We start from the raw sequence: 283,921 nt of genomic DNA, 5'->3' as shown, positions 1-283,921 counted from the left end.
GGAAAAGTTCCAGGATTTGTATTACTGTGGGTGTAGCCTGAGATTGCTGGTGAGAATCTTTCTCAGGTTAGGAGTTTATCTATAGGAAAGGAGAGGCCTGTCACCTAGAGCCTTCTGGAGTGTAGCATCCTGATCCAGAATAGGCTGTAGATTTTTAATGGTGCATTGCAGGGGTTTGAGTTGGAGGCTACAGATGGTGTTCTGCTGTTGATCTTCTTGGGCCTATCCTGAAGTAGCTGGTTTCTGGGTATTTGTCTGGCCCTCTCAATTTGTTTTTTCACTTCTCCCGGTGGGTAATTCAGTTTTATAAATGTTCGGTAGAGGTCTTGTAATTTTTGGTCTCTGTCAGTAGGATCAGAGCAGATGTGATTGTATCTAAGGGCTTGACTGTAAATGATGGATCATGTGGTATGAGCTGGATGGAAGCTGGAGGCATGTAGGTAAGTGTACCAGTCAGTGAGTTTCTGGTAGGGGGTGATGTTGATGTGGCCAACAGTGATTTGTGCTGTGGTATCCACGAAATGTATTTCTCATATGGAATAGTCAAGGTTGAGACTGATGGTAGGATTCAGGTTGTTAAAATCTCTGTGGAATTCTTCCAGAGATTCTTTACTGCGGGTCCAAATGATAAATACGTCATTGATGTAGCGCAAGTAGAGGAGAGTTAATGGGGGACAAGAGCTAAGGAATCACTGTTCTAAGTCAGCCATAAAAATGTTAGCATACTCTGGGGCCATGCGGGTGCCCATAGCAGTGCCACTAATAGTCCCCAAATTGGAAATAATTGTGGGTGAGAACAAAGTTGCATAGCTTAGCCACCAGATTTGCTGTGGTAACATCACAGATGGTATTCCTGATAGCTTGTAGTCCATCTTCATGTGGAATATTGGTGTAGAGAGCCTCTACATCCATGGTGGCAAGGGTGGAATTGTCAGGAAGATTTCCAATGTTTTGTAATTTCCTCAGGAAGTCAGGGGTATCTTGGAGATAGCTAGGAGTGGTGGTGGCATAGGGTTTGAGGAGAGAGTCTACATAGCTGGACAGTCTGGAAGTTAGGGTGCGAATACCTGAAATGATAGGGTGTCTTGGATTTCCACGTTTGTGGATTTTAGGCAGTAAATAGAAAAATCCAGGTTGGGGCTCAGATGGTGTGTTGGAGAGAATTTGGTCTTGAGTAGAGGCAGGGGGTTCTTTAAATAGATGGTGTAGTTTATTTTGGAATTCCAAAGTGGCATCTGAGGAAAGAGGTCTGTAAAATGTGGTGTTGGGTAGTTGTCTAGCTGTCTCCTCTTCACAGTCTGACATATTCGTGATGACTATAGCACCTGCTTTGTCAGCTGGCTTGATTATAATGTCCGAGTTATTTTTGAGACTCTGGCGAGCACAGTGTTCAGCACAGTTGAGATTCTATTTCATTTGGTGTTGTCTGCATATAATTTCAGGCTGTGCACAGTTGCAGAAGCATTGTATATAGAAATCTAGACTGTCACTGTGTCTGTCAGTGGGAGTCCACATAGGATTATTCTTCTTTTGGTGTTGGTAAGGGGGATCTTGCAGGTCAGACTGATGCTCATTGGTGTGTTGGAAGTATTCTCTTAGACGGAAACAACTAAAGAAGGCATCGAGATTGCCGCCAAATTGTATTAGGTTCATGGAAAGAGTGGGGCAAAAAGAAGGACCCAGGGATAAGAGAGACTCTTCAGCTGAGTTAAGTTTGGAGCTTGAAAGGTGAACAATATTATTCGGTGTGTTGTAGGTGTTGCAATGGTAGTATCCTGAGGTATGAAGTAATTTAGATATTTTATTGTCCTTTCTTTTTTGTAGGGAGTGGAAGTGTATACGGACTTCTTGTCTAGTGTAGGAAAAGTCCTGCTCTGTGGGGTCTTGCTTGATAGAGCCCCCTTACCAACACTAAAAGAAGAAGAATTCCATGTGGCCTCACTGGGTTTCCAGTACATTTCTTCTTCTTTGTTTAGTTGGAGTACAGACTAACACAGCTACCTCTCTGTTACTATTCCTACCAGAATTCATTCAAAACTCTAGGGGAAAAAGGTCTTCATACTTTGAGTAAATTTGTATCCACGCTTGAGTTTAATGTTTACACAGCCTAGTTTTGTACATCAAGTGAACTAGTGTCTTCTCTACCTGACCTTCTTGAAAAAATTCATTCCATATTTTAGCCCTCTGTTATGCAGTTAAATTAAATCTGTGTGTACGTAGTTTGCTATACTGTTTATTTAAGGGATAATATCCGTGGTGCCGATGTATGCAGAACAAATAATTGAGCTTGTTATTGATTAAATGTTGAAGTGGAACTGTGACATTTAATCAGCAGCAAGTGCCATTTATTGCATACATAGTTCCTTACCTTGACAATTACACTATTGGAGATCACTTTGGGGAATCTTTTCTTATTCTGAAAAGGTTTTCAACTGTTATGTAGCTATCACGATCATTGTAGGACCTCATAACGATGTCTGTGTCTGAGATAAGTCTTAGCTTAATAGATGGGTGGAATAAGTCATTGTTGCTGGCTTTTAGTACCCTCAAAATAAGTATAGCCCTCTCTCTCCCTGCCTTCCTAGACAGCTCCAAATTGCAAAGCAGTGGGATATTTTAGATGGGGTGGATTGTTGTGTGTGGCCGTTGATTACAGAGGGAGAGTGAAAAGAGATTGAGGGGGGGTGCAAAGAAGGATGAATTAAGGGGATTTATTGCGCATGTGAAAAGAAGAAATTACAAAGACCCTGACTCTCCTGAAAAGTCATGCCAGTGTGCCCCAGAATCATAAAACTGGTTCCATTAAGTACTGATGAAGTGCAGGGCAGAAAGTGAACACCTGGTTATGGCGGGGGGGCGGGGGCTGGTGTTAACGTGAATTATTGACCAAGCATGGAAGGCCTGTGTGGAGAAAGGAGTGAAACCACTGCAGATACAGTCAGAATGTCGGGAGTGGTTTCAGTGTCAGAAATACTACACTAGTGCCGTCTCTTTAGGACTCCTTTTGGCATGCAGTATTCATTTGTTCTAGACTGTGCTCAGTGTCAGTGTTATTAGTTATTATTTGCTCAGCACTGACAGCGTGCTCAGTGCTTTATTAACCCATGTGCATGCAGCAAACCTGGGGCAGCAGAGAACAACAGCAGTGGAAAGAGAAATTGGATACATATATATTTTGGCCCATATCCACAAAATTACTTAGCTGCCTAAGCCTCAGACTTAGGCATGGGATAGACAACAGACTTCACCAGGCCTTGAGCATTGTTGGTGGCCTCTGACCTGAGCCCCTGAAAGGGGCAGAGGTGGGATTAGAGGCTAGCCTCCCAGAGCCAGTCCTCGGCACTGCCTGGGCTGTGCCGTGCAGGGCTCCGCCGTGCAGGGCTCCAGCGGCAATTTAAAGGGCCAGGGCTCTGACTGCCTCTGCTGTCATGGTAGCAACAGCAGTGTCTTAGAAGCCTGGGCCCTTTTAAATCACTGGGCCCCCCGAGCCAGGAGGGGAGAAAGAATTGCTGGGTTCCTGGGCAATGGGTTCAGGAGGGCATGTCTCTTTGCTTCTGGGGGGGGCGGGGCCTCAGGTGGGGGGGTCTCGGGCAGAAGGGGCGGGGTGGGGCTTGGGCTAGCCTATCCCCTCCAGCCCTTCTGAGCAGCCCATAATGCCTGCTGGGGGCTCCAAATGCCCTTGGCCCTTTTGAATCACTGGGCCTTGGGACAGTTGCCCCTCCTCCCATCAGCCTCCCTGCTTACGCGCATGAGGCCCAGTCCCAGCTACCACCCACAAAACCCCTGCTTCAGCACCACCTGATTGTGGAGCCACCTAAACTCACTCAGTGCCAACATTTCCACGGGTGCCTGTGTTTCTGCCTCCGAGCCTGTGCACGGCTGTCTTCCTTTCTACATCTTCCTAAGCCGCAGGGTGAACCCCAAATCACGGGAAGATAAGCAGAGTCACTCCTCTCACCCATGGGGCACAATCCGGCAGGTGTGCTCCAAGCCTGCCCACTGGTTTGGGTCCCAGTCGAAATTGGGCAGGTAGTGGTACGATAATTTTTCAGCCCAGGGGTGAAGGCACTCCCTGGGGTTTGGAGAGCCAGGTTCAATTCCCTGGGCAAAAAGGATAGGGCAGCCTTCCATCTTTTGGGAGAGGAGAAGCACCACCGCGCTATGGTGATGTGGGTCTCCTGCAATCTTTCCAATGGAAACTGGTGCTTTGTGGATTAAAGAGTCCCTGGAGCAGTGAGACTGGGACCTGAGTTTCTCACCACGTACATGGGTGCTCTACCAGCAGTCTCTAGTCCAGGGAGTCTTCATCTCCCTTCCTTAATGACTGTGAGTGTTGCAACATGGAAGACCCTTTGTGACTCTAGACCCTTCTAAAATGTTTCCCAAGCCGCTCTGACTGGGCTTTACTCTACATTTTGCTATGGCCTGTAAGATGCTCTGTGGTCAGGGTGTTCTGTACCTAATGCCTGCCTGCATATACTTTCCTGATGTTTTGTTTCTTTGCCAAACTTAAGGCTGGGATTCAGCAACAGGACCATGCTTTATGGTTTTTTATTTCTTCCTCTTGGCGCCGAGCAATATTTTCAGTTTTGGCTCAAGGCAAAGAAAGGGCTTACCCTCTGGTGATTGTAATTCATGTTGTACATGCCTCTTAAAATATTTTTATTGTGCCGTTATTTCACTTTTATAACATGCGTGCATGACATTGTAAAAAGGAAAAACAAACCCATGTGAACTTTGCATAGGACTAGGCTGGCTGAACTTAATCAAAAGCAACCCAAATAAGTTCTTGAAAAGGACTTCAGTATCTCTTCTACACTACTGCTTTGTGGCACCACAGTTTTGCTTGGAAGACAGGAGATCATAATGCAACACGAACAGTCCCTAAAGGTATATGCCATCTTTCCCCACCAATACTGGTCTATGGCCAGTCACGGACGGTTTGAACCAGAGGTTTTCAACAACGAGTATGTACCCTGGGGGTGTGCAGAGCTCTTCCAGATGTACATTAACTCAGTGTTTCTCAAACATTTTTATAAATAAAAACATTGGACTTATTTTATGTTCATCTAATTATTTATTTATCCTTTTGCATAGCCATAAATACGATGGCAAGTTTAATGCCTGTAGGCAATTTCTTCCAACCACCCAGTTATGATTAAGCTGTACAAACAAATGTGTTGCAGTAACAGACAAATATTTTGTGTGTCTGAAAATTGTAAGCATGGGAGTACGTATAATTTTTTAAAGGGATACTGTATGGGGAAAAAAAAGGTTGAGAAACTTTGGTTTAATGTGCCCAACTGGGACTGCTTCACAGATAATCCTTGTTGATGCAAGCCATGCAACAGGGACTGCTCCAAAATGGGTGGCATAAGACACTCAGTGGAAATGCCTCTGGACCATACCTGCTGGAGCATTTCCAGACGGTTCTGCCTGGGGGCTTACAAAGGACAAATTGTATCCTCTCTGGCCCTGCAATGAAGGCTGCATGATGAATGAGCCTCTTTTGTGCTAATGACGAGTTAGCCCATCCAGGTGTAAATGATAGCTCTTGTCCTGCATTTCGTCCCAAACATTCACCCCTCGGGCATATTCCAAACTATAAGATTCTCAGGAGTTTTAAAAAATATAAAGGGGAATCTGGTTTGCCTAAATATGATATTTAAAAACCCTCTCAGCCCTGCTTGCCTTGCTACATAAAAGGCACCAGCTGAAAATAAGTATATAGTACTAGACCATTACCAGGTGTACGTTCAGCATATTTGCTCTGGAGAAAATGGAGCTCTACCAATTTACAACAGCTGAAGATCTGGCCTGTAAGAAAGAGCAATAACAATTTTCCTTCTAATCTGTGTCTAATAATAAGAAAATCTTGACAGATTCATGTCATGCTGAACAAAAGATGTGCGCCTGCATTTAAATATCTTGGATCTTTTTGCTGATTAATTACAAACTGACTTCTTCTTGTATTGCATTTGCAATTAAGTGTTGGAACAGATGGCAAAGGCTTAAATTAAACTTGTATATCCCTAGAAATAATCTGAATCTCCCTGAGCTGGCGTTTATGCTGCATCCAGAGGCTTTGAAAAGAATCAAGACTATCGGAGAAGTCATCTTTGATGAGAATTTTGCAGCTGGGTAATCTAGATGGCCCAGAGGCCTGGTAATGCTACATGTTGCCTTTTGCCTCTGTGTCATCAGTTCAAAGCTATTTCAGGGCAGTAGACTGAAAGTTGTTGACATCAGATGGATGATTGTGTGGTAAGGACTTCGTTCTAGTTTCCAGGGACCAAAACTGGCATGATAAAAGTCACCCTTGAGGTTGGAACCTTTGGAAGCAATTGTCTTCTTAGCCTGTACGCACAATATGCCTCTGGTTGCACATGATTAGGAGTCATCACTGAATTTGGTCCATGGGTTGGATCCTTAGCTTTTCCCATCTGGGCCAGGTACTGACAGTGAACATGACATAAATCCTGATCCACGACCACCAAAGGAAGGTGAGGGCAAAGAGGACAGTTGCCCGGCGGCCCAGCATTTAAAAGGGGCCTGGAGCTCTGGCTGACACCAGTCCTACTTTGGCAGCAGCAGTGGCCAGTGCTCCAGGCCCTTATGAATGGCCATAGCAGTGCTGTGTCGTCACCCCACACAGCTGGGAGGGAGAGGCAGAGGGCCCCAGTGCCACGGTCCAGGTAGCGCTAAGGGCTGATTGTCCTGCAGGGGCTCAGAGTCAGGCCCCCTCCCACCTTGCCCCAGGGCCCTAGGCAGCTGACAGCCCCTCTTCCCTGATCCATGTCCCTTTGCACATAGTGTTAGGCCATACTCACTGAATTACCCCCTCTCTGCTACCAAGGCCTAAGCAGGCAAAGTGCCGAGCACCCAGATATAAGATTGTGTCAGAAATAATGCCAGCAGAAAGTGCTTTCCAGGGGCTCTGGAACCATGTTTAAGGTGGGGTGAGCTGCCCCCCTTTGCCCCTTTTCATGCCCCTCAATGTCCTGGGCCAGGCCCACAGCGGAGGGCAGCTTGGACACTGGAGGCTGGTGGAAGAGCCCGAGTATGGGGCTGGCGTCTGGCCACAAGTGACAGCTGAGCTCCTGGGCACAAGCTGACAGCTAGGACCCTGGTGCAGGGCCTTGTTGAGTAAAAATCCTGGGGTCCTACAACAACCCCAACATCCTTATGTCCCATGCCTGCATCTCTTTTAAAAGAGTAGTGTCCAGAATTTCAAAAATATTAGGCTTGCAAAATGCCTAGGTCTGCAATTGCAAGTCATACTCATGCATGCAGAGTCCACAGAGGGGTGGGAAAACTAGGTAACTGAACATGTAAATGTGCTTGATTATTAACAGAGAGGAAGCCGTGCTAGTCTATACACTATCAAAACAAAAAGCAGTCAAGTAGCACTTTAAAGACTAGCAAAATGGTTTATTAGGTGAGCTTTCGTGGGACAGACCCACTTCTTCAGACTATAGCCAGACCAGAACAGACTCGATATTTAAGGCACAGAGAACCAAAAACAGTAAGCAAGGAGGACAAATCAGAAAAAGATAATCAAGGTGAGCAAATCAGAGAGTGGAGGGGTGGGGGGAGAGGTCAAGAATTAGATTGAGCCAAGTATGCAGACAAGCCCCTATAGTGACTCGGAAAGTTCCCATCACGATTTAAACCATGTGTTAATGTGCCGAATTTGAATATAAAAGCCAGCTCAGATGTTTCTCTTTCCAAAACGGAGCGATAATTCCTTTTCTGTAACACACATACCTTGAGGTCATTGACAGAATGCCCCATTCCATTAAAATGTTGACTAACTGGTTTGTGGATCTGGAGTGTTTTGATGTCTGTTTTGTGCCCATTGACCCTTTGTCTAAGGGAGTTAGAAGTCTATCCAATATACAAAGCACCTGGGCATTGTTGGCACATGATGGCATATATGATGTTAGTAGAGGAGCATGAGAAAGTGCCCGTGATTCTGTGCGTAACCTGGTTAGGTCCAGTGATGGTATTTCCAGAGAAGATATGTGGACAAAGCTGGAAGTCTATACCCCAGGAATACCAGTCCTGGAACCTTTCCCTGCAACAAAGCCCGCTGCCAGCTTTGTTCACATATCTTCTCTGGAAATACCATCACTGGACCTAACCAGGTTACTCACAGAATCACGGGCACTTTCTCATGCTCCTCTACTAACATCATATATGCCATCATGTGCCAACAATGCCCAGGTGCTTTGTATATTGGATAGACTTCTAACTCCCTTAGACAAAGGGTCAATGGGCACAAAACAGACATCAAAACACTCCAGATCCACAAACCAGTTAGTCAACATTTTAATGGAATGGGGCATTCTGTCAATGACCTCAAGGTATGTGTGTTACAGAAAAGGAATTATCGCTCCGTTTTGGAAAGAGAAACATCTGAGCTGGCTTTTATATTCAAATTCGGCACATTAACACATGGTTTAAATCGTGATGGGAACTTTCCGAGTCACTGTAGGGGCTTGTCTGCATACTTGGCTCAATCTAATTCTTGACCTCTCCCCCCACCCCTCCACTCTCTGATTTGCTCACCTTGATTATCTTTTTCTGATTTGTCCTCCTTGCTTACTGTTTTTGGTTCTCTGTGCCTTAAATATTGAGTCTGTTCTGGTCTGGCTATAGTCTGAAGAAGTGGGTCTGTCCCACGAAAGCTCACCTAATAAACCATTTTGCTAGTCTTTAAAGTGCTACTTGACTGCTTTTTGTTTTGATAGTGCTTGATTATTGTTTGACGGGCAGTTACCCAATTTGCAGAAACTGTTATAAAAACTAGTTGCACAAATTGAGAGCTCAGTTGCACCCAGTGTTCCTCTTTAATAAATTGGCCGGTGAGAATACGCTAACTGTACCACCCGTCACTTAGACCAGGGGTCTGCAACCAAAATAGCGAGAAGAGCCATTTTTTTTTTCAAATTCATTTGCAAAATCAGTCCTTCAGGGGCCTCAATGCACATGAGTATGAGACAGTCTTTAATAAATAACGTCAGACTGTGCTTTTTATTACCCTTATTTTAAGGACAGCACACACAACGATGGGTACCACTTGGAAACTTAAGTTACCCCTATCTCCAGGCTTTACCACCTCAGCCCCCAAATCTGCCCCCTCCCCAGGCTTTAATGCCCCCATCTCACAAACCTGCCCCACCATCCCCAGGCTTAACCCCTCTGAGCCTCAACCTTCCCCACTGCTCCTAGGCTTAACCCCCCCCCCGAATCCCAACCTCCCTCCCCCCACCTCCATGCTTAACCCCTCTAAACCCCAACCTCCCCATCCCTGCCTGCAGGCTTAACTTGCCTCAGCACGTGTAGTTCTGCAGCGGCTACAGCCACAGCACCAGCTGCCTCCCCCCAACTACCCACCTTCTCCTCTTCCTTCTCGACGTGGTTGCGTGGCTCTGGAAGGGGCAGGCTCATCCGCCCTGCCCCCCAGCTCTCCTGCCAGCTTAGACTTCCCCCACATGGGGCAGCTCCCTGCTGCAGCCGACTGCTGTGCAGCTCCGACTGCTGACACTTACACAACAAAACTAAATTCAGGTGGCACAACAGCGGGCAACTGAGTTTAGATTTTTGTTTAAGCAGCAGCAGCCTCTGGAGCCGCAAGAGGAGTCAGTGGCGGCAGCGCTTGGAGCCACAAGTGACTCCTTAACGAGCCACATGCGGCTCCAGAGCCACAGGTTGCTGACCCCTGATTTCGGTAATGGTGTAACGGAGACGATCACCAGCATAACTAGAAGCAGAGCTGTCACGTCTGTAGGACGAACTGGGGCAGCCACCCCAAGCCCCATGCTTTAGCAACCCCCCCACCAGCTGTTCTATGGATGAGATGGGGAAGGATTATCTGGGGCAGGGTGAAGCAGCAGGTGGCAGCAGCAGGGGGTCACCTCCCTTTGTCTCACCCCCTGCACTCACCATGGAGGTGACCCCCTGCTGCTGCCACCCACCACCACGCTCTGCCCCAGGTAATCCCCAGACTGGATGGTCAGGGAGGGGGGAAGGAGGCAGGGTGCAGGTGAAGTGGGGGAAAGGTGGATCCTGTGGTACTGGGGTGGGGCGGGTTGCCCTAGGTCCTGTCCCTCCTTCAGACCTGGCTTGGCTAGAAGCAGTTAAACTATTACAGTGGAGACGGTTGACACAAGTTAGGGGCAATGGCTGGGTAGCGAGGTAATTCTCTCAGGAAGAGGAAGGTGTTGTCAGTGGAGGACTACTTCTGAGGTGTGTGCCAGGATCAGCTCTGCTTGGAATCTGGTGATTAAAGGTGCATATGGGGAAAGGAAAGGGCCTATGTGTTGCGGGCTCTGCAATTAAAAATAAAACCCCCACATCTCCCTGGTGGTGAAGGGAGAGCAACTACTGAAAAGAAGTCAGAATTGAGCTGCAGTGTGTGAAGAACAAAAGCCGTCACCCTGAGGAAGCCGCAGGAAGGTGTTACAATCCTTCCACACAGGAAACTGAATGGTTCCGTGGCCCATTGAGGACATCAGTTGGAGGCGCCTTCCTGGCCCCATGAGCACTGGCACAGTTCACCCCCATCCTCAACACCTGCCCCTCCTGTGGTCTGAGGGAGAGCCTGGCACATGCCTACCTCGAGGGCACCAGGTTGCAGCGCCTGTTCCGGCTCCTCCAGAACCTCCTCCTGAGGATCTGGCTGCACTTTTACCCCTCACCTTTTCATTTATGCACACCCCCATCTGTGGCCTCACGAAGTTGTGGGACCTCCTCATCAACCTCCTCCTGGCCCTGGCAAAGGCTGCCATCCATAACGCCAGAAGGACGATGCTGGACAAGAGAGAACTATGTGACTGTGGAGCCTATTTCCTCTCCTTTCTTGTTCCGTGTGTCCAATCAGAGTTCCTCTGGGCAGGGTGCATTGGCTCCCTAGACAGCTTTGAGGAACAGTGGGTGCTGTCTTGGTTTCTCTGCTCAGAGCCCCCTCTAGTTCCCTCATTTTAAAACTGTGACCTGCACCCCAACCCTGTTTTCTCATTTGTTGTCCCCCAGAATCAGTTGGTCCCTGGGTCCAGCATTCCCTCCCACTAGGATGGGGGAGCGGCCTTGGCAGTGTCCCAGGTAGCAAACTGAAAGGCGTCTGTGGAGTTCTGAGAGAGAACAGCCTTTCTTTGGACTTTGGTGAAAAACTTGGTGAACGTGTCAGAGAGCAGAAGCCAGAGAAGCACTTTAAATACCTAAAGAGATAGAAAATTGTACTTTAATGCTTACTCTACATTTTTTTAAATTAAACTAGTTTCCAGGTGTTTTAAATTAGCAGTTTAATGAGGTGTCTGAGAAACGATTGGGTTATTTCTCATCCATTATCAAACTCCTCAGCATCCACCTTCGCTGTCCTTCAAATGTCCTGTAATAGTCCAGAGCATTTTAGGCACATGAAAAGACACTTCCTTTTTGGCTGCATCTACACTACAGTCCCCTTTCGAAAGGAGAATGCAAATGAGGCAAATTGAAAATGCAAACGAAGCTCCCATTTACATATCTCATACTTTATTTGCATAATTGCATTTTCAAAAGAGTCTTTCGAAAGAAAAACAATAGTGTAGATGGGGCTCTTTTGAAATAAAAACCTGTTTTCGAAAGCACCCTTCTTCCTGAAAAATATTAGGAAGAAGGGTACTTTCAAAAATGGGGTTTTATTTCGAAAGAGCCCCGCCTATGCTGCTGTTTTTCTTTCGAAAAATTCTCTTTCAAAAATGCAATTATGCAACTGATACATGAGATATGTAAATCGGTGCTTCATTTGCATTTTTTATTTGCCTCATTTGCATTCTCCTTTCGAAAGGGGACTGTAGTGTAGATGTAGCCTAAGACTTGTCTACATACTTGTACAGAGGAAATCAGCAATGGGCATTATTCCAACTATAATGTCAAAGGCTACGTCTACACTAGCCCCCCTCTTTCAAAAGGGGGATGCTAATGAGACACTTTGGGATATGCTAATGAGGCATTGTAATGAATATGCAGTGCCTCATTAGCAGTCCCCAAAGTGTCACATTAGCATTACCCTTTCAAAAGGGGGCGGCTAGTGTTGACGTAGCCTTTGACATTACAGTTGGAATAATGCCCATTGCTGATTTCCTCTGTACAAGTGTGTTTATGGTTAGGGGCTATTTGAAAGACTGAAAAACAATAGTGCTCTGGGAGCCAGAGGACTGATAGCCCCCAGGGCATGATTTCCTTTCCTAACCATGAACTTTAGCACCAAAACAGCTTCTAGTGAAGCGCTTTCAGAACAGAGACTAATTATACGCCAAAGCAGTTTTCTGTCCAGGCCAGAAGCAGCACCAGATTGTCATCAGGTGTGAGTGGCTTTAATTTTCAGTTTTATCTTCGCAGATGTGCAGAGGTGTCTGCAGAACGGACAGCCTGTTGAGAAGGGAGCAGAAATGGAAAATCAGCTTGTCACAGGTAGAGCGCCACAGAAGCAGCTGAGTCTCCACCGCTTAGATGCCCACCCTGTGCAGTTTAAAGCATGCCTTTGCAGGTTGGTGGGGTAATACTGGTTAGACTCCAGCATCCCCAGGACCTCAGAGATCTGCCTCCTTTCTCTGAGATCTCCCTGAGTCCATGGCTGTGTCTACACTTAGCCTTGCTCAAAACTTTTCTTGCTCGCAGATGTTCAGCTCTCCCCGGCACCCACACCCCATATAAAAGACAAAGTTTTTCTGTGGCTGGTGCACATAGGAACACAGCTTCCATGGGAGGAACACTCCCCTGCCAACCAAGCAAAACTGCAGGAGGAAGGATGTTGTTAGCAAAGATGCCAAGGAACAGCATTCATGCAGACGGATGTGTTTAGTGGCAGGGCTACGTTGACACCCCCCTAGTCACCAGAAGCTGTGTTGTGTGGAGCAGTACCTGGGCCTACACTAGCACTGTTGGCAGGAAAACTTTTATCAGTCAGGGGTGTGACAGATTGGGAGTGGGGCCAGATTGGAAAATCAGAAATTCGGATAATCAGGGGACCCCTCATTTAAGATAGGGGCTTGGATGGTCAGCTCTATGTGGCTGAAATTCAAGCAGCTGGTGACCTGGTTAACATGGAAAGCCAGCTAACAGAGGCTTGGGTAGACAGGTATTCTACTATATATCAATACAACTTTGTGTTCAACTGATGCCTATATATTTATTGTGGCTTGGGAAACTCAAATTTGGTGTTTTATTTCAGAAGTAGAAAAATGTGGATTTTTGTGCATTGTCTTTTAAATCCGATCCCTGGTGATTAGACAATTACACCCTAATCCTCAACCAAACCTCCCTGGGGGAGCTGGTAATTGCACTTCTGGGTCCCTCGCTGGCTCCCAGCACTCTGTCCAGCTGCCTCTGAGAACAGACACAGTTCAAATGTATTACCCTCGGATAGGGTGACCAGATTGCAAGTATGTAAACTCAGAGCACTTTTGTTTTTCAAGGGGGAGAGGAGGGGCCACAGGTTGTTGCCTATATAAGACAAAGTCCTTAATATCAGGACCTCTGGTCACCTTACTCTCAGCGGAGAAGGCAATATAGGTCTTGACTGCATTCACTTTGATTTTCTCAGGCATTTCAGGATATTTTAAGAGTGGCAAAAGTTTGCTTAGGTTTGCTACAGTGATTCCTTCTTTGCACTGCTGCAAAATGTCTTGCTTATGGTGAAAATCCTGTGAAAGTGTGCCAGCAAAAAGTGATTTGTATTTTCCTTTTCCCAAAATTGGTAAGAAGCCAAAGTAAACCATTTTTGTAAACTCCATGACATGGGCCAGTGTTTGCCTGAAAAAGAGGCGTGTGCCACCCCAAAATGTGTGTCTTGTAATATTTACATGGGTTGAAAAAGTGGACTCACCTTACTCACTTTGCGTTCCTGGTCTTTTTGGGATTGGTACAGCTCTTGCTATTTGCTGTAGCTATGCTGGCTAATTATGATATTGAAATTGACCCTATTCAGAGAGTCAGCATTAAACCTGTAATCACTTTAATCCTACTGATGACTACTTGGTTTTATGTGGCGCGTCAGCCTTCTGCTCACCTTCCGCTCTACTCAGCGCTCATTAGGCCTCAATTGGAGTAGTGTGTCCTGTTCTGGGCACCACATTTCAAGAAAGATGTGGAGAAATTGGAAACGGTCCAGAGAAAATCGAAAAGAATGATTAAAGTTCTAGAGAACATGAGCTATGAGGGAAGACTGGAAGAACTGGGCTTGTTTTGTTTAGAAAAGAGAAGACTGAAAGGGAACATGATAGCAGTTTTCAAGTACCTCAAAGAGGGTTACAGGAGGAGGGAGAAAAATTGTTGTCCTTGGCCTCTGAGGATAGGGCGAGGAGCAATGGGCTTAAACTGCAGCAAGGGAGGTTTAGATTAGACACTAGGAAAAACTTCCTAACCGTCAGGGTGGTTAAACACTGGAATAAGTTACCTAGGGAGGCTATGGAATCTCCATCACTGGAGATTTTTAAGAGCAGGTTAGATAGACACCTATTGTGGATGATCTAGATGGTGTCTGATCCTGCCAAGAGGCCAGGGAACTGGACTCAATGACCTCTTGAGGTCCCTTCGAGTTCCAGTGTTCAACGATTCTGCCTCGGGATGAATTTTAGAAGGTCAAGGTCAAAGGATGGAGTCAGGTCAGAAGACCAGTCTCTGAGGTTGAGGCCCAATGCCTGGATTTGAAGGTCCATATTTCCTGCTCGAGACCTTTCCTTGATAATCTATGGAGCAGCACAGTTGGAGAAACTACTTATATATTTTTCCAGGATTGATACATCTCTGCTATCTCCTGGCCTTGCTCAGCATCCATTGAGGTCAATGGAAGCCCTTTCTATTGGCTTTTGTGGATGTCGGACCAGGCCTTCTGGGAAAACAAGTTGACCCAACTGAAGTTATTTGGCATTTAAACCTTATGGGGATTTGACATCTATCAAGATCACTCTAAGCCTTTGCAGAAAAAATTCTTAAGTTCATTTCTAGGCATGCTGGAGAGAGAAAGACCTTCTGTGCTGTTGACTTTTGCTATATGGACTTTCTCTCCTGAGCTTGCCTTTTCTAAGAGGATTTTGTCCATAAACATATGTTGGTTGGGTAGAGAGAAAGTATTTTGCTTCAGCTGTGCTGAAGTGACAGTAGAGAGTAGCCTGATTCTTTCCTTCCAAGCACTGTGCAATGCGTCAGAAGAATATCTGGCAACATAATTAACTGGGAACAAGCTGCCGGGCTGCCAAAGCACACAACAATAATTTGGGGAGCGCTCAAAGATTTAAAGATCCAAGCTAAATATTTTGCATTCATCTGCCAACCAGCTGCCTTGAGATTGGCTCAGCTGGAGCTCACAGCTCCTGGATAAGCTGTTAAAATTGTCAATAAAGGCCTGAAAATAGAGGTGCTTTTCAGTGCACTACTTAATCTCGCCCAGTGGGGAGAGAAGGCGATATTGATACCAGAGAGATGCACATTAACAAGTGAGAAAGGGCTCTGCAAGGCTCCCAGGGCATTAGAAGCTTCAGCTCCTTTCATCATTGCAGCAGCAATGATGTGGTGTCACAAAACCTGCAAACATGATTTTGATTTAGCATCAAAAATGTAGATGAAGGAGAATTTTCGGGGAGCGGGGAGAGCTCTTATTTACAAACAAAGTGCAAAATAAATATTAACACCTTCTTCCTTAGGACAAGTGCAATGAGTTAGGCAGTTTCAATCCAGTCCCTGCCCAAAATTTAATCAGCACTCTGTGGGGAATACGTCTACACTATAGGGAAGAGCAACCTTGCTGTGGTCAATCTTCCAGAATTCGATTTAGCGTTCCTAATGGGGGTGCACTAAATTGAATTTACAGGCTGCCCCATCGACCGCGGAACTCCTGCCCCCCATTAGGAGTAAGGGAAGCCAATGAGAGTGCAGGATCCCATCAACCTCCCTTAGTGGAGACGGCATGGAAGCCCAAATTAAGGTAGATTGACTTTAGCTATGTAATTAACATAGCTGAAATTGTGTACCTTAATTCAACCTTCCCCTGTAATGTAGACCTGCCCTGATCATCTCATTAATGCTCCAGAGACTTTTACTCAGGGCAGGTCTACACTAGACAACCAACTTTTCTGGCCATCAACACAGAGGGAGGGATCTCCCTCACTCCTTGCAATATTGAGGAGTACAGGGGTGCACTGCCAACCCCCAGCAGTTCGATTTTTGTGCTTCTCTACCAGGCACGTGAAATCAAATTCCAGAAGATGGAACCTGACCGGCTTGATCTTCCCAGTAGTGTAGACAGACCCTTTGTTGGAGGAAAGATAATTATGTGCTGATGTACAGCTCTGGGAAGTACGTGTATCTCTCATCTTCCACAGGAAAGCGCTCATTTATCTCTGGAGGAAAGGGAAATGATTCCACAGAGGCTCAGAGCAAGAATTTATTGCAGAATTTGACCAGTAGCACCTCCCTGTGACCTTTACGTCCCATCCCATCTGTTAAAACAGCTGTCATCCAAGGATGGAAGAAGTAGCCATGCCTCCAGGGGAGGAAAGCAAAAGGCAGGGGACCCTATTTTGACTCTTTTATCTCTTTCAGGGGCCTTCTGCTATTCACCTTAGCCTGTTACAAGGCAGCTACCCTCCTGGAGGCTTCTGGCCAGTTCTACTAATCTGCCCAGTCTTCTAATTACAAATTTCATGGTTTAGTGAGTTAACACATATAACTCAGGGCCTCTGAAGGAGACTGCAGCAGAGGGTGCCTGAAGCTGGATTATTGTTTGTGTAATCGCTTTAAACCACTGGCAATTACGGTGTCCTTCCTTCGGCGCAACATTTGATTATGAAGTTAATGCAATTGGAAAAATCCCAGGTCCCAAATAAACAAAGGCATTGGTGAATTCTCAGTGGCATGCAGTAATCTTGCAGAGAGAAAATTTTCTATTCTTTCTTTTTAATTTTTTTAAATGTACCTTTAAGGTACCGTGTCCATTTCCCTGAAGATGTAGCAAAGATAACACAAATGGAAAGCTGCTGTGGCCCAGCTCACCAAGGTATTTACGCACCACTGAAATCAATGACAATTTAGTGCCCAAATGCCATTGAGGATCTGGGCCCATGGGATAGTGGCTACTAAAGACATAATGGAGACTTAGGTCCCAATCCAGCAGGCAACACCCTGCCATAGGTGCTGGAATGAGGAGTGCAGGGGGTGACCCCTGACTTGAAGAGGTTTCCAATATATCTGTAGGTAGTCCATCATGTCTGACAATGACGTCTTGAGCTTGCACAAGCTCATCGGTTGTGGACTCACATGTGGCTGAGGAGTCCAAGCTTTGAATGGCCTGAGCATTCACAGTAGGGGCAAGGGAATTGTCCTGGCTCTGTTGGTGTGGCTGCTGCTGTTGCTTTCTTCCTCTCATGAGCATCTTTGAGGCATACGCATCGCTGCTTTTCAAAGTTGTCTTACGCGCGTCATATGAGAGCACACCAGCCTGTTCGGTCTTTTGCATGCTGCTCTAGCTGATCTGGTTTTAAACCAACATGAGCAATGTTGGCCTTCACTCAGTCTTTATACCTCTTGCAAGGCCTACCTTGATTCCTTTTGCCCTGGTAGAGTTCACCATACAGGAGTTGCTTAGAGATTCTTGACTCCTCCATTCGTATGATGTGCCCTGTCCAGTGAAGCTGGGCTTTCAGAATCATGGCTTCGACGCTCATGGTTCCTGCTCTGTCCAGGACTTCCAGGTTCGTAACTCTGTCCTGCCATCAAATGTGCAGTATTGACCTCAGGCTGCGTGTGTGGAAGTGCTCCAGCAGTTTTATGTTTTCTGTACAAGGTCCAGGTTTCACAGCCGTACAGGAGACTGGTCAGGACTACAGCCTTGTACATTGTCAGTTTAGTGGACCGTTGGATATTGTGCTGATTCAACACTCGTGCTCTCAGATGTCCTACTGCCCAGCTGGCCTGGGAGATTCTGGCGTAGATTTATAATTTGGTTCAGTGGCTCTGAGCACCCCAACTACACAAAGGCCATGTCTACACTGGCAAGTTGTTTTGAAATATTTTTCAGAAGAAGGGGCTCTTTCGAAATACCCAGTGGAGCGTCTCCACCCAAAAAGTGTTCTTTTGAAATTAAATTGAAAGAATGCAGCACTGCTTTCAAAATCGCTCTTCCATTCCTGTTTCAGGAAGAACACCTTCTTTCGAAAGCTTCTTTTGAAAAAAAGCATGTATAGACACTCCACAGGCCCTTTTTTTCAAAAGCGCTGTCCTCATGGTGCCTGATTTTTCACGCCCTGGCCCATTCTTTCGAAAGAGCAGGGGCTGTGTGGACACTCTCTTTTGAAAGAGCAGATCACTCTTTTGATCCGCTTTTTTATGTGTGGACGTGCTCTTTCGAAAGAAATTCTTTCGGAAGAGATCTTCCAGTAGGACTTATTTTGAAAGATCTCTGGAGTGTAGACCTAGCCAAATTGTTCCAGCCCTCCTGCACTCTGCACCAACACAGAATCCCCTGGAACACCAGTGACTTCTGTGTGAGTAGAACTGGGGCCTGAGTCCTTAAAATACAGTGGAAACGCTTCTATCAAATAAAAGCACCTCCCTCTAGGGACAGGTAAAGCGAGCCATTGTGGGCATCCTAGAGGAGCTGGAATCACTCACCTTTGTTGCAGCGCGCACACCACAAATTGCAAAGCAGCAGGCCTGGTGAGCCTGCAAATAAACCAGCTGATGTCCAGTATATAAACAATAGTTTGCCCTTCTGCTGTGTCTTGCATCCCCTCACCTTAAAGTGCTTTGCAAATGCTGGTGAATTTAACCTCTGCTGCTCCAGTAACATCCCACTTTGCAGAGCAAGAAATACTCACTGTGGTGAATTGACATGACCAAATCTTCATAGCCAGTCAGTAGCAGTGCAGGGAACAGGCCTCCCCAAGCTCTGACTATCCATGCAACCCCCTGTATCTCTCAGCCACACTCCCTCCTTTCTGCACCACTTTAGCTTTTGTTGTCCACTCGCTTTCATGTGCAAAGCCTGTCTCAGAAGCTCTGAAGAGACATTTTTAATCCCCTACCAATTTTTTTTTTCATTTGGCAGACACTGATTTCCTCCCCTCGCCCTGCATTGTTTCTAATGGCGCTTGAAATTAACACGGCTTTATTTTGCTTCCTGGTTCTGCCACAGCGACGAGAACAAAAGACCAGGCCTGCCACAAAGCAGCTTGTCACTCCTGGGAGGAGGGTCACCTTTTTTTTTTCCTCCATTTGAGGATTGAATTTTTGTTCCTTTTTCTGTGTGTGAATGTGAGTGTAAAAGCTGGCCAAGTTCTTTCTAAATTGCTGCGGAATTTCAGCCTCTATTAGATTCTTCTGTGGTGCACATCACCATATCGGTTTCCTCCGGTAGCCTATTGACATGCCTCACACATCTTTCATGTTTTGTTTGTTCTCTCATTGTCTTTCCAGGGGCACCAGTGTGTGCAGTAGAGAGTCCTGTTTTGGTTGAGGTGCAAGGGGGGTTCAGTTTGGTTTTAAATGTGCGTGTTGCTCTGTATTTATGTTAGAGAAGGCAAGGGTAAAGGAAAGCATCTTGGAACAGCAAGGAGTGAGGTTTTGTGAGGGTTCTTATGTATCTGGTTCATATCCGCAAAGATATGTTGGCTCCTAACTGCATGAGAGTTAGGTGCCTAAATACCTTTGAGGATCTGAGCCTATGCTCCAATCCTGCAGCTGCAGCCATGGATAGCTCTTCAGATATGGGTGGGCTTGGGCTCACCTGCCCCGTGGGAACACAGTAGCTACATCCATAGCTACAGGTCTACATGCTCATGCACAACCCCTTAGAGGTCAACAGAGTTCTGTGCAGGTGGTTTATGCCGAGCCCTTTGACTTCAGCAGAGCTCCATGTGGGCCCAAGGGTCCACCCCACAGATGTCATCAGGATCCTAATGTATCAATCTACACTCTCATATGAGGAACCACTGGGGAATGCCAGGGTGCTATTGTCTAGAGCAGAGTTTCTTAAACGGTGTTCTGTGGAATTTGAAAAATACTTTAATGGGCTCTATTTTCTGTTATTAAAATCAGATACAATGTTACTTCTTCACTGCTATGATACCTGATTAAATTATTTCATTTTGATTTTTCCTGTATATGTTGCCATTTGTTTGTTTGGTCTGACCATTTTTTAAAGAAAATTTCCATAGGTGTTCTGCATAAAAAATATTATTGTTTGGTGTTCCATGGTCTCAAACGGTTTAAGAAACACTGGTCTAGACAGATTAGCCTTGATTTGGTCATAGGTGCCACAAATGAGCAACGTCTTGGAACCGAATCACAGGAAGTGCTGAAATGTAGAGAGGAATCTTAGCAGCCGGATAGAAAAGGAGGCCATGAAAAAGAGTCTAATCCTAGAGCTGGCTAGAAAACCTCATTCTACGTTTGGTCTGATGACGTGACCTATGGTAGGTTTGTTGACAGCTTTGTGCCTTTGGCTCCTTGCTCTCTGCTAAGCGGGGTTTAATATATTTTACTTTTGCTTCCTTGGTCTAGTGCAGTGTATTTTTTCCAAATGCTCACAGCACACCTGCGAGTTTTTCATGGAACACCAGAATTCCACAGAACACTGTTTAAGAAACGCTGATCTAGAGCACCCTTTCCTGCTGTGCCAAGCCCACCTTCTCCCCTGAGTAATCATGATTGGCACAAGGACTGCTTGTTCTCCTGTTTATCAGGAACAGAGCTAACTAACTTCTGTTTTCGGAAAGCAGTTTAGATATTTAAGAGAAGTCTTAGACTCTAAAGCTGCCCGATTCCCAGCTGGCACAGGATCATCTCAGTGTGCCATGAAATTTCATCAATATCCCCCTGCCCCATGGCTCTCCAAAGAGCTGGGGGGGTGGAATTTATGAAATTTCTGCGGCACACTTAAATAGTTCTCACGGCACACCAGTGTGCCACAGCACACCCATTGGAAACCACAGTCTTAGAGCCTTGGATTACCTGAACTATCACCTTGAGTCAGCAAATCTGCTCTGTTTCTACAGTCTCTAGCAAAATGGGGTCCTGACTCTACAACCGGCGTGTGTATTAACTCCATACAGTGAGTCATTTTGGTTGATTCCCTCATTTTGCTAACACTAACAATTAATAACAAGCAGAACTCTCAAAAAGAAATATTGGAACTGGAAAAGGTTCAGAAAAGGGCAACCATGATTAAGGGTATGGAACGTTTGCCATACGAGGAGAGATTAATAAGAAATTAATAAGACTGGGACTTTTTAGAGTGGAAAAAAGAAGCTTATGGGAGGATATGATAGAGGTCTATAAAATCATGACTGCTGTGGAGAAAATAAATAAGGAGTCGTTATTTATTCCTTCTCACAAAACAAGAACTAGGGGTCACCAAATGAAACTAATAGGCAGCAGGTTTAAAACAAACAATAGGAAATATTTTTTCACACAGCGCACAATTAACCTGTGGAACTCCTTGCCTGAGAATGTTGTGAAGACCAAGACTATAATAGAGTTTTAAAAAGAACTAGATAAATTCATGGGGGATAGGTCAAGCTACAACTATTTGGACATATTTGCAGAATGAACGACGAACGAAAAATCTAGACCCTAGTATTCGTCATAATGGATGGTTCAAATAGGAGAGGCAGAACCCACAGAGAATGGATAGATGATGTAGTGCATTGGTGTGGAGCTAGTCTACAGAAACTAAGCCACTCTGCACTGGATAGGGAAAGATGGAAGGAAATAGTGACAGAGGCATCAGGCACCAACGGGCGCTGAGCCCACGGTTATTGATGATGATGATGATGATGATGATAACAGGTCTGCCAATGGCTGTTAGCCAGGATGGGCATGGACGGTGTCCCTAGCCTCTGTTTGCAAGAGGCTGGAAATGGGCGACAGGTAATTGATCACTTGATGATTACCTGTTCTGTTCATTCCCTCTGGGGCACCTGGCATTGGCCACTGTCGGAAGACAGGTACTGGGCTTGATGAACCTATGGTCTGACCCAGTGTGGCTGTTCTCATGTTCTTACTTTGGCACCTTAGAGCCTAACAAATTTACTAGGAATTGAGCTTTCACAACTATAAAGGCTGCACCCTGGCTTTAAAATAACCAAAGCAGAGCCTAGCATGTACTAGGAGTTAAGAAAAACACCAAGTCATGTAAGAATCAGGTAACACTAAGCAGGGTTGGCAAATGCCTGTGATTCTACCTAAGTTATATAGTAACAGACAGGAAGCCGTGCTAGTCAATACACTATCAAAACAAAAAGCAGTCAAGTAGCACTTTAAAGACTAGCAAAATAGTTTATTAGGTGAGCTTTCATGGGACAGACCCACTTCTTCAGACCATAGCCAGACCAGAACAGACTCAATATTTAAGGCACAGAAAGTTTACCTAACTTATGTGTAAGTATAGTTAGAGTTAAAATAAAAACCATAAAGATGCCTCTCCAGGGTAGGCAGAAATTAATTGTCCAATAAATGCAATTAAACTAAAACTCAACAGCAAATAAAGCAATTCCACAGGAAGTCTGGTTTGCCAGCTATACTCTGGAAGCATATCTTCCATCTTCTCCAAAGACAGGAGATTCCCAGAATATGCTGCAAGACACTGAACTGGGGTACTTGGGACCAAGGAGGGAACAAGCTCTGAAGTTTTGGAACCCTTACAGAGAACATCCTGCCCATCACCTCCAGCATCCACATCCGTGGATGCAGATCCCCGCTGACACAGAGTGGATAGCCACAGGTTTGCAGGCCTGTTGAGCAGGGGTGGCCAACCCGCAGCTTTGGAGCTGCGCACCAGGAGTGCTGTCAGCTGCTCTGCGCACATGGCCCCCAGCTTGGTGGGAGAAGCACGTGGGGGTGGAGGTGGCTCCAGTGAATCACTGGGATGGGGGGAGGGGCGGGATGGGGTGCCTGGTTCTGCAGGTGGGGGAGGGGGATTGAATTAGAGTGGGGGGATGGGGGTGCCTGGCTCTGGAGGAAGAAAAGGAGATTGGGTTAGAACAGAGAGGGATGCTGGGGGTGAGGGCTGGCTCTGGGGAAGCAGAGGGCATTGAGTCATGTCATGTACATTTATTTTAATCTAGATGGATAGTTTAAAAAATAAATATATACTACATGGCTTTTTTGCACTCTATCTGTGGCTCTTACTTCCTAACTGGCTGGCCACCCCTGCTGTAGCTGGAAGGAAGCCATAAGACAATGTCTCAGTCTTGTACCAGTTCCTTGCCAAAGGGGTTTAGCAGCAGGTTGAGGTCAGGGTGAACCTGTTAGTACTGTCAGCCGACATGACTTCAGAAAGCACATCACTAGAGGATCCCTTTTCATAAGCCAGCCGGGTGCAGCCTATGATGGGAATTGCAAAGGTGACCGTACCTGTCTTTCAGCTGGCTCTGAAGGTTGGAGGCACATTAAATCAACAGAAGGAAGAGGTGCCACAGCATATAAGTCTCTGGGCAAACTCTTAAAAGCCTTATTAAATTTCACTGATAAAATTACTTCACCAGACCTCCCTTTCCTGCTCTCAACTTCTCCCCTCCTCCTCCTGGCTGGATGGCTGCAAACACAAAGAGCTGAGATATAGATTCACTCCGGAGATGAGAAGATTGATCTGTTTCCCCAGACCAATGTGACAATATTTTTCATCTGTGCTGGCTACAGCAAGCGAGTCATGGCCTCTTCCCATTCACTGCATCTGTCTGCAGGCAGAGCTGACCTGTGTTCATGCACAGTGTTCCATTTGTTTTTTAATTTAGGCTCTGAAAAGACCCTATTGTTCTAATATACAAGAGATGCAAAGTTCATGTGCCAGGAGACCTAGGCTGGAATCAGCCAGGGTTCACCTCTGTACTCCCCCAAGGGAAAGTTGGCATATTATCATTTCCTGAGAGATCAGTAGGTCCAAATATTCCACAGCCATGTTAAGAAACGTTTAAACTCTTCACAAACTACTACCATGATGCCTGGGGTGGGATGTTTGGTGTCCCTTTCAAAGGTTAGCAAAAGAGCATAGCCTACAAAAATACACTCATAAAGTTCAGGTTGGTACCTATGACCATTCATGGGTGTCAGAATTACAGCTGGAGGAAAAGCAGGGAGACAGGATGATCCTGGGGCTAAGGCACACAGGAAGCTATTCCCAGCTCCACTAGCAACTCCTGTGGGACATCAAACAAGTTGTGGCACTTCTTTGTGGCTCAGTATTCCCATCTCTAAAATGGGGATGATGATACCTCCCAGGTTGGATGACTGAGGGCACGCTATCACCTTGAAGGGTTTAATCCTGTGTTACATGCCATTTGGCCTCTTAATGTTATTTTCAGGTACTCTTTTTACTTCCATTAAGGAACAGTTTTGTTTTGACCCTGACAAGACAGGTGAGGTCATATCTTTCATTGGATGACCTCCTTGCTCATGAAAATCCTGTGACCGACACTGCTCCAACAACACTTCATACTGGCATCCTGCATACTGGCAGCCTGCTATGTTTCATGCCTTTCAATATTGTTTTCCTTACTAGTCTCCCTTGTGCTGATTGTGTGTTAGTTCTCAAAGTCTGGCCCTTTGTCGCAACAGTGTAGTTCATCTGGCTTTTCTTCCATTGTGTTGATACGTAAGTTGTGGGGGTTTTAGAACAAAGACAAATTGATGTCTTTGTTTGTATTGTGCTGGTGCTTTGGAAGTGGTGGTCAGGGGGAGGAATCCAGTAACTGACCAGACCCCGCTGTGCTGGGCAGTATACAAACATGGTACAAAATCATAGAACCATAGAATTCTAGGGCTGGAAGGGACCTCAGGAGGTCATCAGGTCCAGCCCTCTGCCCAAACCAGGATCAACCCCAACTAAATCATCCCAGCCAGGAATCTGTCAAACTGGGACTTAAAAATGTCTTAGGATGGAGATTCCACCACCTCTCTTGGTAATGCATTCAGTGCTTCACCACCCTCCTGGTGAAGTAGTGCTTCCTAATATCCAACCTACACCTCCTCCCTCTGTAACTTCAGACCATTGCTCCTTATTCTGCCATCTGTCACCACTGAGAACAGCCTCTCTCCATCTTCTTTAGAGCCCCCTTTCAGGAAGCTGAAGGCTGCTATCAAATCACCCCTCAGTCTTCTCTTCTGCAAACTAAAAAAGCCCAAATCCATCAGCTTCTCATCATAGGTCATGTGCTCCAGTCCCTTAATAATTTTCATTGCCCTCCGCTGAACCCACTTCAGTGCATCCACATCTTTTCTATATTGGAGGGGCCCAGAGCTGGACACGATACTCCAGATGTGGCCTCACCAGTGCCAAATAGAGGGGAATAATAACTTTTCGAGGTCTGCTGGAAATGCTTCTCCTAATGCACCCCAATATGCCTTTAGCCTTCTTGGCTACAAGGACACACTGTTAACTCATATCCAGTCTCTCATTCACTGTAATCCCCAGGTCCTTTTCTGCTGCACTGCTATTTAGTTGGTCCCCAGCCTGTAACAATGCTTGGGATTCTTACATCCCAAGTGCAGGACTCTGCACTTCTCGTTGTTGAACCAAAAAAAATTTTTTTGTCCCAATCCTCTAATTTGTTTAGGTCGCTCTGGACCCCATCCCTACCCTCCAACATCTCAAAAAAGGTGATCTCTGCCTCGGAGAGCTTACACCACACAAATACTTCCCAAGAATACAATGTCAATGACAGTGATCTGGATTCTGATTTCACAGAATCACAAAATCTTAGGGCTGGAAGGGACCTCAGGAGGTCATCTAGTCCAGCTCCCCGCTTCAAGCAGGACCAACCCCAACTAAGTCATCCCAGTCAGGATCTTGTCAAGCCAGGACTTAAAAACCTCTAGGGATGGAGAATCCACCACCCCTGTAAGCAACACATTCCAGTGCGTCACCACCCTCCTGGTGAAGTATTGTTTCCAAATATCCAACCTGCTCACCTCCTTCTGTAACTTCAGACCATTGCTCCATGTTCTGCCGTCTGTCACCACTGAGAACAGTTTCTCTCCACCCTCTTTACAGACCGCCTTCAGGAAGTTGAATGTGCTATTAAATCACCCCTCAGTCTTCTCTGTAAACTAAACAAGCCCAAATCCCTCACCTTCTCCTCACAGGTCATGTGCTCCAGGCCCTTCATCATTTTTCTTGCTCTCTGCTGAACCTGCTCCAGCACATCCACATCCTCTTTTATACCTGGGGGGGGGCAAAACTGGACACAATATTCCAGATGTGGCCACACCAGTCCCGAATAGAGGGGAACAACCACTTCTCTAGATCTGCTCGCAATGCTCCTCCTAATGCACCCTAATATGCCGTTAGCCTTCTTGGCTACAAGGGCACACTGCTTACTCATATCCAGCCTCTCATCCACCATAACCCCTAGGTCCCTTTCCACTGTACTGCTGCTTAGCCAGTCAGTCCCCAGCCTGTCACAATGCTTGGGATTCTTCAGTCCAATGTACAGGACTCTACACTTCTCTTTGTTGAACCGCATCAGATTTCTTCTGGAAATTTCAGTCACAGACGTGTAAATCCAAAGAGATAACAGAATCTGACTCAGACCACTGAGGATTCCCTTCTCCCCTTGTTTCACTTGGTTCATGATCCATTCTTCACCTTCTGAAAAGCTTTTATGCATGTGTCAGTTGAGGCAGAGGGAATTAGGAGCGACAGCCCATACTTCGCTCCTTACAGTGTTCGACTTCAGCGGCATGCTTCTCAGTTATTCGTGTGCTTGATGGGGAGTGGAGATGGCCATATTCTGTTACTCTTACTGGAGAGTCATGCAGGGGTCAGCCTAGCCCCCAGATGTGAGTTAGAACAGCCCTGTGGCTGCTCTAATGGACTTTTTTCCCAATGGGTTCTGGAAAGCAGAGAACATCTGTAGTATAGAGCCCCAACAACCCCCTTACACCTGGGGCTGAGAAGGGCTAGGGAGCCCTTATGTTGGTTCTACACTGGCCAAAGAGCACCCTTGCAGGCGGGTTTTTAGGGGGCCATTTCTACCTACTGAGGCTGCCAGAGTGGAGTAAAAAGAGCTCTAGATTTGTTTCCTTCACCCTCTAACTTCCTGGTGTAAGATGGATCCCACAGGCGGGATTCCCAGGGTCCCCAGTTTGTAGGAAATAGTCTGAATGGTGCAGACGGGTGGGGGCGGAAGCGGGGAGTCCCACTGTGCTTTGATGTCCTGCAGAGATGCAATAGAGACACAAAGGACGGACAAACTTCACAAAGGACTTTTTGTTTGCTGCTTTCTCCTGTAAGAATTTGTTCCAAGTCATGAGGTGTGGCTCGCTACATTTGTGCAACCACAAAGATACCTTCACTGTCCTCAGGTGCTTTACTGCCGTTCAACAGTATACGTATAGGGCGCTTTGTGAAAGGTGAGAGGAAACTGTGCCTGTTGTGTTCCCATGGAGAGTTTCTGGTGACCGTGTAAACCAGGAGAACAAAGCTTAAGCCTGAAATAAAAATGCAGCCTTATAAAAATATACAATTGTATGATATTTGGAAGCCAATAAGAATTGATGTCTGCTGGACTTTCCATCAGATCTCACAGGTCAGAACATTTAATTCTCTCCCTTAACCTATCTGATCGTGACTATTACAGATTTCACTCTGGCCGAATGATGGCACAGTAAATCTGAGAACGTTGTCACAATATTCTGTGCGTCCCAGTTCTCGGGCTGGCCCAGAAGATGGCAAACTGTATCGCAGTAGGGAAAGGCTGATTGTGTCTGCTTGGAACCGGGAAGGGTAAAAATCTCACAAGGCAGACTGCCTTCTCCAGACATCCAGTCCAGCTGTGCAGAGCCAAGGTTTGGGTGAGACACTGCCTCCTATTCAGCTGTGATAAGGAGAAACCACAGGTGCAGGTAAGTAGATGCACCTTGGGGCACAGCTCCAGCAAGAGATGGCTGAGCTGTGGCAAAAGTACAGAGCTATTTAAAGAGCTCGCAGGGAGCTGGGTTGCAGAGGTGGCTGGTGCAGGGATTTCAAGGGAGTACCAGCCATGTGCTCCAGCCCTAACCCCGCCCCATCCCATGCTCCTCCCCCTCCTGTCCCTTCATGCCCCGCCTCTTCCTGCGGAAGCGCCAGACCACTTTCGGCGAGTGAGGGGCAGTCTTCCCCTTCCCCTTCCCCTTCCCCTTCCCCTTCCGCTTCCCCTGGAGCAGCATGACCTGAGAGTAGGTGGCAATGGGGGGAGATTCAGGACCACCCCTGCACTCATTGGAAGTGGCGCAACACTGAGGGTGAGTGAGGGGGACCCCAACGCTGGGGGGTGCATGTGGCCCCCTGTGCAACCCCACGTGTTGCCTATGCCTGGTTGCAATAGGACAGTACCCCTATGGAATTTTAAGTTACTTTCAGCCCTGGGAGAAGCCCAACGCAAACTGTTAGAACTGGTCGAAACCTTTCCAACGGAGCAGGTTCCATCCAAAGATGCTGATTTGATACAAATGTTTTGCTGGGATGGGTCAGTTTCATCAAAACTTCCCTGGGAAATGATTGAGACACACGTGCAGGTGAACACTGTTTTCACAGCCTCCATACCGGTCTGCCCAGTGTGGCCATATTCTGCAGAGGGGTGGCATTTGGCTGTTAGTTTGTGTTTGGGCAGACGGAATAGAGACATGCCTCATCTTCACTATGATGTGCCATACCTCTTCCTCGCGCTTTGTCTGATTGCTTGTGCCAGAGGCACAGAGGAGCCAGACTCTGCTCTGTAGCCTTCAGTGGAGCTGCACCTGCTTATGCCAACAGTGAATTCAGCTCATGCTGCAGCCACGGGCATGACAGAAGCAGCGGTAGGGCCATTTCCTGCACGGCAACATCCCAGCCAAAGAGCGGCTCCCAGAGAAGGGTCTATAAATTCAGTTGCCTGTAGGAGGATAAAGTAGCAGGTCGTGCGATGGTCAACAATCACACACCATCTCCATTGGTCAGGACAAATATTCATCACCTGCTTGTCTAGTTAGTGAGAGCTGCAGGAATGCTGCTGGTTAGATCTTTCCGAAAACAAAGCTAAAACAACTGAGTAGTAACACCCAGAGACCAGCGTGGGGCAGGGGAGAAGGGTTGGTTTCTAGTACAGTGGGATTTGTGTGTTATGATCAGCATCTGTGGAAAAGTTGGGTGTGTTTAAGGGGAATTACATTTGCTCTCAATATGGTACACACACTTGCACCACCCTGCTACAACAAGAATAATTACAGTTCCAGTAAAATCAATTGCAAATGGTTTTTAATCCAACTGTGTCTGTAGATAATACATATTATGCAAAACAGTGCATGAAAGAGAAACACTAGCTTGATGTTAGCCATCCCATTTACTTGACTTTGATCCAAAACTCGTGTATTATTATTAAAGGTTTTTAAAGTGATGACTTCAGTGTTCTCAGGGCTTTACAAGGAACAAAGACAGACAGTTAGTTCCTTGGTTTGATTTTTACAGTCCAACTCTTTGGGATCATGATCCTCGGTCAATGGAGGTTGGTCAAATCATACCGGCTCAGGATCTGGTCCCTTGATTGCTGTAATCCAGTCTAGGTCCTGCTGTATCCCTCCACTTCATTTGGCATTTGTACCTTTTCTCAGGGTACATCTGAACGTATGAGAAGATCGACTCGGTGGCGGTCCATCTTCTGGGATTTGACTTAGTGCATCTAGTGAGGCCACACTAAACTGAACCATTAAGGCTCCACTGTCAACCCTGGTACTCCTCGCTGTTGCAAGGATTAAGGAAAGTCAATGGGAGAAACTCTCCCACTGACCTCCTGCTGCGGGGACAGCAGAAAAATCGATTTTGGGTACATTCCATCCAGCTATGCAATTCATGTAGCTGGAGTTGCGTATCTTAAATCAATTTTCCCTGATAATAGACCTGGCCTCAGTGTTTGAAATGCAGGTGGGAGCAGTGGAGGGATTTCTCTGCTGCAGCTCCCACCTCCTGCCATCGTTAACCAATCTTCCTGGGGATGAGTTTCAATCCCTGGCTTGGTCCCCAGCTCTGCCACTCCCTTGCTGTGTGGCCTAGACTGGTGATTCTCAACCAGGAACATGCAGAGGTCTTTCAGGGGCTTGTGTCAACTCCTCCCGATATTTGCCTAGTTTTACCCTAGGCCACATAAAAAGCACTGGCAAAGTCGGTGAAAATTTCACACAGTGACTTGTGTGTCATGCTCTGTAGAATATACCAGCAGTCCTCAAACTGAGAGTTTATGTCAATGAAGTCGTCACGACCAGGATTGGATTCACCAGGGCCCAGAGCAGAAAGCCACGGTGAGGCTGATGCCTAGGTGGGATTCCTTAAATGAGGTAAAACTTGGGGTCCGCAAGGCAAATCAGGCTCCTGAAAGGGCACAGTCTGGAAAGGTGAAGAGCCACCAGCTTTCCCAGGCCTGATTTTTTTATTCCCTTTCTTTAAAATTCACAAGGTGGCTGAGGTTTCATCCCCCCTGCAGTGAAGCAGCCACAGCTAGCTGGGGTCAGACCTGGCTACAGAGCTGTTTCACATGTAGATGTTTGGACTCAGGCTGGAATCCAGGCCTGGGGACCCCCCTAACGCCCAGGCTCCAGCCCACATGTCTTCGCAGTCATTTTATGTCCCTGCCACCCAAGGCTGGCACGCCCAAGTCAGCTGGCACGAGCCAGCTGCAGGTGTTTAACTACAGTGTAAACGTAACCAGTGAAGCTTAATTTCTGACCTGTGGTGAGACCTTTGGGGATGGAAAGTGCTGTAAAAAAAGCCAGCCCCCTCAAAAATCAGCCCCCTACCGGCATCAAGTATCCACTTCATTGGCAGCATCAGCTGATCACAGAAGAAAAGGATCAGCTGGGCCATAGATAATCACCTTCCTACCCCATTTTAGGAGTGACTCAGCCATCTGAGCAGCCAGCAGCTGGACAGGGTGGGGAGGGGGAAGGCTGCACCTGTCCTGTGAGTCAGTTAAGGGCATCCTTCTCCAAAGCTGCCTGTCAGGCACGTTACCAGCCCTGTATTTAATCTTTCTTTTCCAGGCCAGAATATTTATACTGCCCGGTCAGTTTTCCTTAGGAACCTGGCCACTTGGCACCCTCCCACCCCACCTGCATTGCATCAGAGAGGCTTTGGGGCAGGTGTCTCAGACCTGAGCAGGACTGGCACTTGTGCATCCATTAGGGGCTTATTCTGTGCTCATTGCTTCAGTATTTGAGTCTTTCCATAAGGGCCTCACTGAGTAAGACTGAGGCATAGATTTGCCTGAAAGGATTCAAAGCACAAAGCACTTGGCCTGGTGGGTGCCCTCGGCAGCAGCCTCCCAAACTCTTAGCAGTGAGAGAACGGAGCAGCTGTCTAGCTACAGAGCCCTGCAGATGTGCGGATGTGGCTGGGAAAGGATGCATGAAACAGCACCCTAAATCTCCTTGCAGGAGTGGCTGAGTGGCAGCCCTGCCTGACAGCCAGGCCGACAGCTTCCATGGGCTCCAGGGCAAGGTGGGAGGGGGACTTGGCACCGCACCCCAGAAGGGGTGGGGCCAAAAGCAGAAGGGGCAGGGCCAAGAGCTGTTAGCTTTCAGCCCCACCCTGGCCCTGCCCCCCGCACCCCAGCCACTCCTTCTCACCCGCACACAGCCAGAGCAGCACTGCTGCGGCAGTTCAGCTGCCCCGTTTGCCCCACATCAGCGGGCCCACTGCCCAGCCCCACTCCCCTCCTGCCTCATGAGCTCTGTCCCCAGGTCCCTACTGCCCCAAACCCCCAGGCCCTGCTGACCATTAGCGACATAGCTAGAGGCATAAAGGGCAACAAGAAGTCGTTCTATAAATATATTAGGAGCAAGAGGAAGACCAAGGCCATGGTAGGCCCACTGCTCAGTGAGGAGGGAGAAACAACATCAGGAAACTTGGAAATGGCAGAGGTGCTTAATGACATCTTTGTTTCAGCCTTCAAGAAGGCTGATGCAGAAATTCCTGACATAAAGCATGCGAGTAGGAAGGGGGTAGATTTAGAGGATAAAATAAAAAAAGAACAAGTTAAAAATTACTTAGAAAAGTTAGATGTCTGCCAGTAACCAAGGCCTGATGAAATGCATCCTAGAATACTCAAGGAGCTGATAGAGGAAGTTTCAGAGCTTTAGCTATCATCTTTGAAAAGCCCTGGAAGTGAGGAGTGAGTCCAGAAGCCTGGAAAAGGGCAAACATAGTGCCCATCTATAAAAAGGGAAAAAAGAACAGCCCAGGAAACTGCAGACCAGTCAGTTTAATTTCTATGCCAGGAAAGATAAAGGAGCAAATAATTAAGGAATTCACCTGCAAACGTCTAGAAGAAAATAAGGTGATAGGTAACAGCCAGCATGGATTTGTGAAGCACAAATCATGCCAGACCAATCTGATAGCTCTTTTGACAGGATAACAAGTCTTGTGGATAAGGGAGAAGTGGTGGATGTGGTACACCTAGACTTTACTAAGGCATTTGACACAGTCTAGCATGATCTTCTTATCAATCAACTAAGCAAATACAACTTAGATGGGACCACTGTAAGGTGTGTGAATAACTGGCTGGATAACCGTTCTCAGGCAGTAGTTATTAATAGTTTGCAGTCATGTTGGAAGGCCATAACAAGTGGGGTTCCACAGGGATCTGTTTTGGGACCGGTTCTATTCAGTATCTTCATCAACAGTTTAGACACTGGCATAGAGAATACGCTTATTAAGTTTGCAGATGATACCAAGCTGGGAGGGGTTGCAACTGCTTTGAAGGATAGGCTCCTAATTCAGAATATCTGGACAAACCGGAGAAACGGTCTGAGGCAAACAGGATGAAGTTTAACAAGGACAAATGCAAAGTCCTCCACTTAGGAAGGAACAAGCAGCTTCATACATATAAAATGGGAAGCGACTGTCTAGGAAGGAGCACTGTGGAAAGGGGCTTAGAGGTCATAGTGGACCACAAGCTAAATATAAGACAACGGTGTGATGTTGTTGCAAAAAAAAGCAAACATGATTCTGGGATGCATTAACGAGAGTGTTGAGAGCAAGACACAAGAAGTCATTATTCCGCTCTACTCGGTGCTCATTAGGCCTCAACTGGAGTACTGTGTCCAGTTCTGGGCACTGCACTTCAAGAAAGATGTGGAGAAATTGGAAAAGGTCCAGAGAAGAGCAACAGCTGTGGCAAGGGAGGCTTACATTAGACATTAGGAAAAACTTCATAACTGTCAGGGTGGTTAAACAGTGGAATAAATTGCCTAGGGAGGTTGTGGAATCTCCATCTCTCCATCACTGGAAATATTTAAGAACAGGTTAGATAGACACCTGAAAGGGATGGTCTAGATGATGCTTGGTCCTGCCAAGAGGGCAGGGGGCTGGAATCAATGACCTCTTGAGGTCCCTTCCAGTGCTAGTGTTCTATGATTCTATGATTACTCCTAGTTACCCCCAATCCCTTCTCCCCTTACCCCCAGTTACCCCCGATCCCTACTGCCCCTTTACCCCCAGTCCCTGCTGTTGTGCTGCCTGCCTCTTCCCTGCATGACCCTTCCCCCTCCTTGCTCATCCTTGCCCTGTCCCCCTCCCACCCAGATTTGTTGTATGGATACAAGTAGAATCTGGATTGCAGATCGGAGACGGAGTTGAGCTTGGGGGGAGGTGGATGCAGAATGGAGGCAGATCCCCATTTTTGTAACCACAGGGCTCTATAGCAGCATCCTTCTGAACACGAACAGTCCAGCCATGTTATTTAATCCCCCTGACCTCCCCTGCTTAAAACAGCCCGAGTGATTTAAATGCATGGTATGAAACAGAAGCCTGGATCCCACTGGAGTGAATTTTCATGGCTATGTTAGAAAACCTCTGAAGAGTGGAGGCCACAATGACAGCCGTGCAAGCACTGTCACTGGAAGGAGATTGCTTTTCAGTAGGTTTCCTGATGAACACAGACAGATGGGCAAGTTATCTCTCCTTGGTCTAGGATTTTCTTGAACTCCATTTATATCCTCTGTTGATAAAAGCCAATGTCCACAGGGAGTCCTGCCCCTAGAACGTAAGCTTTAATCACTGGGAAAGACTTGAAAGTAAAAGTTCCGGGGAAGCTGGAGTTCCAGCCAAGATGATTTACTGTGAAGTAAACCCGGGTTTGGGCAGAGTCCAGAACCTCCCCTGGCTAACCCAACATCCAGTAGCAACTCCACCTGGCTCTGCAGCCCAGGAAATGGTCAGTTTAGATTTTCTGAGGCCACACCGGAAAATAATCCAGCCCATGAGGTGACATTTGGTGCTCAAAGAGACACTCTGCATCCATATCCAGCAAGGTGATATAATCGGGGAGACACATAGGAGACATGTGCCCCACCCCCAACGCCCACAGGCAGGAGAGGCAAGAGGCCAACCAGCAGCCAGGGAGTGGCCTGGTGCCCACAACAAGAAACTGTCCTCCCTGCACTCACCGGCAGTGGCGCAGGAAGCAAGGCAAGGCGGCCTCACCTCGCGGTCTCTTCCAGCTGCATTGCTCAGGAGAGGGGCTGGGCCACCCCACGCTCACTGGTGGGAAGCACAGCGACGCACCAGAGGAGTAGAGCCAGGGAGGGACAGAGCCTGGGGCAGAAGGTCACATAGGCGGGGGATCATATAGCCGGTGGCCCTCCCAGTCCTTCCTCACCAGTCCCCCTGGATAAAATTACATATTTTGCACCCTGTGCGATATCTTTTCAAAAGTCTTAACGTTCATATCCTGTTACATCGTAGGTGCTGTCATTGACTACGAAGTCTGGCTAGGTGTGTGCCACTGAAACATGTTGTGAGGTTGGGAACACCCACAAGCAGCCTCTCAGGTACAACAATAAGTCTAGACAAGGCTGATGGTCTGGTGGGGAAAGGCACCCACTCCAAAGGATGACTCCAGGAAGTGGGTACGCTAGAAACCTCTCAGAGAGAGCACTCCACAACTGCCACAGCCAAAGAGCTTTCCAGAAAGCCAGAAAAAGATATAAAAGCGGGGGGAGTGACGTCATGACTGGGCCTCACTTCCCACAGAAGAGAGAACACCTGGAAACACATGAGGAACAAAGCTGGAACTGGAGAAACTGCTGGTCCCAGGCTAAAGAGGTTTCTAGTGTGTGTCTGGCAGCGGGATGGACTGTTTATAGTATCTCATAGGGTGAGACTCTGATCATTCAAGTCTGAGCTTGTGTATTAGGCTTAGATCAGGACTTTGGTTTTTTTGCTAGGCAATCCACTTTGATTTGCCTGCTGTCATTTATAATCACTTGCAAGCTATCCTTCTGTCGGCAACAAATCCATTTTGTATTTTACACAAAAAGTGTGCTTTGGGGGAAGTGCTTGGCAGAAAGATCTCCGCTCATGAACAGGAGTTGGTGCACGCTCACTATTCTTTGTAGAAGTCATGGAATCATAGAACACTAGAACTGGAAAGGACCTTGAGGGATCGTCAAATCCAGTCCCCGGCATTCATGGAAGGACCAGGAACCATTTAGACCATCCATGATAGGTGTTTGTCCAACCTGCTCTTTAAAATCTCCAGTGGGGTTTGATGGGGCAGACTAGGCCCCAAAGGCTTCCACTGAGACTTGTGGCTGTGCCCCACCCTCTAAACCCTAGAGAAGTCCTCCAAGAAGGCTGGAGCAGCAGCCGAGAGAAGAGGCCAGTCAGGAACCAGGGAGGCCTGTAAAAGGGAGCTGCAGCACCAGAGCCAGCTCAGTGTAGGTGGAGACTATGCTGAGGGAAGATGTACCTTGGAGAGCTCCATGTGGGGAGCTGCCCAGCACTGCGGACTGCAGGTAGAGCCCTGAGAAGGGCCAGGACTCAGTAAGAGCCTCTAAGGCGGTGGAGTTTGACACGTTCCGCATTCACTACATTTGGTGAACAGGGCAGCGGACTGTGGCGAAGTGTAGCTCAGGAGAACTGCAAGCGTGGGGTGCCCCTCCAGCTGCTCTGTGCATACACCCCACCAGCATGGCAGAGGTGGCTCCTCTGGCCCTGGTGGGCTCCAGCTGCAGGGTGGCTAGTGCAGTGTGGCTTCAGCACCGGGCAGCTTGCACGGCAGCAGCTCCAGCCATGATGCATCTTCAGCCCTGGGGTGGCTCCAGCCATGCCGTGGCTTCAGCCCTGGGCAGCTCGCGCTAAGTGAGTAAACTGGCTGGAGACAAGTGCCTGGCAGGGGGAGGTGCCTGGCTGAGGGGGCGGCCCGTGGCTGGGAGGGTGGGGGCTGTGGCAATCGGGTACATTTCAGCTGGACACCAAGCTCTAAGAGCTCTGCTGAGAGCCACTATAGAAAGGGCACTCAGGTGGGCCTATTATCGGTTTACTCCGGACAGGATTTATCTCTCCACACAGGGGGCCTTGGCCAGAGGGCTGAGGCTATAAAAACAATTGGGTTGCTATGGATTATGAATCACTGGGGATAGCTGAGTGATTGAGGGACTTGTTATTGTGTATAGCCTGTAGTGTAGCTGAAGGCTATGTAGTCCCAGACTTTATTGGACTTTGGGGGAGCATAGATACCTGCATCCCCCCAGATGGGGGTGCCCATGAGAGGTGAGGTGAGGTGAGATGCATTAGAGAAAGAGATCCCACAACCTCCCCTGGCATTTTATTCCAGTGTTTAACTGCCCTGACCATTAGGAAGTTTTTCCTAATGTCCAGCCTAAACCTTCCTTGCTGCAGTTTAAGCCCATTGCTCCTTGTTCTATCCTCAGAGGTTAAGGAGAATAATTTTTCTCCATCCTCCCCATAACAACCTTTTAGGTACTTGAAAGCTGTTATCATGTCCTCTCTCTGTTTTCTCTGTTCCAGACTAAATAAAACCAATTCTTTCCATCTTCCCTCATAGGTCATGGTTTCTACACCTTTTATCATTGTTGTTGCTCTTCTCTGGACCTTCTCCAACTTGCCCACATCTTTCCTGAAATGTGGCACCCAGAACTGGGCACAATAGTCCACAACAGTGTGGTGAACTAGTAGACTGGGTAATAACTGGTCAGGTTTTTTGAGCAAGGCAGGATGGTACAGCTCTGGAATCCTATGCTGCAGAGTTGAGGGCATTTCTATTGTTGGCTTATGCAGTGGCTGGCAGAACATTCACGAACACAGCTGTGTGTGGCTTCTGCCTGTGGATGTTGGTGTGAGTGCCAGCTTGGAGAGCCTTGCAGCTTGTCACAGTGTGAGAGGGAACCCAGACTGAGACAGAGGGCTCAACTGTATCCCAGCTCCAAGTGACACCCTGGAGGGAGACCGTGACACGTGAGTTTTTGAGGTCCCAGCTTCTCAAGATATTTCTCCATACCCTTTTAGAGTCCGATTGTCTGGACCTTGACTTCTCATTTTGCCATTTCCTCGCGTTCATGAATATTGCAGCCCTACAGCCAGAAAAGCAAGAATGCCTTCCTGAAAACCTACAGGAGAACAAATCTGGAGAAATGTCCTGTGAATTACACCAGCAGGACAGTGGGACTTGCTTCTCTGTAGTCCAAGAGCCAAAACCCACAGATTCACATAGGGAAGTCCCAGACAGAAGAACGGCCATACTGCGTCAGACCAAAGGTCCATCTAACCCAATATCTTTCTCTTCCAACAGCAGCCAATTCCATGTGTCCCAGAGGAAGGAACAGAATAGGTAATCACCAGGTGATCCCTCCCTTGTTACCCATTCCCAGCTTCTGACACACACAGGCCAGGGACACCATTCCTGCCCCCCTGGCTAATAGCCACTGATCCTCCAAGAATTTATCTAGTTCTCTTTGGAACCCTGTTAAAATTCTGGCCTTCACAACATCTTCTGGCAAGGAGTTCCACAAGGTTGACGGTGTGTTGTGTGAAGAAATACGTCTTTGGTTTATTTTTAAACCTGCTGCCTAATAATTTCATATGGTGAGCCCAGCTCTTGTGTTATGGGACCAAGTAAATAACATTTCCCTACTTACTTTCTCAAAACCAGTCATGATTTTATAGACCTCTATCAGACACTACAGTGCTCCTCTGTAGACAGTAACGGTGTCCAAACTTGTCCTTCAGGAACCCAAACTGGGAAGAAGCCAGGAGCACAAGGGACAGTCGAAAATGGGACAGATTGTAACTTCTTTTCTACAGAGGGCACCATCCATGAAGAGAGAAAGCCCCACTTTGCAGTATTTTCCTCTTGAAAAAAGCACCTGTCCTCTCTCAGGAAGAGGCATGGACCACAGGGAGCATAGATCCCATCATCCAATGCAGCCGTCTTCTTGGCCTGAGATGGGGCACTGTTTGTGTGCTGGGATCCTTAGTCTCTGTGAATAGTTATTCATGCTGAAAGCAGCTGGGAGCCAGGCTGTTGAATTTCAGACACATAATCATGAGTTACATTCTGGGTGCTCCCCCCGAGACTGAAATTAAGTGGATGTCATGTCCAATGGTGCCATTCTCACACAAACCCTCCCCTGAGCCTCCAAAGAACCAAATGCCGCAGGAGACAAGATCCGATTGGCACAGGCTTTTCCTTTCCCATCAAGCTGGGCTATTTTCAGACTTGACAACAGAGAAAGGGCCCTTGAGTCATTCTCCTCTCTCAGGACAACAGAAGAAGCTGGGGTGGGCTTAGCAGGATTGCATTCATCTGGCCTCTGCCCACACTGTTCTATTTCAGTGCTTTGGGGGCAAGGGCCGGTCAGCTGTTCTGTCACTCCTCTGCACAATGCGTGGTCTGTTTCCAGCTGCAGTCGATTTCTTGTTTTTTACAAACCCTGTGCTGCAGACTTGTTGACTGGGCAAATGACCCGAGGAATTGCCCAGTGCTTTTGTGGAGATAGCTAGTGTGGACACTTGTCCAGGCAACACCAACTTGCCCCACAGGGCTTTTGATACCATGAGTGCTGCATGTCGTGTTGTCTTAGCCACAGACAGTAGAGGTTCTGGGAACTTCCTGGTCCTTTTCTCCAGGTTTCCAAACCGAGCTAGCAAGTCATAGGAGAGCGAGAAAGCCAGAATTCTACATGTACATAGAAAGCAATGTCGCTAGCTTACCATCAACTGCAGTGAAAATGGATAATGCCTGATTATCTCTTTCCCCACATCAGCAGGTAGGTCCGAAGGTAGTTACTGTAGGATCCCCTGGGTATGGAATACTAAGAACTGGAAGGAACCTGAACAGATCAAGTCCAGTTCCCTTCACTCACAAAAGGACCAAGCACCATAGACCATCCCTGACAGGTGTTAGTCTAACCTGTTCTTAAAAACCTCCAACGATGGAGATGCCACAACCTCTCCAGGCAATTTATTTCAGCACTTACCCAAAGGTATGTGCAAAGATATGTAGATATACCCTTGGAACTACCAAAAACTGAGCTAGTGAGGACAGTGCAGGGTGGGCTTCAGCACAGCTAGAACAATTCCAAGGTACGTACTCAGCACAGAGTACTCTGTTGAGCTGTCTTTGCTGCTGTTGTTTCCCCTGAGAGGTGAACCAAGCTGGCTCAGATCGGCTGTCCCCTGCCCAGCTTTTGGTGTGTAGACCTACATGCTCCTGGAACTTGGTGGTAATTGCTGCCCTTACATGGGCAAAACTCCAAGGGCTCAGCCACAGACGCTGAGCGCGTCTCTGATATCAGTGGCAAGTAGCCATGAGGCCTCCAAGGAGAAAGTTTTTGAAGAGTGTGGCCATTGCCTACTGAATTTGCAGATGTAGTTTCCACGGTTGTCCATGCAAATAGCCAGTCTTGGTCATTTGCTAGTGCAGTTAACTAGTGTGTCTGCACAAAGTGATTTTTATGGAGTAATGAGGCACATAATTATATGGTTCAAGGTTTTAAACCCAGACTGGACTGTCATACCCTACAGCCCTTTGTTAGTATAACTGTTTTACTCAAGAGTGTGAAAAATCCACACCCCAAGTGGTATATTACACCAACCTAACCCTCTGTGTAGACGGTGCTACAACATCCTGGGGAGAGAACCTCTCTCCTGTTGCCACAGAGTGTCTTCATTAAAGTGCTCCAGCAGCCCAGCTGCATCTGTACAATACTTCAGGTGCAGACCAGCCCTCTGTTTCTCTTGCACGTATTTTGGCTTGTGTGCGTGAAAGCTGTGTTGACACAATGAGCTAGGGGTGCGATTCCCAGCTTGCCTCAGCGTTCTCCCAGCAGCTCTGCAAATAGCAGCCTCGCTGCGCTAACACAAGCAGCATCAGCTGAGGCATGGCTGAGCTGTGCCTGAAACTGGCGGACGCATGCTCAGTCCAGCTCAGAGGCCCACCAGTGTGTTGGGGGGTGTGTGCAATGGCAGCAGCTGCCCCTAGACCTGGCATTTTCAGAGGGGCCCAGTGCTCTGGAGGTCACCACTGCTACTTTGGCAGTGGTGACTGCTAGAGCTCTGCGCCCCTTCGAAATGCTGCAGCAGCACCTCTGCACGCGGCAGGAAGGGAAGCCCAACACCAAGGAGGGATGAGGGCCTGGCTCCACACCCCTTCCAGACTGCAGAGCTGGGCCCTAAACGCCCCTTGCCCCAGAGACTACCCCAGGGACTGGCCGTACTGCCACTTCCCATGCTAGGTATACTCAAGCTCTCTCTCCTCAAACTATCACGAGTCTGCGTATGCAAGCAGGGGACAGTCTCCCTGAGACTGTAGCCTAGGCACAGCCAGCAGGCAGCTTCTTGGAGATCAAGAGGGCTTCACCTCCAGAGTGGAAACAAGTCACCGGGTGGTAGCTTGTGTTACAGGCGGGAATGTTAAGCCCCCAGCCCAGAATGTAGCACAAAGCCAAATATGGGGAAATTTGCACTTGCGCTTTGCAAATCCCCAGCTCTGTTTCGGTGGTGCTGATTTACAAGCCTCAGCGTGGTGATGACTTACATTTCAGCCATGAGAGTGAGAGAAAGGGCTCATAAAAGGGGCTTGTTTTGAGTCTTGCGTCTGCCTCCTCAGCTACTAAATTAACACTTCTGGAAACTAGTCTCACTTGATCAGCGCTGCCAAATCCTCTGAAGATGGCACGGCCTACTTAGCAAAATCAACCCAGCATTAGGTAAATACACTTCTTGAAATATTAAGTAGCTCCATGCAGCAATCGTCAGCTCCCACACCCCAGGAAATGACTACCACGTCTGCATGCTCCGGGGTGGGAAGCAGATGTTCAGCGGTACAAATGGTAACTAGCAGCCTAATTCCCATGAATATTTAGGGAGCGTTTGGAGCTTTTAAAAATCTCCCCATAAGCCCAGTGGCCAAGCTAATAAGAGAATCATGGAAGGTGTCCACCATGTGCAGTGGCTTTCAGGTGCATGTGTGGTACCTTCTCAACCATGCTTTGCATCAGACAGCTTCTCTTGTCAGTTGCAGATTTTCACCAGGGCTGGAAGTGAACCTGCTGCACGCTCTGGTAGCCGTGACTTCCAGCCTGCAGGACAATGCCCAGTTTGCTGCTCTGAGCATTGCAATATGATGGAGAAGGCCATAGGATCATAGACTCATAGCACTGCAAGGAACCTCAAGAGGTCATTGAGTCCAGTCCCCTGCTCTCACAACAAGACCAAGCACCATCTAGACCATCCCTGACAGGTGTGTGTCTAACCTGCTCTTAAAAATCTCCAACGATGGAGATTCTACAATCTCCTGAGGCAATTTATTCCAGTGCTTAAACAGCCTGACAGCTAAGAACTTTTCCCTAATGTCCCATCTAAACATCCCTTACTGCAGTTTAAGCCCAGTGCTCCTTGTCCTATCACCAGAGGTTAAGAACAATTTTTCTCCCTCCTCCTTGTAACCTTGTATGTATTTGAAAATGGTTATCGTGTCCTCTCTGTCTTCTCTCTTTCAGATGAAACAAACCCAGGTTTTTCTGCTTTTCCTCATACGTCATGATTTCTAGAACTTCAGTCACTTGTCGCTATTCCCCGGACCTTCTCCAGTTTGTCAAAGTCTCCCCTGAGCTGTGGCGCACAGAACTGTACACAATACTCCAGTTGAGGCCAGGCCTGCCAACTGGGCAGGGGGTTGCGGGTGACTGAGGAGGAGGCAGTTGCTTCTGGGCCTGGCATTTCAAAGGGGCCCAGAGCTTTGGCTGCCCACTGATACTTTGGCAGCAGTGGCCTCCATGCGTCTTTGAAGTGCTACAGCTGCTGCATGTGGCTGTAAGGGTTAGGGGTGGAAGAGAAGGAGAGGAGACAGCTCCACAGTCCAGGTGCTGCTGAGGGCTGAATGCTGTAGGTCACACCCCTTCCAGGGTGTGGAGCACGGCCTCCTTCCCACCTTGCCCCAGGGTCCAGGGTGGCTGTCAGTCCCACTCGTTGGGGTCTAGTTAATATGAAGTGGAAGTCTGGATTAGAACACTCCTGTAATACATCCCAGAATGTTTGCATTTTTGGCAACCATGTTACATTGACCCATATTTAGCTTGTGATCCGTTATGACCCACAGATCCCTTTCCACAATACACCTCCCTAGACAGTCCTTTCTCATTTGGTATGCGTGCAACTGATTCTTCCTTCCTACATCGAGTACTTCATATTTGTCCTTATTGAATTTCATCCTATTGACTTCAGACCTGTCTCCGCTTTGTCCAAGTCATTTTGAATTTTATCCCTGCCTCCAATGCACTTGCCACCTTGGTATTATCTGCCATTGTCTAAATTACTGGTTCTTAACCTGGGGTGCACACGCCCCCTGGGGGTGCATGATGACCTTTCCGGGGGTGGGAGACAGGCCATATTTTTTTAGAAGGTAAATCATTAAAAACACAAATTAAGCACAGGCATGTCAGTACAACTACTTTATTTCATCAAACCTATGTAAGAATTCAGTTAGCCGCTGTTAGCGCATCGGTTAGAGTTTTCTTCCACAGCAAAACTCCACAACATCTGTGGGTAGTACTCGTGTATTTTTGTATACCTACTATTATTCATGGTGAGTAATAACAAAACTATTTTACAGATATTTAACACGCATTTAAAAGTGTACAGGGCCCCCCCATCTCTATTTGTATTTTTGAGAAGGGTTGCAAAAACATATTTGATTTTTGATAAGGGGTGCGAGAACATATTTTGAGAGCCAAAGGGGTGCAGGCTGCAGTAAAGGTTAAGAACCACTGGTCTAAATCTTCGATGAAAATATTGAGCAGAACCGGACCCAGAACTGATCGCAGTGGAACCCCACTTGTAATGCCCTTACAGCGTGTCTGAAGGTAAATGCTCTCTGGGAACAGTTATCCAGCCTGCTTTATACCCATCTTACAGTAGCCCCACTAAGGTTGCATTTCCCTAGTTTGTTTAGGAAAAGGTCGTGCGAGACAGTATCAAATGCTTTACTAAAGTTAAGATATACCATCTACTATTGACATTCCCTCATCCACAAAGCTTGTTATTCTGTCGAAGAAAGTTACCAGCGAGCTTTGACGCAATTTTTTGGATAAACCCTTGTTCCCTGTTACTTATCGCTCATTATATTGTAGCTCAGGCATCAGCAACCCCCAGCCCACGTGCCAAGAGTGGCATGCGAGCCGATTTCTCATCAGCATGAGAGGTGGGAGCTCAGCCCTGCCCCTTCTCCCCCATGCAGCTGGGAGCTTGCTCAAAGCCAGGCCCCCTGCAGACTAACAAAAGACCAGCTAATGCTACCAACCACCCCCTTGATGGTAAAACTCTGCCTCTTTACTTGTGTATGAATGAAGCTGTAAGTAGGACTGTTAGTGACTTTAAAAGGTATCACCGACACTCAGACCATACAGAGAGGTCAAAAGTCAAATTTCAGCACTCCACCTTGGAACTATCCATCCCTATCTCCTAACCTAGCTGATCATCCAGTCTCAAAATCCTTCCCAATTCTAGCTCTCTACACCTTGGGCACCAGCAGCTGAAATCACCTACAGCCCACCTGCAAAAGGGCTCTCCAACACTACATTCTGGGCCCAATGGGACAGTTCCTGGGCTGCTCCACAAGAGGTGGGGAGGGGGATCACAGATCAGGCAAGAGGCCACCACCAAGGGCAAGTGGGGCCTGACTGTAAACTGGGACAGAGGATGATTGTTGCTTCTCAGGGGACCCCTCCCCCACCAAACTTCAGGCCTACCCTCTTTAAGTACAATGGCATAAAAATGAAAGTCCTCTAATGCAGCTGAATCATTAGCACTGATGGACTTTGGCATAGTATTGAATTGAATGTGAAGGTTATTAGTATCCTTTTAGATTCTAGATATACTTAATGGCCTTTTTGATTTATTCCCATCGTGTGCTATGATTTTTCTGGCTGATGAGAGATTTCCATTAATGAATGTATGAGTGAAGTAACGGTGAAATTATCCACTTCTGTTCCTGCTTTTTTCTCCTTGTACGAATAACTTCCAGCAGAAATCTTTTTATCTTGTTTTCCTCCTTGCAAGATTGCATCAAGAGCTTAGGCTGAAGGCAAGCAAGTGTTTAATTACTGTCTGTCTTCTATGCAAAATGAACTTGCTGAATCATACTGTTTTATGCCTTTCCAGGTCTGGCATTGATGAAGCAGTATGGGCTAGTGATTAGAGAAGGGGAAATAAGAAAGTCGGGGCCTTGATTTTTCAGAAGTGTGCTTGCAATTCTCGACATGTAGCTCTAAAAATTAGGTCCTGGACAATGTTCTATTTATTCCATCCCTGTGTGGAATAAATGTTACATGCACCAAGACATGTACAGATGTGCAGCACCAATAGTAACACACACTGCCAGCTGTGGGAGGCTGGGCAGCACCTGAATCTCTCCTGAGCAGTAGCCCAAGCACTCAGTTTACAGGGAACACTAGACCCTGGGCTTTACTGTATAGGCTGATTCATAGTCTGGGCCGAACCATATCCTCTTTGTGGTTCCATTTCCCTGTCTTTAAAACAGAACTAATAAATACTTACCCACCTTTATAATGCTACCTTGGTACCTCTCATGAAGGGTGTTTTGTCAGTGCCCAGCTTTTGTTAAACTGACAAAAACTGGTGTAAGTGACACCAGCATGTATGCGTCGAGTTACGCTAATGTACAATTGGAGCATCACAATGGTGAATTACCCGCTTTGTATTTACCCCGCTTTTGTGACCTCTCAGTTCATGCTTTCTTAAGAAATCTTAATATTATCACACTTCCCCAAACCAGCCTCACCAGGATCCTGCTCATTCCTGTGATCAGTGTATACACATTTAATTTAAACCAAGTACAGTAAATTCTTTCATGTTCAGCAGCCCAGAGTCCAGGATGTTGCTGGATATTCAAATATTCTGGATAACAGAAAGGTATACCTAGCAACGCATCACACTAATCTTGTTTTTCTTTGGGTATTAAGAAACAAACAAGTGTATTCAGAGTACAGTACTTAATTTATCAACAAGAGAGTATTGTACCTTGTAAACTTATTCTGTATTTGCTGTATTTATTTGTATTTACTTTCACTATCAACTAGTCCAGCAACAACACCATCACGCTGGGAGGGGATAACCTGGAAGATGTGGAGCAGTTTACCTACTTGGGGAGTATTATGGGCAGAGGCGGAGGAACAGACAAGGAGATCAATACCAGGATAGGGAAAGCAACAGCTGCATTCAAGACTCTTTGTCCCATATGGAGTTCAAAAATAATATCTGCAAAGACAAAACTACAGATCTTCAATACAAAGGTGAAGAGTGTGGCCTTGGATGGATGCGAGACCTAGCATGTTAAAAAGACTTCAAATCACGAGCTACAGAAATGCGTTGAGAGATGCCTGAGGTACATCCTTCTCGTCAAATGGCAAGACTTCCTCACTAATAAGGAGCTTTAGAACAGAGCAGGACAAGATCCACTTGATGTTCAAATCAAGAGAAGAAGGCCAGGCTAGGCCACATTCTCAAAAAATAACCATAATCCACCATAGTCCGTCAAGCTATCAAATGGAATCTGCAAGGAAAAGGCAAAAGAAGACCTTGGACAAAGTGGAAATGATCTACTGAGATTGAAGTATCAGAGAGATAGCTGAGTTAATCTGTGTCTTCAGAAACAGCAAGAAGTCCTGTGGCACCTTATAGACTAACAGATATTTTGGAGCATAAGACCCCCTTTGTCAGATGAGATTGAAGGACAAGAACTGAGGTACTTCTGGAGTCAGCTAGAAATTTTGTCTGGAGACAGAGTGAAGTGGAGGAGCCATGTAGATAATCTATGCTCCGCTCCAAGCACAAGGGTTTTAAGTCAAAGTCACTTTCACTATACTATACTGATGGAAAACATAACTAAAATGTACCTCTGGTTAAAATGCCCATTATTTGAGCATTCTGGGTAATAGAATGCCGAATCTGAAAGAGTTTACTGTAAATATGTTGTAGTCTTGTATGAGTCTTGTTCAGTTTTATCAATTTATTTGCCACTGAATGTCCCCCTAACGTAACAATGTGTGAATCTCAGTGTGCGTTGAGTCTTCCAACCCTCCTACATTATTATTGGAGGTTTTCAAAAAGTGGTTGAGCTCCCAGACTTTTTTTCTCTTTATTTTTCTTTAACACGTGATTAAGTAAACAGATGCTTTTCTAGCTCAAGGGGAGCCTGGCACTTGAGAACAATGAGAAGGCTCTTACTTCCAGAAGTGTACAGGGAATTGTGACATTCCCCCGGGTGCAACCCAAACTACTGTGTCCCTTTAGTTCTCCAGCCTGTGCTAGTGAACAGCCACTGCTCCAGGCTCACTTGTTGCCACCAGCATCAAAAGACACTCCCATTTGAGTCCATGACATCTAAGGCCCAGACATCCATGAATTACATACAGGGTAACATGCACATATCCCTCAGTACTAGCCTTGCTGCCTCTGAAACATGCCTCTTGTACTGATCGTTAGCCTGCCGGATGGTACGAGCTCATATGTAGTTAGTCATTCCAACAAGGATAACGAATATGCACCACCCTTGTTGTGTTAACCTTAAAAATCTCTTTTTCAAATCCATATAACAATGTATTCATAATGAGAAGACCTAATAAATTACTGTGTTAGTCTTTAAAATGCTACTGGACTGCTTTTTTGTTTTGCTAGTATGTAGTAGTAGAGTAAACCCTGACAGAAAATCTGCAGGGGAGTCCTAAGGCAGTTGTGTGCCAATTTCTGCCATTGACCCGGCAACTCCTGCAGCTGAGCTGGTACCAGACATAGAGGTTATCCTCTCCTCTGGACTATATCACTAAAGCCGAGAGGGGGACACTGGCGTCTGGGCAGCCCAGGGTCCCAAAAAATTGCCCTGGCTCGCACCTGGAGAGGCACTCCAGCATCACTTAACAGCGTTTTGTCATCCATAGTCTACGTAGACTGAAGGATGCCTACTACTACTACTGTTGTGTCAAGTGGAGTTTCCCAAACACTTCAAGCAAGCACGCTGGTTCTGATTAAAAAAATAAAACAAGTTTATTAAGTGGAGAAAGGTCACTGGTAAGTGATTGTTCATGGTAAAGAATGCAAGTATCGGTTACAAAAGAAATAAACTAACACTGCAAGCCAGGTAAGTATTGAAGCAAAAATCACTTTCACCACAGCAGGAATGAACTGGGCAGCTCCGCATAGAGGGAACACTGATTGGGGATGAGTCTAGTGCGGCCGTCTGGGGTAGGGACAGTGCTTGGCTGGTCGGGGGCCCTGTACTAGAGTAAGTGTGGGCTGGTATGGCATCCTGGCTATGTTTTGCGTAGGGACCACAGGGGCTATTTAGCCATGGAGCAGTAGTGGAGGAGCTTTTGGTAGCGCTGGTGTTTCCTTGTGCTGGAGTGAGGGCTGGAGTCGGAAGAGCTCCCCCGTCTAGAGCTGTTTGAGGTAAAGTGGAGCCCCACCCTGGGGTGTGCCATGACTGAATATGCAGCTGCAGACTCAGGTTGGAGATACCCGGTGGTCCCAGGCTACTGCCAGGGTGGCGGTCTGACTGTTGCCTGGGTCACGTGGCATCAGTCCCTGGCCTCAGTCAGTGGTTGTAGTTTGGAACAGGTGGCCAACGGTTGTAACCTCAGTCTCGTAGTAGGGTTGGGGTCAGCAGGTCACGTGACATTTAGTACAAGGGCTGGTTGGTGGCCCCTAGAAAGAGGCCTGGGGCTGGTGGGCGAGCTGGTCCGGCGTTACTGTTGGGAGAGGTGGAGTCAGGGATTTGTTCTCCCCAGCCAATGTTAATAAGGTGCCATTTAGTAATGGCAGTGACATTTTGGAGGTCGTCTAGGGGTCAAACCCCATTCTTAAAAGTGCCGTAGACGTGCAGTTCCCAACCTGGAGCCCAGGGACCTGCGGGGGTAGAGCCGGGGGCTGTGAAGAAATAAAATCTTGCACTGACCGTAAAAACAGCCGTGGCCTTGGTGGGGATCAGGGACGTGCGGGGGTGCGCGCGAGTGCCAAGGTGGGGAACCACCGCCCTAGAGACTAATGGGGCTACGTCCCATCCATCTGCAGGGCTGGGAGATCCCCACTCCTGTGAAGGGCAGCGGTAGCCCAGGAAACCGCTGGTGACATGTGCCCGCTGGCCGCGGCGGGTTCCCTTTGTTGCACAGATGCTGGGGGGAGGGGGGAACGAGTCTCCTTACGGCGCGGCCCTGGGGCAGGGAGCGGCGGGAACTCCCGCGTGTGCAGACCCCGCAGGGCGCTGGAGCGAGAACGGGGCGGCCGGAGGCCCGGCCGGAGGCGAGGGCGCTGCCCCCTGGCAGCTCCGCCCGGTGCCCTGCGGCTGGGGCGTGGCAGTGCTCGCACCCCCTGCGGGCCGGCGCCTAACTTCCCCCCGCCGGAGCCTGTGCGCTCCGCCCCCCGCCGGGGCTTCCCTAATGAGATGCAAATGAGCGGCCGGCCGGGCAGCCCAGCCCCGCGCAAGCTGCCGGCCCCGCCCGCCGAGGTCCTGCTCGCAGAGCGGCGCCTGCCTGCCAGGTGCGCCTCCTCGCCGCGCCGCGGGCAGGGCTGATCGGCGGGAGCGGGAGCTGGAGCTGGAGCGGCTGGCCAGCCAGCCAGCCCTCGGCCGCCGGTATCACGCCCACAGCCAGGCCCGCTGGCAGCGGAGGGAGCCCGCCGCACGTGTGGCCGAGTGAAACCCCCCAAGCGCCCCGGGGAAGGGCAGCGCCGCGCCACGCTGCGTACACCGGAGCACAGGCCAGGAGGGGGCGGAAGACACGCCCGGGCGCCCCCCCGACACACACCTCTCCGGGGCCCGCTGAGCCGGGCTGGGCGCCTGCACCCGGCTCGGGACTGACTTGCAAGCGCCGAGGGCTGGCGAGCGGGCGGCGGCGCCCCTGCCCGAAAGTGGGGCGCCGAAGGACTCCCCGCCTCCAGGCTTCTCCCCGAGCCGGCTCGGCCGAGGAGACTGAGCCGGGCGGCCGGACAGCGCCCTGGCTCGGCTGCGCTGCGCGGGGCTGGGTTGGTGACCTTGCGGGCATGCCGGCGCCGGGGCATCCTCCCGCCCGCCAGCCGAGCAAGGGGGCGCTCAAGCCGGGGAGGCGCAGGCACGGCCGCCGGGCAGCGAGCGGGGCCGGGCAGGCGGATTGGTAGTGGCCGGAGGGGGTCCCCGGAGGCCGGCCGCAGGAGCGGAGGACGCGCCCGGCTGGATGCACACACGCAGAAGGGCAGGCGGCGGCGGCGGCTGGACCGGGGGCAGCCGAGGCGCCCCGGCTCCTTCCCCTCCCCGGCGCGGTGCTGCTGCTCCGGCTCCCGCGGGGCAGCGGCGGCCCGATGTTCACCGACCTGCGAGCCAAGCTGAGCCCCCCGCGAGGCCGAGCTGGGGCTCTGAGGACGAGCTGCGGCGGCGGCCCGAAGGAGGTGGAAGGTAAAGGGGGTGGGCTGGCCGCACGCTGCGTCCGGGCGGCGCCGGTCCATCGCTCCTCCGAGCCGCGCAGCGCGGGCCGGGGCTGCACCCAGGTTCCGTCCCCCGTTCCCCCCTCTCCAGGGGGTGGGGGCGCTTGGCTTGCAGGAATGAATGGGGGAGTAGAGAGTAAAGGCCGGGCCCGGGGCTCAGCTCAGGGCGTAGGGGGCCGGGCCCCGCTTTGGGCGAGGGCCGGGCTGGAGAAGGGCGCCGCCCCGCAGCTCCCGGACCCGGCTGCACCTCGCCCGCGGCGCTGCGCGCAGCCCAGGAGCGCCGGGAGACGGCTAGGGACGGACGCAGGTCGCGGCCCGGGGTCCAGTTCTTTCCGGCAGTCTCCGGCGCCCATCTTCTCCCGGGGCTGCTCGGGCCAGTCTGCTGCCTACCCCCTGAGTTCCCCTCCCGGGAGCAGCCCAGCGGGGGCAGCTCGGCTTGGCTGGGTCACCGGCTGGGCAAGGCGGGGGGTTTGCCTTGCCCAGCGGCCTTCGGACCGTCCTATCCCTGCAGCCCGGGCGCAGTGAGATTCCCCTCCCTCCCAGCAGGCGGTGAAGCCAAAGCGTCTGCGAAGTGCTTTGAAATCCCCAGATGAAAGCCCCCTCTCGGAGCCTGCTGGTATTCAGGACTCTGCGCAAACCCAAGGACAAACACAGGCCAACTGCTCTTCCCAAAGACTCAGCCCGAGGGACAGCAAGCAGGCCTGGAGCACCTGAAGGACTAACCCCTTGATTTATTAGGCAGGTAGCTTTCCTGGGGAAGACTGGAGCATATAGTAAGACTCCAGGGTGCATGGGATGGGGAGGAAGAAGAGGTGAGGGAAGTCTCCTGTCATTAATAGGACCAGTGGAAGAAGTAAATTAAGTTGGAGGGATGGGTAGATCAGACACCCCTGAAGCAGTGCCTCCGAGTGCGCCGTTGACTTCAGGGGAGCCAGGAACCAGACCTTTTTAGCTAAACCCTGACACGTGTGGAGTCCCAGCCGCTCCTGTGGTTGTGAGCGTCCCAGGGCGCTTGGGCAGCTAGATTCTCAGTAGTGTTGTTATGGGGAGGTGAAACACCAATTCTCTTGGCTAATTGTCAGGGCCTCTGAAATATTATCTGTCCCAGATATAGGCGGGTAGATCAGACAAAGGATCTTCACAAATAACAAGCACTCCTGTAGCACGATGAAGACCAACCATTTTATTTATCAGGTGATGAGTGTTGGGTCTTACCCAGGAAAGCTCATGAATACATTTATTTATTCAGTGGCCTTCAAGGTACTGCAGAGCAATGGATCTGTCCCTTAAGCCAAGCACCGACAATTCATCCTGGCAGGCCCTTTCTCTGCTTGGGATGCCCACATGTGCTCTGAGTGCCTTCCAGTTGCAGCCTGGTGGGAAAGCTTCCAAAAGGAGCAGCTCAGTCAAGCTGCTCTGTTTTAGCACAAATCATGCTGGCTGACACAAGTGCATTCGTAGACAAGCTGCCCCATTCCCTTTTGTTCTTGTGCCTCGCGCTGCCCACCTGGCTCTGAAGTGTCAAAACAAAACCAGGAATTCAGCTCAGAAAACCAAAAGAAACAGCTGCCGTTTGTTTTCTTTTCTCTCTCCTTTCCTCTCCTTCTGACGAAATAGCGGGAAAAGGCATTGGCCTGATCGCTCTGTGCAAATTAATTTTAAATTATGTTGTAAATATTATTGTGTGTTAATATTCAGGGAAAGAGATTTATTTTTAGAGAAAGACCGTATGGAATTTTGGGATTAGCAAAAGCCAAGGATCTAATACACACGCAATGGGCCAATAGCGTAACTCCATTGACAATAGAGGTGAATTGATTCCTGGGTGTCAAGCCATCCCTTTACAGGCATGTAATTTCACTGAATCCAATTGGGCTCTCAGGCAGTGTTCCCTGTAAGCCGAGCTCATGGACGGCTGCCCAGGAGAGGTTCAGGTGCTGCCCAGCTGATTAGCAGGGTGCCCAGAGTTGGTAGCATGTTTCTATTGGTGGTGCATGTCTGCAAATGTCTCGATGCATGTAACAAAATTTATTCCGCAAATGGCTGGGGAATAAAATTAAAGGGAACATTGATATCAGGATACAAGGGAAGGAAGGTAAAATATGGGCCACATGCTGTATTGAGGGCTGGGGGTGGGGTGCCTATGTCATAATTTGAACAGTCCATGATCCTGTTTTACTGAGCTGCTCTTTGTGGGGTGGAGACGTCTCACTCACATCCACATGCCCTGGGAATCTTTCCCAGAGAGCCAAGCAGAATTGTCCATCCCTTACAGTATTTTACGGTTAGCTGAAGGTGAAAAATAAAATAACACAAATGCCAAGTTATCTGTTGGTTTGTCAGGTGAAGGTGTCAGAGGCCAGGCATGTCCTCTGGGCTCCCAGACCATGAGTGAATGATGTGATTTATTAACCAGTCCTAAGGAGCCCCAGAAGAACCTTGGCTGTTTTTGTTGTTTTTTTTCCCCGCTGCAAGCAACAAAGGATCTGCAATGGGCCTCTAGTTAATCTCAGCCACAAATCCATCTTTTTGATCGCAGGCTAGTTTCTTGCACCATTAGGTGCTAAATGTCTCTCTGTCTGAGGGGGAGATTGGAAATGCAGCAAAATGACAAACCATTTTTATTTATCATACAGCGTGCTTCCCTAAGACACTGGATGACGTTTAGCATTTCTACTACTGTGTGTCTGCATTGTAGGTACTTGGGAGAGCCTCCTTTCCATGGTATCTGTGCCCATCACAATGGGTACTCATGAGATGAAAATGCTATTTTCCCTATCTTACAGCTTGGGAACTGAGACACTGAGCTAGGAAGTGATTTGCCCAGAGTCAGAGAGGAAGTTTGTGGCCAAGCAGGAGCTGACCCCAGGCCTCCCACTGACCACTTGACGACCCTTCTCTGAGGAAGATCAAGATTTGGGGGCTCGGGTGTTTCAGAATTGGGTCTGCAACAGATATTTGTGCACTTTCTAACTTGTACAGGCACCTATCCCTGGCACAACCCCAGTAACTCTGTGTGTAAAGTAGATGAAAATGTTGTAGCTTTGTGTTTTTATATGAGTTTCAACTATTTGCCTTTTTTTTTGTTAAAGAGAGATTCTGCTTAGATCACCACTGAAATAAGTTGTATGGCCGCCTGCATAGGCCCCCTATATGTTTGTCCCATCTATAAACCCCTCTGCAGTCTGGCCTGGTTTAGAAGGATTGGCAATGTGGGATTCATAGACTCATAGAATCACAGAAGTGGAAGGGACCTCAGGAGGTCATCAAGTCCAGCCCCCTGCCCCAAGCCAGATCAACCCCAACTAAGTCATCCCAGCCATGATTATGTCAAGACAGGACTTAAAAACTTCTGGGGATGGAGATTCCACCAACTCTCTTGGTAATGCATTCCAGTGCTTCACCACCCTCCTGATGAAGTAGTTTTTCCAAGTGATCAACCTACTCCTCTCATTCTGTAACATCAGACCATGACCCCTTGTTCTGCCGTCTGTCACCACTGAGAACAGTTTCTCTCCATCCCTTTTGGAGCCCCTCTTCAGGTAGTTGAAGGCTGCTTTCAAATCACCCCTCAGTCTTCTCTTCTGTAAACTAAACAAACCCAGATCCCTCGGCCTCCCCTCATAGGTCATGTGCTCTAGCCCCTTAATCATATTCGTTGCCCTCTGCTGAACCTGCTCCAGTACTTCAGAGGTGGCCTCACCAGTGCCGAATAGAGGGAGGAGATGGGCATCAGCCAGCGTATCTCTGGAGGTGAAAGGAAGATTGGAACAGCAGGAGTGTTGCAGGGTGGGACTGGGGTGCCTTGGGGATGGGACAGCTGGGCTGCCTGCAGCGCACATAGGACTCCTTTACCTTTCTTCAGGTTTTGGCCCTTCCTTTTCATGAACAGCAAAATCACTCACACCTTTTATATGGAGCTTATTTTCTAGCAAAAGTCTCCTCTCTAATTCGCGTGCTGATGTGCTACGTCTCTAGGTCTGCAGAGGGAGAACTGGATCACGACGGAGCCCTGGCCTTTTTATTTTGCGGCTTACTGTCCCCTACTCCCGTAGAATCTGAGTGCCCCTAATCTTTCCAGTATTTATCCTCACAACAGCCCTGTGAGGTAAGGCGACTTTAGCACAGGCAGCCTCAGACTAAATGATTTTCCAAGGTCACGCAGGGAATCTGTGGTGTAGCAAGGGACGGAAACCAGGATCTCGGGGTAAGTCTACACAGCAATAAAACACCCTTATCTGGCCTGTGTCAACTGCCTGCGCTTCAGGGCTATGAAATTGCTGTGTAGACATCTGGGCTCAGGCTGGTGCCAACAGCCACTGCAGGCCCTGGGGCAAGGGCTTGGTGGTGCAGAAGGGGCAGGGCCAAGGCAGTTAGTGCTCCTAGCTGCCCGGATCATGGCGCTGGGCCTGCCTCCCCCCCTCGGCCTCGAGCAGCTGGAGCAGTGCTTTGCAGCACTTCAAAGGGCCCCAGAGCTGGCACCTGTTGCTGCCATGGCAGGCCTCTGCTCCCGTTCTTCCTCCTCCCATCAGCAGGTCTGATTGCCTGGGACTCTCCCCATTTGTGATGTCCCAGAGGCCAGGCACTAGCCCAAGTTTGTATGCAGCTTTATAGCCGAGCCCTGCCAGCCTGAGCCAGCTGCTATGGGTCAGCCCCCAGTGTTTTAGTGCAGTGTAAGAATAGCCTTAGGACTAGTGACCTACCTACTGGGCAATCCTTCCTCTTTGATCAGTGGTGGGAATCCCACTCCTACGTTGTGTGCTCCTGCAATGAATTTAGCTGCCTGAAATTTCCCTCTCCAGGGGTGGTTGGTGGCATTAGCTAGTGGGTTGGCAGAACTGACACATCGTCTGTTCTGAGCAAATTTACAGTTGCAGCACGTAATGATCAAGCATCCGACTCCAAACACGAGGTGCTCCCTGCCCGGAGCCCTGGTGCTCTTCATTTCATTGCATGTTCTTCAACTCTGGGATCTCCCGCAGAAATGTCGTCTTCTCACCTGCCCAGCAGCCACTGTTGTGGCACAGTGCTCATGTAACCCCTCTTGTTCAGCAAGATGTAGCTAGTGTTAAAAGCGACTGGGGGAAATAATCGAAGCTGCTGTGTATTTTGAATGAACTTCAGCTCCCAACCCTTTCCTAGCCAGCCTCCCCAGCATCCTGAACCCAGCAAGAGGGATAACTCGCTGGTTTGAGTGTGGGCCTTGTAAATCCAGGGTTAGGAGATCAATCTTTGAGGAGGCCATTTAGGGGTGTGGGGCAAATAGATTTAAAAAAAAAAAGTTGGGGTGATGGTGCTTCTTGCCAAGAAGGAAGGGGACTCCACTTGATGACCACTCAAGCTCCCTTCTAGCTCTCTGAGATATGTATGTATATGCTCACACAGTTTAAAAGATTTTTCCAGGCTCTGAATTTATATGCAATGCCTCTGTTCCTATCGGCCATCACAGAAAGCAACAGCTGCTGCGGGTTACCATGCAGCAGGTGATCATTGTTCCATCTCTCTGACCTTTCCAGCATGAGTGGAGAGGCATTGAAATAAATCAAAGCACAACCAGAGAAAACTAGGAGGCAGCAGGGGATCAGCCAGTTCAGAGTACACGTGCTAACCTGTTAGTTCTTTGTCCCAAGTCTTCTCCGCTCTCCTGAGAAGATTCAGGACAGGCTCACCTCCAGACGCTTCTGGTAAAGGTTGAAATGATAGTAGAATGGAATGAACCAAGTCAATGGACAATAGCTCTTTCTCTTGGTTTGTGGCTATGTCTACACTGCAGGGTTTTTCAGAAGTAACTTCGTTTGACATGCTACGGTTGAAATAAGTTATTTCTGAAAAGAGCATTCACATCGCGAGAGCATTTTGAAATGGAGTCTTCACACTAGAGAGGCCAATTTTGAAAGAAGAGCAATGATGGGATGCCTCCCTGGAGGCTAGTTAAGTTCTAATTACCTCTGCTTAGTACATACTGAGTCAGCTTCAAAACTGGAAGGGGCCGGGGGCATGAAAGTCATTTGTTTTGGTGGAGTTACTGTTTCAAGTTAAATGCCCTGTTATTTCAGACTAACAAGCTTTGCAGTGAGAACGCAAAGCTGGGGGGAAGGGGGAACAGTGTAGACAAGCCCTTACTGGTGTTAGCATGGCTGTTTGGCCTGGTAGAGGGAAAACAGCCCCAAGGTACAAGAACCAATGCTGTTTAGAAATTCAGTGACACCTGCTCCAAAGGAGGCAATGTTATCCAGGGATGATACTGGGTAGGGGGCGATATGATTGGAATTCAGGACTCCTGGAAAGAGATGGGTAAGCACTGCTCTAGTGGTTAAAGTCAAGGGAGGGGTTGGGAGCCCAAGACTCCTGGGTTCTATCCCTGCCCTGGGAGGGGTCTGGGAGCCAACTCTAGTGGTTAGAGCAGGGGGCTGGGAGCCAGGCAATCCTGGGTTCTATTTCTCTGCCCCAGGGAGGTGTCCAGCTTAGTAGTTAGAGTAGGGATGAATGCCTTTCCCAGCACCAGGAGGGGAGTGAGGTCTAATGGTTAGAGTCAGGGGGGTGCTGGGGCTAGGATTCTTGGGTCCTGTCCTCTCCCCCAGGCTGGGACTTTACGCTATGGACTTCTGCTGGTCTAGCTGTGTCTCTCAGGGGTGTGCCACAGAGGTAGACACAGTTCATGTGACAAAGCTCTGGTTTCACTTGGGTGCATGGGAGGATGAAGCAAGCTTGGCCAGCATAGCTGGGTCCACACCTGGAGCACTTTCCAGTGCACTGTGTCAGTGTTTCCAGGCTGGCAAAGCATTCCTGGTCTCGACACAGCCTCAGGCCCTGTCCAAGGGTCGAAGACATAACCCTGGGCTGGGAAATGCTCCACTGTTAATACTGGTGTGATGCTAACAGGCGGAATCCAGCCTGTGACTTCTGGAGCTGAGTGCAGGAGCTTCTACCCCTTGAGCTAACAGCCAGCTGCCCCTCAGCTGAGTCTGCAGAGGAGACTCACCCTTTCTCTCTGGAAGTAGTCTGTGTCAGTGAACCGTACCCAGGAGGTGTGCGGGTTACACAGGCCAGGGAGGCAGAAAGCTGGGAGGATTCAAATCTGCCCCTGCTTTCCCTCTCCTTGTTTTTCAGGCATCCCTGGTAAAGAGAAGAGCCAAAGCCCCGCTGGCAGTGACTGCAAATGAGTAACACCGGGTCTGTTCTTCCTGTTGCTCTCCCACTGCTCGGCTGCCAAGCAGGGAATGCACCTTTGTGCTTGGCACACCTGGACTCTCCTACCCTTCCCTGGGATGCCAGGACTGCTCCAGTTCAGAGGGAGCGGGTGGGTTAGACAGCACGTCTGGAGGCCTTGTGCTGTAGTGAGGAGGTCTCCCTCTGGGTGGGTGCTGCACTAGGCAGAAAATGAGATGTTCTGACATCATCAGACTCACCCTTCTTCTGTTGTTTTCCTCGGAGTTACATTGTGGTGACATCCCCCGCCCCCCCGGCTGGTGATTTCGCAAAGCCCTTTGATTTGAGGGGGAACTGCAGTTTGCTAGTAGGAAAATGGTTCCAGTCAAGCATTACTGATTCAGCTCTGCTGCCAGCATCCCAGGAGGGAGGGAAGTGGGGAAACCGAGGCACGGAGGTGCTCATTGACTTACCCAGGAGCGTTCGACAAGTCTGGAACCGAGCCCAGGACAGAACGTGGCTCTGTTGTAGATTCTCTTGAGCTTGGCCCCTTGCCGAATTCTCTGCCGAGTTCTATGTTCCAGGCCGCTGGTGACCACTGAACTGTGACAGACGTGATTTCCACGAGGCTGTACCCTCCATTTTATTCATCGATTTAGGTTACACTGGCAGCTTCCACGGTGCAGGACGGGTGTGAACAAGGCTGCTTTCCCCCTCCGGGAACTCCTTCACTTCCCTGTGTTCAGGCCTGTTGAAATCTCCACTTGACATGGGATTAGAAGGGGCTGGGGTAGGAAACCACAGGCGGATATTTGGTGAGCTGAACCCTTTTCAGAGGAGTTCACGCTCCGCCCTGCCACGTCCCTCGGGGCCGTATAAATGAATGAGTTGAGTGGGGGACAGAAGAGGGGATTATCTAGGGACAATGATATGTGGGAAGGGAGCTTTGGCGGTGGGGTTGGCTGGAGAGTGCTTTGTATAAGAAATGGCAGGGTCTTAATCCTCCTCAGCACAGCTGATTGGCTGGGTAGCTGCCCAGCAGGCAGAGGAAGCAGAAAGTTTCTCTGCTGGAGTCAGTCAGGTGTGGCAGGGGTCTGAGGGCGGAAGGGACACAGCTGCCTGAACGCTCACCCAGAGCTGGCTTGCTCTCCTCTTCTGAGCCTGCTGCGCAGCGAGGGTGACCCCTCCTCTCCCGCATCTCCAACACATGGAGCTGTTGAAGTGCGGCCGTGGAAGGCTGGATCTAGTGAACGTGGGGAGCAAGGGCCCAGTTCTCAGTCGGTGTCAAGGCGCCGTTGAGGTTGGTGGAGCTCTGCTGACTTGCCCTGGCAGGGAGACGCGTCGGAGAACAAGAGGGGATGCAGCCGTGCCTTGTTGTGTTTGTGTGAAGGTGGGGAGTGGCCTCTTTGCAAGCCCTGGCTCTGGAGAGGGGGCCTGGGAGCCAGCAAAGGGAGGGGGGTGTCTAGTCTATGCAGAAGGAGATGAAGGAAGGCCTGGCTTAGTTCTGGATTCTTGCCTTTGGGTCATCATAGGAGGAAAGTGGTTGGTGCTTTTGGTTTAGGGGTGGTGTGGAATGCAGCGGGAGAGGAAAGAATAGCTCAGCGGTTAGAGCAGTGGCTTTGTAAACCCATGGTTGTGAGCTCAGTCAGTAAAACTGCAAAGGATTGTGATAGGTCCTGCTGTGAGGGCAGGGAACTGGACCCAGTGACCTCTCAAGGTCCTTCTGGTTCTGTGATATGATTTTGTGGCCCTGCATCCACCTGTGCATTTTTATTGCTCACTTCATGGGAGTGTGCAAGAGTCATGGCCCCAGGCCCCATTGTGCTTGGCCTCAGTGTTTGTTTCTGCAAAGACAGGAAGTCTCTTCCATCATCCCCATTGTGCCCCAGTACAGCCTGGTCCTCAAAGGGAGCCGGTGCCTTCTCCAGCTGCTGATCTGCTTGTACCTTGAACCCTCTCGCTCCAGACACAATGGACTCCAGCCGCTGCTCGGTGACCCCTTGACTTCTGCTCCTGGGCTGCAGCACTAAGTGCTGCTGAACAAAGAGAGAGCTGAAGCCCCGGGGCTGTTTGGGAGACGGAAGCAGAAGGTTTCTAAAGAACTGCCCCCGAGCTCTGGGATAATAGCACCGTTGCCTCTCTCCATCCGAGCGTAAAGCCATCGGGGCGCTCTGCCTGCTGCCTTTCTCCCAGCTGCTCCCTGCTCTCTGACACGGCTGACTCGCTGCAGACTAGGTTTTAAAAGGAGACTGCAACCGCCTCAGCCCCTGTGTGACCCTCGAATGCTGGGAGGATGGATGTAGTGCAATGACCTTTGGAAACACAGCCCTGCCTTTCGGCTTCTGTGCCCCTAAAGAAACTTTTTAACCTAGCCCGGCCTTGTTCCCCTGGGTACTCTTTCGGTACTACATGGAAAGCTACTCCCAGTGCCAGGAAAGCTGACACCAGCTTCCCCCCCACCCCGATTTTGTGTGTGCAAATATCACAGACTTTGTCAGTAGGGATGTGAATATCATTATCTAGCCCAGGCAAAGTGGGGGGCGGGGCATGAAATTTCATAAGGTGGGCACAGTACAATCAGCTCCTGGCTCTTGGGATCCTTCATCTCATTAAAAATGTCACTGTTTTCACATGTGGGCATTTGCATTTATATCCCGATTAATAGTTTTTTTGCATTCTACATCCTTATTTTCTTACACGTGCCAAAAGGGTTTTTTTTCTCTCTCCCCACCCTAACATCATTGACATTTCTGTTGGTTTGGATTACCTTAGATGGGTTGGGGGTGTGCTGCTAATTGCAGGAGTGAAAAGTGGAGCCTGATCTAAAAAGTGGGCTCACCTCTACTGTAGTTGCTTGAAATTGAAGGGTGCGTTCAGGGAAGTAGAGTATCAAAAGCCACGTTGGCAGGTGACCCAAGGACCATGCTGTATGTCCCTACTCCTAACAACCAGGGCCATGGGACTACGAGAGACCAGGCTGAGTCAGGCTCATGGCTTTAACCTCATCCCGAAAGCAGCACCTCTGCAGTGTGCTTTGCGTCCTTCTGACATTGCATTATCTATGCCACAGGCAAAGCCTTTGTGCCCCCACAGCTGGGGTATGGTGCAACCCTAGGCATGAGCCTCCACAGATGATGCCCCCTGTACCCCGCCACTCCTGCCGTTCAAGGGGCTTTGGCCTGCAGCTCGCAGCATTTCACTGGCTCCCCGACACCACCACCGTTACCAAAAGCTCAGCACAGTTTCTTCCATCAGGTGTGGGAAGGAGGAGTAGGGGACCGGCATGGAGGTCTTGTGGGACAGGGAGCCACAGGGTGGTGCTGGGATTAACCCAAGGCAGGTCCATTGCTACTCAGGTCCCACAAGCAGTTGCCATGGCAACAGCAGCCATCTGAAGATGATAGGAGGGTTTCACTGGCACGAGAGGCCACACCCTTGTCTCTCCTGACAGCCAGGCATCCCAGGCACTGGCTCCGGTCCATCCGGCTCTGCACACCAGGCCCCAGCCTCCTCGGGGCCGGCTCAAGCAATGGCAGAGTGTTGTGTGTGGAACCCCTCGTTGTACAGACCCAGGAGCAGAAGCGTACAGCTGTTGCACGCGGGCACCGTGTGCACCCCCATCCTTCCTGGCCTCTTCTGTTTACTTCCTGCCCCTCAGAACTGGTGTGTGGGTCCCCTGGCTCACTCTCGCAGCATGTGGCCCCGCAGGGACGTTGCTTCTTGGGTATCATTGGTGCTGAGCTACTTCCGGGCAATGCGCCAGGATTGCACAGCAGTGGGCCGAGACGCCGCGCCTGCCCCGGCAAGCCCTGGCATTCGGGCTCCTGCCTGCGGAGCTCTCGGGCCTTTCTTTGCAGGCAGGGTCAGGCCTGGAGCCGTTTTATGGGCACTCTGTGCCTGTCTCTTCCCCCCCCACACGCAGGAGAGCTGCATGCGTGGGGCGGGGTGGGCAAGCCTGAACTTCAGGCTGGGTTGGAGGGCCCTGTGCATGCTCACAGCTGGCAAGGGAGGCAGCTCTTAGCTCAGCCTCCTCTTTGCTCCGTGCCTCCATCACAGCATGGAGCCATGCAGAGCAGAAGGCCAGGGGCATGACCTTAAGGCACTGCACCCTGTGACGTGTTAACAGGGTCTAGTGTAACTCCCACAGCTTGGTGTGGCTCACTGTCCTATGGAGAGGTACTTAGACTACTTAGAGGGAGACAGCCTGAGCCTCCTTGAGGGTCACCTGGCTTTTAGCTTGAACTGTAGAGACTTCTGCACTCAGTTTCAGAGGTCCCAGGTTCAAGCCCCCCCGTCAGTGTTACAGTGGCAGGTCATGTGGCTGCATGGAGCCAACGCCCCTCCAATTTGCTGGGACGCTTAATTTAACCATACTGCCTGTGTGACGCAGTTTGAAGCACAGGAGGTCCAGTTAGCCAGCCTGAGGCTCAGGGGAAACTCTGCCCCAAAGCCTCCAGCTTCAGCGCCAATCCAGCACCCACCTGCGAATCGAACACAGCTGAGCCCAGGGGTCCGGCTGGCAGCATGCCAGGGGAGGGGGACTGCGGAATGATCTGGGTTTTGTGGTCATCCTTCCTGCTGCCCACGCAGTCTGTCTTTTGAACTGCCTCACCTGCTCTGTATTGGAAAATACTCCCTGGCCTCCCAGCAAGCCAAGGCTGTCCTGGCAACAGCCCTCTCCTGCCAGGTTGTCAGTGAAGCTTCACTTGCTGAACAGACTCCTGCTGCTGCAGCGAAGAGCAAGGAGCAGTAGTAGGTTGTTCTCCTCTCATGGGGCTGTGGGGCACTTCCACATCCTTCCCCAATCCTTTGGCCTCCGGGTAGAGAAGACTGGAGGATGTGGGCTTGGTCCTGTGTCTCTACGGCAACAGCACATAGGGCGGGCTGGGCAGCTGTGGGTGGCCAGGGGGCCTGGGGCATGCTTTTTGTGTGGCTGATAGACTCATTCTCCTCCCCAGCCGCTGCCGCTCACTTCAGCTTCTGCCGGAACCTCCTGGAGCACACGGTGTCAGCTGAAAACCTCAACTACCGTCTGCAGCGGAGCCCGGGCAGCAGCCTCACCTGGCATGATGGGCGGAGTCAGAGGTCAGCAGGAGGCAGGACCATCAAGCTCCTACAGCAGCCGGGAACCGATGGCTCACAGGTAGGAGCCTGTCACGAGTGTTTGTCCCTCACCTCTTATCAGATGTTAGGCGTGTCCCTAGGTTCTGCTGAATGGCCCTTGGGTTGGGCGGGCCATTCCAGCGTATTCCTAGCATGCTCTGCCCCAATCCCCGCCAATGCATGGGGTGCCACAGTCATTGCTCTGATCTCCTAGGTCACGCTCTAGTCACCTGCCTAGCAAAGTTCACTGTAAGCTGTGCTCTTCTGAGGCCACTCAGGAGAAATTCAGATGCTGGTGGTGCACATGTACACATACTTTGGTACACATAAAATTTATTCCGCACATGGATGGGAAAAATTAGCAGGAACAATGCTGCCTAGCTGAGAAAGGGAAAAGCGCATACTCCCAGACTGGTCCTGTAATGTGCTGAGCACCCTCCAAACCTACGGTCATTAGGGGGGTCTCTCTCGCAGGGAGCTCTGTATGTTGCCAGAGCAGACCCTGGATGCTGCTTTATGTTCTCATGGTAACCTGCAGAATTTGAAATTGTTATTCAAAGGGGACTTTACAAAACCACCATGCGGATGGAATAAGGGTGATGAGGGGACATTGCCTTTCCCAGCCCAAGCATTGTGAAAGTTTGTGCTGGGCTTTAAAGCTGAAAAGATAAGTGGTACAGGTTGGACGTCTCTAGTCTGGCACCCTGGGAACCTGACTGGTGCCGAACGAGAGATTTTGCTGGACCATGGGAGGTCAGTATTGTCTAGCAAGTTGCCAACACTTCCACTGCTTCCTGGGTACTTAGAAGACATGTAGCGGTAAATTACAGCTAAATAACAGCATAGAACATGGAGAGCCAGGCCTGGTGGCTGGAAACAAATTTTATGGGACCACGGGAAACTTGGTCACACCCATGATAAGTGGATCTGTGTTGTACAGACCATGCAGAAGTGTTCCCTTAGAGCAGCAGTGGGCAACCTAGGGTGATGAGTGGGCTGCAGGAGTGGCCCTCCTTCATCTCAGTGTGCCACAGGGTTGTAGTAACCAGGATGATCTCCCAGGACAAGTTATTTTATTACCTGCACTTGCGTACCTAGAATTCGCAGCCTGCATCTATTGACCTGTAGCCTGGCTTTGACTGATGTCAAGAACCATCTCTGCATCCAAAGTTGCGTGCAAGCAGCATGCACCTCACACCAGACCCCCTTGTTTTATGTGCATCTCCCTTCAGTAATACCAGTCGGAACAAAACTAAGTGGACAGAAGCCAGCGGCATCTGGCAACCCTGTGCATGAGCAACTTTCACATGGGCCACACGTAGAACTGCCTTGGAGTACGCTGACAGTACAATCGGAGGTGTGATTGCAGCTCAGGTACATGTACCTGCCCAGCATCAGTCCAGCCAGCATGGATAAAATAGCAGTGAAGACCTAGCCGCAGAGGCTAGGAATGCAAGTGCGTACCCGAGTTCCAGACACAGGTATTCATTATTACTAGCTATTAAGGACAAGGGAACCTTCAGTGGTGCCTTATCACTGGAGGGTTTCCCAGGAGAAAGGCGAAAGGTGTTGCCATCACCAATTCTACTTCAGCGCTTTCCTTCCAGCACAAACTCCTGTCCGTCAGAGTTAAAGGTAGAAAAATGGATGGCTTCATGTCTCCAGCTCGGCATCTCCCTGTGCGGAGAGAGGACCACATCTGTCTGTGCAGAATGTCTCGACTTCTGATTGAATTCTGCAGCATTAGAAACCAACCCCACCAACTGCTACCTGGCTGTAACTTCCCTTGGTGCTCAAGGACCACTGAAGGCCTGGGAAACCTGGCCATTGACTTTGAATTAGCCCCCACGAGGCTATGTAGTGTGCGTGTCTGGCTTTAAACTTGCAATACCTCATTCCAGCTGCACATTCATCCCTCCTTTGCCTGGCCAGAATGCAGCTGAAGTTGAATTTCCTTCCCCGGGTGCTCTGTATGCACTGTGCATGCATGAGGGACAGGTCACTGGCTCCTGCCCCTTTGTGAAATGAGTCTGCTGGTTTTCAGCCCACTTGCAGGTTAGCCAAGTGCCTGTGTATTCTGTTTGTACAAACAGGGGCCCGCTTGCCCTGGGCAGAGAAGTCAAGGGCTGAGGCTTGGCCATCTGGCATCTTAGAGCGTGGGAGCAGACCTGCAGTCCGTGAACTGGCTGGGCAGACCCAGCTGTCATGCACTAAAAGGTCCCTAGTGCACCTTGGCCTGCTGCTGCTTGACATGGGAGCAGGTGAATGCACAAAAAACCTTCGAGCACCCATGGAGCTGGAAGTCCCATTTCACACCTGCAGGGCAATGGGGTTGAGTCTCAGTGGATGGGCAGACCAGCAGGAGAAAGCTGCCCTGCTACAGTCTGCACTGAACCCCTTCAGCATCTGCACAGGGAGCTGAGCCATCCCATCCAACAGCAACAACCCTGCCGGTCTCTGCAGCAGACTGCTGCACTGGGGCCCTTTCTCCCGCTGTGAATGTGGTCTGCTCAGCAGGGACGGTCAAAGGTCTCAAGCATTGGGTGAGATAAACAGGGTCTTGAGGATAAAACCTCCACCGTTTCCGGTTGGTGCTCCCTGGTGACCAAGCTAGGGATGGGACTGATGGCTGCAGCACCAGTGGTTTTATCTTATTCCCCACAGAGAGCCTGTGGTGGCCTCAGGAGATGCTTCCTGGAGGGTTTTTTGACTCTGGGATTGAAGAAAGAGTAGAGTCCCCCATCCCATGGACGGTCAGCTGGGGCAGTGGCTCCGTAGAAAAACGCAGCTGTAATCGGCAAGGTCTCTTGCTAGGAGAGAGGAAAATTTCAGTGGCTGCCATCAGAAAGAGACCAGGCAGCAGCTGAGACCCCAGCCCTGTGCTGTGAGCCCTGGTGCCACCCCGACTTTCCCAACTGTCCCCAGCAGCCATCCTTGTACCCCTTCCCTGGAGCCCCAGTGCCACAGGAGGGGCAAAGGAGCTGGGTTGAGTCCTTGGTCACTGGGGGACTAGGAAGCAAGGATGCTGTTCCACGTCATACAGAGCTATCAGTACTGGCACCCGCGTGGCTTTGAATTGTAACTGCTCTGAAGCTTGTCTTATCTCCCTGCCAGCGGCCTCCAAGTCCCCTAGTTCAAGGTGAGAACAGTGTGGACTTTTGCTGTCCCTGCAAGCAAGAGATGCTAATGCAGCCTGGTGAATTAATGCAAAGCACTTTGACTGTATTCCAGACCTTCTCTTGCAGCCCTGGTATACGTGTTCCATTGCAAGGAGCACATTAAAAGGCACGTGGTTGCTTGGACTCTTCCCAACAGAACAGCCTTTGAGGCATCTCCTGCCCTGGTCACTGCAAACCAGCCTTTGCTATTCATGGCTGTGAGTTTATCAGAGCAGCAGTTTAGTTTAGCCGGCTGGAAGAGGAGCTCTGGATTCATTGCCCTTCCCCATTTACCACCTTTAGTTGTCTAGGGACTCATGCTGGGCTTCCTTCTGCGCCGCAATAACAAGGAAGAGAACCTGCAGCAGAGTGCTGTTACAATTCCTGCAGCCTGGCTCTTGGGGCCACCCCTAGTGCTTGCAGGAGCCCTACTGTGACCTTAATGCTCAGAACCGCACTGCCCAGGCCAGCAGAGAGCGTCTGCAAGTCCCTGCGGCGGGGCAGGAGAATTGAAAGGTTCTGACCTGGAGCAAGAGAAGGAAATTGTTTGTTTAATGCTCTGCAGCCGCTCCCTGGTGCAGCCACATCTGTTTGGCTCAGCGGTCATGTTCGAGGCAGCAAGGTATAATCTCAGCCTGTTAAGGGAAGAGGCAACGTCAGGCAGCTTGCCAATTTGTGCAAGTGTGCTGAACCGCAAGAGCCCTGGCTCGCGCCTGCCTGGGGAAATTGCATGTTCCTAGGTGCCTATTACGCTGTGGCTGGGTATCTATCTGGAGAAGACGGGCTGCGGTCAGAGCGCGGCTTCCTTGTTTGGTTTGAAACCGCCAGTGTTGTGCCGGGGCACTTTCCCCCCACCCCTTTTCCCATCATTGCTTGTTAGTTTGGGATCCATGGGCAAGGAACCATGTTCTGCGTTAGAACCAGCCCCCGGCGTGCCGTAGGGTGTGAAAGGGGGTGAACAGGTCGGTTCTGTCCATAATAAGGAAGGGCTCAATACAGGTACTACTTAACAATCTCCTTCCTGTCCGTGCTGCCATTCATCTCCCTGGACGATTTGTAGGATCATAATTGGGTCAGCCAGTGAGGATGAAGTGGGGAGCCAGGCAAAGGGGTGTCTGGCGCTTTAACGGCCAATTTACTTAACACGTGGCACTGACTCCGGGGTGTCTGAAATAGAATTTGCATCTGCACTCATTGCTGCCCCTAAATAGATTCATTCTTCCAGAACCCCTCAGATGGAGTCTGGATTGTAATCTGTGTGTTAGCTAGTGCAGGGCACAGAAAGGTTAAGTGAGTTGCTCCGGGTCACGGCAGGAATCCAAATCAGAGCTGGGATTAGCATGCCGGATTGTCAGTTCCCACTCCTGTGCTCAAACCATCAGGCCAAACCATCATCCGAAAATGCGTTGGCTGCTGGAGAGAAAATGTTAAAGTCAAAAATCCTTCCCCTCCTTCCTCACCTCCCTGGATACGAACCTTCTGTATGTGGCTTGTTGCAGTTGTTTCCATGAGTTGTGCAATATCCAGCAGAAACTCTGTAACTAATGGGCCAGCTTTCTGACAGGTCTCAAAAGCTGTGTCTACACTTGCTTTCCTCTTTCAAAAGAGGCATGCAAATGAAGGAAATCAAAAATGCAAATGAGACACTCATTTACGTATCTGGCACCTTATTTGTGTATTCTCCTTTTAAAAGAGCTTCTTTTGTAAGAAAAAAGCAGTGTAGAAGAGCTCTATCTAAAGTAAACCCCACCTTCGAAAGAACCCTTGCTCCTATTTTGTTACAGGAAGACAGGTTCTTTTAAAGATGGGGATTATTTTTGAACGAGCCGTGTCTACACTGCCCTTCTTCTTTCAAAAGAAGCTCTTTTGAAAGAATATGCAAATGAGGTTTGTAAATCTGCACCTCATTTGCATTTTCAATTTCCCATATTTGCATGCCTCTTTTGAAAGAGGAATGCAAGTGTAGACACAGCTGGGCTACGTCTACACGAGCCCCAAACTTCGAAATGGCCACGCGAATGGCCATTTCGAAGTTTACTAATGAAGCGCTGAAATGCATATTCAGCGCTTCATTAGCATGCGGGCGGCCGCGGCACTTCGAAATTGACGCGCCTCACCGCCGCGCGTCTCGTCCCGACGGGGCTCCTTTTTGAAAGGAGCCCACCTACTTTGAAGTCCCCTTATTTCCATGAGCTGATGGGAATAAGGGGACTTCAAAGTAGGCGGGATCCTTTCGAAAATGAGCCCCGTCTGGACGAGACGCGCGGCGGCGAGGCGCGTCAATTTCGAAGTGCCGTGGCCTCCCGCTTGCTAATGAAGCGCTGAATATGCATTTCAGCGCTTCATTAGTAAACTTCGAAATGGCCATTTGCGTGGCCATTTCGAAGTTTGGGGCTCATGTAGACACGGCCCTGAAGTGTCCCCATATGTTATGCATACAGTTAATGGACCTGTGCAGGCAATGTGGGTAACTGCGTGTGCAAACACCAGCTCCCTGCAGTTTCTTAATTTGCGCATGCCAAAATGACAGTATCTGTGCACACAAGTAGGATGTGGATTCAGCCAGTTCAGTTACACAAATTCTTTGCAAATCTTGCCCTTCTGCTCACACAGACTAACCCCATGCATGCACCAACACACCTGAGCTATTTTCTCAAAATTCCCCTACAAGATCTTGGGAGAGATTTTCCCACCCTAGCTGATTCCCCACCCTGGCGTTTCGAATGCAGGGAATGGGGGCTAACTAGTCAAATAAAACACTGTGAGCTGCCTGGTAACATGTCTGCAACCAGGCATGCTGTTTTAAGCCCCTGCAGGACACAAAAAATCAACCAGTATTTGTTAACAAAGAAAAAAGCACTTTTATTATTAAAACACAGCTATCTTTGCAACCGTTGTAAATGGCTTGCTGTTGAACATGAACAGAAGCAAAATGCAAGGATTTTTCCCTGTGTCAGATTCTTGGTTACAGGAGAAAACAAAAGGAACAATAACTAGCTCAGACATAATTTCCATGCCCTCAAACAATACAAACAATAAACCTTATGCCACTACCTAAACTTTTCCCCTACTCACACATTCTGATGAGCCCTGGGGACCTGTTCTAGAAGTGCTCATTTCTTCCCCTCCGTCCTTGGAGAGAGCCCCATCTCTTTTCTGTCTCTGTTGTCTAACAAAGAAGCTGCTGCTGTGATTCATTGTCAGGTTTGAATTTTTCCAGTAGCTCCTGTTGGCTATTTGCCCCTTTCCCCCAAGCTTCTCCCTCAGAAGAAGGTTACCCTTTCCTAGCTCTCCAGGTCAGTGTAGACTTTCCTTTGCAGCTCCCGTTCATAGCACCTTGTATGATGTGCTGAACAGAGGCCTTAAATCCCCCCAAGATGGCCAGGGGAAATTCTCGTGGTGCAGGCACAGTCAGTAGCTATTGTCTGCCCTGCACAGGCCTCCCTGAGATGCTCAGGGTAAAAGGAGACAAGTCAGAACCAGAGCCGTAGAATGAAGAGATTCTGCAGCAGGAGAGTATTGCAGAGCTCGCTATAGGCAGTTCAGAGGAGGCTGCTGTGCGTTATACTACCTGGCGACACTACACATGGTCCCTTTCCACTAGTGCAAAGCTGACGTTAAGCCTGGTCCAACCTTGGATGCAAAATTAGCTCTAGAAGAAGCTCTGCTCATCTGAGCACCCCTCATGCGTCTGAAGAGCAGTGCCGGTGATTGGGGCAGTCCTACTTTTCCTATCTTCCAAACAAAAAGCTGACCAGTAGCCCATACACCAACACCCATGGCTGCAGGAAGGAGAGTCACCAAGGAGAATGTTTAAGGTCAGAACTGATAAAAGGCCCTGAATTATAATTGGGGTTGGGACAGCGAGTTCATGTCACAGCTGCTCCAGGCTGGCTGGTGTTTGCCATGACTAGTGCCAGTGACCACAGAATGCTTGAGTTCCTGGAGCATTCTCTCTTCCTCTGCTAGGCCTGTTTAATTACTCCATGTTCACACAAGGTGGTCCACACCGCACATTGCAGTACAAACGCAGCTGCCACTGGCAAACAGCACCTCCAGTCGCATGCTTGCCTCCAAGGATGCCCCGGCCATAGTCAGCATGTACCAGGTCTCTCCTAGCCCAGGCTCAGCTACAGCGGGCATTGGGGAATTCAGCTTCCTGCTGCCTCACTGTATGGGATGGGCTCAGAAAAGTCGCGACAAAGACTGAGGAAGAGAGCGCGCTCCCTCTTTCAAGGAGATGAGGACAAGTGAAGGAAGAGACTCCCTGTACGGAATCCACACGCAACTGGGGGAAGGGTGAGGTGGACCAGACCTGCTTAGCTAGCAGCAGAAGAGTAGGATTCTGCCTCAATTCCTGTGGCCTTTCTCCTAACTGCTCTCCACTGCCGTATCACCCGCCGTACAGCAGCGTTGGGTGACGCAACACCTTAGCCGAGCCAGCTCTACAAGGGGGATCATCTCGAATTCCCCCCTCAAGCAAACTCGGGTGGAGAACTTAAATAACTTGCCCAGGGGCATGTAGTGAATCTGTGGCAGAGACAAGAGCACCTGATGCCCAGTCCCCGGCTCTAACTACCGGCCATCCCTGCCTCCCCAACACCATGGCTAGTAAGAAATATTGTAAAAGCTCAGCCCTGAACCATATGGGCAGCAACTGGGATCTTTAATCGTTGGCAGAAGCCGTGCTCCTGAGCACTGTTTGGCTGCATGTGTCGGTGCAGTCAGGGGTCTCACAATGGCTCCCAGCCCTTGTACTTCCACAACAAGCTTTCCCGCAGCCCCGTTGCTGTAACTGTGGGTTGTGCCGGCTTCCAGCTGAGGCTGTTATTGGCTTCGTTTGCAGGAGCACTACAAAGGACCGTTGGACTGTGGGCACGCAGACCTATTTCCCCACCTCATTGGATGGCTTGACAGGAGGAGGAATCCTGCTTGCCAGCAGCATTCCCCAGGAAGGATCGGAATAGTCAGCACCCTGCTGTCACTGCTGGCGACATGTTATTTGCTTTGTTCTGCGCTTCATCCAGGTTGCAATGACCTTGCCATGCTGAAGCTTCTGTAAAATCAAATGGGATGAAGAAAACTTGCCCACAACTCCAGAGCCCCCTGGAGGCCTCCGAGCCCAGCCAGGGCAGTGAAGACCCAGGAGGTGCATTGAGGGCCAATGCTTGAGTCCCGGCTAGGACATTCTACTCTGCAGGTTATAGTGCCATCCAGAATCAGAGTGCACAGGCCAGCTGCAGGAGGCAGCGTCTTGGGTGGGGGAGGGGAGACTATGTCCCATGTGGGGGAAGGCGAAGGCAGGAGTCCAATGTCAGGGGAACCCCAGTGAGGAACATATTTGTGGCACGGCTGGAGGCCAGTGTTCCCTGTGAACCGAGCGCTTGTGCGGCCGCTCACGAGAGAGTCCAGTGCTGCCCAGCTGATTAGCAGAGCCACAGCTAGGTTTTGTGTTTCTATTGGTGGTGCACATTTGCGCAGACATCAGTGCATGTAAAAATTATTCCGCACGTGGATGGGAAAGATGAGAACAAACATTGCCTGAGAGGCAAGTTTAACACATGTGCCACCAGGAGGAGTCTCCATCTGGGACTTTGCTGTGGAGGATCTGCTGCGGAACGAGTGGAAAGTGGGGGTGCACCTTGTACCCCTGGCTGCACTGAAGCCCTTGCCCAGCAAGGTTCTACTGAGGGTCAGACCCCCAAACTTCTTGGGATCCTGTGCAAGAGATAGGATGTGCCTTCTCATCCCTCCCACTGGGCTCCACAGTCTGACTGTCCCCCCCACAAACCACTGGTAGGAAGGTTCCAGGCCTGGTTGGCAGCGGGTGAGGCTGGTGGGCAGGCCTTGGCTCTGGCGTTGCAGAGGTCTGCCCCCCCCCCACCCCGCCCCTCTGCTTTTGTGTAAGGAAGCCATTTAACGGCCGCAGAAGGCAAAGCACAGCAAGGAGGAGGGACAGACGCCTGCTAGGAATGGTCTAGGGCAGTGGTTCCCAACTTTTCCCTTGCAAGGCGCCCCCCGTCAGCGCCTAACCCATTCGCCGCCCCCCGTCAAAGCCAGTTCTAGCTGCTACCGCCACTTCATTACGTGAAAAGGAGAACCACAACATGGACTTTTGGCCATCAGTTAATAGCAGTATTGGAAGAGATTTGCTGCCTTGCTGGAAGTAACATGCTGGTGCCTGGCCGACGCTGGTGGCCCCTCAATAGTTCTATAAGCCCACGTGTCTGCAGAAGCTGTTCCAGCCCGTCTTCTTTCTGTTGCATCACGATCAATGCATCCATCCCATCCCTTCCCATTAGCAGCAACTGCTTCATTCCGCGTGGGGCAGATCGAGCCAGCCCAGCCCCAGAATTCGGGGAGGGCGGCCCCTGGCTCTGGAGAGAAGCCGTGGATGTGCCAAGAGCAGGCGCCGGTCCCTCGCGCCGGCCCTTTGGGAGTGTTGGGATGGTTTCACTCCCCGGGCGAGTGGGCTAAAGAACAGGGCTGTGAGATGGAGACACAGAGCCGAGGGGACAGCAAGGGCCAGGTGCCCAGCCAGCAGGCCTGGTGGGCCAAGGGCAGTGGGCTGCCGCTACCGTGCCTGTCTCACCAGTGGTGAAGCCCACAAGGTGGGAGGGTCTGGGGGCTTCTAGGCAGCTTTACTGTATCAAACTTTGGGCTTAAATTCCAGAAGGACCATCCAGGGAGGGAGCTGGGAAATGTTGCTGATCTCCCTCCTGGCAGCAGCGGGGGGGCTCTCCTGGAGGCCTTGCTACCTTCTGGGTGGAGCTGCACTCTGCTGCAAGGTTCCTGTGAAATGGATGAGAAAAAAATTTCCCTGTGCCAAGGAACGAACCAGACTCTACCTGCCAGGCAGGGACGTGACTGCCCCATGAGCAAACGGCCCCTGGATGGGTTTTGCCCCTTTCTCTGATTCATCTGGCCCTGGCAGCGTTGGAGACGGGATGTCAAACTCGCTGCACGACTGCTCTGGCAGTGCCCACGGGCAGTGCCCGCCAGGCACTGCTGGGAAACACCCTGGCTTGCTAAACAGGGCACGGAACAGTCAGGGCTAATGACTTGGGATTTGGAGATTACCCTTATCCCCTAAACAATCTTGCCTCCACGGTGACCCCGGGCCACTCTTCTGCCTCCCGCTGGGCCGAGGGAACAAACCGCAGAGAGAAGCTGGTTTTGTAGCTGATCCCTTGGGCAGGTGCAAAAGGTCCTGGATCGGGCCCTGTAACTGGTAAACCCAGGAGCTGATTGCTATGTGCATTCGGGGGCAGAACCCTGAAGGGAGTGGAGGAGGGATCTGTGCCCTCGCAGCACAGGGTGTGACAGAGGACTTCTGGGCTGGGAGGGGCAGGGAGAAGGAATAAGCAAGTGCATTCTGGCCAGTGCATTAGTGTATCTCAGCCCTGAGCATCCCTTGTAATCGGTTTCCTAACTAGCAAAGTCACGGCTGGCTGGGGCGTCTTTACAGAACAGTTCCTGGGCCTGTCGCATCCACTCTATTGCAAGAGGGAAGGAAACAGCACATGACAGGCCCCTGCCCAGTCCCCCACCTCCTACACACCCCCATTCCCCGAGCTCTCGCACAGCACCGATTGTACAGGAATGAAATGGGAATTCAAAGCAGTGGCGTGCTCCCCTTTCTCCAGGGGGAATGCAGCAGCCACGCCCGCATTATATCACACTCCGTGCGGCAGTGGGCAGGCAATGGGAGAGAGCGCTTCTGGCCCTGGGTTGCTGGTTCTAGTCCAATTGAGGGGGAGCTGTTCGCAGCCTGCGTGAGCAGTTGGGCAGGTCTCAGTCTGTCCTCTGGACAGTCACCTGCCTCCAGACAACCCTCCCAGCTGAGCCTGATATGCAGCCTGCAGGGGAAGATGATGGGACTGGGCAGGGGTGCAGGGCAGAGAGGTGACAGTGTTTTGGGGAGGTCAGGACATTGGCTTGATAGATTGGTGTGGGGCCCGGCTTGCTGTTACTCTTGGGAGCCTGCTTGTGCCGTTCTCTCCATGCAAGAAATGCTCCTGCAAAAGGAGCTCCGGGACGGTAGACGCAAATTGGACTTGTGCATCCTCAAGGGCTGACGAGGCTGCGTCATGCCTGGCAGGCCAGGGGCAGGGGCGCTTGCCCTGCTGGCCCATGCAGGTTGCTGGTGTGCTGTCGGGGAGCCTTTGTTAAGTACAGGTGCAGCAGGGGCTCGGCTGTTGAAAAAACATGGATGAGTCATGGAAGGTGCCTGCACACGTTTTAGCTGCCTCGGCCCCCTCCTGTGACTGAACAAAGGCGGCATTGTTTGCATTGCTCCCAGCCCAATCAGGATGGCGTCCTGAGTGACAATAGTTCTGGGATGAAAGCTGCTGCCTCACACACTGTACTATTCTTAATCTGTAGGAGTGCAACCCTGGAGCCCTGCTCTGCACCCCTTGGGGCCAGGCCCTGTCCTGAACAGCGTGCGGTCCTAGCTCAGGATGCGACAAGGGGTGGCAAGAGCAGCTGGGGGAAGAACAAGCAGAAGAGGAATTATCCTGATGGGTACAGCACAAAGCAGTCAGAGCCAGTGTTCCTGCTAATTTGTTCCTCCCGTGTGCTGAATAAATTTTGTTACGTGCACCAAGGCATGTGCCAATGTGCACCACAACTAGAAACACATGTTGCCCCCAGGGGGTGGCTGGGGGTGCTCTGCTCATCAGCTGACCGAGACCTGACTCTCTCCTGGGCGGTGGCCTAAGCGCTCAGCTGACAGGGAACCCTGGTCCTAGCACGCTGTGATGCAGCACCCTCTGGGCACCCTCTTTCCCAGACAGGACAGTGCAGTGGCTGGATGTGGCCGCCACACCTGCCCTTAGATCTGAATTGTGCCTCTCCTCTCCCCCCCCGGTGGCTGGTTTGTTCGCTTCCATCCAGCTTCAGGGCCTGGTTTCTCATATCTCTGTTAACACCCCCACTCCCGTTTCATGCTTCCAAACCTCTGCAGGTTCGTCCCTGTGATCACTATGGCATTTACCACACCAGCCCCACGCTGGGCAGCCTCACCAAGCCAGTGGTGTTATGGACCCAGCAGGATGTGTGCAGGTGGCTAAAGCGACACTGTCCGCATAACTATCTCGTCTATGTGGAGGCCTTTTCCCATCACGCTATCACAGGTACTGGCTGAACAGGGCCGTGGACGAATAAGGATTTTCAGTGGTTGTTGCGGACGGCGGTTTGGTCTATTAATGTAATGAGCTGAACGTGTTACGCTTGCCTCCCAGTCAGTGGGGCTGACAGCTGCCAAGGACCTGGGAGCAAGGTGCAGAGGAGGGTGGCTCCAAGACCCCAGAAGGGGTGGAGACTCAGGCAGAAGGGGTGGGGCCAGGGGGAGTCAGCCTTTTGCCCTGCCCCCAGCGCACAGAAGCTGCGTGGAACAATGCTCCCCTGGCATTTTGAAGGGGTCTGGAGCTCCCGACCGCTACAGCAGCAACGGTGGCAGCTGGGAGGGCTAAGCCCAGGCCCAGCAACGGGGGCGGAGGGGCAGGCAAAGGGGGCGGTTCCAAAGAGCTGCCGTCCATCCTATTTTGGCAGCGGCAGTGGCTGGCGCTCCAGGCCCCTTGGAAGTGTTGTGGCAGTGCCATTGCACCCACTCCATGCGGCTCTGAGGCTGGGGGGCATCCCAGCATCACGCTCCGAGCAGTGCTAAGGCCTGACTGCCCTTGGCCCCGCCCCTTCCTCCCTTGGCCCTGCCCATTCTGGCATCCAGAACCTGGCTCTTCTCCCACCTTGCCCCGGAGCCAGCGGTTGCTGTCGACCCTGCTAGCCGGGCCCCTATGCAGTTGTCCCCCTTTGGCGACCCCTGTTATGGGGCCTGTTTCCAGTACATCTTCAGTACAGCTCCGTGCTCTCCAGTACCTAACACCATCACCAGGCTCAAAGCTACAGGGGAGAGTGCAGCCCAGGCCCTAGATCTGAATGCTCTTGCCTTCCAAGCTACATCAACATCACCCAGTTGTTCTGAAATAACAGCAGTTATTTCAAAATAACTGAGTTGTCGTCTATACTCCACCCCCACTATTTTGAAATAATTTTGCAATAACAGGTGCGTTATTCCGAATTGGTGACCGTCAAAGCGGGAGGAATACGGTTTCTTTCAAAATTGCTATTTCAAACGAGGGCTGTCGAGGCGCGGAACAGCTCTATTTCGAAAGAGGCCGTAATGGGCTCCGATGGCACCGCTTCGAAATCGCACGACGGACCGGACGTGCTCTTACGAAATAGCCGGGTGCTATTTTGAAATGCATTTTGTATGTGGTTGTGTTATTTCAAAGTAGCTGTATTGAAACATCTTATTTCGAAATAGGGCTGCAATGTAGTTGTAGCCGCAGAGCCCAAGATCCTTGCAGAGATCTGAACTCTGCACAAGACCCCCAGCTCTATGAATCAAGCAAGACCCCTGCCTCTCTACTGGGCCCTGCTGTAAGCTACCTGTAACCACTCCCAGACAGACTCACACCTGGGACCTCTGGAGCTTAGTGCAGGGGTCTCTAGTGCTTGAGCTAAAAGGCAGCTGCTCCTCAGCTAAGGCCGTAGAGAAGACTCATTCTTTCTGGAAGTGGTCTAAGTGCCGCCACTTGGGACAGTAAGTCCCACCTAGCTGTGTGGGTTACATAACCACATCTAGAACCAAGGCCATTTAACACCGTAGCTGACAACTGGCCTGGAGGTGGGGCTCTCAGCAAAGGGGAATGTCCTGTAACCAGCATAGTTGGTCTATAGTAACAGAGAGTTGGTCTATGTGTCCCATGAAGACTTACACATCCCTGGTTTAAAGGCAAGACCGGGGGGCCAAGGTATGGGGGGAGGGATTCTCAGCTACCTTTCATTTTTGTTTTAGATAAGTTTCTCTCCCAGCTCCCTGCCCAGGCAGCCATGTGGAGAAGCAGCCGAAAAAGCTGGTTCACTGGCCCATCCCAGAGTGCTAAGGTTAGCTCTAATCAGCTGAGTTTCTCCCTGGGCCTCTGCTAACCAACATGCGATGGGAGTTCCTTAGCCACAGTCTCTTTACTCTGAATAGTCTGGAGACGGGTTGCGGGGGACAGGTGGGCCTGTAGCAATCAGCCACAGCAGTCTTTTAAAGTAAACGTTCAGGCAAGATCTTATTGTCACATCTGTTCGGGCCCCTGAAGGTGACTCAGTGACAGGCAGATCTTCCTTGGCTGGTTGAGTGTAGCTGCAGCTGTGCTCGTCCCTGGATAGCAGAGAGACGAGGTGGGTGAACTGATATCTTTGGCTGGACCAGCTTAGGCTGGAGCAAGAAACAAGCTTTTCTGCTGCCCAGAGCTCTCCTTCAGGTCTGGGAAAGGTACTTGCTCTGTAGCTAACCTGCCTCCTCACCCCCAAGAGGAAACCAGCTCAACAACTTCAAAAGGCAAGCCTGGGAGCCCGACTGCGCTAGACACTAAAATCAGTGACTCAAAGATGCTGGATTTATGGCTCATTATAACAATCTGTAATGCACCAACTCTCCTTTGGCCTGCAGCTGCACAGATGTTAGCGGCTGACTCCATCTCGACTGGTCTCCCGCCAGACGCACAGTGAAGTCAACAGCCACCGCAGGCCCCAGGGCAAAGTAGGAGAGGAGCCCTGGCTCCCGGGCTGGAAGGGGCAGGGCTAAGGACAGAAGGGGTGGGGCTAAGGACAGAAGGGGCGGGGCTAAGGACAGAAAGGGCAAGGCTAAGGACAGAAGGGGTGGGGCTAAGGGCAATAAGGCCTTAGCACCACCAGGACCCCAGCACTGGGCTTCCCACCTACCCCCCCCACCCAGAGCGGTGCAGCAGCGCAGCCACAGCACTTCAAAGGAGCCTGGAGCTACAACCACCAGCACTGCAGAAGCCGTAGCAGCAGCAGCCTGAACTCCGGGTCCTATGAAAGACTGCGTTCCGGGGCAACTCCTCCCTTCCCCCCAGCTCAGAACTGGGGCGGCTGTGTGCTTGGCTGGAAAAGAGGGGCCAGGTGAAGAGGCGGCTGTCCTCTTCGGACTCCAGCCGCTCCAGAAAGTCTGCCTCGCTGGGTTCTTCACTGTTGTATCTGTGCACCTCACAGTCGGTCACAGGCTGTCTCCCTCCCATAGAGGCGGGACTGAGGCTAGGTACAGTTAAGTGACTTGGCCAAGAGTCTGGGTGAGCCAGGAACTGAATCATCTGAGTCCCAGTCTTATTCCCAGTTACTAAATCAGTTCTTCCTATCTGCCTTGGTGAGCATTGCTCTGCTCCGGGAAACAAGGACAGACAGCTGGAGGGGCGGGGTCAATGGCAGGAGGGGCAGGGCCAATGGAAGAAGGGGCGGGGCCTAGGGCATTCAGCCTGGGACCATGGTGCTGCCTCCCCACCAGCCATCGGCAGGCCTAGCAGTGAGTTAAGAAATAAGGGTCCCCCCGTGTCGTCTTAAACTTTGAAGGACTTCAGATCTGAGATTGTGCTTCTGTCCTGTGTCCCCACCTGCGCGTACGATAGACACAGCTCTGTGCTGGTGAACACACACACAAACCCCGTTCGTTTCAATGGGTGGCTGCCTCTCAAAAGGAGGACTCTGATCAGCTGGCCAAGGTTCCAGCTGAACTGTCCAGCTAACCACCCAGGGCCGGGCTTATTCACTTGTTATAGAAAAATAACCAATACCAGCTCTTTCCCCGCTGCAGAACGAACAGCACAGCCAAGCAATAACCTCGTCTGAGCAATTTCATTAGAGTAAACACCTGCAGTTCTTAAGCAGTTGAAGAGTCTTTGATCTTCAGCCTTATACAGCACAGTCTGTGCACACCAGGCATGTTTTGGTATCACTGCACATCTGGCCAGCTGTGATTGCTTACATATGGATTCAATACCTAGGTACCTGGTCTGGCCTGCTCAGTTATGCTTTTTTCAGGTGTTTGACTTTGGCTGAGTCGCCTGCAATGGTAAATCAGGGGCTGTTTGATCTAAAGAACAAAGGGATGTTTGTAGAAGAGCCTCAAGACAGATCATAAGCAACGCTGCACAATTAGTATTTTTGAGTATTCAATTTGCTAGCTGGGGGCTTGTCTGCACTTTTGTGTGTGTGTGAAAACCCCCTTTTCTTTGGGGGGAAAAAAAGCCCCTGGCAGCCACCCTGCAAAGCTCGTTATTCTGGAATAACAGGGCATTTAACTCAAAATAGTAACTCCACCAAAACAAACGACTTTCACCGACCTCTCCCCCCTTCAATTTTGCTATTGACTCAGCGTGTACTAAGCAGAGGTAATTATGACTTAATTGGCCTTCAGGGTAGCATCCCATCATTGCTCTTATTTTGAAATTGGGCTCTCTCGTATGAATGCTCCGTTTTGAAATGCTCCTGCAGCGTGAAGCCTCCTTTCAAAAAGAACTTATTTCAAGGTGAGATGGTCGAAAGGAGTTTTTTCTGAAAAGCCCTGCAGTGCAGATGTAGACTGGGTCGGGGTGGGCAAAGACGGGCCCATCTCCTGTCTGAGAGGAGACCCCGCGAGTGAACCTACCCCCCTCAGAGCAAACATGATGGATTCAATCCTGGCCTTTGTCTCCTCCGCCACTACTCCCCGCCAGCTCCGCTCCACCTCTTACCAAATCACAGCTCTGCAGCCTGCCTAGTGAGACAGGGCCGGATCATGAAGCACTGTGCCGGGGGAAGGCAACGATGGAGAAGGGAAGCTGCCTGCCCTTGTCTTGTACCTCAGAGGAGTGATACAGGACTAATGTAACAGCTCATCCAAGTCCTTGCCTGGGAAATAAAGGCAGTAAGTGAAGGCGCACTGGGAGACAGGGACAAAAGCTGTAAAACCCTCTTCTGATAGCCCCTGGCCGGGAGGAGAACAGCTGTGGCTGAGGGGACGTTAATGTGTTCCACTGGGTACTGCCAATTTCTCTCCTCCAATTGCCAGCGTACCAGAGACGTGGGGAGCTGGAGCCTTGCAAACAATATGTCCCACCGCAGGAGGTGGAGCTGGCACAGAGAAAGCTCCTGCCTTAGGGGTTCTGTGAGCTGAGGGACAAGCGCTTGGGCCCAGCTTCAGGACTGGGGCTCCCCCCAGGCCCTGGTCTGGCTGGCAGGACTGGAGAGTTGTCCTGTTCAGGAAAGGCAGGGGGTGGGGAAGGATGCCCAGGGGCTGAAAGGTTCCATTTGCTGGGGCCTGGCTCTTATCTAATAGGGTGAGTGAATCGATCTTTTGCTGGGACCAAAAATGGTCCTCGCCTTGTGGGAGCCCCTCAGGGCTGCGTGGTGGGAGAGCGCCAGGGCTTCTCCTCCAGGGCAGGCTGACGAAAAGCACGTTTGCAAGGAGTGGTGGTGCACCCTGATGTTTGTGTGTTCAACGGTGAACACGCACACGCAACCCCGCTGGAAACAGGCCTCTATTTGTAGGAAAGCACCTCCCCCATTCCTGCTTTTGCTTTCTGTGGCCACCTGGAATGTTCCCCAGGCACAGCCCAGGCTCCTGGTCTCCTTCCATGGGAAGGTCCCACTTGCCATGGACTCTGAGCAGTAGAGCACCTTCTGCAGGCAACCAAAGTCATTCAGTCAGAGACACAAAGCTTGTCAGAGCAGGACGGTTTCTGCCCCCATGAAACTATTAAGTGTCATCAATCAGTCGTTCCATTTGCTGGCCGTCTTACTGGAGCCAAATTATGAGTCAGCCTAGGAGCATTATATGGCAATAACAAATGCTGTGTGTGCATCAGTGGTGTGGTTTCTTGGTATCGTGGGGCTGCTGCTGCTGAGGCTGTGGCGTTGCTGTGTCAAGCGATCACTGCTGGAGGATGCTGCTTTTGTCACCATAACCCTCCCCACAACTTCCCCCGGTCTTTTGCCTTTCTGATTAGCACAATTCAGGTTCTCATTTTTTCTGCATTTTGGATGAATTCTCAGGATACCCCTTCCTGTTAGCAGGTTCTGCCCTTGGCTGTTGGATCTTTGCAGTTTGACCCTCTGGCCTTTACTCGTGGGGTACTTTTGAAGCCTCTTTGGATACTTGGTCCTCGCTGCGCTAGGCCTCTTCCTGATGCCTGCCTGCCTGGAAGTTTGCAGGTCTCTCCTTTTGACCTGTGCCGTTAGCTGAACATTCGGGATCTTGTAGCTGTTCCAGTTAGGAGGAGAAACCGGTGGTGGAATCTGTGATTCTGTGGTGCCGTCCTGTTGGTTCATATAGTCGATGCAAAGTCCCCTTTCCCTAAACACAGGCAAGAATCAAACAATAAGAGAGGGTGTCTGTGTTCCAAGCCCCTTTTCCAGACTGCCCTTAGCTCAAAAGCTCTTGTCTGAATTTTCTCCGGGCTGTGTTGTCAGTGCTGCTTCTGGCAGCATCCTTGGCATTCTGCTGCTTCTCAGCCAGCTTCTCTGGTCTTTTCCCTGCTTCTCTCAGAGACCTCCGGGCACATGCAGCGCTACCTGTCAATGCCCCCATCCCTGGGCTTGCCATGACAGTTCCCAGGGAAACCTCTTGAGGCTGGTGCTTCAGCATTTCCTCAAGCCTTGCCACAAGCCTGTTTTGCAGGGTGGCTCCTATTGTTCCAGCTATCAGGAGCTTCGTAGCTTTTTTAGATCAATCCTAGCAGCTGTTATCACCCACCCACTCAAGCAACATTTAACCCAGACCAGAACCCCCACCACCTGCCTGGGGATTCTGGCGGGAGTTCCCAGCACCTGGCTCTCCTAAGCATGAATCATTTCACTGCAGACGAACGTCTGAGCGGTGCCGCTCCAACGCTCTCAACACGCACCATCTCTTTGCTTGTGTTTGGCAGGCCGGGCCCTGTTGCGGCTGAATGCGGAGAAGCTGCAGCGCATGGGTATCACGCACGAGTCCCAGCGGCAGGAGGTCCTCCAGCAGGTCCTGCAACTCCAGGTGCAGGAGGAGGTGCGGAACCTGCAGCTGCTCCGGCAAGGTAAAAGAGAGGGCGCGGACGGGGCTGGGAAGCAGCAGCAAAGAACCCTGTGGGAACTGCCGTGAGACGTTAAACGCCAGTGTTGTTGGGACCGGAAAGGGGATGAGGCTCAGGGAGCCTGAGATAGTTCCTGGACTGTCACCTGTTTTGTCTGTAGGTCACTGGGTCAAATCCAGCCCTTGTTGGCCATGACAGAAAGTTGTTGCGACTGATGGCTCTGTGGCGGCTTGCGTGACATCAGCTCCCTGGGGACAGGTGACCTCCTCCCGAAAGCAACTCCCCATTGGGTGCTAAGTCGGTCCCCGTGCATAAGACCCGTTTTTTCCGCCCCAGGAGATGTCACAACAGACCAGGGCTCGGCTACCTTGCAGAGCACATTGTGGAGCTCCTGCTTTGCTGGAGCTCTGCTGGGTCAGCTCCTTCCATGAGCAGCTAGTTTCCTTCCCAATGCTGAGCGGTGTGAACAATTCACCCCGTGGGGCGTAAGCGCTACAGATCCCATCCATCTGGGGGAGTCAGCTACCATGGGGTTCCCCCAACTCAGGCCAAGCGTTGTTCCCTTTGCAACTGTGTCTCAGACCCCAGAATGGCCGTGTCTTAGCCTACAGTCCCAGTATTTCTCCAGGCTCAGACCCGCAATGAGGACTGCAGGGGAGCAGAGGAGGAGGAGACTTGGAACAGTACAGCAGTGAATTCTCTGACATTGCTTCCTTTACCATCAGTTACCTAATGCTGTATTCCCACCGTAAGTCCTAGCACAGGCAGGTGTTAAGCCCAGGGCCCCCTCCGTTAGCAAGGAGGGACAGCTGGCTTTTTGGGATACAGCAGGGTATTTGTGACAGCTCTACAGCTGGAGTGGAGTTCTCTGTGCTGTGCAACACACTGCCTCTACCGTCTGCTTTGCACTGAAAAGTTAGGTCAGCCCCGCAACGTTGTCCAGGGACGTGGAAAAGCACAGCTAAGCCACCTAACCTGCAGTGTAGCTGGGGTAGAAGAATTCTTCCACTGATCTCGCTGCTGCCTCTCAGGAAGGTGGATTACCTAATCCAACGGGGAACCCCTCTGTCTACACTGAAGGGTGATAGAGGTGCCGCTGAGGCTGTTCCTCCGTAGAGTTTCGAGTACAGAGCAGCTCTTAATTAAGTTCAGGCTCAGTGTTCAATCCCTTCTCTCTTTCCTCCTTTTTCCAGCTTCTTTTGGAAATGTCTCCTAGCTGAGCCAGCCGTTTGGCAGACTGTTCCAACACTGTGAACCGACCACCTCTGGGATGGACTGTGGACCACAGCTCCGAAAACCTGAATCGCATGCTTGGAATATAAAGAGACAGTTTCCAAACCACTCAAAGGTCTTCTCCCCCTCCCGCTCTTTCTCTCTCTCTCTCTTTTATTAATTGCTTTTGTTGCAGACATAAGACATTTTTTTCCAGCAGACATGGCTGACAACTAGAGGCAAACTAGGAAAACGGTCACCAGCCCATGTGGTGTGGTCCAAGCTGGGATTCACTCAGTCACAGTGAGAGAGACCTCAAGATGAATGCAATGGCAGGAGATGGTTCATTTGAAGAGTGGAATTGCAACATGGTAATTCTTGGGACTAATCAAAACCATGCACCGTGAAACCTCATGCAACCCACTGACATGCTGTGACCGGGGGCCCCTTGGCCCAGGGCAGACTGTAGATATTCCCAGAATCTCTGGCATCAGTACGGTTGGGAATCTTTAGTTCTCCCTTCAGACTGGGCTGTCTTCCAGGAGATCACATTATCAGCAGCAAGAGATGACTGGACAAGCCAGAAAAAGTAAAGGCAGAGCCAAGCCACCAGAGCTTGGCTTTGCTTTGTGAATTCGAACGAGCACTGAGTCACTGAAATGAGAACACAGACCATAAAAGAGAAAATTCAGGATCCACACACTCAGCAAGGTCCCTGTGACCTCAGAGACGCAGTACAGGAAGCATTCATTGAGTTGGCCTTGGCTTGTCCTCATTTATGGGCCTATGAAGGAAACATAATTCGCTGGCCTGCGTCATCCTCCTTTGGCACCAACCACCTCTTTGACTGGCCTGTGCGCTGGCAATGCAGGCAGAGCGGAGTGAGAACAGGCAGGCCTCTGTAAAGCTCCGAAAATGCTGCAGCCAAAGGCCTGGCTTGAACATAGCGCGCAAAACTGCAAGGTCCGACCGTTCACGAAGCTCACGCTGGCTGCCTTTGTATGCAGTGGAGCCTGCAGGGGTAGTTTGGTTCAATGGCAGAGTGGGGCTGGCTCAAGGGCTGAGGAGCTCGGGCTCTTTGGTGCAATATTTTGTAGCTTTTGTGTCCTCTTGTCCCCTTCATTTAGCAAGTCCCTGATGAAACCTCCAGGTCAGTTTACATGTTTTCACCTGGTTCATTTGCATTTTGAGCTTTTCCCCAACCTTCTATTTGGAATCCTGATTCTCCAACTCACCCAATAATGCAGGCGTGAAGCCTGAAGTGCTAGCCAGGAGCAGGGGTCCCTCTGATATGTTTTCCATGCATGGGCGGATTAAATTTTGTTATGTGCACTGAGGCATGTGCAATGCACACCACCAGTAGAAACACACGCTGCTGATTGTGAGCATAGTGGGCTCTGCAAATCAGCTGGGCGGCACCTGAATCGCTCGTGGGCAGCTGCCCAAGCACTCAGCTTACAGGGAACACTGCCCAGGGTATCCTGGTATTTCCTCTCTTCGCCCCGGCTTGTGAAATGCAGGCGCCTTTCTGGTCTCCATGACATGATTACTACCAGTAGCACCCCTTTCTCATGGCATCTAGCTCCCCTTCTTTCCAACTCCACCCTGGGAACACAGGCAGTGCTTCTGGAACAGTTGGCTGATGTTTCACATTTCATAAACCGCCTGGCAGGTAAGAAACTGTGAAACATGAACCCTGGGAATTTTGTCAAGGGCTGTCTCTCTGGTATGTCTCCAACTTTTTGTTCTTCTGTAACTTTCAGTGATTTGGACAAGCCTGCGCATCGGGGTCCTTCTAATTTTTTTCCAGCCATGGGCAGAATAAATTTTTTATGTGCACCAAGGTAGGTGTGGATGTGCACCACCAACAGAAACACACTGCTGGCTGCGGGTGCTCTGCTAATCAGCCGGGCAGCTACCCAAGTCCTCAGCTTCCAGGAAACACTGCTGTGCATCCGGAAAGCAGTCAGAAGGGCCACCAGCCCCCAAGTATCTGGCACCAGGGCTTCTCCACCCACATTTTCTGTTCCCTTCGATTTCTGAGGCCAGAAACCAAAACCAAACCAAACTAGTCTTATATGTCCATTGCTTTATCTAGAGCTGGTTAAACTATTTACAGTGAATAATTTATCTTCTGAACTGAGCTCCCTTTTTTTTGTTTTGTTTTGTTTACAAGGTAACGGACTTTGTTTTTTTTTATATGAATTTGCCCATTATTTGGTATTACTCAGTGGGTGGTTTTGTAAACATTTCAGGTTATGCAGAACAAGAGCCAAGAGTTGGACATGGAAGGTAGAAAAATTCAAACTGGAAACAAGATGCAATATGTTAATAGCAAGGGTAATTGACTCCTGAAACGGCTTACTGAGGGATGTGGTAAGTCCTCTGTCTCTTGGAGTGTTTAAATCACAGTTGGATGCCTTTCTAAACAAGATGCTGTCGTTTAACCACAAGTTATTAAACTAGATGGTGAAATATTGTGGTGTGTGATGCAAAAGAGGTCAGACTATCTGACTCTACTATAATAGCCTTTTCTAGAATTCAAATTTATGAATCGGTCACAAACTATTGCTCTGAGTAGTCTCATATCAAATGTGTGTGATTGGCCCTTTAAGTCACATGGTACACTTACTGCATCCTGACTGGGTGATTCATGAGCAGGGATCTTAGTTTTTTGTGATAAAAAATTCCAAAATTCACTGTTTAAAACAAAAAAAACATAAAAATGCATGTTTTTCCACCATTACAATAAAACAGAATCACAGAATCCTAGGGCTGGAAGGGACCTCAGGAGGTCATCTAGTCCAGCTCCCTGCTTCAAGCAGGATCAACCCCCACTAAGTCATCCCAGGACCTCGTCAAGCTGGGACTTAAAAACCTCGAGGAAAGGAGAATCTGCTACTTCTCTAGGCAACACATTCCAATGCTTCACCACCCTCCTGGTGAAGTAGTTTTTCCTAATATCAAACCTACCCCTCTACCTCACTTAACTTTAGTTTTCCTCGTAACTATGCATGCTTCTTTTTTTGTTTTGTTTTTTTAACAAGAGGATGCAGTACTCAGCCAGCTCCCTGCCCCTCCACCCCCCCAGCCAGTCCTGCGTCTGGGGCTGCCGAGGTGCTGGTACTCAGTACCGGCAAGTAGCACCACCAAAAAAAAAAAAAAAAAGCACTGCATACACTTATTAGCTGAACACAATCTTTTATTGAGATATTTACAATTTTGAAACAGACAGCCCAAGCCCCACTCATTCTCCTGGTTAGCTGAATTTTTGCTCATCCAATCTGGCCCCTGCCCCAAGTGGAAGAGATTTTCGAGATTCCACTGAGTGTGTTTTTATTATATAATAATTAGTATATTATTATTATTTTATTATATTATATTCACATAATATAAAAACTAAAGATGTTCTGCATTTTTCCATGGCAAGGGAATTTCTACAGTCCCTGCTTGTGCGTCGCTTTCAAGATGGTTGTGTGAAGTCTGCTGATCTGAATACTACTGAAAATATTCCTTCGTTTGTGTATCCATAATAATTACTCTGTCCTTGAACAGCCTTGAGAATAGGCTTCCATGCATCGTCCCACAAAGTGGCTAAAATAGGCTGTGAGTACTTGCAAAGGCAACGCATGGGATTTATTCAATGTAATGCCTAGATACCGCTTCTGCCGCTTTCGCTCAGCTCTGGGCCTGTCTCTGTGGAAAGCAAACGGATTCAGACCGATACGAGTTTGCAAGGAGGCCGTTTCCTCCCCTAAACATCCCAGCACAAAATACTCAGAACTTCTGCTGCTGAAGAATAGACTGGGCCAGCCTGTTGGCTCCTTAGGAAGGAAGAGGGCGGCTCCACAGATGACCTCAAGGGAAGCAGTGCACTTCAGAAGCACCGCTTGGGAGGGGAGGCAGGCGGGAGCAGGGGAGTCACAGCTGTCTCCGAGTGCCCCCTGGGAAGGGCGGGGGGAGGGTTCGTGGGCACTCAAGAGTGAATTGGCCTTTTCATTTCTGATGATGTTTAAGATCCAGAATAATTCCACCAGGTTCACCGATGGGGGGGTGGGCAAAGGGGGCAGTTGCCCTGGGGCCTGGCATTTTAAAGGGGCCGGGAGCTCCAGACCCCTTTGAAGTGCTTCGGCAGCCCTGCTCGGAGGGAGCAGAGGGAGCTCAGCACCGCAGTCAGAGCAGCGCTGGGGGCTGAATGCCTTAGGCCCCGCCCCTTACACCCTAGGCCCTGCCCCTTACACCCTTTGCCCCGCCTCTTGCAGGTGCAGAGCCCAGTCCCCTCCCACCTTGCCCCAGGGCTGGCTGTCAGCCCTGCTGAATTCCACATAAAAGCCATGCAGAGGAGCATCAAGGAACTTGTGATCTTTGCCACAGTGGGAGTGGGGGATGCTCGTCTTTTCACTCAGTGCAGGTGAAAGGAAAGGCCTCACACTTGAGTGGAAGCTGCATTTCCAAAGGTAACATAACATGGTAAGCAGAGTAGGCGCACCCAGCGTCGCCCCCACTGATTAACGCATCCCACAGTGCAAGCTGCAGGTCGGCAGGGGCCAGCAAGCGGGTGGCGGGGATGTGATCCCCCGAGCATCACTAAAGAGAACGTGGTGTGTTAAAAACTGGATTAACGTTATAAACAATCACACTAAGTTCAGGAGCTTGGCTTTGCGATCCTGCTTGTAGGCTGGGGGGCTCTGCAGGAAAGCATGTGATCTGGATCTTCACTCTTCCCAATCAGTCTGCAAAGAGCCAGGCTAGAGCAAAAAAGGGTTGAGTTGTGCCTGGTCACAGGGAGCAGCCTGCTTTGTCTTTCTCTGGTTTTGGTTCTTATGCGTTATGATTCTGGAGTCTAAGAAATAAGAGTCCCATGGCAATCTTCCAGCAAGAGTATTTTATGTTTTTATTGAACTTTGCTGTATGTCTGCTGTGAACATAACAGAGCTCATTTAAGTGTCACTGGAAAGGAGCTGGAGAGTCTCATGTTTAAGGAATGGGGAAAAAAATTGGATTTTTGCGTTATAGCTTAAGATGGTGCCTATGCTGCAGAGGTGCCCCTAGCAGCTGAGAACGTGCAAAAAGCCACCACCCACCTGCTTCTCCTGCAGACATGTCATTACAGAAAACAGCTATTGTAACACCTGGGCAAAACCTGCCATTTTAACTTCTGTTAAAATGTTTAAATGATTTGCTTCATCTGTGTATACTCCTCTTGTGTTTGCTCCCTGTGAATAATCTAGCAAATGAGTTTACTGACAGGAATGTATATGAATTTTTATCACATGTTGTTTAGTCAGAAATAGTGAGATTCAGACTCGTATTTGCATTAGAAACTCAACACTACATGTATCCAGCCCAGGACCAGAAACATACCATGTGACTTGGGCCCAATTAAAACCTTTCAAATTGCTATTATTGTCAATTAACTGCTCCGGAGGGAGCGAGAGATGAATTATTGGTGGAAATTCAGTGACTAATTCTGAATAACAAATAAGCTTGGGAAAACCGCAGTCTGTTCATTGACAATTTGCAGGGCAGAAAGCAGGTGGAATTAATAAAATTAATGATTCGCTATGAATTATTTGCCCAACCCTAGTAACAGCTACAGTTGCTTACAGAGCTAGTGCTTTGCACTCGCTGGAGTCAATGATAAAGCGCCCATGGACTCATTCTGGTTTCCCTGCCGAGTGTGTTAATCTGTAGAGGTGTAGGATCGGGGCCTTGAAACATGGAGGTCAAGCTGTGTGGTGTTCCAATACCGTTGTCCCCCATCAGTGGTGATGACACGAGCTACATAGCCCATCAAACGGAGCCAGGAGAGTGGTCTTATTTGCTCACTAAGAACAGCTCACAGATGCTGAACGTGTCGGACAGCCTTTGAAGTCCACATTACTTCATACCCACTAGCCATTGTTCAGAAGGGGACTGACTAATGACGGGTCCGTCAGGAGTGAGGTACGTTAATCCCCCTACCTCCTAAATCCCAGCCAGTTGGGCTTTTCAGCTTTACATCTGCCAAAAATCCATTCCTCACAACATGACAAAGCCACGTAAAGTGGGCTTCTTTGCACACATATAGCATGATTGTTCACCAAACCTTCTAAAGGTTGAACCTGTCTAATCTGGAACTCTCTCATCTGGTGACAGCCTTAATCCAACCTAATTTTAGTTAGCTGGACAATTATTTTTCTTGGGTGTGGCCAAATTTTCCCTGGTCCCATAAGGTTTGTTTCCAGCCACCAGTCCTGGCTGTCAGTGTTCTGGGCTGTTATTTGGCTGTAATTTACCCTTAGTTGTCTTCCCAGAGGCCAATCAGCAGTGGAAGGGTTGGTAATGTGTTAGACAATATTGACCTTCTGTGGTCCAGCAAATTCTCCTCTCCAGCACCGGTCAGGTCCTAAGGGTGTCAGATGAGAGCAGTTCCACCTATAGCAATACTCAGCAAGGAGCAACCCTGCTCTGGTGAGCAGATGGATTACATAACCCTACAGCTCCTTTCCAACCTCTAACTTCTGTGACACGCTAGAGGAGTAGTAACAGAGGGGTCGCTGTGTTACTCTGTATTCTGACAAAACAAACCAGCAGTCATGCAGCGCTTTAAAGACTAACAAAATAATTTAAGTGATGAGCTGTCATGGGACAGTTCTGAAGAAGTGGGTCTGCCCCACGAAAGCTCATCACCTAAAACATTATTTTGTTCGTCTTTAAAGTGCTACTTGACTGCCAGTTTGCTCTACTGGAATGTTAAAGAGGAAAGCCAGTCAAAGGGCCCGATTCTCCTCTCACCCTGATGGAAATCAGAATAGTTCTCTTGCAGCCCGAGAGAAGATGCTCAGATATCAGGGTGATATGCAGCAGTAGAAAACCTGAAGATAAGGTCCATGAGAGGAAAATCAGGCCCTGACCTAGGCAGCAATAGAAAACCTGAAGATAAGGTCCACGAGAGGAAAATCGGGCCCTGACCCTACCCCCGCTGAGCCGGTGAGCTCCCTCCAAAAAGACCTGGAAGAGCTCCAAGCTCTGCATCTTCCCTAAAGCCTTCAGTGCTTAAACAGTGGGATTGCTCAGTGCTTCTACATCTCTTTGAGTCGGTCACAGCACTTCTCCCCTGTGCTAGGCTAAGCGGAGGAGGAAGGGTCTTGCGGAGGCAAGAGGTGTGGAAGTGGGTGGTTCTTTAGGGATATTGTCCAGGCAGTTTGAAACAGAAGCTGTGTTAATTGGTTACTTTCATTCTGCACTTGGCTAAGCCCAGCTCAAGTGCATTGGCCAGGGTGCTGGGCAGGAGATGGATGGAGACTTGGACATTGGGATTTCAAACGGAATTTCTTGTTGTGGAGGGTTGATTAGAATCCAGAAGGGCAGAGGCTAGGATGTGTGTCTCTGCTAGGAGAGTACTGCAAGCTCTGGGCTCATGTGCAGAGCAGCATGGATGGAGCTTCCTGAAGGTCCCATGGAACTTCGCTTAAATTGCATAGTTTGCTCAGTCACATTAACATCAGAAGCTTCAACAGGATCTTCATGGGTCCATCCTCCTCTCCCCAGCTCTTTACATCCATTGTCCTCAAGGCCCTGCACCTACCCACACCTTGTCCCTAGAGGACAGGGTCCCTTCCTGGCAACGTCTACCTCACACACTAAGCCTGTGACTCCAGAACCGGCCCTTGTGGGTGTGGTGCTTCCAAGCCCGTTCTGGAGCATCCACACTGCGTGGCAAAGCCAGGCTAGCAGTTGCTGGACCTGAGCGTCACAGCCGGGCCAACGTGGTGCTACATTGACTGTCACCCTCAGCTCTGGCTGGAGCTGCATCCTCCTGCAAAATGATTGTGCCCGGACTGAAGTCACAATGGGACTCCGGCTCTGTCCCATGCCCTGAGCAGGGCTCTGGGGTCCTGGGTTGGACTCAGGGGACTTTGGCTTAGATCTGGGGTACCGCTCATGTGCTGCATGCAGCATAAACATGCAATGCCCTCAGGCTTCCCAGGTCTCGCTCTCTGCTGCAGAGGCTGATAAGCCCATTCCTCTCCAAAAGGAGCTCAGCAGCCCTCCCAATAGCCAGTGTCTGGACAGTACGCTGGGCTGGCTCGCCTCCCTGGGCGCTGCAGCGCCCCTTGGACACCAGCCTGGCCAGCCAGCTGTGAAGGAATGCTTCTGACTAGTGCGCCAGCTTCCTCTTCAGCCAGACCTATGCGTCCCCAGTGCCCGCAGTGATGTTCCGCAGTCACCTCTCCGCTCAGTCACAGCCCTTTGGCAGCAGAGCCCCAGGGAGCCCAGCCACCTGCCTTAATCGGCCTTGTCACTCAAGCCACCGGTCAGGAGGATTAGAGTTAATGCAGCAGGGCTCTCCCAGGCCTGGTTGCTCCAGCGGTGCCCACTTCCCCAGGCACTCGGCACAGCCGTGTGTTGCTGTACCGGAATGGGCGTGCTTTTCTGGCACACGTCTGTCTGGTGCCTGGGTGTTGTAGTGAGAACCCGTGTAGTTCTACAAAAGTCACTGCGCCCTGCAAGCCTTCTGAAGGAAAGCTGTGCCCCTCAGAGTAATTGCCAGCAAAAGGTTTTACTCAACTGCAGCCCCTCATCAGCATCTGGTCTGTCAGGAGAGAGGGGCAGAAATGCTGTGAGCCAACAGCACTGACGGCAAAGGGCTGGAACCCCAGTGCTTCTGCATAAGCTATGCTAACTGGGGTACCTCTGAGCCTGCTGCGGCATTTCAGGTTAAACAAGGGAATGAACTGCCCTGCCCTGTGCCCATGGGAGAGTTCTGCCATTGACTTCAAAAGGAGATGGGGCTAAAAGAAAGAAAATTCTGGGGCTTTCCCATTTGACCGCTGTTTCTCCCTCTGTAAACAAATGGAGGAGACAACATCTTGCTACAGCTTGTGTCCCACAGGAGAGGTCCACACCAACACAGCCAGGCACCAGGTGTGCCTCTATCATGTGATCTTTGCTCTGCCCCATAGTCCTAACTCCTCACTGACCCTGCCCTTGGTGTAATGGCAGTGAGGTGCAGGGTGAATGTATTTATACAGCTCAGAGGACTTGATGAGAGGCCAGAGGTGTCTGCGAGTTTCCTCTCTTGCTTTTTTGTATCTGCGCCTTTCCCTGGGTTTTGAAAGTTGCAGGGAGGAGGTTGATTTGGTTTGGGTTTCACCAGGGAGTTACACTGAGAGATGGACAATAGTGGAACACGTTGGTTTTTGTGGCTGGCTCAGAGCTCAGAATAAAACCTGGTTCTTCACGAGAACGGCTTTGATTTGGTTAATTGTTTTGCCAGATGGTGCATCCATCTAGGAGGCCAAATTCTACTCCCAGTTCCTCCAGGGTAATTCCAGTGATTTCTGTGTTACTCTGCTGTCACCCAGAGGCATTCTGGCTTACATCTTTCAGCTTGGAGTATATGGTCCGCTTCTGCTGCTTTCAAAGCAAGCTGAGGCTCACATCAGCTTGGGGTAATTTGGAGGCTGGTCCAAACCAAAACACCCACTTCAGACTCCCTTCTTTCTCCAGACTTTGGTTGGATCCCGATCCCATCCCAGTGGCTGAGTTAATTTCCATTTGTGTTTGATCACCTGTGCTTGATTGGCAGGCGAGCACCAGCCTGCCTCTGTCCGAACAGCTTTTCTGCAGGGTGGCTGGTGAAAACAAGCTGCAAGCTGAATTTCCATCCCGGCTTGCTTTTGACCTTTTCAGAAATGCAGCTGATCTTGTCTCCTGCCACCTCGCTAGCGCTTCGCAAGCCAGGCAGGCTGGCTGGGTTGTGATCATTTATTTATTTTTTGGAATTCAGCTTCCAGACGTGCAGCCCTGGAGATCTGGGCAGGACTTCTCACAGCTGCGGGAAGTGTGTTTATTAACAAGCAGATATTGCCTGAACAGCCCGCATGTTGTTTCTTGGTGCATCAGGACATGGCGGTCGGCAGCTGCACCTCAGTCATCCCAACGGAGGAAGCTAAGGTGAAACTGAGGTGCCTTGTGTCAGTCAGTTTCCTGAAACCTGTCTCCTTCTCCCCCTGCTGTACTGTATAAAACCCAATGAAGCTTGTAAATGTAAGATCACAGCTAAATACAAGTTGAACCTCTCTAATCCAGCATTCTCAGGACCTGACTGGTGCCGAATGAGAGAATTTGCCAGATCACAAGAGGTCAATGTTGCCTAGCAGCAATACCCAGATTCCGACTGCTTCGTGGGCTCTTGGAAGACATTAGGGGTAAATTACAGCTAAGTAACAGCACAGAACACCGAGAGCCAGGACAGGTGGCTGGAAACAAACTTTATGGGACTATGGGAAACTTGGTCACACGCATGATAAGTGGATATCCGGCTCATTAAAATCATGCCAGATTACAGAGTTTGCTGGACAAGAGTTCCAGATTCCAGAAGTTCAACCGGTAAAAATGAAGGCACTGAGGTATCTGTGGACAAATGCCCTGCTCCATTCCTCTGCCACCAGCCTTTGCCTCTAGCACTTTTTCCTGCTCTATGTTTAGCTTTCAGCCCCTGCAAGAAGCCTCCAGCCATTCCACCCTCAAAGCACCAGCTCCAAGTGAGTGGGTCTTTAAGCTGTTTCAATACAGATGGTACCAAACAGGCATCTGAAAGAGAGAAGCATAAAATTGAAGCTTCTGTGTGTGGGGAAAAAGAGCCGAGGGACACGCTGGAGCTCTGTGAAGTTAGACAAGTCTGGGCTGGGGAATAAGCTGAAAGGGATGGTGGGGGAGGAAAAGTGTGAAAATGTTAGTTAGAAGAGCACAGTGCAGGTTGCAACCGGGGAAGAATCATAGAATCATAGGGTGGGAAGGGATCTCAGGAGGTCATCTGTCCTAGTCCAGCCTCCTGCCCAAAGCAGGATCAACCCCAGCTAAATCATCCCAGCCAGAACTATGTGAAGCTGGGACTTAAAAATCTCCAGGGATGGAGATTCCACCACCTCTCCGGGTAACACATTCCAGTGCTTCACCACCTGCCTGGGGAAACAGATTTTCCTGATGTCCAACCTACACCTCTCTCACTGCCACTTGAGACCATTGCTCCTCATTCTGTTGTCTCTGGCCAATGAAAACAGACTCTCTCTGTCATCTTTGCAACCCCCTTTCAGGCAGTTGAAGGCTGCTATCAAATCCCTCCTCCCTCTTTTTTTCCATAAACTAAATAAGCACAGTTCCCTCAACCTCTCCTCATAGGTCATGCGCCCCAGCCTCCTAACCATTTTTGCTGCCCTCCGCTGGATTCTCTCCAATGCCTCCACATCCTTTTTGTAACGGAGTTGGGCTCAAAACTGAGCACAATATTCCAGATGTGGCCTCACCAGTGCCGAATAAAGAGGAATAATCACTTCCCTAGATCTGCTGGCAGTGCTGCTCCTCATGCAGCACAATTTGCCGTTCAGGGAAGGTACAGAATGCAGTTCTAGATGTGGAGAAATTGGAGAAGGTCCAGAGAAGAGCAACAAGAATGATTACAGTTCTAGAGAATGTGAGCTATGAGGGAAGACTGGAAGAACTGGGCTTGTTTAGTGTAGAAAAGAGAAGACTTAGAGGGGACGTGACAGCGTTTTTCCAAGAGAGTTACGAGGTGGAGAGAGAAAAATTGTTCTCTTTAGCCTCTGAGGATACGACAAGGAGCAATGGGCTTAAACTGCAGCAAGGGAGGTTTAGGTTGGACATTAGGAAAAGCTTAACAGTCAGGGCGTTAAACACTGGAATGAGTTACCTAGGGACGTTGTGGAATCTCCATCACTGGAGATATATGAGAGCAGGTTAGATAGACACCTATCAGGGATGGTCCAGAAAGTGCTTGGTCCTGCCATGAGGGCAGGGGACTGGACTTGATGACATAGAATCATGGAATCCTAGGGCTGGAAGGGACCTCAGGAGATCATCTAGTCCAGCCCCCTGCTTCAAGCAGGATCAACCCCCACTAAGTCATCCCAGCCAGGACCTTGTCAAGCCAGGACTTAAAAACCTTGAGGAAGGAGAATCCACCACCTCTCTAGGCAACACATTCCAGTGCTTCACCACCCTCCTTGTGAAGAAGTTTTTCCTAATATCCAACCTACACCTCTCCCTCTTCACCTTTAGGCCATTACTCCTTGTTCTGCCATCTGACACCACTGAGAAAAGCTTCTCACCCTCCTCTTTAGAGCTCCCCTTCAGGAAGTAGAAGGCTGCTATTAAATCACCCGTAAGTCTTCTCTTCTGCAAACTAAACAAGCCCAATCCCTCAGCCTCTCCTCATAGGTCATGTGTTCCAGCCCTTAATCGTTTTTGTTGCCCTCTGCTGAACCTGCTCCAGCAAATCCACATCCTTTTTATACTGGGGGGGCCCAAAACTGGACACAGTATTCCAGATGTGGCCTCACCAGTGCCAAATAGAGGGGAACAACCACTTCTCTAGATCTGCTTGAAATGCTCGAGCATGTCGAGGTCCCTTCCAGTTCTAGTGTTCTGTGATTCTGTTCCTCCAGGGGAACCCGGTGATTTTCCAGGGTGTGGGAGTGAGGTTGGGCAGGGTGGAGATAACTTCAGCTTCTATGATTTTATCCCCTAGGTGGCAGCAGTGCCCTTCCACTCCAGCAATTAGCGTACGCACCAGCTCTCCTTTCCCTCTTATTGCCCAATGGCAAAGTAAGATGAGTTAGCAAGAGTGAGAAATGGGGACTGGGGGGCTGAGTGCGTAACAGAGGCCTACATAAGACTAAGCCCCTAATATCGGGACATGTGGTCACCCTATAGCAAGGCCCGTGGGCTCTAACCTGCCCGAACGGTGAATGGGGGCAATGCAGGAGTTCTCCTTTTGTCTGCTTTTGTGTTGTCTGTAGTTTCTGTTAATCCTGCACCAGGCTTGTGCGTGGCTCGTGCTGTCTGAGTGAGCCAAGGGAGGATGACATGAGAAGCTGTGCTGAGCTGGTTAGACGCTCACCATGTCCTTAGCAAGTTCAGCTCTGCTATACCCAGTGGAAAAGTTCCAGTGTTAAGAATCCAAGAGGAAAGCTTGGGAGCTGATGGCCAGGGGGCTGGAGGAAGCCAGTCTGCCTTCAACCAGCCATTCTGACTGACTGCAGCTGTTTGGGGATGTGGGACTACAGAAAGTCAGCTGGGTAGTTCTGAGTCCAGGCTGTCATATAGTGGCCCGGGTCATCCCAGCCACGGAACCAGCTAAAGGCCTGGGAGATGCAAGGTGGACCTGACATGACCCAGATCCTGCTCCCAGGCAGGCATGTGGCCTGGTGGGACACAGCACTTCCTGACAAGCAGAGAGCCCTGGCACTAGGGATTGACCTGCTCTTTCTAGACTTGAGCTGGCACTGGGCCCCTCAAGACCAGGGCCTCCCGGAGGAAATAGATCCCATGGGCTTATGTTGAGTCAGCTTCCAAACTGGCAAATTGGCCCGGAGGGAATGCAGCCATAGTGGGCTCTGCCTCCCCTCGTGGCCAGCCTGCCAAGGGGCTGATGCCCTTACCCAGCACTCCCCAGCGAGCCAGTTCGGTCTGTTGTCTCCTGCTGCCCCTCCCTGGGATCCTCTTTGCTGCCTGTAATGAGAAAGCTGCCCCCAGCCCCTTTACAGGCCAGGACTATAAAGCAGTGGTTTGAGCCTTGGCCTGCTGAGCCCAAGGTTGTCAGCTCAATCCTTGAGGAGGCTCTTTAGGCACCCGGGCAAATAGATTTAAAAAAAAAGGCGGGGGAGGTGGATGGTTTTGGGGGGAGGGATAGCTCAGTGGTTTGAGCATTGGCCTGATACACCCAGGTTTGTGAGCTCAGTCCTTGAGGAGGCAAACAGATGTCAGGGAGGGTGCTTGGTCCTGCCAAGAGGCAGGGGACACTGGACTAGATGACCTCCCAAGGTCCCTTCCAGTTCTAGGAGATGTGTATCTCCAATTACATTACACAAACCAGCCAATTACTGGTCCCAAGCCATGAAGGGCCATGGCAGGTGACCCACAGGCCAAGTCTCTACCTGAGCCGGTCTGGGGATCCCTCTGGTCTCAGTGCTGCTCCCACCCCGGCCCAAGGAGCAGGTGGCTGGTCTTCCAGTGCGGAAATCCTGCTCGGTGCTGGGGCAGGTGCTCTCCTTACCAGCCCGGAGCTTCCTTTTCTGGAGAAGGTGCCTGTGGTCAGGAGGAGCTCTGGCGCCACCTAGAGTCCCTTGGCTTGCATGGCTCCTTGCTGGCGACCTTCAGACGTGGACGTGGTCCAGGGACATCACCTAGCAACTGCCAATGGTCAGGGGCTCATGCTGACCCCATTGCTTTACTTGCTGCCTTTGGTACAGCTGACCACGAGGGGTGGTCGGTGGCCAGCAGATCCTGACAGGGCACCACTGAGTGGCTTCATCCTTGGCTCTCTGGGAATTCCAGTAAGTCATACGGGCAATTGCCTGGGCATTGCAGGAAGTCGGTGCATGGAGGTCCGCAGGGTTCTGCCCTGTCCCCCAGGCACACACACACTGTGTCCAAGGCCATGCAAGGAGACCACCGGGTGTTCTGCCAGGACCAAGGATACATCTTCTGGTCAGGCACAGCACCGCTCTCCTGCCCCAGCGCCTGACTGAGAAGTGGGGGTGACCTGGCCAGAGCTCACCCCTGCCAGGCAAACAGAAGCCTCTGGAGAATTTGACAGGGTTGTGTCAGTCTGTTGTCTGTACTGAGGAGCTTTGTCCAGCCTCCTCAGAGAAGTTCTCCAGCTCGGGGTCCACACCTGCAGATGGATTCCCAGGTGGCAGCCATCACCAGGATTCTTTCTCTCCATCTGTTTTGCCTGGAGTTTGTGACCTTCCCTCTCAGATGGGGACTGCGCCAGTCACTCCTGGGGGTCAGCTCAACACTGAAGCTTGCTCTGCCCTGTGCCCGCTGCTGCTAGACATCCTGCATCAGGAATGCTCAGCCCACACCCTAGAGCCTCCCAGAAAACCACGCCCTTCTCTTCTCTCCTGAGGGAGCAACAAGTCGGAAGAGCCCTCTAAGCACTGTCCCGGTAGGACCAATGTGCGGTAGCAACATGGGATGTTTCAGGCAAACCCTGCCCACCTTGAAGCCTGTTTCAAAGTTTCACAGCTACCACCAGGGGGTCCCGAGGAGCACTTAGAAACGTAACCATCCCCTGCTATGACAACACCCAGAGCAGCATGATGAACTGCTATTCTTTGAGCCAAGTGCCTCCCTGTTGGAAAAGCACTGCCAGGCATATGGTCCCCAGGTCCTGGATCCTATTTGTGCAAACATTAGGGCAAAGTCTACACTACAGTGATCTTCCGGAAGATCTTCTTTCAAAAGAGCACGTCCACACACACACAAAGCAGATCGAAAGAGCAATCTGCTCTTTTGGCAGTGAGCATCCACACAGCGCTCTTTCGAAAGAAAAAATCCAGCACCACGAGGACAGCGCTTTAGAACAAAGGGCCCCCAGAACATCTACACAGGCTTTTTTCCTAAAGGCTCTTTTGGAAAAAGATGCTCTTCCTCACTTGGAAGAGGAAGAGAGCCTCCGGAAGAAGCACCACATCCTTTCAAAAGGAATTTGAAAGAGCGTGTTTTGCGTTTGGATGCTCCACCTGTTCTTTCGGAAGAGGGCCTGATTTTCTAAAAGGACTTGCTAGTGTAGGTGCAGCCTATGAGAATGAAGCATGCACACCCACATCCACCCACCCACCCACACACACACCTTTCCCCAGGCCCCCAACCCCTCAAGCCCTTCACTAGTCTTTGCTTTATATTTTTGGCATGATGCCTCTGATATTTCTCTGCTTTCCCAGACCCATAAGCATGACTTGTATTTATCTAGTGCCTATCTGCCCATGGCTTTCCAGGCTGTGCACCAAAACAAACACCCTAGACAAGGAAATGCACGTTAATAGGGCTCAAATTCATGCAAGATTTAAAACAGACAACAATTAAAATAAACATAAAGCAACAAAAATCAAATCAAGTCAATGTAGTGAAGACGACTTTGGCAGCGGAGAATGGCTTTTTTGAAAACAGACCATTTAAGTTCAGTCTAAAGCAAATGGAACTGGAAATGGAAGATACTGATGCCTGTTTGACTTTGAATTGTAGCTGATTGACTTTCTGCTTTCAGCTGTTGTTATAATAAGCTGGAAAATGCACCATTACGTCAAAAATAATGGCTATCGTTCCTCTTTCTCCTAAACCACAACAGCTTCAGTGACAGTGCTCAGTTATAAATTGGAAAGCCAGGCTTTTGAGCAAGTAAACAATGTCATCACATGTGCAAAATCAATGCTTATTTTGCACACTTAGGCCGTGTATACACGAGCCCCCTCCTTTTGGCGGGGCCATGATAATGAGGGATTTTGGCAGATGCTAATGAGGTGATACTATGACTATGCAGCACCTCATAAGCATAATGGCGGCCTCCCGTGATTCGAAAGTGCTGCTTTTGAAATGCACACCACCTGTTTAGATGAGGGCATTTCAGAAGGACCACCGGGACTTCGAAAGCCCCTTCTTTCCATTCAGTTTGAGGAAGAAGGAGATTTCAAAATCGGGGGTCCTTTCATAAGGCCCCCGTTTACATGGGCGGCGTGTGTTTCGAAAGCAGCACTTTCGAATCATGCATGGCCGTCATTATACTAATGAGGCTCTGCATATTCATGATGGCGCCTCATTAGCATCTGCTGAAATCCCTCATTACCATGCCCCTTCCGAAAGCAGGGGCTAGTGTAGACACGGCCATAGGGTATGTCTACACTACATAGTTATTCCGAAATAGTTTATTCCAGAGTTCTTATTCCAAAATAAAGTATTCAAGAATACCATGTCTACACTACAGGGAAGCCCCAGAAGAAGCAAATCTTATTCCGAAATAGTGTGTCTGCACACAATAGAGCTTATTTTGGATTAGTGCTTCTGGAGCCCTGCTTCCAGGGTCTCTAATCCAAAATACTATGTCTATACAGAAATGTTATTTCGGAATAAGACATTCTGGAATATCTTACTCCTAGACTGCCCCTGTTCCCTGTTGACACAGCCCCTATTCCTCATTAGAATTAGGTTTTATTAGGTTTACCAAATTAGGTTTACCAAATTCAAAATAAGCCATCTGCTCTTTCGAAATTATTTTGAAATCGTGCTTGTGTTGTGTAGATGCTGGCAAAGTTATTGCAGAATAGTCACTATTATTCTGAAATAACTTTGCTGTGTAGCCAAATTTGCCCAAGTATTCTTAGTAACTAATTCAACCAATGCTCACTAGTCATCAAAACACTTAAGCATGTGCTTAACTCTGGGCCTGTGCTTCAGTTCCAGTTACTTGAGTGGCATTTAAGCATGCTGAACAGGGATGGACACGAAGATGTATGTAAGGGCTTTGCTGAATCAAAGTCTGTTGGTAGATTAGACACCAGATCCAATGTAAGGTTTGAATACCAAGACTTAAATTAAACAGGTGTTCACAGGAAATAACAAAACGTACTTGAACAAAACCACTTTCTTTTCAATGCTATTATCCATCTAACAAAGGAATTTATAGCTGTGCAAAAGCAAAGGGGAACGTAAGGCACCCAGAAATAATATAAGACACCAACAGGTAAGAAACAATAAAGTACAGGTTGAACTTCTCTAGTCTGGAACTCTCTCATCCAGCATCCTCCATAATTTGGCATGATTTTAGTTAGCCATATGACCACTTAGCATGGGTGTGCCCAAGTTTTTAACAGTCCCGTAAAGTTTGTTTCCAGCCACCAGTCCTGGCTCTCAGTGTTCTATGCTGTTATTTAGCTGTAATTTACCCCTAAATATCTTCTAATAGCTCAGGAAGCAGTGGAAGTGTTGGTAACGTGCTAGACAATACCTACCTCCCATGGTCTGGCAAACTGTCTTGTCCGGCACTGAGCAGGTCCCAAGGGTGCTAGATTAAAGGGGTTCAACTCGTACCATCATACCAATTACAGTATCACAGAACAGGCTAGCCTCCCAGTTCCTTCAAGGCAGAGCGTACACCGGTAGCAAACAGGCGATGCTCTTTGGCAGTAAACATATATGCAGAGAATCCCACCTGAGGAATAATCCCCAATCCCGTCTTGCAATCCTTGTAAAGTTGTTTTTCTTCTCAGCTGGTGCACGTGCTGGAAAAGCTAAAGGGCAGAAGCCTGCCCGGAGAACGTGTCGCCAATAAAATACTAAATGCAGATCTCAAAGCACTTTACAAAGTGAGTGAGCATCACTGGCACCACCGCACAGGGGCGGGACTGACAGGCCAGCGCTAGCGTTCGTCTGGAGAGGCTCCAGCTGGGCAAATGCTCCAGTGTGAGTTACGCAGCAAAGCACTCACTCCTCTGAAAGGCCAGATGTGCCCCCAGAAGACACCGCACAGGCCGCAGACTGGCAGGCCGGCCCAGCGTCGCCTGCCGATGGATCTGATGCAGAGCGGTACCCGCGACTGAAAACCCAAAAGGAGCATGTTCAAGGGCAGCCGCGTTCATCATTGTAGCAGGGTGTGGTCAAGAGGGGCGTCTAACGTACGTACAGCCAAGCCTCTGTGATCCCAGCCGTGTCTGTGACAGAACCACATTAAAACATTGGCTTGGAAACCATCCAGTGGGGGAGCTGCTGGATTTGAAACCCGAGCCCCAGTTTCCAGACTTACTCAGCCCCTTTCCCATCCCCCACGTCGGAGACGTGCGGGTTGTGCTCCACCTCGTGCATGGGCTGGCAGCAAGCTGTGAATAAGCCATTTGTAGCACAGTCCTCTGCAGATTGAACTAAAGCAATAACTCCATTGCCCTGCAGCAGCAGTAGGCTGTCATCCTCCAGTACCTTGACCCCTGCAGACAGAAGTAGCACTCTGCCAGTGCAATACACTCACACTTAAGCATTTGCAGGTGGAAACATTGGCTGTGAGACGCTGGGCATCCAGGGCTCATGAGTGTGTGTGGGTTGCACAGAACTGCCTACTGATGTTTCCGTGCACCTTATTATTATTTGCATTATGGTAGCACTGAGTGGCCTCAGTCAGGGGCTGTTCCCGTCGTGGGAGGTCTCCACACACAGAGAACAAGAGAGCTTACAGGCATGGTCTGATGGCCAACAGCCATTTCTGCAATGCAGCCACAGCCTGACGCTGAGATCTGTTTCTCTTTTCCTTCAGGGCTGTGACTCCGGTGGTTGCATCCTTGTCCCCAGGGGGCATTTCTCCATATCACCGACCTGCCACCCGATTCTCCATGCCCAGGGGAAGGGACCCTGCACTTAGACCCCCACCCCCGGAGTATTAAAGCAAGGCTGCTGCTGCTGGAACTTCAGCAGGGCACCTCGCGAGGTTTGTCTGTGCAGTCAGCCGCATCCATGAAGGCGATAACCATCTGAGGGGAAAAGCCAGACCACCCTTCCCTCAGGGGTGGGAGCGGTCTTGCTCCAAGTCAGTGCTGAGAGGATGGCTCCGTTCTCCTTTACTCACGGAAGAGGCTGATAGACACCCAAAATGGAGACGAGCTGCCCTGGGGACGCTCGGGGATTTTACTGGCGTCTCTGGCTTAGGGGCGTGGGATGCCTTGGAATGGATTTCATCAGAAGCCTCAGCAGTTAGAATGCCCTTGCAGCTATTTCCAGGCCTAAGCAATCTCCGTTCCTTGCTAATGAACTCAGACCAGAGCCTGGATGGCTCGGATGCCATTCGGGACCAGATGGATAACATCATTAAGATTTCCTCAACGGTTCTTTCTTTCAGACCTTGTTAATTAAGCTGGTGCAGGGGAGACCACTGCGCAAAATGCACAATGCGGCTTAGCCTGCCAAAGGGGGTCCTGGTCTTAATGGGACACCAAGTGGTTTCACGTTCATCAGCCTATCTGAGCAGCAGGGATAAGAGCACCTGTGAGCGTCCCTCCCCTCCCCGTCGCTCCCCCAAGTGGCTGAACAGAATAGTTTGGTAACTGGGATTTTTTTTAGAGGGGTGCAGAGGAGCAGGGCCTGAGTGGGGAGGTGGCCGTATCTTCCTCTCTTTATACAGCAAAGCAACATGATCCCCCCACACAGCACAGAACTGTATTTACGAAATGGACAGTCAGGCTACGTTCACATCAGTGTTCCCTGTAAGTGAGCGTTTGGGTGGTCACCCCAGAGAAATTCAGGTGCTCCCCAGCTGATTAGCAGAGCACCCACAGCTACCCACTGTGAGCAGCGTGTGTTTCTATTGGGGGTGCACACCTGCACGTCTCAGCATGCACAACAAAATTTATTCTGCTCTTGGATGGAAAAAATTAGAGGGAACACTAGATTCTGCCCAGCTGATTAGCAGAGCACCCATGGCCAGCAGCAGGTGTTTTTCTACTGGTGGTGCACATCCTCGTATGCTTTTGTGCACACAACAAAATTTATTCAACCCACAAATAAAAACAAAATTAGGGGAAACCCTGGTATACACCTTTCTCTGGCTGGTTTCTGGAGGCCTCTAAAACCACAGAATGTGGTGAGCTCCACTGGAGGTTCAAAGTATTTAAAAGAATGCTTCCCTCTTCCTAGTTACTGCAGAGGCAGCCACTGAAGTCATATTGTTTTGCTGAAAGATGGCCAGGAAGAACCTGGTTTATCCATGGGAAATTCTCTCATGTAGAACTAAATTGTGTCTCACCTGGTGTGGGGGTGTGAGGATGAAGTGTTTCTACTTTGCAGCATTCTGAGTGGGTGAGGTGGGATAGTTCAGTGGTTTGAGCATTAGTCTGCTAAACCCAGGGCTGTGAGCTCAATCCTTGAGGGGGATCTGGAGCAAATAGATTTAAAAAAAATTGTCTGGGATGGTGATAGGTCCTGTTGTGAGTGGAGGTGACTGGACTTGATGACTTCTCAAGGTCCCTTCCAGCTTTAGAATATAGGCCTTATAGAATCCTAGTTCTTTCACCCCTGATGGACAAAAACCTGGCAAGTGCAGGCTCTGATCTTGCGACTGGATGCTGTGGCAAACAGGAGCCCTGAATACCAGTGCAGAATGCAGTGTTGACTGGTCCCTGGTGTGGCAGAGCAAGGGCTGAGCTGTAATAAATGAAAAGACAGGTCTTTATACTGGTCGTGGGAAGGGGCCTGTAGTTCCTTCTTAACTACACTAGAGGTGCTAGAATCCCCTGAATGAAGGGTGGGAGCAGGTGCAAAATGATCCCCCTCCCCACCTCCATGCACCCCTTCGCCAGCCAGGAGGACTGGGCGAGTATGGAAGGGAACTCACCCTGCTCCGTGCTAACCTCTCATGTCCTCCTGGGCTGCTGTGCCTCAGCAAGCAGCAACCAGGATACGGCCTCACCTGATCCACAACATGAACAAGTCACAGGGCTGACTCCTGCTTGGCTGAGCCAGTGCACAGTGTTGTTGAGTGGCTGGGAAATGGGTTTGCCACCTGTGCAGGCTAGGAATCAAAATAGCTCCTAACACAAATCAGAGCAGCCTCAGGGCTGCTCTAGCTACAGCTAGCTGGAATGAGCCCTGAGGTCGTTTTCCTGGTCTAAGATCACTGGAGCTCAGTGTTCCCTATAAGCTGGGCACTTGGATGGGCACCCAGAAGAGATTCAGGTGCAACTCAGCTTATTAGCAGAACAGCCTCCCACAATAGGCAGTGTGTGTTTCTATTGACGGTGCACATCCACACATGCCTCAATGCACATAACAAAATTTATTCCACTCACCTCCACCTCCCTGATGCAGTTCCTCCCCACCCTCCCAGCATACACCCCATTGGCATTGTCATGGGGTGAAGCTGCAATATGCTATACTCCAAATTAGGATCTCCCTTACCCCAGTGGAACCTCAGATGACCCTTTAAGACTCCCTTTGTGCTGCTCAATGGGTCAAGAAAGCAGCCCATGGGGGTGTGGGTGTTTCCAGAAGAGGCCTGGGCAGAAAGGAGGTGCTCATAGCTGGTAGGGATGAGGGTTTGGAGGGGGATGTTTGTGCTATCTTGCCCTGGACTGATCTGACTTGTTTTCTCCTTTCTTGATGTATACTACTGATACTGGGCCATTTTCACCCTGACTGAACAGACCTTGTCAGCTCTGGACCTCCCTTTTACTGGGATGCACCTCTTTAAATACTCCTCTGAACCCTCACCCCCCAGACACACACACTCGTGCATCTAACAAAGTGGGTCTTTGCCCACGAAAGCTTGTGCTCCAAAATATCTGTTAGTCTATGAGACACCACAGGACTTCTTGTTGTTCTTGAAGATACAGACTAACACGGCTCCCTCTGGCAGAGCGAGAGCTGAGCTGTAATAAATGAAAAGACAGGTCTTTATACTGGTCGTGGAAAGGGGCCTGTAGTTCCTTCTTAACTACAGTAGAGGTGCTAGAATCCCCTGAATGAAGGGTGGGAGCAGATGCAAAATGATCCCCCCCCCCAACCTCCATGCACTCCTGCACCAGCCAGTAGCACTGGGCGAGTATGGAAGGGAACTCACCCTGCTCCATGCTAACCTCTCATGCCCTCCTGGGCTGCCACGCCTCAGCGAGCAGCAACCAGGATACGGCCTCACCTGATCCACAACATGAACAAGTCACAGGGCTGACTCCTGCTTGGCTGAGCCAGTGCCCAGTGTAGTTGAGTGGCTGGGATCTTGTGCTGTCTTGTTAGTTGGGGAACAAGGTTCCAGTAGATGTGGATGGTGAATTAATGGGCCCTTCGTAAGGGGGAACATGTCCCTAACTGGGATGCAGCAGAGCAGGGATACTTGTTTCAACTAGGCTGTTGTTTTTAAAAAAGAATTTCCTTCCATTTTAGACGCTCAAGTTTAGCTCCTAATTGACAGTGCTGAAAGGACCCTCCTTTGAACCATTCTAATGAGATGCTGAGAAAGTTAGCAGCTTTGAAGATGGAAGTACAGTGGTAGGACTAGGAATGAGAGGGGGCTGGAACCAGGAGAGCTCAGTATTTTAGGCAGAGATTCCCATCGTGATACAAGATCCGTGAGACACACACATCAAACCAGGCATGTGGGAGGAGGCCTGGATTTACGGAGGACTGCTCACAGGGCAGCACAGGGTGTGCAGTGAGGATGAGGCAGCTGGAGGGGACAATCTGGCATTTTATGTCTGCCACCTGCCCTGAGAAATTTCATGGTCACTCAAAATGTAAAAGAGGAACTGGAAGTTCAGCAGGAAGGATTTGAAATAAGTAATTTAAGTGGGTGGCTCTTTAAGGAGAGAGAGGCCTTGAGCTCCACCTGTGATGGGCCTAACTTGCCTTCCCATGCAGGGAAAGTGGGCCATGAGGCTCCACCAGACCTGTGGGATAGCTGCTTGAGAAGCTGCCAGAAGCAAATGGCACCTGCAGGATGTCCCTGAGACACACAGAGAAAAAAGACTCCAGTCAGGTAGGCCTGGGAGTAGAATTGTGGAATTTCTTCACGCCCCCCAGTTTGGGACACCATGGTCTAGAGCACTTGGGCCTACTCACACCCCCCCAGCTGCTGGCACCTTTGGCTGGAAAGGTCCCTTCCAAACAAGGCGGCTCAGCTGCGAAGACGCGCAGCTGGGGTGTAGTTAGAATGACAACTTACAGGCAGGTCGGAGAGAGAGAGAGGAAGGCTCAGAATATGAAGGCGGGTTAGTCCCTCTGCAGGTACACTGCCTGGCTTGGCCCTGCCCTGCCCTGAACCCATGCAGTACCACCGGGGTGCAGATCCGTATTGCAACTGCATGGCATCCATTATCTTCAGTGACAACTGGGAGGTCCCTGGGCACGCAGGGAGTGTTCCACCAGAACACTGGGAACATAAGAACAGCCATACTGGGTCAGACCAAAGGTCCATCTAGCTCGGTATCCTGTCTGCCGACAGTAGCCAATGCCAGGTGCCCCAGAGGAGGTGAACTGAAGACAATGGTCAAGCGATTTGTCTCCTGCCATCCATCTCCTGCCTTTGACAAAAGGCCAGGGCACCATACCTTACCCCTTGCTAATAGCCATCTATGGCCCTAACCTCCAAATATTTATCGAGCTCTTTTTTAAACTCTGTTAGAGTCCTGGCCTTCACAGCCTCCTCTGGTAAGGAGTTCCACAGGTTGACTGTGCACTGTGTGAAAAAAAACTTTCTTTTATTAGTTTTGAACCTGCTACCCATTAATTTCATTTGGTGTCCTCTAGTTCTTGTATTATGGGAACAAGTAAATAACTTTTCTGTATTCACTTTCTCCACCCCATTCATGATTGTATATACCTCTATCATATCACCCCTCAGTCTCCTCTTTTCTAGACTGAAAAGTCCCAGTCTCTCCAGCCTCTCCTCATATGGGACCCGTTCCAAACCCTTAATCATTTTAGTTGCCCTTTTCTGAACCTTTTCTAACACCAATATATCTTTTGTGAGGTGAGGAGACCACATCTGCATGCAGTACTCAAGATGTGGGCGTACCATAGTTTTATAAAGGGGAAGTAAGATATTCTTCGTCTTATTTTCTATCCCTTATTTAATAATTCCTAACATCCTATTTGCTTTACTGACTGCCGCTGCACACTGCGTGGATGTTTTCAGAGAACTATCCACTATAATTCCAAGATCCCTTTCCTGATCTGTTGTAGCTAAATTTGCCCCCATCACATTGTATGTATAATTGGGGTTATTTTTCCCAATGTGCATTACCTCTTGAGCCGGGGTTAGCCAGCAGAGCAGGAGCAGCCAGACCTGCAGGCAACGCTAGTTACTTCACAGGCTAAAACGCCAGCAGAAGCTTACAGGGGACTGAACCAGTGTCCTGAAGGTTGAAGGCCATAGAGATGGGGGCTGAAGGGCAGGAGCTGCTCGCTGCATTTCTGAATCAGCTTTGGGTGCTGTTTGCTTTGACACTCTGAACCCGAGTGTGCATCCTCGCTGCCCTCGTCCTCCCACCGCGCAGCCACAGCACATTCCTTCGGCACGCAAGAGCATCCTGGCCCACTGGCGATGACCCTGCAACACGGGGATTTGCTTTTGCTCAGGGAAAAAACAGGTGAAATCAATCGCAGTGTTTCCAGGTCCTTTTTTCCATCCGGGGGTAGAATAATGTTTGTGGTGTGCACCAAGGCCTGTGTGGCTGTGCACCACTGGTAGAAACAGACACTGCTGGCTGTGGGCACTCTGCTAATCAGCTGGGTGGTACCTGAATCTCTCCTGGGCAGCGACCCAAGGGCTCAGCTGACAGGGAGCCCTGATCAGTTGCACAGGGGCTGAATTTTCAGTGGGATTTGAACTCAGTGGCTGTTTATTCAGGCAGATCGTTATGCTGGTTGTTTGCACATCGGTAACTGAACATAGATGTGGGCCAGCAGATGCAGGCGCATGTGTGCACAATGACATGTGCCAAATTAGTCACATGTAGGTGAGGGTGGGGGCTGAACAAGTGTGTTCCCTCATGGCCTGAGATGGCCCTGCAGGCTCCTGCCTTCAGATTCTCCATGAATTCCAAGAACAATCTACTCACTTCTAGGCCGTAGCTGCACTAGCTCCCGCCTTCCCAAAGGGGGATGCTAAGGAGCCACTTCAGCAGATGCTAACGAGGCACTGCCATGAATATGCAGCACCTCATTAGCATAATGGCAGCCGCGCGTGTTTCGAAAGGGCTGTTTTTGACGCGCGTGTCACCCGTGTAGACAGGGGTCTTTCGAAAGGAGCCCCCCGGATTTCGAAAGCAGCCCCTTCTGCCCAAAACCAAATAGGAAGAAGGGGTGTTTGAAGCCCTGGGATCCTTTTGAAAGGCCCCTGTGGACACAAGCGGCATGCATTTCGAAAGCGGCACTTGCAAAACGCGCGTGGCTGCCATTATGCTAATGAGGTGCTGCATATTCATGGTAGCGCCTCTTTAGCATCTGCCGAAGTGGCTCATTAGCATCCCCCTTTCCAAAGGTGGAGGCTAATGTAGCCATGGCCTTACTGTCTTTAAGATAAGGTGACCATCCCTCCCGTATTGGGTGGGACAGTCCCATGGTTGGAACACCAAAAAGGCATCCCGACTTACTTTTAAAAGAGACGAATTGTCCTGTATTTGAGCCATCCCCTTCCCCCACAGTTTTCTGCCAGCAGCTGTGCAGGTGCAGCTGCTGGCGGGAATCACTTCCCTGAGCCTCGGGGAAGCGTGGGCAGCTGCTGCTTCCCCAGGGCTCAGGGAGTGCCGGCAGCTGCCGCTTTCCTGGGGATCGCTGGCAGCTGTCTGTATTTGGGAGAGGGAGCTATGGTCACCCCACTTTATTTCCCTTCTCTTGGAGTTAGTTTCTCCAGATTACCCACAAAGAGCTCCTCTTTGGGGCACAGGATTTCACAGGCCTTGGAGAATAATCACTTCTTTAGACCTGCTGGTGATACTTCTCCTAATGCACCCCAGGATGCCATTAGCCTGGCTTTTCCTCCACACTGGCTTCTGACAGGCCCAGGGTGGGAAAACGGGGATGGGTTGGGAAAAGGTGATTACGGTTTTGTGAGAACAGGGGAGGGGACTAAATAAATTTGTTCAAAAGTTTCTAGGACTTATTTACCTCTTATCCTTCAGAGAGGATGGCTGGAGGAAATGCTTTTATTGCACTGGCGGGGGGAGAACCCGTCACGCTTTCACTCTTTTAAACTTTCCTCCCCTGGAAAAGGAGGACAGGAAGTTTAGAAGTGAGCTGTTCTGTTTCCCTTGACCCAAGCAAAACAGTCCTCGGGGGGGGAAGGGGAGTCAAAATGTTTATTTTTAAAAAATTGTCCAAAAGTTTTATGGGTCTGGGAAAATTTTCCTTTTGGGCAACGAGGCATTTTCCACAGGCTGAAAAAAAAAAAAAAAGTCGTGTTGGAACACTTTTGATCAATGATGGTAAAAACCTTCCTATCCCCCAAAGAGAAAGACCAGGTTCCCCAGGGTCAGAGTGGAGACCGCTTGGCTTGGAACCCTCACAAACAGACAGGACAAAGCACTAGGAAGTGTAGGGTGATAGACACAGAGTACCAGGGTGCTGGAATAGGAGCGGCAGAACAGATTGGTTCATTTCCATCTCCAAGCTCTGTGGCGTGCACGGGCAGAGGGGAGATTCCAGATGCCTCTGACACAGGGTGAAGCGTGCTGTGCATTAAACAGCACAGGGCAAAGATCACCGCATCGTAAATCTTGATTAAACAACCACACTTCCACCCGCCCCCCTTAGACCAGTCAGGGCTTGATTTACTGAGGTTGCTGGGAAGCTGTTGAAGGAGGCTCAACAGCCGAGCGAAGCAAACATAATTTATCTTAACAGATCTGGCTTGATTCGTTTATAGGAGAGAGACAGGCTGTTTGTTTCCGAACAATTATCCAAGCAGAGAGCAGGACCAGCAAACCCTCCCACCAGCCCGCTATAAGTTATCCCTCCCCAACCCACATGCTGACGCTTGGGTAGGCTCCTGGGCTGTCCAGCAGGCTGAACCCGCAGGATTGCTGTAATATCAGAGGTTTTCTAGGGCACTGCTGAGAGGGTCAAATCCAGGTGAATTGCTCAGAGACAGGACTACTCCGAGCCCAAGCCAGGGGGTTGTCCACTACAAGGCCCCCAAACCAGTCCCAAAGGGGACTTCTGTTCACCACATTGGCTAGCAAGAAGTCATACAAACAATCCCCTCAGGCACCCCAACATCCCTGTGCCACCATCAATACCCCTCCCTGCATGGATGAAAGGTTATGAAAACCAATCTAAATAAATCTGAACGAGCTTTTCCATCCCAAACAACCAGCCACATTCCCAGGTCAACGTACGCCTCAGATCTTACCCAAAAGAGCCAACTGTGCCCATCCTTTAGACTCTAAGGTGCATCTACACTTGCATTCCTCTTTCAAAAGGGGTATGCAAATGGGGTAAATTGAAAATGCAAATGAGGCATAAATTTGCGTATCTGGCATCTCATTTGCATATTCTAATTTCAAAAGAGCTTCTTTCGAAAGAAGAAAGCCAGTGTAGACGCTCCTTTTTTGAAAGTAAACCCTATCTTCAAAAGAATCCTTCCCATTAAATAAAGGGAAGAAGGATTCTTTCGAACATGGGATTTACTTTCAAAAGAACAGTGTCTACACTGGCTTTATTCTTTCGAAAGATGCTCTATTAAAATTGGAATACGCAAATGAGGTGTCAGATATGCAAATGTATGCCTTGTTTGCATTTTTGATTTACCTCATTTGCATACATCTTTCAAAAGAGCAATGCAAGTGTAGATGCACCCTAAAGGGAAGGAGGGATGGATAGATGGAAAAGTTGAGAATAAAATTGTTAATGAAATCAAATTACATGGACCAATGTAAAGTCCTTGCTGCAGGCTTGTAGCAGAGGTGAAATAAACTCTATCGTAAAAGTTGCTGGAACAGATCCATTGTTAGGATGGGGCATCTGTCCTTTCTTGCTCCATTTGTAGCAAAGATGCTCCTGAAATGATGAGCTGGAATGAGGACAAAATGCCTCTATCGCTTCCCAGCTTTTGGGCACCTATCCCACAAAGCAGTCCAACTTTAATGCCGTCTTTTCCCCTGTGTGTGTTCTGCATTGCACCTCACCACACCAGCTTTTAGACTGCAGTTTCTTTGGGCCAAAAATATCTATGAATGATCTGTGTGCTCGGTCACAGAGTGCACTGATAATAGACATTCCCTCGAATTTTTTCCATCCATGTGTGGAATAAATGGTCTTATGTACACCTTGGCCGGTGTGAATGTGCACCACCAATAGAAACAAACACTGCCAGCTGGGAGCACTCTGCCAATCAGCGGGGCAGCACCTGACTCTCTTCTGGGCAGCAGCCCAAATGCGCAGCTTCCAGGGATCCCTGCTGCTAATGCCACAGAACTAATACACACGGTCTTGTGATTTCTGGAGCCTCATTTCTTCCTTCAGGGAGGAACATTCTCCATTAACCTTCCCCTCTTTTCACTTTCCTGTTTGCATGGCAGCCATTTTGCTTGCTCGCTCTATCTAAAATTAAATCTCTTTGGGTTTTGAATTGTTTTTTTTTTTTTCGCTGAGTGCATGCACGCACAGGAGAAACTCGGCATAATTCAAAACACACAATTGTCTTGTAACAGACAGGAAGCTGTGCTAGCCTATACACTATCAAAACAAAAAGCAGTCAAGTAGCACTTTAAAGACTAGCAAAATAGTTTATTAGGCGAGCTTTCGTGGGACAGACCCACTTCTTCAGACCTGGCTATGGTCTGAAGAAGTGGGTCTGTCCCACGAAAGCTCGCCTAATAAACTATTTTGCTAGTCTTTAAAGTGCTACTTGACTGCTTTTTGTTTTGACAGTTGTCTTGGCGGCAGTTTGTGATCAAAGGCACAGGCTGCCAAAGAAGTGCATTTCATATGGTGGTCTGCGGATAGCCCGATGCAGGTTCACAAACCATGAGCAAGTCTCTCTTTGCTCTGCTAGTGCATCGCCTCAGCCTAACAAGCTTCAGAGCTGCAGCTGTGAAACTGCTAAGCTGCCCTGGGTTGCTTCTGGAACGTTTTTTTAATAGCGGTTGCAAAAACTGGCTGTTGGGTAGCCCATTTGATCACTGGCCACCGGTCCCTATAACGACCTTCTGAGGTCCCCTCCCGCCCTAGGATTCTATGATTCTAATCCTTGTGAACCGGCTTCTGCAGAGAATAAACTAGCATGAGGCACAGATGTGCAGGAAACAGCAAACTCCCTACGGCCGGGGTCAGCACCGTTCCAAGGCAGGGTGCCGAAATTTGACCTTTTGACCTCTGGGTACTGTTCCAGTGCTGGTGATACTTTTTAAAGTCATTAATAGTCTTACTTACAACAGCTTCGTTCATAAATAAATAAAGAGGCAGAGCTTTATTGTTAGGTGGTGGTTGGCAGCGTCAGCTGGTCTGTTGTTAATCCACAGGCGGCCTGGCTTTGAGCAAGTTCCCTGCTGCACAGGGGCAGAGGGGCAGGGCTGAGCTCTCGCCTCATGCGCCGATGAAGATCAGCTCATCTGCCACTCTTGGTGCCCAGGGTAGGGGTTGCTGAGCCCTGGCCTATGGCAGCTAAGTGAGAGTCTGACGGGAGGGACGTGGGTATATGCTTCGCAGATTGTGTTTGCACTGCACGGGAATCCATGCACGGCCCACAGAGCGCCCCAAAGTCCTGCCCTGGGAGCGGGGGCTCCCATCGCTCTGGCCCTGCGTTCTGCCGGGTAAGAGAGAGGCTGAATGTGCAGAGCTGTTAGTGGGGCCATTCCCTGAATGATCCATTAAACCAAGGTCCCGTTTGTGGCTTTTCAGCCAGACGTGAACTGCTCTGGGGCTGTTCTCTGCTGCAGCGACTGAGTGCTGAGGTTACCGGATTGGGGCTACACATGGGCAACACTGGCAGACTTCTCATAGAAGCATAGAACGCTGGGACTGGAAGGGACCTCGAGAGGTCATTGAGTCCAGCCCCCTGCCCTCCTGGCAGGACCAAGTACTGTCTAGACCATCCCTGACGGACATTTATCTAACCTGCTCTTAAATATCTCCAGAGATGGAGATTCCACAGCCTCCGTAGGCAATTTATTGCAGTGTTTGACCGCCCTGATAGTTAGGAACTTTTTCCTAATGTCCAACCTAAACCTCCCTTGCTGCAGTTTAAGCCCATTGCCTCTTGTTCTATCCTCAGAGGCCAAGAAGAACAAGTTTTCTCCCTCCTCCTTATGACACGTCATCATCATCAATAACCGCAGGCTCAGCACCCATTGGTGTCTGATGCCTCTCTCACTATTTCCTTCCAGCTTTCCCTATCCAGCGCAGAATGGTTTAGTTTCTGTTCCTTATGACACCCTTTTCGATATCTGAAAACTGCTATCACGTCTCCCCTTAGTCTTCTTTTTTCCAAACTAAGCACGCCCAATTCTTTCAGCCTTTCTTCATTCGTCATGTTCTCTAGAACTTTGATCATTCTTGTTGCTCTTTTCTGGACCCTTTCCAATTTCTCCACATCTTTCTTGAAATGCAGCGCCCAGAACTGGACACAATACTCCAGCTGAGGCCTAACCAGCCCAGAGTAGAGCGGAAGAATGACTTCTCGTGTCTTGTTCATGACACACCTGTTAATGTCTCCTTATAACACTGAAGCCGCTAAAGGCCCCTTCGCACTTTCCGAAGAGAGCAGATGTCCCCCCTCCCTTGTTCATGCACTTCTTCAGGGCCACTTCTCCTTGCTGATCTAGTCCCTGCACTGCTAGGAGTTCATGTTACTTTGTAAGGTGCCTTGGGAGTGCTGGGCTATGAAGGCTGCTCTATAAATCTAAATTCGATTTGATTGTAACAGATTTAATGGGTCTGAAAGAAGCTGTTCCGGCCTATTGGGCATTAGCATGTGTTTTAAAATTACACGCTGTGTAACTACCTACTAACAGGAAAGGCCTGTAGTGGGGAAAGAGAAACTGTTCCAGTTTAATGAAGAAATAATACCCGTTCCCACACTGTCGTAGCCCTTACCTGTGCAGGAGGAGAGTCTGCGTTTTAAAAGCTCTATCACTCTGTGTTATGGAATAATTGTTCTGGGCCATTGGGTCACACTGCAGATGCTAGGATGAAAGAGCATCGGTTTGTTTTTTAGCTCTCACTCAAGCATCTTGCCAAATTATTCGAAAACTTCCTTGAAGAATCTGGAGTTACAGCTAATGAATGGGGCTGAGTCTCCAAGTTGCAGGTTTCAATGAGGGCCCAGTTTTGTGAGTCCTTAGGCGAGGAGGATGCTCTGACCTTGGTGGTGCCCTAAGCATGGAATTTGGTTACAGCTTTGAACAACAAAACAATAGGAATAAACCACACTGGCACAGCTGAGTCCCAAATAACTAGTGAGCACAAACACAAGAGGCCTACAGGTCGAACCTCTCTAATCCGGATCCAGCCACATCTGTGATCCAGAGTGGTTTTAGTTAGCCAGATGCCCACTTATCACGGGATGGCCAAATTTCCCGCGGTCCCATAAAACAAACCAGCAATCGTGTAGCACTTTAACAGAGTAATTTATTAGATGGTTAGCTCTTTTCCCATAGAGTTTGTTTCCAGCCACCAGTCCAGGCTCTCAGTGGTCTGTGCTGTTATTTACCTGTAATTTACCCCAAATGTCTTCTAAGAGCCCTGTAAGCAGTGGAAGTGTTGGTAATGTGCTGGACAATGTTGACCTCCCGTGGTCTGGCAAATTCTCTCGTCCGATCCTGAGGGTGCTGCTCTGACCAATTTCGGGTGCCTTCTTGAACACAGTGAGCGTCACTAGAGGGCTCACAAACTGTTAAAGGGATACTCTGCTAATCCTGGTGTGGGGAGAGAGCTGGATGGGGGAGAAAGAAGAAGGGTGAAGTTAGAGGGCAAGGCTCAGATTTTGGAATACTGCAGTTAAATGTGGAACTCGTACAGTAAACCCTCGAATGCACCATTTCAAGTTGCGTTTAACTCACATTAATGCAAGTTAAGCACAACTCAAAATCCCGCTCCGCCTGGCCCTGCGCGGCCCTGGTTCAACCCCACCCATCCCCAGTTCAAACCCCCCACAGCCTGCCCCCCACATGGCTCCGCTCAATCCCTGTGTGCGGCTCAGGCTTACCCCCGACCTGCACAGCCTAGCTCCGGCTCAACCCGCCACCCGTGCAGCCTGGCTCCGGCTCAACCCCCACAGGGCCACGTGGCCCTGGCTTAGCTCCACCCCTCCGGTCCCCCCTGCAGCCCTAACCCACCTCAGGCTTAACCTGCCCCCCTGCTCCCCTCCACACCCCCAGCCCACTGCCAGCGTAGCCCTCCCCAACAGCCCCCTACCCCAGGGCTTACCTTTCAAAAGCAGCTCCAGGTGCTCCTGCTGCTTCCCCAGCTGCAGAATGTGTGTTCCATGGGGAAAAAAGCTGCCCCCCCCCGCACCCGACTTACACGAAATGCAAGGGTGCGTGGGAAGAGGACTGCTGTGCTGTCCCCAAGCTGCTCTTGGGCTTGTTTCTTCGGGTGCCTTTGAACTTATACCTATCTCATAGAGCTGTGAGGGACCTCGAGAGGTCATTGAGCCCAGTCCCCTGCCCTTATGGCAGGACCTAGCACCATCCCTGAGAGACATTTTTTTAAATCTATTTGGTCCAGATCCCTAAATGCTGACGATCGCAGCAGATGGAGGCAGGAACTACACAGGGGCCTTCAGAAAGGTAAGATGGGGATCAGACAGCTAGCAGAGGAGAAGTGAGCCCACAGAAAGCACAGTAAGGACCAGCCAGACACCCACTACACTTGCAACAGATACAGCAAGGACTGTCACTCTCGTGTGGGCCTTCACAGTCACAGTCGACGCTGCACATGATGATCCCAAATGGAACTACGAAGGACGCGATCCATAGTCTACGTAGACTGAAGGATGCTACTACTACTATCCTAAATGGCCCCCTCAAGGATTAAACTCACAACCCTGGGTTTAGCAGGCAATATTCAAACCACTGAGCGCTTCAGTACTTGTAAATGTATTTGCTATGAAAAAATGAAAATAAGCCATTTTCAGGTTGCATAAAGCACCTCCTCAGACGTCAGGACATGTTTTCCAAATGCTCCAGCAGTAATTCTGAGTGCATGTCTGCAAACCCACCACATTTGGGATGCTAATCTAAAGCTGTGCATGTAAATCGGGTGCTTCTGGCATTCTGTGAATTCAGTAACTACGTGCAACTCTCCAGTTTGCCTGGACAGACCCAGGCACCTGTGGATTCTGCATTCAGAGTCTGCGATCCTTTGGGCAGATCCTCAGCTGCTGCAAACCAGGGTCACTCCACTCAGCTCAACACAGTTATAACACCAGTTACTCCAGCCGAGGATCTAGAGTCCTGACCTGAAAGAGACTCGTTACTTAAACCAGCACAATCGATTACACTTTACAAAATAAATAAATAGGGCCAGATCCTTGGCGGGTGTCAATCAGCACTGCTTCCTTGACTCGCTGGAGCTACAAAAACAATGGTTTCAATGGTTTCGGAGCCCACTTGTGGTGCTATGTTCTGTGTTTTTTCAGAAGTGGGTAGAAATCAGTGGAGGATTTGGCCCACATTTTTGTAAATAGCTTGCATCTACAGATAGGCTCCAGCTTGACAGCCTCTGAGTCTGGAGTCCTCTGTGTGTCCAATGAATAAGCAGGCCAGTGGCAGGGCAAGCTTCCACATAGTGCCCTGCTGGTGTGCCTCCCTTCTGACCCTGCCTGGCGCGGGCAGCAGCATTCACTGTAAGCTGAGTGGCTGCCCAGGAGAAATTCAGGTGCCTCCCAGCTGATCAGCGGATCGCCCACAGCCGCCAGCATATGTTTTTATGGTGGTACACATCCACACATGCCTTGGTGCACATAACAAAATTTATTCCACCCGTGGATGAAAAATAGAGAATTCGGTCTCCATGCTCTAGTCAGTTCTCAACCTCTCTACAACCAACAATAGGACAAATCAGTGCCAGTGGCAGCAGTGTTTTTGTGATGTCGATCTTGTCCATTGGGACCTGAACTTCTCAGGCCACCAACTGCTCAGGGTCAGCACCATGGCCAGCTGTACCTTGCCACATCTTGAGGGCTGGTTTTGTAGTGGGAAGCAGAAAGGGCTGGTCTGCAACCACCAAACTCCTTGATGATTGAAAGTGAGGAAGGAATCTCAGCTTGTCCCCAGGGCTGGCAGAAGAGCAGGACTTAACCCAGGAAAGTGCTGAGCATTTTTGGGGGTGGGGTGTTGACCAACCTCAGCATCTACAACGTGCTCTGCACCTTCCAAGACTGAGTTCTTAGGGCACTGTCCTTCTGAGCCAGAGAGCTCCCTCCACCGAGACATGCCAGGAGCGATAAAAGCATTCAGAGACATGGGTGTGAAGATGCATTTGTCTCATACGATGCCCTTGCAGGTCACATAGTTTTAAACCTGAGCAAAATCCTCCCTTGCCAGAAGTTTATAAAGGATGAGCCAAATGCCTGTGGAACAGCCGGGTTACTAGCTGCTGGCAAAAGCTATAGTTAATAACGCTTTAATTTTCCTTTGCCTCTTGAGATGTGGCTGTTTGTTTTGCCCCTTCTAATGCCCTTGGTTTCACCCCTTCAAGATCATTAGCATCACTGCACCACACCGTCCCCACCTGGATATGCAGGAGAGCCACAGCGAGAGGAAGGGAAGGAATGAAAGACGTATCATGGGCTGGAAGAAGATGCACAAAATTGCCAAGGTTTAAACAGAGAGCATGGCAAGATGGTCTCTGTGCAAATATTTATCTGAGCCTCGTTATGTAATTGCCTTCCTCTTTCCTCTGTGCTGGATCTGCCAATCAATTTAACTGACAGCCTTGCCAGCTTTCATTGGTTCATCCTCACTGCCTTGCACTTCTGTCCTCATGTACACCTGCCCAAAAAAATGGGTGCAAATTGCCACTCATCTAAATGGGTGCATTTTGCATCCACTCTGCAGACAGTGTAAATGTATCAGAGAGGTAGCCGAGTTAGTCTGTATCTTCAAGAACAACAAGAAGTCCTGCGGCACCTTATAGACTAACAGATATTTTGAAGCATAAGCTTTCATGGGCAAAGACCCACTTCATCTTTACCCACGAAAGCTTATGCTCCAAAATATCTGTTAGTCTATAAGGTGCCACGGGGCTTATTGTTGTTCATGATGTAAATGGCAACAAAAGGTGCCAGGCACTGGAGAATCGATCCCTCCATGTTATGGCCCTGATTTTCCCACTCTATTACTACAGTTTTATGCAAAAGTGAATCGGGCATAAAATCAGAGTGAACCGGACTATCTTTTTTTTCCTTCTGCATTTGTACTCTGAGGCACCACAATAATATCGATAATGAGAAGAGCTGGTCTCAGCTCATAATCGGGCTGGTGCAAATCCAGGGGAGCTGTTGATTTCAGGGGAGTCACTTCTGACTTGCACTCCTGCCATTTCCCAGAATCTGGGCTGTAGCTCTGACACAGCTGCAAAGCATCCTCTCTTCCCCCTGTCTGTGCCAGGCCATTTTCCCAGCTGAGCTTCCCTACCTTATGTAGCTCCGGTTTAGAGGTGTAGGTTACCTGCCAGTCATTCTTTTTAACAAATCCAGGGAGCGGGAGAAGCTAAACAGTTCCTTGTGGCTCGACTCCTCCCTCGAAGCCCTCTAGTGTTCCTTCAGCACCACCTAATTGCTCTGTATGAGACCTCCAAGGTTTTCTTCTCTCTGGCTCCTGCTGCCTCTCCTTGCAGCCTATTGCACATGGTTTACAATTCTCTGCCTGCAAACAGCTTCCCAGCATCCGTTCTAAATTTGCTGGCGTTTTTTTTTCCTAAGTTAATTTCTTGCCCCCCCGACCTCTTGTCCCAGGATGGTCTGAAAATAGTATAATCTAAAGTCCAGCACAGTGACTATTTAAGAATTAGACACCTCAGCCAAATCCGCTGTTGGCGAATGCTGCGCGAGGTGGTTGGGCTGTCTTGCATTCATAGCTCACATGCAGCAAACGCTGAGAGTAAACTTCCTGGCACCTGAGCAAAGGCCTGACCAGGTCATGTCTGTAAGGCAATGACTAGGAAGGAGGGCGGGTTCCAGGAGGGAGGGTACATTGTTTCCCTGAGACCTCCAGGCCCCTGCTTTGCGGCCCAGCGTGCTGCCCCTGTGGGTGTGTATTTCTCAGGATGTGTATGGGTGGTAGCCCTACCCCGCAGCAGAGGAACAGGTGGTGTATTAGGAAAGAGCATTTAAGAAGGCATCTGCACTCAGGGCCAGGAGAAGTCCCGGGATGTGCTCATGGTCCCACAGGAAACACAAAGCTGACAGTAATGTCTTTCCCTGCCATCCCGACAGAGGCAGGTTAACACCTCCCTTCATATCCGTCTGCTTGGCTAGATCTATAGCTCAGCTTCTACCAAGAGGCTGAGCCAGGTCATCAGCTCCCGCCCCTCCTCTCCCCTGTGCTCTAATAATCATATCCAACATCCCCTCTAATCGTTTCCATCCATGTGCAGATTCTTTCCATCCGTATTCAGAATAAATTTTTTGTGTCGTCCAAGGCATGTGCACCAGTCAAAAAAAAACCCTAGCTGTGGGCGTGCTGCTAATCACCTGGGCGGCCCTGGAATCTCTCCTGAGTGGCTGTGCAAGCACCCAGCTTACAGAGGCCACTGATTATACTGGTACATGCTCAGCACAGATGCTAATTGCTGTTGTTGGGCTGGAGACAAGCAGGGAAACCCCTGGGAAACTAGGTTCACCACCTAATGAATGTGGGATTCACTGGGTGACTCTCTCCTCTGCACGTTCCACTGGAAAATGGTAGAAATGGTAGAAAAGAGTGTGAAAAATTCACAAATCAAAGATCCCGGTGATGCCTCTTAAGGGCCTATTCACTACACCGGCCTCTGTGTTTGCATTGTGGCTGGCCAGCTCCAAACCAGTCTCTGTTGCCTTGCAAAGGAAGTTGCAAGGGCTCAGCTCCAAAATCTTGATTTCCCTGCGAACTGGGTTAGTGGAACAAACCAAAGCAGCAGAAACGTAGCGCTTTAAAGACTAACAAAATTATTTATTCGGTGATGAGCTTCCATGGGACAGACTGAAGCTGCTCCTGTTTTAGCTTTCGAGCAGAAAAGGTGCCACTCGCAACCCACAGGTGCATTTCATCTCTGGTGTAACTCCCCCACTGGTATCAATGGGGTGGGTGTCTGGGAGGGACGGGGCTTTGATTTTAACACAGCACTGCATGATACCTGCCAAGGTCTCAGAAGGCTGTTCCTACGCTGTTGTTAATTTCCACCGACACCATGGCTCCCTCTGCATTTCCATACAGGGGCAAAAGTAACTTACAATTTCTTGCAGGTACATTCATCCCTTGCTGTACGAGCACAATTGGTTCCTAACTTTTTGCTCGTAGGTGAAAACTCGTAAGAGGGACCCTGCATTCCTACTAAGACATGCGCAACAGCCTCTGATTGGTTCCATGTGCTTGGAGTGGCAGCAGATGGCGCTGCTTTTGAAAGGTAAGTGAACCTGGGGTTGTGGGGGGTTCAAGGCTGGGGACATGAGTGGGAAGGAGGGTTAAAAGATGGTGGGGGGGGCGGGGTTCAAGCTGCCGCAGGTTGGGTCTGTAGGGCTGGTGGGGGGGCCGGAGGGGGCAAGTCTTGTATTAGCGGGGGGAGTTCACTCGTCCATTGAACAAAATGTCAGTAAATGTGTCCCTCACTTGAGCGAGTACTCGAAAATAAAGTACTCATTTAACGAGGGATGAGTGTACTGTCCTATTGCAACCCGGCTCCATGCCAGCTGTTTAATGAGCTCCCTGCTGGCTTTTGCTCTCTTGCCAGAGCTGCGCACCAAGGCACACCTGCTTCCTTTCACTTCTGTCTGCCTACCACATTGTGCCAACTCCCCCGACCAAATGGAAACTCATGTTCACCCCCTGCCGTAAGCTGACCCCGAGCAATCATGTGAGGCCCATGAGCCAAGCAGAAACTTTTCTGAGGCTTCTTTACTGCTGAGGTTTCTTGCAGCAGAAATTGGTAAATTGGGATCCCTCCTCTGTGCATGCTGGTTGCAGGAGGAAGTGGTGGAGAAGCCGCGACAGAGCCCAAGGCACAGGACTCAGAATCCTGGGTTCTGCCACTGGCTTTGTTCATCTTGGGATGGGGCTGACCTTACGAGCATGCACACACAACTCTACTCTCACCTGAATAGTTCCTTTAAGTCTTTGCAGGACTGGGACCTATTTGAGCACATGCTTCTGTGCCTCAGTTTCCCTAGCGGTAGCATGGCGCTGACAATAGTCATTTCCCTCTGACGGGTAGCATGAGATTTATATTCCACAAATGTTTCTAATTCATCTTGGGAGCCAGGGATGCTGCATAAATACATGGGGCCGTGGGGTTGCTAGTTAGTACATAGACTATGAAGGATACAGGGTGGGTCACTGCCTCTGCCAACCATCCTGCCAGTCTATGAAAGGGCTCTTGTCTGAAATGCCAGCCGAGAAAGCCAATGGCATCCGTTCTAAGGAAGCACTTAATTCAAGTATCCCAGCCTGACAGCTCTTGAATTCTGGTTACAGCTGTAATTTCTACGAATTGCCCTTCCTGTTAACGTTTGGCACTTACACTATCCCTCCTGATTTACAGTTGGGGAAATCAAGGCACAGAGATGTAACACACACTCAAGGTCAAAGCCTGAAGCGGTCCCTTAATACCCCTTGTCTGCTCTCCAACCACTCAACATCCCCTTTATGTACAGAGGGATCGAGGGGCTGACCGGCCAAGCAACCTCTTGACTCCCTTCTAATTAACTCCAGCTGTGAGGGACTCTCTTAGCACTTGACTCTTGATGGGAAAGGCGACCTCCCATGACCTGCTGCACATATTTTCATGCATTGTTTTCCCCTTCCTCAGGCCAGCTCCTAAGGATCTGCGCGCATCTGATCTGCCCCCGGAGGGCAGAATCCCACAAACCTCTCGTCCTAACCCTCGGCTGCAATGGACATCACTGGGGCCCTTGGACTTGGAGCTCTTTGGAACAGTGGGGCTGATTCTCCCCCGCTGTCTGCACCTGGCTGTGAAGCGTTACCTTCTGGGCTGGTGCTATCAGTGGGCACTCCCTTTCCACCAGGTTGTATGACACAAGCAACCAGACAGCGAACACTGCAGAGCATTGTCTTATAAGCTTCCAGACCTCCCTGTGCAAACAGGCCCCAGTCATGCAAATACTTTATCCACCACGTGGTTAACGTCCCACTGGGTGCTACAGAAAGACTTGGGACACCACAAAGGAGCAGTCCTGGGGCATTTCAGAGACTAACAAATATATTAGGCCAACAGTTTTACCCATGAAAGCTCAGGACCTAATAAACAGGTTAATCTGTAAGGTGCGACAGGACTGCTTGTTATGTGGGACACTGCAGACAGGGCTTGGCTCTCTTTTCCTCCTGTACTAGAAACAGGCCTTCCACTTAATCCAGAGCACTGGGAGCCTGTCCTTTGATTGCTTGGACCAACAGCTGGATAGGTGCCAGGAAGTCAATGTCTGAAGCAGTGCTGGAACTAGGCAGTCCCTGGCGTGAAGGGGTTCCCATTAGACACAGGGTGTACTCTCAGCACCTCTGCTATACACACTGTTCCAGCATCCCTGGAGGGACAGCCCTGGAATGCACCAGGGCAAGGCATGGCCATTCTGGGTCTCGCCTCAGTTGAGTGAAACTCTCTAGGGAGCAAATATCAGACAGGTCGCCGAGTTAGTCTGTATCTTCAAAAACAACAAGAAGCTCCATGGCACCTTACAGACTAACAGATATTTTGGAGCATCAGCTTTGGTGGGCAAAGACCCGCTTCCTCAGATGTTCCCTGTAAACTGAGCTCTTCGGGCCGCCCTCCAGGAGAGTCTGGTGCTGCCCGGCTGATTAGCAGAGGCTCGCAGCCACCCGCAGGGGGCAGCGTGTGTTTCTCTGGGTGGTGCACATCCGCTCATGCCTGGGTGCACACAACAAAATTGATTCTGCCCAGGGATGGAAAAAATTAGCGGGACCCCCGCTGGGGATCCCCTGTCTGCCCCCACTACACCTCTGTACGTTAAGCCGGGTGGGGGATCAGCGCGCCACAGACTCCTCCGCCCTGGGTGGAGGCCGGAACAGCCCCTCGATCCAAAGGGGCCCGGGGAGAAGCAGTGTCCCCCCGGCAGCTCCCCTCCCCTGCGGCCCGGGTGCCTCGCACGCAGCTGTCCCTCGGCTCCCGCCTGCGCCTGGCCCCGGCCCCAGCGGCACGAGGAGGGCCCCGAGCGCCGCCCGTTCCCCACCTCCGGAGCGCGGCAAGCGGGCGGCTCCGGTGCGCACCTGCCTCCCGCGCCCAGGGCGCGCAGCAGGGAGCCGGCGCGCCCCGCTCCCAGCCCCCCCAGTCTCCACCCAGGCGCCCGGGGACGGGGCGGGGGGACGCGCCCGCTGTCTCCGAGCGGAGCCTTGTTGCAGTATTAAAATAATAACGCGAGAGTTGCAAGTTGCTTCCCTCTTCCCCGACCGTAAAACTGTCAAAGGTGGCCGGGAAGGGGGCGCCGCCGCCGCCGCCGGGGACCGCGCATGAGCCCTCGCCGCCTCGCCCGCTCCCGCGCGGGGGTGTGAGCGTGCGGGGGCCCTGGAGAGCCGGCCGCAAGCCCCGAGGTAAGCACCCCCCCCGGCCCCCCTCCTCCCCGCCCCTCCCTTCCCACCCGTGGCCCGGCTTTTACTCCGCCCGGCCGCCCCCTCCCCGGGCCCGGCCGCCCCCTCCCGAGGCTCCCGCCGCTTCCTTTCGCGGCGCGCCTGGGATTCCTCCCCCCTTCCCTCTGCCTCTCCCGCTCTCCTCCTGCTACATAAAAAAGTCGCCATTTTGCTTCACTGCCTTTTCCTCCTCCCCGGGATCGTTTGTCCCCGGGCCGGAGACCGCCGAGGAGTTTCCTGCCCCCTCCCCTGGGCAAAAAGGACTCCCCGGCCCCCCTCCTGGGTCAGGGGCGGGGGGCTCGGGGGCAGCGTTGGCACTTTGCCGAAGGGGGCTTGCAGGTTGCTCCCCTGTGGCTCATTGCAGCTGCCCCCCGCGGGGCTGCGGCTGGGCTGCCCGCCTGGCCCCGGGCGGTGACAGGTGACACCCACGTGGGGCTGCCTCAGCTGCCCACGAGGGAGGGGCGGCAGGGCCGGGGGCCTGCGGTCAGGTGAGCGGCGAGGAGCGTGGGGGCTGGTGGGTTCACATCTGGGCAGGTCACAGGGCAGCCAGGTGGGCAGCGGGAGGAGCAGGGCAAGGACGGTAGTGCCAGGTAGGCGCAGCCAGGCCAGGCCAGGCCAAGGTCGTGTGCACCATGTGGCTGCTAGATGGGGCAGCTCATGGGGATGGCAGCCAAGTGGGCATGGGGAGGGGTAGGTCAGGCCAAGGGCAGAGCTTGGAGGCAGGTAAGGGCATGGTCAGACAGGCACATGGCAGCTGGCCCGGCTCCCGGAAGGAAGGAGCAGATCTATGGGCCAGACCGGGGAAGTTAGATTCATGCGGCTATTGCCATGAGCTGGGAGAGGGCCAGGCATTTCAGCCAGCTGAGCACTTCCAGTAAGGACGCGGCATCTGACCCAACGTTTTCATCGGCCGAGCTCAGTCAGAGACGTTACAGCTATAAAGCCAATCCAAGGATGTTCTGTCCAGCAGGTTGTCATTGATGTGGGCAGGCTAGGTCAGATCAGGGATGATGCAGCTACATCAGCACTCGGCTAGGCTGGGGCAGAAACTTTTATGCGAGGTGGGCAGTTGGCTAGGTAGACCAGATAGGGTCAGATGAGTTAATTCTGTTTAATGGCTGCTAGGTGGCACGTTTTGCCATTTGCTTGGTGCCAGTTATAGGGAGCTCATATGTTTGAAACAAACTTTAAACCACCAGAAGCTTTGTGTGCACACGTGAGCATTTTTTTGCATTATTGGCACATTTATACCCACGTTAACCTCATTTTAGATCTGTCCTTTCAAACACCAGAACTCAATGATATAGCTGTAGAGACTGCCAGCCCTTAATTTGAGCGCTGTTCTTGTGTGGCCGCAGCGTTCCTCCACTGCTTAAAGAAGAAGAGAATTAGTCCATGAAGTGTCACGTGCCTATAGAAAGTGCAGGGATAGCTATGTTGTGTGTGGATATTTTGGAAGGAAAGTTACCAAATAGCAGACCAGGATGTGATCTGGGGAGAGAGACATAACAAAATCGCTGAGGAACGAAAGACTGGCTCGGTCCATTCATGAGTGCGTTGCCCTGGTTCTCGTCTAAAGCCAGAGGAAGCAGTAGTCAATACTGGGTGACGGTGAATTGTCAGAAACTCACAAGAACAATAAAAATCAGTGGAGCCCGTTGTTTTTTTTTGTTTGGTTTTGCTTTGTTTCTGGGTCTCGCCTTGCGTGTGCCTTTGGCTTCTACGTTCTCCAGGTCAGGGATCCGTGACCTTTTTGGCACTGTTCTACTACTGAGTAACACCAGGAACATTTGCAGCAGTCTATCAATTATTTATACAAAGTAAAGCAAGTGGGCATCTGTCTGCTGCTCATATCCATTGTAATGGACTTAGTACTTTACCTGAGAAGGTGCTTGGGAAGAGGATTTACTAAAGACCAGCGGCCATTGGCACGGAGACTTACTGGGCCCTGTTAGATTGCAGCAATTATAGCTAGAAGGGATCAGGTCAGGAAATGCTGGCATAGATAATAAGGGCCAAATTCGGGTGGCAGTGAGCACAGCTACAGTAACATGACCCCTGTATAAAACTGGAAGCATTTTTATGCACAACGCTGTTTTTCCTTTTAAATCAATGTCACGTTACATCCAATAGCCATGGATTTCTGGGGAGCAACACATCAACTTTCTAACCACTGTCTTGAAATGCCAATATCTGTACCCCAACACTGCTCCCTCCCCCCCGGAGCCAGTGACTCCCGCGGCTGGCTACGCCAGATCAATTAGCAAGACAGACAAGAGTGCCTGCAAAAGTTAAGGATAGCAGATTCACCTGTGTAAAATGCCATGGACTTTGATAGGGCTGCTGCCAGTTTATGCCAGGTCCGAATATGACCTGCGTTGGGTGGTACGTTTTCCATGGCCCACGGCAATGCCATGCCAGCTGGGCATTTTTGTGTGAAAACCAAGTTTGAAAATTTTTTTTGATTTTTGTCGTTGTGTACGATTAGATTTTTCAGAGCTCTCCAGAATGCCTCCCTCATTTCTCTCTCCTTTGCTTTCTCTTTGCTTCCATCCTTGGGCTCTGCATTTTGGACTCCCCATCCTGCTGAGCTTTTTGAAAGTCTTTGCTCCCCTCTTGTTCCAGCTCATCTGGTTATTTGCACTGGGGAGAGGTGCTTTGTCTGGAGTGAAACACGTTGCTTTCCCCAGGGTAGAACGGGCTGCTTTAAAAGCTGCCTCAACAACTCCTTTCCCAGGCTGCTCTGGAGAGCACTGGAAACTTGAACTCATTTTCCCTGGGTAGCGTTTTCAGATGGCTCTGAATCAAGAGGCTGGTCCGTCTCATCGGTGCTTCCGGGATCAGCTGAATCACTTTCTCTGTTCCAGTGTCATAAACATAACCTTCCTAGTGCTGCTAGTATTTAAGGTCTGTCGCTCCCCACGACTTGCAACAGGGTTTCCACTAAAAGTTAAACAGAGGATGGAGAGAGATTGGAGGTAACTGACTACCTGGTTTCAGCATGGGTCCTAAAAGAATGTGAAGTCCAGTTAAAATATCCTGGGTTGATTCCTGCTCTATTACCTTGGTGCGACTCCACTAGGTCCGTCATGTTGTGCTCAATTTGAGCCACATAAGCTGCACTTGAAGGAGAGGTTTCGAAAAGGAAGTGGGTGAAACATAAAATACGTTGGGGGAGTTTTGAAGGTGCACCCCTCCCTGCCAAGTTTTTCTAAGGCAACGTGTGCATTATATGGCGAGAACAAACAGGCTGGTTGGGGGCAAGGGTTAATTTTTTTTTTCAGCTTGCAGCTTAATTTTTCAAAATTAAGTTTTTTGAGGCATCAATACTCCCACTTCTCCAGGCTCCCAGGGTTTAATGGATATGATTATTAGGTGTTTGTTTAAAGTGCCTGATTTTCAAAGGTGCTGAGAACCCAGAATTTCTGTTGAAGTCAATGGGAGTTTTCAGGTGCCCTTCATCTAACTCCACCAAATGCCTGAAGATTGTCCTTGCATGTTCCGAGCAGCTTCATGTGTCTGGGGTGAAGCTCTGTCTGTGGCACTCACACCTCCCATTCCTAGCCTGATGGGAGACCGTGTGATTGCAACCTCAGCCCCTCTGAGTGTGATGTCTAGAGAGTCATCATAGATGCCTAGGGCTGGAAGAGACCTCAGTAGGTCAAGTCCAACTCTCCGCTCAAAGCAGGACTAATCCCAACTAAATCATCCCAACCAGGACTTTGGCAAGCTGGGACTTAAAGATGGAGATTCCACCATCTCTCTGAGTAACTCATCCCAGTGCTACGCCACCCTTCTAAGTCATGGGACCTCCCTTTCTTGGGTGAATTTCACCTCATGTGCATGGTAGACCTATGGGTAGAGTCAAGGGAGTTCCTGAGTCCCAGACCTAGGCTCAAGCCAAATTTTTTCTACTCTCTTCCTTCTGCGTCCTTACATAGCCTTTGTCATTCGAGGAAAAAGGCCGGGAGTCCTCACTCCCAGTCTAACCACTAGATCACACTGTCTCCCATATATATAATGGTTTCAAGGGAAATCTATCAAATAAATAATAAACTCTATTAAAAACCGTTGAAGCCTGTATTGGATTTATTTGACAAGCACATATATTATGGTCTATTACACAACTAATTCAAACACTATAAATACACAACAGCATGGTTTACCTTAGCTATCCTGATCTTGTAAGGAGTGGGCATTTTTACGTTACGTTGTATGAGCAGGTTGACCGTAGCCGTGTCAGTTTGTTCTGCTGGATCTTTGTTGGTACTAGTAGTAGTATTAGTTATGTCATATTTTTGGAGGCCTAAAACCCTAGTGGTGGACCACAACTCAGCTGTGCTTGGTGCTGTACAAATACAACGTTCGACTCTGTGAGTTGTACGTGTTTCTGTAGCCAAATCAGTTACATCACAAAGCAGTTGTATATTACCAGTGTCCCAGGTTTGATGTGAGCCTGCTCTGGGCGAATACCTCCATCTTCTCTCTTAGTGTTTTGAATTTTCTTCCTTTTGTTTGTGTGTCTGTGAATGACTTAACTGGAAGGAACTGTCTGGGGAATCGTAGCAGATATTAGAAAATATTTGTAGAAATGGACCTTTTAAATTATTAACATGAGCATTTGCTCAAGACATGGGATTCTGGCTGTTATGCTCATCCAATCAGGGAATGGAACACTACTGGTGTGACCTATGGGCCCAATCAAAGCTCGCTGACACGGCTGGAGGGTAGAATATGGAACGCATTGCATACGGGAAGTCGCTGGGCGGGATTTGTGAATTAATTTATTCAATGGCTGTGAATAATTATCTCGAATAACCAGCACATTTCAGAATCACAAGTTGCTCACGGACCAGGGTGCTCGTTGCTAAAGGCACTGGTCTTAGAGTCTCTGGGTTAAATTTCCAGCTCTGCTGTCGCTCTTCCTCGGGAGGTCTCATTTCCTCCTCTGTCAAAAGAAGAAAACATCGCTTCCCTTCCCTGACTGTCAGGTTTGTCTGTTTGGAGTGTACGATCTTTGGGGCAAGGACTGCCACGTGCTGTGTTCACAGCACCTGGCACAGGGGTCAGCAACCCCTGGCATGGGTGCCAAGAGTGGCACGTGAGCCGAATTTCACCAGCACGCGAGGTGGGCTCTCAGCCCTGCCTCTCCTCCTCCATGCATCTTGAAGCTGGCTCAAAGCCATGTTGCCTGTGGGGTAACAAAAGACCAGCTGATGCTACCAACGACCACCTACCTACACAGTAAAGCTCTGCATCTTCGTTTGTGAATGAAGCTGTTGCGAGCACGACTATTAGGGTCCTGGTATCACTGGCGCTCGGACAGTACAAAGATCAGAAGGTCGAATTTCAGCACTGTGCCTCGGAATGGTTGCTGACCCCTGGCCTAGCACAAAAAGGCCCGGATGCTGGTTGGGCCTCCAGGCCCTGCTGGGCTTCAAATAACAACAGTAAAATACACCTCCAATCAATCAAGAGGCTAAGTGAGCTGAACTAGTGATTGCCTTTGTTCAGCTCCAGGTGCCAGAGAATGCAGAGTCAAGGCTGCAATTCCTCCTGGGAGCCAGAGACCTGTTAACCCTGGTGTCTGTGCTCCCCACCAGCTCTCCTCACCAAACACTAGAGAGTCTCGGCATGTTCCCACGTCTCCCAGAACAAACCTGCCCTGCCCTGACCTGCCACAGGAGTCTCGTGAAAATCTCACTGCCGTGTCATTGTATTCTGTGCAACCTCGCACGACCTCCCTGAGCGTGGCAGTCCTTGCCTAACAGCGTTCCCTGCGTGGAGAACTTGCAGGAGCAGGTGAATGTCATAGAATCATAGAACACTAGGACTGGAAGGGACCTCAAAAGGCCATCGAATCCAGCCCCCTGCCCCAATGGCAGGACCAAGTACTGTCTAAATCATCCCTGATAGACATCTATCTAACCTGTTCTTAAATATCTCCAGCGATGGAGATTCCACAACCTCGCTTGGCAGTTTATTCCACTGTTTGACCACCCTGACAGTTAGGAACTTTTTCCTAATGTCCAACCTAAACCTCCCTTGCTGCAGTTTAAGCCCGTTGCCTCTTGTTCTATCCTCAGAGGACAAAAAGAACAAGTTTTCTCCTTCCTCCTTATGACACCCTTTTAGATACCTAAAAACCACTATCATCGCCCCCCTCAATCTTAATGTTAATGCATCCCAGAATCCTGTTTGCTTTTTTTGCAACAGCATCACACTGTTGACTCAGTTTAGCTTGTGGTCCACTATAACCCCTAGATCTCTTTCTGCTGTAGTCATTCCTTGACAGTCTCCCCATTCTGCTTGTGTGAAACTGATTGTTCCTTCCCAAGTGGAGCACTTTGCATTTGTCCTTATTAAACTTCATCCTGTTTACCTGATCCTGATCCTGTTTGCAGCTGATCCTGCAGCTTTGCTTCTGTGTAGCGGCAAGTTCCTGAGTTACCTCCTGCTTTCCAATGGCCCTGCAGTGGAATGTCCTACTCTGAACAGTAAGTTGAGCAGCAGTGCAGGAATCTGCATCTGGGATAAGGCGCATGGCAGGGCAGGATAATTAATAACAGTGAATGCCTCACTCTGGGGTGGCACTTGCACCGGTAGATCTCAAAGCCCAGGATAACGACAGCCATTAGCCTTGCGTCAGCCCGGCAGAAATAGCCTCACCACGAGGGTAAGCGACTCACCCATGGTGACCCAGCAACCAAGAGCAGCAAGAACATAAAAATGGCCGTGCTGGGTCGGACCAAAGGTCTGTCCGTCCCAGTGTTCTGTCTGCCAACAGCAGCCAATGCCAGGCTCCCCAGAGGGAGTGAACCGAACAGGTAACAATCTCTGTCTTGCCATCCATTTACAGCCTCTGTCAAGCAGAGGCCAGGGACACCATCCCTTACCCATCCTGGCTAATAGCCATCAATAGACCTAACCTCCAGGAATTTATCTAGCTCTTCTCAAGTGCTGTTACAGTCCTAGCCTTCACAGTCTCCTCTGGCCAGGAGTCCCAGAGATTGACACTGTGTTGTGTGAAGAAAAACTTGCTGGGTGACTGTGAACGAGTCACTTTCCCTGGCAGTGAGGCCGTTTCTGCTGGGATGACACAAGGCGAATGTGCCACAAGGTCAGGTGCCCAAGCTCCAGGTGGATCCCAAATGACTTCGTTCCCTCGACCTTTCCTGGTGCTTGGGGTGGGGCTTTGGTTGTCTCCATAGCATGTGATGAGCAGTTTGCTGACAGTTCTTTTCAGCTCACAAGAGCCCTGTCTGTCTGTGGATAGTGGAGTGGATACCCGGGCAGGGCTCTCCCCCAAGCCCAGCCCTGCCAGGCAGGGGTGAGGGAGAGGTTCCTGGGCAGTCCTTTGCGCTGCTGGTAGGGAAAAGATGCAAGAAGCTGTGTCCTATATCTCCCCACAGGAGGGGCTGAGTGCCAGCCCTGCTCAGCCTCCCCCATGCCCTCTGCTCCTTACCCCGCAGTTCCTGCTTTCCTGCTGCCCACCTGTTCCCTGCTCATCTGGAGGGGAGGGCAGGGGAGGGTGCAAGGATGCTTTGTTGTGCTGCTGCAGGTGAAATCCATATTGCTGGTTGGATGCAGAGTTGAGGTGACAGACACGAGTCAGTTGAGGGTCCACGGTTTTGGTTGCACGGCTGTTGGGTTTGCTGAGCTGCGTGTCTGTGGGTGGCTGACTGGGGACAGCATTGTGTCGATTCTTTTTAATCAAGGTCAGGCAAAAAAAGGGATTTTGTAGGTGGTTTGGGGCGAAACATCCGGTCTGTGGTTTTCAAAGTTGAAGTGTTTGGGGTTTAAATGGAGAACAAACCAGGAGTGATTGTGCAGTTCCTTGGCTCTGCTGTGGGACTGAAGGAGGGAGCGTAATTGGTTGCACTTTTAACACACGTGTGGTCATAGGTCATTGATCCCTAGGCCAAGGGGGGCCACTGTTGTCAGCTAGTCTGAGCTGCCGCAGGCCTCGGGCCAGGCTGTTGCATCCAGATCTCCAGGAATGACCTACGGGGTGACAGAGCCATCAAACTGCTCAGCTCAGCACAGCTGCAGGGCTGCCAGGGCTAAGGAAGGGAAGCGGGAGCTTTTTGGGCGCCTGCTGCTGCTGAAGATGGGATTTGGCCTCAACTCCAGGCCATGTCCTGCACGGAGAGGAATCCCATGGAGAGTGGGAAATTGAGCGTGCCTTGTAAGCAGGCGCACTTTGTCAGAGAGAATTACGGAGCACTGGCGTCTACCAGGCAGCTTCTCTCCCCATCCCACACTCTTGCGTGGTGCTCCGAGGCCTCGTGGGGATGTGGGTAGGTCGACTCAGGGAGCGGGCTGCTGTCCTCAACATCTGGTCTCCTTCATCTCCAGGGGGTTTCCTCGCATCAGGTAGCACTGTGAGTGAAATTACATACAGGCAGGCTTGACTACTCGCTCTTCCCTGGTTATCCTTTGCAGCCAGGCCACAGTCATGTCCTGTAAAAGTGAAAAATACAATTTAAAATAGAAGAAGAAGAATGCAAATGATTAAGTATTGGTTAAACTACAACCTTCAGTATAAAAGGACAGGTGAAATTTTAGCCATGGATGTATACTGAGGAGCAGTAAAATTTCTTACAGGTACTCGCCTATGGAAACTGGGGGTCCCTGCCACTCTTTAAGTAGCTCCCTGCTGGCTTTTGCCTCAGCTCAGCCAGCTCTTGTTGGAGCTGTGCACCAAGGTGCACCTACTTCCTTTCGCCTCTGGGTAATGCTGAGCCTTTTCGACCTTCACCCTGACACCGGATGGGGGTGTGTGGGTAGGACCATGAGAACAAAGCTCTGATGGGAGCCCTGCTGTTCCACATAAAGGAGAATGTGGCCCCCTCCTCGCAAATGCCCCACTCCTCACAGGTGCCTTCCGTTGGTCATAGGGTGCAGTATATCCCACTTCTGCCACCAGATGTGACGGGGTTCAGCGCTCCCTAAGCTCTGCACCCCGTCTACAGCCAGGAGTGACTCTCACTCAGCAGGTAGAACAGAAGGTTTATTAGGCAACAGGGATGCAGCATGGCACAGACTTGTCCGTACAGCAACCAGAAGTAGTCAGAAACCAGGGCAGGCAGCAGATAGGCATGGAAGGGTGCTGAGTATTTGCAGATGGACCCAGGGGCAAGGCAGTTGGGTGCTGTGGCGTTTGGGGACCACTGGGCACGTGTCCTTCTCCTGAACGCATGCCCTGTCTTTGGCGTGGCCTGTTTGGACTGTAACCCCCAAGGGGCAGGGATCCTGCACGCAGCTTTTACAGGGGTGCTCACAGCTGTTTAGTTAAGAGTCATGCAGACTTGCAGAATATAAATAATTGCAAAGAGCATGTCTGAATTTTTAGGTGTTAGCAGTTAAAGGGCTGCAGGCAGGCGTGCGGCTTAGTGGATAGAACACCGGCCTGAGACTCAGGAGTGATGTGCGTTAGAGTTCTGGCTCTGTAACTGGCCTGCTGCATGACCTTATGCGAAACAATTCACCTCTCTGTGCCTCAGTTTCACCACCTGTGAAATGGGGCCATGATGCCTCCTTTGTAAAGACCTTTGCGGTCTACTGATGTTAAGAGCTAAGAGTAGTGGTGCAGGGTGGTCTGGTCGTGGTATCATTCTATTGACCTCAGAGGACTCCTGTTGTAGGTGTGTGTAATTGCAGGCAGAATTTGGCCCAATAGGTGCAAAGGGACAGTTTTTCTAAACACACCCAAGAGCAAAACAAACACATTAGCATAAGTACATAGTCAGTAAATACAAGCAAGCAACCCTACAAAAACAACACCAGCCAGGAAATATTGGGAGTGTGATATCCATCTGTAGAACAAAGTGTTTTCCTATGAGTTGATCGTACAGAATCACAGTGTCCATCCATGTTCTTCTGTGCCTTGCCTGCGAGCCAGTTGGTTGTGTAGCTGGGAGCAACGTGTGTGTGCATGCGTGTGTAAATCGTGAAGCTGTTGCTATGCAGCTATTCATTTGTCTGCACTGAAGGATCCGTGCCCACATGAAGATCCCCCCTAGAAGCAAGGGAGTTTTTGGAAGAAGTTCTCTGACTTCACTCAGACCTGAGAATGGGCTGTTTCTTTTCTCAGCAGCGCACCCACATCCCACTTCTTACAATAGTATCTAACCTTATCAGAGCACTCTGCAAACGTTAGCACGTGAATACTCCCCAGGCCTCTAGATAACGAGGACGTCTTAGTATAGTTGTCTTGTGGCTGGGGAAATTAAGAGGTTAAATAACTTTCTCATGGCCTCACAGTAGGGGTGAGCCAGCTACAGAGCCAGGCTTCTTGGGCTCTGTCCATTGGACAATTTTCCCTTTCCATACAAACGATCCAGCCAAGAAAAGTACATTGCCGGGACCCTTCAGATCCCCTCCTGCTGTTCTGTGCTGTTCGCTTTGACGTCAGTGGGGAAAACTTCCCTTCTTAACTGATACGGGAGTAGGCTTAAATTGGCACACGAGCATCCCTCCCAAATGGAGTGCGCTGCAGTGCTGTGAGCTGGTGAGAGACTGGCCCCAGGACAGGGAACAGAACTGGGTCTGAGGACAGTAACGGAAGATGTTGCTCAGATCAGATCTCGCAACGTTTTAAGCCCTGGGGTTCCTGGAGTTGAGATGTGTTAACCCACCGCTGCCTTTTAAAACTTGTTAGTAGCAAGTTGTCCTGATGTTTTGCCTTATTTCAGAGGGGAGGTCAGCAAAGCTCCATCATTTGCAGAGTACAGTGAAGTGGCCAGCTTCCCCCGTGCCTCTGTGGAGTCGGAGTTGTCACCTTTTTGAATACCCCTTGCAGGACAGCTCAGTATTTTCCTGGTAGTTGAAAGAGCTTTTAAAAGGCTGTGACACAGGGGCGGCAGAGCTGTGAGGCTATGCTCACTAATATCGGTTACATGCTTCGAGATCCTCAAACAACGGGACTAGGGAAATGCAAAGCGCACAATCTGGAGAGGTGACTTGGAAAGAAAGAAAGAGGAAGACAGCCGCACACGCTGATGTGCTCCATTGACCCTGCAAGGCATTGTGTCTGGTGGCCTGTTCCTCTCGGGGCGTGAGTTACAGCAGTAGTTCTCAGCCAGGGGGACACGTGTCTCAGGAGATACGCAGAGGCCTTCCTGAGGATACATCAGTTCATCTAGATCAGTGGTTCCCAACCTGGGGTCTGCAGGGCATTGCAAGGGATCCATGAAAAAAAAAGATAGATAAAAATGATTATAGAAAATTAAGTTTCAAATAAATTGCAAAGTTATTATCAATTGTTATTTTAAATTAAATATCTTCCAATAATGCTGATAAAGGCTGTCCTCAAGTCCATGTTGTGGTTTCCTGTTTCATTTAACAGAGTGCATGTAGCGCCTAGAATTGGCTTTGGTGGGGGGGGTCTGTGAATGGTTTGGGGGTTACTAGGGGGTCTTCACTATTGAAAAGGTTGGGAACAACTGATCTAGATCTGACGAAGCAGGTCTTTGCTCACGAAAGCTTATGCTCCAAAGTATCTGTTAATCTATAAGGTGCCACAGGACTTCTTGTTCTTGTGGTCTTAGATATTGGCATTGTTTTCAACAGGCTCCATAAAAAACACCAGCCAAGTCAGGGTAAACTAAGATTTCACACAATGACTCATGCACACTGCTGTGTAGATGATACACTGTAATGTCATGAGTACAACAAAAGTACGATACTAATATTGCAATTGCTTTATTTTATAATTAGGTGGTTAAAAACGGGAAAGCAATTTTTTCAGGACTAGTGTGGCTGGGACACTTTTTTGTATTTTGATGTCTGATTTTGTAAGCAAGCTGTTTTAAACTGAAGTGAAATGTGGGGGTGGAGGTGTACCAGAAAATCTGACTCCTGAACGGGGCGCGGGCGGCCTGGAAAGTTTGAGGGTTACAGCACCAGAACAGGTCCGTGTGTTATGGAATTGCTGTTGAAACCCTGTTTATTTGAACTGAGGACCAATTACGCAACTTTTATTCACCTGAGTAAAACCTGCCAGGTCAAGGCTGCAGGTCCTCAGGGAGATGAATCTGGTGTTCTCACTTCCCTCCCGATCGGCAATCGACTGTTGCATTAGAGGAACAAACTGCCAGTGTAAACAGATGAGCCAAATTCATCACTTGTTCAGCCCCACTGATTTCATCTGAGTGACTCCCGGGCTGAATTTGGCCTGGGCTTTTTAATCATCCCTGACAACCAAGGGAGAGCTAATGGGAACAAGCTGTGCTTCAATTGACTCCCATCTACTTAGCCTCCACAATGCAGCTAATTACAGAGACTGCCTGCCTGCCTGGCTAGGCCAGCCGGTAGCCACACCTAGCCTGGGCTGCCCTGAAATCCCCACTTACTTGGCCTTGGCAGATTCATGAGGTACAGCTCGTGCCTTCCTGACGAGCCCGTTGGTTCTGCTGTGAGGGTGGCCCAGTGTATCCCATGTATTGCATGTCATTTCTTTTCACTGAGCTTCCCTCCCTCCGTTCCTTCTTTTGGGGAGCTTTTACAGTGTGTTTGCAAATCCTTGGGAGTAGGGATGAAAAATCCCATTCAATGAGTTAACCAGGTAAATGTTAAGTTTAACCAGTTAGCTTATTAAAGTTGGGGGTGGCCAGGGCTCCTGGGCCAAGCCCATCGCAGAGGTGTGTTGCTCCAGCCATGCTGGAGCACTGCCCGCCCATGGAGGGCCCCAAGGGTCTGGAAAAGCCCCCTGCCTGCAGTGGATGGGGGGCTGCTGCCGCCCCCACTGGTTAACCGTAACAAGCAAGCCTTGTCCGTTTAGCGTGAGGCTTATCGGTTAGCTGTTAACATCCCCACTTGAAATCCACTCAGTCTGGAATTGTAGCAACCAGCCATTCCAAAGTCTAATCCTGCCACCATTGAAGCAGATGGAGTTTTGCTGTTGGCTTCCACCGCAGAGAGATTGGCTTCTTGTCATTGTTTTTGATGTTCGTTATTTACAGAGAAGCCAAATTGAATGATTAGCCTGGGGGATCTAGATAACATTAACAACTCTCAGATTAGAAGAGCTCGCCATTAATAACAAAAATTGGAAATTTATCAGGGGATCTGTTCATTAAAACTCACTTTTTCCCCTCCTTTCGGCATCTCCTAATGCAAGCAGAGAAATAAACCAAGAGGAAACGGGGTTTGTTCGATATTTCTTTGTGTGACTCCAGCCCCACATTTCTAATAAAGTCTTGCATGTGGAGAGGAATTAGCCTTATAATGCAAACCCCTCCTCAACCATGTCTATAGTTGTCCCCAACCATAGAACCTTTAGAAATAGACCATGCTTCTTCTTATGCTGTTTAGACTTGTTTAATATTTTTTTCCACCCTAGACGCTCTTCCTGCTTGTGGCATGGGCTTGCTCTGTTGCGGAGGGGGTTGTGCGTTTTTTAACATGTGTCCCCTGCTTGTTCTAGAGATGGCGGATTCATATTCCTTCCGAGGTGGAAGGAGGGCTCCCGCCTCCAACAAAGCCAGTGCAAGCAAAGAAGGCAGCAGGACGGAGATGAGGGTCAGTCTGACACCTGAGTCCCCGAAGCTGGGTAAGGAATTGGATTCTTTTTTCTCCAAGCCCGGGAGGGGGTGAAGGAGATGGGGCATGAGATAGAGGAAGGAGGCATGGCTCTCATTCTGGCCCAGGCTGAGGGGCACATGCAGAGCGATGAAGATGCTGGCGGTGTCGGTTAGAGAGTGTGACGCTGCTGCTGCTGCTGCGGCAGTTTCGTGATTCTGTAAATGCTTTTCTGTAGTAAAAATGATGAGTCCCCAGATCTACAAAGAGCATCGGAAACATGGATGGAAATGGCGTAGCTGGAAATGAAGGAAAGTTGAGAGGGAGGGAAGCAGAACCTCTGAACGCTGCCTGTCTGGCTAGTCTGTAGCACCTGGTGTCTCATTTGTCACAGGCCCACAGCCCAGACTGCCAGGTCGGTGAATGTGTGAGGCCAGTGGGATTTGCTTGCTAAAGGCTGTCATTCCGGTGAAGGCTGGTTTTCTGTCTGGGGATCTACAAACCTGTCATAAGTTGTAGTTACCAGCTGCAGCTTGCTGTCCGGGGTGCGCACGCTGGCCTTGCAAAAGCCGGTCAGGAAGCTCAGCTTCCCCTGTCAGAGACCGTTCATCACCACGTGACTCCCAAGGCCTCCGTCATCCATCAACATCTGGGAAAGTCTGCGCCATCCCCACGGTGCGGCTCAGTCAGACGCCGGTACCGCGCCCTGAGGCACTCGCCGTGTGAGTTGTTGGTCCTGGTCGTTCTTTTTGTGACGATTGATTTATTTGGCACACGGAGGGTTATGACAGCCCACAGAAGTGCCCGGCACTCTCCTTCCCCCAGCTGGCAGAATGGAGCAGTGCTTTTGCTGCAGCAGGGGCAACAGCCAGGCCAAGGTGGGAGAAGGGCCCACTCTGTGTCCCAGAAGGGGCGGGGCCAAGGGTGGAAGGGGCGGGGCCTCCAGCAGCCAGCCCTTAGCATTGCTGGGACTTCGGTGCAGGTCCACCCTGCTTCCTCCCAGTCATGTGGAGCAGTGCTGCTGTGGCCTTTCAAAGGAGCCTGGAGCTCCAGCCACTGCCAGCATAGCAGCAGCAGCAGCAGCAGCAGCAGCAGCAGCTGAAGCTCTGGCCCCCTTTTGAAACACCAAGCCCCTGTCCATCTTCCCCCTTTGTTCCCCCTCCCCCGGCCCGTCAGTGGGCCTGATCCGTTGACATAATGTCGCTTTCCAGGGAAGGGTATTAGGACGTTCAGCCAGCTGGATGGTCCACGGGTCTGAAGTTTGCAGATACCTTTTATGCTCCATCTTAACAGTGCAGGCCCACGAGGATGGCTCTTTGCCTATCGCAAGTCATCGTTGGCTAATCTGACTGTGGCCTATGGACCATGGTGGCTATTCACAGCATGGAATTTGGCCTCTGCTGGTGGATGCCAGAGGCTGCATGAATCACATGGCGATGATGAACAGTCACTTGTTGAGGAAGTTCCCCCTGAAACAGCTGGCATTGGCCACTGTGAGAAGACAGGCTACTGGGCTAGCTGGACTGTTGATCCAACCCAGGATGGCTGTTCTTATGTGGGGCGACTGGCTGTTTACATCACCGGCTCTTTCTAATGAGTTTAGGTGCCCAGTTTGAGACCAAGTTGTGCCCTAGCATGGGTTCTCTGCACTTCTGAAAATCAGGCTCCCTTTAAGATGTCTCAGAATCAGCCCCCAGAGTCAATGGTCACTTGGTAAAATCTTGGCTTAACAGTTATTTTTCCCTTGTAAGCAATTGCTGTAGTTGCCCCAGGGAAGTTATTCGGTCATTGGTGAGACAGGAGGTGGCTTACCTGACCGTACACAGACAGAAGAGCGTTCACAAGACCCTCCTAGGATTAAACAGTGGTTCGCACTCTGGAAAAGTTTAAGAATTTTTCTTAAACTGAGATGAAAGGCACCCTTGGGTAAAGAATGAGACATTCCATTTCACGGGTCAGCACCCAGCCCACCCGAAAATTAGGCATCAGAGACAAGCCAACGGGCAGCCAATTGTCTGAGCCTTCGCAAGCGCTTGTAGCGGCAGCGAGGTAGAAAATAATTAATCATGGACAAGTAATTGCTCTCCCAGTGGTGTTCCTCACAGCTAAGTAGAGTGAACGACATCTATCTAGGGGCTTTTTCTGCTTTTTGCTATATCGGCTCTTGTCAATATCTTTACAATAAAAAAAAAAAAAAACCCTCCGTTTTTTAAGTCCTCCACTTCCTGGTTTAAACGAATGTGATGGAGCAAAAACTTTTAATTTTCCCATTGGTGGGGAGAGGTCTGTGGGGTGTCAGCTCCTAAGGAAGTTAACGTCACTGTTCTGAGCTTAACCTCTGTGCAGATCCAGAAAGAAAGGGCCTCTTTCGTAACAGCTCTGCTGGCACACTGTGTTGTGCAGTGGTTCCAAAGCCCCGTGCCTTACCTGTGCAGTTGGTGGTCCATTTCAAGGGCAGCAAGGTTTTCATGCTGTGTCTTTCGTCTTGACAGCAAGGGGCTTTGGATCCCTAGGGAATCTGCATGGAGTACCGTGTGCCTTAAAGGTACAGTGCTTGATCCTGTCTCTCCACTTCTTGAAGACAGGGATGGCCAACCAGTTGGAGACTAAGGCCGTGTCTACACTAGCCCCAAACTTGAAAATGGCCACGCAAATGGCCATTTCGAAGTTTACTAATGAAGCGCTGAAATGCATATTCAGCGCCTCATTAGCCTGTGGGCGGCCGCGGCACTTCGAAATTGACGCACCGCGCGCGTCTCGTCCCGATGGAGCTCCTTTTCGAAGGGACCCTGCCTACTTCTAAGTCCCCTTATTCCCATTGCTCATAGGAATAAGGGGACTTCGAAGTAGGCGGGGTCCTTTCAAAAATGAGCCCCGTTGAGACGAGCCGCGTGGCGGCGAGGCACGTCAATTTCGAAGTGCCGCGGCTGCCCGCACGCTAATGAAGCGCTGAATATGCATTTCAGCGCTTCATTAGTAAACTTCAAAATGGCCATTTGCATGGCCATTTTGAAGTTTGGGGCTAGTGTAGATGTAGCCTAAGAGGCAAAATAGCTGTGGATAGAGTGCAAAGAGCCATGTATTATACATTTATTTTTATATGACTATATATCTATATAGATCTGTGTTTCCTAAACTAATTTGGCCATGGAACACTTTTTGGGCTTGGAATATATTGATGGAACACATCCATGCTGGTCCGGGAGGGCAGGGAAAGGGGGAGTTCCATACCAAAAAATTGCCACGTGTAATCCTCAAAAGTTGATTTAAGAGTTAATTTTTTAGATGTCTTAATATTTTTTCTTCTTTCTAAAATAAAAGAGAAAATCATCTGAATGAATAGTGTCCTTCTGATCGGACGGTTAGCAACCCTATAACGTAATATAAAAATTAAGTACAAACCCAAAACAAAATATCAATATGAGAGCCAAGGGCCGTGTCTACACTAGCCAAAAACTTCAAAATGGCCATTTCAACGTTTGCTAATGAAGCACTGAAATACATATTCAGCGCCTCATTAGCATGCGCGCGGCCGCGGCACTTCGAAATTGACGCGGCTCGTCCAGATGGGGCTCCTTTTCAAAAGGACCCCAGCTACTTCGAAGTCCCCTTATTCCTATCTGCTCATGGGAATAAGGGGACTTCGAAGTAGCTGGGGTCCTTTTGAAAAGAAGCCCTGTCTGGACGAGCCGCGTCAATTTCGAAGTGCCGCGGCCGCCCGCATGCTAATGAGGCACTGAATATGTATTTCAGCGCTTCATTAATAAACGTCGAAATGGCTATTTGCGTGGCCATTTCGAAGTTTTTGGCTAGTGTGGACGTAGCCAATGTCATTCTCTTGTATAAAAATAGAAAGGACATTGTTCCAAAAAGGGCTGTTCTTCCTTAAAGTTCAAAAAACATTTTTATGAAGAAAAAACACAAAACAGGTATGGAAAAATATTTTTAAATGTTTTGTTTTTATAAATTTGTTATTTTTAGAGAAAACTACTGGAAAAATAAAAAGAAGTAACATTTGACAAGTTTTTTTTTTAACAGGAAGAGTGTTTTTGAATCTCTGTTTGGGCACAAGTGGCATAATAATTATACTATTATGAATGTGTTTATAAATGTTAATATTCCTACAATCTAAGTAGTATTCAAATACCACAGTATTTTAGATGTACACATAATTTCTTATTTAACATTTTAGAAGGAAAAATATCACTAGCATCACATTTTTTTCAAGGAACACCTATTCCTACTGCATGGAACACCAGTGATCGGTGGAATACAATTTGGAAAAGGCTGATATAGATAAATATATACAGGGGTGTAAAAAGTACCCAAAAAAGTTACTTGAGTAAAAGTACAATTACTTTGCCAAAACATGTATTTAAGTAAAAGTCGAAATAGCCTTCTGGAAAATTAATTTGGTAAAAGTACAAAGTTGTCGTATCTTGATAGTACTATAGTATCCAGAAGTATAAAATAGCCTTCCTATAGAAATCTATGGTTAGCCACTTGGGTTATCATAGGGCTCCATTATTTTATCAGACACACACACACACACACTCTCTCTCTCTCGTGTATGATATACACACGTGGTATGGATTTATATTTCAAATCTGGAATTTAAATGTAGTGGTAGCCTTCGTTTATAAAGCTAAAAAGCGACCAAGTCAAATGCAGGAGTCAGATTACAGAAATATATTTATTTTGTCCACATTCACAAGCGTGCGTTTTAGCACTGTGATGCTTTAATTAGAAAAATGTTTGTTCAACCTTAGAAGCAGCTGATTTTCAAAATGGTCGGAGTCAAGCCTTAGCGAAAATAGTGCCCTTGACCACCTTGCATTTTGGGACCCTCCCCCCGCCTCATTTCCCTTGGAAGCTGCTCAGTCCCTTGCTCCTCTGAGTACAGGACCAGTGTCTCTCCACCTTGCAAAGGGAGTTGTCAAAGTCCTCCTTGGCTAAGCCCTTCCTTTAAGAGCTACTTGGGGAATGGATCATTTTAGTTTAAATCACAGGTGGGGAACCTAAGGCCCAGGGGGCTGGATGCAGCCCCTGGCTTGTCTAGATCTGCCCCACAAGACTCGGGGCTGGAGCACAAAAAATCTGCTAGCCTGGGCCCTGCAAGGGGAATGCGTTTCTTCTCAGGTGGGGGCCACATCAGGGAGGGTTCTGTTTGCTTTGGTTTTGGTTTTTCCTCCTCACTTATGTGACCCTGGACTGTGGCCCCTGACCCAAGAAAGGCTCCTTACCCCTGAATTAAATATTCCCCCCCCAGATATGACACACAGAAGGCAGCTACTGGTTTTGAAAGGCATCAGATTGTGAAATGAAACAGTGGGTAAAAATACCTGAGGGGGTCACCCGTTTGAGGTGCTCCGAAGAAGCAATGGCAGCTCCCTTAGCTTCATGCTATTGGATGGGGGCTGCATCTTGCCCATGGCACTTGGGCAACCCTCTGACCGCTTCTGACTCACCAATGGTGCCATTTCAGATTGTGGCAGGGCTGGGGAAGGCAACTTTAACTGTCATTCCAGAGGAAACCTAGGCACCTGAAGCGTCTAGGGTTTGGGGGGATTCTTTGCAGGGGGTGGGTCCAAGTAATTTAGAAATTAGCTGATTTCACAGTACACAGCAATCCGAAATATTCCCATCAGTAATAATTAAATTATCTATAGAAAGGGAAAGCAAGAAAAATGTGGCTTGAGAACTTGTTAGAATTAAAATTCAATTATATAAACTTCTGAACTGAGCTTGTAACAAATTGAGGAGTGAATGAATAGTTGTATCAACAAATCGTGTCTGGTATTAGGATATTTATTTTGTGTATCTTGACATGTAACGTAATGGATTTTGCTCTTTTGTGGTAGTCATGTTGGTGCCTGGATGAGAGCCACAAAGAGAGCCAAGTAATATTTTTAATTGGACAAAATATGGCTGGTGAGAGAGACAACCTTTGGAACTCTCCGAGCTCTGTTCAGGTCTGTGGAGCTCAAAAGGGCTAATCTCTCACCAACTAAAGCTGTTTCAAAATAAAAAAGGTATTACCTCACACACCTTGGGTGTGTCTACGCTTGCATTCCTCTTTTGAAAGATGCATGCAAATGAGGTGTAAATTTGCGTATTCAATGCCTCATTTGCATATTCTAATTTTGAAAGCGCTTCTTTTGAAAGAAGAAAGCCACTGTAGATGCTGCTCTTTCGAAAGTAAACCCCATCTTCAAAAGAATGCTTCTTCCCTTTATTTAATGGGAAGAAGGAGTCTTTTGAAGATGGGGTTTAGTTTCAAAAGAGCAGCATCTACACTGGTTTTCTTCTTTCGAAAGAAGCTCTTTTGAAATTAAACTATTCAAACGAGGTGCTGAATATGCAAATGTATACCTCATTTGCATTTCCTGTTTATCTCATTTGCATACCTCTTTTGAAAGAGGAATGCAAGTGTAGACACACCCCTTGTCTCTCTGTGTTTTAGCAGCTTTAAAGCTTGAACTCTCTGCATTTCAACTTCGTCTGTCATTAAAAATGATCAGACTGCCCTTCGTATTTTCCCAACTTTGAAAATTATAAAAATACAAAAAGCTTTAAACCTGTTACACAACATTATAACAAATAAAACGTGCGTTCCACCAAGCCTTTTTCCGAGCCAGAACGGCAGGGGTGAAACACTGCAGATAGGATCTGGGATGGGGCAGAATCTATACTCCCACTAAATTCCTCTGATTTAAGTACCTCATTGAAACTGCAAGTCACAACAATCACATCTCATCCTTCCAGAGAATGAAGGAGCTTTGCAGGTTAAGATGGGAGCAAAGAAAATTCCTTATTCCTAATCTTGATGCAAGAATAACACTGTGCTGAAAAATTTCTCAGGTCAGGTGGCTTTAAGAAGGCTCCCTGAACTGACCTGAGAAATTGCAGCATGCTGATAAAAATGAAAAAACAGTCATGGAACACTTTAAAGACTAACAAAATAATTTATTAGATGATGAGCTTTCGTGGGACAGACCCACTTCTTCAGATCTATAGCCTGACCAGAACAGGGTCAATATATAAAGCACAGAGGTCCAAAAATTATCAGGGTTGACAAATCAGGAAAAATTGTTATCAACCTTGAAAACAATTTCTGGACCTCTGTGCTTTATATATCAAGTCTGTTCTGAATCTGAAGAAGTGGGTCTGTCGCCTGAAAGCTCATCACCTAATAAATTATTTTGTTAATATTTAAAGTGCTACATGACTGCTGGTGTGTTTTGATAGAATACAGACTAACATGGCGACCTCTCTGTTAGCATACTGGTAAGTACACCTTGTAGCGAGAACGTTAACAAATCCTGAGGGTGTGGCTAGGTCATCAAGAATTGAAGGAAAGGTAAATGTGTTCCAGCCAGACATTGCTCATGGTGACTGGTTTCCCTAGGGGACTCCTGGGAGAGCTGCATAGTAACGGAGAGAAGGTCTGAAGAAGTGGGTCCGTCACACGAAAGCTCACCACCTAATACGTTATTTTGTCAGTCTTTAAAGTGCGACTGGACTGCTTTTGTGTTCTGGGAGAGCTGATTTCAGTTGCAGTTCTCTCTTCTGCACCCACCACCTGCCTCACACTGGGGAAGCAGCGGCAGCCCCCCATCCGCCCCCAAAAAGTGAACGAAACTTCCCAGCCTGCTGGTAGGGGAGGGGCACAATTAAAAGGTTCCCACCTCAGAATTCGAGTATCATACCCCCACTCCCCTGTTTGTAGCCCAGTCCTGAGCCTCAGTCCCCAGTGGAGCTTCAGAGGAAACGGGGGCAAGGGTGGACCCAGAGCTCCTTCACACTAACACACACCCAGATAGCAGGGAACAACAGGAAGTCCTGTGGCACCTTATAGACTAACATGTTAGTCTATAAGGTGCCACAGGACTTCTTAGTCTGTATCTTCAAGAACAAGAACACGGCTATCTCTCTGATCCAGATCGCAGGGTTATTTCCAATCCCAGCCGGCCAGCACACAGGAGGCAGCCCCCCCCGCCACTAATACCCTCCCCACACACTCCAAACCCCAGCCAGCCACAACAGAGAGAACACACACACCCTTCTTCAGCCCCCAGCAACCTCAACCACCCACCCTGAGCCTCTTCCAGCACAGCCTGCCCCACCCTCTCTTCCCATAGGGCAGCTACAGAAGGCCTCTGTCCCAGGGAGAATGGGGAGTCTCTGCCCTGGGCATCCACCTTGCTGCTTCTCCCACCAGAGCAGAGGAATTACCTGAGACAGAGTAAGTGCTGTATCTGTTGTGCTCCTTCCTACCTAGCTGGCTGGCCTGCAGGTAGTCACATGAGACTCTTCATATGCACCTCTCTCAGCATATCGCCTTGGGCCACAGCCTTGATTACTTGGCATGTTAGATACTGCATAGATATGGGCTTTGAATTAAAAGGTGTTGATGCCGCTATTAAAAGGCTTCTAAAAAGGTTCTTCTTTGGCAGGGTCCTTGTGCTTGTTGATTTTTTTTTTAATTGTCATTGCATGCTGATTGGATAACACGCGTGTGCAGCTGTGCTTTAGCAAATCGGAGAACTGGGTTGGGGGGTGAAGAAAGTAGTGCGTAACTAAATACTTTCAGAAATGGTAGGTGAGTAAAAAGTACTTTCACTTAAGTGTTTTTTTAGAAAACACTGCACAGGTTCCATGGAAATAAATTATGTGAATAAAGTACAAATCCTGAAAACTCATACTTGGGTAATGTAGTGAAGTATTTCTACTTAGTTACTTTACACCGCTGAGTATGTAATATTTATTTATCAATATAGAGAGAGGAATAAATATATAATAAGTGGCTCAATGCCCACCTCCTTCCCCAGAGCCGGGCACCCCCCCAGCCCCCTGCTCTAACCCAATCCCTCTCCCCCCCTCCAGAGCCAAGCAACCTGCTGCTCTAACCCAATGTCGGTGACTTACTGGACACAATTCTCCCTCCAGTCACTGAGCCGCACGCACAGAGCAGTGGTAAGAACTCCCAGCAAGTGGCACCGAGCAGGAGCCACGTTTCATTGCTGAAAGAGCCATATGAGCCTCAAGAGCTGCAGGCTGGCCCCCCCTTGGGGAGGGATAGCTCAGTGGTTTGAGCATTGGCCTGCTAAACCCCAGGTTGTGAGCTCAGTCCTTGAGGAGGCCATTTAGGGATTGGGGCAAATAGATGTCAGGGATGGTATTTGGTCCTGCCAAGGGGGCAGGGGACTGGATTAGCTGACCTCCCAAGGTCCCTTCCAGTTCTAGGAGATGTGTATCTCCAGAAGATGCATGCTTTTGCTTTTCTCCTTGCAGCTGCAAGAACAAGGAGCAAGGTGCAGGATGAAGCAGGCTTGTTGTAGCAACGTCCCTGGTACATGACTATAATCAGTCTGGGTTTAACATCGGTGATGTGCAGTGCACGGCATGCCAGTATACTACATAATCCCACCACACTAACCACAGCTGGCTTCCTTGCCGCTGTGCTATAGAGCTGGCAGGTGGTGCAGATGGGCAGCTGTGAGCCCAGATGTTGGGGAAATCCACAGTCAATTTTCTGTTCCTCTGATCTGGAATAGGTCTTCAATCACTCCCTCTCCTTCATCCTCAATAAAGGAACAATTGGCATCTCTGCCAGAGCTGAAAATGGAGGCACACGGATTTAAATTTTAAAGCAGTGCTTTTAAAATCTTTAAAAGAGTTTTTGTAATATAGAGGATGAACTATCACCAGCCATTCCAAGCACCCAAACCCCTGTCTTCTCCCTCTACCCCACTTCCTGTCCTCCTTCATTTCTTAGGTCAGCAACCCCCCGGCACAGGTACCAAGATCAGTGCACGAGCCAATTTTCATCAGCACATGAGCTGGGAGCTCAGCCCCACCCCTCTTCCCCCCTTGCACCTGAGATCTTGCTCAAAGCCAGGCCACCTATAGATTAACAGAAGACCAGCTAGTGCAACCAACCACCTCCTAAACAGTAAAGGTAATTAATTTATGAATGAAGCTGTTGTAAGTTGGGCTGTCAGTGACTTTAAAAAGTATCACCAGCACTCAGACCATACATAGAGGTCAAAAGGTCAAATTTTGGTATCCCCCTCCCACCTCGGAAAGGTTGCTGACCCCGGCATAGAAAAATAGGGACCCACTGTTCCAATTTCTTTGGAGTATTCTGAACTATAGCTGCGTGTTTTGGAGGGAAACTAGAAAAGTAACAGATATTTTTCAAAAAGGACGGCCCTTCCTGTCAGGGGAGAACACAGAGAAGCTTGAAAATACACTTACCGGCTCAGAGTCCAGGAGACAAAGAATAACATGTGGCCAAACAGCAAAATTTCTGATAAAGAGGAAGACCCTAAGGGTGTGTCTACACAGCAGCCTTATTCCAAAATAAAATATTCCAGAATAGCTATTCCAAAACAATGCTGCTGCACTCAGACGTGCATTTCAAAATAGCTCTTAGCGATTTCAAAATCCCTCACCTACAAACATCTGGCCTGTTCCGAAATAGAGCCGTTGGGGGGGGCAGCACGGCTTATTTTGAAATAGGCGCTATTTCTCGTGAAATGTAGTTTGCCGGTCTTTAAATAAGTCAGCCGCTATTTCGAATGTACTTCAGAACAGTGGTTGCGTCATGTTGACGCTAGGTGAATTATTTCCAAATTAACAGCTGTTATTTCGACATTGCCGTGTAGATCTACACTAACAGAACATCAGTAAGGCTTTGGAAAGGGGACCTGCAAAACTTATTCCAGAACTAAAATGATTTTAAATTAACCAGGCAAAACGTGATTAACCCGCTTAACCAGGGCTAGTAATTGTGTTTCTCAAGCAAGCGTTTTTTGTTCATTATGCTCAGTCATCCTGGTGAAGGAAGGGCAGGCAGAGTGGCTGTGGGGTGTGTTTTCATGATAGTTTTGCAAGGCTGGGGGCTGAAGTGTACCAACAGCTGCAAATATGTGGCTGTGAACTAGCCTGGTTTCATAGGCTCCGGTCCCTACTGTCTCCTGATCATTCAGCCCACTAGGATGCATCATTCTGTTATATTGCAGACATGGGAGCTGTGCTAAAGCAATGAGGTCACCTTGCAGGGGAGTCAGGTATGCGGCTTTGTAAGGCAGGGTGCTCAGCTTGTGGCAGTTATTTTATATTCCAGAAGGATTATAACTGTGCCATAAACTAAAAGCCACATTTTACACACCTGTCCTTATGGATCCATGGAACGATGGCTCTCAGAGCTGAACAAAACAGCTGGTATGTCTTTTAGGAACTAGAAATAAAATTCTAAATAGTCTCATTTTCTAGATGCCTCTTCGCTCAGGCTCTTTGGAGCGTGCAACAAAATAACTTGAGAGTTATCTTATTCTGGGGAAAGTTTTGTCCTAGCCAGCTACAGTACAGCCTTTCGTTTAACTTGTACCATTTGTTCCTAAATAAATAAATAAACTCCCAACCCACAGCTCTGTCTTCTAAATTAGAGCCAGATTTTGAGCCGGAATCTTTGAATTCTCTGGCGCTGCGGGATGTGACTTTGCAGTGTTTATTCCTGGATTATTTTTTGTTGGTGTTTTTTTGTAAATGTAAATTGTTCTCTGCAAGCTGTTTTTGTTTTCACTTCAGATGGAGCATTTACTAGCAAGCAGTGGTTTCTCCCCCCCGGCCTCCCGCTTTAGTTAAACCCCTCCACATCTAAGCCTGAATCTTCATTTTACTGCTTACTGTTTCTACTGACCTACTATGGATATTGCCAAGAGACATCTTTTCAACTGCTTTTGGGTTAAATTCACTTTATACACCGCTTACGTTGCAATTAGCCTCTCACAGAAATGCTTAAATGGGGCAGGCTTTGTCTAGGCCCTCTGGAGGGGGATGGCTTCACTTTGGGGAGTATATGCACTCTTTTTACACATTCCCACTAACTCATACAAAGATGATTCAGAGCTTAGAACCCATTTGGGTTTGGCTTGGGGTTGGCATGGGGCAGTGTGCCAAAAATTGTGCACGCATATAGTTGTGCGGGCAGAATAGTGTGTGCGTGCAAAGAGGCCCGGTTTTGAACCCTTTGATCCTAGAGTCTTTTCGAAGTTTTTACATCGTGACTGCAGATATTTACACAATTTAGTTCAGGAAAACATTAAGGATTTGTTTCCACTATTCCTGCTTTTTTTCTGCTGTACACCAGGACCTGCATTTTCTAAAGTGGCTTCTGATGTTGGATGTTTCTAATTGTGGATGCCGAATTTTTATAAACCTGGAGGCTGGCTTTTCCGAAGGGCAGAGCACCCTTCTCTCCCACTGAAATCAGTGAACAGTAAATCCTTGAGATATGCGCAATCAAGTTGTGTGTGTCTCAGGTTAACGCAACTGCTGCCCCTGACAGGAGTGAGGAAACTGAGAGTCAGGCTGCCAGGACCCGTTTTGCAGTCCCTGCAGTGGCAGGGAGCTAGGAACCAGGCAGTAGTCCTGGTTAGTTTCTTGGCTCCAAAGAGTGCCCCTGGTTCCCAGCTCCCCTCCACTGACTGTAGCCAGGAAAGTGACCAAGGCTGTTGCCCTCTTCAGTTTCCACTCTCTGCAAGTGGAGGGGAGCCAGGAACCAGTCTGCTGCCTGGTTCTCAGCTCCTCCCCACTTGCAGGACCCAGGAAACTGACCCTCCTGGTTCCTGGCTCCCTGCCACTCTGGCAGCCAGGAAAATGACCAACCCAGGGCTGGTCAGTTTCCTGGCTCCTGCGAGCTGAGGGAAAGCATCTCCCCTCATCTTGCATGAAAATTTGAGTTAAGCGGGGGTTACAGAAAAGCAACCCCTGCGTAACTCGAGGATTTACTGTATAAGCAAAGGTCAAGCAAAGGCATCTAGGATCATATTTTAGTACAACTCTGACAGTATTTTTCTCAGGATCTCAGCTCCTGGAGCCATGTTATGAAATGAGAATTTCAGCTTTCATTTAATGACCAAAAGTAAGATTCAGACCAGAGGTCAGCAACCTTTCCAAGGAGTGTCGAATTTGACCTTTTGACCTCAATGTACGGTCCAAGTGCCAATGATACTAAAGTCCCTAATAGTCCAACTTACAACAGCTTAATTCATAAATAAATGAAGGTGCAGAGCTTTACCATTTGGGTGGTGGTTGGCAGCATTAGCTGGTCTTTTGTTAATCCACCAGCAGCCTGGCTTTAAGCAAGCGCCTGGCTGCATGGGGGAGGAGGAGTGGGGCTGAGCTCCCGCCTTGTGTGTCACTGAAAATTGGCTCACGTGCCAGTCGTGGCAGCTGGAGGCTGCTGATCCCTGCTTTAGACTTTAACTTATGGATAAATATGACCCTTAAAGGTTCAGACACCAGCAAGCAAGTAGCCTCTACTCTCAACCCAAAACTGTATTATTTTAAAATGAATCTCATTTTGGGCACCCTGCCTTATGATTGTTGAATGTTTCCCTTAAATAATACCCCGAGTAGACAGATGAAGCAGGAACAGCGGGAGAATACCAGCAATCAAAGAAAAGGGCACATGGCGAAGTAATAAAAATCACTAAAAGGTTCTTTAATATACCAGAGAAAACAGGCATTTGCTCTTTTGGTCATTCTTAGTTGCTTCTGTCAATTTGTACCTGACACAATATTAAATTAAACAAAACGATGATTTTAACTGGTGGTTCCTGAACTGGAAGTTAGACCAGAGAGACAGATTGCGCTACCAGAAAGGCACAATCAGGGTGTATGTTATGGTGCATTCGTACACACCATCTGAGCCACGAGGCCGAAGCATTTGAGGTACAGATTTAAGGACCCCAAAAACACATACTGCTATTTCAGCAGCTGTATTGATAACAAAACCAACAGGGAATAGAGTAGCTCACCCTGCCTCCAACAGCCAGTTCTGTGGTGAAGCAAGGGAAGCTCGCTTGTGGCTTAGAGTAAGACTGGTGGCTTTTCTGACCTCTTGCCTGTAGATTAGTACTTCCCTTGAACCCAAAAACTTCTGTTTGCGAAATAAGCAGCACTGTCCACAGATGGGTAAGATAGCTCTCCCTTGCAGTCTGCTTTTGACAAGATACCTCTTATGCAGGGCCGTGCCCAGTGTTCCCTGTAAGCTGAGTGCTTGGATGGCCACCCAGGAGAGATTCAGATGCTGCCCAGCTGTAGCAGAGCACTCACATCCACACATAGCCAGCAGCATGTTTGTATGGGTGGTACACACCTGCTCATGCTTTGGTGCGCATAACGAAATTTGTTCTGCTCACCGGGAAGAACTAGTAGGAGAAATAGAAGTGGGTGGCAACCTGGGCTGCAGCGTGCATAAGATGGTAGGTTTCAGGATCCCGACAAGAGGAAGAACGGTGAGCAGTAAAATACAGAGCCTTGATTTCGGAAGACCAGACTTTGGCTTCCTGAAAGAACTGATGGGCAGGATCCCTTGGGAAACAGATATGAAGGGGAAAGGAGTTCAGGAGAACTGGCAGTATTTTAAAGAAGTTTTACTGAAGGTACGGGAACAAACCATCCTGATGTGCAGTAAGAAAAGCAAACATGGTAGGCAACCAGCTTGGCTTAAGAGGGAAATCCTTGGCGAGCTCAAACTCAAAAGGGATGCATATAAGAAGTGGAAACTCAGACTGATGACAAAGGAGGAGTATAACTATATGGCTCGAGAATGCTGGGGAGTAATAAGGAAAGCGCAAGTGCAATTGGAACTGCAGCAAGCAAAGAATCTGAAGGATTAACCAAAAGGGTTTCTATGGGCATGTTAACAATAAGAGGGTGATCAGAGAGGGTGTGGGGCCATTACTAGATAAGGGAGGTAATCCAGTGACAGATGATGCAGGAAAAGTTGAAGTACTCAATGCTTTTTTTTGCCTCGGTCTTCATGGCACTAGGCAATGCAGTATGGGAAAGAGGTGGACAGCCCACAGTGGGGAACGAACAGGTCAAGAGCTGCTTAGGAAAGCTAGATGCACACAAATACACGGATCCGGATTTAATGCATCCAAGAGGAGTGAGGGAATTGGCAGATGTCATTGCAGAGCCTGACAAGTATCAGAGAGGGAGCCGTGTTAGTCTGTAGCTTCGAAAACAACAAGTCTTGTGGCACCTTATAGGCTAACAGATATTTCGGAGCCTAAGCTTTGGTGGGCAAAGACCCGCTTCATCAGATGCAGAGCCTGTGACCATTATCTTTGAAAACTCATAGAGATTGGGAGAGATCACGGATGATTGGAAAAAAGCAAATGTAGTGCCCATCTTTAAAAAGTAAAGGACAATCCAGGGAGCTATAGACTGGTCAGCCTTACCTCATTCCCTGGAAAAATCATGGAGGGGATCCTCAAGGAATCCATTTTGGAACACTTGGAAGAGGGGAAAGTGATCAAGAGTAGTCAACGTGGATTCACCAAGGGCAAGTCGTGCTTGACCAATCTGATTAACTTCTATGATGAGGTAAAAAGAAGAAGTCCTGTGGCACCTTATAGACTAACAGATATTTTGGAGCATAAGCTTTCGTGGGCTTCCTGATGAAGCGGGTCTTTGCCCACCAAAGCTTATGCTCCAAAATATCTGTTAGTCTATAAGGTGCCACAGGACTACTTGTCGTTCTCAAAGATACAGACTAACACAGCTACCTCTCTGATATGATGAGGTAACTGGCTCTGTGGACATGGGGAAGTCAATGGATGTGATATGCCTTGACTTTAGCAAAGCTTTTGATGCAGTCTCCCACAACATTCTTGCCCGTAAGTTAAGGAAGTGTGGATTGGATACATGGACTGTAAGATGGATAGAAAGCTGGCTTGACGGATGGGCCCAACGGGTAGTGGTCAACGGCTCAATGTCTGGTTGGCGGTCGATTTCAAGTGGAGTGACCTAAGGATCAGTTCTAGGGCCAGTGTTGTTCAACATCTTTATTAATGATTTAGATGAGGGGTTGGATTGTACCCTCAGCAAATTTGCAGATAGCACTAAGCTAGGGGGCCAGGTAGATACACTGGAAGGTAGGGATAGGGTCCAGAGTGACGTAGACAAATTGGAGGATTGTTCCAAAAGAAATTTGATGAGATTCAACAAGGAGAAGTGCAGAGTCCAGCACTTGGGGACGGAAGAATCCCAAGCATAGTTACAGGCTGGGGAGCGACTGGTTAAGTTGTAGTACAGCACAAAAGGACTGGGGATTACAGTGATGAGAGGCTGAATATGAGCGTGCCCTTTGTAGCAAGAAGGCTAATGGCATATTGGGGTGCATTAGGGGAAGCATTTCCAACAGATCTAGAGAAGTTATTATTCCCCTCTACTCGGCACTGGTGAGGCCAGTCTGGAGTATTGCATCCAGTTCTGGGCCCACCCAGTATAGAAAGGATGTTGACACATTGGAGCAGGTTCAGCGGAGGGCAACAAAAATAATTTAGGGGCTGGAGCACATAACCTATGACGAGAGGCTGAAAGATTTGGGCTTATTTAGTTTGCAGAAGAGAAGACTGAGGGACGATTTGATAACAGCCTTCAACTTCCTGAAAGGGGGCTCTAAAGACAGTGGAGAGAGACTGTTCTCAAAGGTGACTGATGGCAGAACAAGGAGCAATGGTCTGAAGTTACATAGGAGGAAATCTAGGTTGGATATTAGGAAAAACTATTTCACAAGGAGGGTGGTGAAGCACTGGAATGTGTTACCAAAAGAGGAGGTGGCATCTCCATCCCTAGAGGTTTTAAGTCCCAGCTTGACATAGTCGTGGCTGGGATGCTTTAGTTGTGGTTGATCCTGCTTTAGGCAGGGGGCTGGACTCAATGACCTCTTGGAGTTCCTTCCAGCCCTGGAATTCTATGATTCTATTAAAAAAACTAAAGGAAACACTGGTCGACTCTTCATTCTAGAGGGTGTTCCTCACATGGCCTGTAGTGGGAACCCAGAGTCCTCAGAGGCAGGAGAGGAGGAAAAGGGAGGTGCCTCCCTCCTCTCACCAGGAACTCAAAATCTGTGGGCTGAGCTGACAGGAGGCAGGCCAGGAGCACAGCACGGGGGTTATCTTTTCCTCCAAGTGTTTCATGAGGATTTAAGTATGCAATTGCCCCATCCATGGGGATTGGAGCAGGCCCGTGAAAAATCTTCAATGCACCAAGAACCCCACCGGAACATACAATCTGCAGGGGAAGAGGAGCAGCGTCTGTCCACCTTACTTGGCTGATACTGGGTCTCTAATGCACGGATCCTGTCTTACCTGGCGCCATTGATTTCAGTGCAGAACTGAAGCGGTGCTGGGTAGATCTGCCTGCTCCCTGGAGACTGCAGCGTTATGACGTAAGCGTAACTGCCCACAGGCAGACTGGAACCTGGCTCCACAGTAGCTCAATGTAGGAGCTTCTACAGTCTGAGCTAAAAGCCACCTGGCTGTCAGTTAAGGCTGGAGAGGAGATTCATTTTTTTCTCTGTGCATGGGGTCAAGGTGCCATCAGTACATGGGACAGCGAACCACACCCCGTAGCTGGGTAGGTTACCTAAGTATTCATCTGAGGCTCCGTACTGTTACGTAAATGTTCATGGCCATATTCTGACAGTTCGGAAGGGTTCTGAGCTAGCTCTGGTAGCTTATGACAGTAGTGAAAGCTCAGCTGCAGACCCAACCAGAGCTTCGTCACGGTTTCTGTTTTCAAGGGTGGGGGGTTGTGTGAAATTAGAAGGGACAGTGTCGGTCCAGTTGGAAAGGATTGGAAGCTACACTGGGACACCAGTGCAGGAGCTGGCAGAAAAATCCAGGTCACTGACTCTCAAAGGAGCTTGACTTCTGGAATTTTCAGGGGGTTAGATCTGTTGACTTAAGGAGCCATTATGTTAGCTGTAATGCAAGATGCAAGGGGAAGTCTAATGAACTACAGCCTTCTAGGACCTCCGCTTGGCAGATGGCATCTGCATATGAGGGTCATTTGGTAGGTACCTTGCTGCTGTTGAGGTATTCCACAAACCTGATAGCACAAAAACTGTGACAATCCAGTCTTCGTTCACACGGGTTGAAATTTAGAACGAGGTGAAAATTTTCAGACCAACGGTCAATTTGATTTTAAAAAATGCTGTTTCAAGCTGACCAAAACTATTCCTGAGTTTGGGTGGAATCTGATGAATCGTTCTTGCTGGAAAACGTGACTTTTTTTAACCTTTCAACCTTCCTTTTGAATATTTCCAAAGTGAACATGTCCGCTTTTCCTTTCAGAGCAATGTTTCATTTAGAAACTGAGCTGGATTTGGTTTTGAAAACTAACATCAAAGCACAGAATCCTAGGGCTGGGAGAGACTTCAGGAGGTCAGAAAGTCCAACCGTCTGTTCAAAGCAGGACCGATAGGGACAATAACAGCGACAACCTCACTCAAAAAATGGGTGGAGGATTGTTTGGGGTTGATTGGTGCCAAGCCAGCAGTTGCTTGTTCAGCTTCAGTACGATCCATCCCCACACAGCGGAGTCAGAACAAGGGCTAGACATCATGAATGTCTTGCTTAGGCCTGTGTAGGACACGTCCCACCTGTCTGGTGGAACAGCAGCACAGTCCTGCACATAAGTGGAGCTTAAGAGGGCCAGAGGGGGCCTCCACTGGCCACAGGCGGTATATCCTAGGAAGAGGCATTGCTAGTGAGCCCCAATAACAAGGGGAGCGCAGCCTGAGGCAGATGCTTGGTCTTCCTTCTGGCTCCCCCTCCACCCTCGAGGCAGACTGATGCTACATGCTGGAGGTGAGTGAAAACCCAGCGGGCTCCATCCAGCCCGTGACCTGCAGTGGATCCTGGGAAGCACTGCCTGGTGCTGGAGATGAGATGACGGTAAGGAGGGTTCTGAAATGACCCCAAGAGCGAGCTGAACTCCCGGTGGGGACGGTAGGGGTTGCCCAGGTGCAAGAGACTCAGAGCTGCTACGGCTTGAGTCTGGTCTGAGGGTCGGGCAGTACAAGGCCCTGAGGACAGGACGAAAGCAGTTTGCAGGCTGTGTGCCCCTTAGCACAGTGCTGAACTGCCTCCATAAACGGCCTCACGGACACCGGGTGCTGTGTCGAGAACAAGAAGTCTTGTGGCACCTTATAGACTAACAGATACTTTGGATCAGAAGCTTTCGGGGGTGTGCTGTGTGCGGCCTCCCATGAGGCCCCATCCTTTTTCTCCATCATCTGTTCTTTCTTCCCGGCCTTGCTGGCTCACCTCCCGTCGCTGCAGTCCCTCACGACCAGCTCCACGGCTATAACTCATCACTCTTCTGCAACCTGGGCCAGCTACTCCTTGCACCCAACTTCTCTGCCAGGAGGCTGTCATTGGTGTCCGTTGCCTGGGGAGATGGTCGTGCAGGCAGGGTGAAAGCACAGTGGGGTTCTGAAGCATTCAGGTGGGGCAGGACGATTCCTGTGTTTTTCCAGCCGGGCGGGGGATACTCAGTTCTGTGGTTGGACCTTAAGATCTGCAGTTCTTCACTGGTCCCCTTTCTCCAGCCCAAACCTGTTTATTCTTGAAGATACAAAGAAAAGACGGAGGAAAGCAGGGATTTCAGGAGCGCTCCCACCCTCGGAGTGTGTCCGCCGGTGTGTACGGGAGTGACTCTAACCCTGGCGTGGATCCTTGCTGAATGGCAGTGGTGTGAAGTGGGAACACTCCCGATGCAGGCAGGAGGGACGGGTGGGAAATGATGGGCTTTCCATTCTGGGTAATAGGCAGGAGGACTCTAGCACCGCCTCAGAGATCAAGGTCTGTGACTGCTGGCTGGGTAGCTGTGGGCCACCATGTGCTGTGTTTGTTTGCAGGGAATGCAACCAGCGACAAAACAGAAGGCAAGAAGAAAGGGCGACCCAAGGCAGAGAACCAGGTGCTGAAAGACATTCCTGTAAGAATCCAAGTCCATTTGTACCCTGATATTCTCCCCGTCTCTCTCTCTCTGACTCTCCTTCCCTCCCTCTCTCTTCCTCACACTGTCCAGCTCCCTGCCAAGGGGCTAGTAAAAAACCCAGCTCCAGCCTCTGACAATCCGAGGTGGCGCAGGGCCACACCAGGGGCCCAGTTGGTGTTCGTGATCAGCCAGTTTAATGCCACTGACGGTGAAGAGATCTGGGGCAGATGCCATTGCCGGTGTGTGTCCGCCAGAGAGAAGGGGAGCTGCCACAGCCAGCCTTATTCAAAGCAGCTCCCCCTTCCAATGGCTGCTTTGCAGCCTGGGCTAGCGGCTTGAGCGCCAGCCTAAGTCCGTACACAGCCCATTGAGCTAGGTGAGAAGTTCTTTGCAGCTTGGAACATGGACAGTGGAAGGTGCAGCTGATGTGTTAGACTCGCCGGTCAAAATCCAACCCATGGAGCCTTCTAATCCAGCCCATGGTGCTGGCTGCTGCAGCGGCACTGGCTGCCATGGGGCCAGCTGCCACAGAGCTCCAGTGGCCCCAGGGCAGAGCTGCCCCTAACGTGGGGGGTCACAGGGCTGGTGGCAGACCCGCAGCAGCCAGAGTGCCAAGCAGCTGCTGGCCCCGGGGGCAAAGGCCTGCTGGGTCGCGTGGCTGGCGGCAGAGTGGTTCGGGGCTGCAAGGGGGGTTAAGCCTAGGGGTGGGCAGGGGACGGTTCGGGGCTGCAAGGGGGGGTTAAGCCTGGGGGTGGGACTGCAGTGTGGTTAAGACTGGGGGGGGGTGTTTGGGGCTATCCTGTGTTTGGCCCCCGGAACACTTAAAAACTTGTCGTGTGGCCTCCGATGGAAAAAACTTGGACACCCTTGTGCTAGATACCAAGTGCCCATTGGACTCAGCACCGCTCAGGGGCCGGACCTAGGGAGGCTGATTCAAAAGGCGGACAGTGCAAGGGTTTGTTTGTGCAGTGTCTGCTGATGCACATGCAAATGGGACATATAGATGCACACCAGTGTCAGCCCTCTAGCGCCCCCTTGGAAGTGTTTGTGCTCAAGCCGGGCCTGCCGTTGCGTGTGCTAACAAAGCTGTGTTTGCACGCTCATCTCTGGGCGTGTCCTCCTCTGAACAATTTGAGGCAAAGTGTGTTGTGCGTAGGAGGGCGCCATGGGTGTGTGAGCTGTGGTTTCTTTATAGGGGCTATAAAGTATGGCCTAACAACTAACAGGATCCACAGTGTGATTCCTTCGCTAGGGTGGCTGAAGGCGGGAGGTCTTTGATGGGTGGGCTTGGAATTAGTCGTTGGCGTAACATGAAAAACAGATGCTGCCCAGATTCCACCACATGAGCTGGGCTCCCCAGCTGAGACTGATGATTTTCGGCGGGCAGGCCCTCAGCCCTTTCCGAGCAGTGAGCCTCTTGGTGGTGTCTCCAGTTGGACGCTCAGCGTCACGGGTCATTTTGATGCGATTCTGCATGTCTGCACAGCGCTTTCCATTAGCGATCTGGCGGGTTCGCCGGGGGCGGTGCCAGAGCTGGGTCAATTATCGGTGACACGCAGGAAGGTGCGAGGTAGCCCCTGGGGAATCGCACGAGGTGACTTCAGCCCAGTAGCACGGACAATCCACCAGCGGTTTGCCAGTGGGTGAGACTGTGGCGTGATTTGCCGACTCGAGGAAACGTGGGGCAGTTAAATCGCTGCGGTGACTTTGGGTGAGATTTACGGGGCTGGCCTAGAGTGGACTTCAGTCCCCTTGGCACAAGATGAGCTGCTTCCCTTCTGCATCCCTCATTGATGTGAGTGCCCCAGTCTGAGCGCTTGTACCCGATGGAGGTTAGACGGGCGAGTTGTGACGCGTGTAGGTGCTGACGCCTGCCCCTGCAGTTCATTTGGCAGCGACACATTCAGAACACACGCTGGGGCCGCCCACTTCCCCCCATCCTTCTGTCGCGCTCGCCCCAGCGTGGGCGGTATCCGCGGGATGCTGGAAGGTCTTGCTCAGCTGCCTGCCACCCTGTCTCCCTTTCTCAGCTGCCCCTGATGAACCACTGGAAAGATGAGTTCAAGGCCCACTCCAGAGTGAAGTGCCCCAATTCAGGCTGCTGGCTGGAGTTCCCCAGTATTTATGGCCTGAAGTACCACTATCAGCGCTGCCAAGGGGTAAGGAGGACGGAGGTTTGTGTTTCGCTTTGATGGTCAGTTCTTGTGCGTGGAATGATCAGTGTGTCCCTTCGCTTCCAGCACAACACCCGAGCATGGATGACTTCTCAGCATGGGAGCTGCACTGCATGGCATTTTCAGGGTTCTGCAGGCACCTTCCTCTTGAGTGAACATCTGCTCCATCTCCTCGTGTGCGGTGCCGTCCCGCCAGCCGACCTCCGGCTGCAAGGGATTGCTGAGCAGTACCCTCTGGCCCCCTCTCGGTACCTCACCTCTTCCCCTCATTCCACACGTGCTCTGTCAGCTGTGGCAATGGCTTTCGCCGGGTTCCTTTGTGTGCGGTGGCAGAATGTCAGCCCACACCAGCCTTTTTTTTTTTTTTTTGCAAGTCGGCGGGTTCACGCCCACCGTAGCCGTGTGACCGGCTGGTGTGGGCCACTGGGCAGAAGAACAAGGAGTTGTCTCTGTTAGCCTGCATCTACACTGCTGTTAGGAGCACACCTTCCAGTCCGGGTTGGCAGCCCTGAGTCAGTGGGACTTGTGGTAGCAGGAAGGATAGCCGTGCAGGCCTGGCTTGGAGTTACGGCTTCTAACCCTGGACTCCAGCCTGAGCCCTGTCTGCACAGCTGTGTTCGAAGAGCAAATGCAAAGTTGACTCCTCGCTCCCGTTCCCTCCAAGTGCCGTGTAGACGTAACCTAAGGGTGCATCTCCACGGTAGCCAGGCCCGTGGTTTGCAGCTCAACCCCTCTGCCAGCCGCGCTCCAGCTCGCTTGCTCAAAGCAGCAGGGAAGGATGCAGCAAGGTGGGCTTCAGTCTGGGCTAACACTGCGAGTACACCCCAGGGAGCCGGAGGGCTTCTGCAGCTGAGTTTGATCTGAGCATCAGTTTTGTCCTGGGGTACATGCACGTTACCGTGTTGAGTCCGATTAGCTGCGTGAGTGATAACTTAAGCAGGGCTGCCCCTCGACCCGCTAAATCCGGCTACAGCTGCTCCCTCGCGCAGGGGAGCTGGAACGAGGGATGCGGCGTCCCCTAGCTTGAAGTGGTTGTAGGAGGGGGTCTCAAACTCACAGCCCCATGTGGAGCACAACCCGGCCTGGGAGACCCTGCTGGCCAGGTTGCAGGGGGAGTCCATTCCTGTCCTCCAAGCCGCGCTCCTTCCTGCCGTGGCACAACCCTCTCCTTCCCATGGCACCCCATCTCCTAAGGGAGCACAGCTCAGGGATTTCTGGCGGGGGGCAGGACAGCAGCAGTGATTGGATCCCCTTGTACCTCCCACGGGGGAGCCACAGGGAAGCGGGGTGCCCTTGGCGAGGGTACTCAATTTTCCCACCACTCTCACTGCTTCGGGGGGTGAGGGGGGGACCCCTGCTGCAGGCCCATGCCAGGAAATCTCCAAAGCTGCCTCCTCGGGGTTGGGGGTGCCATGTGGGGGACAGGGCAGGGTGGGGGCAAGAGGGGATCAGGCTTGGAGGGTGGGAACGGACAGCGTCCTCTCCCCCCTGTCCAGCCCACTGGAAATCCTGGGCTGGATCACATAACTGCTGTGGGTGGGGATGGCCCCTGGTTTGTAGCTTAGTTCAATGGCTCTCGGCATCCCCACAATCCGCATTGCTCCAGCACGTCTGACCTTGCACAGTCACTAGAAAAAAGCTCGCCATCAAGTGCAGGGTCGTTAGCCGAGACTGCCCTCCGCTCGCCTGCTCTTCCTAGGCGAGACAGCGCTCGTGTCTGGGAACGCTGCCGTCCTGAACGGTCCTTGAAAATCCACGGAGAGGTGACAAAATGCCCAGCTGGGTTCGTTGCAGGGCTGGAAGGGACTTGAGTTCGGCTAGTCCAGCCTGTGCACCAGAGGCCGGCAGGGACATCGGGCACGTGACATCCAACTGAGCAGCATCTTTCAAATGTTACAGCCTCCCCTGCAAACCACCGCACCAGCTGCTGGGGACAAATAACCAAGAGCCCGCTTGTGCTCGTTCCAATGACTACACAGCCTCGTTGTGTTAGGCTCTTCCTTATCCGAGAGGAGGCAGTTGTCTTTTGTGCAAGTACAGGTTGAACCTCTCTTGTCCAGCAACATCTGTAATCCATCATGATTCTGTTGTGCCAGTTGACCACTTATCCTGGGTGTGGCCAAGTTTCCCATGGTCCCATAAAGTTTGTTCACAGCCACCAAGCCTGGCTCTCAGGGTTCAGTGCTCTTATTCAGCTGCAATATACCCCAAAATGACTTCTAAGAGCCCAATAAGCAGTGGAAGTGTTGGTAATGTGCTAGACAATCTTGATCTCCCATGGCCTGGCAAATTCTCTCGTCTGGCACCGGTTAGGTCCTGAGGGTGCTGGATCCGAGATGTTCCACCTGTATCTGTATGCACCTGTGCAGGACACGCCTACATATTTGTGTGCGTGCTGAAATCCAGTTTGAGTTACTACCCTGCAAGTGAGAACAGCAAGAAGTCCTGTGGCACCTTGTCGACTAACAGATATTTTGGAGCATAAGCTTTCGTGGGCAAAGACCCGCTTCATCAGATGCATGAGTGGGGGGTGGTTTAAGAGGGGTATTTAAAGAGCGGGGTCCCCATAAGAGGAAGGGCCAGAGCTGACAGGGTCTATTCAGCAAGGTGGAAATGGCCCATTATCAATAGTATGTATCAAAAGAGGAAAAAGCAAGTCAGATCAGACAGCAGGATATGAGCCATTGTCAGAGTCTAATGGGGAGATATTAACACCCAGGGCAGAGAAGGTGCTTTTGTAAGGTGCGAGCGGCTCCCAGTCTCTGGTTAATCCTTGGTTAATGGAGTCAAAATTGCAAATAAATTGCAGCTCAGAGATTTCTCTCTCCATCTGATTTTTGAAATTTCTTTGTTTCAGGGCTGCCACCCTTAAATCTGCCACTGAGTGTTAATGGGCCATTTCCACCTTGCTGAATAGACCTTGTCAGCTCGGGCCCTCCCTTTCACTGGGACCCCACTCTTTAAATACCCCTCTGAAACCACCCCCCTACTCATGCATCTGATGAAGCAGGTCTTTGCCCACAAAAGCTTATGCTCCAAAATATCTGTTAGTCTATAAGGTGCCACAGGACTTCTTGTTGTTCTCAAAGCTACAGACTAACATGGCCACCTCTCTGATACCCTGCAAGTGGGAATTGCTCACCTGAATTATGTGACCTCCCCTCTAAACAGAAAACCGTGTTACCCACAGACATCAAGGAGGGAGGATGGTGGAGGGCAAGGAGTGTGAGACGTAACGAGGCCCTCCCCACAAGGTAGGCAGCTGAGTGTGCGTAGCATCTGAGTGTTCCCTGGCTCTGCAGATGATGGGTGGAGGGGGCATTGTTTATGTACGTGGCAATAGCTCCCAATTTGATCCAGATGCTGCAAATAAAAGGAAGCCCAATCCCTGCCCTGTGCAGCCTCAAAGGCTAGAGGAGGAAATACATTGAGCCTTTTCTTTGGTAAAGGATTCATACCCTGCCCTGCCCAATTCTTTCTTTCCCCTTTTCTGTCTCAGCAGTTGGGGTTGCACAGCGTTTCCGGGCAGGCTCCAAAGAGGCTAGCTAACTTGTCAAGATTTAAAAGCAGCAAAAACGGAGCCGCGAAGTCTCTGGAGAAACCGTTCTGTCAGCAGCAGCAGTCACCTCTCTTTTTTCTACCCCACTTTGAGGGCTGCCGGGCAGTGGCTGTCGAGTTCAGTCGTGAACGGAGGCCGTTCGGTAGTTTAAGAGGCGGTGGGGGCCGTACCCACGGCGGTAGGTTGCCTTTACCTGGCCTGACATGGGTAGCTCCGAAGCAGGGGGCAGAGAATATTTTGAAGTTGTGACTAGGCCCTCCCTGAAATGGGAGTCCCAGATGTATTGGCCCTTCCCATCAGGCCCAGTGGTGTCAGTGGAAGTGTTTTGCAGGAACAGGGACAAGCTCCTTTAGTACCGGATAAGTGCAAATCAACAGGAAACGGCTCCCTGAGGGCAACAGGACTGGATGGTGGGGACGCATGAGGGAAGAAGGCCACTCGGTGGCTGGTGCTCCCATCTGAAGGCTGCACCACCTACGCTGGCTGCGGCACTGCCTGCCCCGGGCAGAACGAGCGGGTGGAGCCGTGGTGATGCACATTCGCTCCCTCACCCCCCCACGTGTGTGTGCTGGGGCACAAGGAGCCCTGTCGTGCATTCTCCATAGCCTGCGCTGCTCTCCCCCACCCAGGCCAAGGAGCTGCCGTCGATTGGCTGAACCTGCGGCCCGCTGTGGCTCTTGAAGGTGGGCAATAAGGTTTCCCCAAACCTAGCACCAGGCCAGAGCCCTCTGCTGCCCTGTTGGCATGTACAGCTGAGGTGTCCAGGAGAGGGTGCCCAGGGTTCTGACTGCTGTGGACTAGGAGGGACCTTTGCGGATGTAATCAGCATTCCCTGCAAGCTGAGAGCTTGGGCGGCCGCCCAGGAGAGATTCAGGTGCGACCCAGCTGGTTAGCAGGGCACCCACCGTGGGCAGCATTTGTTTCTGGTGGTGGGGCACATCTATACGTGCCTGGGTGCATGTAATAAAACTTATTCTGCCCTGGATGTTAAATTAGCGGGCCCCCATGATGTACTGCTGCATTTCTTGGCCCTTCCCAGTATGCGCACGGGGTGACATCCTGACCCCGTGGGAGTCAGCGGGAGTTAGGCCGTTGTGTTGCACAGGGCCTGGCTTCCCCCCCACCCCACCCCGATCTCTGTAATGTTCAGCTGCTGTTTACCTCCATTAAGCAGCAACTGCATCTCTCCAGATGGGCCAGACTCATGCTGCTTTCCCTGGCTCTCCCCTTGTCTGCCCAGGCTTGTCTGTACAGAGCAGCAGCCCCTTCCTTTAACCCAGCCACATCCTTCCCCAGGCATCCCCCTCCCTTCCCCGACCCCCGGGATTCCCATTGCCCAAGGAGGGACAGATTGTAAAACGACCCAAGCCCCGTGGGGCCTAGTCCCCATCCAAATGGGAAAGCAAGCTGAGAGCAAAGGACCTTCAGCAGGGCTTTGCCTAGCTATTAAATCGATATGGGAGCCCAGGCTGCATGTAATGAGGGAGCATAAGGAGGCTGGGAAAGGAAATCACAGGGCAGGAGTCGCCCTCTCATTCAAAGCTGCAGCTTGAAATAAACCAGCTGACTCAAAAAGGAGCCGTCTGAATTGCACACGGTTGTCTAGCAGATCCGCAGCAGTGCCTCTCTGGGCCTGTTTGCGTGGACAAATGAGGTGCGTTAGGCTTTTATTAGCTACAAGGTGTGATTCTGGTCGCCTCCCCACGAAGGATCAGATTCCCCCCTTTGATGCACCGGGATATGTGCAGCTCCCTGAAGCGCTCCCCTGGCTCCAGCGGGAAATGCTGGCTGGAACTTCCAAGTGAGCCAAAGAAAGTCTCTGGTTCCCATGGAAGGTCAATAGGCATCAGGTACCTACCGCCCTGGTGCTGCCTGTGGAACGGGATTCCTCTGCCTCCCAGTCTCGGTGGTGTGAGTTCGCAGGGAGGTTCCTGCCCGTGCCGGGGACGGGTGGATCCTTTCCCTCTCCCATGTCTCTGCTCTCTTCCAGGGGGCCCTCTCGGAGAAGCTGACTTACGCTTGCTCTTCCTGCGAAGCGGCCTTCACCTCCAAGACCCAGCTGGACAAGCACAGGATCTGGAACCACCTGGAGAGGCCACTGCCAGCTAGCAAAGCTGAGAACAAAGTGCAGAAAGCCATCGGCAAGTCCGGTGGCAAGAAAAGGTACCGGCCTCGGGCTGAGTCGCCAGTGGGTTGGGGGGGGCTGGGATGAGAGAAGGGGAGCTCTCCCCATTCCCTTCCCACTGGCCACTCTCGTGCCATCCTTGCTGGCCCCTGGGTTGGAGGAGACGTCGATGGCGTTGGTTGCTTGACTCCACTTTAAATGAGCCCTGTATGCTTTGCCCTAGAGCTGCTGAGAGTTCAGATTCCCACACCATCCATCCCAAACAGGCAAAGGTGGAGAAGACGGTCGGCCGGGAGCTCCCCGAGAACGGAGAGTGCCTGCCGGAGAGCCGGGGGAGCAAAGGCTTTCAGCTTGCGGCAGTGGTGGCCGCTACCCCGCCGGACAAGTCCTCGGGCGGCAAGGATCCCAAGCAGCAAGGGGGCACGCAGGCCTCCCTCCAGGAGGAGGACCCAGAGAGGATGAAGCACAGTAAGATTAGAGCCCAGGGCTGCGGTGGCATAGGAGGCTGGAGAGGGAGGTGTCCCAGGGTGAAGGGTAGAGTCGCCCCTGGTTTTGGACAGTGTTCCTGCTAATTTTTTTCCATCTGGGGCAGAATAAATTTTGTTATGTGCACTGAGGCACATGCAGGTTCACCACCAAGAGAAACCCATATTGCCCACTGTGGGCACTCTGTTAATTGTCTGGGCGGTACCTGAATCTCTCCTGGGCAGCTGCCCAAGGCTCCATTTACAGGGAATGCTGGTCTCCTCTACAGCAATGTGCCATTAAAAGCAAAGGCTTTGCTCTCCATATAGACTCATCCAGCTGGCCCGCAGGCAGGAGGACACAGGGACATTGCCCCGTGCTGGCCTCAGCGACAGTCGGCAAGCAAAGCCACATACATGGAACGGTCAGGCGGAGGCGAGAGACGGGCTGGGGTGGTGACTGCAGGCGGGATGGAGCGTGGTTCTGTAGAGTTCCGCTTCACGACCCATGGGAGGAAGAGACAGGACCTGCAGAAACTGTGGAGAGGGATAAGGGAGCTGTTAGTTGCTCCGTGCTAGATTGTTTAACAGTCTTCAGCTCTGCCTTCCAGAGAGGGAATAATATCTCGGCTACCAGGGTTACACAGCAGACAGTTTAGGTGCTGTGGGATCTGGCGAGGCGGACAGTATCTCTGGTGCAGAGCAGGGCTAGTTCTGGATGACGCTGTCAGAATGAGGTTCCCATCCATAACTGCTTCATTTTGGGGCCATAAAGGGAGCAGCTCAGTGAGCTAAAGTGAGGTGGGATCCCTTTTGCCTCCTCTCCTGAACCGGACTTCATCCAGTTGTCTTTTACACTGCCTATATTTAAATCCACGCTTGCAGTACAGTTATTTGACCATATTTTTATCTCTCCTTTCTCTCTCTTGAGTCAGGAAGGAAACAGAAAACGCCTAAGAAATTTACTGGGGAGCAACCGTCAATCTCGGGGACGTTTGGATTGAAAGGTAACGTACGAGGCAGCCCTGTTTCAATTCCAGCACCCATCGCTTCCCCTTCTGTGCTCTGCGGGTACTGCCTCACCACAAGCTCCTGCGAAGGCAGGTCCCTCTGACTGTTTCATTACCTTGGGCGCCCCTCGCAGAGCCTGCAACAGAGGCATGGGTTAGGCTCGGTTTTCAGGATGGGACCTAATGTTCCACCTGTGATGGCTTGTAGCTCAGTGTAATATCCGTTAGTCTATAAGGTGCCACAGGACTTCTTGTTGTAATAAGCATGACTCACCACCGCTGCAGGACCTTCTGCCGATGCAGGAATTAGCTCTTCCAGCCTCCAGAGCACCCTCTTCTGGCCAGCATCTCACCTGCTGTTGGCTATCAGTTTGTTCTCCACCTTATATCAGGACCCAGGTCCCTCCCTGACCACAGAGCCCTTCCCTCAGGCTACTGCCCTACTGCAGTGCCCCATGCCCTGGGGTCCTTCCCTGCCAGTGAACCTCAAACCCCCACACCCATCTTGCCTCGGTGAGCCACTGCCAGTCTTCATCTAGCCCCTTACCCCAAGGACAAATGGCTGTTTGATGTGGCCACTCCTGATTGGCAAGGGGTTGGACCTGCTGCCTTCTGCAGCCCTGGCTGCCTCTTGGTAGCCCTTGTACCCCCAGGCTTCGTCTCGGGCTCTGCAGTCTGGGACTTGCCTGGCCAGAACTCCTCTGGGCTCTCTCTGCCTGTCCTCAGCACTGCTCTGTCCATCATACCCAAGTCCATCATACCCAAGTCACGGCTACACGTGTTGGGCGCTATTTCAAAGTTGAAATCAACTTTAGGCAGCGAGACGTCGAAGTCACTAACCCCATGAGGGGATGGGAATAGCGCCCTACTTCGAAGTTGAATGTCGAAGTAGGGCATGTGTAGACGATCCGTGTCCCGCAACATCGAAATAGCGGGGTCCGCCATGGCGGCCATCAGCTGAGGGGTTGAGAGACGCTCTCTCTCCAGCCTCTGCGGAGCTCTATGGTCACTGTGTGCAGCAGCCCTTAGCCCAGGGCTTCTGGCTGCTGCTTCGGCAGCTGGGGATCCATGCTGCATGCACAGGGTCTGCAACCAGTTGTCGGCTCTGTGGATCTTGTGTTGTTTAGTGCAACTGTGTCTGGGAGGGGCCCTTTAAGGGAGCGGCTTGCTGTTGAGTCCGCCCTGTGACCCTGTCTGCAGCTGTTCCTGGCACCCTTATTTCGATGTGTGCTACTTTGGTGTGTAGACGTTCCCTCGCAGCGCCTATTTCGATGTGCTGCTGCCCAACGTCGAAGTTGAACGTCGACGTTGCCAGCCCTGGAGGACGTGTAGACGTTATTCATCGAAATAGACTATTTCAATGTCGCTACATCGAAATAAGCTATTTCGATGTAGTGTGCACGTGTAGACGTAGCCTATCAGTGCAGGGCAACTATCATGTCACACCGAGGTTATCCCCTCTGACCTGCACAATAAAAGGAGGGCAGCACTAGAAAAGTGGCAGTATCGTACTGCCTCTGATACAATAGTCCACTGGAAGCTCCACCCCAGCATTCCAGTATCCTCATCTCTTTCCCCATCATAGATGCAGGCAACTGGTTACAGGATCCCTAGTGCCGTGAACAGCCAGGTGGAGGCTCGAGTTCACGTCAACATTTTTTCATTCGTGGCACAGATGTGGCCTCTGTGCTCGCAAATACACGTTTGCACTTGCAAGTGCTCAGTTTTCACGAGTAACTCCTCCCAGGCCACCAGGCAGAAAGAGCTGCGAGTAGATGCCCAGAAATGCACACGGCTCTCAGCGTTCGCCATATAAAATGCAAACCCGAAGCTGTTGGACCAAAAAGTGATTCTGATCTAAGATCTAAGATAGGTCAGAATCACTTTTTGGTCCAACAGCTTCGGGTTTGCATTTTATATGGCGAACGCTGAGAGCCGTGTGCATTTCTGGGCATCTACTCACAGCTCTTTCTGCCTGGTTGCCCGGGAGGAGTTACTGCTCTTTCTGCAGCCCAGATCTGCCTGTGTTGGCCAGACTTTCAAAAGTGGCCTTTAAAACTCTATCTTCCATTTCTCGCACCCGTCCAGGTGGGCAGCCTGCTGTGTAGCTACCCATGCACGCTGTAGGATTCACATGTGCAGAGCAGAGAGACATCAGACCCAGCTGCTCCTATTACTATTGATTTGTTGGGCCATCCACCTGCTTGTCTGGCAGTACGCAGTACATCAGGGCAGACAATCCCAGCCCCTTTCCTTGGTTGATCATGGCCAGAAAGAATCCCTTAAGAAGTATGTCTTGAGGGACCAGAATGAAAATGAGTTAGCACTTGTTCCAAGCATGGAACGAGATACACAGCTGACGTGGGAGAAGTGGCACAAAGGCGTGATTGGAAGGGGAGCGGACTGCGTGTATAGAATTCTCCCTGCCAATTTGTTTGCCTTCGCAGTCTGACTTGGCAACACAGCAGCTCGTTGAGCAGTGCAGGTGGCAGCCACCTGCTCTCCCGAGGGATTTCTGTTTACACGTGCGCCTGGCACTTGCTCTTTCACTTGCCCTCCTGCCTCTGCTCTCCGGTTCCCATGCAGCTGCACACAGTCTGCTGACGCAGCATGTTTAATGAAGTCCCAGAATTCATGGTGGCAACTTTTTAAGGATATGGGAAGTAAAGATCCCAGCTGGGATCCTAGAACTGCGTTATTGAATAGCAGGGATCCTGGGTTCCCATTGCAAGCAGCTCCCCAAAGCCCTGAATTGCACACATCTCCAAGCGGAAGCAGCCCTTTAATCCACCAGTGTCTCAAAAGTGGATTGGCTTTGAAATTCCTCCTGTCAGGTGCAGTGCAGAAATCCCTCCCAGCTAGTTCCCCTTGTCCTCCCTCCCTTACCAGGAGTGGTGTCCTGGTCTCAGTCTTGCCTACGATCTTCTCACGCTGTAAATAGCTTGGGACAGGAAATGTGTTGTGCTTTTTGTTTGCAAAACCCTGGGTGCATTCATGACTCTGCGCATCATCATGCCGCCGTGGCTTAGACAAGATAGCCATGGACTTCCTTAGTCACTGTGCCTAAGAACAACAGGGTTGTTGCTTAATGAATGATCCTCAGTTTGAGAACATTCACCAAGGAGCATCCGTCACATCTCGTTGTCGCCGGGCCTCAGTTTCAGGGGGTTCATCGTTAATAAAGGTCCCCCTCCTTCTACAGGCCTGGCCAAAGCAGAGGACAAGGCAAAGGCCCATCGTGCAAAGAAACTGGAGGGCGCCAGCAACATGGATGAGCTCAAAAAGAAGCCTCTGGGAGCTGGTGTGAAGAGGGAGGCTGTCATGCATTCATCAGGTGAGGCATCATGATTCCACTGCCAGCTGAGAGTTGGGTCACTTGGTGGTAGCCTCCCAAGAGATTGGGAGGAACAGCAAAGCGGCAGTTTGGTTAACGGAGAATGAATAATAATAGGCTTGTCTTGGCTCAGGCAAAATTCTCGCAGGAGTCATTGTGCCTGAGTGAGGAACAACTAGTGGTTAAGAAAACGTCTCTGTGCTTGTCTGGGGGCTCGATGCACTCAGAATAGCTGATTCCTGAACCTTCCCGTTCACGAGAGGCTCAGTCCTCAACATGGGCTTGGGGTCCGAGTGACACAGAGGCCCAGATCGCAAGCCAAGGCCGAGGAGTGTGCGGCACAACACAGGGGAGGGTGCCTGAAAAGATTGTGCTGCTGTTCCACTCCTCTGATCCTGGGCTGGTTGCCATTGTTCCAGTTCCCCATAACAATTTAGAGCAGCTGGTGGGCTGCTCGAGCTTATACCAGCTGCATGTTGCCCTAAGGGGGCATTGGAAGAGCAGGCCATTCAGCAGTGGGGTGGGGTATCCTTACCACACCCCCTTTCTCTTGCCATTTTCTCCTGCACCAGCCGCAGGGAGGCTGGGATAGGAGCTAATATAGGAGCTTCTGGCGCTCCAGCTGCATAGGAGAGATTGCTCGGCAACCCATCAAGATGGCATTAGGACAGCTTTGTGCAGGGTAAGCAACACAGAACTTCCCCGAAGTCAGCCTAGAATCTGCCCTGTGGTTTCCAGTACTACCACAATAAGCAATGGAAAACAGCCTAGCCCCGGCTCCTGTCCCTAGCGCATGAAGTCACCAGCCAAACTCCCCCCGAGTTCAGCGGGACCAGCACTTGGCCTATCGGCTGCGCTTGGTACACAGTTCTTCCACGACTGAAGCCAGGTCTGCGCTAGGCATTAAAGTCAACTGCAGATGCGCAATTCTTACTGCAGCAATTTCACAGCTAGAATTGACTTACCTGCAGTCCGCTTAACCTGGCCGTCCTCACAGAGGACTCCTCCCATCGAACTTGTGTATGGTTTGCCGTATTGAGGAGTACAGGGGTCGACTGCTGACCCCAGATAGCTTGCATAGTAAAGACATACCGTAACTAAGTGAACACACCGACTGTTTTATATCAGGAGCCAGATTTGCATCAGTATGTGGTCAAAATCCGCTCTCCGGTGGGGGTTCTTTAAAATCTCATATCGCACATTTAAACAAACACTTGTCAGCAACTTGGCAGAGCAGACAGGGGCTGCCTGAGTTCGTGCAGGTGGTGGAGATACCAGCGACAGAGCCTGGGTGCATACGGTTGGTTCGGAAGCCCGACGTTGACATTTATGTTTTATACCTTCTCTGTGTTTCTCTTAGGAGAAATGAGCTGTTAGGGGGAAGGAAAGAAAACTGTCAGCAGCTCCTGGGGCCATCTGTCTAGCTGGCTGTGCTTGCCTGGAGCTGCTTGTAATGGCATGCTAAGCTCGGACACGGTTCAGCCACTAGGTGGCAATGTGTGGAAAATACCTTTTTAAAAAGGGTTATGAAAGGATCTTATGCACTGCAGGTGTGATCGTCACAGAATCCCAGGGCTGGAAGGGACCTCAGGAGGTCATCGAATCCAGCCCCCTGCCCAAAGCAGGATCAACCCCAACTAAATCAGCCCAGCCAGGACCTTGTCAATCCGGGACTTAAAAAACCTCTAGGGATGGAGATTCCACCACCTCTCTAGGTAACACATTCCAGTGCTTCACCAGCCTCCCAGTGAAATAGATTTTCCTAATATCCAACCTAGACCTCCCCCTCTGTAATTTGAGACCATTGCTCCTTCTTCTGCCCAATCTCTCTTTAGATTCCCCCCTTCACGAGCAAGCTCTGTAGCCAGTCTGTATCTGGTGCAGGGAGTTGACGTGGTATGAGGAGTAAAGTAAGATCAGAAACAGAAGAAACAATGCCACAAAGGTTGCAGATGGAAGGAACAAAGCTACAGGGGTTGCAAGATCTCATTAACATGGCCTCCAGGTAACTTCAGCTTTGATAGCCCATTGCAGTTAACAGACTGGAAGCTGTGTTTTCCAAGATTTCGAACGGCAAATTAACTCTGCACAGCAACTTCTTTTTGGTCCTCTGATAAATGTCAGTCTGTATTGGAAATGACATTGATCTGAAGAAGTGGGTCTGTCTCACGAGAGCTCATCACCGAATAAATCAGTTTGTTAGTCTTTAAAGTGCTACATTTCTGCTGCTTTGTTTTGTTAAAGAAACTGGAGATGTGCAGGCAACTTCTTCAGTTAGTGCAACGGGGAAAGAGGCAGCGCACATCTTTAAACCCTTTGTCTTCACCAAAGACTGTCACAAAGATGTCTGTGAGGGGTTTCTTCGTATGTTTGATGCAGACGTTGTACCCCATTGATATGTGTTGTTTAAAGAGCATGTTTTCACTAGAGACCTCAAAAACCAAGTGGAAATGTTGAATATTTTATAAGAGCTCTGCATACATTGGTTGAAAACTGTGATTTTGAGAATGTAAAACGTGGGATTATGAGTGAAAGACTAGTTATTGGGTTAACAGATAAAAACCTTTCACAGCAGCAACAGTTGAAGAGAGAGTTAAGATGAGCCAAAGCTATTCAGATAGTAAAACAGTCAGAACTGGTGAAACAACAGAACAAAAGGCGCTGCCGATATTGTTTTTTTCAACGTTCAAATGTCTAAATAAGTAATGTTGGAAAATCGCAGTCACACAGCGAAAAGTCACACATTGCAAAAGGAGCCTTCCCGTGAGCCAATATAATAGCTGTGCTTTGTTCACACATGTTCCTTTTTGACCTTGAAAGGCGGGGGTCTGCAAAAGTTGTTTGCAGAGCTGGGGTAATTATTTCAAGGGAGAAGGCCCTCCTGTCTCGAATTAGCCTGCTTAGCTGTGTGAGCGCCTGGGTCGGGGTGGGAGTCCAGAGAAAAGGAGTTTTTCCAAACAAAAACAAAAACAAAACCCCACAACCTAGTATCGCCAAGTCCTTAGAAGCTCTAAGCAGACACTTGAGAGTTAAGTCATTTATCATGCAACCTCTGAAGGAAGGTGTGAGAACTCCCAGGCTAAGGATACGACCCAGTCAGGGTCTGTCTTATGGGGTTTGATTCTAAGCACCTAGTGGGGACACACGAAATCTAATGATCAGGGTGCCACAGCCAACCCCCATATGCCTCTTTCGCACAAGGAGTAAGAGAGGTCAACATGAAGTTTCTCCCATTGACCTCCCTCTGTGAGGACAGCCAGATAAGTCGATCCTAGATACGTCAAGGCCAGCTACGCAATTGTCGTAGCTGGAATTGTATATTTAGGATCGACTTTCAAGTCTAATGTAGACCTGGCTCAGAGGGACAAATTCCAGCCCACGTGCACGAGGTCTGGGAACAGGCATGGCCTAGGAGACGATGCATGGCCAGCCAAAGGCACACGCTGTGACACATGCATGAAATATGAATATTGGCGGCTGCTTGCTGCACCGACGCTGTCAGGGAGTTGCCTTAAATGTCTGGCAGTCCCATTGGTTCTGAGTTTTATCACTGGTGATGACACTGAGCCTGCCTGTAAAGTGAAATTGAATATTCATGGAAGAACTATTGACCTTAACGTTGACTCAGGAACTGATGTTACCGTTATCTCAGAAAGGACTTCCAATTGCCTTCAGCCTGTCCCAGGCGAGAGCTGAAATCACCTGATTCAGCTCCAAAAGGCCCTCCAGGGATTTTGCACTCCAAAAGCAAGTTCCTCAGTGAAACTGTTTAGAGACACAACCTTTGCATTCAGAGTGTGTGATCAAAGGATCAAAGACCAGTAACCTTCTCAGTTTTCCTCCCAGCGTTCGAAGAATACATCCGTCTCCAAAGTGGTCGGACGTGACGAAAGTGACCACAGGTTAAAAGGCTAAAAGAGCTTATGAACACTTCCACAGCAGATGTCACTCTGAGCATGGTCATCTCTAGAACCTGGTGACCATGTTTATGTCAAACTGGGTGTGGGGAAAGGACAGGCAACTCCAGCTCTCTCCAAGAGACGCTCGAGCATGAGTGATCAAGACCAATAGCAAAGAGTTCAACAGGAACTGTTGAGGTTTATGGTTTGCCCTTTGGAAAGAACAGCACAGAGCAACACTACAGATGGCAGATGCAGAGCATGAAGAATCAAAGACTCCAAACCAGCCAGTCAGTCCTTGCCACTAAGGGACAGCCAGAAGAACAAGCTGTTACATTTTTGGGTCATGTAGTAAGAAGACCAGAGTGATCTGCAGCACGTAACAGACTGGTCCACACTGAACTTGGAAGGCAGCATGACACTACGGGAAATGTTGGCATGTGGGGTGTTCAGGGATAGATGTCCTGGAATGCTCAACATATTGTCCCATGCAGCCACTCGGTAGCGCTGTGGGCAAAATATCTCATTTAACCAAGCCTCAGCCAGGCCTGGCAGAGCGTTAAAAGAATCTGGTGATGACCACACCCATTGTGCATAAACAAGCTCTGTAGCCAGCCCATAGCTGGGGGCAGGTGGTACTGGGCTCGCCCAGTTCATCGAAATGCAACCTAAAATGAGTCTGCTCTTGAACTCTAGGGTTTACAGTCTTCCTTCATCTTCCTCGCAGGTTCTTAGAGGCAGCTGGGCGTGGGGCGGGAGCACATGACCTGCGAGGAGAGGCTGAGGGATTTGCATGTATTTAGTCTGCAGAAGAGAAGACTGAGGGGTGATTTGATAGCAGCCTTCAGCTTCCTGAAAGGGGGGCTCTAAAGAGGATGGAGAGAGGCTGTTCTCAGTAGTAACCGATGGCAGAACAAGGAGTGGTTGGTCTCAAGTTACAGTCAGGGAGGTCTAGGTTGGATATTAGGAAAACCTACTTTACCAGGAGGCTGGTGAAGCACTGGTATGTGTTACCCAGAGAGGTGATGGAATCTCCATCCCTAGAGATTTTTAAGTCCCAACTTGACAAAGTCCTGGCTGGGATGATTTAGTTGGGGTCAGTCCTGCTTTGGGCAGAAGTCTGGACTCAATGACCTTCTGAGGTCCCTTCCAGCCTTAGGATTCTATGAGCCATTGTCCCACTGCTATCCCAGGCCTTTTGGCCTCTCCACCTTCCTTTGTTCTGCTTCCTTTAGAGCTGGGCTTCTTTTCCTTCTTGGTCTCAGCTGTGTGTGTCTTGCCCCCAGGACTGGCACATCTGGCAACAGTGGTGGGTGGTGGTCAGCCTGGTCTGCTCTCCCCTCTGTCTCTGCTCAGCATGCAGTTTGTAAAACCCCATTGGAGGCACATGGTCCAGAAGCCTGTCTCTGTGCATGTAACAGGGACATCCTGGCGCATGAATCATCCAAGTGCAGAAACCTCCCAACCATGCTGGATGTTGGAAATGTGGTTTTCCCCCTGCGTTCACGAAAATAGTCATGCAAATCCAATTCCTCGGTGCTAATGGCCCAGTTTGCCCACAGCCTTGCGATAATCATGTGTGCAAATTAGGTGCCCAGCTGCACTTGCATCTTTGAACCTATAATTTGGGAACCCTTGTCCAGTTTGGGGTTTTCTTTTTCTCCGAGTGGTTTGTTGTGTTTGACGTCTTCATTGACTTCTAACCTGCAGTACCTCCATGTTTCTCTTTTTCACGAATCCTGGAAGAGGCTTTGCTCTAAAAAAAGATTTGACCCTCCAGCAGCAACCTTTTACCCTTGACGTGGTTTTGCCTTTCTTCTAGCAAACCCAGAGGATCAATGGCAGCGGGCGATCAATGAGAAAGGAGAAGTTGCCTGTCCTACGTGTGGTGTTATAACCAGGAAAACCATTGTTGGGCTCAAAAAACACATGGACGTCTGTCAAAAAGTAGGCATTTGCATTGTTCGAGTGTAGCTAATTTATCCTGCTGGGGAAAAAATGGCACATCTCAGAATGAAATTATTGTTAGGCATAATACTAATTACCTAGCTTTTGTGCATTGTAATTGTCTCTAGACCTCAGTGCTCCATTGCCATTAATGGGTTTATCCCCTACTGCATCCCTGCAAGGTAGGGCCAGGCTGTTGTCCCCAGCTGTGTGAGGCAGACTGAGATGTGGGGAAGCTCAGGGAGTTGCCCGTGGTCACACACACAGCCTACGGCAGGACAGCGAATTGAATGTCGGGCTCTCGGATCTTAGGCTGGTGCTCATCCTTCTGCTCATTTATGAGCTAATAATTAATTGATCTTCTCTAACTGACATTGGTGCACGCTGAGACTCAGGCTGGGGAACCCCTGCTGGCTGTCTCCAGAGAGCTGGGCCAGGTGCTTCAAACTGGCTTCTCTGTCTTTATTTCCAGAGGCTAAATTAATAGCTATTTAAGGGCCGTTCTGATCATCGGCCTGACCACCAGCATCACACAGGCCAGAGAGTTTCACCCTGGGCCATTCATATGTTGAGCCCAGCAAACTGTGGCAGTGGTGACACACATCTCTTAGAAAACGCACTGTCTTCATTAAAATTGCATTAAAAAACCCGGTAAACGTGTTCCCTGTACCTCCCATGTACCTCCCTAATCTTACTTTTCTGTGTGAGATATTGCTGCCATCGGAGACCTTCACCACTGGCAGTGGTGCCCTGGGTAATGAATACAAATGGAGGTGCGGATGAGATTATCTCTGTATTAAAATGGGGCCCTTTAAACATCAGTCTCTCCAAAACCAACTTTTTAATCCATTGACAACATAAAATAAATGCCCAATTTTCAAACGGTGTGGGCACGAAGCTGCCCGTGCAGGGTTTGTGCCTAATTTGTGTGCGTAGGATTGCACACGTTGGATAATTGTAACAGTTTTTCCAGGCATATTCCCAATTTGGAAACACAGTTGCAATAATTACACACACAAAGGTGCCCAAATGGTTTTTGAAAAACTGGTCCAATACATTTTTTGCATCAGCTGTTGTCTTAGAGGCGGGACACAGCCCTCAGTGACGGCTGTGCATGCATGTGAATTGATACCCATTGTATGCGTGCCTGCCTGGCCAGACTTTTGAGAGAGTAGATGCGTTCTCAGTAAGCTGAGTGCTTGGACAGCCACCCACTTGACTAGCAGAGAGCTCACAGCTGCCCACAGTGGGCAGCATGTGTTTCTCTTGGTGGTGTACATCTGCAAGTTCCTTGGTGCACATAACAAAATTTATTCCACCCAAGGATGGAAGAAAGATAGAGGGAACCTTGCTGAGCCTGTATATTTAGTAAGCCTGTCAAAGGGCTGTAGGTCAGTAAGGGTACTGGGAAAAGTTGTCTCTTCTCTGCACCAACAGGCGTCAGACAAACAGATTCCACCATCATTAAGCTTCTGGTGGATTATAAATAGATCCACCGTAACAGAGGGTGACCTAGGATCAGTTTCTCATGCTTGGGAAGCTTTAACCACAGCTTTGGCCCCTCAGCCTGGCTCCTGCATTTAAGCAGCAGCATGAGTACTTGGTACTACATTGGCATTGGGGGAAATTCTGGCTCCATGGAAGTCGGTTGCAAAACTCTTGTTGACTTCTGTGGCATCAGGATTTCCCCCATTCTCTTATACGTACAATCTGCTTTTGGAATGACACCCTGGACCAGTGACTATCATGAAGGACCATGAGACCAGCCAGCCTGCTTGAGGTGTGAATCCATGAAAGGGCAATAAACCTCGCCTTTCCACCTGCAACCTTGCGTGCAGGTGCGCAGAGCAGAGAGCTGGGCCTCCTCCTGCTTCCTGGGCTGCAGAGGGGAACCATTCTGGGGGGCTCCCTGCTAGTCCAGAGCTGGGGCTTCCACTGCTTCTGCACAGATTGAATCTGTCCAGTTTGGCTCATGAGATGCAGTGGTGTTGGAGCGATGGGCGAGGGGCTGACAGAGTTGCCAGGCCACTGGCCAATGTGAGGAGGGCCATCTCTGCGGTCCTGGAAGGGACAGGGCCTTGGGTGGAAGGCCCAGGGCTGGGGGTGAGCTTGCACCCCAGCAGCCCTTCAGTGTCACCCGGAATGTGCCACGTGGGGCTCCGTTGGCAGTTTAAAGGGCTCAGGGCTCTGGCTGCAACCACTGGGCACTACGGCATCTGCCCTCTCTGTCCCGCTCGCCACCAGCAGGCTTGGTCCCAGGGTATGTCAGAGACAAGGCGGAGGAGGCCTGGGGCAACATCTTTTATTGCATCAGCTTCTGTGGGTGGACAAGACCAGCTTTGAGCTTACCCAGGGCTCTTCTGCCTGGTTTCCAGTTAAAGTTGCCAGCTTTCCCAATGACCGACCAGACACCACTTGTGGTAATGATGTCCACTCCAGGAGAGTTGGCAACTCGCTTTCCGATGTGAGAAGAACCTTCCCGGATGGAATTATAGACCCGGATCCTACGCTATGGCTGAGGAGTTCAGCTCAGGGGTGCGGGGGGGAGTGAGGGGGTGTGCAAAAGCAGCTTTCTACTCCCCTGATCCTGTGGCCCCAGCTGGTCCATGATGTAGATTTAGCTGGGTCTGACTTGAACAAGTTACCAAGTAGAAGGCCTGTTATGGCAGCCAGAGATCTGCTGGGCACAAGAAACTCCATGTAGCACTAGGCCAGTAGCCTAGAAGGGAGGTGGCTTAGGAGCTGGTGTTTTGCTACTGGGCAATCCCTCTACACTTTGTAAAGCTAGGTGGACCATCAGGCTAGCTCCTGGAAGGATGACCTGCATTGACTTCTTGCTTTGGTGGCTCTCTAGGTTTGTTGTCTCTTGGTTCACTGCGGTTCAAACGTGCCGGTGGGGTCAATAAATCTTGATGGTCACTTGAGTGGAAGTCAGTATGTGCTTGATGGCTTTGCAGACGCAGCTTGTCTGTGAGCCAGTGAGCGGTTGCCATGTGGAGAGCTCATTTCCAATGCATTTGTAAACTGGCCACATGGAATGCAGAGTCTGGGGTCACAGTGCGGGGTCGTCGTCTCGGGAAACGAGTCTGTTGATTACATCTCAGTGACATTTTCAAATAGTGCTTCAGTTCTGGACAGGCAGTAAATGAGTGTGGTGTACCCCATTCCAGGACTCCGGCATCAAGCTGGCTCTATTAGACTGTGCTCTGTCCCTCTAACGAGCTGAACTGAGACCCCGTGTTCAAGTACAGTGTCCATACTTGAGGGGCGGGGGGCGTTGCGAATCCAGGTCTGAAATCAAACCGCTCCAAAGTTCGGGGGCCTGAGTTTTGGATTCCTCTTGTGATACATTGGAGGGAGAGAGGGTCAAGCGGCCAACTCAGTCTGGGTCCCAAGGCTGGGGGTCTGAGCTATGGTTCTGGTTCAGCTCCAATGCTCGTCTGCAGCCTTCAAATGGGCTTCTTGTGGGTCCTACAAGTGCTGCCTGCTGGGTTGAGGCCGAACACCCTCAGTGGGAAATGGAAAACAAAAGGCCAGCCTGTTGACTCCCTTTTCATTTGTTCAGCTGCAGGATGCCTTGAAATGTCAACACTGCAAAAAACAGTTCAAATCCAAAGCAGGGCTCAACTACCACACCATGGCTGAGCACGTCAACAAGGTAAGAGTTCCCCGAGCATGCACTGGGCTCTAGACTTCATTCTGTGTCTCTCACTGCCGGAGGCAAGGGAAGAAGATAAACAAGCAAACAATTCTCTTTTTTTTTCAATGGATCATTTGGTGCGGTTGAAACCAAGGGGCTCGAAATACTGGCTTTCCACCTTCCCCCACACAGCTCCCGACATGTACCTCAATCCAGAGCTGCAGCACATCCTGCTTTCCCTGTCCTGGGCAAAGACTGTCCATCCTCAACCCACAGCCTATAGCCATATGTGCAGTATGGACACCCACTGGACTCAGCAAGTCACAGCATGACCAGAAAAGAGGAAAACTACACAATTGTGGGACACTCAGTGAGCCAAATTTTCCTAGTGCCTAACCTCTGCCCCCAACCCTGGCTTACAAAGCCATGGGAAATGGGTAGTTACTTACAGGAATCACATAATTAAGCGTTTAACCTGCCACAGCACAGGGAACAAAATCTACCCAGTCCATTCCTCTCTGGGGTTGCACATGAACTTAACCATGCACATAAAAGCCGGCAGGTGCAAGTTCTTGGAGGCCATACTTAAAAATCTGGTCCTGTATGTGTCCGGGAGGCCAGGGCAAGGCATAACTATTCTCTTCATAGCCTGAGTTTCTCAGTTCCAACTTGCCAGTTGTGAGTCAGTCCCCTGCGCTCTATTGTAAAAGCAGATTTTTTCACTTATGAGTTGCCTATGGATTTTCAAATTCACCGTTTGCATGCAAACACGTGCTAACTGTATGGGCAAATTAGGCAAGCGGTTTCAAGGGCATTAGTGTGCATTGAAATTATGGAAAATCCAGATCATGATTTTCAACCTGAGAGACTCCTGTAATAGTTCAGAGTAATTCCCAGTGAGGTCAACGTTTGCGACAGCACTCAGGGCACAGAGGACGTGAGCGAATGGCTGACTCTGTCGCTTCTGTTACTTCCTTGTTTCCAGCCTGGTCCTGTGGAAACCACTGGAGTTGGTGAACAGGAAGAGCGGGAAAGGCTGAGGAAAGTGCTAAAGCAGATGGGAAAACTGAAATGCCCCAATGAGGTATCAGAATAATTCCTATTTGTCATTCTGCAGAAGGATGAGAGGAAGAAAGAGCCCAGATACAGAGGCAGACAGAGACTGCAGCACAGCGGCTCTGTGTTGGTGGGCATTCTAAAATTAATTGCCGCAGCTCCGTTCTCCTCTGTGTGCCCTGCAAGAGAGCTCCTGGCAGAATGACTGTGGAACTAGGGAGGTTGAGGAATAATCACAGAAGGGGAATTCCCAACTAGAAACTCGACTCTCTGCCCTGGAAAGCTGAGTTCCCATCAGTCCAGGAACAGAAACATAACACACGTGAGCCAATGTGTCCCATCGTGTCTAATTAATACAGGGGGAACTTTGAGTACTTGCAACCAATGTACTGCTCAGAAGCAAGCTTCTGGGTAAGAATTATTATTCACTGAATTTCTTCAGTGAATAGCTGCGAGTTATGCACACCATGAGCTATTTGCAGATGCATCAGGAACAGGTAAAAGGGCGAAATAATTGGCTGTGAATCGTGTGCCCGACTCTGGCCCTTGGCCCTGCATGCAGCAGTTCTCTGCATCCCGAGACATACCCTTTTTACTCTCTGTCCCACGTGTTTCCGAGAATCCTTGCTACTGGATGCTGAAGTGCTGCAGGTGGTACAAGTCAAGCCCAATCTGGTCTCCTTCCTCTGTTTCTCCTTGTCTAAGCTTGCAGGTCATTTTCGGAGGCTGTTTTGAAATGAAGGTGTCCATTGGGCAGGTCAGAAGCAGGTATAGTTAATTGTGCTCTAAACAAACGGAGAGCTTGGGTTGCTCTGAACCCCAGCGTCAGGGCTGCCTCCCCACTCTGACACTCCAAGTGCAGAAAGTGGGCGGCCTGCAAAAACCTTAAAAATATCTTGCTTCTAGAGGCCATTCTTTAAAAAGCTCCCCAAAGTTACCCTAGGAGGGTAATTGCCACCACCACCAAATGAAAAAGCCCCCCTTTAAGCCTGGGAAGACACAGTTGGCTATCTCCCTGTGGGGTAACCCACAAGCTTCACCCTCTCCCTGGGAGATAGCTTGGAAACAAAGAGCTGTAGTCTGATAGCTGACCCTTTGGTCTAGGCCCATACACAGGTGCTCCTCTAGGACACAAGAATCAAATCATTGCCTTAACATAATCTATTCACAAAACAAAAGATGCAAAAAATACCAAGAAAGTAAATAAGCATGCTTGGTTGCTAGATGTAATTAAAGCAACTAAAGATTATCAGTATTAGAGCACAGAGAATTACTTCCCTGGGATTCAGCTTAGAAGTTACAGAATATGGGGAAAAAAACATCAACTGGCCTGAGAAGTCCCACGCCAAATCCAAAATAAAAATAACCTGATCGCATCCAACTAAACATTTCCTTTCTATTTACATATCTATGTGCTCATTACAAGATGGCCAAAATATTTACTGGATTCATTCAAGTTGCTTAAGATCAATCATTTTTGTCTGTCTGATCTGCCTCAGCCACACAGAAAAAAGATCAAGACCCTCTCTCTCAGCAGGCCACTGTATTTTTCAGAAGAAAATCCTTCTTTTCTTCCACTGGCTTAACTGGCTGCCCCCACAGGGAGTCCTCTTAGGGTTAACCTTTTTCAGGCATTTATTCATGACATCTGGTCTCATAACTATTCCTGGGCAGGTTTGGGGGATGGGACAGGATGGTGTGGGAGGTAGAGCACAGCAGCTGGCAGAGCTGAGATCTGAGGAAAGTAAAGTAGGGCGGATTCTCCAGAAGGTGAGGGGTGTCTGCTCCATTCCTAGGGCAGCTAGAAGAACGCATTTAGGACACAGCATCCTTGTACAAAATGAGGGGTGTGATATGAAACTTTTGTCTCACACTGGTTGGGGAGAAGTTGTGGGTATGGTGCGGCCGTGGGTCACTTCTCCCCTGTGAGTTAAATGGGGAAGTTGAAAGTCCCTGCCACGGAGGTGCAGGACATCCTGGTAGCTGGTGCCTCATGGAAATGGGGGCGTGAACCTTTCAAGGTGAGTGTATGCATGAACAGTGAATGCACCGCCCAACCCTCTCTTGTTCCCATCTCTGTAGGGCTGCACAGCCAACTTCTCCAGCCTGATGGGGTACCAGTACCACCAGAAGCGGTGCGGGAAGCAGCCCTCTGAAGTGGAGAAGCCCACGTTCACCTGCCCACACTGCGGGAAGAAGTACAAATCCAAGGCGGGACATGACTACCACATGCGGTCGGAGCACACGTCTTCGGTGAGGCCAGAGAGCAAGGCCGAGGGTTAAAGCTTGGTCTCTGTTCCCTTTGGGAGCTCATGTGGTCAGAGCAGCCAGGCACATAGTACAGGGGAGGCTGCTCCTGTGAGTGACTGCTGCTCAGTGTGAGTCAGGCTGGTAGAACTGGCCGTTGGAGCTGAAGGTGTAACATCCTTCAGTGCTACTGATGACCAAACTAGGGCAGGAGTTCTCAAACTGTGGGTCGTGACTCCAAGACTTAGACTGGCTCAGTCTGGGCCCAAAATCAAAGTCCAAGCCCCAGCACCTGGGGCCAAAGCCAAAGCTTGAGTGCTACTGCCTGGGTGGCAAGGCTCAAGGTACAGGCTTCCTGTCTGGGGCTGAACCACTTCACCCACCTGTGGTAGAGGCGCTCAGACTTTGCCTCTTTCTACCAGAGCAGTGGGGCTCAGGCAGGTCCAGGCTTTGCCCCCCCTCCACCTTCCTGGGGCTGTGTGGCAATTTTTGTTGTCAGAAGGGGGCCATGGTGCAATGAAATTTGAGAGCTCATGTGCTAAAAGTAGAAATGGGGCCACAGTGCAGCCCAGGCGTGACTGTCCTGGTGGAGACCAGCCAAGCCCCACGCCACCACCAATGTGTCTGTACTGGAAGTGTTTAGCTTGTTGGTTTGATAAGAGCCACTCGAGCTAGGAATGACGTCTCCTGTGAAGATGTATCCCCGGTTTGTGTTTCATAGGTTTTGTTGAACCCTACTGATAGGACATTCACTCGTGGCTGTAACTTGCTCAGACAGAGACATTATTGTGTGCAGGGACGTGCTGAAGGTTAAAAGACCACCTCATGAAAGAAGCTAGACTTCTAGCTCCGTTCTGAAGGAAGCATCACTCCAGTTTTAGCCCAGGTTTGCAGCCACCAGCATCTGACTTTGCCAGCTTGTGGAGGTGGCCTGAGAAAATGCCCCTAGCATTTTGCACGCCCCAAACCTCCCCATGTGTGAGAAAAAAACAAACCACCCTGTAGCACCTTGGAAACTAACACATTTGTTTGCTAGGTGAGGAGCTTTCCTGGGTAAGATCCACTACTCCAGAAGTTTTCAGATCTGAAAATCTGAAGAAGTGGGTCTTACCCATGCAAGCTCAGGACCGAATAAATAAAATTGTGTCTTTAAAGCACTACAGGATGGCTTGTTTTTCGCAAAGTTACAGACTAACCCACCGGTCCCTGTGGGAGTGGTTGTGACCGTTTATTTGCACCATGCAATGCAGTTAGCTTAGTTTGCAAAAGCTGGTGGGCAAGAACATAGGTCCTGAAAGGTTTCAGAGGCAAGATCTGAACTTCTCTGATAAGAAGACCTTCCTTCTCTCTTTCCTCTTGCAGCTGTTAGCCATTCGCTTCCCTAACCTCTTCTATATTTCAGCCTCCCGAAGAGCCAGAGGTGAAGCCAGAGGCCAACCCCGTAGAAGATTTTGAAAGGACTCCTAGTGGCAGAATCCGGCGCACCTCAGCCCAGGTTGCGGTCTTCCACCTGCAGGAGATAGCTGAGGATGAGCTGGCCAAGGACTGGACCAAACGAAGGATGAAGGACGACTTGGTACCTGAGACGAAGCGAGTAAGGACTCCTGATTTTGCCTGTCATGACACTGGGGAGACGCTGGTACACACCTGGGCATGTTGGGGAACTGGCCTGAGAGCTGGGATGGATCATGTCTACCTCATGAAATGATAATGGAGGTGGGCGGGCCTGTGGAGAGCCATCTCTTTACATGGAGGCAGAGTCACCAGGTGCCGTCTTACCCTCCCAGTTCCCATCCGAGGCAGATGTTGCTCCGCCCCTGGATGAGCTGGAGCAGGACTGGAGGAACTGGCGACTTGGGACGTGTCCACCCAGCACATTAGGGGTGAGCCCAAGCCCCTATTCCACCCACCCACAGCTCAGTCTGACTCCGGTCAGCAGGCACCTAGGACACAGGCCCTAGAACTCTGCCATGGGGGTGGGTCAGAGCCTGTCCAAGCCCTGTTGTGCAGTGTGGGCGCAGGCCAAGCACAGACCCCAGCCAGGCAGCCTGTGTCATGCAGTGTGGATGCGTTTGCACAGTGGCAAGGCCCTGGCCCAGCAATGGTTAGCTCAGGTGCAGGGTGGGTGCTTGCACCTGGCTGAGAAGCATTGGGTCCATATCTACTGCAATAAAAGCCTCGCACTGCAGAGTCTCAGCATCTGAGTCAGCTGACATGGGCTACAGGGCTAAAAACAGCACTGTCGATGTTTCTGCTTGGGCCAGAGTCTGGTCTTGGGGGGGCAGGTCTCAGCACTCAGGCTGCAGTGTCGGGGAACAGCTATGCTGTGGGCCCTGAGCCTCAGTGCTGTGGGTTTTCCTTCACAGTCTAGATGTGCCCAAAGCTCTGGGCGTGCTGTGCTGGGGAAACCTCCTCTAAGAAGGACGTGGTGATTGGGGATCAGGACTTGCGGCTCCATCCTCCTCCTTGCTGTGCCACCACAGGGCATGAACATCACAGATACAAACTGCTCCCTGCCGGTGCTCTCCCCAGCCTCTGGGAGAAGCTTCTTTCCCAGAGTCCCAGAAGACTGAATGAACTCCTTGCTTTGCACTGCCTGCAGCCCAAGCAGGGGCCCAGAGCAATTAGACAGACCCATTTCTGACCTACAGCAACACCTCTTGCAGTTTGCTTGTAAAGCCTGGCCGGTCTTCCTGGTCAGCAACCCCCGGCACAGGTGCCAAGAGTGGCACGTGAGCCAATTTTCATGGGCACATGAGGCAAGAGTCAGCCCTGCCCCTCCTCCCCCATGCAGCTGGGAACTTGCTCAAAGCCAGGCTGCTTGCAGATTAACAAAAGACCAGCTAGTGCTACCAACCACCACCTAAACGGTAAAGCTCTGCATGTAATTTATTTATTTCAGCCTCCTGAAGTAAGACTATTAATAGCTTTTAAAAGTATCGCCAGCACTCGGCCCACACACAGAGGTCAAAAAGGTCAGATTTCACCACCTGGCCTCGGAAAGGTTGCTGACCCCTGAGCTAGCCTGAAGCACAGATCCCTCTTGCGGATGACAAGAGTTTGTCTCAGCGCTGCAGGATTCAAAAGTTCATTGGCGTTCCTGGGCTGCTTTGTGGTTCGCCACAGATTTAGAAGTCATGTGCAGCTAAATCAAGCATCTGGTTCCAGGTCCCTGGAGACGCAAACTCCTGAATGTCCCTCCCTGGGAGAGACCTGTTCCTTATCCCACGCCAGGCAGGCAGCTCCTTGAACTGAACTTTAAAGCAAAGAACAGGCGCGAGTCAGTCCTTAGTTTTGATGTTTCTGCCATCTGGGGGTGGCCGGTGCAGCCCGGCTGTCTGCCCTTCTGCCAGCTGCGAGCCTGCTTCCACGGGAAAGAACTAGTATCAGAGAGGGAGCCGTGTTAGTCTGTAGCTTCGAGAACAAGAAGAAGTCTTGTGGTACCTTATCGACCAACAGATATTTTGGAGCCTAAGCTTTGGTGGGCAAAGACCTGCTTCATCAGATGCATCTGATGAAGCAGGTCTTTGCCCACCAAAGCTTAGGCTCCAAAATATCTGTTGGTCTATAAGGTGCCACAAGACTTCTTGTTCAGGAAAGAACTAGGTGAGGCAGGTGTCTGCACACTCTGGGCTTCCCTGCTTTTTTGATGTGCTGGCATATTTTACCAAACACTCTTCAATTCATCCCTGTGCCCAGGCATGTGCACCAGTCCAGCTTGGAGGGCTTAGGTAGGAATTGGATGGCTAGTTTAGGCCTGTGCTCAGGCCCTCCAGTGGGCTGGTGAAGGGGGCACTTGCCCCGGGACCCAGCTATCGAGAGATTCATCTTGCTGTCTCCATTGCTCAGATGTGTTCTGCAAGTAGTTTGCTAGCGGTTGCTTGTCCCGGCCACCCAGCCGAGTTTCCCTTCTCCCCTTGCATTACTTTGCTTTGACTCTCAATGGTAATGATGATCTGGGGACCCAGACCTCAGTGTGCTAGGTGCTGTACAAACCAATATTAAGAACAGGAGTAACTTCCCCTAGAAATAACGTTCCTTTTTATTGAAGACATTTTCATTTTTAAAAGAGTCTATTAATATTTTCCAATGTCTGATTCTTAGGGACATCACCCACAGCCCTCTGTTAAGAAACAAACCTCATTTTTCAGTCAGCCTCAAGGGGGAAGGGGTATTTATTGGGACATTCAAAGCTGTAGTTAGACCTTCCACCTGTGAAATGCTCAGAATAACAAGCTGCCTTGGACATCAGTGGAAAGTGATGGTGTCTAGTGCTACATAGGCAGTGCTCAACAGCTAGGGTGATCAGACCCTTGTCCAGGTTGAACCTCTCTAGTCTGGCACGCTCAGGACCTCACAGATACTGAAGGAGAGAATTTGCTGGACCACAGGAGGTCATATTGTCTAGCACATTACCAACACTTCCACTGCCTACTGGGTTCTGAGAAGATATTTAGGAGGTAAATTACAGCTAAATAACAGCACAGAACACTGAGAACTTGGACTGGTGGCTGGAAAGCAGCTTTACTGGACCACAGGAAACTTGGCCACAGCCATGATAAGGGGTTGTCCGGCTAACCGAAATCATGCCGGATTGTGGATGTGGCCGGCTGAGAGAGTTCTAGATTAGAGAGGTTCAACCTGTACCTCAAGAAATGGGTTTGGTTCTGGATCGAGGCTTTCCCAGCGTTTGAGGAGCAGGAGCCCTGAGGCAGTTTATCACAGAGTCTGGAGGCCAGCTGTGGGATTCAGATCTGTATTTCAGTTCTTAAGATGTTCCATTGGCCTCTCTCCATCACATTCCTGCCAGAATCCTGCTCCATGTTTGGTGGTTTTTTGTTTTGGGCTTGTGGGGAGTGAGTTGTGTTGTATAAACAAGCCCGGAGTGCTTTTACCAGGCTCTGAAATTCCTTCCTGATTTCTCTGAATTTCAGTCCCTGAGTGCTCTGATTTCTAAAGCAAAGGTCATTCCCAGGGACACGCAAAAGGAGAACATCATCTTCTCCCATATTCTTAACCAGAACACTGATGTGAGCCTCTTGTGGGGAAATCGCTTAGAATCAGAGACTGCCAGGGCTGGGAGGGACCCCAGGAGGTCATCTAGTCCAGCCCCCTGCCCAAAGCAGGACCAACCCCAACCAAATCATCCCAGCCAGGACTTCATCAAGCCAGGACTTAAAAATCTCTAGGGATGGAGATTCCACCACCTCTCTCGGTAACACATTCCAGCGCTTCACCTCCCTCCTAGTGAAATAGTTTTTCCTAATACCCAACCTCCACCTCTACCACTGTAACTTCAGACCATTGCTCCTTGTTCTGCCTTCTGTCACCATTGAGAACAGCCTCTTTCCATTCTCTTCAGAGCTCCCTTTCAGGAAGTTGAAGGCTGCTATCAAATTGCCCCTCAGTCTTCTCTTCTGCAGATTAAATAAGCCCAGATCCCTCAGCCTCTCCTCATCGGTTATGTGCTCCAGCCCCTTAATCATTTTCGTTGCCTTCCATTGAACCCGCTCCAATACCTCCACATGCTTTCTGTACCGGGGGGGCCCAGAACCGGGCACAATGCCCCAGGTGTGTCCTCACCAGCACTGAGTAGAGGGGAATAATAACCTCTCTAGATCTGCTGGAAATGCTTCTGCTAAGGCGCCTCAATAGGCCATTAGCCTTCCTGGCTACAAGGGCACACTGGTGACTCATATCCAGCCTCTGAGCCACTACAATCCGCAGGTCCTTTTCTGCTGCGCTGCTAGTTAATCCTTTGCCGAAAAATATGATTAAAGGTCCTTAATCCAGATTCTGGGCCCCTAAGAAAGGTCTGTGATCTCAAGAAGTCTAACTGCACGTTGACATATCCAGGGGTTTGTTACTGTGGGCGAGTCACTCCTTGATTTTTAGGTAGAGTCAATAGCACAAAGATGATTTTTATTTTCCAAGACAGGCTTGTTCCCAACAGGGACTTATTGCCTTGACAACTCATCTTTTCATGAAGTAAATTCAGAATACACCCTGTTCACTGGCAAAATAAACAGCGACGAAAGAGGCAGGATGATCTTTGCCGGGCTGCGGATAAAAGTTTTGCCAACTTTGAAATACGTTCTGAATTGCCTTTTTTTTTTTTTAAAGACTTTTAGAAATATCTTTTTCCCTCCAAACTGGCTCACTGTGTGCCCAGGCCCAGCCTGCACTTAAATTTTGCTGACATGGTTAAGTCAGTCAGGAGAGTGAAGAAATTCCTCCAGTCACTTGACAGAGCTGAGCTGGCAAAAGCCCTAGTGTAGCGCAAACACATTCGTACCAGCAAAAAGGTCCTTTCTCTCTTGTAGCTTATTTTGTTTGGAGCTGTGGTCTGAGCTGTACTGGGGATAAGCTGTGTCTCCGCTGGAAGAAGGCTGCAGAAGAGCCACACCAGGAAATCCACCAAGGTTCCACTTTCAAGGGTCATAAGCAGTCTCCCCTGTATAGTAAATCCCCAAAATACATGGCTTCAAGTTGCACGTAACTCACTTTAACTCAAGTTAAGCACAGCTTGAAGCTGCTCTGTGGCTGTATGCCTGTCTAGCTGCTCGCAGAGCCCTTTTTCCCTGCTAAGAGCCCCTTCTCCTGCCTGTCCCCAGCTGACAGCTGCACAATTGGGGGAAGGCAGGGAAAAGCAGCCAGGAAACTGACCAACCCTGGTGGGCTGTTCAGTTTCCTGGGTCCCAGAAGTGATGGGGAGCTGGGAACCAAGAGGCAACGTGTTTCCCAGCTCCCTACCCCATTTTGAATGAAAATTTGAGTTACGTGCGGATTGCAGGAAGGCAAGGCTTGGCTTAGGATTCAGTGAATAAGCCCGGTGCACTCCTGGGACTGGAGGTTCAAATCCTAGGTGATGTCACATGTGCAATGAGTTGATTGGTCTTCTGCCTCTTGTGAGCATCTGTGCCTACCACTGCCCCATTGGCTGTCTCTTTGGAGCACCCCAGGGGTGATGTTCTTGCACTGGTCGAGTCTGAAATGCACGAGCAAAGCTGCTAGCGTAAAAGAGGAAATGCCTCACGCTCCCTCTGTGCATCCACAAGGCAGCAGCCAAGTTCCAGTTCCGGCCTTTGACTGTGTGAAGAATGATGACCAGTTTAGACCTGAGCTCACACTGTGAAATCTGGGCTGGTTTAGATAAAGCCATTTGCCTTGGTCTTTCGTAAAGCAAGGAGGCAAAATTCAAATCAGGGGTTGGATTTTCCTGTAGCCAGGAATGAGTTTCAGATGCAGGATGCTGGTGCCAGCCCACCCACAAAAAACAGCGGTTCTGTGCCCTGCATATAAGCCTATGAAGGATCTAGGCTGAGACTCTCAAACTCATTACACTTGTGACTCAAACTAGCTTTGTACCTACATCTCCAAAGGTGAACTAACTGGTAACTGTGCCTCCTCTTCCTGTCAGAGTTTTTTCTCTTCCCAGAGTCAGTATGTGCTCCGAGTGTGTATCTTACGCTAAGAACCTCTGTGAGTCATACAGCCTGCTTGATTTGCAGCGTGCTGGCTCTGGCTCAGGCAGTGAGTTTGGTTTTGATTTGTTGTGGTGTAGTGTAGGGGAGGGAGCTGTCTAGAGAGAGAAGACTGGAATATGAAAGCTAATTAAATACAACTGTCAATCAAAAAGCTTTCCCTCCCCACTCCAGCAAACATTTCCACCCCCGCCATCCTCCTGAAATGAGAGTGGGTTTTTGCCAAATACAGCTGTAGCTGTTTAATGATTTGGCCCTGAAGATTTTTACTCCCGAGCTGCTTGAGAAAATAAATGAAAAATAAATAAATAAATGAAATATTCCATTCCTGAGGCTGCTGCTTAACAGAAACATAAAGGTGGTTCTGACATTTGGAACAGTGGTGCTCTGGGGAAACATGGGTTTTGTGTGTTACTGTGGCACTGAATTCTCTCTGGAGCTGGGAAGCAGGAGCAATAAATGTCAGAATCTCAGAGCCCCGGGAGGCTGCGGCGCTAGGCAGTTGCTGGCTCCAGAGCTGGTTACTTTGAGGGTTCGTTTGTGAGGTTGATTGAGTTATTGAAAGTTTTAATTAGAGGGGATGGGAGCTTTGCTGTCCAGCTGCAGGCACCAATGGGGGGAGAGGGTTTCGAGGGCAGCAGGCTTCCCCAGACAGCTCCAAGCAGGAATTCCCAGCTCCATCTGTCCTCCAGTTGTGGCTTTTTCAGCAGCACCACCTTTCCCTCGGTTGCCTTTAAATGGTCTGTTCCGAGCTGTGGCTCTTTCATTTTTCAGCTAGCTTGGATTATTGGCAAGGAAAGGCTGGCATGTGAGGACAGACCTCATGGGGGATTAGAGTTATCAGAATGTAATGGCACAGGACATCCCCTTTCTCAGCGAGTTCCAGGTTCCAGAGCCACCCATCGCTTGTGGAAGAAAGCAGGAAGGCACATTGAGCATATTCTGAACATTCAGAGGACGGGGAAGAAACATAGACTGTCAGCTCCCAGTGTGATCCTGATTTCCTTTGGGGAACATTTGCAAACGCAGGTTATTTATGCATGAACACTTGTGTCCACCGATACACAAATACAAAATGCATCCCGTTAAACTTTCAGAAAACCACAGTTTCCACACATGCACAAATGGAAACACAACAGCACTTGCAGCAAGCCAGGTACAGCATGGAAATGCGTGCAGTTGTCGCAGCAGTGTGCAAAGAACACATACACTTGTGTGTACCTTCCCCTGGACACGTAAACTAAAATATGCAAGAGTAAAGCTCAGACGCCACCCAGGAACGCAAGGGTGTGCGCGGGGCTCTGCACACAGGAGTGGAGCCCATGGTGAGGCCCATTTGAAGGTAAGCCCCAAAGCTGCTCACAAAACTGTAATTAAAATCACTTGGACTGAGAGGCTAAGCCAAAAAAGAGAGCAGTCAGAGACACAGAGCCTTTCGTTGCTTGCTGGAACAGTCCTGGTTGTCAGTGGATGGACGCCACACGGGCTGTTGAAAGTTAGACATCACACCCTCTGCCAGCAACAGAGCATTGTTAGCTCATTGGTTAGGAAGTGCAGCGGTGCTGGAGCACAAGACAGTGGAAGTGATGGACCCAGGACAGTCCCCACTGAACCCAATGGAAGATCAGGCTCCAGGGCACCTAAGTTTCTATCTCTGGAAAACAGCTGCTTCAGACAGCATTGGTCAGCACCGCCTGCGGCACAGGCAGTTTCTTCCACGCTATCCTGTCATACACCTTAACCAGCCTCACTCTCATTCCCACACCCTGGCCACTCCCAAGCAGAGCCTGACTCCCCTGTTTGAGTTGGTTCAGGATGTTGCTGTGGATGAGGTGTCTGTTAAAGATGTGGCTGAAACCTCCACCTTCATTTTTCAGGCCCCGGTTACCTCTTAAGGGGGTCAAACCCATTTGTGGGCGCAGAGGGCTAGGGTGTGCGGCTTTACTAATAACCATTCCTTGTTTGGCAGCTAAATTACACCCGGCCAGGGCTTCCGAAGTTAAACCCGAAGCTGTTGGAAGACTGGAAGAATGAAGTGAAGGAGAAAGGATACATCAACTGCCCCAACGACGTAAGGCTGGTCTCTGTACATCTCACGGCCCTGGTTTGCTCTTGTGTTTGTTCGGTCCATATTTAGGCAAAGCTCCCAGGGGTGTGAATTTAATGTGGCCTGAGTTAAGACTTCGGGGTTTAGCCCATTGATATTTTTTTCCTAGTTTTCCTTTTAGTTGCCCCGATGACTACTTCCGGGACGTCCAATCACTGTGCCTCATTTTAATACCGCTGGACGTCAGGGCCAGCAAGAGGCTAGCGCGTGGAACTGGGCTCATGGCTCCAAGGAGCAGAGTCTGCTTGTTGAGCTATCGCAGTGGTTCAGAGGGACCTTCTTAAGGATTTGGGTTGTGGGAGCTGTTTTTTGAAGCCCTGGGGGGATTTGTCTCAATAAAGACTGCAGGCTTTGACCCAGAAAGTCTCTTTCCCTACCGCAGCCGCGTTTCCCTAGACTGTCTCATTAAAGGAAGTCAGTGCCTGATGTTTAAATCGGTTAGTTCAATGTGACTAATACAGGTTGAACCTCTCTCATCCGGCACTCTCACGTCTGGTAAACTCTGTAATCCAGCACAATTTCAGTTAGCCGGGCAACTGCTTCTCATGGACATAGCCAAGTTTCCTGTGGTCCGATTCAGTTTGTTTCCAGCCACCAGTCCTGTGTCTCAGTGTTCTGTGCTGTTAATTAGCTGTAATTTACCCCCAAATTGCTTCTAAGAGCTCAGGAAGCTGTGGAAGTGTTGGTAACATGTTAGACAATATTGTCCTCCAGTGTTCCAGCAAATTTTCTCATCCGGCACTGGTCAGATCCCAAGGGTGCTGAAAGAGAGAAGTTCAGTCTGTAGTGACTGATTGTCCAGCCAGATAACTGAGTATGCAAATAGCAAAGCAACCCAATTGTGCGTTGACAGCCGCAGTCATTTGCCCCCTAATTTTGGGCACGTGCTTGTGCATCTAACCTCTTTTGCAACTCAGGCTTTGCCTGACTTTCTTCTGGATGTGAATTGCACCCATGTTGCTGAGCCATTGATTTATAACCCGGAACAAAGCCTTGCTAATGGGAATTTTAAAACCAGGATGTTAGCAGGGTGAGACATGTTCTCTAATTAGTGTCATATACGCGCACTTGGAAAAGACGTTGCTCAGAAACTGATTATGCTGCTGCCTGGGTAATTAGCCTTTCTGCCTGGAGCGTCAGCTGCTGCTAGAAGAACTCTGGGAGCTCAGCAGGGCCTCCCAACCCCTAGAAAACGTACATTTTCACAGAGACATTTTTCAGCCCTGACGGAAGGGAACTTGGCCACAGGACTCCCATTAGCATTAATAGGGAACGTGTGGCTTGATCCCTATGTAGCACACAGAAAATTAACCTCGCGCTGATTATCCAGGGCTGCCAGTCAGAGGCAGGGTGGGCTACAGCCCATGAAGTATAGAATGAGGAGAAGCAAGGAGAGTTAGTTGCTACCTTCTCAGGCTCTTTTCTCTCCGCAGGGCTGTGAAGCCATCTACTCCAGCGTTTCCGGCCTGAAAGCCCACCTGGCTAACTGCAGCAAGGTGAGCTGGTCTGAAAACGGGTCTAGGATTCCCGCTGTTCTGCCCCCATTTCTGTTTAAAGCAGGGAGGGTCTTTCCTCTCCTTCTCCCCCCACCAGACCCACTGACAGGGGAAGGCAAAGGAGGCAGCTGGCCCAGGTCCTGGCCATTCAGAAGGGCCCAGGGCTCCCCACTGCTTCTGCTGCTGTGGCAACAGTGGCGGCAGGAGCTCCAGGCCCTTTAAATTGCCGATGGAGCCCCAGGCATTGCACTCTGGGTGGCGCTGCATGGCTGGTCGGGGAGGCTGTCGTCCCATCCCCTGCCCCTTCTGCCTGAGGTCCCACCGCTTCCAGGGTGCGGAGCTGCCTCCCCACTTCCCCTTGGGCCCGTTGGCTCCCCCGCCTCCCCATGCCCCACACGTTGGCTTTAACACAGCCCCAGGGGCCTGCTGTCGGGGTGAAGACAGGCGTGCGCACCTCTTGCTGACTGAGATCAGAGATCTAGGTGGAGCCAGCCGGGAGAAGCCCATCCTGGGCCAGGCACTCCCTGACCCTCAGAGGAGCCCACTGGGGCGCAGGCGCAGAGTCCCATTCGTCACTGCCAATTCCTGCATTGTCACCTGGGAGCTGGACTGAGAGCACCAGCGCCGTTCACACAGACCACCTCGTGACACGAGCACTTGCAGTCGCTCCCTGCTGCCGCCTCCACATTGGAACAGGAAATACAAAGCTCCACGTCTCACTTACCCAGTCCCCCGAACTGCATCCAGGGCCCAGCGATAGCAGCAGTCCATTCAGGATTCCGTTCCAGCAGAGAGAAACACCTGGCCCATGAGCCGACCCAGCGGCTGTCCAGCAAGGGGCTTAAATGCCTCTAGCATCCTTGCTTAGGTTCCTCCTTAAACCAAGTGAGCCTCAGCCTCCTTGCCTCGCAGGATTCTAATGCGGTGCAGTGAATACACCTGAACCCAGAGTCCTGTGCTAAAGAGAAAGTTGCTAAGGGAAGTGGACACCTAACTCCACTTCGGAAGTCCCAGCCAATGTACATATAAGAAACATAAGAATGGCCTTGACAGGGTCAGACCAAAGGTCCATCTGGCCCAGCATCCCATCTGCTGACAGTAGCCAGCACCAGGTACCCTGGAGGGGGTGGACCGAAGACAACGATCAGGTGATTTGTCTCCTGCCATCCATCTCCAGCCTGTGACAGAGGCCGGGGACGCCCTTCCTACCTGCTGGCTCATAGCCTTTTATGGGCCTAACCTCCATGAATTTATCTAGCTCTTCTTTGAACTTTCTTATAGTCCTGGCCTTCACAGCCTCCTCTGGCAAGGAGTTCCACAGGTTTGACTGTGCGCTGTGTGAAAAAGAACTTTCTTTTATTAGTTTTAAACCTGCCCCCCATTAATTCCAGTTGAGCTGTGTCTACACGTGCACGCTACTTCGAAGTAGCGGCACTAACTTCGAAATAGCGCCCGTCGCGGCTACACGCATCGGGCGCTATTTCGAAGTTAACTTCGACGTTAGGCAGTGAGACGTCGAAGTCGCTAACCTCATGAGGGGATCGGAATAGCGCCCTACTTCGACGTTCAACGTTGAAGTAGGGACCGTGTAGATGATCCGCGTCCCGCAACGTCGAAATTGTGGGGTCCTCCATGGCAGCCATCAGCTGGGGGGTTGAGAGACGCTGCCTCTCCAGCCTGTGCGGGGCTCTATGGTCACCGTGTGCAGCAGCCCTTAGCCCAGGGCTTCTGGCTGCTGCTGCTGCAGCGGGGGATTCATGCTGCATGCACAGGGTCTGCAACTCGTTGTCGGCTCTGTGTATCTTGTGCTGTTTAGTGCAACTGTGTCTGGGAGGGGCCCTTTAAGGGAGCGGCTGGCTGTTGAGTCCGCCCTGTGACCCTGTCTGCAGCTGTGCCTGGCAGCCCTATTTCGATGTGTGCTACTTTGGCGTGTAGACGTTCCCTCGCTGCGCCTATTTCGATGTTGGGCTGCGCAACGTCGAAGTTGAACATCGACGTTGCCAGCCCTGGAGGACGTGTAGACGTTATTCATCGAAATAGACTATTTCAATGTTGCTACATCGAAATAGACTACTTCAATGTAGGCTTCACGTGTAGACGTAGCCTTGGTGTCCTCTAGTTCTTATATTATGGGAACAAGTAAATGACTTTTCTTTATTCACCCTCTCCACACTGCTCATGATTTTATAGACCTCTATCATATCCCCTCCTCAGCCTCCTCTTTTCTAAATGGAAAAGACCCAGTCTCTTTAACCTCTCCTCATAGGGGACCCGTTCCAGACCCCTGATCATTTAGTTGCCCTTGTATGCAGTTGTAACTGCCAACAAACTGAACCCAAGCTGGAATAGCTGGAGCTCAGTGCATGAGCCTGTACGGTCTGAGCTAAAAGCCCGCTGGCTCTCAGCTAAGGCTGAGAGGAGGCTCATTCTTTCTCTGTGCAGGGGTCTGGGTGCCACTACATGGGACAGTGACTCACACCCCTAGCTGTGCGGGTTACACAGTGTCACATAAAGAGTAGAACCAAGGGCCCAGAAGTGGCCGTATAGGCACGTGATCTATCTAGGTAGGCTGCTGACCTGCCCTTTAGCAGAACAATCGCTAAAGGAAAAGTGCTTCCAGTTTCAAGTAACTCCAAGAACATTTCCCCACCGCAACTGAGGGCGACTTAGTGCAACCCCATCGAACTGGAACAGAGGAAGAACTTGTCAAACTTCATCTCCTGAAAAAAATTCCAGCTCCAAATCACTCTGACGGTCAATTGCTGACGGCACCTCTTCCGTTCTTGTGGGCCCAATCCATGCCCGCTGGTTAAGGAAAACATCGGCAGCCCTCTCCCCACTAGTCCTACCTAGAAGTTTGGCCCCCTGTTGAGAGCACAAAGAACATCATACACAGAAACCCTGCACGAAAAGCAGAGATTTCACTGAGTAAAACAGCACCTGCGGGAGCTATGAACTGTTATTTGGGTGGGTTGCAAAAATCGCTCTGCTTGCCAGGAAAAGAGGCCACTTCCCAGCAGACCCAGGCCTGCAGTTCCCTGAATTGCAGCTGGAATTAGCGTGGCAGTGCGTAGGAAACCAATGCACAAATAAGCCATTCGATCCCTAGCTGGTCGCTTGTGTGCACGGAGGGGGTAATTGCCCTCACAAATCAGCTGAGCCGCTGCCCAGGTGTGGTTTTTTTTTAAATTCCTGGGCCTTGTGCTGCAAGGGGTAGACTGTGTTACAGGCGTGCCGCAAGCATCCAGGGTACAGATCCAATCCCGGAGCCCTGACTCGGGAGCGGGGTTCCCTCTCGTTTTTTTTCCGTCCGTGGGCAGAATAGATATTGTTCCGCATGTGCCTCACTGCGCGGATGCGCACTGCCAGGAGGGGCACACGCTGCCGGCTGTGGCCGCTTTGCTAATAGGCTGGGTGGCGTCTGAATCTCGCCAGGTGGCTGCCCCGGCGCTCAGCTGACAGGGGACGCCGCTTGGCAGCTGCCCTTGCTCTCCGGTTTGTGCAGGGAAGGACAGTGACTCGTTGCAGTGACGCAGGGAAAGCAGAATTCCCGCCCAGTCCCTACCTGGGCCCGCCGATGGGGGGAAGGGGCAGTTGCGCCTGGGCCCGGCCTTTCAAACGGGCCTGGAGCTCCAGCCGCCACTGCCCCACTAGCAGAGTTTGCGGCTGGAGCTCCCAGCCCCTTTGAATTGCTGCAGCAACGCAGACACAGCTGCATGCAGCAGGGTGGCACAGGGCAGTGCTGTGGTCCAGGTGGCATTGAGGGTCACATGTCCTAGGCCCCTCCCCTTCTTCCAATGGCCCCACCCCTTCCAAGGTGCAGAGCCGGGTCCGCCTGCAACCTTGCCCCAGATTCCGCGACGGCTCTTGGTGGCGCTGCCCCTACCGCTGTGTGGAGCTGTTCGGGAGTCCAGTGTGGGACAGGCAAGGCAGGGACATGCGGAGCTGTGACTCTGGGGATGTGTGACCGTAGGGCAGCTTTGGGGGGTAGCTGGAGGACAGTGTGGAGGAGCCTGGTTGGAGGATACTGTGCTCCCCAGGTCACCATGAAGCTCTGAGCACCCAGCATGGACGTCAGAGGGAGTTTGGCTGGAACAGAGGCTGCAGGATTTGAACCTTTCCTAAGCAGTCGTGCGGGGATGTGGCAGTCACCATCCAGTAATCCCTAGGAAACCCAGGGAGCTGGAGTGAGTGATGGCTTTCGTGAAATCCCAGTGGTGTGTTTAGGCTATATTGATCCTTAAGCAGGGTCGAACTGATGCAGAATCCCTCCTCCAGGAGCAATGGGGATCAAGATCTCAGCAAAAAGATCTCAGCAAACTGAGTGATTGGGCAGCAAAATGGCAAATGAAATTTAATGTGGGTAAGTGTAAGGTAATGCACATTGGAAAAAATAACCCAGATTACACATACAACATGATGGGGTCAAATTTAGCTACGACAGATCAGAAAAGGGATCTTGGAGTTATAGTGGATAGTTCTCTGAAGACATCCACGCAGTGTGCAGCGGCAGTTAGTAAAGCAAATAGGATGTTAGGAATTATTAAAAAAGGGATAGATAATAAGACAAAAGATATCATACTTCCCCTATATAAAACTATGGTACGCCCACATCTTGAGTACTGCGTGCAGATGTGGTCTCCTCACCTCAAAAAAGATATATTGGCATTAGAAAAGGTACAGAAAAGGGCGACTAAGATGATTAGGGGTTTGGAACGGGTCCCATATGGGGAGAGGCTGGAGAAACTGGGACTTTTCAGTCTGGAAAAGAGGCGATTGAGGGGTGATACCATAGAGGTATATAAAATCATGAATGGTGTGGAGAAAGTGAACATAGAAAAATTATTTACCTTTTCCCATAATACAAGAACTAGGGGACACCAAATGAAATTGATGGGTAATAGGTTCAAAACTAATAAAAGGAAATTTTTCTTCACACAGCGCACAGTCAACCTGTGGAACTCCTTGCCGGAGGAGTCTGTGAAGGCCAGGACTCTATGGCTACATCTACACGTGAAGCCAACATCGAAATAGCTTATTTCGATGTAGCAACATCGAACGTCTACACGTCCTCCAGGGCTGGCAACATCGATGTTCAACTTCGACGTTGCGCAGCACCACATCGAAATAGGCACTGCGAGGGAACATCTACATGCCAAAGTAGCACACATCGAAATAAGGGTGCCAGGCACAGCTGCAGACAGGGTCACAGGGCAGACTCAACAGCAAGCCGCTCCCTTAAAGGGCCCCTCCCAGACACAGTTGCACTAAACAACACAAGATACACAGAGCCGACAACTGGTTGCAGACTCTGTGCCTGCAGCATGGATCCCCAGCTGCCGCAGCAGCAGCCAGAAGCCCTGGGCTAAGGGCTGCTGCCCACAGTGACCATAGAGCCCCGCAGGGGCTGGAGAGAGAGCATCTCTCAACCCCTCAGCTGATGGCCACCATGGCGGACCCCGCTATTTCAAAGTTGCGGGACGCGCAACGACTACACGGTCCCTACTTCGACGTTGAACGTCGGGCGCTATTCCTATCCCCTCATGGGGTTAGCGACTTCGACGTCTCACCGCCTAACGTCGAAGTTAACTTCGAAATAGCGCCCGGCGCGTGTAGCCGTGACGGGCGCTATTTCGAAGTTAGTGCCGCTACTTCGAAGTAGCGTGCACGTGTAGACACGGCTTATTAGGGTTTAAAAAAGAGCTCGATAAATTTTTGCAGGTTAGGTCCATAAATGGCTATTAGCCAGGGGTAAAGTATGGTGCCCTAGCCTTCAGTACAAGGGCAGGAGGTGGATGGCAGGAGATAAATCACTCGATCGTTGTCTTCTGTTCTCCTTCTCTGGGGCACCTGGCATTGGCCACTGTCGGCAGACGGGATACTGGGCTGGATGGACCTTTGGTCTGACCCAGTATGGCCATTCTTATGTTCTTATGTTCTTAAGCATCTCGTGATTTTTGCATGGTCGTTTTTGTGTTATAGGGTAAGCAGGACTGTGGGCCATCGAGGCCTGCCTGCACGCAGGCACCACGAGGAAACGAAAGACCCGGCTGCCATGTAATTTACAACATGAACCCAATTATGAGGAAATTCCCACTGAGCCCGTACACTGCCCAGAGAACCTAGTCAATAGAGAACGCATTATCTTTGCTGTGCCAGTGGACCGAGGCCGAGTCGAAAAATCATTCATTTTCATGAGGACTCTGCTAATGAGAATCCAGCAATTTAATGGCCTGTTTGAGGGTATAAAGGCAAAATTAGGAAAGATCCATTGATCGTAAATTAGAAGTTTCACTCCCAGTAGGTCTTCTTAATGATCACGGAATTTGCTGACAGTAAGGAAATGGCATAGCCAGCCATATTAAATGGAAAAAAAAAAGTCAGTTAGTGTAATGTTACAGGCATGGTTTTAAATGCACAACCACCAGGAAATTCACATTTTAGCTCCCCCAGAAACAGTCCGTCATTCCCCTTGAGGTGCGTCTGTGGTATTTCTGTGTTATTGTATAAGAGGCTGCTTTTATGCCTTGATACACAGATGCAATTACAGTTGCCATGGGAACCGTAGCTTTGAATTTCCCAAAGTTCAGGCAATTAAAATCCACACTATTGTGGAGGACAATGTGATGCTCTGTTCCTGTGCGAAAGCTGCTTTCTCCCCTGTGCATCCCCAGGGATGAAGTCTCACACATCACGGTCCCGGATATTTTTCACGCGTGTGCTAGGGAATTAGGCCCAGGTTTTCAGACGTATCTGTGCACCTGCTTTGCACTTGTTCTCTGGGTAATTGCATGCTCTGGTGTCTACATGAGCAGGGTAATGTTTCTGGCTTCACCATGGTTGCGTGCACTCTTGCAGTAATTGCCCACATGGCTCGATATGCAAATATGCGCACATTTGCATACATGCCCAAATATGTAGCAAAAGAAGCTTCTCTTCCTGCTGGAGCCTTCTCAGGAGAAAGAGCCCCCTCATTGGATCAGATAAGGGTCTGGATGACAGGCTAAATTGCTGGCCTGTAGCTCCAGGGGTCCTGGGGTGTCCATGTCACCAGGGATGCAGCATTTTAGGAATACATCGATCCTTGACCTTCAAGACAAACTCTTTTTGAGCTCTTGATGCTGAGGGGATGTTGGTGGCCTTTCACTGGCCCTGAACCTACCGTCATAGGCCCAAGGAATAAGCTGTTTTCTGCAGATGATGCCTACAGACTTGCAGTGGGCTTCTAGGTTGTGAGGAGGAAGGGAGACAGAACCCTCTCCTGCAGCTTTGGATTACAGGAGGCTGCCTCTGCCTTTCAGGGAGACCACGCTGTTGGGAAGTACCGGTGCCTCCTCTGCCAGAAGGAATTTAGCTCAGAAAGTGGAGTCAAATACCATATCATCAAGACTCACTCAGAGGTAAGGGAGTGGGCGGGACTCGACGGGGCAGGGACGGGTTGAGGCCGAATATAATTATTGAAACATAAGGCTGGAAGAGGCTTCAGGAGGTCATTGAGTCCAGTGAATAGAGCCCAGGAGTCCTGGCTCCCAGCCCCTTGCTCTAACCACTAGGCTACACTCCCACCCCACTCCTTGGTTAGAGTGGAGGGAAGCTGGGAGCCAGGGATCTTGAGTTTTATTCCTCCCCAGCAATCAAGTGTAGCCTGGTGGTTAGAGGGGAGTGAGGCTTGGGGCCTAGACTCTTGGGTTCTAGCCCCCAGAGCTGAGGGTTGGGAGTCTATCCTAGTGGTTAGAGCACGTGGCTAGGAGTCAGGACTCCTGGGTTCTATTCTGCGTGCACCAAGGCATATGCACCACCAGCGGAAACACATGCTGGAGCTGGGAGTGCTGTGCAGCATGTCAGTCTCCTGAGGGGCCATCCAAGCACACAGCTTACAGGGAGCAATGCTCTCACGAGTGCTTCCCCTGTGAGAGTGAGGCTACGAGGGAAAACAGAGTATCTGTAGCTAGGTGGGAGGCAGAGGCTGGAGGGGTAAATGCCATGGCTGGGGCAGCGCTCGCTGATCTGGGAGGCTCCCTAACCCCCAGTCCCGCTCTTTCTCCTGTTGGATGCAGAACTGGTTCCGAACCTCCTCAGAGTCGGCCCGGAAAAAAAAGAAACGGGACCAGATTTCCCCCGGCAAGGAGGAGAAGACAAACAGCACGAGTGGGAAGAAAAGAGGGAGGAAACCCAAAGAAAGGCCCCCGGAAACCTCTCCGAAAGACAAAGAGAGCGCAGCAGCAAAGACTAATCACAAGAAAGCCACAGAGCCCTGGGAGGGATCTCACGGCAGCTCCGAAGGGAGAGAGAAAGGCACTAACCTGCCCACCAACAGGAAAGGGGGTGCCAGTAAGATGCCTGAGAAATAAGAGGTTCGGAGTCTCTCTGAGGATTAGTTTACAGCCCAGGGGCAATGGGGTGGGGCCCCTCCTGGTTTTCTCTCCCCAGCTGCCTGCTCATCCATATTTTTTTTTAAACAAAAAACCACTTTAAGCAAAATCATGGACCTTGTTTCACACTGGAAAAGAAGAAAAGACTGTGTGACTGTCCAGCCATCGCCCCCGAGCACACAGCCATGCCTGTCGCCTCCCCTACACACACGCTTGTGCGTACCAGGGTTCCCTCTAATTTTTCCACCCATGGGTGGAGAATAAATTTTATGCGCACTGAGGCATGCGCGGATGTGCACCACCGAGGCAACACATGCTGACGGCTGTGGGTGCTCTGCTACTTCGCTGGGCAGCGCCTGAATCCCCCAAGCTGCCTCCCAAGCGTTCAGCTAACAGGGAACACAGGGGTGTACAAACAGGCTACACTGCTCTTCCTCTGGTGCATCACGTCATGCAGCCAAACCCTTGCACACAGGACCCTCCTCCCCCTCCCTCCCCACACTGACCGTTCCCCAGGAACTCTGTGCGCTGACCTGGTGGTGCCTGAGCAAAAGAAAAGTGCAATAGAGTCAGGGGAGAGGGTGTAAAGGCTTTCGGCTTGGGACGGCTTGTCGGATGGCTGTGCCAGCCTAGGAACCTGATTGATTTCTTTGAGGGTGGGGCAGGGGAGAGAGGAAATTGACCCTGTCTGTACCACGCCTCCAATGGGTGCTACAGCATGGGGCCTGTTAGACGTCACAAAGTAGGGGTGGACTGGCCCAGGCGCTTCCAGTCAACAGGCTTTGCCGGCCTGTTGCGGTGGCTGGTGAGGCTTAGAAAATGCCACTCCCCAAGGCAGAACCTGGGTACAGCCAGGATCGAAAGCACAGGAGGGACTTCAGGTTCATAAGGGAAGCCAATACCACGTGGCACCCTGCTGGAAGAGCCATAGTTCGGGCCTGTTGGTTTCTATGAGGGTGCTAGTGCTGGATTCCCAAAGGGGGTGCCGTCTCTCGAAGCCCACCTGTCGATTTCAAAAGATGTCCTGGGTCTCCGCACGTAACCCGTGTTCTGTGGGGTTCCTGGCCTGGCCAGGGTACTGGGCATGATTTCCTCTCCCTCCTCAGGGTGGGCGGATGTGGAGGCCGTCGGCGGGGATGCATTCACCACGTCACCAGGAGTTAGGAGAGCGATTTCTGTCTGTCCTAGCCGTTGTCATTCATACGCGGCAAAGAACACTCAGCAAGGCCTGTGGAGCATGAGAAAAAGATCACGGCTGTCAGAGGTGCCGAGCACTCACCACTCCAGCGAAAGCCCACCAAGGCTGCAGGTGCTCAGCACCTCTGGAAATCAGACTCTTTGAAACCAGTCCTGGGGAAGGGTTTTTGATGGGGTTGGAGGGATTTGCTTTATTTTTTTAACTGAAGGCCGGGCCGTTGCAAAATGATCTGAGCTCCTTGGAGCTCCATTGCCAGGTGGAGGGTGGAGGTGGTGGGGGCGGGAACGTTCTGAATTTTGAGAGAACTTTTCCAGACTTTTTTAAAAAACACACGTCAATATAAAATGCTGTATCAAATTGATACTGAGCTGTTGGTCCCTTTGCCCATTAGCAGCAGAGCTGGGTGAATTCTGCAGAAAATAATCCCTGGACGTTTCTTTGCTCACTTTCTGCTGGCGGGAATGACTGAGAAAAGCGCAAACGCCGTCAAGGCTTGGCAGAAAGGGACTTTCGTATTCAGGATCGTGAGCCTTCACCCTAGGCAGCCGCTTCTGGAGCCCGAAGAGTCAAAAAGCTGCTACTCACCAGAGGGTGATGAACTTCTGATAACGGATCCATCTGAGAACATTGCGAGATGCTCACAGACCGAGAGAGAGGTAAAATTCAGCCAAGGGGTCCATGAATTCATCACCCAGTTCTGTTCACGAGGCCAATGAGATCCCTCCAGCTTGAATTTGTTGCACTGGATTGGCACCGAGTGACAATCACAGGTCGTCCTTTCAAGTCACACCCGTGAGGCTTATTGGATGCACTCCTCTCTTGGCTTGTGGTCAGCTCCTTCCCCGGGGGAGCAATGTGCTGCAGCCCAAGGAAGCAGAATCTGATCCTCTGACCTCCTTATTGACCTCAGTCCATAGTACCAATTTCTCATTTACTGGGAGCCTCTTCAAGTGGCGTTTTCCTTTTAAACAAGCACACTTGCTTTGTGGTCCAATTTCCCTGTGCTGAAAGTTCTCAGAACACCTGGCTCTGAACTGCAAGAGAAACTTACCCAGAGTAATGGTCATCTGCTTCTAGGCAAAAACCAGGCTACCTCGCACCCTGATCAGTCCCCGGGGGCTCACTGCAATTCACATCACAAGGAGGTTTCCTGGCACGTTTCTGTAGCGCATTTTTCACCTGCCAGTGAAACAAAACCCAAACAAATGCTTTTCCCTCATTCATTCCAATTAGGGATTTCAGAAGGTTTCATTCAAGAGGAAGAAATTCTGCTTGTTTAGTCAATTAAAACCTTGACCTTCGCTGCCTTTCACAGCCTGCGCTCCATCCCCTCGGTTCTTAGTATTTTGTCATGCTCCAAGGAACCATTCAGGAATAATTAACGTCCTTCTCTGGTGACACATTATTGCTGCCTCAGAGATAGAGCCGTCTACTCCTGATGTCAAGTCAACTCCTCTGGGGAATTGCTGCTTAAGGGCCCACCAAGTATCTTGACAGCTGAATTAAAACGTGCATTTCCCCTGGTAGCACTTCTGAGAAAGTGTGGCTAACGCCTCTGCTACATGCACTGAAAGCCACGACTGAAGGTTTGCTTGGGATACAATCTCTGCATTCTGTCTGGCTGTTGTTTCCCGAATGCTTAGCTGGGCCACGTTTTAAAACAGTTAGTGAACAAATTTAATTAGCCGGCACATCTGGTCCTGTTTGCCTTTTGGGTGTCATCTGTTCTGTTGTTTGTCTTGTTATCAGCTGAGCAAATAACAGGTCTCATCCCCAGAGGGTGAGAGGGGGATTCTTAGTAGCCAGAAGGCCTGTGACTTCCTAGCCTTTGCTGCTGGAAAAACTGGAGCTAATTCTCCTTGCAACTTTGCAGTGCATTGCATAGGAGGTAGGGAAAAGATGACACGGCAAATCTGAGTGAACGGTTTGGAGCTGTTCTGGCCAGGCAGAGCTCAGCAGGAGGGCTGCCTGTTTCAGACAGAGCTATCAAAGCAATAATTACCAGAAAGCCGTTTGGACAGGGTGGGGAAGCACTGCTAAACTGTATCTTATCGATTGGTCCAGAGAGATGCCAGCCTTCCTTGCGCCGGGCTATTATTCCAACTTGCTAAAAGGCCCCAGAGCAGCAGGAGCATTCTGCCACACCTGCGCAGGAATGGAGCGTGGCACAGGAAGGGGGTTGGGCATTTTCCCAAAGAGCACGTCCAGTTCTGCTCCTAAATCCACTGGTCAGCTCCTAAACAGACTGACCTGATTTCTCCAAAGTGCTGAGCACCCAGCTCCCGGTGACGTCCGGGGACACTGCTGGGTGTCACCGCTTTTGAAAAGTCAAGTCACTTTTATTTGGGAGCCTAAATCTGGACTGGGCTGTTGGACCATGGGCTCCGTCTTTCCGTAACATCAGTGAGAAGGGTTTGAATAGCCCCCAACGGAACAGCAGCTGGAAGAGTTTTAGAGGTTTGCATGGGGATCCTGACACAGCAGAAAGCAGGGCTGAAAGGAACAGAACAAAGGCTGGGGAAAGAGGCGAAAATGCCTACCCACCGTGGCACGTACAATGCAAAGAACGAGATTACCTTGAAATGCGTCAGGCCTTGAAAAATGTGGCCCCTCAACCACTCCTGCCGCACCTTCAAACCCCGCAGGGCTCCTCCTGCGCTTTGGCTGTCACAGAGCATGATGGCATCTGTACAAATGCTTCCGCGGGGACACCCACAGCTACCTCCCTTACGGAACTGAGCTCCTACACCCAAAATCTTCCCCTCACCCCGAGCCAGTGGGCCAGTGCCGAGGACTCTGCAAGGAGGAGTGCCCTTCTCACAGCACCAGAGCAGCTAGTGGGGTCTGATAGGTCCTGGCACCAAATCAACAGTTTCCTGCTCTCCGAGGAGATCTCACGGATGTGGGCTCTGCAGCGTGTATGGCTTTCCACAGGGGGGCTTCCTGTGCACCCCTGGAAGAGGAGGCAGGACTGGCTGCATCCTACTGGAAGCACCTTGACCTTAATTTTCAATGGTAGTGGCGTGTTTTTTATCAGTAGACTTGCAGGCGGACACTGTGGTTCTGTGACTGCCCCGATTTACAAACGAAAGCAGTGTGGGCAGATACTCTCAACACGAGCCGAAAAGCCAGCACTCCGGGAGTTTCGTCTGGCTCTGCACGCTTCCAAAGGGGATCTTCTGGAGAATCACTGTCTAAGAAGCTCCTCTCCCGTGGTCCGGTAGGTTCTTTCCTGAGGCCTTTCTTGAGTGTGGGATGGGTTGTGATGAACCTGGGGTGTACTGCAGTTTATATCTATGGCAGGGGCATGGATGGACCGACCAAGCCACACAATCGGGTGCAGAAGCCGGGTCTCCTAGACTTGCGTGTCTGAGAGCACTTGGCTCTGGGGTTTCCATTCAGTTTCGTACAAGGAGTGGAAATTTAGAGCCAGGTTCCAGTTTGGAACTTTCCAAAAGTTTGGAGGCTGTTTGGCTCTCAGTGTTGGCTGCTGGCCCATTTTGGATTGCACGGGCTAGGGTTGCTGATTTACGTGCACCCCAGCAGTGCAAGCCTCAGCCATCTGAGGCCTGAGAAGGTGTATCTGCACTGATGGCGGGGGGGTTCCTCATGGGTTCAAATGGGAGAGCAGCTGCCCCTGCTTTTAGATCTCTCGTTACTTGCTCAGCTCAAGTCCCTAGAGGGATGGGTTCTGCTCCGCGGCAACCAGTTTGGGGTTCGGTCCTGCTGGTGGTTATGTGGTCTGATGCTGGGTTTTGGGTGCCTGCTCGAACACAACAGGCCAGGTCCATGCTGCCTGGGACAGCCATGTGTTTAGGTGCTGGGTCATGGGCATTTGATGGGCTTGTCCTCGGTGGCTTGTACAGTGACACAAGTTTGTGTTGCTGGTGGAGCTTCTCCTGTATCTGAAGTGGTTGAGCCTCTTCCCTGGGCTCCGTGCCTCTTCAGTTCAGCTCCCCCCAGAGCAATGGTTGCCTCACCCAGGAGTTAGCCCAAGGCCTGCGATTTGTGAGTTCAAGCATGCGCCAAGATGGTTTGAATCACGCAGGAGTTGGTAGCCCCACAGGAAGGGCAGAGCAGAGGAACAAACAGCCAGAGGCAGAATGTGCCTGAACTGCACACCTCCCTCTACCCAGTACAGCTGTCCAGTGCCGGTGGAGCCCAGGGCCTCACCCTTTGGACCACCCTGAGCACAAGGCAAGAACAGTCCGTAGGTCATTTCCCCACCAGCCCCCCACAGAGCTGAGGGCCTGCAGACCTTGCAAAGCCCCATGCCCATCCTCTTACTGCACATCTGTGTGTAGGCCAGGCAGTAACAGACCCCCGGAAGGGAACACGATGCATTCAGGATTCCTTGTTGGGAGGGCGTCTTTACTATTCGCCTTTCCACAAATCTGCCCCAGCTAGCTGCCTGCTTTTAGCAGCCGCTGATCACATGGAAGTCACCGGGGCCTGCGGCTGCCCAGCACCTCTGATAATCAGCCGGTTGATCTGTACTAGAAAAACAGCCCGTTACGCAGCACAGCAGAGTGCGTGGGTCAGTTGGTATCCACGCACCAGGACTTGGACTTAAATCACACAGACATAGGGCGGGCCCCAGGGCAAGGTGGGAGGGGGACCTAGTTCCACACCCCCAGAACGGGCGGGGTCAAGGGCACAATGGGAGAGGCCTAGGGCAGTTAGCCCTCAGGACGGATTGAATCATGGTTCTGGGCTGCTCCCACATCCTGCAGAGCCCTGGGACAACTGCCCCTTTGCTCCCCGCCCTCCATCAGCAGGCCTGGCAGCTGTTTTACAGTAGTCAGTCACCAGATGCAGATCAGGGGCTTAATCAGTATCATGACCCCTCTCAGGCGAACAGCACATGATCTATAGGGAATTAAGGCACCTGCCCTGAGGAGCTTCCATTAGAGTCATGCAGAGAAGGTTTCATCTAAAGCGCACGTGTAAGCATTGCCTTCCTCTTGGGCTTGGCAGGCTCGGTGCGTGCAACTGGGTCATGCGCAGGAGCGCTTTCCCAATGATGGGGGTCCGAAGGACTTGGTGCTCCAACTCCTGTATTGACCCAGTTCTGAGCACTTAGCACTTCCAGCTCCTGTTGATGGTGCTGGGGCACGTGGTGGTCACCCTGAGGATGCACCAGAGGGGAATTCTGGGACTCCCTGTCTGTGTATGAATAGCAAGATGGCCTTTGGTCCATTTCATTCCTGGTCACACCTGCATAGATCACAGGCAGTGGACTTCGACCTCCTTCATCTCTACCCAGAATCTCATGGGTTACATTCAGGCTGTCTGATCAGACCACTTGAAGCATCATCTGTCCACCCTGCAGAAAAAGTCTTGTGAATCTGCCTTCTGAAGGCAGGTTGCGTGACTTTGTCCTTCTCTTTGGTATGCTTCAGTCTTGCCACCGGGGATGGGAAAGGAGAGGCAAGCCGCAAATATAGCCTGTCCCACGCATGGCAAGGCTGTGGCTGGAGAGAATGGAAAAACTGCAAATCAGCTGAGTGTCCTCAACCCAATAGTGAGGAAGGCACAAAGTAAAACCTTCCCCCAGCAGAGGCTGTTGGAGACAATACTTGAGTCCCTGTCTTTATAAATCCTGCTTCCCAAGAGGCATGTGGCTGTAATTGCTCTGGTTTAGAATAATTTCCCAGTCCCTGCTCCAACTTACAGAATGCCTGAGCAGCTGCAGCTCTATTCTTCTCAGCTGTGCAAGCGTTGTTGAGATTTGCCTTCAAAATAGCTTTTCATTGCCCTTCAGCCTTTCTGTTTTTCCAGCGCAAGCAGCTGCAGAACAAAGAAAGGAGCCCCGGACAAAGCCTGGGAAAATGCACATCAGTAAAACAAATGCAAGCTACAGATTCAGCACCAGAGTTTCAAATGTGTTAGATGTTTTACAAGGGCATGTCTAATTTGCGTTCACTGTTATCACAGTTGTATGCACACATTGGGTAACTGCACGTGCAAATTTACCTGACTAGCCACTTGCCCATACAGTTTCCATGGTTATGCCTGCAGCATCAGACATTGGGCGTGCAAGTCGGGGACTCATTTGCACATGGCATTCCTTTGAAAATATCAGGCCATGCAACTTCCAGAGTCATCCGTAGCCTGGGGAGAAGAGCACCACCAGAAGAATACTCTCTGGCCAGACGTGCCAGCCATGTTAAGCTCTGTCTTACTGCCTCATGGTCTTAAAGGCCTTTTCCTCCCTCCCTCTCTGGAGGCAAAGCTTGGTGTGTCTTGAGCTCATTTCTGCTCTCACGGGGATCCCTGGCAGTTTCTGCTGTGTGTTCATCACACCCCTGTTTGGTCCACACTCACCCCTAATCTCCGACGTTCTAGATTCTTGGTAACCAAAGTCTAATGACCAAGAATTCCCAGGTGTGCTATTCCCCAGACACAATGGCAGCCAAGTGCTTGGACTGACAGTCTAGCGGTCAGTGAGCTATTTGTATAGTATTTCACTTTCCATTTTTGTTCGGCACTGACACTCTCTCTTCCCAGCCTCAGTTTTCAGCTGTCCAGCTCCTGCCCCAGAGGGCTGGAGGAATATCCTCCAAAGCCCGTCCATGGCATTCAAGTCCAAGGGAGTTTCTGGGTAGCAACGGGAGGTTTACGTTGCCTGCCCTTTTCTGCCACGCTCAGTTCTCAGGGATACAAGCGCAGTGCCGCCATGCGAGTTACTGCCCAAGCAATGCAATAGTCGTCTGGCCATCTCCAGCTCTTCTACCGCTGTAGTATCCAAGTAACAATATTGCTGGTGGCTGGAGACCAAGAGCCATGGGCTAGCCCCTAGGACAGCCCTTTTGCACTATGGTGGCCTGGCAAAGGGGTCTTAAAACTGCCCTAACTGGGCAGCTTTGGGTTGCTTGGCTGAAGGGGGAAATCTCTGGGTGGTAACGATCCAGCAGTCCTCTCAGCAGCTCCCTGTGCCTCTGTTCATGCCCTGCAAAGCTGGGCCAGACCCAAGGCCATTACAAATGCAGCTAGCTCCTGGCAGGTCACCAAGCCCATGAGGTATATTTGTTTTACGTTTGCAAGTGGCAGCTTCTGTGACCATTAGAGAACATCTGACATGGCTGCTCTGGAGCTCCCCCGGTCTGGGCTACTCCTGCTGGACCAGTGCTTTGTCAGCTGACTGCAACAGGAGCTTTTCTGACGAACGCCGCGCCTGCCAGAGCTCTGGGGAATTGGGGGTGGGAGTTCAGAGACCAACCGAAGAAAGACATTTTCCGCAGTGCAGCAATCAAACCCACTCAATACCAAGGGAGGGACCCTCGGCTGGGGAGATCCGGGGAGTTCCCCTCCCAGGATCAGAGCTGCTCGCATCTTCACCAAGAAGATGGCAGTAGCACTCCAAGGCGACCAGTGCAGGGAATCTCTGGAGGAACAATCCTCATTCTCATGCCCCATACCTTACCACTGCTTCTGGTGTGCACAGGGCTGTCCCCCACACCCACCTGCCGGTGCACCACAGCCTGAGAGCACAGGTTGAACCTCTAATCTGGAACTCTCTCGTCCGGCAACATCCGTAATCTGGCAGGATGTTAGTTAGCTGGACGACCACTTATCAGGGGTGTGGCCAAGCTTCCCATGGTCCCGTAAAATTTGTTTATAGCCATCAGTCCTGGTTGTCAGTGTTCTGGGCCGTTATTGAGCTGTAATTTACCCCTAAATGTCTTGTAAGAGCCCAGCAAGTAGTGGAAGTGTTGGTAATGGGCTAGACAATATTGACCTCCCAGGCTCTGACAAATTCTCTCGGCCAGCATCTGTCAGGTCCTGAGAATGCTGGATTAGAGAGGTTCAACCTGTAGTGTTGACGTCTTGTGGCACCTTATAGACTAACAGATATTTTGGAGCATAAGCTTTCGTGAGCAAAGACCCACTTCATTAGATGCATGAGTGGGGGGGTGGTTTCAGAGGGGTATTTAAAGAATGGGGTCCCAGTGAGAGGGAGGGCCAGAGCTGACAAGGTCTGTTCAGTCAAGGCGGAAATGGCCATTCCCTCCCTTTTCCTGGGACCCCACTCTTTAAATACCCCTCTGAACCCCCCCACCCGGCGTGAATCATGCATCTGACAAAGCGGGTCTTTGCCCACGAAAGCTTATGCTCCAAAATATCTGTTGGTCTATAAGGTGCCACAGGACTTCTTCTTGTTCTCGAAGCTACAGACTAACACGACCCCCTCTCTGATAGGAAGCTTATGCAGCTCTCAGGCTGCACCATTCCGGGGGGAGAGGACAGGACTGCCTTCCACGTGCATCGAAAACAGCATGGCACTAAGGGTGGGTCGGGGGGGGGGCCTCCTGCGCTCTCCCTTGCACGGTGCCGATGGTAGCGCTTATTTTACGTCCAGTTCAATACTGTGGTGACAGCAAGGTCCCTTGGAAGGGGCGTGCATGGTGAAATGGTGTCCCCGCTGCGCCGGGTGGCTCTGGGTGGGTGTGCGTTGCTGTGGATTGTTCCGTTTGCAGTTCTCCATAGTACAGCATTTGGATACAGAGATTGAGCAGCTGGTCTGTGCATTTGCCTGTCCAACTGCGTCACTCTGACCACAAAACAGCTGCCGACACATGCAATGGGCATGTGTATGAACTCGTGTTCCCAGCGACGGGTCTTGTGTGCACACAGCAGTGCATACGTAACCGAGAGCACGTTGTTAGAAAAGCGTTTGCCTTGATGTCCACGTTGTCCGACTCCCAGTGGGAGTGTAACTTTCTGGCCCTGATGCTTATGACCACGAAGGCCCCTTTCTGCCCCTCTGGCAACGTAAACGGGACTTTTAGTGCAAGTGATCACAGAACACGAGAACGGGAAGGGATCTCGAGAGGTCAAGTCCATTTCCCTGCCCTTGTGACAGGACCAAGCACTGTCTAGCCCATCACTGATAGATGTCTATCTAACCTGCTCTTAAATATCTCCAGTGATGACAGTGTCCCTAGGTAATTTATTCCAGTGTTTAACCACCTTGACAGTTACAAAGTTTTTCCTAATGTCCAACCTAAACCTCCCTTGCTGCAGTTTAAGCCCATTGCTCCTTGCCCTATGCTCAGAGGCTACAGAGAACAATTTTTCTCCCCCCTCATGTCACTTTTTCAGGTATTTGAAAACCACTATCATGTCCCCTCTCAGTCTTCTCTTTTCTTCACTAACCAAGCGCAGTTCTTCCAGTCTTCCCTCATAGCCCACGTTCTCTAGCACTTTAATCATTCTTGTTGCTCTTCTCTGGACCTTCTCCCCATCTTTCTTGAAGTGCGGTGCCCAGAACTGGACGCAACCCTCCAACTGAGGCTGAATGAGTGCGGAGTAGAGCGGAAGAATGACTTCCCATGTCCTGCTCACAACACTCCTGTTACTGCATCCCAGAATCACATTTGGGTTTTTCTGCAACAGCATCACACTGTTGACTCGTATTTAGCTTGTGGTCCACTGTGACCCTTAAATCCCTTCCTGAATAATCAGCCCCTCTGAGATCAGCAGCCCTCTCCTGCCTTCAGCTTCAGGGTCTGCAGGCTCCCCCAGGGAAGCGGTGCCACAGCACATTGGCCATTGCTCCCCCTGCAACCACGGAATCACAGAATCCTAGGGCTGGAAGGGACCTCAGGAAGTCATCTAGTCCAGCCCCCTGCTTCAAGCAGGATCAACCCCATCTAAGTCATTCCAGCCAGGACCTTGTCCAGCTTGGACTTAAAAACCTCAAGGGATGGAGAACCCACCACCTCTCTAGGCAATGCATTCCAGTGCTTCACCACCCGCCTGGTGAAGTAGTTTTTCCTAATATTTAACCTACACCTTTCCCTCTTCAACTACTGACCATTACTCCTTGTTCTGCCATCTGACACCACTGAGAACAGTTTCTCACCCTCCTCTTTAGAGCTCCCCTTCAGGACGTTGAAGGCTGCTGTTAAATCACCTCAAGTCTTCTCTTCTGTAAACTAAACAAGCCCAAATACCTCAGCCTATCCTCATAGGTCTTGTGCTCCAGACCCTTAATCATTTTTGTTGCCCTTCGCTGAACCTGCTCCAGCAAATCCACATCCTTTTTATATTGGGGGGCCCAAAACTGGACACAATATTCCAGATGTGGCCTCACCAGTGCTGAATAAAGAGGAATAACTACTTCTCTAGATCTGCTCGAAATGCTCCTCCTAATGCACCCTAGTATTCCGTTAGCTTTCTTGGCTACAAGGGCACACTGCTTACTCACATCCAGCCTTTCATCCACCATAACCCCTAGGTCCCTTTTCATCGTACTGCTGCTGAGCCAGTCGGTCCCCAGCCTGTAACAATGTTTGGGATTCTTCCACCCCAGGTGCAGGACTCTACACTTCTCCTTATTGAACCACATCAGATTTCTTTTGGCCCAGTCCTCCAATTTATCCAGGTCCCTCTGGATTCTTTCTCTACCCTCCGACGTATCTACCTCTCCCCCTAGTTTTGTGTCATCTGCAAACTTGCTGAGGGCCTCCCCGGGCCTCCACAAAACAACCCAGTCCCTCATCCAGGTCATTAATAAAGATGTTGAATAACACCGGCCCCAGAACCGAGCCTTGCAGCACTCTGCTTGAAACTGACCACCATCCAGATATTGAGCCATTGACCACCACCCATTGGGCCCGACCATCAAGCCAGCTTTCTATCCATCTTATAGTCCAAGGATCCAATCCATATTTCCTTAATTTATGGACAAGAATGTTGTGGGAGACTGTTTCAAAAGCCTGGCTGAAGTCAAGGTATATCACATCCACTGACTTCCCCATGTGCACAGAGCTTGTTACCTCGTCATAGAAGCTAATCATATTGGTCAGGCAGGACTTGCCCCTGGTGAATCCATGCTGGCTACTTTTGATCACTTTCCCCTCTTCCAAGTCCTTCAAAATGGATTCCTTGAGGGTTCCCTCCATTATTTTCCCAGGGGTTTAACACCAGGAGGCTTCTGGAGTTGACATTTTGACCCAGATTCTGCCAGCAACTCCTGTGCCTCTTGCCACAAGCCCGTTTGTGAGGTGCCCTTCGACTGGCTCACTGGCTGTGCTCCTTGGCTGCTGCCCTTAAAACCTGGGTGGGAGCTGCAAAAGCCAGTTTTCTAAATATTACCTTTACCTCACTGCTTGGGAGTAATCACCAAGCTCAGGGGAGTGGGTTATGTCCTCTCTGTTTACCTGTCACTCCTATAACTCCCGTGCCATTTCCAGCAGTACAAGGCATCAGGTGTCACTGTGAGCTTTAGCTTCATGAGCTGGGCTCTCCGGGTGGGGGAAGACAGGGCCCAGGGTAACACCCCCCTCCATGATGCTTGCTCCCCACCCCTCCCCAGCTCTGCCCCACCCTGCCTCCTGTCCCCCTCCCTGATCAACCAGGCCAGGGACTCTGGGGGGGTCAGCACAGCAAAGCTGAGCAAGCTGCCGTTGGGGCCACCCACGTGGTGAGTGCTGGGGTGGGGAGCCAGTGAGCCCCTGCTATGGCTGACACCACCACACCCTGCCCTGGGTAACCCTCTCCCCTCCCGTCCATAAGACAGCTGGGGCAGCCACTACAGGCCCCCCAAAGGTGCAGAACCTGGGGCAGCTGCTCCCTCAATCCTACAAGCGGGATGGCCCTGTTCCCGAGTAGGGGGTGTGGGAGCTCTTCTGTAGTTAATGGACAGAGCTATAGCAAGAGAGGTCTGGAGCTGGGACTGGAAACACCCCAGACAAAAGTCCAGAGCCTCAGCAGCGGTCAATCCCAGGAGAGCTGTGGAAGCTGCGCAGTCTACGGGGGGCTGCTGACCTGAGCCGCGGTTCTCCTTGGAGTTCTTTGTGGGAGTTATCTCTCCTTCATGCAACCTCAATGCCTTGCACCTCCAGCGCTCCTTCTGCCTCCTGGCCACTCCCCGGGCCTCCACAAAACACGAGCCTCCGAGCAGGACTCGGCTGACATCTGCAAACCCTGCTGGGGGTGCTTTTTCCCACCCTTTCTGCCTTGCACGTTGATGGGAGAAAGCCTCAGTAACTTGCATGAGTTGCGGTGGATCTGCGGGCAAAGGAGTAGCCAGAAAACAGGAAAAATGGGTTATAAAAGTGTGGGTCAGAACCTCAGCTGGTGCCAACCTCCCAAGTGTGGCACCGTTGTAAGGCTGGTGTGGGGGAGTTGGAGGAAGACCTAGCAGTGCAGGGGCTAAACAAGGCCTTTTTCCCCAATTAACCCCGCCCCATTCCACCTGCAGCCAATGCCAGGCCAGGAGGGAAGTGGGTTCGGTTAGGGGATGACCAGCAAAAGGGCAGGAGCTGGTTCTGCTGTCCGCAGGAGCTATGTGCTGCAGGAGGACGCAGGCTTCAAACCCTCCCCACCCTGGCTCCCGGGGGTAGAACTAGAAGGAAAACCACATCGAGGAGGGGAAAATTGGATGCTTGGGGCCATGCCCCAAACTGAAGGAACAGACTCTGGTAAGCTGCCAGAAGTCCTACCCCTGGGCTCTCCTGCAACACTGGGTTCTAACCACTAGGCCACCCTGCTGCTTGGGGGACTCAGTCACAGCTGGGTATAAAATATGGCCAGCAAAGGAGGATAATCCCTTCCAGGATTCTAACTCAGCAGGGCAATGGGGATAGCCCATTGACCAGAACCTGCAGGAGATGGAGTTCTGTTCCTGGCTTTGCTGTGAGGTAGGACTTGGGCCAGTCCTGTCCCTGTTCTGTGCCTCAGTTTGTCTCCCTGCAAGAGGGCAATGAGGGTGAAGACTCCTTTTGCAAAGTACATTGAGATCTACAGCTGAAGGGAGCTAGTTATAAGAGTAGTTCCCGCTGTAGCTTTTCACTGCTGGTTTTTCCAGAGCTTTGCAAACTGCAATAGATAATGGACTTGGAGCCTTGTTGTCTTGGTTAGCTGTGAAATTTCTTTTCTTTTTGGAGATACACATCTCCAGTCTCTGCCCTCTTGGCAGGACCAAGCACCATCCCTGACGTCTATTTGCCCCTGTCCCTAAAGGGCCTCCTCAAGGAGAGCTCACAACCCTCGGTTTAGCAGGCCAATGCTCAAGCCACTGAGCTATCTCCTCCTCCTAGTAGTTTCCAGTTACTTCTTTGTGACCACTGTTCCCTCTAATTTTTTCCCTCCTTGGGCAGAATAAATTTTGTTATGTGCACCAAGGCCCACACACATGTGCACTGCCAGTGGAAACACACACTGCCGGCTGCAAGAGCTGCGGACGCTCTACAAACCAGCTTGAATCTCCCCTGTGTAGCCACCCACATGCTTACTGGGAACACTGGTTGTGAGTAGCTACCTCATATTCTGTACCCTTATCCTCCTCTTTATTGTCCTAAATAGTGAACTCTTGAATGGTAAAATTTTCCATCCTGCTTAGAGACTTGAATTTAAATGTCCCTGGGCCTTTAATTGAGCTGGACAGTTTCACTGTTGGTTGCGAGAAGGGTGGTTTTTCATTGTTGGTGGGTTCCCCCCAGGCATTGATGCCTCCCTCTTGGTTTCATTCTCCACGAGGAAATGCTTTATTGTTGGAAGAAGTTCAGAAAGTAGATGGAAAAACATAATGTCAACCTGGAGCGAGTCCAGAAAGCTGGAGTCCGTCCTGCTGCTGATGCAGCCAATGGAAACGCTGCCTTTGGCTTTACTGCCAGGAGGAAAATGACATCCAGGTTCCCCTCATTAAAAGTCAATTCTTGGGGGGGAGGAAGGAACACATGGGGGCTGGCTCAGCAGCTAGGGAGGCTCCACTGATTTCAGAGGGAGGGGTCATTCACAGTGGCGCAGGGTTTGTGACGGCACTGGGCCAGTGCATTCCCCTTGCAGCCAGCCAGGACTCTGCAGCTACAGAAACCGTGTCATTACTTGCCCTCAGTGGGGTTTTCACTGCTCTTAGGCTGCTAGATGGTCGGCTGGACCCAGCCTTCTGGGTTTCTGTATCTGTACTGGCTACACAAGGTAGAGCGGGCGTACGTGCTGCCTTCTCAGCCCTGGCATGCTAGGGTCCACTCCAGCACCATTGACACTAACAGGTCTAAGATCGTGTGCTCAGCCAGCATGTAAGCTTGAGAAAATACAGTTCTTTGGAACTTGGGTTTCAGCAGGAGTGAGGTGCATAAAACGCTGAGGATCTGGGTCAGCGTGCCTCCTCCCTCATAATCTGTCATCTGGAATTGTGCATGCGTGTGCCTGGGGCTTTAGACTGCTCATAACTGGGGGTCTTCGAGATGTCCCATCAGATTCACATACCTGCATCCCTACTCTGTGGAGACCTACTGAGCCTGTGACTGTGTGTGGTGTGAGCGCTTAGATACAGGCGTAGGACTGTTGATGGGCTGCAGAGCATAGCAGGGAGCCACTCTTCCCAGCAGGGCTCTGCTGAGGTTGTCAGTAGGAAGTCAGTGTGCTGGTACTTTGGCTCCAGAACCCCCACATTTGGGGCCCCCATTTGAGGGCTTAGTGTAGCTCCAAGCTGCTTCCAGGTTTGTAATCAAAACTTTTTAAAAAAAAAAAAAAAGTGGCTTTGTAAGGAGAGGGAAATGTTGGAGTGAAAGTGTTGGGCTTCAGTGGTATGGGGGGCAGGGTATAAAAATGGGGTGAGGGGGAATTGGTGTTCAGTTGCCCTAAATCAGGGGGCAGGTGTTTGGGGATTGTTTTGTTCTTTTTTTTTTTTTTAACAAAAACAAAAAATCCATGAAAAATGTTGAAGAAAATATTCCCCCCCACACCTTTTTTTTTTCCCCAAATACTTTGCTGGAAAATTACCAGCCTGGTCCAGCCAGCTTTGCTCTGGCCGTGCAGATAACGCCTCCTTAACGCCAGAGGGGACTTGGCATCCCTCAGGACGGGGTGCCTGTTAGCTGCCTGTGTCCCTGAGCCAGAGGGGCAGGTCAGGAAGGGCCTGTGCAGCTGTGGTTAGAGGCACTGAGCCAGCGTTATCCTTGGAGTGCCTGTCGAGAGATAACGTGTCCTATGCCAACCAGCTCCATCAGGCAGGGGGCAGAATGGGAAGCTGATGGAAGGTGGCTTGGAGCAGAAGGTACTTTGCCCATTGTCCCCTTCAGCACTGGCCTCCACCCTGGTATCCAGGAACAAACCCTCCCCGCCTCCTGGCATGCATGAATAGGATGTTCCTTGCCAGCGGCACCTCTAGACTTGTCTCAGCTGTGGCATTCCAGCCACCTCCCCCTGCTGAAGGAGCTGAGGGTAATGGCTTCTTGCAAGGGGGAAACCTCCACACCCTGCCTCCTCCCAAGCCTGTTTCAAGGCCCTGCATTTTCCCCGGCTGGCTCCGGGACCTCCTGCCCTAAGGTCTGGCCTCTTCCCAGCACTGAAAGCCCGAGGGACTGGGCCTCGCTGTGGCCATGTTTGCATCTGTGTGGGTCCAGCCAAGCTTTGCAGCTACTGCTCAGAAGGAGACTGAGTCAAACTGGGGAATGGGCCAGGCTGGGGGTGTGGAACCTGTAGCCAGAATGTGAGGAAGGGGTAAGGATGGGACATTCTCTGTTTATTCCCCTCCTCCTGGCGAGCTTGGTGTCGGACAGGTGTTGCTGATCTCCAGGACACTTGCTTCCTTCCACGTTCTCTCGTGTCTGTAAGGTGCCGAAAGGCTTTTTGAGCTGTCCCATTTCAGTCACGTGTGGGCCTGAGGCTGTCCCATGGTGTCCCACCACCGTTCTCCAGAAAGGGGAGCTCTGCAGCCAGGCTGGCCAGGAAGGGTGCCTGTTAAATAGCATGACAACTCCTCCCCACGGCGCAGGCATAGCCAGTACTGACACACACCTCCCAAAGGACCTACCAGGAGAAGCTGAAGGATGTGGGTTTATTTAATTTGCAGGAGAGAAGAGTGAGGAGTGATTTGATAGCAGCCTTCAGCTTCTTGAGGGGGGAGATTCTAAAGAGGCTGGTATTGAGGCTGTTATCAATAGTGAGGGATGGCAGAACAAGGAGCAATGGCCTGAAGTTTCCTCAGAGGAGGTCTAGGTTGGGTATTAGGAAAAACTATTTCACCAGGAGGGTGGTGACGCACTGGAATGTGTTACCTGGAGAGGTGATGGAGTCTCCATCCCTAGAGGTTTTTCAGTCCAAGCTTGACAAAGCCCTGAATGGGATAATTTAGTTAGGCTTGGTCCTGCTTTGGGAAAGGGCTGAACTCGATGACCTCCTGACGTCTCTTCCAACCCTATGACTCTCTGATGCTAAGAAAATGTTTCTGAACCTGGCAGGAGCTAGCACTGTTAGAAGCAGCCTGTGAATCTATCCTTTCTTGCTAGGCCATTTCTAGTTGGGCTTCTCCAATGAGAAACCTGCTTCTTGGATACTCTGTAATGGTCTTGGGTGAGTCATTGCCTTTGAGCAATGCTGGTGGATGTAAAAAGCTAGATACAAGACCAGCCCCAAGGTTCAAATAGGGACTTCCTTAAAGCCGAGGTGTCTTTGAATCCAAGGGTCTTGTTTGGGGAGTTCTCTCTCTGTTGTGCTTCTTACCATCTTAAGCTGCAGAACAATGGTAGCAAAACCAAGTAAATGCTGTCTTTTCCTGACTCGCCTTTACTCAGGGTGGTGTGAAACTGGCAGAACGTAGTTCAGGATTAAAACCGGTAATCCGACCTCTCTGAACCTAGCAATCAGTTCCACCTGCCAGCCAGGAGCCATTACAGCAGCAGAATGGGTAGCAGAGAAAGGGAAATAGATTTTAAGGACATCATCGAAAAGACTAAAGCTCCGTATCAAAGACCCAGGAGCTGTTGAGTCAAGTTCACACCTTCCCTGACATGCCACCAAGTGGAGTTGCCATGATGTACGTTGCTCGTTATCATAGCACCTTAAGGACAGCAACTTTCATTGCCATCAGGTGTGATGCTGCTTTTAAAGAGAGAAAATATGCTGGGTTGTTTTTTTTTTCTTCTGGGATCGTCAAACGTCACCGAGCGCCGGCTCCTTTCAAGCTCTTTTAATTCCTTGCTGGAACTACACCCCTCCCGGGTGTTTAGAGGAGGTGGCTATTGCTGTTCATTTAGCTCATGTAAGCCCTGAGTAGCTGTGAGCAGAATTTGGCCCAAGAGTTTGATGAGCTGTAGAAGCAGATTCGGCGGGGGGGGAGGGGGAGTTCCAAAAACTTTTTTAATCACCTAAAATAACTGCATAATAAGTTTTTATTTGAGAAAATATTCCGTACCCTGGCTTACATTGTCTGCTGGCTCCTGAGCAGACATCTCACTGCCAGATCTGTGGATCTGCTCACGCAATTGCAAACGGGTGCACAGATTTGCTCTGCTTGCACAAGTTGCTTGCACAGCTGTAGCTAATTAAATTGACCGCCAGAGTGGGTGGAAGCCAGCTGAACGTTGGTGCCTATTTCTTTCCATTCAGCACAGCTCTCCCCATATGTAGGTAGCTTTAGAAAACAATCAATAGGTTATAAAATAAGGGAACGAGTAAGAACCCCGTTTTCAGAATTTGCCCCCCGCCCCCCAGGTCTGAGAGGAGCATCTGTTTGTGCAGTCAGACCAGGCAAATGCATTGCACAGGTGACTGATAGGATGTGCAGGTACTCAGTTTGCATCCATCTGTCCGTGCATTGGTTTGTCGGCCACTTCTAAAATTGTGCCCCTCAGTGGCAGTACTGGATACACCTGTCCTAGTGTCTGGGGTTGTCATTTGCTTCAGGTTCCATGGAAACAGTGGTTGTTACGTTAGCACTTTACTCTGCCTAGATCAAACAGCACGCCCTGGCTGAAAGATTAAGTTTAACATAGGTGGGGAGGAGACTAAAATGATACAAAATGCACCGTAAAATCAAGATTGTGGCTTAAGTGTAGAATGAGAGTTTCAGTATAAAGCCTGAATTTATTTGACATGTTCATTTGCCCAAGGTAAAATACAGTATCAGTTTACGCTCTAATACTTCTGCTAGCTGGAGATTGTGAGCCAAAGGTTGATCTCATTTGCACCGGTACAAATCTGAAGTAACTCCAGTTACCTTTCAGCGTATTAGATTTACTCCAGCTTTAGGCTGATGCAGACCTTAGCTTACCTCCCACCACAGCAATGGCATGGATTCAATAGTGCAGGTCCTGCTCTGGCCCCTTGTGCAGTACAAAGGGTCTGTAAAGCTTCCACTGCACAGGACCTGGGGATTCCCTCAGCAATGGGAGAATTCCTGGCTGGGCCCTAACTTGCCCTCCCATCCTCTGCTAAGGGAGGGTGGCAAGGCTGTGTTCCAACAATGCCTGCCGGTACAGCAGTTTGTGGATGGCTCTAACAAGCTGTTGCAAGTTACTTGCAATCTCCTGGCTGCTCTAAATAGTGCTGGGAACCAGATCGGCTCCAAGGATCCCAGGAGCACAGAGGTGACATACCTATGCCTCCCCACCTCCTTTGGGTTCTGCTGCCAGCACTGGACCTGAGGCTGAATTAAAGGGTCTTTTCTAGCTCTGTTAGCTCTGTCCTTGGGCTCCTGACCACTCAGGTGCAAGAGGTGCAAAAAAGAAGAGCCAAAAATTGCAAAAGGGAACAGTGATTGTTTTGCCAGGGAGAGCCTGCTTCCTCCATGTGGACACTGGATAAAAGGCTCTGGCATTTCACCTTACTCTGCATTAGGGGCCTTTATCTCCTCAACGTCAGAGCAGATCAGACAAGGAAAGTCAGCGCGTGGCTATTGAGCAGGAGCAGTGGTCACTGGATTCTGTGCTCTTACACAAACATAACTCCCATGAAAGCTAAAGAGAGTATTAAGCATCTAGAGGTTGTGGGCGTGGGACTGCGGATGCCAGCTTCACGAGTTGAGTCCCAGATGCAATGCTGAATGGCTAGCAGGCTGAGTTCTGGATGGTCAGACATACACAAGAACCCACCACCAACACTGCAAAGTGAACCATAGAGAAGCCCTCTCCAGAGCTGATATCAAATACGTTTAGGGAGAGATTTGCTATTCTGTGGGGCTTTTGCATCTTTTTTGGTGACTACTAAGTTCCCCAGGAGTAAGGCCAAATGGTTGCTGGGTGCTATTCAAAATCCAACCCTCACATATCACCAGCTGTTGGCAAGATCAGTCCATTGTGTCTTATCTTGGGCAACTTCCTTACAGTAACACAACGGGTCACCTTTTAATCTTATTTGTATTGAATCCCCAAAAAACCGACACCCCTCAAATTTTGGAAGGTATTAATAAGTTTTCCTTCCCAGTAAGGCCTGGCACACAACAGAGTTGCAAGATAATTCAGACTTCCTCATGTATTTTGAGTCCCTTTCAGGCTTCCAGGCTCAGATGTTTTGACACATTTTGTTAGCTTTTCCAACGTAAAAGAGCTCTGTACGTGGACAGGCAAGCCACCCAGGGCCTGGAGTAGAGCAAAGGGTGGCAAGAAGGGGCCCATTCTGGTAGGGTTTTTTGGAAACCTTACAAAACATCGTATAGCTGGGAGCATTGAAGATGAACAGGATTCTTTCTCCCAAACTGAGAGAATTAAGATGATTTTTGGGTGTGATTCAGAATCTTGACATCTTTATTGCTGTTCTTCTCCAAAGGAACCTGGGCTGTGCTGGTGGTCCATCTCAAAAGCCATGCTAGAAATACCTGTATGTCAACTCTGGTCTATTCCATGGAATAGCATGTTGTAATACAGTAAACTCTTTCATATCCGGCATTCTGTCATCCAGAACTCTCCAATAACCGGCATTTTAGCCATAAGTAAATTTTAGTTACATTTTCCATAAGTACCATGTAGTGAAAGTAAATACAAATAAATACAGCAAATGCAGTATAAGTTTACAGTGTACAGTACTACTGCTGTTGGTGAATAAAGTACTCTGCCTACATTTTTGTTTGCTTCTTAATGTCTAATCTTATTTTTCTTTCGTGTTATGCATTGCTGGGTGTGTCTCTCTACTATCCAAATGATTTGAATATCCGCAGCAACCTCCCAGTCCTGGGGCTGCTGGATATGAAAGGGTTTGCTGTGGCTATGTTATTCTGAAAACAAAGTTGTAAGCAGGGGTCCAGAGGGAAACTGTCCTGATGCCTTTAACTGTCGCTGGGAGTGGACTGGCTTGCTCGTATTTTGGCTTGCCTGACGTAAAAGGAGGCTTGGTAAAGATTTTGGATGGGCAGGAATGGCTGGACTTTATAGGAAACCTAATGTGCCATTCAAAGGAAAGCGATGGCCATTGATGAGGCTGGCTTGGGAATCTACACATTGATCCCTGTGGACAGAGAGATCCCACCAAGCAAGTGTCAGATGCCTTTATCAATACTAGGTGGTGGCTTATCTGTTTCCACTTCATTCCACTCGTGTACCAGCAGATAGATGGGACGTTAGCATCCAACAAGAAGTCCTGTGGCAGCTTAGGGACTAAGAGGTATTTTGGTGCATAAGCTTTTGTGGGCAAAGACCCGCCTCGTCAGACGCATCTGATGAAGTGGGCCTTTGCCCATGGAAGTTTATGCACCAAAATACCTGTTAGTCTATAAGGTGCCACAGGACTTCTTGTTGTTTTTTTGAAGATACAGACTAACTGGGCTACCCCTCTGATACTTAGCATGCAACAGTTTCAGCTTGGTTTAAAAGGAGGATGAGATCCAGGAGCCAAGCTTGTTTCTCTGACTTTATTAGCTTCAGGTCTAGTTGAGCTGGGTTAAGGGTTGATCTGTAGTTGTGGAGTTTGGGTTCCACCCTACTACACATATTTTGGGGACTTTGGTTTTATTGTATATCCTGGAGGCACAGGAATTCAATAGTTTACAGCCAGTATTCCCACTAACTGTTTTTTCCATCCGGGGGCAGAATAAACTTTATGTGCCCTGAAGCATGTGCGGATGCACACCAACCATAGGAACGTACTCTGCCATCTGTGGGCACTCTGCTAATCAGCTGGGCAGCACCTAAATCTTCCCTGGATGGCCACCCAAGTGCTCAGCTTACAGGGAACACTGTTTTACAGCCTAATTCTTCACTCTGACCTGTAAATCCCATTGAAGCCAATGGGAGTTTACAGGGGAAAGAATGTGACTGGGTCCACTTTCGTTGGGCTCTATAGCCTGACTGGTGTTTGATATTTATATCCCTTACTCACATGCTGGTCTTACTGAGCACCCTGTGAGTCCTTACCCATAGTACCTCCCTCCTTACAAGGGTTTGGCCTAGCTTGGGCCACCTAAGCAAGTTAATCCGGGTGCCGGACTTTCTGCCGCAGCCACCTGCCTCGTCTGTGTTCTCCCCTCCTCCCACTGGGGATGGATTGTTAGGGGCTCCCTTGTGGCAGTGGGAAAGGCTGGCTCCTAATCAGTACGGGGAGGGCAGCATGTGACTCGCCTCCCTGCCGTTCATTTGCAAACGGGGTGTCCTCTAAGGCTGTGGCACCCCTTGTTCTCGTCCATGCAACGACTACATCTAAGCCATAGGGCCAACCCCAGGAGACACTGCAAAGCCATTGGGCTCCATTATAAAAGCCAACCCTCGCGGAATGAAACTGACAAACCTGGAGTTCAGAGTCACCGAGCCCTTAATAGACGTTTCTTCTAAAACAGTCGCAGCACGATTGAAACAACTCTCGTTCAGTAGCGTGGGTGGGCCTGTCCTTGCTGTGTGGTTCCATAGACCCCACCCGTTCAGCTTACATTGATAAAGAGTTGCTGCAACTGAAGAAAGGGATCCTAAGAAATGCTTTGAAAAACCAAACCAATTGTGCATATCTAGCTGGTTTGCAAGTGCAGAAAAGCATTGCCACTGGGCAGCTGTGCTGGGATCCCCCGTGTCAGCAGGGAGGCAGGACGTGGGGGCATCCACACACATGCTTTGGGTTATTGCTTTCCTTGCATAACACCCTCATGGCTTAAATGAAGGCTTCTATACACCCATTTAATGTAGATTTAATAAGGCAGCTATTGCATGGTAAGTAAATCCCAGCAAGTTGAATAACTGAGGGGTTTAATAACTCTGTCATGAAGGAGAATTTGTTGCAGACTTTAGGGGCTTATTAAATCTAAATGAAGGGCCAGTATTTTCAGAACCACAACGACCCTGACTGCACACACACACATCAGGTAATGTCACAGGGTCCTTTGCACACCGTCGCAGTTCGTGCACACACAAAGGATGCACACGTTTTGCGCATGCCAGGGCGCATCCTGTCTGTGTGGAAATCTGGCCCCAAATGTGTGCCTACAAATCACTGATGAAAGGGCTAATATCTCAAACACAGTTCAGTCACACAAAGGGCAGCTGTGCACACACATTCCATAACCGCGCCCCCTCACAGCCCGCTTTGCAAGACCTAGCCCAAACTGTTTCCGGAAGCACTAACTCCAGCCTCAATCTCAATCTTCTCCTCCCTTTGGAGGAGCTTTGAAGTGAAAATGGAAGTGCCGGGTGTCAGGGAAACCTTTTATACACAATGACAGCAAAGACCATGGTTCAGTAGTAGTAGCAGTAGCATCCTTCAGTCTACGTCATGGTTCAGTACAGGGAGAAAAATCCAGCTCTGGTCAGATCCTTCTTGTTGTAGTTCTACAGCGTGACTCATTCCCGATTGGAGTCTCCTGAGGATGAGCCATACAAAATGGGCACAGGAATTGCTTTCAGCCAAGTAGATGGGTGCACATCAACACAAACCATTTGGGTTATATATATTTTTTTTCTTTTCCTTTCTCTTTGTTGCACTTATTCCAACGTCCGACTGTTTCTTGTTAGTGCCAATTAGTGCATTTGTGGGGGGGAAGATTTTCAATTTACCACTTGTAACCATATCTATAAATATATATTAAAAAGTGTTTATTTGCAAAAAAAGTTTTAAAGGTAAAATATCTTATATGAGACTCCCAATTTGTGACTGTTCTTTTGTTAATCCTAGACAAAGCCTCCATCTGAGAATACTGTAATACGTAAATATTAACAACTGTGCCGCTGAACACCTAGACGGAATTCATCTCTGTACTGTATATATTTAAAAAAAAACTGTATCAAATAAATGTTTATTGATTTTTTTTTGGGGCGGGGGGGGGAAGTTCACCAAAAGACAACGGGTTTTCCTCCAATCAGCATCTTTTTTCCTTTCTCGTTTGCCTGGAGTTCCTGGCAGGGGTGTTCAGTGAGTCGTCCCCAGCACAGCTAGTGGAGGAGGTGATGCGGCTGCAAGTGAGATTGAAGGCCTCAGACACAGAGCAGGGACTCATAAGACTTCATTCACGTCTCTTCCCAGTCTGCCATGGGCCAGTAGGGTGACCTCAGGCAAGTTACTCCACCATGCGGTGCCTCGGTTTCCCCATCTGTAAAATGGGGATGTTGGTCCTGACCTTTGTAACATAGAGGGAGATCTGTTGAGGCCATGAGCTGTGTTATTAGTAACCAGCTGAATGTAAAAATGTTGAGCACCCCTGGCTCCAGTTCTCCTCCCCCTGGCAAAAAAACTCAGCTTAAACTGCATCCGTCATGGGCGGTATCCCTTCTAATTTTTTCCATCCATGTGCAGAATAAACTTTTTATGTGCACCAAAGCACGTGTGGATGTGCACCACCAGTAAAAACTCCCTGCTACTGCTCGTGGAAAGCTGTGGGTGCTGTGCTGGTCAGCTGGTGGCTCCTGAATCTCTCCAGTGTGGCTGACCCTGGACTCAGCTTACAGGGAACGCTGGTCCTGGGGCATCCCTGCTGCCCACGCTCTAGGCTGCCTGGCCTGCTGAACAGTGCAAGCTTTACGGTACGTCTACACCACGCAGCTTTAGCAACACAGCCGTGCTGTTAAAAGTCAGGCAGCATCAAGCCTGTTTGTCCTCACTTTTGCCAGCCAAAAATTTCCAACCCCTACAAGTGGGGCGCTTTTGGGGTTGGGGGGAGGGGTTAAGCACCTATGAATGACAACAGCTTTGTCGTTCGATTGCCAGTGTGGAGAAAGCCTTAGGCGGTGGGCTAAGGCATCCCGCAGGGAATGAGAAGTGACAGCTGGTTTATGAGAGGTCTTAGGTCCAATCTCGCGTCCATCAAAAGCCAAAGGAGCTCAGCCGCTGACATCGGGGTGAGCAGGACTGGGGCTGCAACCCGGCACTCGGGTACACGGCCAGCATTGGGAATTGTAAGGCTGCTCCCAAGACATGGGTCAAAGGATCAGCCGATCCCTCTGTTAACCTGGAGTTTGATGCCTTCTGGGGGAGAGGAAAAAGAGCAGCTCTCCTGAACTTTGACTTCTGACTCGGCTTCTCTTCTTGGACTATTAGACCTGGAGCAGGACTCAAAGAAACCCGCCCTCATTATGGTAGACAGAAGGTCAGTGTGAAACCTGAGTGAGGTTAGTGATCACCAGCGCCACCACGAGTGGTGCAGACAAGCGTTTACACCTGGATTTAGGTGGACAAGGTCAAGTCCGAGGAAGAGGCACCTCATCTTCACCCAGTGCCACTGCTGAGCGTCTGCCCTGCTTCAGTCACAGCCCCAGACGGGCGTGGAGGGTTGTTGCTTTGCAACTCTCCAGGGAATATGCCAACCCTTTCCAGCCACTGCATGGAGCTGTTGTGATAGGAACACACACACACAGCTCCGAGAGATGCTTCAGAGGCTGCTCGTATCAGAGAGGGAGCTGAGTTAGTCTGTATCCTCGAGAACAACAAGAAGTCCTGTGGCACCTTATAGACTGACAGATATTTTGGAGCATATGCTCCAAAACATGTTATAAGGTGCTACAGGACTTCTTGTTGTTCTCAGAGGCTGCTGTGATCCAGCACAAAAATAGAAAATTCAGCCCTTGGGAAGGCCCCCTCCTGCCCTACCCTGGAGCCAAGGGAATCATTACAATAAGGATGTGGGAGTGATTATGGTGGTACTGTGTTTGTGCGGACAGTCCTGCCTCGTGGCACACACATACCCCCCCCCCCCACACACACACACTGCTTAACAGCAGCTGGTTTCTGTAACCAGACCGCTCTCCTTTAGTCCTCGCAGTTGGGCCAGAGCTGTACATTCACTGCAGAGGAACTTTCAGGAAGAATGTGAAATCCCCAGGTCTACTGCTCTCAGTGAAACCTCCCCTTGGCCGGCTCCTGCATACCACTCAAAAGCCCTGTGGCTCCTTTCAGGGAGCAATTACCTGTCTAGATAGGTATTTAGGCCCTGATAACTCCCCTGCACCCAACCCATTAAAATCCACTGTGAAGGTTCAAGGTCCTCTGCACATGGACGCCTTGCAGGAGATGGGGGTAAGATTCCTCCGTACAGCTCTGACCCTGCACTCTTCCGCTGCCTTACAGACTCATATGCTTTACACTGGCCGGTCGCAGCCTCTGTAGAACAGAAATTGCCAGCTGGGCTTAACCCTTGTGGGTTTTTGGCACGGTCAAGGCCTGTAAAGGGTTAAACCCAGAGAGAGTGGGTTCTCCGCTGGCAAACAGCCAGGTGAGCCAATGGGAAGAAAGCGGGATTGTTCGAATTGAGGCAGTTTCCTGCTGAGTGGGTCTTTCTTCTCTGGCCAGAGCAGAGAGCGCAAGAAGTTTAATCCTGAGCCGGCTTAATGAATCCAGTAAATATTCAGGCCACAACACAATGTGAGCAAACAGATATGTAGGTATTGAAGAAAGGAAATGTTCATTGGATGCGGTCAGGTTATTTTTTATTTCGGGTTTGGTGCAGGACATCTTGGGCTGGCTTGTTCACTGTAACTTCTAAACTGAGTCCCAGGGAAATGAGTTTCTGTGCTTTAATCTACCTTCTTTTTTGGTTTGGTAACAGCTAGCAACTGAGCACGCTTTATCACTTTCTCGGGATGCTTTATCTGTTGTTTTGTTAACAAATACTTTTTTTAAGGCACCGATTTGATTTCTGTGTCCTAGTGAAGGGGCTGTGTATTTTCTTGCCTAAGACCAAAAGGTCAGCTGTCAGATTGCAGCTTAATTTCTTCCCCTTTGTTTTCAAGCTCTCTCCTAAGGGAGGGTTAATAGCTTGGGGTTACCCCCACAGGGAGACCTCTCACATGTCTCTTCCTGGATTCTAAAGGGGTGGGGATGTTCTTGCTTGGCTGGTGGCAGCTACATCCCAGGGTCAGGGAATCTATGACCTTGGGAAGCTTTCTAAGCAGAAGCCCCTGGAGGCAAAGTATTTTTAAGGTATTTTGTGGTCCTCCACCTTCTGCACTCGGAGGCTACGTCTACACGTGCACCCAACTTCGAAATAGCTTATTTCGATGTTGCGACATCGAAATAGGCTATTTCGATGAATAACGTCTACACGTCCTCCAGGGCTGGCAACGTCGATGTTCAACTTCGACGTTGCTCAGCCCAACATCGAAATAGGCACAACGAGGGAACGTCTACACGCCAAAGTAGCACACATCGAAATAAGGGAGCCAGGCACAGCTGCAGACAGGGTCACGGGGCGGACTCAACAGCAAGTCGCTCCCTTAAAGGGCCCCTCCCAGACACACTTTCATTAAACAGTGCAAGATACACAGAGCCAACAACTAGTTGCAGACCCTGTATATGCAGCACGGACCCCCAGCTGCAGCAGCAGCAGCCAGAAGCCCTGGGCTAAGGGCTGCTGCCCACGGTGACCACAGAGCCCCGCAAGGGCTGGAGAGAGAGTATCTCTCAACCCCCCAGCTGATGGCCGCCATGGAGGACCCCGCTATTTCGATGTTGCGGGACGCGGATCGTCTACACGTCCCTACTTCGATGTTGAACGTCGAAGTAGGGCGCTATTCCCATCCCCTCATGGGGTTAGCGACTTCGACGTCTCGCCGCCTAACGTCGATTTCAACTTCGAAATAGCGCCCAACACGTGTAGACGTGACGGGCGCTATTTCGAAGTTACTGCCGCTACTTCGAAGTAGCGTGCACGTGTAGACGCAGCTGGAGTGTCAGAGTGGGGATCAGCCCTGATAAGCGCAGCTGAGGGATAGGGTGGGATTCAGAGGCATCTGTTCTTGTCTGCTGCTCCAGCCACAGCAGTCGGGGGGCACCAAAGACGGAAGAATGACACCTGCCCATGGCATCAGGTTTAGATGGACAATAAAATCCTTGTCCACTTTCCAGTGCCTTTTTTGGCAGATCACCAAACAATCAGCAATTTTAGCCAAATGTCCCTTAATGCATCAGCTTGCCAATACATCTGCAAGTTGGGACAGCTAAGCCCACTGAAATAAGGCTAAGGCCCTTTGGAGAGGGAGGTTAGGAATGTGTAAAGCAAGCTTGGGGATTTTTCGCATCTGCTCTTTCCTTTATTCCCTCTACTCCCTCCAAAACATGAGCCAGCCTGAATTACACCCCGGGCAGCCCCACAAATTCAGTGGGGATGTAACTCAGGGGAGAGTTGAATCTAAGAGTAGCTCCATTGCACCGGGGTCTGGTGCACACAGTGGAGTTCACCTGGGTAAGTGGGAGGTGAGGCAGCCCTCCAGTGACAGGCGCTGGCATTTCTGCCTTCCCAAGTGTCTGCAAAGGGTCAACAGGTCCCCCAAGTCTCCGTGGTTCAGGCAGTGCAGGAATGGCAAGGCTGGCCAAGAACGTGCACGATGCCATGGATAAGCGAATGCAGTAGATCAGCCTCCTTTCTCTAGCCCCCCCACCGCCCTGTGACGTTTGCATTGCTGAGCAGGTTCCTTGCCAAACTTAGCATTGTTTGCACACGTCTCCCCTTTCACCCTCTCTGTGGCTGATGCTATTAATGACTCAACCGACAGCTGCACCACGTGCTGGTGGTGGGCAGGGAGGGAAGGGATCCCGAGTGCTCTTGTCTGGTCTCTCACCGTTGGCTAACTGTGTTTGTGTTTCAGGGGCTGGGTGATGTTGTAATTGCTATTTGCTCTCTCAAGGCTTTGGGGCAGTCAACGCCCAGGTTTTTTTTCTCTGCACCTGCATTCGGTCGGGAGGAGAATGTCTTTTCCTAGGAGATGCCCCGGCCTGGCCTTGGGAGCAAGGCAAGCAAGGAGGTTGCCTTGGGCTTTGTACCTGCAGGGCCCCCGCACTCCACTTGATTATAGCATCCATAGCCCACTGGCTGCAGCCTGCTGTCAGAGTGCTGCTTTGGGACTGCCCACCAGCCAGGACCCACTGGGACTGCTCTGAACTCTCCAGTCATGGAAGAAAAGTGAGCTTTGCTGTGGGGGGCCCCAGGGCCCCAGCATAGTATTTTTGGGCCCAGAACAAATTTGTAACACGGGTCCCCTCCCATACACATGCCACAATTTGCAGCCTGAGCCAGGGCCTTGGGGTCCCAGTGAAATGTACCCTCCTCCCCATGTGGAGGCTCTGGGGGGGCACAGCCATGTGGCTGTCAGAGACATTTTCTCCTGTTCCAGAGTGTGCGTGTGTGTGTGAGAGAGACAGAGAGACAGAGAGAGGAGGAGGAGGAGGAGGAGGTGGAGGCAACATTCCAGTAACCTCTGTGATCATGGACAGAGAAATCTAATGCCACGAAAGCGTTTAGCGCTACCCACTATGCCTCCAGTGGCCCCAGGCCTGGGATGGAATGTTAAGCAGACACAGAATTCTTTGGCAGATCAAAGCTTCCAAACACTCATCAACCACATTATGCGCTTCCTCCAGAAGCTAATCAATCAATTCCGCCTGAGAGTGCTGTGATCAGTCCGTTACAGGCGTATGGGATGGCTTGCAATGAGACAAGATGAACACAATGGCCCCTTTTGGCTTCAAGAATCTATGAAGGCTCTGGATAAATAATCCAATAATACAGTGTCCCTTGGCTGTCAACCACAGCCCCCGTCACACACAATAGTCTAAGAATATACCCAGCTCACATGCCTGAAGTTCCTTACTTGCTGCAGGGACCTGCCAAGTCAGTCCACTGGGGGAGGGAAGTTCATTGATGGTTGAAATTCGGGTGGTTGCTAAAGGCGCTCTCAGTGGAGCAGGATTGTGCCATGTGCCGCTAAAGCAGAAACTGCGAGATCTCCCTTTTTCCAAGTTCTTTGCTTGCCATTGACAACAGGACTTGCTCATTGTCTTAGGAGAACACGTCATTAAGTTCTATAGCTCCAGTATTTAGCAGGCCCACGACTTTGCAGGTGAACTATTAAAGTCATTCTAATCTTTTGCAGGCTCAGTGTCCTCCAACATTTGCAGGCACAGGGCTCTGGTATTTTGCAGGCTCACTAATGCCCAGCTCTGGTTCTTTGCAATCTTTTATATTTATCAGAAGGGTAGCTGTGTTAATCTGTATCTGCAAAAACAAGAAGTCCTGTGGCACCTTATAGGCTAACAGATATTTTGGAGCGTAAGTTTTCGTGGACAAAGACCCGCCTCTGGTGAAGTGGGTCTTTGCCCACGGAAGTGTTTGCTCCAAAATATCTGTTAGTCGAGAAGGTGCCACAGGACTTCTTGTTATTTTTATATTTATATTCAGAAGCAGCAGAGGCCACAGTCTGTCCAACTGTCTTGGCTTTGCTGGTGCTGGTCCGACGCATCCTGAGGCCAGCAGAGGGTGTGCTCAGTGGCCTTGCACTCATCTTCTTGCTCTGCACCCTGCCTTGTGACTTCAGTTTCATTTCCCTGCCCGGTTGTTCCTCGCCTGTAAACCAAGACAAACTACAACTCCCATGATGCAAAGGGTGCCGCTCTTCCGGCTGGTTGTAGTCCACCCAGGGGTTCCGGGCCTTTGGGACGAGCGCCTTCTCTGCCGCCGGGGAACTACAATTCCCATGAAACTCTGGGGCGCAGGGGGCGGCCCTCCCCAGCCGCTCTCCCAACAGCTGATCGCGAAATGCAATGGCTGCAGCCGATGGAGGCGGTGGGGGAGAGGGAGTGAACGCGGAGAGAGGCGCGCCAGGGGATGGCAGGTAACAGGATGCGCTGGGGGGCTCCTTGGGGCGGGGCGGTGTGTTACTCTGGCATGTTTGTTTCTGAGTAGGCTGCCAGGACAGGGGAAGTAGTTGTGCTGCCAACAGGCAGAACGGGCTCTCCAAGGAGGTGGCTTCAAGGTGTGGCCACTTTGCCCCTGGAGTCTGGGTTGTTGTTATGTTTTTGTTTTTGGGGGGGCCGCTGTTCTGAGGAGCTCTAGAGCCTGGTGGATCCGCCTCTCCCGCTGGCATCTCCTGTTTGGCCCCGGAGTGTTTGTCTAAACTTTCCCTCGCTTTTCTCTCTTGCCAAGTGCTGTGCACCTGATAGGTGCCCTCCTCCCCAGAGCTAGCTGCATTTCAGTGGGGCAGCATGCAGAGATTAGGAAAGTGTCCTGGGTAGGATGTGTTTTCTCTGCCCTGTACTGGGATGAGTCAGACTGGCCCAGCATAGGCCCTATGTTGCTAACAACAATTCTTCTCAAACTCAAGTGATCGGGGCTAGCCCAGGAGATCTGAGTTCACACCCTACTCTCTGCCTGAACTTCCACGTGCCCGTGGTGAGCCCAGAAGTAATGGTGGAGTCCTAGGTGGGCTTAATGCGTTGTGTAACATAGAGTTTTACATTTGTAAATGGCAGCATGATCTGTCCTGCACTCATTGGGGTACCCTATACTACTTATTACTTATTTAGGGGTGAGCAGAGTAAGCCTCACAGACTGATCGTGCAAGGGTTCTGAAATGTGCAGTCTGATCTTCTGGGGTGACTGGCATCACTGAAGTCAATGGCAAAATGTCCATTGACTTCTGAGAGGTCAGGATTTCACCTGCTGTTTATAAATACAGCTGGGACCTTTCCTCACTGGTGAAATCTTTAGCTGTTACTCTCTCTAAAACTGCAAAAACCACCTCTGTATCAAACTCTTTCAATGAGGAAAGATTCTAAGTGGGTGTTAGTTTCACCCAGCTCAACATTAGCAAAGGATTCTATAGGTTGCACCTTCCTTATCCAGCATGCTCAGGACTCCAGCCCCAGCACAGGCTACCAGGGACTGTCCCGGGACTCCAGCCAGGCCCTACCTCTGTCCCCACCCCTGGCTGCCAGGGGGCTGCTGCCAGCCCTGCTGGGCCTCCTGCACTGGCCGTCTACTCTCTTGTCTGGCAACAACTATGGTCCTGTTGGATGAGAGAGTACTAGATCTGAGAGGTGTGACATTTAGTCTGCATACATAAAACCAAGGAATTAGTCACTTTATTTCTTGTTGCTTTGTAAAATGGTCAACAGATAAAAGTGAATGAGGATGAGCATTCTGGAAAATATTAAAGTTTAGCTGTTTATAAATCATTTTGTTTTTGTGTGTTTCCAAATATTGTGCACCGCCAAAAAAAAAAAGTCTTAAAATTTGCCACCTTGGAAGAGGCAAATGGATATCTTTTTTCTCACTCACATAACTGAACAATCAAAACAAAAAGCAGTCAAGTGGCACTTTAAAGACTAGCAAAATGGTTTATTAGGTGAGCTTTCGAGGGACAGACCCACTTCTTCAGACCATAGCCAGACCAGAACAGACTCAATATTTAAGGCACAGAGAACCAAAAACAGTAAGCAAGGAGGGCAAATCAGAAAAAGATAATCAAGGTGAGCAAATCAGAGAGTGGAGGGGAAGGTCAAGAATTAGATTGAGCCAAGTATGCAGACGAGCCCCTATAGTGACTCAGAAAGTTCCCATCACGATTTAAACCATGTGTTAATGTGCCGAATTTGAATATAAAAGCCAGCTTGGCTTCTTCCCTTTCCAGAACGGTGCGATAATTCTTCTTCAGTAACACACATACCTTTAGGTCATTGACAGAATGTTCCATTCCATTAAAATGTTGACTAACTGGTTGGTGGATCTGGAGTGTTTTGATGTCTGTTTTGTGCCCATTGACCCCACCCCTCCACTCTCTGATTTGCTCACCTTGATTATCTTTTTCTGATTTGTCCTCCTTGCTTACTGTTTTTGGTTTTCTGTGCCTTAAATATTGAGTCTGTTCTGGTCTGGCTATGGTCTGAAGAAGTGGGTCTGTCCCACGAAAGCTCACTTAATAAACCATTTTGCTAGTCTTTAAAGTGCTACTTGACTGCTTTTTGTTTTGATAGTGTATAGACTAGCACGGCTTCCTCTCTGTTACTATAACTGAACAATGGGTGGATGGATTTTCCTCAATTTTTTTTTTAAAGAAAAACAAAAATTCTTTGACAAAACAAAACAGCAGAAATGTAGCACTTTAAAGACTAACAAAATGATTTATTCGGGGATGAGCTTTCGTGGGACAGACCCACTTCATCAGATCAATCTCATTTCCAATATAGACTGACATTTATATTGGAAATGAGATTGATCTGAAGCTGTCCCACAAAAGCTCATCACCTAATAAATCGTTTTGTTAGTTGTTAAAGTGCTACATTTCTGCTGTTTTGTTTTGTTGGAGTACAGGCTAACGCAGCTACCTCTCTGTTGCTATTAAAAATTCTTTGAGTTGACATGATGCATGGAATAGATCAGCTGGAGAGATGAAATATTCTGAGCTTTGGGGGTGCCTACGAGAGGGTTTATTAAAAATATCACTAAGTAATACTTTCTAAAATGCAGTGTACCTATGACAACACAGGCTTGATCAGTGTTTCTCAACCTTTTTTTAATAAAGAACCTCTTTTTAAAAAAATTATAAGTACCCCAGTACCTACAATTTTCAGACGTAGTTTTTTCTACGATTGCAACACATTTGCTTAAACAACTTAATCATAACTGGTTGGGTGGGAGAAATTACCTATAAGCAATAAACTTGCCATCGTACTTATAGTTGTGCAAAAAGGATGAATAAAAATATAAATGAACATAAAATAAGCCCAATTATTTTATTCTTAAAAAAAAATTTTGAAAACCACTGAGTGAATGCACTCCCTGGAATAGCCCTGCGTATCTCCAGGGGTACACATACTTCTGGTTGAAAACCACTGGTCTAGATGCTGGAGCAGACACCTGGAAGTCCAGAGTTCCCTTGTGTTCTCTTTCAAATTAGTGGCATGTGATTGTGGGCAAGTCCATAAGGTCAGACCTTTCAAACTTGGGTTCTTAGGTTTTCTGGACATGCTGAACACACTGATGTCCAGTTGAGTTGGTGACAAGGAGACTTATTTTCAGGGGAAAGAGATACGCAGGCAACTGTGTTTTGATATGTTGCCCTTAACCTTTCAGAGCATCAGTTTCATCAACTGTAAAATGGGGCCTATGAAAACAATGGGTTTACCAGAGGCAGGAAGAGCAGAGCTGAGTAATAACTGGAGAGGCTGAGTACTCGCTGGGCGGTAGAACAATGGCAGTTTTAACCAAGTAGCGGGCGATCAGCCATGGTGCATCTGTTCTGTCCGAATGCAAAAGTGAACGAAACGTGAACAATGGTGAGAACGGGGCATTGTTCTAAAACTTCCTTTAGCTTTGTTGTGTTTAACCAAGGATGAAAAGGTGTGTGTCTGTGAGAGAGAGAGAGAAAAAGTGCTGTCCCAGGGACCTCATTCTCTTGTTATACTATTGTAGAATCAAAGGATGAGACCCGGCATTCATAGCAGGTCTAAGTAAGGGAACAATAATTCCATCACACTCAACTCAAAGGAGGCCCTCCAGTGTAAACTGGGTGCATATTTGGGAGGGTTGGGCCCATGATTTTTACGTGGATGGACTCCTTGAAATTATTTGCTTTATGTAAATGTCCCGTTCTGTCCAGGTGTGAGCCCTCTTTTCAGCTAGCTGTAGTGACACTGCATTTGCACACAGACATACCCACGTGCATACCCGGAGCCTGACTTTTGCATTCGAGATGCTTAATCATTGTGGAATGGAGTTGCCATAGAAGGAAGTTAACAGAAAGGCAGTGTTTGTGGTAGTTGAATATTTGGTCTTGTACCACCAGGGGGTGTTACTGCCATCCCCTTGAACTTATCCGTAGCTGCAGATGAAGGTGATGCTGATGGTTATATCCTAGAGTGGAAACTTTTTAACTCTTTGACCTGGAGAGCATTTTCATCCTGTGCAGTTTATGATCTGGACTGGCTGTACCAGCGCTTCTGCCAGTCTCAGGAGCTGGGCCCTGCCTCTTCCCAGGAGAATGGGACCACATCCCTGGCTTCCTCTCTTCGGGCTTTGTGCGGGTTACCACTGCCTGCTGCAAGCTACGATTACGCTTCTTGCACCGGTAGTTGTGGGGGGCCAGGGAAGGGTGCAATGTATTCCTTCTGATCTGAGGCTGCTGATCTGATGAGGAGGTCGGGGGCAGGAGGAGCTGGAGGGGAGGACTACCGCTCCCTTTTGGTTGTTAGAGGAAGCACCGTGAAGGAGGAAGCCGCTCTGCTCTGTCAGTCCTGCAGACAGCTTGTTCCTAGGCTAGGCAGAGCGCTTCGGTTCTTGGTCCCTGAATTCTCAGGAGAACGAGATCCCACCAGCACCTGGCCGTGCCCCCGGAGAAGCCGGTTTCCCCAGACTTAAACTGGAGTCTGGGTGGGAGTAACTTCCCAAACTGAGCTGAGGATGCCCCAGAAATACCCACACCCGACAAGGCCAAGAGCACCCCAGTGCTCAGTGACAAATGAGGGAGGGAAACAGTCTCAGGTACAGCTCTGTGGTCCAGGGTCCAGCGTTGTGTGGCTGGGACTCAGCGAACCGGGTTTGAATCCTGACTCTGGCATTGACCTAAATGCCCACGACCTTGGGCCATCACTCATAAGGGGCTTTGAGGAGTCTGGTGTCTGACACAGCTACCTTTAAAGCCCGTGAGATGGGCACCTCAGAGACTTATTGAAGCCATCCATGCAACACTTAAACCCGACTGGCTGTGTCTGCACTTGCATTCCTTTTTCAAAAGAGGTATGCAAAGGAGGGAAATCGAAAATGCAAATGAGGTGCAGAGTTGCATATCTGACACCTCATTTGCATCTTGTTATTTTGAAACAGCTTCTTTCAAAAGATGAATATGCAAATGAGATGGCAGATATGCAAATCTGCCACCTCATTTGCATTTTTGATTTCCCTCATTTGCATACCTCTTTCAAAAGAGGAATGCAAGTGTAGACACAGCCATTGTCTTGTAACAGCCCCCTGAGTTCTGCCTGTGCTGTTCCTGCCTTTCTGCACAGAACCGAGCAGGGCAGGACCAGTGGGCTCAGGCCTGGTCTGTCTCAAATACTTTTGCCAGTTGTCTGTGCTTTGTGTTCAGCCTGTGTCTTTGCTTGGAGTTCGCGCTGGTGTCACTGCTACCGTGTGGTTATATTGGTGTGTAGTGTAGGGAAGCCCTAGTCCCATGGGTACCCAGCAGCTGCCTGAGAGGGCTCATGGGCCTCCCATGTGCCCATTAGATGCTTTGATTGTCGTTGCCTCTGCTCCACACCCAGCCCCTGAGTGCAGAGACAAAGGGGGGTGTCCCCCCTACACCCATGGGGCTTTGTGCAATCTTGTCTGATGCAGCTTAACCCTGTGAGCTCCAGCAGCCAGCCGGTTACCAACCCTCTGATGGAGCAGTAGCAGAGATGGTGTGCCGGACAGGGTCAAAGATGACTCCTTCCTTAGTGTTGGCAAAGCCCAGGAGCAGATGGGCTGTTAGCATCCTAGCCCTTCTCTAGGCCCTAGCCCTTGCCATCGGTTCACCTGCTTTTTCTCTGGCGACCTCTAATCGATAACACTGCCTGAAAGGAAGCCCTAACACAGCACTTCCCTTACAGTGGGAAGGCCTCCCAGGCAGCAAGATGGGGCATGTTCAGATAGCATCTAGGGCAGACGCCAGGCTGCAAAGAGAGACAGACTTTCTAAAGCCTGAGGACCAGCCGATCGCCTGGTGTAAAGCAGCCTCGCTCCATGGAACTTTGTCGATTTGCACCAGTTAAGAGGCTGGCCCCGATGAGCGCTTAAAGCCACAAACGCCTGGGAGTTCTGTACGGTTTGTCACTGCCTGGTGAGAACCTGCCCTTCAGATCTCAAAGCACGGGCTGCCGCTGTTCCCCTCGCCCCCCACCCCACCCTTTGGAGCATGAAACCCACTACCCTGTCATGGAGTAGGCAGAGTTCACACAGGTCTCATGTGTTCTGCCCCTCCAGCAGTGTGAGCCAGTGCCAGAGTCAGAGCAGGGCCCAATAAATCTGGTTCTCATACACACAAGCCCCAATTCTGGAGTCAAATCTGGGTGGGTGGGCTCCTCCTGGGGTCGTGGGTGGACACAAAGACCGGTGTTCCTCTGCTTTTTTTCCGTCCGGGGCGGAATAAATTTTTTATGGGCAGCAAAGCCCGTGTGAATGTGCACCACCAACAGAAATACACGCTACCCACTGTGACTACTCTGCTAATGAGCTGGGTGGTACCTGAATCTGTCTGAGCAGCTGCCCAAGTGCTCAAGTGACAGGGACACTGACAAGGACCCACATGGATCCAGTTATAAGACAGAGGTCCCAGTGACCAAAACAGAATGAGCTCCCATTTGTATCAGCTTTGTCCTGCAAACTAAAGAAAAAAAATCGTGTACGAGTATGACAATAGCTGGGCTATTTTATTAATCAATGTGCAGCGCCATGCACAGACCTTTCCCCACTTGTACAACACACCTTCTTCGTCACCTGCATTTCACCGACACTCATCCAAGGCCATTGAAGGTCACACGGCGGTCAGGGATCCCAGCCCTAGAACTAATATAGAAATGACCGGTATCGTGCTCTCGGACATGACTTGTAAGGCCGGCTAAAAGCAGAATAGCTGTGCTCCCATCAGCCGAAATAGGAAGCGGCTGCAATCTATACGAGAAGTCCACAAGCATCTGAAAGCTACGGAGGCTAAGGTGACCGAGGGACTGTTTAAAGAGGGTCATGGAGCAATGGGACAAAATTAACAAGACAGTCTGTTTCAAGAACTGTTTTAAAATCTGCCCTCTTTGATTTGCACAGCTAGCCCATTGCCGATGCTGGGTGAATCAGCGGGAAGAGAGGTGGGTGCTTCTGACGCAGGTTGCCAGCTCTGATTATTTTATTTGTCGCTATATATAGGAGCAGGAGGTGTTCCAAGTGCCTGGTCTGGGGCCTCATTCTCACTGGCTTACGCGCGAATCTCAGCTCACGTTGCTTTTTAAATGTGTCTAGCCCAGTGGTGGGCAACCTGCGGCTCAAGGGACACATGCAGCCCATCGGGGCTCTGTGTGTGGCCTGCGAGACATTTTGGTACCATTGCCCACGTGCACGGCTGCCAGATTTCTCTGGTTTCTGTCTGCACAGGGTTTTTTTTTTTTTTCCTACCTATATTACTAAAGTGACACACATAACGCTTGGGCGCACGACGTGAGGTTCAGGCTGATTGCACACATTGATGATGAGAGCTGTGTGCTCCCAATGTACCCCATCAAGGCGCTGCTGCAGTTCAGTTAGCACCCCACAAATTCCAGGCACACAAGCACAGTTAGCAAAACTACCCAGCCCGGGAGACCGTCTTGGTTCTGACAGTCTTGGGCCCAATGAGATGAAGTAGGGCAGCCAACTCACTAGTCTAGGTTGCCCGTCGCTGGGCTAGTCCTCCTGGGCCACGCCTACATCAGGAACACTTTGTCAGTACAGGGATATCTGTATGGGATTCAAAGTTCTCCTAGTGCGGATGCAGCTGCACTGCTGAGGGACGGCAATATTGCTTCTCATTCATTTCAGACTCTTCTTCTTCTTGAATGGCAGCAAGCTCTTTGGAAGGCCATTGGGTTTACCAGAAAGGGGCGTCCTTTTGAACAGCCTTTAGACGGGATCTGATTTGACGGGCTCCTGAGTACTGCTGCTGAGCCTTGGTTCAGCATCCAAGACAATTCGCAAGGAGAGAAAATGTTGTTAGTGCAATTTAAAAAAACAGGCGGAGCAGCAAAAAGAGATTTCACCAGCCCCTTGCTAGATTAGGCTGTGGAGTAGCCTCTGTCCGGAGATGAGGTGAACGCCCCAGCCTATGGACGTTGAAACAAAGACTGGAAAAGGGCTCTCTGATTGCTCTTTATATAGTGTACTATGAAGCACTGGTGGGCAGGGCTCCGACTTCTTCTTTCCTTATCTTTCACGGGGAAAGAACAGAAATCACGGGGAAAAGATTTTATTTTTAACTCCTGAAAGGGCTTTACAGACACAGGGGAGTTTGAAATAAAGTTACAGGGTGGAAAAAGTGCTCCACATGCTCATTTGAAGTTCACCTACTCTGCCATGCAGTAGGCATCATTATTTCGGGGGAGTGATCCGGGTCCTGGCTCAAGTTAGAGGCACATTGTCAGCTTTCTCTTTGAGTTCCCTTCCATGTGGCGGCATGTCATGGTTTTACTATTATTTCAAGCAGTGCCTTGGGGCAGTATAATATTGTCTATTTCTTTACCCGTCCTCATTGAACAGGGCTGTGGGCCATGGGATAGAGTTTGAGATGTGTTTTGGTGTAACATTCTTTTCTATAAATCTAGCTGTTGCGCATTTGTGCCAGAGCAGACGGTGAGTCCTGTGCCCTGATATCCTACTCACACAAGCAATCCGCTTTTAGATTTGAGCCTTTGTCTCCAGAGGCCAGCGAGGTCGGCTGTTCAGTGTCTAAATATCAGAGACAGATGGCGTTTGACTTACAGACCCCATTCACCAACTGGTGTTGTGGCTTCTGAAAATCAACCCCCTGAAGTGATGAGCCTGTCTCAGGAAAGGAAGCTTGTCCAGAGAACGGTGTTTCTGCCCGTGAAGGTCACTCACAGAGTTTGTTTGTATTCGGGTTACTGTATTTGACGTTTCAAAAAAGAGGACACCCCGAGAGGGAGTGTATCTATGCCAGTATCTACCAACTTCTGTTGTATTAACGTATTATATCTTTCCCCTGTGATTTCTGTTCTTTCCACATTAGAGAAAGAAGTGGTGGGAGCCCTGCCCACCAATGCTGCGTTAATACAACATGAGTTGGTAGCTACTGATACGATCCCTCTCAGGAGTATCCTCTTCCTTTATATGGTAACCCTTCTTTGTGTTGCAGTGGTGCCTGAAGGACCCCAAACACAGTTGAGGCCCCTCTGGGCAGGACAATGCTGCAGCGTCCATAAAGTCTGCGTTCCTGCAGGAAGTGTTCAGGCGTGCAGAATAGCCCCTCTGCTAAGGACCTTCTTTCGGCCTGCGTGCTCCCCTCTCCAAACACACCTCATGGCCCTTTCCTCCTTCCCCCCCGCAGCCTGGCAACTCCATTTTCAAAGCTTGTAGGTTGCCAGATGTCAAACACACAACTCCGAGGTTGGGCTGGTTTGGAGGCAAAACGAAAGGAAAAATTTCTTTGCAAATTCCATCCTGGGAAGCAGGGCCCTTCAGGCCAGGGGAGCAAAGCAGATGTTGCAGGAGCCAGGTCTGATCAATCTGGGTTGCAACTTGCAGGGCACCAGGGGAAGCTTATTTAATACTTGTAATCTGAATCGTAATCGCTGCCCGAGGGAGGGGTGAAAGTCACTGGCCATTGCCGGATAATTGCAGGGGCGGGGGAGTTCCCCAGAGTTGCTGTCTTTTCTCTTTGTCTTTTTCTTCTGGTTCAGTGACACGTCAGCCTTGCATGCGGCCGTGACCTTGGAGCACAGCCTGGTTGTGTGACGCGCAGCCCGACAGGGTCTCATGTGCCATGAGAAGTTACGTGCCGCTGGGTTTTAATCAGCCCCCTGCAGCTGAGTGGCTGCACTCAGGCCCCCTGACAGGAATTCCAGGCCCCAGGGAAGCACAGTCCTCAGGCCTCCTGTCTCCCTCCCTCAGGCAGAGCCACAACCCCCCGCATCCCACCCAGGGAAACCCCGAGCACAGCCCCGAAGTCAGAGAACCCCCTGATCGGTCAGAGCCCTGTCCCCAACCTGCCTGGAGGTCCCCTCCCGTCCTTCTCCCCCTCAGCCCCGCTCTGTCCCCCACTGGTCCTGTGCCCAGCTCAGCTCCTTCCTTCCCCAGCCCACAGTGGTCCTGTGCCCCTGCTGGGCTCGTTTCTCCCACCCATCCCTGCCTACCTCTGCCCCATCCATCTGCTTGTTTCCCAGCCTGGTTCCTCCCTCTCGCTCAGTCCTCGCTCCCCACAGTCCCATGCCCGGCTGCGCCCCAGAGCTCAGTGCCCCCTTTTCGTCCCAGCCTGCCCCTCTCCATTCCCTTCCCCCTCTGCTGCAACCTCCAGCCCCCTCCCACCCTGCAGCTCTGCAGATCCCAGCTCCTGGCTGTACCTTAGCGCTTCTGTAGCTGGTGCTCCTAGTCCCCGGTCTTTTCCCCAGACTCCTGCCCCCTTCACACTTCTCCCCATGGCCTGTGGTCTTTGCAGATTCCCCGGGTCCCTGGACTCTGCCGTTCATTCATGCCCAGGGTGCCCCTTGGCACCAATGGGCAGCCAGGGGGTTCCCCAGAGCCAGCCCCACGGCACCATGCCCAGCTCCCAGCCTTTCCCCATGTATGGCTCCTTGTTGTTCTCTCTGGTGGGAGGAGGCGTTTCCCTGGGAGGGGAGCGACCGGCAGGTGCAAAATAGCTGTCCAAGTGGCAGGGCTGGCGTGAGGCCCCTGGCAGCAGGAGGGCTGAGAGGGCAGAACGCAGAGTCCTCGCACAGGGGAAGGACGGGGGCTGATCTGCATGGTTAGCCATGGCTGGGGGTGTTGGGTTTCACGGACTTGTTTATCCTCAGGCCGGAGGCGGCTCAGGGGACATCAGAACTCTGCAGCTGAGAGTGCAGCAGTCCAGCGACCCCCCCCACCCCCACCCCCGGCCTGCGGCAGCTGGGAACAGCACCCGAGCTCCCTGCTTGGAGGGGCTTTGACTGCATTGCTGGCAGCCAGGCGGCTGGGAGGTCTCGGCTCCCTCCCCTGCAGGCGGAGCTGGGGGCTACCCAGCAGTGCCAGGGCAATGTTAACACCCCAGCTCAGCTTCTGCCTGTCGGCTGGGGAGCACAGAGAGCCTCTTCTGTCCCCTCTGGCTCTTGCTGACGTATGAGGCTAAAAGCTGAGACCATCTCCGGGAGGGCACTCTCTGTTTTAGCTGATCCGCTCGCTCTGATCCATTCCTAAGGACTCCGGCTCCCCTCGCAGCCGCAGCTGCAGCTCTCTTTATCCAGCCACTGCTACAGGTGCCTGGCGGGGAGGGGAGGTCTGTGAGCCTGGCTCCACGCCGACCCCAGCAGAGCCAGTGGGGCATCCCGCCTGCTTTGCCCCGTGAGCAGGGGAGGGAGACGTGTCCCAGCCAACGGGTCAGTCAGCTTGGGGGGGTGGGGTCGTTACCGCCGCCACCGCGCTGTTTAAAAAAACCAAACCTCCGTGCTATTAATATCAGGTAATGAACATAATCTCTGGGATAAGCTCTCCTCTTCCTAGGCGCGCTGGCCGCTCCCGGGCTGCACCGCTTGCTCTGCTTTTCCTCGCTCTGGCTCCCTTGCCCAGCCCGTCACCCACCTTCCAGGCCCCTTGGATTGCAAAGCAAACCAGGCTGGTTGGCTGACACCTTTCCTGCAGCCCCAGGGGGGCTCTGGTGGCAGGGGAATAGCCCCAAATTGGTGTGGTTTCTCCAGAGCGCTTCATTCACATGGCAGCCCTGTTGCAACGTAGTGCTGTCCAGGCAGCAAGGTGACAGGCAAGCCAACACTCACACACACACTCGCTCTCTGAACTCCTGAACCCCGTTACACTCGCGACCCCCTTCCAGAGGCTGATTCTGCTGCAGCTGGGTGGAAGGAGCAGCCTGCCGATGTATGCGGATGTGGGGATATCGGGCTGCTGGGCCCTCGGGACTGAAGGCAGGTGAGTGTTGTCGTTTGCTTGCTTTAAAAAAAAAAAAAACAAAACCCACCTTGTTTACCTGTGAATGAATTCATAGCACCTCTGGACCAGAAGCCCTGTGGCTGGGTGGGAAAGGCTGTGTGTGGCAAATTGGAGGCAGATCTGCTTTGTTCAGGACGCAGGATGAAACCTGTACAAACAGGTCCTCGGGCTGCAGGGTTGTGGGGGCTGTTGGAGGGAAAGAGGAACTGTAATTTTTTTCTTGGCGTTGGGCATGTCTGAATGCTTTTTTCCAACTGAAATTCCCTGTTTAGTTGGCCTGACCCTCGGGTTAGGGGTTCTCCTTGGCTTCTGAACCCATCAGGTCCCGTCCGCTGTGCCCTTTGGTGGCTAAGGTAATTGATGGCTGGTTGAAACACACAATGCATTGGGACAGAAGGAACTAAACTTTAAGAGGGGGTGGGCCAAGCATTGAGACGAGGGCAAAGTCAGAACTAAAATTAGAAGCATCTTTCTCCTCTCTTCCCCAGTATGATGGGGGACTTACCAAGTGACAAGGCAAAGCTACCTTAGTTTGTACCAATACGATCTGTACAGCTAATTCGTGTCTCACAGCAGAGAGACTGTGGCTAACCAATCGATTGCCAACAGGAACACATCTGATTTACTTGCCAAGATTAACGGCTTTGTGGGACGCTGCCGAGCAAACTGTCCAGGGGGTTACGTGGGCAGGGTTTAATGTGGAGTCCCCTTTAAAGGAAGGGATGTGCTTGAGAATCTGGAGGAATTTGCAGAGACAGGAAAGAGTTGGGGGGCGGGGGGCGGGAATGTTTTGATGAGCATCTAGGACCATGCAGCTAAAGCATGTATCTAGCCTTCATCTAGCCAAGTTTAATGATAAAATTGGAGGTAATACGTTCCTGGTTTATCCAGAGTTACCTTGTCTGGGAGTGGAAGGAGACAGGACAAAGAGCAACGGAGACGGTGAGGAAACTTCTGGCTATCCAGCAGCAAATAATTTCGCATTATTAATACCTAGCTCTTCTCATAACAGATCTCAAGGCGTTCGACAATGGGGACAGTAACATTCTCCCCATTTTACAGATGGGCTAGCTGAGGTGTGGACGTGACTTGTCCAAGGTCTGTCCAATAGGCTAGGAATAGAATGCAGGTCTCCTGAATCCCAGTTCAGGGCTGTACCACTAGTCCACTCAGTTCCCCTCTGAAATCCCCATGGGAGGCACCAGCCTTCCTCCTCTTGAACTCTTGTCATGCTTAGGGGCTGAAATGACATTCTGTTTTTAACTAGCAAGTCTGTCTCTCTATCTCACCCTGTACAATCTCTCGGGAGGGCAGGGAGCTATTCCCCTGTGTCTTCCTGAACTGACTTCATTGGAAACTCGCTCCAGCATAGGGGGCATCTCCCACTGGGCCGCACCTTAGGGTGGTGCTCAGCAACCTTTATCGCCTCATGGCACACTTCAGCACTTGTTGTAATTTCACTGCACGGCCAATATATATAACCCAATCCTCCCGCATTCAGCCAGGTGCCCCCTGCCCCCTCCTCCAGAGCCAAGCACTCCCAGCCCTCCCACTCCTAGAACTCCAGATTCCTAGATCCCAGCCTCCCTCCACTCTAACCAGTAGACCCCCGCTCCCCTCCTGTTGCTGGGTTTGGTCCCAGTCCCCTGCTCTAACCACTAAGGTAGATTCCCACCCTTTTCCATGGGGGAGGAAGAATAAAACTCAAGTCCTGGCTCCCCCCCCTTGACTCCCACCCCATCTTATCAGCAGAATAGAACCCAGGGGTCCTATATCCCAGCCTGCTGCTCTAACCACTAAGCTAGATTCTCACTCCCCTCCCAACAGGAGTAATAGAGTCCTGGCTCCCAGCCTCCCTCCACTCAAACCAGTAGGCCCTACTCCACTCCTGCAGGGGGTAATAGAACCCAGGAGTCTTGGCTCCTAATCCCCCAGCTCTAACCACTAGAATAGATTTAACACATGGATTAGGGGTTTGTGGTGAACTACAAGAGTCAAAAATATACAGCAAATAACAAATGAACTCTTGGAATAGGATGAAAATTCTCCACTGGATCCAGGAAGGGGTCTCCCAAGGGACCCTTCCGGAGAAGGCTTGTGCATCTCGTCAACAGAAATTTCTACGAATAATAAGAAGTCTTGTGGCACCTTAGAGACTAACAGATATTTTGGAGCATAAGCTTTCGTGGGCAAAGACCCACTTCATCAGATGCATCTCAAAGGGAGGTTGTAGGGATAAAATCTGATGCATGTGACGAAGTGGGTCTTTGCCCACGAAAGCTTATGCTCCAAAATATCTGTTAGTCTCTAAGGTGCCACAAGACTTCTTGTTATTCTCAAAGCTACAGATGAACACGGCTCCCTCTCTGATCCTTGTCACCATGCAAGAAATTTCGAAGTCATCTTTTCCCCTTGCCCATTTTTCTGCATCCCCCTGGCAGTGGAAGTTAGGACAGGTGTTAGTAGCCCATGAACGGACCTCACTGGTGGAAATCTGCAGCTGAGTAACCAGTGGGGTTGCCCTGTGCCGGTAGTACTTCACAAGTGCCGGGGCTGTACAGGTGTTAATCAGTACAGCCCCTTGGAAGCTGGGCACGTGGCACTGTGTGTGTGTTAGCCTGAGGCACAAGAGAACAGAGGTTTAGGCTTCCAGGTGTAGCAGCTCAGACTGGGCACGGCTTGAGCCAAATGTGGTCAGATTTTCAGAGGCGCCAAGTTGAAGCAATGAGTGGGAGCTGCTGACTTGTGCTGGGCATCCAAAATCAGAGGCCGCTCTGGAAATCTGGGCCCAACACTTACCTTGAGACATCCTGGCCCAAGTTCATATTTGTAACATGGTGGCACCTAGAGGTTCCCATCAGAGGGAGGGGCCCATTGTGCTGGGCTCCTAGAGGTTTGAAAGAGTAGGAGCAGTGGTGGCCAGGGCCACCTGTGACCAGGGTTCCTGCTAACTTTTCCACCTGCATGCAGAATAAATTTTATGTGCACTGGGGGCATGTGCAGCCGTGCACCACCCACAGAAACACACGCTGACGCTGTGCTCTGCTAACCAGCTGGGCGGCATTTGAATCCCTCCTGGGCAGCTGCCCTAGTGCTCAGCTTACAGGGAACACATGCAATTGCGGGGTCCCAAGGCAGCAAAAGATCCCTGAAAACCAGATCTGGGTGGCAGCTGCTCCATCCTCCTCAGTGCTGCCCAGGGCTCAGAACAGTGTCCTCTGCTCGGCGTGACTTCACCCACACTCTACGTGTGCCATCACTGTCATAGCCCCAGATCTGAGCTATGCAGGAGGCCACCGTGGGACAGGCATTGCCCCCAAGGGTGAGACAATTCCTGCTCTGCCAAGCTGACTACCTAGATCACTAAGGGCAGAGCTCTGCACCTGCCTGCAGCGGATCTCTTGCAATGCTGTCACTGACGTGGTAGAAAACCTCCAGCAAGAAGGGCTCTGCTAGACAGGTCTCCTTTCTTCCTTGGCCAAACTCGCTTTGCAGCTTGAGCCTAATATCAGTCCTGCCCGGAGAGCTGAGTTTGGAACGTAGACGGAACGAATGTTCCCCTCCTCTCCCTGTTCCCGGTAAATAACAATTAACGTTGTCGTCATTGTTGCGTTTATCGAGTTGGAAAGTCCTTGTTTACGCACCAGCCGCTGCTGCCTCCTCCTCTTCCTTCTCCTCGCTGCCAGCCCCCCTGGGACTAGCAGGCTTTGGTTAATTGCTGCTGCAGGGCCCTGGAGCCAGAGCAGAACAAAATGCCCCAGTTGGCTGGCCATGCGTTGCCCTCTGTCTATGCTGCAAGGAGCCCTCTGATTGCCATCAGTGGATGCAGCCCAGGGGGCTTTCCCTGTCGGCCCCACCTGTCTGTGATCAGGGGGCTAATTCCTTGTACAGACGGTTCTGGGGGCCCAGTGTTTGTGCTCTGTAAAAGGCGCCCCCTATGCCATAGTCCGGGGCTGCGGTCTGGTAAAGAAAACTGTGTGGGCAGACCCCTGCACCTTGTCTACTCGTTCTCGGTTAAGATGTGGCCTAAACTGCAGCAAGGGAGGTTTAGGTTGGACAGTAGGAAAAAGTTCCTAACTGTCAGGGTGGTCAAACAGTGGAATAAATTGCCAAGGGAGGTTGTGGAATCTCCATCGCTGGAGATACTTAAGAACAGGGTAGATAGATGTCTTTCAGGGATGGTTTAGACAGTACTTGGTCCTGCCACTGGGGCAGGGGGCTGGACCCAATGGCCTCTCGAGGTCCCTTCCAGTCCTAGTGTTCTATGATTCTATGAAACAGAGGAGGCAAAGAGAAGGAAGCACGGCTGTGCTCTGAGGTCCAGAAAGGTGAAGTGTATCCCTCAGAGTCATGTCGAGAGTCCACCTCGTGGCTTATTCGGGTGCTTTTAACAATTAAACATCCATTTGTACTTGTGCTCTGGGATTTTCAGACCAAACTTTGACCAGATTTAAAATTGTTACAAGCAGATAGAAGGGAAGTATTTCAAGCTCGCCCCAAGTAATCTCGCCCTTGAGTGTCCAAGGAAGATTGAAAACAGGAAGCCCAAGAAAAGCCAGGCCTGTGGTGTTGGACTCGAAGGATGACACAAATCATGTCGGATCTGCAGCGGCTACCATGCCTTGTCCACCACAACCCCCCTACCCCAGCCAGGGCTATCGGGACCATGCTGTTACCAGCCGGATGAAATAGAAGTTAATAAAGACAAGATGGTTCTACCTCTGCTCCGTTTAGACCGCAGGGAGCTGGGGCAAGGGGATTTGGGTGTTTGCTAGGTGGTGGGGGAGAGCAAGGTAGTTTGAGGAAAGGGGCCATAGCCAATAGAGAACTTGTCTCGACTGTCATTAGCAATACCCAGTAATGCTGTGTGGGTGGTGGGCACCAGTGGGCTTGGTAGATGCAGAGTGCCCATGCAGCCGGGTGTGTGTTTTGCTGGGAGGTGGAGGCTGCTCTGCTGCTAAATAACAGGCTGGGTCAATCTCCCTAATCTCTTGGCGGGTTGCCTGTCCCTGCTGCAGCTCAGCCTCACAAGCGGGGTTTGAAAGGTTACGGCCGGAGCTGGTCAGAGACCAAAAGGGTTTGGAATGAGTCTGCAGAGGGCTGAGAGCTGTCCCAGGGTCGGCTTCAACTTCCAGGAACCCGTTCAGGCTGCGTGGCTCTCCGCTGCTTCCCTGCCCTCGCTTTAAGGTCATCTTATCTACACACACGCACACACGTTCACACACACACACGCCTTTTCATCTCCACCACCCCCACAGCCTCATCTAAAGACAGAGCAGCACAGAAACAGGGATGAGGGCAGGGGGGCTCCTGTCTCTGACTGTTTTTGATCCCCGTCAGCTGATGTTATTGACATCATGCCACAGGGGGTCCCCTGGAGATCAGTGGGGAGTCCCCTACCACCACAGTGAATGTAACGAGGGAGCAGATCTTATTAATGGATTTTTTTTCCAACCATGTGCGGAATAAATTTTTTCATGTGCACCAAGGCCTGGGTGATGTGCACCGCCAGGAGAAACACAAACCTAGCTGTGGGTGCTCTGCCAATCTGCGGGGCGGCATTGGGATCTCTACTGAGTGGTGGCGCAAGCACCCAGCATGCAGGGAACCCTGGTATCCACATTTCCTGGCCTGTGGAGGGTGATTCCTTCAGCCTGCCTTTTGTGGCTGGCCATTTTCGCCCAGTGGCTTGGGCTCCTACTGAAGGCTTCACCCCTTCAGCAAGTCAGCTGATGCCTCCAGTTCCTTCTGTGTCCAGCTAAGAGACCCAGGCAGCTCCCTGCTGGGCTTGCCCTGCACAGAGCGGTGCTCCGAGACAAAACAGAATTAGTTTGGCCCCTGTTCATGTCCATCCCTTCTTCTCTTATCTGCTGGTTCCCACCTGCCTCGGCAGAAGGGACCATTGTGATTCTCTGGTTTGACCCTGTGGATGACTCCGGCCATGGGCCAGCGCCAGGATAACTCCTGTTTGAGCGAGAGCAGACCCAGAAAACCCCCAGATCGCCGGGATCCCAGGAGTGGCTGGGAACCTCGGCAGGAGACTACAGTGATAGCTCTGTCCAGGAATGAGCTGAAGGCCCTCGCTGTCTACTCCTGCCGCTCAGCTTGGGGCTTTCTCCACTGGCACCCAGGAGACGGGGCCGGTGAGGCTAAGCCAGCTTTGCCCAGGCAGTGTCAGGTGCTGCCGTTATTCCCCTACGTGCATTTAAGATGGAGGAAAGAGTTTCCCTCTCCCCCCAGCCCTGGAAGTGGAAAGTGGGAGGTGCAGGGAGGCTGGAGTCAGAAAGGTCTGATAGGAATAATCTGTTCCATACCTGGCACTGTGACCTGGCGGCTCTGGCCACAGCTTATCTCCCAGCTGGGGGCCGCCTAGCGCCACTCGGAGCCTCTGCCACGGGGCTGCCAACAGCTGGTGAGATAAGAAGGAGGTGCTTAGCTGTGTTGCACGGCCATGTTACCTCCCCGTACAGCTGCTCATGTGGCTGTACTACAGAGGCCTGCGTCCCGCTCCAGAGCGGCTGGAAACATGCTGGCTGCAGCCAGGCAGAGAGGGTAAAAATACACCCTCCCGTGCGTCACGCTGCTATTGAGGGACCGGGAGGAGGGGTTCCTGTCTGGGCTGACTGTTTTTGAGCCCTTCGTAAGGGTGATTTTTTTCTGTGTCCCCATGACCCCCTCGGTCATCTTACCAGGGGGCTTGGCTCTGTGTCTGCTAGCAGGGAGTTGCCATCCGTCGGTCTTACACAGACTGTAAGTGCTTTGGGGCAGAGAGCAGCTTTTGTTCAATGTACGTACAGCGCCTGACACTGGGAGATCCTGAGCCCTGTTTGTGAGGCCACTGGGTTCTACTGCAAAGTGAAGACTAGTTGGTATTAAATCCCTAAGCTCTGCGTTTCCGTAACCCTGGACACCCATTCTCTGTCCTGGTAAGAGAGAGCCTCATTGAGAGGAGACTCAGAGGGCAGCTCAGGGTGGAGGGCCTGGGTCGGGGAAGGCGAGATGGCTTGAAGAGGCGTGTGTTAAGGCCCGGGAGTGTGTGGCCCAATATACACTGTGTTCCCCACAATAGTGTAAGCTCATCTGAGCTGCTTCCAGCCAGGATTCCAGCCAGAGACATTCTTCCCCAGGCACCTGGCGATCCCAGAATTCCCTGTTTGCTAAGAGAGCTTTCTAGAGGAGCACGTCTCCGTAACAGCGCCTACCAGGGCTGTGTGCCAGGATAGCCCCATCACCAGGGCAGATCTCAGAAGCTATCTCCAGCAAATTTCGCCCCACTCCCAGTGCGAGATACTAGCAGGCAAGTTACTTTACACATGGGCATGTAATGGTTGAGTGTCTGGCCTGCGATCACTTAAGCCTGGCACATACAGAAAGAGAGCCTAGGAGTCTTGGGCAATGTTCCCTCTAATTTTTTACCATCTGTGGGCAGAATAAATTTTATTGTGTGCACCCAGGCATGTGCAGATGTGCACCACCCAAAGAAACACACACTGGTGGCCGTGGGTGCTAATCAGTTGGGCGCTCCTGAATCTCTCCTGGGTGGCTACCCAAGCTCTCAGCTTACAGAGAACATTTGCCATGGGCCCTTCCATCCTGCAGTGGTTTAATGCAGTGCTTTGGGCCGGAACCTCCTCTGACTTCTTCCTTGCAGGGTCTGTTCTATCCACTGGCAATGCAGAGAACTACTCCAGAATCCGCCAGGGAGCTCAGGCGGCTGGGAGAGGAGGGTTGGTCGCTAACCCAGCTGTGTTTGCTCCCCTGGGTGACTTCAGGAGAACACGATTTACTGCTAATCCCTCTGGTCTCTCTTCTGAGCAGTGTGTTAGTTTCTGCCTCCCTGTACGGCTCTCAAGGGGAGGCCCCTCTCAGGCCAGGCAGGAGAGGGATGACGCACGGATTTGCCTCAGGCGACCAGGTTTCAACCCTTTCCCCTCTCCTAGCACCAGCGGTGCAGAATCCTTAGACAGGCTGTACCCGGCAGTGGGCGCCCCCCGGCCACCCCGCAAACGGACCACCAGCCAGTGCAAGTCCGAGCCGCCCTTGCTGCGGACGAGCAAAAGGACAATCTACACAGCCGGGCGACCGCCATGGTACAACGAGCATGGGACACAGTCCAAAGAGGCTTTTGTCATCGGTAAGGCACCTTCAGGGAGCTTTCTGGGGCACTAACGGTAGCTTCGGAGCCTCTTTGCTGAGTGTGAGTGGAGGGTGTGTCCCCCGCCGGCCATGGAGTTGGGCCCTTGCTGTGAGCTTGGCACAGGGCCCTTTGCAACCTCTGAGTTGGCTGCTCCATGCCTGAGGCAGCCTCTGGGCCACCTTCAGGCCCCGGGCCGTATCTCGCTCACCCCTGCAGGAGATGATCACAATGTCCCTTCTGGCCTGGGGATCTATAAATGCAGGATCACAGGGAGTAGGTTTTATCTATTGCTCCCACCCTTCCTGTGGCCATGATTGTAGAGCGAGCCCCTGCTTGTGCACCCGAAAACTCAGGGACCCCTGTACGGTACGTCGCAGAGTGACAGACACTGGTGCATTGGATGGATCTGGTTATATTACGACTGTGCCCCAAGATCCCACTGTGATCGGGGTCCCATGCCACTGGCTGCCTCATGGGGATGTAGCATGCGATGCCCGCTGCTCTGATGAGTTGACGCTTCAAGGAGCTAGGACAGAGCAGGGGCAGGGCTGCCTCTCCTCTCTCCAGTCCCCTCCAGGGTGAGCGATGTCCCCCCATCGCACCACACAGCAGCAGGGGAGGAGTTGATTTCGTACTGTCGTGTGCGTCCGGTGGCAGGACCGTCCCCAGCCTGGTTCGAATGCTGGCTCTGCTCCTAAGCAGATGATCCTCACAGGAAAGGCTGAAGAGTCTTCTCCATCCCCAGCTACTTGGAATTACAGTGCCATTTGCTGGGAGCAGCAGTACTTTTAGTGATGTGCGCTGCAGAGTGACAGGCTAGAGCTTTCCCAAGGGTCCCTGCCACTTGCCAAGCTCAGCCGGCGAGCTCTGCTGGCTTGAAGTGAGGTCGGAAGGCTGCACAGCCGGTCTGCTTGCTGCATACCCCTCTCTCTGTCTCCAACCAGGCTTGGGAGGTGGCAGCGCCTCTGGTAAGACCACGGTGGCCAGAATGATCATCGAAGCATTAGATGTCCCCTGGGTGGTCCTGCTCTCCATGGATTCTTTCTACAAGGTGAGCTGTGACAGTGCCTTAGCCCAGCCTGGGCCACATGGATGGCTCAGCTGTGCTCCTCCCCTCCAGCCTCTGCCCTCCTGAGTCCTCTCCTGTCCTGCTGAGTAGGACTTGGCAGACCAGCAGGGCGAGCCAGGCAGATGAGTGCGTGTCCGTGTCCTGGCTGCGTCGGGAGTGATGGCAGAACTCTGCTACGGGCACTTGAACAAACCCTCCCAGGACCAGGCCTGGCTAAGGTGGTGGGGTCTCAGGTGTATTAGCTGAAGGACACAAGTGCTCTACCATTAGTAGAATGCCTAGTCGCCCTTGACCCCCCATTGCTGTAGGACTCTGTTCTTCATGCAGTAAAGAGTCGTAACGCACTGGGGGGCAGGGAAGTGCTCTCATCCCAGTTGGGCCCTTGGCAGATGGGTGAGTAAGGCACTCTGTCTGTCTGTCTGTCCGTCCCTCTGTCCTCCATCACAAAGAGCTGTAGCAGAGGAAGGATTTGAACTCGGGTCTCTTGAGATTCACGCAGGGCTGGCCTGACGAATGGGCAACCCACGAGGGTCAACTTCTTCTTGCACGGCTTGTCCCAGGCGCTGTTAACACCTGAGCACTGGGCCTGAAGTCAGAGAGGGGCAAAGCTGGGGACGACCCTGCCGGGAGCTCCAGCTGGGCTGGAGAGGAAATAGAGCTTCCTCTTCCCCTGCATTGGCTGCTCTTGGGCCAGGTCAGAGCCACCTCCAGGAACCTCTCCCAGCTGCAGGAAATGCCCCGCATCCCATGCCTGCCACCATTGCTTCCCATCTGCAGGGAAGGGGTCGCTGTACAGGGAGCTGCCCCCTGCCTCCAGACTCAAAGTAAGGGTGCCAAAATACAACTTGGCCCAGTTTGCCCCTTTCCTGACAGCCGGCCCTGAGTGCCCGCTCCCCACCCTTCCTCTTGCCTAGAAATAAAAGCTGTGCTTTGTCAGCGGCAGCCTGAATGCCACAATACAGGCTAGTTACCGCAGCTGCCTCTGCCTGATGGGGTAGGAGGCCCACAGAATCCACCCCAGGGCAGTTCTCCAGTCACTCTCCCGTGTGCTAGGCCTGCACTCGCCTGCTGTCCCTCGCACGGCCCAGGTGACGCCCCACCGAGGCTGTGCCACTGTCCACTCGGAGGGCATGGCAGTAAAGCCCTCCTTCCTGTCTCCGGCAGGTGCTCACCAAACAGCAGCAAGAGCAGGCAGCCAGCAACGACTTCAACTTCGACCATCCTGATGCCTTCGACTTCGACTTGATCATCTCCACCCTGAAGAAACTCAAGCAAGGGAAGAGCGTGAAAATCCCCATCTACGACTTCACCACCCACAGCCGGAAGAAGGAATGGGTACGGGGACGGGGTGGAGGTGACGCATGGGCGGGGGACCTGTGCTGGGATGGGAAGAGGGGTAATGCAGCTGCATCTTCAGTGTAAAAGCCCCCGGCCTTTCAAACATCACCCACTGAAAACCCAGGAGCCCAGCCTAGAGGTCACATTATTGTATGGGAAGTGTGATGTATATTTCTGGTGTGGTATTGCTCCCTGGCATGGGAGGAGCCCAGGTGGCAACATAATGGGCTGGAGTCATGCGTGTAAGGGAGGGGGTGCCCCTGTCATCCAGCGGTTGGCAAACAGAAGGTAAAGGACCTACTGCTGCTGGCAGCAAAGAAAATTCCCCACTAGTGCAGGTGGTACAAGCCAGTGGTTTTGGAGCCGACAGAGCTGGTCTCTAGACCCAGCTGCCTGGGGGCAGGGGCTAGTGTGTGTGAGCACCTGTCTTTCAGTTCATTGCAGCAGGGAGAGCTGTAGGACATAGAATCCTAGGGCTGGAAGGGACCTCAGGAGATCATCTAGTCCAGCCCCCTGCTTCAAGCAGGACCCACCCCATCTAAGTCATCCCAGCCAGGACTTTGTCCAGCCGGGACTTAAAAACCTCTAGGGATGGAGATTCCACCACCTCTCTAGGCAACACATTCCAGTGCTTCACCACCCTCCTGGGGAAGTAGTTTTTCCTAATATCCAACCTCCTCCTCTCCTTCTGTAACTTGGACCATTACCCCTTGTTCTCCCATCTGACACCACTGAGAACAGTTTCTCACCCTCCTCTTTAGAGCTCCCCTTCAGGAAGTTGAAGGCGGCTATTAAATCACCCCTCAGTCTTCTCTTCTGCAAACTAAACAAGCCCAAATCCCTCAGCCTATCCTCATAGGTATTGTGCTCCAGCCCCCTAATCGTTTTCATGCAACACTAACTCCGGCCATCACTGTGAGGAATAACACAGCGAAGGTCAGAAGGGAACTGGATCCAGGCCTCCCTGCAGAGAGGATGGAATCGCAGTACACATGCAGCCTGAGGGAGGGGGCAGAGATTTGGCGTAGAAAGGCTCTGGGTTGTGAGAGACTTCCCAGCCTGGGGAACAAGAAATGAACAGACCATCTCGTTAGTGGAGGCCGTCCAAGTCGCTTGTGGCAGGACTGATAGGCAGAAGCACTAATAGGAGAGGCCTCCTCCTTAATGGGCTTGTTCAGCGCTCAGTCAGGCAGAGCACTTGCCTTCCCGCTTGGCTTGAAGATCAGCTTAAAAGAAACGCAGCAGCCTTGTCTCCTCCCTAGAAACATGCAGAAAACCAGGCACTGCTCCCTTTGTCTGATGCATCCTCCTTCTGGGGATGGAGTCCCTGAAGAGACTGGACCTAGTGATATAGTTCATAGGTTGGTCTTTCCACTGCAGCCTATACTGCAGGGGAGTTGCAATTTTTCCAGTGCCTGCTCATTGGCGTCGTGCAGAGGTGCCTTAATAACTGACCCCAGAATCCCAGGGCATTCAAACCCTTCCTGTTTCACTGAATTTCCTGCAACTTTTTCATCTCTCCCTCCTCTGCAGTGTTTTCCTCTTCTGCTTCTTTTTCTACCTGCCTTGGGTTTGACACGTTTACTTCTGTTTTCTCCCAGAAAACTCTGTACGGCGCCAACGTGATCATCTTCGAAGGCATCATGGCTTTTGCGGACAAGGAACTCCTGAAGGTGAGGAAGCAGGCTGGGCCCCAGCAAGCAAAGGTGGACTCTTTCCCCTAATGGTCTGTTACATCTGGAGCTAGGGAGATGGGGTCTTTTGGTGGCTGTATTGCTGATCGCTGGGGTAGTTTACTCTGGAGTCTCCATGGGCTTCAACGGCTCAGGATGACAAAGCCCATTTGACAGACGTTGGGTACTGCTTGAACCCAACGGCAGAGCTGGAGAGACTGGTGGTTTGGTAGCAGGTGTAATGAGTTCAGTTAGTGGTTATTATCTCGTTCCTAGTGGCAATCGTCCACTGCACAGAAACACCACTAACTCCAGCACAAGTCTGTACTCTGAGTCTCTGCTTGACTAGAAGAGCAAAGGATGCTGTACCCGCACGTTGTAACTTGTTTGCTAGGACGAGGGGGGCCAGCAGCTGCAAGCTTCTCTGTTCCTTGATTTTTTATCAGCTGTACCGCAGTACAGGACAGATGGACCCTGAGAAGCCAAGCAGCGTACAAACCCAGCTGTCTCCTCCAGACCTCAGCTAGACGCTTGGCTTTTTGCTAAACGTGCTTCCACGTTGGCTCGTCTGGAGCAATCCTGACATCCAGTGGTCGGCCGGGTGAATCTCACTTGGATCTGGTGCTGGGTTCCCAGCTCACAAATCCACACTGGCATTGGCTTGCAGCAAACTAGCGTGGTCCAGATAATGTCGCTGGGGTAGGATAAGTCCCAGCGAGTGGTGTATGGGCTAGCTAAACTCCCCAAGAGCTAACGCGTGGGGTCAGGCAAGGTTATGCTTTGCAGGGCTGGTCGGTGCTGGTACTCACTACTGCGGTTACGCTACTTTTAGCTCATGGGAGCTAGTAGAGGTACATCTCTGGGAGCTGGGAATCCCACCCCTCTCTCCAAGTGGCAGCACAACTCCAGGGGAGTCTTTCTGGTGTGCTCTAAGTCACTCTTGCTTTTCCTGCTTAAGGGCAGTGCTGCAACTGAGCACCCACGGGCAACCTGCTGTGTTGGGCTCACTGCCAGCCTGAGCCAACCAATGCCCGTGAGTTATGTTCTCATGGCCACTGTCACTTGATGTCCCCACCCTTTGAAATGCTCGCTTGGGAAGGAGCGCCCAGCCGAAAGAGCAGAGGCGATTAGCATCAGTTTTAGAACAGAGGCTCTCATGGGCGTGAGAGCAGATTTTTGAATTGCACCTGCTGCAGTACCAGAAACGGCTGATCAAGGTGGTGTCGGATCTGATGCAGCAAATCAGACTGAAGACCCATAAAGCCTGTTGTCCTGTCTCTTGAAATAACCAATCCCTGACTGCAGGCTGGCAAGAGAGCCTAGCGGTATGGAGAAGGGGGGTGCTGGCACTCAGTGCTTACATGTATAGGATCCTATAAGAATCTGTGTAGTCAGATTTCCCTCTGGGCCCATGACAAGCTGTGAATGCCTGAAGTTTAGCTTGAATTATCCCCTTCTGCACCTTACTAATCCTCATATTGGGTGCAAGTTTGTCCAGGCTTTTTAAAAGTATCAGCTGCTCTACTGCGCTCTCAGACCTCCTGTGACAGAGTCTCCACACAAAGACTGTGGATTGGACCTTTGCCTGGCGAATGAAAAATTGGCCAGTTATAACTGGGCTCCAGGCTCTGGAACTAGTGTCGCAATTGACACAGATTTCTAGTTGTCTCTGGGGTCAGGGTTGTATTCCAGTAACCCACTGTCACCCTTTCATTCCATTAGGTCCGGGATAGATTTAGGCTTGGAAGGATTAGGATGGTCAATAAATCAATTCTTGGGAGGATTGTCAGTAAAGGTTGATTTCTCCATCCACTTGGACAAGCCAAGGAATAAATATTCTAGTGATGATCATTGAAATTTACAGCTAGGCAAAGTAAGAAAAATTGTTCCTGAGAACTTAGTTTGTTTTAAGGGTATTGGCCATGTGTTTTGACGTGTGATGTTTACAGTTTGTGTTTAATCATTGTAAAGCTTTAACTTTTGAATCTCAACGTCGCTGTCATTTAAATAATATAGTATACGTACGTATCTCGTAGAAGCAGAAGGGACCTTGAGAGGTCATCAAGTCCAGTCCCCTGTCCTCTCAGTGGGACCAAGCACCATCGGTGCTGAATATTTTTTTAAAAAATCTATCTGCCCCAGATCCCTAAATGGCCTTTTCAAGGACAGAGCTCACAAACCCTGGGGTTACTAGGCCAATGCTCAAACCACTGATCTCTCTCTTTTGTCTGACCCCTCTCTGCACCTGTGAAAATTTACATAGATGTAAGAAAAGCTTAAAAATATTATATTATCCATCATAATTATACAAAAAAAATCACTCTGCCATGTCTAAATATTTTTAATGGTAGCAGAGCAAGTGTCACAAGGTGAAACTGTTTAGGTAATAGCCTTGAAATATATATTTTGGTGTGCAAGCCAATGTTCAGCCTTGGAGAGAGATATCGTAGTGTTGGTTTTGTGATGCGTGGATCTCCATAGAAGAAGTGATCCTTGGAGAGAGAGTTATTCAAGCAGCAGATTGAGATCAGCAGAGTTGCTCCGTGCATGCTAGCTGATCACCCCGTTCCAGAACTTGTATATGCCTATAAATTGCATCTAGCATATACTCAGACAACACGTCTGTGATGCCAATGGGCAGCTGACCTGCAAGGCCCTGATATCTGCTGCAGGTTGAACCTCTCTCATCCAGAACTCTCTTGTCTGGCAACATGCGTAATCCAGCATGACTTTAGTTAGCCGGATGACCACTTATCATGGGTGTGACCAAGTTTCCTCTGGTCCCATAAAGCTTGTTTACAGCCACCTGTCCTAGTTCTCAACGTTCTGTGCTGTTACTTAGCTCTAAGAGCCCAGCAAGCAGTGGATGTGTTGGCAATGCTGCTAGACAATCTTGACCTCCCATGGTCCGGCAAATTCTCTTGTCCACCACCAGTCAGATCCTGAGGGTGCTGGATTACAGAGGTTCAACCTGCATTGCTGTTGCTCAGTGGAAGGCTGATGCTGGTGTGAAAAGGCACAAGGCACAAGTATAAAACTTCCCTCACCCATCGATGGGTCTTTGAACCAAACTTCTCATGCCTGTGCTCACAACTGGCATGGCTGTATGTCCTGGTTTTGGTGGCCAACCTTCGCTGCCAGGAAATTACACCCACCAGGTGACACCTGCTCTGCTAACATTTCCCTCACTCACCAGTTGAGCCGCAGGGGAAAGACGCACTAGAGCAGGAGAGGGTGGTGGGTTCCCTCCTGCCAGGTGAAGAGGGAGTGGAGGGCTCTTTCCGAGTGCTGCCAGACTTGCTGGCCTGGTGTATCTGAGTTCCCCAGCGGTGATTCCCAAGGCTCCTGAACCCCATTGGCTTCCAAAGGGGCGATTTCCAGCTGCCTCACATGGGCTTGAATCTAGCCCTCAGCTTTGTGACCACAACAGGAGGGGTCTGCTAACAGCAGAGGGAAATCTCTCCTTCCCCTCCCTGATGTAGCTGGGCGGGGCTCCAGCCCCGATCGCCCTGCGGCCATCCAGGCGGAGCAGTGGGAGGGGCATGGCGCGAGTATTGCCCCGCCCCCACTGCACGCCCTTTCCGACTCCTTTCAGCTGCTCGACATGAAGATATTTGTTGACACGGATTCGGACATCCGGCTGGTGCGCCGTCTGCGCAGGGACATCAGTGAGCGCGGCCGGGACATCGAGGGGGTCATCAAGCAGTACAACAAGTTTGTCAAGCCCGCCTTCGACCAGTACATCCAGCCCACCATGCGGCTGGCTGACATCGTCGTGCCCCGAGGTAACTGGCGCGGCTCCTCCACCTCCGTGTGGCTTGCTCAGAAATCCCCCGTCCCGAAGCAGAGCCGTGTGAATCCTGGCAGCTCCCACCACGCCTTGCTCTGCTGTAGCCTCTGGCTGTTCCTGCTACCCTCCAGCTGGCATCGCCGCCAGCTCTGCTCTGCCTGCAGCTGCCTCTTCTTTCTGGCTCCCAATCGAAAAGAATGGGCCTGGCAGTGCTCTGGGGGCTTCTCTGGGCTGTGCCAGAGCCTTGCCGAGGAGCGTCTGGGGCTGCCGTGGCAAGGGGCTGGTTTGGCAGGGTGTCAGTGGGCGTGCCTCGTTTTGCCCCAGCTGGGTCCCGAGTTGTAGTTCGTGGACAGGGAGCTGTTCCCATACTGCGGGTTACGGTTTGGCTCCAGGCGGGCAGGGACCCAACGTTCCCTCATGGGCGGTGCAGAGTGCGGGGCTGTGACGCCGCCGAATCCCTCTCACTCACTCTGTCTGTCTCTCTCCTTCCGGCGCACCAAAGGGAGTGGGAACACCGTGGCCATCGACCTGATCGTCCAGCATGTCCACAGCCAGCTGGAAGAGGTAAGGGCTGTGCTGGGAAGCTCCAGGCTGGAGCATGGTTGCTGGGAGCGGGCAACATAGGCTCTTACAGCCTGCATAGAGCGTGGCCAATAACACCATCCAGTGCTCAGCCGGGGTATCGTTTGACGAGTTTCTGGACCTCCTCACCAGCCTCCTTCTCAGCTGGGTGAGCCCCTCCCCCTCACACCCTTCTGGCTGATGCTGGGCCAGGCAGCCACGCAGGGAGGTGCCCTCTGCCAGGCCTGCCTCTATATACTGCCCTGCTACAAACTGTCACAGCCTCAGCTGTCTTCCCCCAGCCGGGGAATGAGGCAAGAGTGGGGGAGGCTGGCAGGCAGAGTCCAGCTGGGGATGAATGAACTACTCAAAAACCTCCTCTTCGAGGCACCCCGGCCGCCTGCGCCTTGGGGGCCGCTCGCTAGCAGCACTGATATGAACAGCTTATGCTAACTAGTGGCAATGTGCCACAGCTGATCCCATCCGTTGGTTGGGAAACTCGTGGGATCTGGCTGTCAGCGTGGCGCTTAGGAACAACTTGCCTGTGTGGAAAAGTCCAGCCTGCGGGCAGCTTTGCTGGGCTGCAACCAGAGAAGGAAGTGCAGGAACCTGCCTTCCCTGGCTGATGCTCTGCAAACCTGCCTGTGACTGGGAAGCCGCTGCCAGAGCCCCAGCGCTGCAGGCTAGGAGGGGAGGCTGAAGGCAGAGAGCTGCAGCCTGGATGCTGGGGCTTTGCATGCAGACCCTGTAGGCCCACAGAGCTTCCTGGCACTGCTCCCTGTGTTCTCGGGGCTGCATCCTGCCCTAGCGCTGGGCCCAGGCTCAGCACGTTCCAGTGCTTCCTTCCATGCTAGCAGCCCCCGGAACCTGCCTGGCCCGTACAGGGACATCTTGGATAACAGCAGCGTCTTGCTGGGAGCTGAGACTTTACTGGCAAGCGGAATCCGCTTTACATGTGTCCTCCCCAGTACATCATTCCAAACCGCAGGCCTGGGAAACGCAGCAGCCCTGGGGACTTCCCCCTCCAGTGCACTGCTCCAGCCACTTGTCTGCCCCCGCCCCAGTTCTTGCGCCCCAGCCACCTGCAGCCACAGGGTTTTCCCACTGCGAACAACTCTCAGAACAGGCCAGTTGATCGCAGCCTCACGCAAACATCTGACATCTGCCCCCTGGCGGCTGAGACTTCTCGGCCGCATCCAACTCAAACACTGCGATCCAGCCTCACACCTGAGCACGAGTCTGAACTGGATCCAGATTCAGAGCTCCCCACCTTCGGCCAGCTCTAGTTTTCACAGATCATTAATCCCTTAACTGGACCGTAATGCTCTGGCCTAGCGGGTTATGCCTGGATGTTCTAGGTGGTGTCAGATCAGTGTAAAGATTAAGGGCACACCACTGATCTCAGTTCCCTCTATGAGGTCATCCCTAATCCAGCGCTCTTTGTCCAGCAATACGCGTAATCCAGCATGATATTAGTTGGCCGGATGACCGCTTATGGCTGTGGCCAAGTTTCCCGTGGTCCCAGAAAGTTTGTTTCCATCCACTAGGCCTGGTTCTCAGTGTTCTGTGCTGTTGTTTAGCACTAATTTACCCCTAAATGTCTTCTGAGAGCCCAGGAAGCCCTGGAAGTGCTGGTAGTCCTTCCAGATAATATTGACTTCCTGTGGTCCAGCAAATTCTCTCATCTGGCACTGGTCAGGCCCCGAGGGTGGCGGACTGGAGAGGTTCAACCTGTCCAGATTTTATATGTTAACTTGTGGATATGCTGGGGGTGGAGGGGAAAGTCCAGTCTTTGCACTTTGATTCTGGCGTTAGCTACGCTCCCCTTCTGCTCAGGGCAGCGTTGCAGAAGGACATGTGTGCGTGGAAATCAGAGGCACTTGGAAATTAAGTCCTGCGCTCCCTGTGTGCCTTTTACACACTCCCATTTGGCTACAGCCATCCTGCTGCCCGGAGGCCCTGTGCATGAGACTGCATGCAATACTACATCCAGCAAGCCACAAGAGACACTGATGCTGTATAAACAACGAGGAGCCCTGGGGCGCCTGAAAGGACTAAGGGATTTACCTGGGCATATGGCTCAAGCTGATTAAGTGGGTTTTTTCCCCACAAAAGCTTAGGCTGAAATAAATCGGTTAGTTTTTCAAGGTACCACAGGACTCCTCGAAGTTTTTGCAGATTCAGACTAACACGGCTGCCCCTCTGTGTGTTAGCACTTGCTTAGCGTGTGCCCCGCCAAAAATGTCTCCTTTCCTAATTAAAAGGTGGGTCCCTATATTTTCCTGCAAATGGCCCAATGTATAGAGTTGAAAAATGGCAGCTCCAGAGGTTGTGAAAGCCTGGTTTCATCTTGCTCTCTGGCCATAGGAAGTGTTCTTGTGTAGATACAAACCACTGAGGTAATACCAGAAGAATCATCACTATCTAAAGAAAGATGGAGATTGCTTTTGCAGTGTCTGACTCATAGCTGGGGTCCGAGACCAGGCCAGTTTCCATGGCGATGATAAGGCTGCCATTTCCAGCCACAGGCTCAAGAGAAGCAAAACTTTCTTTCAGATAAAGCTCCCGAGGGTGAGAAAGGCAGATCCTTCCCAGACTGCTGTCTTGAGGGACCGTGTGGATGATGAGTTTGGAAGGGCGGGAGGGGTTTATTGGGGGTGGGGGCAGAGGGAGAAAGTCTAAATGTGAATGCAGGAAAATATTCCTATTTTTCCCTTTTTTGTCTCTAAACACCCGTGGGCTTGACAATGCTTAATGCCGGTTGCGTTGTGTCTTTGTGTTACTGCTGCAGCGTGAACTCAGTGTCAGGTAAGTGTCATAACTCTGTCCTGTCTCTGTGACTCGAGGCATTTCCAATTCCAGCCGCTGCTTGGGCTGCACTGTCTGTCAGTAGAATTCAGTAGCTCCCTCACAGAGCTCATCCAGCCCTTTGAACTCACAGACAGCTGGTCGTGCGGGGGGGTGGGGTGTTAATATTTTAAGCTATGGGTGTATATTGTAAGGGAAGACACTTGCAGTTTATATGGCCAGTGCATATCCAGTCTAACTCCCATTGACACTGGAACTGGGTGTCACTTGTTCTTTGGTGAATCGGAGACCGTCACAAGGCTGATGACCTGCAGAATGTAGGAGAGTTTGGTATTTGTCACCAGAATTTTATTTTTCTCAACTATTGTGAAAAGTGATTTGGAGAGCTCTTCATCGACCCAATCTTTGTTGATCTTCGGGGGTTTGAGTTTTGCGTGCCTGTTGGAGACGTGGAAAATCAACCCCTCAGGGCTCGGTTGTCGACCCCTGTACTTCTTGCGAAGGTCAACAGAAGAATTTCTCCAGTCGGCCTTCCTTAGTGAGGGTGGCCGGGTAAGTCAATAGCAGATAAGTTGATTCTGGCGACACAGTTGCCATTGCTAGAATTGTGTGTCTGCAATCAACTTACCTGCCTAGTGTAGACCACACGTGAGCAGCAAATGCTGGGAAAAGCCTAGGAAAACCAAAACCTTGTGCAAGCCTAGACCCAAAGGAAGTTCCTTGAGATTTCTGGCATCTTCTCTTCCACCAGTTCCGCAGTCATTGGGTTTTCTGAATCTGAATAACTCTCAGAACATGACATTTCTTCAAATCCAGTTCAAATGTCGCCCCCGTCAGCCAGGCAAAATAGTATCCAAAGGGATCTCGACTAATTTTTGAATGATAACATGCACGCTTTGTTCCAGGAAGACAAGTTCTATGGAAATAACTTTGGAACTCGCCAAACTGTATAGGGAGAGACGCAGTTTAGGAAGTGACTGTATGGATCTGTGCAGATTAGACATGTATTACAGTATCAATGCGTAGATGGAACTTCTGGTTTTTCGCTGCCATTAGGCGTTCAATTAAGATTTCAGCTATTTTTGTGGGAGGCAAATAGATGCATTTCTAAAAATGTATTTCCACTTAGAGGGATATTTTTGTCTGAAGAGACACACAACTCAGCTAGGCCTGAAGTTTACATTTGGTGTAAAAAGTTTTTTACAAATGAAATGAATAGAGAAGCATCTGTGTTTTCTCCTCCACCCCTCCCCAAAAGCTAGTTATTTTCAAGAATGTAAAATGGCTGGTTAAAATCTTTTCACTTTTAACAATCTCTGTCTAATGTGTCATACTTGTGAATAACTTTACTCCTACGGGGAACAGTGCTCATGTACGTGTTTCGAAGTTCAGGGCTGAAGGCGGTATTTAGTGACACAACCATGAAACTTTTTCTATGGCAAACATAAGATAGATAACAGGCTGATAGTTTTTGCCCCCGAGCTGATATTATTCTGCAATCTGAAAGTACCACTCATAGCCTTGATTTTGATTTTTTTTTTCATGCATCTTAAAAATCAACAACCAAATAAAAGGGTGCTGATGCTGTAATGGAGAGTTTAGTGCTGTAGCACTTTAACTGGACAAATAATGACAACCACAATGCTTGGGTAACCTCAGAATTCCTATCGTGTATTCTGAGTAAGGCTTCCTTTTTGATGAAAGTCTGAAAAAATGAAGGTCAGGAACTGGCTGCAAATGTTGGTTTAAACTCATGAAGCCCAAAGTTTTCTCTTACGTCAGATGTCACCAGCAGCCCTTCCCCACCAGGGGCAGTTGCATCTTAGGCAGTGGGTCAGGATTGGTAGATGGGGACATACATGCCTCAATTCTTAATGGCTTATAATGAACAGCAAAATCCCTCCAGCTGATGTTGGTGCCCTTCCAATGCCACGCTGGTGATGCTATGCATACTCTGCAACTGGCAGAGGAAAAACCCAGGTGTCAGCTCTGTGCCCAGGTTAGCCTACCTTCCGCACAAACTGGAGGTGAATTCAGGGAGGAGGCTGGATCCAAATTCCATTGCTTTGTTCCCTCTCTAGCACTTCATCAGTGGAACTTTTTAAGTATAAGTTGAACCTCTCTAATTTGGAACTCTCTCATCTGGCCAGATCCATAATCTGGCATGATTTTAGTTAGCTGGATGACCACTTATCATGGCTGTGGCCTAGTTTTCCGTGGCCTCATAAAGTTTCTTTCCAGCCACCAGCCCTGGCTCTGTTGTTAGCTGTAATTTATTCCTAAATGTCTTCTAAGAGCCCAGTAAGCAGTGGATGCGCTGCTAGACAATATAGACCGCCTGTGGTTCAGCACATTCTCTCCTCCGGCACCGGTAAAGTCCCGAGGGCGCCAGATTACGACACTGAGCTAATTCTAAACCCAGTGTGTAAAGACAGAGTAAATTATCAGGATGAACTGTTGTTGCATCTAACTGGATGCTAACAAGGTTTGTTGCTGATGCCTCCAAATTCTTGCTCACCTTACAAAGACAGTTATAATTGCCGGACACTTGATTGTACAGTCACACCCAGCAGTGTGTTTCCTGTCTGAGACTGCAACACGTTGAGCCATCTGCATGTAGGTGCTACACACCCAGGCGAGCAGTCCCCGTTAATGCCACCAGGAGCAGACCTGTGTTTCCTGGGCAGAACAGAGCCTGGAGCCTGCTGGCTTATGTCAAAGCGGGCTGCTCTCCTTTACGCATTTTTTCCTCCCGCCGTGACGCTTGAGAACTAGACTTGCTTCTAAAAACTGGTGTTCTCGAAGGTGAATTCACCATTGCCTCCTGGTACCTCCTTCCCCACCCCCTCCCAGCCTAGATCCCCTCCCTTTGCTAATTGTGTCTTTAAATAGCAAACAATGGCACAGCACAGTCGTCCTGGTTTGAAATGTCAGCCGTTAAAAGCCAGCTGCTGTACGCGTTTGAAATGCCTCGACTGCATTAGTGTCTTTGTAGGTTGGCTGCCTCTTGTCTGCTTCCTGTCTGATTGCATTGTACAACAAAGAGCGGGTGTTCACTCTGCCTTTCGGAGAGATGGTCACCCCCTTAGTTCTTTTGCTTTTGTTTCTTCCCTCCCTCCCCCTTTGAAGCTTTTGTTACGGGGGGGGGGGGGGTGGAAATAAGTTTCCAAAGTGAGACATTTTCTCGACCTGCTCACGGCTGCTTTGGCTGAATGTTCCATTGCTGGCCAGCCACCGCGAAGGGGGGGAGAGGAAATGTCACTCAACTTCCTCACCCGCAGGATGGCTGAGAGCCGAGACAGCGAAGCAGGACAAAGTCCTGCAGGCCCTCCAAGCCTGGCCTGGCCAACGTTCTCAAGCGCGTGAGCGCTTGTGCTTGTCAGGTCGGTGGTGCAAGCCGCCGAGCGGCTCTCGCTGCCCCCCGGGCGGTCACCTCATCTGCTCAGTGCTGAGTTCTTTTCAGCAGGCCAGAGCACCTGCACCTCTCGGAGGAGCTTACGGTTGCGCTCGCAGGGCGCGTGTGACTGCAGAATGAGCGCCTGATCCGCAGAGGGATGAGCCTGGGCTGTGGCTTTGCAGTGTGAGCTGGGACTCCCACCGTGGCCCATTTCTCTGCACTTCCCTTCAAGTGGGCCTCTGGCAAGTGGCAGCTGCTCACCCCCCCACCGCCCCATGCGTGTGCTCACGTTCCCGTAAGGGCCTTGTGTACGCCAAGCGGGTCGGGGGCCGTGTCTTGTGCCTCTTTGCATGTGCAGGCACTCCATTTTTTTGAGGCCTACCTGTAGGCTTGGCCCTCGCTCCATGTCCTCCCACTGCTGGGCTGGTAACGGGGATTTTGGGGTGAGTGAAGGCTCCTCTCTCTGGTGGTGGGAAGGCGCTGGGCCCCGGCTGAGGACTCTGCCGTCTTCTCCATGTGGAGGAGACAGGGATGGAGCCCCACCTGCCGTCTCCCATTTGTGTCAGCAGCAGCTAGCTGGGCTCAGAAGCCACAATCGACCCCTGTTACTGCAGTGCGTGTGACACAGCCCCTCTCCGCCAGGGGCTGGGACTGGGGCCTCGCACCGTTGAACGCCCGAGAGGCTTAACCCTGTCCCTGGCACTGGGCTGGCATGAGAGCCAAGTGGGGCCCCTTGAGAGGCTGTCCGGCAGAGGGTAGAACATCTCAGACCCTCTGTTCAGCAAACCCAGGGTCAGTAGACAGTACCATGGCTGAGGGGCCTCTCCCTGAGGTCTGAGGCATTGACCAAAGCCAATTGTTACTGTTGAGAGTTAATACTGATCAAGCCTTCCCCACTCCCATCCTTTGACTAATTAAACTGCTTTCTCCTCCTCCCCCGCCCTTTAAACCCTTCCTTGTATTTCCTGCTTTGTCTCTCCCCGACCCCGGCCGTCCCTCCCACCTGGTGACCAGAGGAAGCTCCGCTGGGATCTGTGAGGAGCACTTTTGCAGTGTTTTGATTTCGATACTAACCAGGGGAGTGAGGGAGGGGTGCTGCATGCTGAATGTGGGGCGCACAGAGATGAAGCGCCTGTGGGTTCCTCCCTGGGCGGTGCTCTTTGCAGCGAACCAAAAAGAAAAAAAGTCCGAAACATTTCCTTCTGATAGGAGCCGCCTGAGGATTAGGAAATGGAGCTATCTGTCTTAGGTGCCAATATGGGCCCATCACCATAGTATCTGGGCTCCTCATAGCTATTGATGTATTTCTCTTCAAACACCCCTGTGAGACAACAGGGCTGTTATCCCTGTTGACCTGAGGCATAGATAGGTTAAGTGACATGCCCATGACCTTGCAGAAAGTCTGTGGCAGAGCAGGGACGGGGGCCCTCCCCACCATCTTCCCCAAGTCGTGGCGTTCTGCTCTAACCACTGAACCATCTTTTCCCCTCTGAACCCAGAGAATTCCCACTGCTGTTATGGGGGATTATTTGCTGTGGGATCCCCAGCAACTAACCCTTGGCCCCTCACCCCACAGAGTGGTGTCGGTTTCCATGTGACCCCCGGGGCTCCTCAGCTGTCGCAGCCTAGAAAGCAAAGTGCAAGCGTTTCAGGAATAAATGGAAACCCAGGTGATGAAATAACAGTTTCTTACTCTGGGCTTCTTCACAGATTGGAGGTGTAGGAGGGGGCTCCTGGTTGCCCCATGCTGGGTTGTGGCCTGAGGGGTGTGCTGTGTGGGTGCAGGAGAAGACAACGTGGGCTGTTCCTCACTGGTGTGGCATGCGGGATGTACCACAGAGAGAGTTGTGGTGTCTTGTGCTTGGATCAGCTGCAAGGGCCTGGGCAGCAGAAAGTTATGACCTGACCGAGGGCTTTGCAACCCTCAGGGCTCAGTTTGTGGCTTCTGCAAGTGCTGACCGCCCTCATCCCGTTAAGCATTATTGCAGAGAAAAGCACCTGCTGGTGCTAAGGACTCTGCAAAGGCCAGGTTGAGGGCAGCATGCCGTCCTTGAGGGGCAGAGCCTGACAGTGCTGTTCCTGGCTTGTGGTATAAGAACAGCCATACTTGGTCCATCTAACCCAGTGTCGTCTGGTCCAGTCCCCTGACCTCTTGGCAGGGCCAAGCACCATCCTTGACATCTATTTGCCCCAATCCCCAAAGGGCCTCCTCAAGGATTGCGCTCACAACCCTGGGTTTAGTAGGTCAATGCTCAAACCACTGAGCTACCCTGTCTGCCACCAGAGGTCCCTGCTTGATGTCCCAGAGGGAGTGAAGAGAACAGGTCATCATTGAGTGATCTCTCTCCTGTCATCCATTTCCAGCTTCTGACACACAGAGGCCAGGGCCACCATTCCTGCCCAGCCTGGCTAACCGCCATCGATGGCCCTCACCTCCATGAATTTATCTAGCTCTTGTTTGAACCTTGTTAAAGTCCTGGTCTTCACAACCTCCTGTGGCGAGGAGTTCCACAGGCCGACCGTGCGCTGCGTGAAGGAAAATTTCCTTTCACTGCTTTTAAACCTGCTGCTCATTCATTTCCTTTGGTGACCCCCAGTTCTTATGGGAGCGTGTAAATAACTTTTCCTTATTTGCTTTTTCCTACACTGGTCATGATTTCATAGACCTCTGTCATAACCCCCCTTAGTCTTCTCTTTTGTAAGTTGAAAAGTCCCAGTCTGTTTAATTGGTCTTCATATGGCAAAGCCCCTTCCAAGCCCCCTGTCAGTTTTGTTGTCTTTTCCTGAACCTTTTCCAGGGCACATAGGAGTAAAAGGGCCCATTGGGGTGGGGCAGGGTTCTTGGGGAGCCCTGTGCCCAGTCTAACAAAATAAGGTGGGCGGCTCTTCATGGGAGCAGTTATTGAGCGTGTCTGGTGATTTCGCCAGCCAGCGATCCGCACCGAGGTCTTTCAGCAGAGGGGTCCCAGTCCCGGGGCGGTGCTCTGAGGGACTCTTCTCAAGGAGTGGGGATGCTTGTCCAAGTGCTTTGTTCACATCCCGCCTCTGGGAACGTTCCCTCTCCTGGAGGTGTCCCACAGGTAGCTGGGCCACCCTGCCCTGCTGTGGCAGGGCCTTGCCTCAGAACTGCCTCCTTCTCCCAGGGCAGTGGGTGTTTCAAGCCAGGCTTTGAAGCACTTTGGGATGCAGGGGCTGTGTAGAGGCAAGGCAGGGTTGTTCCCGGCCCCAGGCAGTGCCGCTCTCCCAGGACGGGGGCTTGCTGGAGATGCCCCCAACCCAATGCTCTTCTTTTGCAGCATGATGTTGGCTCTGGCTTGTTTCTTTGACTCTCTTTTTCTAAATCCTTCTCTTCCACTTGCCCCCTTCCCCTCCTCCTTTCTCCTTCTCTCAGGCCGGTGTGGGCCAGATCAAAGGCTGTTGGAGGGCCCAGTCCCTCAGCTGTTCCCATGTTCCCTCAAGCAAGGCTGGGATGCTACATCCCCCTTTGGCCACCCAGCACAAGGAAGGCACCCGGCAGGAGCATAGCAGCCTCTGGCTGCTGGCAAAACTGCACTGGGGAAGCCGGGAAGGGTGGGAGGCAAGGGAGTGCCGGCGGGGCTAACATGGGGACCTTCCTCCCTAACCGAGTGCTGCTTGTTTCGCTCACCACCCGCCCTCGAGGCTTTGAGGGGTTTGTCTTATTTCAGAGCACCAGGGATGTGAACTCCAGTAAGGGTGCAGCAAAGCCTGCACTCTGAACAGACATGAACCCTGTGAGTAAAGGACCAGCGCCGTTTTCCTGCCCGTCAGTGCAGAGAAGGTCCTGTCCTGGGCAGGTGTGTTCAGATTTCCCCATACTTTTCAAACACCCTTTCCCAGCTGAGGCCCTGCCACTGGAACCGTGGCCCTCTATTGGGAGTGGACCTCCCCAACCCCATGAGTCCATGTGTGCGCACCCCTGGAGCTCTGACGGCCTCTCTGCCTCATCGGCTGGTGCAGCCTGGAGACTCCCCTGCACGTCCATGCAGGCAACCTGCTCAGCTGCAGCCACAGCAGCTGGTGGCACAGGTATTGAATGTGTCTGTTTCCAAAACTGGAGCTAGTGGAATAAGCACAAGACCCTCAAAGGCTCAATGGGCTGCGCCTGCCTCTCGATTTGCCCCTCTTTAGCCAAGGCCAGAGGATGACTGGGTGGACGTAGGAATCTGGGTCACCATCCAGCCCTACCTAGTCGTCATCTGCCTCCTGGCTTGCTTGTGTGTGTCTCAGTCATTAACCAGGGTGGTTCTCTACTAAATCCTTAACTGGCTGGAGCTTTTATCTTTACCTTCCTCCAAAACACTCCCCAGCCAGTGGCAGTCATTTTTGTGTGTGATCCAGCGCACAGCCGTCTGAGTCTGGTGCAAGCCTGATTGGTTGCTTTCCTCTAGCCATGGACGTGCCCTTACTACGTCTTTCAAACAAAGGGAGGTGGGTGAATGGGAACCCATTAGAAATGGCATTGCTTCGATCCAGGAATAGGCATTGCACTCAGCAAGGTTAGTTGATTTGTCATCCAGCGATGAGTCATCCCAGCTGCCAGCCCTGTCCAGCTACAGAGCGTCTTGAGCCTCTGCCGAGTTTTGTAATGCCATGACATGAATGGACCCGAACTCCCATACTAAGCTCTTCCTGGGACAGGCATGCATCCCAAGAGGGGAAGTTAATCTCAAGGGATCAAAGCTTTCAGCCAGTGCATGGGGGTGGGACAGCCTGACCAGATACCCTGTCTCTGGGGAGGTCCAGGACCAGGAAATATTTGCTCTGAGAGGGAGCAGACCTGAGACGCCTCAGTCCAGATTGGTGGCCAAAGCTGCTGTTAGTCAGTGCCCAAAGGATCCATCCAGTGAATTAGAGCAAAGAAGGCAAATGAGACCCTGAGCAGCGGGAGTCTGGTCTGTTCGTGGAGAAGCTTCCTCTCACCTGGCCTAGTGGCTGGCTCCAGCAGCTGGCACATCCTGGATGGTAAATACACTTGAGCTGTGTTGGAGCCGTCACATCCCATCGGTCTTAGGGGGCTGGTGGGATGCAAAGGCCCCATAATTCTAGATGTGCCATTAACACCCCCCTTGGGCAGCTTGGGGTGTCTTCTCCCCCTGGGCTTCAGGTGGTGCCAGGAGCCTGTGGGGTTGACTTTTTAAGCCTGTGAGCAAGAGCTCACCTAGCTGTGCTGTTGCTTTGGTCTCCAGGGCAGCACTGGCCTCCGCACACCAGTGCCACCCGCTTCCTCGGACCCTCAGCGTGCTGAAGAACACCCCTCAAGTGCGTGGCATGCACACCATCATCCGGTAAGCTCGCTGCCTCGCGCTCGGGGCGGGGCAGGCTAACGGGCTTGGGAGATGCTGGCATTGCCTGTTTGAAATAGGATCATGTCAACCGCTAGCTCTGAGTGGTGCCCAGGTTCGCTGGCACAGGGGGTAAGGGGTAGGAAATGCTCAAGGGTCCAGTGTTCCAAAGGGGCAGTTCAGCCGGCGTGTCTCTCCGTGGGGCTTCTGAGGGCGGGGGGAGGGCCTGACACGGTGCGCCAGGCAGTGCAAGAGGCTGACTGCCTTGGCCCTGCCCCTTCCACCTGAGGCCACGCCCCCTGGAGTATGAAGCTGGGTCCCCATGCATCTTGCTTCCACACCTTCAGTGGCTGCCGCCCCCACTGGCGGTGCCTTGAACAGCCCCGAACGGCTCATCCTGCCACACCCCAGGAGCTGGGTGCCATCCCCGCTATAGAGACAAAGGAGCTGAGACCCCTCCCCAACGCCCAGCAGCGAGATCGCAGCAGAGTTAGGGTTAGATCAGCAGTTCCCAACCTTTTCCAGATGGGGACCCATTTTGACAATTCAGGAAAACTTGGTGACCCAAGACAATTCAAAACCAGGGGGAGGGGAGGCAATGTCATAACTAGCTAATTTTGCACCTGAGGCAAGAGTGTAAAATTGCACCCCCTCGTGTTTATATATTCATAGTAGTTATTTCCTAGAAAAAGGGAAAATACATTCGTAATAATAATAATCACATCATGCTTATTAGAGTTTATTATTTTACTATTATAGTTGATCTGAGTTGTGCTGGGGGAAAGCCCCTCATCCCCAAACTGCTCCCCGCCCCTGCTCACCCAGCTCGAACCCCACACTCAGAGGCCAGAAAGGCTGGCGGGAGATACAAACAGGAAATGAAAACTGACAAATCAGCTACATAAAACAGACGGGGGACAAAAAGGAGGAAAGAGAGGAGGTGGGGGCAAAAATTACTTACTGCAAGAGTCTATTAAGTGGCCTGCCGGGGATGACGACAAATATCAAAGGTGAAGAAGCTGTCTTTGTTAGGCATAACAGCTCCTCTGTTGATAGAGAGAGCTGCTGGATGTGGCAGCATTAAGGAGCTGCAAATGGCTCCTTTAAGAGCCACATGCAGCTCCGAGCTGCTGGCGACCCTTAACGAATCTAATGGTAACCCATAGGTTGGGAATCCCTGGGCTAGAACCTAGGAGCCCTGGGCCAGAGCCATGGCTGTGCCTCGGAGCTCCCCTTGGCAAAAGTGCCTGGGCCCCAGCAAAAAACTGCAGCCTGGGCTGGGACAGGACAACACACTATAGTGCAGTGCCCGCTCAGGGGGTTGAGGGGGACAGGGTCCTCGGCTGGCTTCTGCTGGTGGAAAGCCTGTGATGGGGTCAGCCCCCTCTGCTTCCGAGGAACCTGCCTGCAGATCACGTATGAGGTCCTCCTTCCTTTTCTATATGGCTGTACCTGGCCTTTCACTCAGCATCTCCCGCGGAGGCTCTTGCTGACGGACGTGCCTTTCTCCCCTCCCCGTTAGCAATAAGGAGACGAGCCGAGATGAGTTCATCTTCTACTCCAAGAGGCTGATGAGGCTGCTGATTGAGCACGCGCTGTCGTTTCTGCCTTTCCGGGTACGTGCCCAAATCAGGGGGCTGGAGGGGAAAGCACCTTGTTTGCTCCTCTCTGATCCAAATGTGGGGGGCACAGGGCAGGTCTGCATTCACCCCGGAGCCTTCCCTAGTGCTCTGTGACTTGCCCTCTGCTGGAAAAGGCTAAACAGGAATGATTCCATGGGTCAGAGAGCAGTGGTCCCCAGAGCTGAGAGCCTAGTTTGTACTCTCTGGGTTCCTGTGCCTCACTCCTCACCAGAGTGTCCGCACACCTTCCTGCAGGGCCGGGAGCAGTGTGACTAGTGTCTGTCGCCCGGTTTGCTCTCCCCAGGGAAAGGACGGGTAGGGGCCTGTTTTGTGTTGGCAGTGTGTGAGAGTGTGAATATCGCACACACACACTGTCTGCTAAGTGTTACAGAACACAGATCAAAAAAGGCGCCTTGCTGTGTTTTGTGGTGGTTGTGTGTGTGATTATCTCTCGCTCACACACACACACTCTCTCTCTCTCTCTCTCTGCTATAAGTTACAGAAGGGAGATGAAAGAAATGTGCCTTGCCTTGTTTTGTATTGGCAGTGTGTGTGCGTGTGTGTGTGTGTGTGATTTTTACACACATTTTGTCTGCTATATGCTACAGAAGGCAGATGAAAGAAGTGTGCCTTGTTCCTGGAGTGGAAGGTGGGGAGGGCTGGGATGGCCTTTTGTTTCGGGCGAAAGGGACGTTCCATGTAAGCCGGGTGCTTGTGCGGCCATTCAGGAGAGATTCCAGTGCCGCCCAGCTGATTAGCAGAGCGCCCACGCCTCGGTTGGTGTTTCTCCTGGTGGTGCACATCGGCCCGGGCCTCAGTGCATGTAAAAAATTGTTCCACACATGGGTGGAAAATATCTGCATGTGGCTGGAGAAGATTAGAGGGAACTTTGCTGCCCTCCCCTCAAAGCTGCAGCTCCACCCTTGGGGCGGGTAATTGTACGGCACAATGGAGCACTCCCGATTGGCCTCGGAGAGCAGAGACCATATACAGGCACAGCCATATTTCTAAGGCAGCTAACTGTGCACTGGCATATGGGGCCTTCTCTGGCTTGCCCTGCTAGGATCTGCTGGCTCCGTGGCCTGGAGCTTATGCGCCCTGCAATGGCGTACAGTTAAGCTGGCTGCGCCCGTGCCAAAGCCTGCGCTGTGATCTTTGCAGAGCTGCACTGTGCAGACCCCGCAGGGAGAGGACTACGAAGGGCGATCGTACAGCGGGAAGCAGGTAAGGGGGGTGGCTTCACTCCCACCCAGAGGGGCCAGAGCCAATGGGAAGACTCCCCCTGAGTTCATGGGACCTGGAATCAGGCCTTGCGGTAGCCATGTGGCTCCTGACTTGCTGCCAGGCTGCAGAGCCCGGTCAGGTCAGGCTGTTAAGTTGCGCTAATTAGGGGTGTGTGCAGTGAATGGCAGGTGAAGACTCTCCCCTAGCCTCATCTTCCCTGTGTCTGGTGCCGGGGAGTCTGGATGGAGCCAGCTGCTTAACCCTGTCACTGCTGGAGGAGATGCGTTCACACGCTGGGCTCAGTCCCTTTGCTGTCTTGGGGGAAAAAAGGGAGCAAGGGACCAGGCCTGGGGGCTGAATCCTGCTCACAGCTCTTCAGCTGACCTAGGGAGGGCATGACCCCACTGATCAGGTGCAGCTGAAGATCTTACCTGCTGCTACTAAATGCTTTGAGATCCCTGGAGCCGGGGGCTGGGGGTGCCTGGCTCTGGAGGAGGGGGAGGGGATTGGGTTAGAGCAGGGGGGCTGGGAGTGCCTGGCTCTGGGGGAGGGGCAGGGGATTGGGTTAGAGCTGGGGGTACCTGGCTCTGCGGGGAGGAGGGGATAGTGTTAGAGCAGGGGGGCTGGGGGTGCCTAGCTCTGCAGGAGGGGGAGGGGATTGGGTTAGAGTGGGGGGGGCTGGGAGTGCCTGGCTCTGCAGGAGGGGGAGGGGATTGGGTTAGAGTGGGGGGGGCTGGGAGTGCCTGGCTCTGCAGGAGGGGGAGGGGATTGGGTTAGAGCCGGGGGGGCCGGGGGTACCTGGCTGTGCAGGAGGGGGAGGGATTGAGTTATATATATTGGCGGAGCCATGAAGTGGCAAGCGCTGGAGTGCGCTGCAAGGTGATAGGGGGCACTGCTGGGCACTGCTCGAGATCCAAGCTAGGTCTGGTGACTTTGCAGACTAGAGGGTGGTGGCCTGGGGCCATCTGAGGGGTCCCCCATGGCCACTTCACCCCTGCGCTCTATTGCAGATCACCGGGGTGTCTATCCTGAGAGCCGGGGAAACGATGGAGCCGGCGCTCCGAGCCGTGTGCAAGGACGTCCGAATCGGCACCATCCTCATCCAGACCAACAGTCACACTGGAGAGCCAGAGGTAAAGGGCTGCTTCCTCTTGTGCAGTCAGCCCCCGGTGACCCGTGAGCCTCTGCACCAGCTGACGCTCCGTCACAAGGGTTGCTGACGCAGCCGCAGGCCTAGTAATTACCATTAGTTCGTTCATTCCCGCCGGCCAAAGCCGGCCTCATTAGTCCCGGCTTTCGCAACAAATGACCATTTGTCCGTCACTGCCGATGTCCGAGAGCCGTAGGGCATGGCCCGTGGTCTGGGAGGCTTTTGGAATGATCTGTGCATAAGCGTGTGCACGCCTGTCGCACGGGGCACGGCAGGAAGTAATGGTGTGTGCCAGTGAGGCACAGACCGGGGCACGTTTCGGGGCACTCGCTATTTAAAACAAATGGGGCCAGGGTCACTGGGGCTCTTTAACACTCTGAACTCAGTGTTCACCCCAGTCCGGGAAGCACCACCTGTGGCTTCTGTGCTGGGCTGTTTGGCCGTCTGGCACCTGCTGCCTCAGAAACAAAGGGTCCAGAACAGGCTGGCGGCCTGGACCTGAACAAGCCCAGCCTATTAACCCTGCCAGAAAAGGGGGCTGGACACCACTGGTTCCCCTTTGGAGCTGACCCCAGCTAAGGGAGAGGGGAGCGGAGCTGGCCGAGGGCATTTTCCCAAACCTCTCTCTGGCCTGTCCCTTGCCCAGCTCCACTACCTGAGGTTGCCGAAGGACATTAGTGAAGATCACGTGATCCTGATGGATTGCACGGTTTCCACAGGAGCAGCGGCTATGATGGCAGTCCGAGTGCTGCTGGTAAGGAAGCAGAGCGTGGGGTCCACCCCATTCAGAATGGCAGTCCCAGGAGCAGCCGTGGGAGTGCTGGGAATGTGGCGGCAGGGGAGCTGGTTCAGCTCTGTGTGAGAAGACGGAGGCCAGCTGGCCCCGCCTGCTACAAACTGCAGCCAGACACTCACGGCTGCCCTGCCCCGGAGCAGCACAGGGGCACATGCCCACCAGGAAATGAATTAGCATCCCCGGTGGTCCAGCTCCTTCCCAGATGTGATTCCCTGTTTCCAGCCCAGCAGAGGCTGGCCCCTGGGTGCAGGGAGGAGCAACTCAGAGAAGGAAAAGAGCCTCCAGCCAATTCCGCTGGGGCAGAGGCCCCATCACTGATTTGGCCCTTTGCGGGGGAAGCCAAGGGTCTGAGCTGGCCTGGGGCCAGGGGGAGGAGCGTGTAACCCCTGGTGGCTAATGAGGGTGGTGGTCTCCCCAGCTCTGCCATGGCCCCTGCCCCACCTTCACTCCCTGTCTCCCCGGCAGGATCACGATGTCCCCGAAGACAAGATCTTCCTTCTCTCTCTGCTGATGGCGGAGATGGGCGTCCACTCCGTGGCCTACGCCTTCCCCCAGGTGAAGATCATCACAACGGCTGTGGACAAAAAGGTCAACAACCTCTTCCGTATCATCCCTGGCATTGGTGAGTACCTGTTGGGAGCAGGCTGTGGAACCTGCGAGGGAGGGATGGTGGGGCAGGAGCCCTCCAGGAAGGCCAGGGCTCTCTAGCGCTTTGCTACAGAAGCATGTCGCATTCAACCAAGGGCAAGCTCTCCTGTCTCACCAGACAGCACGTGGGAGCATGCAGCCTCTCCACAGCCCCACCTGGGCACTGTCTACTAGGAAGAGAGGGCAGGGATGGCATTAGCCATGAGGTTAGCCAGCGTGGGTCAGCCCCATCTGCTTAACTGTGGGGATGAGGCAGGGAACACTGGGGTTAGCTTTCAGGCTGGCTTTCGGGGCTGCTGTTGCAGGGCTGCGATGGGCAGGGGCTGATCCCTGGTCCGCGGCAGGCTGGGGCGATTCCCCAGTGCTAGGGGAGGGTGTTCTCTGGCCATGCTGCAGCAGGGAAGGGCTGACGGCCATGGGCACCACCTCCGCAGTGCCACTCAGGAGGGGAAGTAAAGGAAATTACTCTGATCCCCCTGCTGTCTCCTCACGCAGCATCTCTGCCCCACCTTCATTTTGCAAGTGACAGAAACAGACACCGCTTGCCCTGAGGGTGCTTGGGGGCTGCCTATGCCCAAGTGGGAGAGCAGAGTGCCGGCGCGGCCCAGCAGCCCCTCTGTTCTTGCATGCAGGGGCTCTCCTACGGGATATCGGAGCATTCTCCCGTGCTCAGTGGGAAGGTGTAGTCTTCCCCGGCTGAGCGGGCTACGGGCGTCTGGCATTCCTGCGGCACTGAGCTCAGTGTGTGTGTGTGTGTAACGTTGCACTGATGCCATGTGTGTGCAATGTTGCATTGATGCTGTGTGTGTGTGTAATGTCGCACTGATGCCACGTGTGTGCAATGTTGCATTGATGTTGTGTGTGCAATGTCGCACTGATGCCATGTGTGTGCAATGTCGCATTGATGCCGTGTGTGTGCAACGTCGCACTGATGCCATGTGTGTGTGTAACGTCGCACTGATGCCACGTGTGTGCAATGTTGCATTGATGCTGTGTGTGTGTGTAATGTCGCACTGATGCCACGTGTGTGCAATGTTGTATTGATGCTGTGTGTGTGCAATGTTGCATTGATGCTGTGTGTGTGTGTGTGTGTGTGTGTGTGTGTGTGTGTGTGTAATGTCACACTGATGCCATGTGTGTGCAATATCACATTGATGCTGTGTGTGTGTGTGTGTGTGTGTGTGTGTGTTCCCCTCATTCCTGTGCCTTAGGAAATTTTGGAGATCGCTACTTTGGGACCGACGCCCCCCCTGATTGGAGCGACGACACTCCAGGCACTTAGCAAGGGCCCCGGCATCCGAGGATGAGGCCCCGCTCTGGAGACGAGCCAGCTCTGGCACTGCACCTTACTCTTCTCCTGTACATTGCCGAAGAGATTCCCCTGGGCCATAGATATTTTTTCAGCTCGTGTCTTTGAAGTCTGGGGCGTATTTTTTAAAAAGGAAGAAACGTAAATCCCAGCGGCCAGCCTGGGCACAGGCGCGTGGCTGCTGGAGAGCAGAGTTAATTTATTTTAATTTAAATATTTGCCTTTGTAACTTATCAGAGATTTTATAAAGAACAAAATAAAGATTTTTCTCCAGTTTTCTTACAGCGTAGCTGTTGGAGGTTAGAGCCTGGCCTGGTTGCAGCGCAGATAACGGGGTCTGCCTAGGGAGGTTGTCAAATCTCCATCTCTGGAGATATTTAAGAGCAGGTTAGATAGACGTGTATCGGGAATGATCCAGATGATGCCTGGTCTTGCCGTGAGGGCAGGGGGCAGCTCCTGATGATCTCTCAAGGACCCTTCCAGCTGCAATGGTCTATGATTCTAATCCCTGCGTAACTCCCACATAAAACCTTGAGGAGCTGAAAATAGGAGCCGAGACCCTGGTGCAAATGCTCTGATCCCTTCTCCACTCTACCCACTCAGTACAGGAACACAAAATACTGCAGTCTGGTGGGGGCAACCCTGCCTGGGGACAGGGAAAGGAGCAGCCATCCTACTTCACGCTGAAAGTCAAAGGCCCAGTTCCCCACTAGCACAATGTCTGCGGGGCTCTCTGGAGGGTGGCAGGCCCTGTCGTGCTGTCCGGCGAGAGGAAGGAGCAGCTCTGGGGGAGTCGGGCATTGACTGGGGAGTGATGCAAAGACAAGGATACAGCACAATAACCACTCTTGTGGGGACTGAGGTCTGCTGCCATCAGTGTTCCCAGTAAGCTGAGCACTTGGGCAGCCACCCAGGAGAGGTTCAGATGCTGCCCGGCTGATTAGCAGAGCACTCTTAGCCAGCAGCAGGTGGTGCACATCCTCATTGCCCTGGTGCACATAACAAAAATTATTCCACACACAGCTGGGAAAAAAATAGAGTGCCCTCTGGCTGCGGCTTCTGGTGGTGCGCAGGCTTTAGGACTCCTGCTTGCATGGCTGGCTCTGACTAGGAGGGGCTGCCTGTTCCCGTCAGTGCAGACAACAGCAGGAAAGCTCAAAGCGCCACCTCCCCATGGGAACCCGGAGCCTAATGCACAAAGGAGAACTTGGGATGCCTTCCAGCCAGGCTGAGAGCAGCCGCTTACAGACAGACTGGCTCCCCTGGGTTTTGGGCTCGAGGACGGAGCTGTGACAACAGGGCCTGTTCTCTGCACCCCCTGCTCAGGCTTGACCTGGCTGAATCAAAGCTGTCACGCAGCACAGGGGTTGGGGTGTGTCTGCAAGAAGCCTCCCAGGCTGGATCTGTCAAAATAAATGGCATATCCCAGAAAACCTGCCTAGTTGCATGGTCAGTGCCATTCTGCAGGATTTCAGAGGAGCCTCTGGTATTTTCCCCTCCTAGCCTAGCTCATAGTAACCCTAGAGCTGCTGCCAGCAGGCCCCGGCGGGAGATGGAATCAGCCCAGCTGTGCTGTTCTGCAGGCAAAGGGCTCAGTGCCCGGCTGGCCAAAGTGAGCTGAGGACTGAGGCCGGACTGTCCTTATTGGAAGGGCTGCAGCCTGTGAGGGGTCAGCAAGCTGGTTATCGCTGGGCCAAAGGAAAAAGACATCTTGGGTGACACCAGTGAGGGCTTTGGGCTCCAACCAGCTGCCCCCACTGGTGCAGCTGTTTGCACGAGTATACCCCTAATGAGACCCGGCTCTGCCCCCCGCCAGCTGCGAAGGCAGGATCTCCATACTTGAAAGCGGTGCTGAGCGGCACGGCTGACACCTGATAAACTCACACTAAAAATACCTCCAGGCGTAGGTGGCCCGAGAGCTCATAAGCACAAACAGTGCGCGAGAGTTTCCATTGCTGAGCCAGAGACCTCCGGCAGGCTCTGCAGTGCCAAAGGGGAGCAGCAAAGTAACCGCCCCACCTGGACCCCAGGGCAGGAGTCTAATGCAAGTGCCCTGGGACTGTGGGGTCCCACCAAGGCCTGCTCTGCACCTCAGACATAGGCCAAGCCCACCCCCAGTGCCCCGGGGGCAGACCCCGCCCCCCCACAACTGCACCCCTCCCCCCAAGCCCTCCTCCTCCCGCATGTATCTGCCCAGCTTATAGGCACTGACTCTATGGGTGCTCCAGGGCTGGCACGCCCCGGGGAAAAAAAATTGGGTGCTGAGCACCCACCAGCACCCACTGCCCCAAGTGGCTCCCGTTTGCTGACTGCCCTGCAGGGTAGCTCAGCCTCCCTCCCAGCAACACACCCCCCTCCCCATCAGCTATCGGGGGGAGGGAGCCTGTTTGGCAGGGAAGAGGCAGAAGGTGCATGGAGATGGGTGGGTGAGGGATGGTTGGGGGAGGCGGGAGGGGGAGGGGGGCGGGTGAGCATCCTCTGGTCCTGGCGGCAGTCAGGGGCGAGCGACCAGCTGCCCACAGTAGCTGGGGAGGTGCTGAGCCAGGTGGGGGGGGGCACTGCACCCCCATACTTTGTCCATGGGTGGGGGGGCGCGCTGCAGCACTCCCAGCGTGGGCACGTCAGCAAGCTGGTCTCTGGGTGACAACTCACCCCTGGAGCCAGCGTGACACTCCCGTAAGCCAGGAAGACATGGGTCAGCCCAGCCGGGCTCACGTACAGGCGCAGGGGCAAACTCCCTTTGCAGCGCATCCAGGTGTGAGGACTGCGGTGCAGGGGGATGAACGGGCCGGCTGGAAATGCCGCCTGCATGCAGCAGGCACAGCTCCAGCTTTGGCTGCACAGAGGTGCAATGCACGGCCTGGAATGGGGTGGGGGGCACCCCGCATGGCTGGCTGCTTCCTTGGGCAAGCCACAAACTTTGCAGAGGCAGCCCAAAGCCCCTCAGCAGCAGCAGTGGGCTCCATCGCAGAAGCCACCCAAGGAGGCCAGGAGTCTGGGCTGACGCACCACAGCCCTGCGGGTGTCCGGGCAGCCGGAGTTGCTGGTGCCACGCAAAAGAGCACAAATCCACCCCAGCCTCCTGCAGCGTGGGGAGACAATCCTGCAGCTGGATTGGTGCAGCTGCCTGCCCCCCCACCCCCACCCCCCAATGCTGGGAGCCACCACCCCACCCTCCGGCACACCATGCGGTGCGCCAGCCCCAGTGTGTGCGCCACAGGCCTCCATCGGCAGAGGCCCTGGGCTGGGGTTTCGCTGACAGGGCCGCCCTACCCAAACCGCTGCCCATTTGCCCTCGGCTCCCCTCCTGCTGTACGGTGCGGCACCGGCCCCAGCTTAGGCAGCGGCAAAGCTGCCTGTCTCCTGCTGCGTTCCGTGCAGCCAGCTGCTGTTTGCTGGCAGCCAAGCACAGCATGGAGGGGGCTGCAGCGTGCGGCCCTGGCGCTGTCGGGGGCGGGGCTGGACATGCCAACGGCTCTCCTGGGGGATGCTGCAGCTTGCAGCGAATCGGGGCAGTTTGACAAAAACGGCTTCCTGGGCCCTGGCACGTCAGCCGGGGCGACAGGAACCGACAGCTGCCAGGTGGGCACAGCCTTGGCCTTAGTCCCATGACCAGAGCAAAGCACTCAGGCCAGGCGCCCTCCTGCCACTGAACGCGCCAGGTGTTCAGGACCTGAATGCCTTTGAGCAGCTGTATGGGGGTGGGGAGGGGTACAAAGCTAATGCAAGACAGGGGTGGGCCTAGGGATGAGGCGCTAGAAGTGGGTCAAGGCAAGCTGGGCTCCAGGCCCTGCTCTAGCAAGGCCTTTTAACCTTTAGCAAGTCGCTTTGCTTATCTGTGCCTCAGTTTCCCCACTTTGCACTCGAGCAGGTGTGGCTGCCTGGGTGAAGGGCGCCATGAGCCAGCGAAGTGCTGAGTCTCAGCTCAGCTGCACACAGAATTCCCCCAGCCCTGCGCCTCCGCACCTGGCTCAGCTGGGGTGGACTTGAGGGGCTCAAGTGAGTTACATGGACATTCCTGTCCCCGCCCCCCCCCACCCCCCTACCCCGGGCCAGGCGCTGCGAACCCCGGCCTGGCGCCAGTTCCCCACTGAAGCTGGACCATTTATAAAGGTTGGCCCTCCCTAGCCTGCCACCCTCAGGACCAGCCTGGTCCTGACTGAGGGAAGTTGCTGATCTAGGGTGGTCCCCCTGCTGCCAGCCCCTGAGCAATGGGGATCAGCTGGTGGCCTGCTGCTGGCCCCCAGCAGGCTGCCCTGGCCCAGCTCCCACCCCCCCCCCCCCTGCTGCCATCTGCTGTGGATGGGCTGGGAGCTGCGCTGCCCTAGCAGAGCTGGGACCCAGGCTGTCATTCCTTGGCTGCAGCTCACCAGCCCCCCTCTCCCCAGAACCCCAGCCACGTGGCTCCCTGCCCATTCCCAGGCTACTGCTTTCCACCCTCCCCTGCCATTGTGAGGGCCTCCTCTGGCTGCATTACTCCCATCGGGTGCCATCTGCCCAGCCGGCAGCTGCATGCCCCCCCACTGCTCCCTGGCAAACGGTTCACGTACAAGAGCCTGGCGCACCAGGCCTCAACTTCAAGGCCATTGCTGGCCTGCAGCCACTGCACCATTCTGCAATGGGGGGGGGCCACATGAGGCCAAGCCCAGCCAATTGCATCTGGGGCAAGGCAGCCCTTAGCGGGGCCCATGCAGCTGCGCACAACGGGCAGCACAAGATTGCACTACACCGCCCGCCCCCCCCCCCCCCCCCCCCTGCAG

General features: G+C 50.9%; 3 protein-coding genes across 15 annotated transcripts; all 3 read left to right on the top strand.

Annotated features, from left to right (window-relative positions):
- The first annotated feature begins 49,004 nt into the window (after positions 1 to 49,004).
- On the top strand, positions 49,005 to 84,727 carry SAMD10 (sterile alpha motif domain containing 10). The gene is made up of 5 exons (XM_075011810.1): positions 49,005 to 49,724; positions 61,861 to 62,045; positions 74,132 to 74,300; positions 80,922 to 81,062; positions 82,253 to 84,727. Exons 1-5 carry the CDS (start codon positions 49,631 to 49,633, stop codon positions 82,273 to 82,275), a joined length of 612 nt encoding a protein of 203 aa, XP_074867911.1. The 5' UTR covers positions 49,005 to 49,630; the 3' UTR covers positions 82,276 to 84,727.
- A 38,429-nt stretch (positions 84,728 to 123,156) lies between these two features.
- ZNF512B (zinc finger protein 512B) lies at positions 123,157 to 225,699 on the top strand. Of its 8 annotated transcripts, none has more exons than XR_012647859.1 (18): positions 123,157 to 123,289; positions 136,755 to 136,880; positions 156,579 to 156,658; positions 158,692 to 158,835; positions 164,385 to 164,557; positions 164,743 to 164,987; positions 165,919 to 165,990; positions 169,196 to 169,327; positions 175,049 to 175,173; positions 178,739 to 178,831; positions 179,799 to 179,897; positions 181,952 to 182,122; positions 183,519 to 183,710; positions 191,570 to 191,671; positions 193,141 to 193,203; positions 200,505 to 200,603; positions 201,261 to 205,993; positions 225,595 to 225,699. XR_012647859.1 is itself a non-coding variant. In XM_075011649.1 (17 exons), the coding sequence occupies exons 2-17, from the start codon at positions 136,757 to 136,759 to the stop codon at positions 201,552 to 201,554; spliced, it is 2,193 nt and encodes a 730-aa protein (XP_074867750.1). In that variant the 5' UTR covers positions 123,157 to 123,289; positions 136,755 to 136,756; the 3' UTR covers positions 201,555 to 208,511. The 8 variants fall into 8 exon arrangements, 5 of the variants coding, with proteins under 5 accessions (XP_074867750.1, XP_074867748.1, XP_074867753.1 ...); XR_012647861.1 differs by lacking the exon at positions 225,595 to 225,699 and adding an exon at positions 208,774 to 210,633; XR_012647860.1 differs by lacking the exon at positions 225,595 to 225,699 and adding an exon at positions 208,555 to 208,692.
- A 6,711-nt stretch (positions 225,700 to 232,410) lies between these two features.
- Positions 232,411 to 279,448, top strand: UCKL1 (uridine-cytidine kinase 1 like 1). 6 transcript variants are annotated; one of them, XM_075012206.1, is made up of 15 exons: positions 232,411 to 232,517; positions 252,277 to 252,470; positions 253,418 to 253,524; positions 254,707 to 254,877; positions 256,482 to 256,553; positions 260,149 to 260,338; positions 260,846 to 260,907; positions 268,124 to 268,143; positions 272,317 to 272,415; positions 273,935 to 274,028; positions 275,196 to 275,258; positions 276,269 to 276,391; positions 277,055 to 277,162; positions 277,670 to 277,826; positions 279,064 to 279,447. In XM_075012206.1, exons 1-15 carry the CDS (start codon positions 232,447 to 232,449, stop codon positions 279,132 to 279,134), a joined length of 1,602 nt encoding a protein of 533 aa, XP_074868307.1. In that variant the 5' UTR covers positions 232,411 to 232,446; the 3' UTR covers positions 279,135 to 279,447. The 6 variants fall into 6 exon arrangements, with proteins under 6 accessions (XP_074868307.1, XP_074868308.1, XP_074868312.1 ...); XM_075012207.1 differs by lacking the exon at positions 268,124 to 268,143 and adding an exon at positions 263,696 to 263,712; XM_075012209.1 differs by lacking the exons at positions 232,411 to 232,517; positions 268,124 to 268,143 and adding exons at positions 243,816 to 244,315; positions 263,696 to 263,712.
- The last annotated feature ends 4,473 nt before the right edge of the window (positions 279,449 to 283,921 follow it).

The sequence above is a fragment of the Carettochelys insculpta genome, chromosome 17 (genome assembly GCF_033958435.1).
Source record: "Carettochelys insculpta isolate YL-2023 chromosome 17, ASM3395843v1, whole genome shotgun sequence".
In the NCBI taxonomy this organism is placed as follows: domain Eukaryota; kingdom Metazoa; phylum Chordata; order Testudines; family Carettochelyidae; genus Carettochelys; species Carettochelys insculpta.
The sequence above is the reverse complement of the archived record's forward strand: the minus strand, read 5'-3'. Positions and strand labels throughout refer to the sequence as shown.

Excerpts from the sequence above, each read along its gene's own strand:
- UCKL1 (XM_075012206.1), top strand. The coding sequence starts at position 232,447 with ATGGCTGCAGCCGATGGAGGCGGTGGGGGAGAGGGAGTGAACGCGGAG. Across the intron at positions 260,908-268,123 it reads TCCACAGCCAGCTGGAAGAG|AGGAAGCTCCGCTGGGATCT; the intron begins GTAAGGGCTGTG and ends CCTGGTGACCAG. Across the intron at positions 277,827-279,063 it reads CCGTATCATCCCTGGCATTG|GAAATTTTGGAGATCGCTAC; the intron begins GTGAGTACCTGT and ends CCTGTGCCTTAG.
- SAMD10 (XM_075011810.1), top strand. The coding sequence starts at position 49,631 with ATGTTCACCGACCTGCGAGCCAAGCTGAGCCCCCCGCGAGGCCGAGCT. Across the intron at positions 49,725-61,860 it reads CGGCCCGAAGGAGGTGGAAG|CCGCTGCCGCTCACTTCAGC; the intron begins GTAAAGGGGGTG and ends TCTCCTCCCCAG. Across the intron at positions 81,063-82,252 it reads CCTGCAGCTGCTCCGGCAAG|CTTCTTTTGGAAATGTCTCC; the intron begins GTAAAAGAGAGG and ends TCCTTTTTCCAG.
- ZNF512B (XM_075011647.1), top strand. The coding sequence starts at position 136,757 with ATGGCGGATTCATATTCCTTCCGAGGTGGAAGGAGGGCTCCCGCCTCC. Across the intron at positions 175,174-178,738 it reads ACATGGACGTCTGTCAAAAA|CTGCAGGATGCCTTGAAATG; the intron begins GTAGGCATTTGC and ends TCATTTGTTCAG. Across the intron at positions 191,672-193,140 it reads ACATCAACTGCCCCAACGAC|GGCTGTGAAGCCATCTACTC; the intron begins GTAAGGCTGGTC and ends TTCTCTCCGCAG.